Source organism: Sceloporus occidentalis, unplaced genomic scaffold (assembly GCF_023333645.1).
Source record: "Sceloporus occidentalis isolate IW3139 unplaced genomic scaffold, rSceOcc1.0.p SCAF_2, whole genome shotgun sequence".
Lineage (NCBI taxonomy): Eukaryota > Metazoa > Chordata > Lepidosauria > Squamata > Phrynosomatidae > Sceloporus > Sceloporus occidentalis.
In genome coordinates this window covers 173213287-173501644 of record NW_028316982.1, presented here as the reverse complement: position 1 = coordinate 173501644, position 288358 = coordinate 173213287, and the positions used below count along the sequence as shown (strand labels likewise).

Below are 288358 nucleotides of genomic sequence, written 5' to 3'. Positions count from 1 at the left end.
AGATTCTAGACAGACAATGAAGAATGCAGAATGCTCCAAATAATTCAAAGGTTTATTGAATGTTCCAGTAAGGGCAAGATACTTTAAAATCAAATGTTTTGTAGCAGAAACAGAATGTAAAAAAAAAAAATGAATTAAAGTTTAACAAAACACAGTAAAGACGTATGAAGGCTGCCTTATCAAAAAGCATTTTCAACTCCTCACATTTCCACACTTTCTCTCTAGTGTGGATTTTATGGCCTGTTACAGACAGGCCAAAATAAAGCTGCTTCGAGTCACTTTGGAGGTATGGTATTTCAATGATACATGCGTCCTAAGAGTCTGGAAGCTGCACCAAAGCTGCACTCCAGTCCTTAGGACTGGAGTGTGGCTTTGGTGCGGCTTTTGGACTCTTAGGACGCATGCATCATTGAAATACCATACCTCCAAAGTGACTCGAAGCAGCTTTATTTTGGCCTGTCTGTAACAGGCCACAGATGCCTCAAAAGGTGTGAAGTCTGAGAAGATATTTCCTTCAGTACTTGCATTTCTATGGCTGCTGTCCTGTATGAATCCTATGGTGGTTTGTAAGGCTGGCAACTGAAGTAAAAGACTTGCCATACTCCTGGCAATTGTATAGTTTCTCTGCTGTGTGGCTTTCCTCATGGACCACAAGGTTTGACTTTTTAGCAAAGCCTTTCCCACACTGCTGGCATCTGTAAGGTTTCTCCCCTGTGTGGCCTCTCTGATGAACCACAAGGACTGACTTGCAAGCAAAGCCTTTCCCACACTGCTGGCATTTGAATGGTTTCTCTCCTGTGTGGCCTCTCTGATGGTGAACAAGGTGTGGCTTTCGAGCAAAGCCTTTCCCACACTGCTGGCATCTGTAAGGTTTCTCCCCTGTGTGGCCTCTCTGATGAACCACAAGGACTGACTTGCAAGCAAAGCCTTTCCCACACTGCTGGCATTTGAATGGTTTCTCTCCTGTGTGGCCTCTCTGATGGTGAACAAGGTGTGGCTTTCGAGCAAAGCCTTTCCCACACTGCTGGCATTTGAATGGTTTCTCTCCTGTGTGGCTTCTCTGATGAACCACAAGGACTGACTTGCAAGCAAAGTTTTTCCCACACTGCTGGCATCTGTAAGGTTTCTCTCCAGTGTCGATTCTCATGTGTGTCTCAAGTTCTTCTAAAAAGAAAGACTGATTTTAGTATTAAGAGAAGAGGGGCCCCTGAAATCTACAATGGAGCTAAGCAATCTCAACTAGGACAAGAAACATCAGAGATGAAAGGGTTTATGTGTCCCCTTTCCCTCCCTTTCTTGAAATCAGTCATAATTACAAAATGAAACCCCTCAAAATGTCTGAAAATAAAGACTTGCGCTTGTTCGCAACAGTTTGCTTGAACCAGCTGTTAAACTTTTTCAGGTTCGCGGCTGCCTCACAATACTCAAGGCAGTTCGTCTGGCTCTCCTAAGGACTTTCCCAGAGTTCCCTTCCTCTCCTAACAGAGATAGACTATCTTCACTTTGCTCCTGCTCTGTGCTCCTCGCAGAATTTCTCCTTCAGCATTTCTTCCCTGCCATTCTATTTTTCACATTCTCTCTTTGACAGACACAGACATAGAGAGAGTGAGAGAGTATGAGGCAAGAAAGAGACACTTTCAGTCGCATTTGGTAATTTAGAAAGGACAATAAATATAGAAATGAATCCATAGCAAAGACTGAAAAAGAGATATTTATAATCCTCAACTAGAGAGTTTTAGTGCCTCACTAGACTATAAATCACAAGATTCCTCAAGATCTTGTTACAACAATTAAATTAGAATCCTAGTGCTATGACAGTGCCTTATGAAAGGAAGGATGCTAAGACTGCATAGGAAGGGCTATGGATTCAAGTTCCTTACCCAAGGAGGACACATTCTCATAGTTCTCCATCATCACCACCTCATACAATGCTCTCTGCTTCAGGTCCAGCAGTTGCCATTCCTCTTTGGTGAAGTACACCGCCACATCATTAAAAGCAACCTGCAACACCAGAGAGGTATAACCAAAAGGGGAGGAAAACACATGGTGCATCCCAAATATTATTTGATCCCCTCAGAATACAGATGGAGTGTGGTATGTCTCAATATTTAACAATTATTGAATATCTCTTTTCCTGAACTCAGCGAATTTTAAATAATAGTGCATGAGGAAAAACTCCCCCCACAGAGAAAATAGATGTAAAATCTGGATTCCTGATGAACTAGATTTCTCATGTGAAGGGAGATTTTGTTTAGCATGTGGAAATTGTACCATGTGAGTATTCACAATCTACATTACCAACCAGTAGAAATCTAGGGCTCACCCAAATCGGCAGTGGTTTTGGAGTCCCAACATCTATGGTCAAATATTTTTAGCACATAAGTCAGAGAACCCCACAAATTTCTATTCCCATTCTTTACAATAAAAATATGAGACCCACAAATGAAATCATTAGGAATTGCTTCCTTTCACGATTCCTGAAAACCAGCTGCCTGAGTCAGGTGCCTTCCACCCCCCAAAATGGTGGACCAACCCTGCCTCTTATCCCTTGGTTTAGTGCTAACATAGGCGTAGACAAGTTCTTTCCGACAGACTCTGAGGGAGACACTGAGGGACCATCATTGGCAGGAAGCACCAGCCCTGGCCCTGATTCCCTGGGAGCGGAAGCAAGGACAAGATGGCCGGAAGCAGGGGTCAACTGAGCCAATGAAGGACGGAGGATGACCTCTGAAGGAAGAGAAATCTTTCTGCCCTTGGTTGGGGATCCTATGCTGAGACCCCTCCCAATGGCTGGATTGCAAAGAGGGAGTCAACATTCACCTTCTTCAAGGTAACCCCTCCCATGGTTTCCTCCAGAGCTTCGCCTTTATTCCTTCTTTTGGGGGCCATCTTTGAGAGATGCACTCCTGCAAAAAGAACAAATGGAGGGGTTTTACATCTCCACATATTTATACAGTCCTTCATGGACCACCCAAAAACAAATTTAAAAGTGCTGAGAGAAAATCAAGCCTGAATTTTCCATACAAACAAAATAACCAAAATGAAGCTGTTCTGCTTTGGACACATTGGAAGATGACAGAACTCCTTGGAAAAGATTATGACAGTCAGTAAAGTGGAAGGCAGCAGGAAAAGACAAAGAATGCACTGCAAGTGCATTTACTCATGAAAGCCAGGCTTCTTTTGCCCCGAAAGAGGGTTCCATGTTCAGACAGAGACCCCTTCCCAAGAGTCTTGAAAAGACTATCTCTTTTCAAGACTCCCGAAGGGCAGATGATGCCTTGCAGCCATGGAAGCCCCATGCCTCTTGGGAGGAGAGAAGGGAGATTCCTTGCTTTCACCCCCAAGGCTCCCTCCCTATGGAAGATCCCTCAGACCCCCGTCGTTGACTCCAAAAGGGGGCTCTTCCCCATCCTTCTTCTCACCAGCTGCCTCTGGGCACCCACCTTCCCTTCACCACCAAGAAAACCAGAAGGAACCATTATTCACAACTGGCCAACAGTCAAACCCACCAGCCTTCTAGAATTCCCTTCAAACACTCAGCCCCTCCCTCCCAGCCTTCCATGCTTTCACCCCTCCCAACAGATGACTGATGTATGACATTTACCATGTTCATTTCCTTACCTTACCTTCTCTAATAAACATCTACATTTTAAACAAAGGTCCATAATGTCCCATGGGCCCCTTTCCCAGCTGCTTTGCACCTCCCCAGACCTTCTCTGGAGACTCTTCTTGGTCCCTTGGGGGCAAAGAAAGGAGTTGACTTCCTTGGCTCCTTGGAGAGTCTTTCTCAAAATAGGGGTGGGATCTGAAGGTCAGTGGGAAAACAGCCCCTTCGGAGCCCCCCTGGAAGACAAAATCAGGGGGCTTGGGGATTATTCCTCATCTCCTGTGGGATTCAGAGTGGCATTGCCTTGTGACCAGGGCTGGAGGAAGACTGAAAGGGAAGATGGGGATGACGAATTTTCTCCCATTTGGCCTCAGGCAAAAAGGGGGTTCTCTTTTCCCACCCCCCACCCCCCAAAAATCCTGCAAAATATTTGCAACCTGTTTGGCCATCCTTCCCCTATCCCTGCCCACTCCTATTCCCCCCCTCTCTCTCAGCGACGGGGGAGGAGGAGGAGGAGGAGGAGGAAGAAGGGGCGTGAATGCAACCACACCTCAAGGGGGGGTCCAGACCCCTCGGACCCCCCCCCCTTGGCTACGTCCCTGACGGGGAGGGAACTAAGGAGGGAGAGAGGGAAAGAAGAAGGAGGGAAGGCAGGACTGGGGGAAAGAGGGTCACTTAAAGGCTGGAAGGGGGCAGGTTTTCCTAGTAAGAGGGCTCCAACCCAGGGAGAAATACAACAACAACAACAATAACAATAATTGTGGTGGTTTTTACATCCCACTTTTCCCCTCAGATTGGGACCCAAAGCAGCTTTGGGTTAATTATTATTATTATTAATGATATGTGGTGATGGTGGTTTTTGCCTCCCACTTTCCCCCTCAGATTGGGACCCAAAGCAGCTTTGGGTTAATTAATAAATAATAATAATAATATATTAACAGCATAATATTGAACAAGTTTTAACCTTGTAAGACTAGTAAAGTGCCTGTATGTCATGTTAGTATATTTTAATTCTTCTTAATAAAGAAATTTGTTATAGTTTTTGATTAGTTTTATTTTACCATGTTGTCATAATGGCTTTATTCACCCAAAATTGTAGGCTATGTCTTAACCACTCACCAAGGTTATTAATATTTTAATTTATTGTTATATTAACATTACGGGGACTTTCAATATTCCAGCTCTTAGCCTCTCAAAATGGTGGCGCTTAGTCTGGACCCCCCCCCTCCCGCTTTCCCAAAATCCTGGCTACAGGTCCGTGTCCCCGTTTCCTTCCCTCAACTGTTGCCAATTTGGTGACTTTCACACGGAAATCGGGATTTTTAAGAGCTTTCCGTGCGATTTCCGTGTCTGGCTCTATTCTGTCACAGAGATTTAGGGACTTTTGCACATTTCAGCTCCAGCCCTGAAAAGCCCAACTTCCAGGACAAACCCCTGACATTGGCAACAGTGGCCCTGACTCTGAGAGCCAGGCTACAAAGCAAGCAACCAATCCTGTTGGGAGTCACACTAATGGTTTTCAGCCAATCAGAGAGAGGAGAGTGGTTGCCCCCCTCCTGCCCTCAGGAAAAGCTCAGACAGGGGGGCAGAGTCAGATTGTCTTGGCTATTCTTCAGACTTCAAGGTGTATGTGTGTGTGTATACACACACACACACACACACACACACACACAATACACACACAATACACACACACATGTCACAACAAATTCCCAGGATTCCCTGGTTTGACAAGGGAATTGCCTCCATGCTTCCAGATCACAGCCCCAGAGAAAGAGTCTACAGTATATCAGTGTTGCCAACTTAAGTTCACTTCTTCAGCTGCATTTGGATTTAATGATGATAATAATAATAATAATAATGGTGATAATGATGATAGAGAGATCTATCTTGTAGCACCTTTGAGACTCACTGAAAGAAAAGTTGGCAGCATGAGCTTCCCTAGACTTAAGCGTGCTTCCTCAGATGCATGGGAATTGTAGTTCATTGTGTCACCAGAGCTCTTTCCCACAAAACTACACTTCCCAGGGCTCCCTAGCACTGAGCCAGGGCAGCTAAAGTGGTCTTGAACTGGATTATTTCTGCAGTGTGTCTTGGACCCAACTCAGGCTGCATCTTCACTCCGAGCGAAATTCTTTCTTACGGCCAAAGACCAGCATCAAGATAAAATATAACATAATAAATAAAATAATGCACATAAAAAGATTGCTTGGGATAGAAACCTAAAAGAGTTGCAGCGAGGCCTGAGGGAGGAGGGGGCCTTGAGGCAAAGATCATGGGAGGGAACTCAGTGGAGGAGGAGGAGGAGGAGGAGGAGGAGGAGGCGCTGGGGCCTCATTGCCAGGCCCTGTGGGAGGAGGGAGGAATGGAGGAGGAAGGTTTATTGGGACGGAGGAGGAGGAGGAGGAGGAGGAGCTGGAGCAGAGGAAGGAAGGAAGGAAGGAAGGAAGGGTGGTTCCTGGCTCGGTTCCCCCCTTGTTTTGAGTGACTCAGCCAGGAAACTCCCAGCCGAGCCCAGGCCTTCCTGGAGGAGAGCAGCCTCGTCGTGGTCGGGGAGGCCAGGCCTGAGGGAGCAGAGCCAGCAAGCTGGGTGAGAGAGAGGCCCTTCCCCACCAAAGGAGAACTGGGGTGCAGCCACATTGGAGAGATAACCCGGTTTGGCAGCGCTTTAACTTGTTGTCTGTCTCTTTGCTATGGAATTCTGGGAGTTGGAGTTGGTTGGGGGGCCCAGAGCGGAGCAGAGCTCCGCTCTGGGCCCCCCAACCAACTCCAACTCCCAGAATTCCATAGCAAAGAGACAGACAACAAGCTATTTATTAGGTGGCAAGGGTGAACGGGGAAACATGTCCTCAGGCCACAAAATGGTGCATCTGCACTGTGGGAGTGATGCGCATTGGCACCGCTTTTTAAAGCGCTGTGGAATCCAGGGATTCATAATGATGATGATAATATTTATTTCTAGCCTGCTTCTCCCCGTGGATCGAGGTGGGTTACAATACAGAATATAATTACATAACACAATAAGTCATAAATTATCACAGTCCCCAACCTCCACCCACAGAGAGGTAAAACACATGAATGGCAATTTCAAAGACACACACACACACAAGATTTTTAGCCTTCTCTGCCCAAGAGTTCTGGTGCCTCGCAAATCCCAGGAGTCGAGGGTGGAGTCAAAGTGGTGTCAAACTGCATTATTTCTACAGTGTAGAAGCACCCTCAGTGGCTGGGAAACTGTTTATTTGTGCAGGGATTTCTTCTTCCTCTTCCTCCTCTTCTTTTTCTTCTTCTTATTGATATTTGCATTTTTAGGAGGCTGCCAACAGTTGAACCAGTGTATTGTAGTGGTTTGAGCATTGCACAGTGGAGTTTATCACCTGACTATCCCAGAAACATTGCGTAATTACATGTAACAATTTCACATGACGCTGCACAAAACCTGCCATTAAAGTGGTCACAAAGAAGCATTAACGCGCATCTTTTTACTTTCGGGATTTCAGCGACGATGCGTTTCTGATATTGCTTTATTTGCACAATTGTGTGTGATAATGATTGATGCAATTACTCACCATGTCTGGTTCATGGCAGGATGCTTTAAATATGCTTTAATCTCTCTTTAATGCTGAAATCTGCCCCACTGTGATAAACGCCTATGATTCTGGAGAACAGGGTTTGAATTCCCGTTTGGTCATGAAAGCCACTGTGTGACACTGGTCAAGTCACACTCTCTCAGCCCCAGAGGAAGGCAATGGCAAGCCCCCTCAGAAGAAACTTGCCAAGGAAACCCCATGATAGATCCATCTGAGGGTTGCCATAAATCAGAAACAACTTGAAGGCACACAGTAACAACAAAAACAACTGAACATCCTTCACCTTACTGTGTTGTTTGCCTTCTGCAACTTGATATAATAAAAGTCTATTTATTGCATGGTGTGCTCCATAGTGTGCATTCATATTTTTGGTTTCTCAATTTATGAAATTTACTTCTAAAAAATTCATAGCTGAGGGATCATTTTGTAGGTAAATCCAAAGAAGTTGTTTCCTTATGCACCCACTTAGATTTTGTTAATCATTTGTGGCATTTTGATGGTTTGAAAGACAAGGATCAGGGCTTCAAGTTCCTGACATTGTCTCAAAGGACGGATGACATTGACATTTAATAACATGGCTTAACACTTTTCAGAGAAGTAGCTTTGTTAGCCTTCAAAAAAAGAGGAAATTTGGCAGCCCCTTTAAGACTAAGTGGCTTTTAATTTAGCATGAGCTTTTGTAGATATAAATCCAGCTTCAGATGCAATACAGAATGATATAAAAGCCTCAGGTATTAAGCATATTTACACAGTTGTGGGAGTGGGATGGAATGTAATAGGATCCAGAAAGATGTAGATCCTGATGCTCTAAATTTTCAAAGGGCTCCATAAGCTGATACAGCTCTTTTTGATTTTCATAATGGTCGGTTAGTACAGATGTGTGACAGCAATACATCTGCTAACCAAAAGTTGGTTTCCTTGGGTTCAAAACCTTCTCTGAGAAGATTCCTTGGACTCTTGTATTAATGTATAGTGCTCCACGAATCCATTGTCTTTGTTCATACCTCTGATAATGGATTGGAAATTGTGAATATAATTCAGCTGTTTTTGGTCTTTCCTTTGTAATTTCCTTGTTCAGAGATTGCAGCCTTTACATCCTGTACTTTATGTCCAGGGAGGTTGAAATGTTTTGCCAGTAATTTGGGGGTTTTCTACATGTAATGTCTAATTTGTGTCCATTCATCCTCTTGTGTAGAGACTGCCCTTCTTGTGCATTGTAGAGTGTAGAGGGACATTGTTGGCATAGGATGGCGCATATCAAGTTGGAGAAAGAACAAGTCAATTATCTTTGATGTTGTAGGTGTTATTATTGGCTTCTGAAACACTTGAGTAAAAGCTCTGCAAGAAAGTTTGAAGTACTCTTTTGTAATAATGGCAGTATAGTTACTTTTCCTATTTTTTTAGCCACACATAATCAAGTGTTTGCTTATCTAGAGGTAAACCCCAATGAACTAATTTCCACAAATCTGCATAAGATTGTTGCTGAAGGAATTAAAAGGCTGTTGATTAATTTTCAGTGAGCTGGTCTGAGGAGAGGGAGCAAGACCTTTTAAAGCTGTATTTCAAGAAATGAATTCCTCATGTAATTTTGTGAATCAGCAGTAAGCAGTTTTTAAAAATATTGTGTGTGTGGTTCGTGTGGTTTGGGGTTTACACAATGTGTTTCTTTCTTTATGAGACACACAGAAGATTCCCATCTTAATGGTAACCCTGGCATAGAATATTGATATATTTGAATCTTAAACTGATTTAGGCACCCTGAATCTCAGGGATAAGTTAAAGTGCTCAAGCATAAATAAATTGCAAGGAAGCCAGATTCTATGTCATTGAGTGGTTTTCGCATTAATATTCTTCCGACCATATACAAAATAATGCTCTTGAAGAGATTTTAGTTGGTCTTAATTGTTCTGACATTGCCTACATTTATGGCACTATGACTGACAAATGTTGTGTTGTCATTAGAAGATGGAAGTTGAAAACATTAAATTGAGGGGTATTGTACATTACTTTTTAAATGTGCCTTCATTGCAACCTTAGTATCTGAAAAAGAGTCAGTGAACAGGCAGGTATGTTGCTTGTAATTTCTGATTTTCAAGTACAGTGTTGTCAATGTCAACACAAAAATTTCAGTTGAAATGCCCCCTGCTAATGTTTTACCATTTTAATGTAACTTAACAGTTTGGATGGCAAAGAACATCCTTGCTTTTAAATGTGAATTTAGTGTTCAGTTAGTCACACACCTTAGGATGTGTAGAATATATATTGTTACTTAGGACATTTATTATTCAGCCTTCTGCTACAAAAGATTTACAGAGTACAGTAGTATATAATACTGGAGAAGCTAACTTATTGACTAGTCTGGAGCAGAGATGGTCCAGGGTCTACTTTTCAGGTTGGACATGTGCTTGAAGGATGCACTTCTTTCTGTTTTAATATTATTTTGGTTTCAAAAAAGTTTTTAAAGTTAAAAATACATTGAAATAGCTACATTGAAAAATATAAATATTAATTGAAAGTAATTAAATTCTTTATCATTAAATTAATTAAAAAATTCTTAACTCATGCAAATAAACACAATACTTGTACTTAAGCACACAGACTCTCTCTAAACCAGGGGTAGGCAACCTTTTGGAGCCGGGGGCCGGGTTGCTGTCCCTCAGACAAGTTGGGGGGCCGAAGCCGAGGGGTGGAGCTTCCACCCTCCGGGGGTGGGGCTGCATGCTGGGGGTGGAGCTTCCACCATCCAGGGGTGGAGCCACCCTCCAGGGGCGGAGCCACCCTCCAGGGGCGGAGCCTCCACTGAAGCCCCGCAAGGAGGAGGAGGCGTGTGCCCGCCCTCTCCTCCTCGGTCCCTTTCTGGACAAACACCCCCAACCTGCATTCCAAAACACACACAACAGCACATTTGTGCATTTCACACTTTGGAAGGTGACACTCTCTCGGCTTCAGAAACAGTAGTTGCCTGCCTCTCAAGCTCACTCATCGTCATCACCATCATCACACTATCATTGTCAAAGCAAGGGAGACTTGTTAGCATTAAAAGCACACAAAACACGCTTTGGAAGGTGACACTTTCTCAGCTTCAGAAACAGTAGTTGCATGAATCTCAAGCTCACTCATCATCATCACCATCATCACACTATCATTGTCAAAGCAAGGGAGACTTGTTAGCATTAAAAGCACACAAAACACACTTTGGAAGGTGACACTTTCTCAGCTTCAGAAACAATAGTTGCATGGCTCTCAAGCTCACTCATCATCATCACCATCATCACACTATCATTGTCAAAGCAAGGGAGACTTGTTAGCATTAAAAGCACACAAAACACGCTTTGGAAGGTGACACTTTCTCAGCTTCAGAAACAGTAGTTGCATGGCTCTCAAGCTCACTCATTATCATCACCATCACCACAACCACCACTATCATTGTTACAGCAGACCTTTTAGCATTAAATGCACTGAAACTACACAGAAATGCACTGCTCCTCCTTCCTTCCTCCCCTTTCTTCCTCCCTCCTCTTCTTCTTTCTCCCTCCTCCTCTTCTTCCTCCCTGCTTCTCTTCCTCCTACTTCTTTCCTTCCTCCTCCTCCCTCCTCTTCCTCTTTCCTTCCTCCCTCCTCCTCCTCCTCCTCCCCCCCCCCCCCGCGCCTTCCTTCCCTGCCTGGAGAGAGCCGGCCAGGGCCAAGGGAGACCTTGCTGCAGAGGGGCTCCTTGGCTCTGGCAGCCCTCCCGCCGGCGGGGAGAGCCGGCCAGGGCCAAGGAGGCCTCGCTACAGCGAAGCCTCCTTGGCTCTGGAAGCCCTTCCGCCGGCGGGGAGAGCCGGCCAGAGCCAAGGAGGCCTCGCTACAGCGAAGCCTCCTTGGCTCTGGAAGCCCTCCCGCCGGCGGGGAGAGCCGGCCAGAGCCAAGGAGGCCTCGCTACAATGAAGCCTCCTTGGCTCTGGCAGCCCGCCCGCCGGCGCCAGTGACGGCCCCAGCCTCACAGAGGCCCGCTGCCGCCGTCTGAGCCCAATTTGAGAGCTCCGGCGGCTGCAGCGGGCCTCCTGGAGGCCGAAGTCTCGCGCGACCTCTTCTGTGGTCGCGCGAGACTTCGCCCCTGGGCGCCGCCATTTTTTCATCCAAAATGGCGGCGAAGTGTCGCGCGACCTCAGAGAAGGTCACGCGAGACTTCGCCGCCATTTTGGACGAAAAAATGGCGGCGTCCAGAGCAGCAAAAAGCTGCGACCGCCGCCGCCGGTGGTGGCGGCAGCAGCCGCAGTCAGGGGCCGCTCCAACAGCCTCCACGGGCCGCATCCGGCCCACGGGCCGGAGGTTGCCGACCCCTGCTCTAAACCTTAAATGTAATTGAATTTAATTAACATGGCTATGACATTGACTATTGCTACTGAATTAAAAGGAGTTAAATAGTCTGACATATTGATTGTCTCATTGACAATAGTGCATTTGGCAGTTTGTCACCAGTGTTCAACGGCAAGCCACAATGCCATTTTTGGGGCGGAGGGGATAAATAAACATACTATGGAGCACTGGGAAAAGTGCAGGCAGCTCATGGAGCGCACTTTGCCTACCTGTAGTCAAGAGCATTGTAGCTGAGTATTGACAGGATTAGTATTTCTGAGGTGCTGCCTGAAGGTGATATGTTTACATATGCAAAACTGTGTAACTAATGTCTGTAGATGTATTAGATGACATGTTGCCAGACCAGTCCTTGCATTCACTTCTCACCACACCTTCAAGGCTGTTTAACAGTGTTTGAACTGAACAAAGCTTTGTTGTGACTGTGGAACCAGAGGAGGCTGGTGCAAGAGGTCATATACATAGATCCTGCAGGATTTGGATATCTGGTGTTGCTCATTTTCACAGCCTGTAGAGTGTTGGTCCATCTGGTGTTTTGTACTATTGACTGTGCTGGGGGAGACATCTTGGAGCTGAAGTCCAAAAACATTTGGAAATGTTAAAAGTTTTCTAACGCCTTCTGTTTGGATAGTTGTCCTACTAGTCAACTTCTAAGAATTCCAGGGAGAATATAAAAGAGGTTGAAGAAAACCTTCCATAAGGATGTGAGGGTTTATTCAAAGAGCAGCTCCTTTTCTGGTTTGAGAGGTTCAAAAAGTGAGTTCACGATGGTTAAGTGTGAATACAAGAGAATTCTTATGAACAAAAATCATCTCTTGGTCTGATACATGATTCCTATGAAAACCTTCTTTTTCCTTTTGCCATTCATATGTAGCACAGAGGCTACCACTAAATGTTCAACTATGGCAGGGATGGAGAACCTATTGTATATACTTGTGTACAAGTTGGCCTCATGTATAAGTCGACGGAAGGTTTCAGGGTCAAAATTCTGGATTTTGATATGACCTGTGGATGTAAAGGGTAAAACATAGGGGGCTAAAAGGAAGGATGGAAAGGGGAAAATACAGTACCTCTTCCTTTTCTGGACCTACTCTGGATTGAGAAAGGAAGCAAGTGGATTTAAATGGAGACTTGTTTCCATAGAAAGACAGGTCTTGCAAAACAGACCAGAGAGAGAAGAAAGTGGATTTAAATGGAGACTTGTTTCCCTTGGAAGCCAAGTCTTGCAAAACGGACCAGAGAGAGAAGCAAGTGTTTTTAAATAGGGAGTTTTTTTCGATAGGATGCAAGGTCTTGCAAAACGGACTGGAAGGGGGAAAAATTGGTGTTAAATGGAGATTGGGGCATCAGACTTGCTTGATTTAAGACCTTTCTAAGCACTCTGGTGTATTGATCCATATATGTCTACCCAGAATTTTAGAGTCAATGTTGGGGCATAAATTTCTCAACTTACAGTCAAGTATATATGATAGGTTTCTTCACATGTTGAGAAATTACTTTTCCTATCATCACTCTCTATTGGCCAGGCTGCCTTGGTTAATGGGCATTGGAGTTGAACATCCGGAGGACAACAAGTTCCCATCGCTGTCCTGAGGTTTAGTTCACACAAAGATCATAATTTTAGTCTCGAGTATGCCACTTCAGTAGGTAAAAGCTAATATAATAGAATGCCCCTTCTTGAACCATTTAATTACGGTATGAAACTTGGTAGCATGTATTTGATTGTTAAAAGTTGCAGTCGGTGTGATGGTACTTTGAATGCAGTATTAAACTTGTATAGACATTCTATGTCACCATGGCCATGTATTTCTTTTAATTTGTCAACAGATAGGTGGTAAATGTGGTGCAAGTTATGGTTATGGTACTTTCTGTCTTCAGACTAATATAGAAACAAGAAGTTTGCTGGTGTAGATTTAACCACAGTGTTTATATGTATACTGCACTCTCTTGGATTTACTTACAGGTGGCTTTGTGGTTTTTCTGTGACAAATGTCTTCAGCTCAAATAAGAAATTTTCCACCCAGAAGGACTTCCCTCCCCCTTTTATAGCATTATTATTGTTGTGTGCTTCAATCATTTTTGTGTTATGGTATCCTAAGGCAAACGTATCATGGGGTTTTCTTGACAAGATTTGTTCAGATGGGGTTTGTCTTTGCCTTCCTCTGAGGGAGTGTGATTTATCCAAGGTCACGCCATGGGCTTCCATGGCAGAGTAAAGATTTGAACCCTGGTCTCCAGAGTCAGTCTGATGCCCAAACCACTATACCACACCAGCTCTCTTTTACAGCGTACACTGTAGTTTTCACTATTCTTGGGTGGTTTTTTCCCCCTTTCTTTTCTCTCCTTTTCACTTAGATTTTGTTTTCTGGGAGTACATAAATTTGTATTTTCTCTGTCCTTGGATCAGAATTTTCTGAGCAGAAGCAAAAAAAGGGAAAGTCATGCAGGTTTCTCACATTCAGCAGACTGTAAAACAAATTACAATGCGCCCTTCCCTTATGCGATGGATCCTTTCCTTACGCGGGGGACCTGCCACATAAGGGAAATTCCATGAATGTTCAAGCTTCATTGAAAACAATAGGGGTTGTGCACACGGCACAGCGTGCACACCATTGCATTTTATGGTGCACAGCTTTCAACATAAGCTGAAAGCCATGTATAGCGCACTGCATATGATGTGGGCACACTGTACCATCAGCATAAAACAACACCAGTAACAAACATCAACAGCACATTGATAATAAAACCCCAAAACCTTCTGCTGAAGTTTTCCCCTGCTTGCTGTAAGGTGAGTAGTGATGGAGCCAGGTGACTACCCTGAGACCAATTCACAGTTTTCAATGTAGCCAATACAACAGAATCCACTAAAGAGCAATATTCATTTTGGCCAAACATACAGAACATACATCATGCAAGCTTTCAAAGCTTCACTGGATTCTTCATCAGGCAAAGATGTTAAAAATCATACAAAAAGAAAATGAGAGTGTTAAAGTCACAGGCTTACATTTTGTCTTAGATGTTATTTTGGTTGTCAGTTAAGATGGTTTGGTGGGATCTCAGTGCAGGCAGAAGCCACTTCCCTTTTTGGACATGTGTAAACCAGAGACAAAGGACAAATAAAAGACAGGTAATAAAATTGCAACTCTGTTAGAAACAGAAAAGTAACTACCCTTGAGATCCAGGCAGCCCCTTGCTCTACTTCTTTCTTAGGCGGAGAACATTTAATTTCTCAAGAAGTCCTTGTACTGCTAGATTTGCAAAAGCTTTTCTGTGAATTATAGGTAGAACTTGCTAGTTGTAGTCCAAATAAAAGTGTTTTACCTTTGTTGGAGGTAAAAACAGCAAGGAATTAAGTCCAAGTCCATTATGGTCCTTGACAGGGGAATTACAAAGGAAGTCTAGAAAAAGAAACAGCTGAATTGAATTATATTAATAAATGCCAATCCATTAGCAAAGGTATGAATGAAGAGTCCTCTCTACTGCACATATAACAAAAGGAATCTTCTTAGAGAAGATTTTGAACTCAGGGAAACTGGCTTTTGTTAAGTGGATTTATTGCTTTCACACATTAACACTAAATGACTACTGTAAAGGTTAGAAAGACCTTTATCACCTTGCCCAGTCATTTGAAAATTTAGAGCAAGGGACATGATTTGCATCATTCTGGATCCCATTACATTTTGTCCCACTTCCACAGCTGGCTAAATATGCTTTGTTGTTGTCCACACTTGAGTTGATCTCGACTACTGAGGCCTTAATACCACTTGTTACTGCATCTGAAGAAATGGGGTTATATCCATGAAAGAGCATGATAACATTACAAAAAAAGTCTTAAATATTGCCCATGTACTGATTGAGATGACAGCTCAAATGCCCAGATGATTTTTAAAATGGTTTCATGTACAGATATTAAAAAGGGTAAACTCCAGGGAATCCAATATCCCACTCTCTCAGCACCACCTTCTCAAACCTCTCCTCCAAGACTGAACAGAGAACCCCCATCCCACCCTGTTTCATTTTAGCAAGTGTCCAGAATTATAACATGGTAAATAGTTTAGGATGCTACTGAGAGTGCTATGAAAATCCCAGCCATATTCTCCATGCAGGCTGTACACTGAACTCAAAAACCTTGACTATGCTAACTGGTAGAAGATGACAAAACTCTGGTTAACTGAGGAGCAGAAAGTGGCAAATGGCATGCCAGGCATTTTTCTCGTGGTATACCTGTTCCGTTGCTATCATTTAGGAGTCCTGGTGGTGCAGTGGTTAAATGCCTGTGCAGCAGCCACTCACTCGCAAACCATAAGGTTGTGAGTTCAATACCAGCCAGGGACTCAGGCTCGACTGAGGCTTGCATCCTTGCACCCAGCTTGTTGGGGCAATTTCTTACAGTTGTAAACCACTTAGAAACTGCTTAGGCAGTATAAAGCGGTATATAAATGAAGCTGCTGTTGGTATTGCTGTGAACTTGCTATTTCAGACACCTAGTTCCAATGGTGCATGCAGAAATCAGAATTTGCCCCATCGTCCCATGCTAGACAAACATACAGTGCTATACAGGAGCTGTCAAAAATGAAAATGCTTTCTTTGTTTCTTTGCAATTTATATTTAAAAACTCAATAAAATTATCTTCTGTAGTCTGATTTAAGTTCTAATTATTCCTAATTAAAAAAATTTCCCTCTGTAACAAAAGCTGGTGGCAAATGTTGGAATTTGGAGCATGGAATGTTATGTCCTACTGGTTTGTGTATCTGTAAGAAACGGATATTAATTTTAGGTGTACCTTTCCAATTACCTAATGTCAGTGTAATTACAAACTGGTTCAAAATACTGAATAAGCATGGAACATAGACAGGGCCCAGCTATGTAGCAATCTGCTGATTTCCTCATTTTTGAAACACGATATTTGAGCTGATGGTACTCTTTTTCTCTTGCTTTTCTGTCAGATGCTGATTTGTCATGTTTGCTTGGAGCTAAAATAAGGAAGTGTAGTCAACACACAGGCCGCTGAAATAGAAACTGCACAAAAGGTTCCTTTTTTTCACAACAAATCTGGGACAAAACTAAAGGGAAATCCATAGGTTTTTGCAGTGAAGGCATGCCAGTGAATGCACAACAACAAATTGAATTCTGAGCCAGTTTGTGGGCTAGATGGCAACTTTAAGGCACATATACACACACATGAAGGTAAGCATAGTCAGTCCTGTGGACGTCAGTATGTGACAGCGATAGCTCACAATACAGGTTGAGTTTCCTTTGTCTGGAATTCCAAAATGCGAAATATTCCACAATCCAACATTGTCCACATAGATGACTCAGTGACTTCTGATGGTTCATTGTACACAAACTTTGTTTCACACACAAAATTATGAAAATACCTCCAGGCTATGTGTATAAGGTATATAGGAAACATAAATGAATTTCATGTTGATACTTGAGTCCCAACCCCAAGTTAATTCATTATGTGTAATGCAAATATTCCAAAATCTGAAAAACTACGAAATCTAAAACACTTCTGGTCCCAAACATTTCAGATAAGGGAGACTTGATGTGTTATGAATTGTCGATGGGGAAACCCATTTTCTCCTTAGGATTGCAGCTCAGGTCAGAGAGAACAAGAATATCTCAGGGAGGAGGTGACAGTAGTGGCAAATCAAAAAGTCTTGGCATTTCTAATCAAAGTCCCTGCTAATCGAAATGTCTTGGCACTTCAGTCTTGTGAGCCCAGGGTCCACTTACCACAACATTTTTACCTTTAAAAAAGGATACAGGTGTGAGGGTGGTGTTTGAGCTGAAATGTGAGAAATATATGCATAGTTGTAACTATGCATATGAAGGTTTGTTGTGCTGTCTTAGAGTACATACTGTAGTAGCTTTTTTCCTGACAGTCCTTTAAAAATCATTGGGGTAGTTCTGCTGGTGTTTGAACTTGAACTTCTATTCTGAATAACTGTTGAATAATGCTAGCAGATCTCATCACATCTACCTTTACGGGGCAGAGGCTGTGAACTTGGAGGCAGGTTTCAGCCCTAGGAAATAAAACACTTAGGGATGTAGTAACTCAGATAATACATTTTGTGATAAAGAACTTGTTGTTTTTTAAATGTGATAGTCACTTTCATGGCTTTTGCCTGTCATCTTTGTTTGGTGAAGATTAGTTGAGAGCATTTCCTCTGTGTGGGGACTTATGAGCTAAAAGCTCCTCGGGATGTGGTAAGCCTCATATCTTGGCATTTCTTTATCAGTATGATGAAGTCACACTGTGCTGAATTTTCTCTGTCAAATATCAGCATAAGGGTTTGGTCAGAATATTCCCTTTCTTATGTGCTCCAAGTAATAGATTGTACTTGTATTTCCACATTATGCTACATTAATAGTTTCTTTTAGTTTATTATGTATATAAGTCTGTTGTTGTTAACTGCCACTGAGTTGACCCAATCTCTTTGTATGAGATACCATCAAGACCCCTTTTCCTCCACTGCTCTGCTTAGGTTTGGTAAATTCAGGCCTCTGACCTCCTTAATTGAATCCATCCATCTGGCATGAAGTCTTCCTCTTTTTACTACCCTCTATCTTTCCTATCATTGGTGTCTTTTCTAGTGAGTCATGCCTCTTCATAATGTGGTCAAAGTATAACAGCCTCAATTTGATCATCCAGGCTTCCAGTGAGAGTTTGGGCTTGATCTGTTCAAGGTCCCTATTTGTTTGTCATTTTGGCTCCCCATGGTATCTTCAGCCTCTTCACCACCACCACATCTCAAATATCTGCCTGTCCTTTTCTCACATCCATACATGGTGATGGGGAATACAGTGACTTGAACAATTCTAATTTTACTGTTCAGTTGTATGCCTTTACACTTTAGGATCTTGTCTAGATCTTTCTTGGCTATCCTACCCATATTGTCTTATTTCTTGACTGCATTCTTATCAATGTTTGATACAAGGTATAGGAAATCTTTAGTTATTTTAATTTCCTCATTGTGTAGGTTGAATTTATGTAGCTCCTCTCTGGTTATCATTTTTGTTTTCTTTATAATCGGCAATAATCCTGCCTTTGCAGGGTTATACATGTAAAACCAAGTTAATGAAGTAGATGTGTTCCTGGGCATTATTTATTTAACAGAAAATTTGGTACCAGAGGAAGAAGTATCATAGAAAGATTAGGGATTGACCTGTGTACCATAAAGAAAGAAAGTTTGACATGTTTCTGCAATTTTTAAAATCTAAAATTAACACTAGCATGTGAGAAATGAAACAACCAGGTCAGGTGAGTCTTGCATAAGTAAACAATAACATTTATGTTAGCTGGCATGTGTCAGCTGGTGAGGCAAACTTATCTGTTCTCTCTTTTTTCTCTGTGTTTTGTTGTTCACATGTGCTCAGCAAGGGATTCTGGAGGCAGCTGCTGGTTACCTTGCCTCTTGCAAGAAGCCACACAGAGGATTGGCTAGATCCAATCCCATTCTTTCCCAGCTCAAGCTTTATTGTATTGTTTAGAGCAGATTCATTGCTGCAACCTGACACTGAAAGTCTGTGTTTCTCCAGCTCTTCACTATCGTCCCAATGCTAATGCTGCTAAAAAGATAAACAGAGGACAAGGAGGAAAAGAAGGGCTTGTTGGGCATTAAATGGTTTTGTAAAAAGGAGCTGCTTTGCCAGATACCTTGTTAATTGAGCTACTCCTGTAACTATTTTATAAATTATATAGAGAGAACATTAAATTTTATTAGTTTTCTTTAAAGTTCCTGTTCTCGTTTTTTATAGGTTCAGAATGACGGCTCAAGTTACCCTAGAGGATGCTTTGTCCAATGTGGATCTTTTGGAAGAATTACCACTGCCAGATCAGCAACCTTGTATTGAACCACCTCCATCATCCTTGCTTTATCAGGTATGTTATTTGTAAATGGAAGAGTGTGTCCATGTGCGTATACATGTTAAGACATGTATGTTAAATATTACCTTTTAAAATATTTTTTAAGATCTTTGAATTACCTTGGCTTGATTCCTTCCCCCCCCCCCCCTCTTTCAAGACTGTTAATCCCTTCTCTTTGTGGTGTGTTTTCTATCATACAGCCAAATTTCAACACCAATTTTGAAGACAGGAATGCATTTGTCACAGGCATTGCAAGATACATTGAACAAGCAACTGTCCATTCCAGTATGGTAAATACTGTTTTTTTCTTCTCTTTTATTATATTTTTCTTTTTTAAACAACCATATAAAACTGTGGGAAAGCAGGATTTGGGTAGCATGATAAATATTTAATGATGTTTCTTTCAGCTTTTGATTACAGTACAGCCACATTTGGCAGTGTGAGATGGCTGGCTTAAGAGACTGATTTTGGGTTATTGTGAAATGGCAATAGATTGTTGGTTGTTGTTTTATTTTTTACTGCCAGGGATGGGGATAGGTGGTCATGGGGTTTTCTTGGGCCAGCTCTGATTACAATAGAAAGAAATAAAAAATACATTTGTGTTTTTTCAACTGATTTTAATGTATACTGGGCAATTCAGCATCCTAAAACTCTTGGTTTCCTATTTGTTATTTGGTAGGATCTGAGGTCTAATAATTGTTGTGAAGCATTAATAATTATTCTTAAAAATGAAGAATTTGGTTGTGTTCCTAATCCTAGGAATGCTATCACACTTAGAAAGAAGAAGTAAAATTAACTTAATGTCTTCAACGAGTAGAGTAATATACAGAGTAATTTCACTTTCAGTGTTCTGATGTAAAGCATAGGCTTGCATTTCTTTTAAAATGATATGTTAGACGGTGTGGACATTTGTTTGCTTCCTTTTCAATTTTCCCTACATGCAAAGTTTTCTACAGGTGGGGTGTATATTGTATTAAACATACAAATGACAACAATGATACAATAAAGCAATGACTAAAGACAGCAGAATGTAAAATTAAAGTAAAATCAAGGCACAATAATATGTTAAAATATATCATAATTAAATGTCCTCCTTTTATATTATCTGTTTATGTCTCTGTCATTTTGCTCTGGCCATTTTCCCCTGTATCATTTTGTATAACTGCTAGTTGTTATTTTTATTATAGAATGAAATGTTGGAAGAAGGCCAAGAATATGCTATTATGCTGTACACATGGAGAAGCTGCTCAAGAGCCATCCCTCAGGTAAAGAAGCAAATTGATTCCGAGAACTATCACTTTGGTTTCTTACAGTTGCACAGGTGGCCATATACATGTGAGTAATTTTCAAATTATGGATGATTCAGGCAAGTTACTTCACAATATTTTAAGTTCATTTCCCCTCACAGGCTGCTGTGTGTTGTAATACAATGGGCTCTTGCCATCTGCAGGCTTGCCATCCACGGATCTGAACATTTGTGTATGGCAAGCCCCATTGTTATCAATGGTGGTATATGCATGCAGCCGCACTAGCAGCTGCACACATGTTGCACTGCCATTGGTGACAGTGGGACTTAAGGTCTTGCTTTTTGTATTATGTGCTGCAGGGGGGTGATCTGGAACAAATCTCTCGCAGATACAAAGGGCCGACTGTAATACATTTCTTAGTTAACAGCTGTATTTAATACTGCATAGATTTAATATTTAATACTGCATAGATGTGTATGCAGTGCCCTGTGAGCAATTTGTGTCAGAAAATAATTATCACGCACTGTGTGGAGTGTAGCCTGTGCATGCATTGGCTAGCAAGAAGGTAAAGGAATACAAATGGTAGTTGTGCAACAGTGAGGCTATGTGACAGGAGAAGGATGGGACAGAGAGAATGGTCTTCTTTCTTTTTTTGCACCCCACCCAAACATTTTCCACTTCCATGGAGTTGGTTCTAGAGATAGCTGCTCAATGATGCATGTCAGAAAGAGAGAGAGAGAGAGAGAGAGAGAGAGAGAGAGAGAGACTCAGCATATCTGTTAGGAATATGGCAGATGCATGCCAGCGAGAGAGAGAGAGAAAAAATGCACACCTCTGTAATTTTGCCTTTTAAGTAGGGGACCAGCTACAATGAGAGAGGGCTAGAGAGTGCAAGAAAGAGATTTTCTCCATATCTACCCATATCTACTCCACCCTAAATGCCTGGTACAGGTGATCTTAATTTCCCTGATTTTGTAGCACTCAAACCCACATAAACTATAAAAGCAGAACTTACTCTTAGGGAACCTTTGAGGGCCCCTAAGCCTGTTTGGGGGAGAACATGTTTGGAATAATTCACATCTTCTTGTGGTGCCTCTCCTCCCCTGTTTCACTCTGTCATACAAATTCTTTCTTCTCTTTATGTCTTTCTCACATACATTCACCAATCCTGTAAGTTTGAAGAATTCTATCAGGATACCTTATTGGATCCTCTTCCTGCATCTCAAACGTCTCTCTATTTACCTACATAGGGTTTCCTTTCCACTAACATCTCTCCAAGGAAAGGACTGGACTTCTTGGAAGACACATAAGTTGGCCTCAGGAAGTGATGCTAGGAACAGAAAATTTATATTCATTCAGCTTCCTGCCAAACCCAGCAGAATGTACTGCATGTGTTTTCTGTGGCTAGCAAGTGCTGCCCTTTATCTCTAAGTGGAGATGGGCAGTCGCTGTTAATTTTTCTCATTATTTTTAAAGCACAATTTTCTGACATGCTTTGGCAGAAGGGCTTGTGTCCCAAGCACTGTCACCACTTTTTGCCCTCTTCTTGGGCATCTTCTTCATTTGAAGCCTACAGAAATTGATGAAGAAATTGCCAAAAGGTAGAAAGAAGGCAGGTGTAACATCTGAGATGACCCTGCTATTTAGTGATATTGGAAGATGGAGCCAAACTGAAGCTGCACTTGCCTCAATCCAACCTATAGAACAGTGATGGTGAACTTTTTTGGGGCCGCATGCCTGAACTAATTTTTTTCCAGCACTGGGTAGTACCTGGTGCCAGGGGTGGGGCTTCCAGGGCATGACTTCTCCCCCCTACTCTTTCACCAACCTTCACCTATCTCTGAGAGAAACTAGAAGCCGGGGAAGGTCTGGGACCGGGGGGGGGGGGGAGGGTGCATTCTGGTTGCTCCTCTTCCTCTGAGAGACAGCTGAAGGCCAGGAATCAGCAGGGAGGAGGAGCAACGGGCTCCCTGACCAATGCTTGCCACTCATGGAAGTGTGACATAGGTTCACCATCATGGCTATAGGAGAAACCTTTTGTTCCAGCATAGCTCCTGCTTGGCGGACCAGGTCCAGGGCACCCTTTTTGATTTGGTGTTACCTGCCAGATAATTTTCATAATAGGATCAGTCACCTCTGAGGTTTTCCCCCTACCCTCTTATTTTTAATTTTTGTTTTTTTTCTTTTCTCATTTGCTTGGGTAGACAGGTTGCATAACATGTTAAAAATTGCTTTTATCATATGACAGCAAGAAAAACTAGCTTGGTACCTGTTTAACACCTAAATAATGTGAGAATATTTTAAAAATAAAGCCCTTTAAAATGCTTTTCAGTAGTTGATAAAGATTAATTTGTACATTGTTGATGTGATCTGTACTTCATGACTGGCAGCTCTGTAATTTGTATAGAAATATAATTCTTAACATTTAAAGAGGGAAAAGTGAAATCTTACTATTTTGGAAATTAAAAGGCCATGTTGTATGGCACAGAACAATTTCAGACTGGTATCACTGTGGAAGTTTTATAGTTAGGAAAACGAGGTCTTTGTGAACTGCCTGTGTGATCTAGTAAATTTTCCCCTCCCCATCTTTCCAGGTGAAATGTAACGAGCAGCCAAACAGAGTGGAAATTTATGAAAAAACAGTGGAAGTTCTGGAGCCGGAGGTCACAAAGCTGATGAATTTTATGTATTTTCAGGTAAAGGGATACTAGTTCCTAGAATAATTATTTTTCTTTTCATAGTTGCTCCCTCGCTAGCCTTCTTTCATATATATTTGTTTTATTGAAGGTTTGTGGGGTTTTCTTCCTTCTTTGTATTTTAGTGGAAATTTAGCATTAAGAATCATTTTGTGCTTAACCATTCATGAAAAAAAATCTTATTAGGACATCTTGTTAGTTCAGCCCAGATGTGTGAATGCTGTATCACACACTGAAATTAAATGGAATGTAGCTTATACTGTACTATGTTTTCTGTAACACAAAGTTATTTTGCTCAACAGAGAAATGCAATTGAAAGATTTTGTGGAGAGGTGAAGCGCTTGTGCCATGCAGAAAGGAGGAAGGACTTTGTGTCTGAAGCATATCTCATCACTCTTGGAAAGTTTATCAACATGTTTGCTGTCTTAGATGAGCTGAAGAATATGAAGTGCAGTGTGAAGAATGACCATTCAGCTTACAAGCGGTGAGTTTAATTAAACGGGGGAAAAACAGAGCTTAGAATGTTACAAAAGTAAATTGTTCTTATTAGTATGTTAAGAAAATTATTTGTTGTTAAGAAAAAAGAGGAAACTGAGGAAGAGGAAACTCCTTACTTTTTTTTTGGGAAACATTTAGGATTGGCTGAAAACCTGAAAAAATGCTGTCTAAAATATACCCTCAAAATGAGAAAGCACTTAAAAAATTATGCTCTTTTTGCATTGCCTTTTCTGCTTATTACTTTGATATGTGCCCTTGTCTCCCTCCCTGTAGGTGCCTATGGCCCTGAACACATGGGCCAAATAAGGTGGCTTCTGGCCTCTTTGGGGTTCAAATGACACACGCCCCCAAAGTGGTTGGAAGCCGCTCTGATGCCTCACTTCGGAGCAAAAAGGAGTGGAAAAAAATCCAACTCCTGGCTATATGGGACTTGTGGCGGCAGATCACTTTGAGAGTGGGCCATATAGTCAGCATGGTCCAGGCCAAGATTGTGGCACAGCCCAATCTGTTCAATTTGTGTACTGAATATATCAAATGTAAGGCAGGATTAGACTCAGAAGAAGAAAGCACAAAAATTTGACGAAGCAACATCAAGACTTTAAGATAGCAGGTGACACCATAGTACTAGCAGAAAATAGCAGAGACTTGGAACGATTACAGAAGAAAGTCAAGGAAGAAATTGCAAAGGCAGGTTTACAAGTGAGGATTAAGAAAACAAAAATAATGATGCATTCTGGATGGGCCCTATGGGGCGCCGTCGTTATGCGCGAGGGGCGGCGCTTCCTGACGCGCCTTGCCCATCGCGCATAACGACTACGTCAAAATGGCACCGCCGCATATGGATGGGCGCTGCCATTTTGACGTCACGGACCGGAAGTGGCACTGCGAGTGTGCGCTTCGCGCCTTGCGGCGCCTCTTCCGGGGCCCAGGAAGAAGCCCCATTTTGGCGCTTCTTTGTTGCTGCGCCCGGGAACCGCGCAGTTTGGCTGCTGCAGTTCCCAGACACAGCAACCGGCAACGGCACGAGACCACCTGTTTTGGGCGGTCTGTAACGCGCCAATGACTGTAGATGAAGAAACCCCCTTTGAAGAAATTTGCCAAAACACCCCCCCCCCCCCATAATACACTTGCCTTAGGATTGCCATAAATTAAATATGACTTGGAAGCACACAACAACAAACAATAATTAATGTGGTGTAGTGGTTTGTGTATTGGAATAGTCCTCAGGAAAAGTAGGGATTAAATCTGCCCTCAGCCATGGAAACCCACTGAGTGACCTTGTGTTAATCACACTCTCTCATCCTTTGAGGAAGGCAGTGACAAATCCCTCTTTAAATAAATCTTGCCAAAAGAATCCTTTGAGTGTGTTTCCAAAAGTTTGCGTCAACATGAAGTTATTTAACAACAAACTATAAGACAATGTGGCCACAAGATGGCACTAGTTGTTTGATGCAGATTCTACATTTGCAGTATATAGGTAAAACATGCACCTTTGCCACCACTTTCTAACGCTACTGGAGGGCCCTGAAGGCGCTGCCGTGCAGACAGCTGTGCAGTGTGAAGCCGGCTACCAGACATCTTGGGGACGTGCATTGTGCGTATACCATACCCCCAAGCTAGTGGAAGCCGGCTTTTCATGCCGATCTGTACCGGCCCTAACTTGAAATAAGAAAAAGGGCTTTTGACATATTGCTTGCCCGGGATTTGGGAAGTTTATCCGTGTAACTTCTGCCTAAGGTCTCTGTGGAGGCCGGATCTCTTGGGTCTTTCACACTAAATGTTTCATATCCCACCACACTGTCTTTCGGATCCCACCGATAGGCATCAAATTATGTGACTACTGGGTTACACAGGATTCTTCTGTCTTAAGACAAACAGTTGGACGCTTCTTTTACTGCAGAATTAACCCTCTAACCCTTGGTCTTCCCTCCCACTGTCGTTAGTCTCTTCATTCTTAAGTCTTTCTTCTATTCTTGGTAGTGTGTTTTGATGTTAAACATAAATCACTTCAGGCCACTCCTATGTGAACAAAAGAAAATAACTTTTATTTACAGAAAGAGCTCATGATGGTATCTCTTTTGGTAGCTGGTCGGTTTTCAAAGCTTATGGTTACACAGTGTATATTACTTCATTTGTTACAAATAGACTTTGTTTCAGTTTTCTTAAGGACTTCAGTTACTCTTCAACTGTGTTTTAGTTCTTTGCACACACCTTCTGCTAAAGCTTATTCGGTAGGAGTATAAATTCTATGAATCTCTAGTTCTATTCATAAATTACAATTCTACAGAATAATGTGGATCAGAGCCATCCCTTTACTCACTATCCACTGTTCAAAGAACTTGTCTCTTTAAACTGATTTCATAGGACTCCTTTTGTCCTTCTAAAATCTTTCCCTCTTAATATGGGAATCTGAACCCCCTTAAGGCATCTATACCTATAACTGCACCTCTTTCAGTTCCACTGCTCAGCAGTCTTGACACATTCGGTAGTGTTACTGGACTTCTTTTGTCCCTTTAAAATCCTTTCTCCTGATATGGGAGTCTGAATCCCATTCTGGCTGAACCCTTATTCCCAACTGCACTCCTCTCAGTTCTAAGACACACACACACACACGCCTCAGCAGGCTTGACACACTCAGACATTTCTCCTCCATATGGGTGATCAGATTTGATAATAGATTTTTACCTTTTAAAAATTATTTTTATTGTTTTAAACTGTTCTCTCTCTCTTTTTATTATTTGTAAGCCAACCTGAGATTTTTCATACAGGGCAGGGTGTTTGTTCTTGTTAGCTGTTTTTGAGTCAATCTCAATTCATGGTGACCCTGTGAATAAGACATTTCCAACCCCCAACACCCCCCCCCCCCATTTTTTGCCTCCCTGCTCAAGTCTGAAGGCTCAAGCCCTTTGTCTCCCTGCTTGAGTCTATCCATCTGGCATGAGGTCTTCCCCCTTTTCTACTGCCCTCTATCCAGCATCGTTGGCTTTTCTAATGAGTCATGACATCTCAGTGTGTGGCCGAAGTATGACAGCTTCAATTTAGTCATCTTGGGGCCTGAACAGACAGACCAAAATAGAGTTGCTTCAGGTCACTTTGGAGGCATGCTGTTTAAATGACACACACATCTTAAGATTGTTAGAAGCTGTGCCAAAGATGCGCTCCAGGCCTTAGGACTGGAGCATGGCTTTGGCGTGGCTTTTGGCCTCTTAGGACAAATGCAGCATTTAAACAGCATACCTCCAAAGTGACAAAATAAAGTAAAGCAGCTTTATTTTGGCCTGTCTGTTCAGGCCCTTGGCTTCCAGGGAGATTTATTTTTTGATCTGTCCTAGGGCCCATTTGTTTGTCTTTTTAGCTTTCTATGGTATCATCTCCAGCACCACATCTCAAATGAATTAATTTTCTTCCTATTTACATTCTTCATTGCCCAGCTCTCACAGCCATACATGGTAATAGGGAATACAATGGCTTGAATGGTCCTAACTTTAGTGTTCAGCTGTATATCTTTACACTTTAGGATTTTGTCTAGTTCTTTCATAGCTATCCTTCCCATTCCTAATCTTCTTCTGATGTCTTGACAACAGTCTCCATTCTGATCACTGCTTAATCCAAGGCATGGGAAATCCTTAACAATTTTGATTTCTTCATTATCTAGGTTGAATTTATGTAAATCATCTGTGGTCATTATTTTTGTTCTCTTCAAATTTAACATTAGGCCTGCATTTGCACTTTCTTCTTTGACTTTCTTTAGCGATTGTTCCAAGTCTGTGATGTATTCTGCTAGTAGTATGGTGTCATCTGCATATTTTAGGTTATTGGTATTCCTTCCTCCTATCTTCACCCTTTCTTCTGTGTCTAAGTCTGCTCTTCATATAATATTTCCTGCATACAAATTGGATGGATAGGGTTAAAGGATGCAATCTTGCCTGACCCCTTTGCCAATTGGGAACCATTCTGTTTCTCCATATTCTGTTCTTACAGTAAATATGTTTTTAAAATAATAATTAACGATAAATAAATATAACATTTTTTTCTTAAAGTGTGAAACTGTTGTATGACAAAGGAAAGTACAGTTTTTAGATTTTGGTCTTCATTGGTCACAGTTTGTAAATCTGGTATGATAGAGGAAAACTGTCACATAAGATTATCTGTTTTGTTGGGAATTTTGAACCCCAGCACTCCACAGTAACAACAGTAAAAAGCATTCTTTATACCTAAATCCACTGGAAAACCCCAGGCTGCTGCCTTTGCCAAAAAAGAGGCCAGTTTTGGTCTGTATGTATTTTTCATGTTTTGTGCTTTATGCATAGTTTTACTCATGTAATGTGTTAGGAATTACGTCTGAGTGAAAATGCATTATGACTGGATTGTTAGAAATAATAGGCAACAAGAGGCTAACCTCTAAGATAACACCTGCAAAATCCTGCTTGGCAGAAAAGTGCCAGATGGCTGAATGTGATGTTAATTATGATGAATAGCCTCATTAATCTCTCATTGTTTCCTTTAAGAAAAAAAATCCTTTTCCATGCAGGGTTTTCTTTTGGACTGTCTGAATATAAAATCACTTGTATTCAAGGTGGGTGACTGGTTTTAGACTTCAATCTTTAGGGTAGTGTAGGAGGTGGAGGGCCAAGGAGGGAAGAGTTTTCTTTAGCTGGTAGTTGAAAAAGACACCCCCTGCTACCACATAATGACTTTTGACTTAATAACTTTTAACCACTTAAGTTCTAGGGATTTGACTTGGTGCCCTTCAAGGGTGTGCAGTAAGATCTGAGCAGTGTTTCTTGTGCCATTGCTCATATAGATTTAGTTTCATATGTTCATAATGGAGGTCTAGTACTTGACACCATTTCTCAAATATTTTAAAACATTGCAAATATTGTAAATATTTTACAATTGTTTTTGTTTGTACCTGCCATAAAATATTATTTACAGAAGCACCCCTCTTCTGAAAGCAGATTCTCTTTTCGGGGTATTTTATATTGTATTTTATATCTTATATTATATATTTTGGCCAGAAAAGGTGTAGTTCAGGAAATCTGGAGATATCAAGGGCCACAAAAATGGCTTTGAAGGTTTTTAAGGGTCTGTATATGGTTTTAGTTTTATTGTTTTAATGCATTTTAGTATTCTTAATTGTTATAATATGTACTGCTTTTAAGTGCTTTTATCTTTTTTATTGCATTTTATTTTTTTTAATAAGTTATATGTTTTAATACTGTACTGGTTTAATTGTGATTCTCAGACATTTTGTATGTTTTTATTTGTATTGTTCTTTTAATTTGTAAGCAACTTTGTTACCCAATTTTGAGGGGAAATGCAGGATATAAATAAATATAACAACAACAACAACAACAAATACGATGACAGTTTACCCACCAACATGTATCTGAATAAAGACTTTGAGCCATTCTACAGCTTGGCTACTCACAGAGATCAACAGCATTCCAAATATAATGGGAAACATTTATTCCAGCTGTATCCCATGGGTAGACAGCTCATACTGCCTTTCCTACTGTGCAAATGATCACTGCTGGAAAAATAATTAAAATGTTCCAGAATGGGATGTGTTTTAACTAGCTGTGTCTCCTCTCACCCCCAATCTTGGTGTTTATAAATTTCCATGTGGCTCAGGACATTGTGACACTATATCTCTCTCACTTTATCTGTACGTGCACTCTTGTTGTTCTTCTGTTGTAATGCTTCTACAGTCGGCCCTCAATATCTATGAGGTATCTGTTCCAGACCCCCCTGCAGATACGAAAATCCAATGGATGCTCAAGTTCCAATGTCTCCCATGGTGGCGCATGCACCACACCACCGTTAGGGACAATGGAACTTCAATGGCACTGCATGCACATGACTGCACTGCCATTAGGGACAGCCCCTGTCATCCCCAGTAGCAGCGCAGCTGCACTGAGGACAATGAAACTTAATGGTGGCGCAGCCAAGTGCACGTGCCACTATGGGACAATGGGGACTGTCCCTAATGGTGGCGTGGCCATGTGCATGTGCTGCCATTGGGGACAATATAGGCTTGCCATCAACGGATGCTTGAATCCGTGGATACCAAGGACCGACTGTATTTCACTTCTTGATTATAGTCTGGTTGTATCATGCTGTATTGACTACTGTGATGTTCAGTTTATAATGCAGTCTGCCCTGTGTTTGTGTATTATATTACAATTTCTGTTATAAAACACATCTCTTACTATAGTTTGCACTGGTTACCGTAGTTCTTTGTAGGTGTGGCTAAGCAGTATCCATCTAATGTTTGGCCAAATATGTTGGACTGCAACTACCATTGATATGCTAGTTGAGGATGATGGGAGTTGTACTGGTACAGATCAGGAAGTCATCAAACTGGGGAAGGCTTCTAAAGAAACAAGCTGTCAGTTGTCTGTATAGAATGTAACATGTCCTGCTTCCTCTTTCTTAAAAAGGGCTGCCCAGTTTTTGCGAAAAATGGCTGATCCTCAGTCCATCCAAGAATCTCAGAACCTGTCTATGTTTCTTGCCAACCACAACAAGATTACGCAAGTATGTTTTTAAGTTAACAATAACGCAGAATGTAAATTGAACATTAATTTTTTTCATACTGAAGTTAGTATTTTATGTGCTTATTAATAATATAATATAAAGACAGCTATATCTCTGTGTATATGCTTTGTATTATATGAGTGTTTTTAACAATTTACATTGATTTTTTTCTTTATTGCCATCTATAACTGTACTGATTTTCCCCCCTAGTCTTTACAGCAACAACTCGAGGTGATTCCTGGCTATGAAGAACTACTTGCTGATATTGTGAATTTATGCGTAGATTACTATGAGAACAAAATGTACCTAACACCTAATGAGAAGCATATGCTCCTAAAAGTAAGAAGTAATTTCTTGCTGAAAGCACTTCAGTATTCTGGTGGGGGGAGGAGGGGCTGTTGAAAAATGGTGCAAAATACTCTTGAAATCTTAAACTTTCTATACCAAATAGCTAATAATAATGAGTAATTGCAGACTCCTGTTTGTATGTGTGGCTCTCCTCTTTACTCCACCTCCAAAAACACAGGAGGGAGAAGTAATTTTTATGGGAGGATTGCAAAAGGGCTGAAAAAGAATCTATACAATTCTGTGTTGTTGAGTAAAAGACATGCAAAACCAAATTGCTCAGTATCCAGTGATTACATTGGCTTTTAGCTGAATGAATATCTTAATTTTTAAAGTGCTGAATAGACCAGTGAATTTGTACCTTGAACATTTTCAGCAGTATACTTCCTTAAAAATAATTTTAAAAACCCTAGAGAGATTGTGGAGGAGAGCTAATTAAATGCAAAGTGGCATGGATTTGTGTATTTGAGCCGTTTATTTCTCAAATGCTGATGGTGCTACATTGTAGGAGGTAAAATTGGCAAGGACATTGTTAAGGATCCCAGAATGCATCGTGCTTATTCTTCTTGTGAGCTTAATTTTGCTATTTAGGGGTATACTCAATATTTAGAAAATTCAAGTGTGTCCTTTTACAGCTTCTGGTAAGCTCAGTCTTATCCAGAGCTGAAACTAAATGATGCAAATATTTTTGGAAGACTAAGGGCTGGAACAGACAACCTATTTTGGCCAACTTGGGGCTGGCTTGAGGGTGCGGCATTTAGATGTGCCACTCCCACAAGCCAGGTAGATTTATACGCTGGCTGGCTTCTCTCCCGCTTATACGCCACTTGCCCCAGAGCCAGCTCTCCTGGGGGAAAAGTTACCTCTTTGGGAGAAGGGGTGGCTTTTTCCGCCCCAAAAAGGAGCGTATCTTATCTTTTGGGGCAGAATCTGGCTGGATTGGGCCCCCCCAAATTTACTACAATTATTGAATATTTTAATTGGCTGTTTCTTTTGTTTTTCAGAATAACTTTCTGTGTGTGTGTGCGTGCATGTACACATGTGTGCATATGTGTGTCTGTTTAAGACAATAAATTTACAAAGATTCTGGTGCCGGTTTCCTATTCTGGTTCTTTAGTTTTGATTATCAGAAAACAGGAGCTCACTCATTGTTGGGTGGTTTTAATTTGGGCATAGGTCTAAATTCAGCCTTCTGTTTGGATGCACCAGTTTTGATAGTGTGCAGGAGTGTGTTGGCTCCGTTAAGGCTAGTCTGCCAAGAGTACATACTTGTAGAGATGTCTGATCTGGCCAGAGTGATATGTGTAGGATCCATTTTTGAATATAGTGTACTCTATGCGTGGGTATCTTTGAAAAGTGCTCAGAAACCTCCAGAGATTCTGAATGCTGTGGCCAAACTATCCAGTGGTGCTAGTATAGCACAGCTAGGACAACTTCCCTGGTTACCATTCTTTGCACAATTCACAGTGGTTTTTGTGACCTGTAAACACCCTGTATGACTTCAGACCAGAGAATTTTAAAGATCATACTCTTTGTTACAGTCCCTGCCCAAGTTTTAAGATCTCCTCCCAGAGTTCTTCTCCCATTTAGGAAGCTTGTTTGGGGATGCGAGATTGGACTTTCTTCATGGTTATTCCCAAGCTCTGAAACTCCCTGGCAAGGAAGGCTAGTTTGATCTCTTGCCTGTTTTTTTTTTTCCCCACCAGCAAGCAAAGACCTTTTTTTTTCAGGCAGACCTTTGACATAAAAGTTGTGTTATGGTTGAGAGTATGCTTTGTTTCCCTTAACCTATTGTTAAGCTTTAATTTGTCTTACTTGTATTTTACTGTTGGCAGAAAGGTGGGATATAGACTATATAAATAAAGGCACAACCACAACAGCACCTTTCTGTGATGATGGGGTTATATGCTCCTGTGAGGCAAGAGGCTATGCTGATGGAAGCAGTGCTGTTGATAAGGTCTCCCACATCAGCCTGGCTTTTTGCTGAACAGCCAGACTACTTGTGCCAGATACTGCAGTAATACAATAATGGGAACATGTGTGACAGTGGCAGAGTGTCTCTCAGAGGCAACATCAGTGGCACCATAACTAACACTTGTTAGTACTGCACAAAAGGAGGTACCAGTAAACCATTTCTGGATCCTTTTACTGTGAAAACCCTATGATGTGACAATTCAAAATAAAGCAATAAATACAAGTATATCACAATTAACACAGTAGATGTGTTCCTGGGCATTACTTCTTTAACAGAAACTTTAGTACCAAAATGGTATGGAGAGAGTAGACTCCTATACGACAGAAAAAGAACAGATCAGCATGTTTCAGCAGATTTTTTAAATTCAAAACTAACAATATGCACATGTGAAATGAAACAACTAAATTAGGTCAGTCTTGTATAAGTGAACAAAACCATTCACACATTTTAGAGATCATTTGAAAGTTTCTTCCAAAACACCTCCATGGATTTTTCCCCCTTTCATTAATCTCTGCTTTCCTTATGATTTTAATTTTGGTGCTCAGACTTATAGATCTATGCTTTTCTAATACGCTGGAGTAGATTTTCTTTCTATTCGCTGTTCACACATGGTCAATAGGAGATTTCGGAGGCAGTTTGTCATGCCTCATGGGTTCTGCTGAGTAGGATGGTACCTTGTGAGGGCATCTAGATGAGCTGCCACCACCCATTGATTTTAGCCCATGTGACCTAGTAACTCAGTGGGAAGTTACTGTGAGTTCAACTTGCACTTTCTACCTCTAACTCGGCAAAGATTTTCTCCCCGTACCATTGCGGGAGATGAGGCTGAGCAGGCACATGAAAGTGCATGAGAAAGTGGAAGTCTGTAAAAGAAGCTTTATTCTAAATAGTAGCTAATAATATCTCTTACTTCCCAACCTGTGGGTTGGGCCCCCTTTGGGGGTCGAACAGCCTTTTCACAGGGGTCACCTAAGACCATTGGAAAACACATATTTGCATATAGCAATGAAAATAATTTTATGGCTGGGGGTTACCACAATATGAGAAACTATATTAAAGGGTCACAACATTAGGAAGGTTGAGAACCACTGTCTTACATGAAAGGCACCTCATTTCAGATGCACTTAGAAGAAGTTACAAAGTTTATATCATATCCAGCCAAGATCACAAAAATAACATAAACCCTGATGCATCTATCTAAAAACATTTCCTTGTTCTAGTCATGCTACAAATGTCCTTGGATCTTGGATGTCCCTGGGACATTCAGCCTCAACCAAGCTTTCATATGTGTGACAAGCACCCAGCCCCCTTGTCCTTCTTTGTTCTTCTCTTTTGCCTCATGGTTGCCTGAGACTTTTATATCTTCTGCTGGGCATGATCTCAGACATTTGCGCTTCTTCCTAATTGGCCATTCCCATTGGACAATTCTCACCTCGTCTCCGTGATGCTGATCCCACTAAATGCCTGTCAACACCATCACCTTATTAGCCCTTCCGTTACTTGGAAAGGAGACTGTCCCTCAGCTGTGTGGCCTAGATAATGATATGGCCCATTATCATACAGCTGCTGCTTCCAGCCCTCCTTCATCTTCCTCCCATTGCTGATGCTGCTAAAAAACCCTATAGCTGGACACAAGACAAGGAGGAAAAAGGATGGTGACTGGCCATAAAAAGACTTTGTAAAAAAGGAGTTTCTTTGTCAGAGGCATTTTATCTGAGGTATGCTTATAGTGCCATAAGATGAGACTCTGAGGTTGGAAGGCATACTGTTGTCAAGAAATCGGAAGACGAGTAGGACTTGGAAGGGAACTAGACAAGACACCAAAGTATAAAGTTTTATCACCGAATGTCACAGTGTGGATTGTCCATGCCATCATAATTAAGCTGAGACTTTCTTTGGACATAACATGAAAAGATATGACTCATTAGAAAAGACAGTGATGCTTGGCAAGGTGGAAGGCCGTAGGAAAATAGGAAGACTACATTACATGTAGATAGACCAAATGAAGGAAGCAATGGTCCTGTGTTTGAAACACCTGAGCAGTGCTGTTGATAACCAGGTGACTTGGAGGTTTCTCATTCATAGCATTGCTATAAGTCAAAGTTGACTTGAATGCAGTTAACAACAACGGTATGAACAAACAAACAAAACACATAAATGGTTGGCATTACATACTGATTTTTCCAGTCTTTTGAAACATATTTATGTAGAATTTGCATACTTCTTAAACATTTAGGAGACCTCTGCAATGAAAACTAGTATCAGAGTTTGTTAGTATTCTACTGCCCTTTCAATACTGTTTCTTTTTGTGTCATGTCTTGCACAGAACACATAGGGATTGCCTCATTACTGGTCTTCCTGTGCTTTTTTTTTAACTGAAGAGAAGGATGAAATACTATAAAACCCCAAACAAACATACTGGCTACTAATATATTTGTTTCGTTTTATTTTCTCTTTTTAGGTAATGGGTTTTGGCTTGTACCTGATGGATGGTAGTGTCAGTAACATCTATAAATTGGATGCTAAAAAAAGGATAAATCTTACCAAGATTGACAAGTTTTTTAAGGTTGGTTAAAATGTTTGGCTACCTTTTGAAGCAGTTATTCTGAAGTATTAGTCAGTTAGACCCTTTGGAGTTCTGTTCCTAGAAGCCCCAGCCAGCATTGCCAATATTCATGGATTCTGGGAGATAAAGTCCAAAACATCTGGAGAACCAGAAGTTAAGAACCCGTGATTTAAAACATGTGTTTATGTATATTTGTTGTTTTGTGTCTTCAAGTCATTTCTGATTTATGGAGACCCTAAGGCAAACCTATCATGTTTTCTTGGCAAGATTTGTTCAGAGAGGGTTTGGCATTGCTTTTCCCTGAGACAGAGAGTGTGACTTGCTGAAAGTCACCCAGTAGTTTTCATGGCCAAACAGGGAATTGAACCCAGGTCTCCAGGGTCACAGTCCAACACTCAAACTATTATGTCACACTGGCTTTAAAGTGTATTTACATACATCTTAAATAATTAGGAAACCACACTGAATATTTAGGGACCAAGAATCGGCTTTTCAAGCATGAGCTATGTGTGGAGATGGAGAAAATGTCAAAATTTGTGGGGTAATTAACATTGCATGTTTTAGGATACCTGGTGAACAAGCATCCACCATTTCCCCGGCCATAGTTATACTCTTATGGTGAGGATGTGCTTGTGTGTCCCTCCAGATATTGTACTGTGTTTCCCATAATCCATTAGCATTGGCTAAACGAGAGAGGGCTGATAAAGATTGCAGTCCAGCAACATCTGGAGAATCTCATGCTTATCTCTCTTGCTCTTAAAAGTATTCCTATTCTGCGTGCTTCAAATACATAATGATTGAGATCTTATATGTAACAGAAGGCTGGATAATATTTCAGTGGTGGTAGGAGAGGGTGGGCAGAATAATAAAGCTGAGAAAATTGGCCCTTTCCCTTTGTTGGTCTCTGAGAAGTAACCTCTCAGTTACATTAAATTTTCTTTGAAAAGAAGATGCTGTTCATTTTTGTATCAGTTTTTGCAAACAAAGAAAAGAATGTATAATTATAGAATTAGTATTAACAAAGAAGTTCTAATATTGGGTGTCATACTACTATATTTAAATTAAGCCTTGGGAAACTTGTATATAAAGGCAGAAATATGATGGTTTTGTTTGTTTTTCTGAATCTGGCTAAACTCTAAATGTAGTTTGTCTAGAGGGATGGATGTGGATTGCATATAACATTTTGCTTAATTTGTTTTCTCTCTTGAGGATAGCAGCTTCAAGTAGTTCCACTGTTTGGAGACATGCAGATTGAACTGGCAAGATACATTAAGACTAGCGCTCACTATGAGGAAAATAAATCTAGGTAAGGCTGAATAGGCAAACAAACTTGCCTTGCTGAAAGAGTAGCAAACCTGCTTATAATTCATTCTCTGGTATAAACAGAGATAATTTATTTGAGAAATATGGTGGCATCTTTGTAAGTTTTTTTTTTAACCATGGAACTTGATGGCATGTTTTTCATGCATTTTCTAGAATAGTGAGGGGCATCATGTTGCTTTTAGAGTTTTGTAGCACTCCAGCTTCTATCAGCCCTGCCAGCATCGCCAATGGCCTGGTGATGAGAATTGTAGTCCAGTAACCTCTGGAAGGCCATAGGTTCCCTCACCCTAGCCTAACAGAAACAGAAGAATTGGAGTAATCACATTGATACTAGCAACTATATTTAGAAAAACTGACTTCTGACGCTTATTATAGCATGCTATATATGTCTACTTGGAAGTAAGATCCACTGACTAATGGAACCTATGATTTAGGATGTATACTTAAGCTTAAAGCCTTAAATATTGTCTCCCTCCCAATCCCAAATATAGAATATAATTTATTCTTTGAATCAATGAAATTGTTAGTTAGATATTCCTGATTGCTGCAATGGAAGGTGGGCATATGCTGCATTTTAAGCAGCCGGGCCATATTTGTTTTCTTTCAGTAATTTATGGAAGGTTGCAGCACAGTACAATGCATGGAAAATCCTTCCTGTTACAGAACTAAATTTGTTGATCTTTCTTTGCACAGTGGGCTTTGCTTTCTAAGTAATACCTTCTTAACTTCTGAAGACTATATAAGCAGCATGTAACAACAGAAGGGCTTTAAACAGGGGGTGAAATCCATTAGACTTAAATGGTAGAACTTTTTAGCCCTCTCTTTGTCACCCATCCCCAGACACCTAGAAGTCCCAAAATCTATACCTGAAGTTTTTTAAAATTCTGTGCAACGAATTAATAAAGGTGTCTAGGAGGCTGCAGAGCCAGTGTTGTCCAAGGACTGCTCTGGTTTGTCATGTGGCCAGCATGACTGCACCAAACGCTGTTATCTTACCACCAAAATGATACCTATCTATCTACTTGTAATTGCATGCTTTCGGTTGGCAGAAGCTGGGACTAGTGACACTCAGGCCTCAAACTGTCCACCTGATCTTCCGGTCGTCAGTACTGATGTCTTAACCACTAAGCCACCTCATCCCTATCTCATTTGTAATTAATGTTTAATAAATTGAACTCAAGATAAAGAGGCACGTGATGGCTTAGTGGTTAAGACGCTGACTGACATTTGAAGATTGGCAGGTCAGCAGTTTGAGGCGATGTAAAAGTGAGCACCCACCACTAGTCCCAGCTTCTGCTAACTTAGCAGTTCGAAAGCATGTAAAAGAGCAAGTAGAGAAATAGGTACCACTTTGGTGGGAAGGTAAGCTTTTTGTGCAGTCATGCTGCCGCATGATCACAGAGTCATCTTTGACATCACTGGCTCTTCAGCTTAGTAATGAAGATGAGCACCGCTCCCTACAGTTGGACATGACTAGGCAACCTTGTCAAGGGAAAACATTCACCCTTTTGAACTACTGATATGACATTTTCATCCTTCTTTTTCTTCACACTCTTATCATTTATTGCCACTTGTGGGGAATGGTGACATCCAGGACTTTAGTCATGTCTTAGACTCCTTGCTCTCTGTTAAACTTACGTTTTGCTCTTTCTTAGGTCTTCTATCCTTGCTACATTTAAGATCAGCAGCCAGTAAGCTGCCTTTGAAACCCCAAAGCCAGTGTAGCATACTAATTCTGGTCTTGTGTGGCCTTTGACAAGTTGCAACCTCTCAAGCTCACCTGTTTCAGGAGTTGTGTTAGGATAAATTCATAGAGAAAGAGGCCCAGACAACCCAGTTTGAGTTCATTGGAGAAATGGCAGGATATAAGAAATGTGGTGAATGAATGAATGCAGCTTCTGTTGCTCCTAGACCATTTATTGGACCCAAACCAAACTTCTTATTTCCTAGATTTATGGGGATAAGATGGAAGAGGAGACATAGAGATGCTGTTTTTTGGCAGCAGCAAAATAACTGCAGTTATTTTATTTCATTGTTACAATGGGATAAAAACACTTTTGCCACCAGTGTACATACAACTGGAATATGATATGTTACTATTGCCTATCTTGTCAGGCTGATGGTGTAAAAGGGGTTGGGACAGGTGACTTCTTCCAATTTTCTTCCCTTTTATAATATATTGTTTTGTTTTATCTTATCTTAGATGGACATGTACTTCCTCCAGCAGTAGTCCCCAGTACAACATCTGTGAACAGATGATCCAGATAAGAGATGACCACATGCGTTTTATTTCAGAATTGGCTCGTTACAGCAATAGTGAGGTGTGTGAGTTAATTCAGGATATCTCTGCTTTGGATGAGAGCAGGTCTTATATGCAGACAATTCTCTTACAATTGCAGTCTGATGTGCTACTCTTTCTTACAAAAAGTAGTGAAAATTATTTCTGCACTGGTAAAATATCAGTTAAACTTTTGCACAATGAATAGCTAAAATAAAATGCTGCTTGGAATTCTGGGTTTGTGTATTTCAATTTTCTTACAAATCCCATTCAGGATTTTAAGAACAGAATGTGTGGGTTTTTTTTAAAGAAACTAGACACATTTTTGTGAATTTATGGGTTGAAAGAACAAGCAATCAAATGATGTATCTTAATTAGAGTTGATCATAGGGAACTGCAGTGAAAAATACACGTTCAGTGTCCAGCCTCAGTCCTCAGTGTTGTGCAGTAAGGGGGGAAAACATTTGAATTTATGCAGTGTCTTTTTCCACACTACTGCATTTATCCCCCCCCCCCCCCCGACTTGTGAAGGTGTAGGGCATCAATACCAGAACTGGGTGATAAATGGTACCACTTTAGACATGAGGGGGGATATTGATATAAACTGCTTGTTCTTAAGTGAAGGTACAGTTAGAACCTTACCACTGTAATAGGAATTCTGTAAATGTTTTGACAATTTTGTGCCTGGAATGCAGAGTTAAGAGTGAACAGATCATCTGTGAAAGATACATGTCTGTGTATAAGGACACTGAAAAAACTAAGACATCCAGGCAAAGAATCAAACCAGATCAGCTATGCTTATAAATCCAACTCAAAATGAAAGCATAATAGTCCTTCACTGATAGGACCAAGAGATAATAAGCCAAAGCCCGTGGGGCTCAGAAAAACCCAGCATAAAAGGTACCAGTTTGCTTGAGAGTGAGCTGTATCCAACATTTTTGGTGCTGCACAAGACAATAGCTGCACATGTTTGAACATACAAATATTAATTCTTGATACCTTGCTTCACTGATGCTGTGATAGCTGTTGCTACATAAAGGGAACTCCAGCTAGATTCAGATTGGCAGACAAATGGCAAAGAATCTTCAGTCCCTTGACAAAGTGACTTGGATGAGTAAACTACACTTGTTTCACCACACTGTTTTAAGATTTGGTTTAGATGGATGCAGGGATCCTTTAGTCAGAGGCAAATGAACCCTATGCAAATATTGTTAAGTGAGAAGCTTATACTAATATAAAAAAGAAAGAAATCCCAACATTACTTGGTCAGCATGAGACATCAGTATGGAGAAGTGATTGCCACACAAATGTGGTGATGCGGAAGGTGGAGTTCTGAATGTTTTTACAAAGGTTTAAAACTGGGAAAATAATTTTTCTCCATATATTATAGATATGTAGTTGTATTGTGCAGATCTAAAACAACTAGTTTTAACAATCATGTTTTTGTTACAGGTGGTGACAGGATCAGGCCGACAAGAAGCTCAGAAAACAGATGCTGAATATCGAAAACTTTTTGACCTTTCTCTCCAAGGTCTCCAGCTTCTGTCTCAGTGGAGCGCGCATGTTATGGAAGTGGTATGTCAAAGGATAGACAGTAGAAAATTCTGAAGAGGAAATGGGAGGGAATCTTTGTTTTATGAATAATCTCTAGATTGTATATCATTAACAAGCATCTCATACGTTATTCCTAGCATAAGTGAATTAGGGATTGTATGTGGAAGATCTAAGTTTTGGTAGATGTTCCACTTATTATCCACACATTCTATTTATATGGGCAAAGCATGTGGTGAAGCATTCTTTGCACATAACATCCATCATATATATGTATTATGTGGCAATGGTAGTGTAAGAACTATCTTAACAGACCCATTCATAGAAGACACTTTTTATGATTATTCCATGAATTCTATACTTTCAGATGTTGGAGTAGAGTTGAATGAACAGATGCTTTCATAGGATTTTATGTATTGTCTCTGTTTTGAAATTTAGTGGTCAAAATGTAAACACTGCATATCATAGCCCACAATAATAGTTATTGCAGGGTTATTTTTTAAGTTTTGTAACATTTGCTAAAGGATTGTTTAGTTTTGATTTTTAAACTACAGTAAATAATGCTAACAAGTAACAGTTTCCTCTGGCCTAAAGCATTAGATATTTAGCACTTCTAATTCAACTGGGACCCATGTCTAACAAAGAAAGCTTAGAAAGGAACCAAGAATTGAGTGGTACTCAAAGATCAAACACATCATAGCAATGTAGTATTTAAAGTGCTATACTACACATCAAAAATTTTAGCTAGAGGAATTGGGGTAGCACTTGAGTTAATTGTCAACCTGATTTAATGTAGTATAAATGCCACTTTCATTACTATGCTACGGCTTGCAAAATAACCCTATGATAACTATTTGTGGACTAGTCATATGGTACAACTAATGACCCTAGTGAATCCCCATACTCATTAAAAAGATGTATCCTGGCAGTTTTGTAGAATCAGTAAACATAGCATTGCGGATGTACGTTGGCATTTGTATTAGCTGTGCTTGCAGAAGGTAGCTTCCGTACAAAGTTAAATCCATACAAATGAGGATGATAAAGTTGTTATTTGCTATTTTATGTTGTTAATCTTCCTATTTTAGGGTTAACACCTATTATTCTAATAAAACCACTCTAACTTGCTACCCTAGAGGTAGTATAAGCATTCAATCAGACTTAGTACAATATGACCATCCTTATTGCAACTTCTCAGGTTGACTTTTGTTGACTATGTGGCATCCTTATTCTCCATGTCATTTGCAGTATTCATGGAAGCTTGTACATCCAACTGACAAATATTCAAACAAAGATTGCCCAGACAATGCAGAGGAATATGAAAGAGCCACACGATACAATTATACCAGTGAAGAGAAGTTTGCTCTTGTTGAGGTAAGAGAGAAAAGATGCCTTGTGTAGGATATCCACTCTTCCTGCTTCAGTTCTCTGTATGGTTTAGGTTTGTTTTATTATGAAAAAATTACTCTTCCCAACCCCCATGCAGGTGATTGCAATGATTAAAGGACTGCAGGTACTGATGGGCAGGATGGAAAGTGTCTTCAATCATGCTATTCGTCATACCATCTATGCTGCTCTCCAAGACTTTGCCCAGATTACACTAAGAGAGCCACTAAGACAAGCTATCAAAAAGAAAAAGAATGTCATCCAAAGGTAGTGTCTTAATACTTTCTTATACCATTCATTTTTTCCCTCCAGAAATGCATTGTATGGGTTAAAGACAACACAGTATTGCTTTTGTGATGAGTATGTTATGACACTTTCTAACTTTGCCTAAAAGAAACTAGAGGATTTTGGAATATAACTACAAAACCTGCAGTCATCTTCTCTCCTGAGAACCAGAAGAATTCTAGTAAAATTTAGATAGGCTACCTGGGATCCCAAAGATCACACGGCTGGGAGATAGTTCAGCATTGCCAAAGCTATTGCGACTAGTCAAAGCAATAGTGATAACTTGCAGGCAGAAAGTCAAAATTTTGAAAATTGACATGTTCATGCATTTTATTTTATTTATATCTGGGGAAGGAGCAATTGCAACTGCTCTGGCCAGTCAGCAGACACGGGATGGCTGTCTGTTGTCTAAAACAGTGATCTCCAGACTGTGCCTTTAAGAGATTTTGGACTTCAGTTCCCAGACGTCTCAGGCATGTTGGCCAATAGTCTGGGATTATGGGAGCTGAAGTCCAAAATCTCTTAAAGAGCTCAGTTTGGGTACCACTAGTCTAAAATATGTCTGATATTTACTAGAGTTCAAGGAAGAGGGAAGGTAGGAAGCCATGAAAGAGGAGAGTACAAGGTTTTAAAAAATATTTTTGCCTTCCTCTGAAATTGGGAGTGTGTGACTTGCCCAAGGTCATCCAGTTTAATAGCTGGGCTGGAAATCAAATCCTGCGCTCCGGAGTTGTAGTCCACTCAAACCCCTATACCATGCTGGCTACCCCAAATATATCCCCCCCCCAGATTTTAGTCTTATTGGTTGATAAGTACTTAATATTTTGATGGTATGTGTACTTCATTTAGTTAACATCTGCAAGAATGCTTGTGGTTCTTAATGAAGAGTTCATGCTCACAAACCCTCTTTGATCATGCTTAGTGTTCTCCAGGCCATCAGAAAGACTGTGTGTGACTGGGAAGGTGGACATGAGCCATTTAATGATCCTGCTCTGAGAGGAGAGAAAGATCCCAAAAGTGGCTTTGATGTCAAAGTTCCAAGACGAGCTGTGGGCCCCTCTAGTACCCAGGTAACTCCTTCTATACTAATTCTGGCTTGTATGTCACTGACTGATATAGGAATTACTGCAGAATGAACCCATTTAAAAAGATTAGTTATATAAATCCTGTGTAAATCTGGATTAGTCAAAGAATCCCATGGAAGGGTACTGTCACTTTAATTTTCTGTCCTGATTATACTCTGCCCCATCTTCTCCTCCATGTCTTCCAACTTCCATGATAATGCTTATGCGTTTAAATTGTTTTACAAATATATGTGTTTACATCCCTATACATAGATATCTCTTCCTGTTTTCAGTAGAAATTGTATCTTTTCAGTTCAGTGATGATTTTCTGTCAACAATTAATTGTTGTTGTTATGATTTTTTTATATAGCTAGCTTTTTTAGTTTTTACTTGTAAGAGCCTGATACAAAGCTTGTCCTGTATAGTTAGAATAATGCCTGTCTTTTGAACTCTATGGGATTGAGCTCTATCTTTGCCATTTTAAGGGTGGGTCTCAATGGTTTCTTGGGAATCCCCAGAAATCTGAGTGTGGGAATGGAATGCACTGTGTATATTATTTATTATTATTATTATTATTATTATTATTATTATTATTATTATTCACCCCAGGAAGTAATTTCAACATTAGAACAACTTTTAGTGGTTGTTACATCAGTTAGGAAAAAAAAAAAGCTTGATAGAAATTTGGAAAAAAAATGTTAAATGTAAACTTAGTGACTTGGATTGGGAAGCTACAATCCAGAGAGCAAAACCATGTGTCATATAAACCACAGCTGTCAATGCCTTATTGTGGAATGCCTTTTGAATTGCAGAATCATTCAAAGTTAGTTTGTGATGTGGGATAGGGTAAAGTCCTGGTGTTCGGGGAAGAAGGGGAGGTAATTGCTTGCATGTGCTTGAAGTAGAATTCCTGATGGTGGCTTCAAATGTCACCAGTTTTCTTCTCCTGAGCTATATTTCACTATCAAATTATCTAATCCTTTCCTCAATTCTCCCTGTGTTCTGGATCTTTACTACCTATTCATTTTTCAGAGATAAGAATCTACTGAACATGGCAGGCTTGAAGCAGTATTGCAGTGTAGTTTGTGTTAACATTACATCACCTTCAGTTGTAATTTACTGCTGTGTTGGAAGTAGACATGTTTGTAATTGGGGGAAGCAAACACCCAGTGAATTTTGAAGTGGGTTTATGAAAAAATTGAGGAACATTGCCTTGCCAGCATTTTTGGGAGTCTTAACAAATAAGTAGGCTTCATCTGTCCACTTTATTTGTAGATGATATTCCTTCAGCATTCTTAACTGTCTTGCTGTACCCCTCTTAACAAACTAATATATATTTTCTCATGGTTCTGTGTTTTCACTTCTTTATTTACCCTTGTGTTTTTTAACTAACCTACTCTCTCTTCTTCCCCCTGCCTCTTCCTTCTCTGTTGGTTTTTAGCTCTACATGGTTCGCACTATGGCAGAGTCCTTAAACTCTGCTGAGCTGTTGAAGCAGCTCAGATCTCTGGGAATGGAAAAGTTATTGCATGTGATAAACAAGTTTCTGAGGCAGTCCTACATCTATCCCACCCTTTTAACCTTTGGTGGTAAGGCATTACTTATTATTTTTAAATACTGTGGTGACATCATCTGTTCCACTGAAAATTGTGGTACCTTTCAATCCTTTCTTTTCCCCTTAGGTTAATGCCTTTTGACCTTCCTTATCAGGTTTCAGTTTGAAGTGGAGCACTCTTTTGTCAGTGTGTTTTCAGTGATGCTGAACTAATATGCCATGTGTGTTTTTCCTTCCATTACAACTGTTCTGTTTAATAACACAGCTTTACATGGTGAGAACTATGTTAGAGTCCCTCATTGCGGACAAAAGTGGTTCCAAGAAAACCTTGAGAAGTAGCCTTGAGGGTCCCACCATATTGGACATAGAAAAATTCCACCGAGAGTCTTTCTTCTACACTCACTTGATAAATTTCAGTGGTAAGATATGCTGATGATCAGTGTCCAGCTTTAGCATGTCCTAATACCTCTAACATGACCTGGGAAAATGTTTCCGATTTTGTGTGGCTTACTTGACTTGAAACTGTAGCCTCTCACAATGTAATGGTTTGGCTCTCTTCACTGCTGTTGGATAACAGGAGCCTGAACCACCAGGATCTTTTGTCTGACCCAGTATTATATTTTTTAATACTTTGGAAAGTGAGAAATAAACTGGAATCAATTAGTTATGTACTTTGTATACTTTTTCCAGTTTTTCACATAACCTTTCTTCTTTTTAATTTTGGTCTAAAAAGACATCCTGATATCAATTCTTTTAAAGACTGTTAGCAAAAATGTCTGCTGACTCTGTTTTTAATTCTTCTAAAGGCAGAAACCAAATACTTTGCCTTAGGTGAAACTCTGTTTGGCTGCCATTATTTCTCTTTGCTGTTGATTACAATCGGAAGCATGTTGTTCTTGTGGATGTATCTACTGACATGTGTCTAGTCTAGTCATACCACATTGTGTTGTGTATCCAATTCATGCCATTACTGGAACTTTTTACTTTTTGTGCAAGGAGAGTTCATGTGTTAGCGCTCCTCACACACAGTGCTGTATTAGCCTTAGTGTCCACGTTTTGGTTACCTAGTACAGTGATTCCCAAACAATGTACTGCAAGTCTCCCACTCCCACTACCATCAGTAGTATTGGGCTAATAATGTCATAAGCAGAGTATCTGTGCTCATCTCTGCCAACTGCACTAAAGTATGTCACCAAAGCAAGGGGCCCTGTAGATGCATAACAGATGAACTACTTTAAACCACTCTGTTCTTAACCACGTAAAGGTTTCATGGTAGCCTTCTCCTTATCTAGTCATGTTGTTTGAATTCTCTGGATTACAAGATCCAAAATCTGAAAAGTTGGATCTTTAGGAGCCAGCAGTATAGTCTTGATGATTCAAAGGTTTGGGAACTACTGCTCTAGCCTACTGAAAACACTTTGCTGTGACATGTTGGAACAGACCCTTGGAAACAGTGGTGGCATTTTCTGGGCAATGTATTTGCTATAACTATTCTCCTACCCCTGCTTCTCCATAAAATGTTTATATTCTTATTGAGTGCCCTTATGATCTGTGCCTACCATATGGAGAGAGCTCATCACACCACCTAATCAGATGAACAGAGTAATATGGGTGGTCAGAAAATATTCCTATCTCCTCCCCCATCGCCCCAAGATCTGAAAGTGTGATCTTCACAATAATTGGCAAAAACTAGGAGATCACTTTGGCCTATGTGTGTGTGCCTTCATTCTCCTGGTTGCTGATACTGCTACTTCTGGCAGTGTTTTCAGTAATGACCCCATTTGTGCCTCTGTGTGTATTTTTATTAATAGCACTTTGTATTAATCCCCTAGGCTCTCAATTGAAGCATTGTTTTCTGTTTTCCTGTTCGTGTGCTACTCTTGTAACCCTCTCTCACCTTTGTTTATTTATATAACATTGCACCATTAGAGTAGCAGGTCTGTGTGTATTTGTTGTTGTTTTTTAATTTTTGTTCTTATTTACAAGAAAATTAACTCAGTGCAATTTCTTCTGCAATAAGAAACGCTACAGCAGTGCTGCGACCTGTCCCAACTATGGTTCAGGGAATTTTTCTTGGAATTGACAATGGGCAGAAGAATCCAGTTCCCCATTGAGATGTCTATGCCTTGGATTTTGACTGACCATATCCTAGAGACCAAGGAAGCATCAATGATGGAGTAAGATTTATATGGCTTTTTAGCTTCTTGCTTAGTGCAAGATACAGAAATTTCTAATGAACGAGAGACTAGAAATTTAATTGGGTAGTGTAGGGATGTAGCATGTTGTTTCCTTTGAAAATGAAAGGCAGATAGGCCCAGAGGTTTGCCACTCTTCCTCACAGCCCTCCTTTTCTAGTCTGAGTAGCCTAACCATTGGAGTAAGGAGGCTGCTTCTGCATCCAACCTAATTCTACCAGGGTGCTTTCTGTCAGAAACAGTTTTTATGCTTTAATCTAAACTGACGATGTTTCAGTGTATCCCTCTGCTGTTTAACTGCTGGATAGCTTCATTTCTATCACTCTGTTTCCCTGTTTTTTGTCATTTCCCCATTCCATTTCTCACCATCACACTAGGACCTCCAAAAGAACAGCAAGAATTTCAGTTGCGGATTTTTTTTTTTTTTTTTTAAACATAAACAGAAGAAAACACAAGTGGGTGTCCATAGTAGGACCCTTTCACATATTCTTAAATACAGCCACTCAAAGCTTTGTGCTACTGACTTTTTATGGCTTGTAATGTGTATAATTAGAGCACCTGCTTCAGCTGCTGTACTTTTAATTGGAAGTGGTGCCTCATTTATTATTGGATTTATACACTGCTGTTTATAAGATAAACAATTTACAGATAAAAATAAAAATGCAAAGCACATGCAGTATTAAAGTAATGCTATTAGAACCCTTAAAAACAATGAAGGGAATTCATATTCCTCTACAATACAGCACATTAACAGCTTTGCATGTTTAAAGAAGTAATAATCAGAAAGTTGTACTCTGATAATAGGATTTTTACATTCTGTGTATCAGCCTATGACAAATTAAAACATTAATGTATTGTTAAAATATGTTGAGCTGAAGCAGGAAGATAAGCAAGAATGTTATTCTGAGAACATATGTTCATTTTCTCTTGTTTAGATATGTCCTGTATTCTTTGGATCTCTATAATGACAGTGCTCATTATGCTCTTACAAAATTCAAGAAGCAGTTTCTCTATGATGAAATCGAGGCAGAGGTAAGTTAATTCTATTGTGAAGGTTGTTTTGTAGGTAATGGTTACAGCTTAAGGGAAATGGAGCGGCATGAGAGTACTACTAAAAAAGCATAAGGCTAGAGTCAACAATAATTTGTGTTTAGCAAACAAGCAATTGCAAATCTGATAGCACAGACACTCTTAATGTTCAAACATGAACAAAAATTTATGTGGTCTTGTGCAAACCTAAGGAAGAGATTGTTGAGGTTAGGCTGCCAGGCATGTTTTTGTGGTCCATTTTGGAAGTAGGTTTCTAAAGGGAAATGTGTTCTCTTAAAAAAAATGGTTCAACTTTACAATTAATACTTTGTTGTCTTCAGGTCAACTTGTGCTTTGACCAGTTTGTCTATAAGTTGGCAGATCAGATATTTGGATATTACAAGGTTATGGCAGGAAGGTAAGTAAGCCTATTAACCCATTTTAAAATATTCAGGTTTTGGATTTAAAATATATCATGTATCACTTGTGCTACCTGATGCTCACTCTTTTTTAACAGCCTGCTTCTGGATAAGCGATTAAGATCAGAGTGCAAAAATCAGGGAGCAACAATTCCTTTGTTAACATCCAACCGGTATGAGACCCTGTTAAAACAGAGGCATGTCCAGGTTAGTAAGTGATATCTTATGTCAGGGCTGGGTAACATTTGCTGGGATTCTGGTGTAACAGAGTGTTACATGAAGTGTCATATTGTCTGAACTCATTCAGTGAAAAGAAGGAATTGTAGGCAGCAGTAGTGGTGAGGAGGCAGCTGCTGGCTTCAAGGCACCTCTACTACAAATACCTGCCTTCCAGAGGGTGCTTAGAACATGAGAAGAGTTGGTATGCACAAGTCCCCTGTGCAATGGAACAGGTGATTATCCAAGCCACTCTTCTTATCCTGCCTTGGTGCCAAAGACGTTCCCTCCCTCCTACTCCAGAAGAAACAAGACATCCTCATGCCTCTTTTTCTGTTGCTGTTACCACTGGCTGTTTCTTTCTTTAGAACCAGTGGCAGCTTCTGCTCTCTCTCTCTCTCTCTCACACACACACACACACACACACACACACACACGTTTGTAGAACATTCAGATGAAAAAAATTCTACTGTGCAGGATTGAATCCATTTTTTGAAAGGATGTGGGTCTGGGGAAATGCTTATGTTACACAGAATTTATATATGATACAGCTTTTTAGAATTTCTTTTGTTACAGCTTCTAGGTCGATCAATAGATCTGAACCGCCTGATAACTCAGCGAATTTCAGCAGCCATGTACAAATCACTGGAGCTGGCAATTGGCCGCTTTGAGAGTGAAGATTTGACCTCCATCGTTGTAAGTATTCAGAAGCAGTGTGCAAATTCATGTTGAGCCAACAATTGGTTGAATATCTGGCATCATACATTACCCCAGCAGTTTCTGAATTCACAGAAACTATTTGGTGTGTATGTGAAACATAGTATTCCATTTACTTCTCATGCTCCCACTCCTGCACACTTTCAACTTTTACTTGATCAGAAACATTTGGGATAGTCAGATATGAAAGTTTGTGTGTGTGTGTGTGTGTGTGTGTGTCTAAATCTGATAAAATTAGTAACAAGCAAAATAGGTATGGAAAAAGATTGAGAATAGCAATGGCTTATTTCCTTGATCCCCAAATAGTGCTTTCTTTTTGTGACCTGCCTTCTTTTCTTCCTCCCTCATCCATATTAAATCTGATAATAATGAAATAAATCTTTTCTAAGCTAATTAAATATAATTGAAAGTATTTCATTTGGTAAAAGTGCATTGAAATTAACTTGAGCAATGAATTTTCAAAGGTGAAATAAGAAATATGAATGGAAAATAGTCTACATATTTAATATATTCTTTTAATTTACAAAATATCCAGTGAGCTTCCCCTTAAACCATGCACTCTGACCTCATACTTGATGGATACTGAATTTATATTTATATATGAATGAATTTTAAATGTATGTATATTGACTTTAATATTAGATTGATTATGATAAGCCTAGCCTGTTGAAAATGGCATACATCATAGTCAATAGGACTATGTTAGCATTTATTTCGTTTTGACTGTAACACATTTAGCAGTGTCCTCTTCAACTTCTCAGTACTGCAAACCATATCAGTTTTCAAATCAACTACAACAACAACAAAGTGGGTTGGCCTAAAGGAGGGGAGCAGCACTGTCACATGGATAAAATCTTCACATACTGCAGAAAAAAGCTACCTATTGATCATATGAGGAAGAGGTCTCAAAAGTTGTTGTAAATTAATTACAGGCATATTTCAGTTAACAAAGTAGATGCATTCTTGGGCATTGCCTCTTTAACAGAACATTTGGTACCAGAAGCAGAAATAACATGGAGAGAATAATGATAGGTTCCTACAACACAAAAAGGAGTGCATGTTTCCATTTTTTTATTCAGAACTAAGGGCCCAAACAAACAGGCCAAAATAAAGCTGCTTCAGGTCACTTTGGAGGTATGCTGTTTAAATGACTGGAGCATGGCTTTGGTGCAGCTTTTGGCCTCTTAGGACGCATGCATCATTTAAACAGCATACCTCCAAAGCGACCTGAAGCAGCTTTATTTTGGCCTGTCTGTTCGGGCCCTTAGAATATACACATGTGAAATGAAACACCCATGTCAGGTTAGTCAAACAGAACCATTTTCATTCTTCTAGAGACCACTTGAAAGCTTCTTCCAGAATACATCCAGGGATAATTTTTAAAAGTTTAAGTAACTTATGATTTCCATTTTAGTGGCCAAACTTAGATCTGTATTTCTCTAGCGCTTCTTCATCTCCCCATCATTGATGCTGCTAAAAAGCTTCCAGCTAGACAGAGAACAAGAAGGGAAAGTGGCTGGCTGGCTGTAAAAAGATTTTTTAACAAGGAACTTCTTTGTCAAAGGATTTGATAACTGAGATCTGGCTGTAATTTGTGAAACTTCCTTTACCCTTGTATTAAATAGGTTTATAATAATTTGCTGTTCAGAGTAGTTTGGACTTAGAAATGTATCTCTGCTGATTATATTTTGTGTGTGGAATTCCATTTCCTTTCACAAGATCTTGCCTTCTTCACATTATCTTTTTCTTATCTCTTTTCTATCTCCAGGAGTTAGATGGGTTGGTAGAAATAAACAAAATGACACACAAGCTCCTGAGCAGATACATGACCCTGGACAGCTTTGATGCCATGTTCAGAGAAGCCAACCATAACGTATCAGCTCCCTATGGAAGAATCACACTTCATGTATTTTGGGAGCTCAATTATGATTTCCTTCCGAATTACTGCTACAATGGGTCCACAAACAGGTTAGTGTGAGAGCTTTTAATATCTTTGTTTGAAACTGTGTTTACTTTTCCTGAATCTTCTGTCTACAGTACATACATCCACTTTGAGTACCAAATGTTCCTAGTTGGGTAACTTTTCAAAAAGCTTAGAAGTTTGCTAAAAAGCAACAATTAATTTAACTATGGAAAAATTTGATTTTCCTTCTTTAAACAAAGCGTATGTATGTATGTTTGGCTTCTGCCCTCAGTTGCTAAAGGTGAAACTGAACTGCATGTTTTACACACACACACACACACACACACACACACACACACACTATAAATACAACAAAACACACAGAAAACCCCGTGATAGGTTTGCCTAAGGATTTCCATAAATTGCAACACAATAGACCTAACTCTCACCTGAGGAAGGTATAAGATAGGTGTTATGTTGTCAGGACATCCCAACTTCCCTCAAAATCCAGGGTGCCATTTACATACTGTCTTTCCCCACTTTGTCCAGAAATGTACAGTAGAATCCTTTGTATCACTACAGTCGGCCCTTCTTATACACGGATTTTTTATACACGGATTTAAGCATACACGGTTTGAAAATGTTCCAAAAAAGTATAAATTTACCTTGATGTTCCATTTTTTATTAGGGACACCATTTTGCTATGTCATTATATTTAATGGGACTTGAGCATACACGGATTTTGTTATACACGGGGGATCTTGGAACCAAACCCCAGCGTATAACAAGGATCCACTGTATTACACAAACATTTTCAGATTTTTGGAAGTCACTTATTACAAATAATAGCTGTGTGATATTGATGCTTTGTTTCTAATGACTAAGACATAACAATGTTACATTATAATTGTAAAATAACAAAATTTGTTTAGTTCCTTTTGTGATGTAACTGCACCTTGTTTTTAGTGATGTTTAAAGGTACAAGGGATGTGACTTCACTACTTAGATATGTTTTCTACCGCAGATGGTTAATATGAAGGTGGTTTGTAGCATTCTGAAAGTTCTTTATGTAACTAAAAATAAAAAGATTACTTTAAAAATTATTTATATAGCAGCAATGAACTACCTTTGTGAAGGCTTTGGAGCAGTAACTGCTTTTTAAAGAAACTTTGCAACTTCTGTCTATTCTACATTCTGTAAAAATGCATGTTTATTTATATTATAATTTGTTTTAATTTGTTTTATTTATATACCGCTGTTCCAAAGATCATAGCGGTGAACAGCAAGTAAGCTATTATTATTATTACATTCTGTAAAAATTCATGTTTATTTATTTTATGCCTTTTAAACCATGTTTTCATCTTATAGTCAGGTTTGGACTTGTTGAAAGTGAAGTGAATACTTTAGTATCTTTGTGGTGTGTTTATAAATTACTTTCCCCCCCTTACAAAAAGCAGTGGTAACAGGGTTTTGATTTGTGTAATCTACTTTGTTTTGACTGCTTAGTGCTGCGCTGATGAAAATGGATAAATTGCTAGGAAAGTCATCATCCCGAGATTAAAAAGTAACACGACCTGATTATGTTGAAGCTTGCCAAAGCCTACAATTTAGCAGCACAGTGTACCAAAGTAGATTTAGCAAAATAATTATGTTTATCATCAGAGACCAAGGGAAGGGAATATATTAAATTTAAGGTAGACCTGCATAATTAACTTATATATTTTAACTCTAGCTTTTCTCTTGAATTAAATAAATTATTGAAATTAAATTAAAACAGAGTGGCAGCAGGTTCTATGCAGGATTGTCTGGTCTAAAATGTCTCATTAAGAGTATCATTTGTTATGAAACCATTGAAGAGCAAATTACATGATGATGTGGCACTATGGGTTATTTCAGTATGAACAGAAATGTGTGTTCTGACATAAAGTAAAGTTATAGGGGGGAAAAGGTACAGAAAAAATCTGGATAGAAATAACTCTGCTTAATAATAAGCTGAATATGACATTTGCCTGTACATGCAGTGCCTCTGTAGTGGAAGCATATGTACCTCGAAACTTCTTAGACTTTAAACCATAATTACCATCTTCAAAAAAAGTTAGGATATTAAACTTTGATTTCAAATGACCTAGTTCAGAAGAAATTGAAAACATTGGTTCGTTATAAGCTTCTTGGTTTGTTTAATGTTCTTGAAAAAGACGGAGAGAAAGGCTACAGGAATGTGATAATGCCCATGTATAACTTCATAAGATGAGATATAAAAAGACAATAATTTCACACAAAGATCTTCAGATCCCATGCTTTTTACTAGACATGCTGACAGTACAAGAGTGGTAAATTTTAGCCACTCTTTGTATTTAATTTGAAACATTCAAATTAACATTCAAACATTTGTTTGCAAAATAAAAATGCATGTGTATATTACAGAGGTCCTCGTGACTTCATTCGCTGCACGTGTCTACTTGGGTTAGTATTTAACAATCAGCCATTGAACATTTAATTCATTTTCCCTTAGTCAGCCCATGTTGCTCAGATCTATCAAAGGAGATACATTTCATGCTGGGAACTACAGTCATCAGCAGTCCTGCAGCTACAGTTGTATCTCCTGTCAGCTGCCCTATTCAAGGTGGTATCCCAGCAATCCAGTCTCTGTAGTATGGCTTCACTTTGGTCTGTTAGTAGTTTCAAGTTTAGATACAGAAAATAACAAGTTGGGGTTCTAGGGGAATCAATCTACATTCTGTCAGTCTCAGAGATACCAATCTACCCACCCCTTTTTACCTCTGTGCTGTTTAGGTGCTAAAGTTAGTGATTTGATCAAAGGAAAATATTATTGTCTTTTACTACTGATTGCTTGCAATTGGGGTGGGTCTCTGGTTTCTACTTTCATATGGGGGTTGGGGGTTGTTGTTTTTATCCTTGGGATTTTTGCTACAGAGTAGGTCAGGTTAGTGTGAGGCCCATGGGCCATCCTTTGACCATTCTGTTCTAGAATATCCTCCCTTAATTCCCAGTTTTGAAAAAAAAAAAGAAACAAACAACCAGTCCTCCTGCTTCTAAAACAGCTGGGGGTGGGGGACAACTAGTGAAATTGTACTCCAAGTAGAGGGTGCAAAGGACCTTCTTCTGTTATGTAGCCCATTGGCCATCCTGAAGTAAACAATGAAGTAAACAATCACCTCTTCATATTTATCAGAATTTGAACTGCACATTCTACAATACATTGAAAGCTTAGTGTATAAAATGTCATTTAGAGTCACTCGATGATAAATTATACAATAGTAGTACAAATATAAATTGTTGTGTTGTCTTGTTTGATTTGTATAGGTTTGTTCGGACTGTATTACCCTTTTCCCAGGAATTCCAGAGGGATAAACAGCCCAATGCACAACCTCAGTATCTGCATGGATCAAAGGTTAATATTTTCCATTTTTCAAAACTGAAAAAGAGATATTCCCAAAATTGTACTTCATAGTCATGAGTTCTTAAAACTCTCAACTGTTTTCTTAATATTCACACCATAAGCATATTAGTACTATATGAGCAGAACTGTGAGTGAGTGAGTGAGAGAGAGTGTGTGTGTATAGCTGTATAGAGAGGGGAGGGGGAAGCCAAAAAATTACAAGAATTGACTTAGGTTCAAAACACACTGCAGAAATAATCCAATTTGAGACCTCTAACTGCCCTGGCTCAGTGCTAGGGAATTCTGGGAATTGTAGTTTTGTGAGACATTTAACTTTTTCTGTCAGAGAGCTCTGGTACCGCAGTAAACAACAAATCCCAGGATTACCTAGTACTGAGCCAGGACAGTTAAAGTGGTCTCAAACTGTTTCTATTTCTGCAGTGTGTTTTGGACCATACAGATATTTTGTCCAGCTTTTAGCAAACCGTGGTTGATTCATTTGAATGGACTTTGGGCTTGTATGTTTCCTTTGTTCTTACCCTCTCTTCCTGTGATCGCTGGAATAGCGGTATAGAAATAAAATTTTATTATTATTATTATTATTATTATTATTATTATTAGTTCACACCAATTACACTTAGCCCTATTTGGGTCTACTACTACTCTAATGTGGAATCATATGATGGGCAGCTGGGATTAAGATGCTAGTTCTGCTTTGTCTGTTACTCTCTCTATCACCATTCCTATTGTAGAGAGATCTTGTAGCACCTTTGAGACTAACTGAAAGAAAGAAGTTGGCAGCATGTGTTTTCATAGACTTTAGTCTACGTCCTCAGAAAGCATCTGAAAGCTTCTGAGGAAGTAGACTTAAGTCTACGAAAGCTCATGCTACCAACTTCTTCTTTTCATTTAGTCTCAAAGGTGCTAAGATCTCTCTCCACATTGATTCTTCAGACTAACACGGCTATATCTTTGAATTCTACCATTCCTATTGCCACCTACAAGCTAAAGAGCAATTGCAGGGGCTGTCCCACTGATGTAGGGTGCATATGTGATTTCGAGTCTGAGCTTGGGAAATTTCATCTTCCAACATGTGGAGGTGGATGGAGGCAGAACTAATGAATTCATCCTCCAGCTCCCCTCCCACAATTCTAATGTGTGTGTGGGGGGGGGGGGGGGGAGGATAGAATGCTTAAATAGGAATGATGAAATAGGGCCAATTATTTGTAGAAACCATGCCTTGCATTCAGAACTGGACATCATGGTTTAAAACAGTGGTTTGTAAACCTTTACATTTAAATGCAAACGTCTAGGCCCCTTTCCCCCACTTGACATAGTATATGAATAAAAATACTTTGTTTAATGTGGGTATTTTAATCTGTACATTCATGTATATTCATGTTTTAAAATTTTATAAGGAAATAATATTGTTCAAATTAGAACAGTTTTATTTAAGTAAATTCAACACATGTGCAAATTTTATGTGTAAAATTTACACAAAAAAAGTTGGGGGGAGAAGGAGGCAGGATCAAGGGCTCCAAGTTTTGTGCCTCCCTTGAGCAACTCTTGCGCCCCCCTGGAGGTCCTGCCCCACCATTTGAGAACCACTACTTTAAAATGTAAAAATAAATAACATTGGACAGAAGGATATCATGGTAATAAACAATTACTCAGAACTAGAAGCTTAAATTAATATTCAGCATGTTTCATTTTTAAAAATCTTCATTCATATTTTATGTAAAGTAATATGTGTAAGACATAATAATAATAATAATAATAATAATAATAATAATAATACTCAGAACTGACTTAAGAAAATAGGTACAGGTTTAAGTATCCCTTACACAAAATACTCCAAAATCCAAAATTGTCCACATGGGTGGCTAGGATAGAGACATCTTTGTTTTTTTATGGTTCAGTGTACTCAAGCAGTCTGTGTTTCATATATAAAATTGTTAAAAAAATATTGTATATAAAATTACTTTCAGGATATGTGTATAAGGTGTATATGAAACATAAATGAATATCATGTTTAGAATTGAGTTCCATTGCCAAGATATCTCACTATGTATATGCAGGGCGGCCAGAGCTGTTTTCCAGGACATGTCCTGCATTTTAACCTTCTCTCCAGAAAGAATTTCAAAATGTCCTCCATTTTAAGCCTGACTAAGAAGCATGAATTTATATTAGTGTTTTTAGCTTTTATTTGATAATTTGCTACATTTTTCTTGAATGTCCTACATTTTGTTGTGCCTTGTCCTCCTTTGTGGTTAGGACATCTGCCACCCTGTGTATATGCAAATATTTCAAAATATGAAAAAAAATCCAAAACACTTCTGGTTCCACACAATTTGCATAAGGAACACTCAACACCAAACAATAAACACACAGTAATATTCCTCATAACTGGGAAATACAGTATTATCTGCTCTAGTTTTGGTGTGGGGATGAGTAACATGAATTTCTGCCGGCCTAAAAGAATTCTCTCGTTGCAGCCATTGAAGTTAAACCCATTTAAAATGTTTAATGAATGAGTGATTAGCATTTGTTTGGCACAGAGCTACCTTGTTTGGCACCTGAATTAAGTTTTGTTTATGTGTTGTCTTATATGTACAACCTGTTCCATAATCCATTATGTAAATCCAAGTTATACTTCATAAAAACTGGAATGCATCACAGATAGCATGCATAACACTGCATAAATTAAAAAGGGTACATTTACTTGCTTTGAGATTCAGGCAGTATATTATCATGGCAGTCTAGAAGACAATGAGATAACTGAGTTTCAAATGAAACAGCTAAAAACTGTAACAGTGATCATGTTTTGCAGCTGTACAATTTTCCTTATGGTTGCATAAAGGTCTGTTAACTTGAAATATACAAACTATTTCACAGTTATCAATAAAAGACATATAAAACAGCAAAAAAGTATATAACGTCAAAAATGTAGCTAACATCTTTTCAGACAAAATGTGTAACTTTTACAAATAGTACCACACTATAGCATCAAGAGGAAGAAATTCTGATCGACAGACTTCATGTCAGGAGATGTGGAAAGCAGGATAATATCCTCTTACTGTCCCCTGCTATTCAGATCCCATTTAGCCTTCTTATCAATTGATATGTGTACAAATTAGAGCTAACTGAACATCAGCCATTTCAAATCCATTTCCAGTTTTTTTCCCTTTCAGTATGCTTGTATCCTTACAAATTACAAATGCTGGCTAAGATCTAAAGAAACATAAAAATGGTTTCACAGTCTTAAGGGAGCTTTGAAACCATAGTTTGCTACGCAGTGGCTACCTCTTCCTTTTATTTATGGCAAACCACTTTTCAGACCAGGATGAGAACAATTTTTGATGGGGTAGTCAAAGAAAAAAGAAACACCCAAAGTTCTGTTAAGTCTTCTAAGATTTTAGAGTAGCTCCTTGAAACCCAGCTGTTGGTTCTTCTCTTCCTGTCCCTTGCTTTGAAAAAAATCACCTTTCTTTCCCTTACGCATTGTTTTACCTCTGATGGAATGCAGATATGATGGTTTAGTTTTCTGTGCTAGAAGAAGTTGTGATTTAGCAATACATTAGGATATAATAATGTTGTTTTGCTCAACAAGCCATGAACTTGTCCCAATTAGAAACATCTATCTTATGTCAGATTGGCATAGAGAGATAGGCACAAAATCTTGACTTTTGGAGCTCAGCATGATGGGTTTCTTAGATGTTAAAGGATTTGCAATAATGGTAGCCATTTGGACACTCTCGGTGCTTTGAATCTCAACATCTTGAGCAGATTGGGCTTGTTTGTTGAAATCTTCTGAACTGTACAATTCATTTTTTGACCATGTCTGTCCTTTATCTTCTCCACTAATACTTTGTCTCTCCGAACTTTCTCTTCTTTTGCGCCACCATATATGCAAGCAACTGTATATAAGGATGCCAATAATGATCAAAAGCAAAACTGTGCTGGTTAGCCATATGCCCACTGCCAGATCTTTCTTTTTGTTGCTTTTGGATGCTGGATCTTGCTCTGGGGTGTTAAAAATCCTGCATTGGTCACTGGAGGGGTTTGCTGACTGGCATGTTACACACAGAATGTAAGTTGTTAATGGGATCAAATTTTCAATGACAAATGAAGAACGACTAGCTGGCACTCGCTCTTCTTTTTGAAAATGTTTTCTGGTGTACCCTGATAGCATTTTGTCCCAGTTTGGGTTGTACATGATGCTGTAGAAGCTATCAGCACAGCCAGCCATTTTCGGCCAGATAACTAGAGCTGTGCTTCCAGTTATATTTTGTACAGTTATTCCCATTGCAGTATTGATTTTTGTCTGAGAATTTCACTTCAGAGCAAACAGTAGTAGGTGGTTCTTAAGTCTCAGCAGCTGATTTCCCCCCTAGAAGCAGGTCTTGAGTGGATAATAAATGCTGGTACTCTGGAATTTGAAAGGGTTGGGAGTGAGGGAAGGAAATTATTTGGAAGGCATTATTTGTATTTCTAACAGCAGCAATATAGAATCACTTTAATTTATATTTAAAAGAATTCCAATGTCACAAATATTCATTGTTCAGCATCTACATATTAAGCTTATTTACTACTCTTCCTTTAAAAACCAGTCAAAAGCTCAGAAGAATTTACACAAATCTCCCAAAGTCCTTCTCTCCTGACACTGACAGAGAATTAATAGTCTTAAAGCTACCACACTGGATGTTTCTAGCTTATTTATATTGTTCATTTGGCTCATAAGGAATGCATAACTGACGCTTTATCTGAACTGCCTTTTCTCGTTGATAAGAAAACATGTTCCTTTAAACGTGCTGTTATTTCAAATGAAATTTAAATATGTAAATATTACTTATATTTTGTTGGGTATCTAACCAAAGTGCTCCTTGCTCTTGCTTATTTTCTCTTTCTGTCCTCTGCCCTTACAATCCAAGGCAGTGAGAAAGTAATGGCACAAAAGGTAACTCGAGAGAGAAGGATAGAACACCTGTAGGATGCAGTTTGCTTAATGGAAGAGATTGTGTTTAACTGCATCAGTTTTGAGCAACTCTTGCAAAATAAACAAGCTTGCCTTGCCACATTTACTAATAGCAAAAATTGAATCCCACAATGGTCTCTATACTTTTAACATAAGGTGATGGTGCTGAACTTTCTAAAATATTACTGTGTGAGTCATACTCTTTTAATGTCATGACTAATTTAAATCCTATTGATTCAGTGAATCTATTCTAGTTCTGATTAAGTTTGGATCAGACCCACTAACTACTTCTCTTTGATTTTAAGGGAATTAAATTACAGGTATAAAAAAATTAACATTCAGGTATTTTATTTCTAAATAAATAGATTTGTTGTGACAGGAAACAGAAACCTCTTGGTGATGTTTCTTTTCTCCATTCATGCGCACAGCTGAATATGCCCATGTATCTTTGAGAAAGAATTATACTACTTTGATTCTATATGAGAGATTTTACATCTTAGGCATTCTGAATTTGGTGCCAGTTCCCTGCTGCCAAGTAAATCAGTCAAGCCATTAATGCATGACTAATAATTTGCAAATAACAGTATTTCAGTAGTATACTTCAAAGTAGTTATGTGTGGCATCATGTTAAATTAATTGTAGTCTTAAGATACTGTTGTTTTTCTTGAAACAGATTGAGAAAAGAAACAGTTATAGTACCATTTATTCACAGAGTCTGACCCACTTGCTTGACCCAATTGCTTGAATACAGGTCCTAGATTGCCATATTAATAAATTTGCTAAGAAGTTTTGAAAGCACTATTGAATTATTGTTACTGTTACATAAATAGTACATTTATTGTTATTGAGGGATATATGGGGATATCTTGAACCATAAGAAAATCTAATTTCAGAAACACATAGAATGACACAGTAAATACTACTACTACTACTAATAATAAAACATTTAAGGATTGTTTTTTCAAAACTCCTTTGCATTTTGTGAATGTATTTAGATCTTCAGAATAATACATTTTTTGTACAAAGCTGAAATACAAAGAAAGCTGAAAAAATTAAGGCAATTTTCTTCTATTTTTGTGAACCCAGAGTAATAAATAGCAAACACACTGAGAATTCACCACTGGGTTAAACACATTTGATGAGCAGTTATATTACAGAGGAGAGGTATACTATGTACATTAATGATTTTATATGGAGCTCATACATTTTTACTTTAATTGTTCCTTTGTTATTTCTTAATACTGTTTTCTAGATAAGCATAAACATATGTGCTGGTTTTGATGTTTTGCAGGTTTTTGCTTGTTTGCATCCCCTTTAAACCAAACACTCTTTCACTCTCCCATTTTTACTTGTGTGTGTGTGTGTGTGTGTGTGGCGGCTTATTAGACTGAAATGGTGAGGATAAAGTTTTAAAATTATAGGTTTTAAAATCAAGTTTTAAAAGTTCTTACTCACCATAGGTTTCTCAGTGTGAAAATCTTGTAGTTTCCATTAGTTAGTTGGATGGAAGAAATGGCTTGCTCCTTTTTTTGAGCATTGTCGTTGTTTGCCAGTTTTTCTCCAGTAGGTTATTTGGACCAAATGTTCATTATTTGACCTGTAGTTCTCTTACAGTTGCTAATGATGGTGGCTCTTTTGTTGTCTTCTGTCAAAACCCATACACAGCAGCATACTGCCTTAAGTAATCTGTTGTTTAGGTTTTCTGGGAACAAGGGAATGCCAGCTTTCACTTTCTGCTGCTTGCTTTCTGATAGAAAATGCACTGCTGGGGTGCTCTAGTTAGATTCTGCTTTTCTGTGCCTGGGTTTGCTTAGCTGCTGAGTGAATAATGCTCTCTTCAGTAGTGACATCATTACTGAACTCCCTGGGTTGGGGAGGAGGGAATGTTAGAAAGAACATTCGGGCTTTATTACATTCAGTTATCCTCTATCAAGCAACTGCTAGAGGTTGTTGCTGTTAATTCCTCTGTACTGATGTTTACCTTTTTTATTTTTATTTTTTGCTGGAAACTTCTGTTTCTGTAATGTTAGGCTAATATGTACACTTCAGTAGTTTTAATCTGATAGAGGACCAATCTTTACTGCCATATTCTAAATTGTTTTGTAATACTCTGCACTGAGCATCATATCACTATGATTTTCACCAAAATGGTTAAAGGTCTGGAAACCATGCCCTATGAGGAGAGATTTAGGGGGCTGGGTATGTTTAGCTTGGAGAAGAGAAGCCTAAAATGTGATATGATAGCCCTGTTTAAAAATTTGAAGGGATAGCACATTGAGGATGGAGCAAGCTTGTTTTCTTCTGCTCCAGAGAATAGGATATGGAACAATGGATGCAAGCTACAAGAAAAGAGAGTCCACCTAAACTTTAGGAGGAAGGGCTGTTCAACAGTGGAACACACTCCCTTGGAGAGTGGTGGAGTCTCCTTCTTTGGAGGTCTTTAAACAGAGGCTGGATGGCCATCAGTCGGGGGCACTTTGATTGAGAGTTGTTGCATAGCAGGGGAGTTGGACTGAATGGACCTCTTCGGCCAACATTGTGCAGTGGTTAGAGCACTGGACTAGATGCAGAAGGACTAAATTGAGATCTCTATACATCCATGATGCTAACCATCTGATCTGTAATTTAATTTAATGCATTTACTATAATTACAATCGCCCCCCCCCCCCCCATATCCATGGATTCTGGATCCATGGATTCAATAATCCATGACTTGAAAAAACATGTTTAATTTATATATAAATTCAAAGAAACATAGTTTGATTTTACCATTTTATACAAGGAAAACCATTTTACTATGCCACTGTGTATAATAGAATTTGAGCATCCATGGAATTTGGTATCCCTGGGTAGTCTTGGAACCAAACCAAGGGCCCATGTAATGAAATCACTATAATGAACAAAATAATTGGAGACTTTTTACAACATGTGAAAGTATCTCATCTTATTAGCTGTGTACTCACTCCATATTACTTTTCTGAATATTTTCCAAGCTGTCTGGAAGACTTCAGTCTTTCATGCAAATTACTACAAACACCACTTAAAAGAAAGATATTGCTGAATGATTTTTTTCATCCTTCCACAGGTTGATTAATAGAAATAAAGCAAGGGAAATTGATATAACCTATTCAAGTACATATCCAAATGCTACTAGTCCCTAGCTTCTAAACTAAATGAAGGAGCAGATACCATTGCCTTTTTGTGGATGGATATCCCTCTTTGTTTGTGTGCCATGTGCTGATTTGAGTGAGCATTTATTTACAACTTGATATTTCAATCAACCATTATCTAGTAATAAAATTTTTAAAATTTTATCCAAAACGCTTTTGTACATAGAATCTGATAATCCACCAGACATCTGTTGTGATTCTTTTTTCTTTCTGGAAGCTATCTGAATTGTCCCTTTAAAAAAAAACAGTACTGTGTAGCACAAAAAAAATATGGGTTATAGGTTCAATTTCAAAGGACGTTAGCTATTTTAATTTGTTTTATAAATATTTCTGGCTGGCTAGCAGTTTTCTGCAAAATCTCTACAACATCAGGCTTCCCAGACAGCAAGGCCACTGGCATAGTGTAACTTGCTTATGAGTATAGTGTGTTTAATTTTCATTTATCTAGGTTTAAGATTTAGAAGAAGGTGGAGTTGACCACCCTTGTTTCTGACAGTAAATTGAATATGTTTGTTTTTTAATTACAAAAAATAGCTGATGATAATATACCAATAAGGTTGTCAATGGTCAGCTAAAGGTCCTTGATGAAAACTTCTTTATGAACAGCATAACTTACAGAACAGTAGATAGCACATAAAGACTAGAATTATGTTGGTGCACTATGGTTGTGTAACCCCATCAGTCTAGGCAGTGACAGCAAGAAGAAAAAGGGTATGGGTACAGCAGCCATGAAAAGCAAGGCAGTTGGGAAGTGAGGCTTCTCAAATTCTGTCTGCATTGCCTCAGCACAGCTGCACAAAGATAGAAAAGTGCAAATTCCTGATTAGAGCACTAGCAGCCTTTTTGTCAGTCTTCCTGCAGTCTTCTCCCAAACTGCAGATATATACCTCACTTTCATATCTAATATCTTTCAGTCTGAAATAAAGTTCTGCAGTAGTTATGGACTGGATCCCACATTTCTAAAACCTTACCTTAACATCAGCACAAGATAGTAAATAGGCTTGTGCCCTTATTTGGTGGATTTTGAAAACCAAAGGACACAGTTTAAGTCAATCACTGCCTTTTTGTTTTCTTGGCCTTTGATTTCCAAAATTTTCTTTTTAATTTTGTATTTCATGTTTAAATATGACTTTAAAATAATTTGGGGGCAAAAGAATCCATGTCCATCCAAGAGAGGTGAGGATGGTTGGGAGGCCCTCTTCCACTGGCAGGAGAAGGGAGGGACATTTGTCCTCTTGGAGACACAAATTACATTTGCAAAATGGTCTGCAGGTACAAATTTACTGTTGGCAGTGTTTTCCTCTTCCAGCAGGCAGCCTTCTGGCAGAGTGATGAATAGGCTGTTGTGCGGTTAGTTTCACTGTATCCAAAGCCCCAAGAATGCCTGGTTTGCTTCCTTCAACTCCATCAGTTTGGAGAGGGCATAACTATTTATCTAGTGTTGTCGGTTAAAAGAAAATTGACAACAGGCTCTGAAAACCTAGCAGAGCTATCCCAGCATATCTCTTTAACCTAGTGTGAGCTGTCAAGACCTGCTGCTCTTCTCCTTTAGCCAAGGCCCTACTCTGTTCAGTCCACAAATTTTCAGAAGAAATGTCATTAGACTTCTCTGCTCTTCAGAATTCCCCTCATAACTCCAGCTGGAATTGTCTTAATTCATAGGAACAGCCTTTGATAAACTGTCCTTGTGCTGTTGGTCTACATTAATCCAATGTTTTTAAAGAAAAAAAATACTCTGTTAACATTAATTTAATAGAAAGGCCTCCTTTTGAGGTCTGCTTGTTGCAGTAGGGCATGAGACCAGAGTAAAAAGAAATAATTACAGGTATATGTGAAGTCGAAGGCTTTCATGGCTGGCATCCATAGTTTTTTGTGGGTTTTTCAGGCTATGTGGCCAAGTTCTAGAAGAGTTTATTTCTGATGTTTCACCATCATCTGTGGCTGGCATCTTCAGAGAATGCAGGCATGGGAGAGAGTTGGATACACACACACACACACACACACACACACACACACACACACTGTGTGTGACCCTGAGTAGGGAGGAGCGATTTCCATGTTAATCTGTGTATTCTTCTGTTGTTGATGGAAGGGCCTCAGGGTGGGAGGGAATGCAAAGCCTCTGACCCTGGGTAGTTTCTCAGGTATGCAGGTATGATTTGCATCCCTGCACTTTCTGTTTATCAGTTGGTGCAACATCATTTCATCTGCTTTAGCTGGGGGCAGAGCGTAAAGTCAGAAATATTAGCCACCAAGAGTGAGATGTGGCAATGGAGCAATTGGGCATCCACAGATTTGGACTGAAAGGCTGAATTTCTGTGTTTAGTGCCCTGGGTCAAAGATTCTTTATCTCTGCTATGGGCATGCAACTATTAGCTTTCCAAGTGAAGAACCATAATGACCTTGGCTTCCATAGAAAATCTGGGCAAAGGTTTTACCTGGAGAAAAGCAGGATATAAATCAAAGAAAGAAAAAAAGCTAAAAATATTTAGATTACTTGACTTCAAACCATTCCCTTACACTGGCGCAATGATAAACATTCTTCGCTTAGAATACTTTCTGTATTGCTGGTTAAATGTTTGATGTCTTCCTTCCTTCCTTCTTTTTCTAAGGTAAGCATAGAACAAGTTTATCATATCTTGTCTAGATTTTTATATGCTGCTGAGAAAGGAGATTTATTGCCTATGCACCTCAAAATGAAGGAGGAAATGTCTAATTTACTTGTGCATTCAATGCTTGTGTCTTCCTTTAGGCGTTGAATCTGGCATACTCCAGCATTTATAGCAATTACAGAAACTTTGTTGGTCCCCCTCATTTTAAAGTCATATGCAGGCTTCTGGGATACCAAGGCATTGCTGTGGTCATGGAAGAATTACTGAAAGTTGTCAAGAGTCTGGTATGTTGATCCTCACACTTTACTTCATTTGTAATTTTAATGCAGGGAAAATACTTTTCCTGTTGTTCAATTATTATTATTATTATTATTATTATTATTATTATGCTTTATTTATATAGTGCTGTAGATTTACACATAGCCATCTAAGCCACATTGTGTAAAGAGGTATGAATCTTAAGGCATAATGTGAGCCTTGTGTAATGGGAAAGTAGCCTCACAAGCCACCTCCATTACTGATGTCCCAGTGAAAGAGTAGAACCCTGATGGGAACCCTAATGGAGCAATATTCAAAACAGTATGGAGGTTACTATTTGTGTTCAAGCACGACATACCAGGGATATGAAATACAGTATATCTCAATTTGCAACACCAGTATGTGCCAATTACGCATTTTCATTATTTGCCAGAGCAACAACTAAGAGAATTCTTCCTCTCTCTCTTCCACTCAGACTGTCTTGGATATTTTTCCTGACAGCTAACTGAATAGTGAATAGAGCAGAAGATGGAACTTATCCAGCGGCATGTAATAGAGTGACTTAAACTATTTTGCTCAGCAGAACCAGGAGGAACGGGCCTCAAAAGCATCACAGGGCCAGGACACAAAACCAGGAGTGTCATGTGTGATCTTTTGCTAAAGCACAGTTGTAGAATATCCCATTTGTTGGAAATTACATTTTATGGAAAGGTGAAGGATTGGTGCCTGCAGTGGGTTGGATCAGTGGACTTAGATTGAACCTCAGCACCACTGATTGATCCCTGACACCACTGGAGATCATGTTCCAGAGGAACATGGTGGCCAGTTCCAAGGTCCAAGAATTGGATTCATATCCTTTCTGGATGCGGTTTTGCTGCTTCTGAAAGTGCTGTTCCACTGTCTGGGGGTAGGCCTTGGTCCCATTTGGTCACGAGTGAAGCAGTTGTAAGGTGTAAAGATTAAAAACAACAGTTCCTGGTCATATGCCTTATGAATCAGAGCCTGGATCCTTTTTCTTCAGCAACCCTAATAATCTCTGTTCTTGTAGTTACAAGGTACAATTCTGCAGTATGTGAAGACTTTAATGGAAGTGATGCCAAAAATCTGTAGGTTGCCAAGACATGAATATGGTTCACCAGGTATGTTATTCCAGATAAGGCAATGTTGTTTTTTGTTTTTAGTACAGTAATTAATAAATCAAGAAATAATGTATGTTTAATAAATTATTTAGGTAGACAGTGAGTGCAGTTGTTTTTATATTGGGGGAGTGTACTTTCTAAATATATTCTGTAAGGCTGAAATGTGCCATAAATAGACATATGTTTGAAAAATAGATATTTGGTCAGTGTTGCAAGATATTAGACAATTGCAGAAAATAGTTAGGCTATCAGTCAAGTCACTCCTACTTACCAACTCCTTTCCAAATTATCTTCAGTGGGCTTCTTTCACCCATGGCTGTGTAGTTTTCAGCTACCAATGTTGCTGCCTACCCATCCAGCATTGCCATGCATCCGAACTACATTCCTGCAAAATTATGTAGCCCTTTCTTTCCCATCATCCTTTTCCCAGGATCATCTTTCCTGCCTTAGCAAGAAAGTAGCAAGTACGTTTCTATACTGCTTATTAGTGCACTTAAGCACTCCCTAAGCCAGTGATTCTCAGCCTTCCTAATGCCACGACCCTTTAATACAGTTCCTAACATTGTGGTGACCCCCAACCATAAAATTATTTTCATTGCTACTTCATAACTATAATTTTGCTACTGTTTTCTGATGTTCTTAGGTGACCCCTGTGAAAAGGTCATTTGACCCCCAAAGGGGTTGCGACCCCAGGGACGTAGCCAGGATTTTAGGAAGGGGGGGTCCAGACTAAGTGCCACCATTATAATGGGGCTTGGGTGCGGTGGCGCAGCAGCATGCACCATTCATTTTTCTAATGGAAGGGAGGGTCTGGACCCCAAGAACCCCCCCCCCTTGGCTACGTCCCTGGCGACCCACAGGTTGGGAACCACTGCCCTAAGTGGTTTATAATGTGTAAGCTGATTGCCCCCAACAAGCTAGGTACTCATTTTAGCGACCTCAGAAGGATGCCAGGCTGAATCAATCCTGAGCCCCCTGTCTGGTATTGAACTCACAGCCTTGTGGTTTGTGAGTGAGTGGCTGCAGTACAGGCATTTAACCATTGCCCACCAAGGCTCCTACCTTATTCCCCCACCTTTTCCCTCTTTGTCTTTGTCATATTCTTGCCACAGTCTTTCTCTTAAATATTTTCTTCCATCCACTATTGCCTGTGGGCTTATTTCACCCAATGTTCACAAGATTGAAGAGCATTTATTTAAAAAATCTGCAAAAGTTGGAAATAAAATATTACAGATTTTGGCACTGTGTTGGATTTTCCTGTTATGTGTCTAGGGCAAATCTATAGCAAGACTTGTTCAGAGGGGGTTTGCCATTGCCTTCCTCTAAGGCTGAGACAATGTGACGTACCCAAGGACACCCAGTGGGTTTCCACGACTTTAGTGGGGATTTGAATCATGGTGTCCCATGATCTGTGAACATAATAGCTCTAGCAGCAGAAGTTTTGGGACACCATTTCAGAAGATTTTAATGTGATTTTATTCTCTTCCCAGAATATAACCTCCAGTTTTTTTGTTGAGACAAGTGAATCATAACATTTGTTCTGCCTTCAAGTATCTTTTCTTTTCCTTTCTCTCACCGCTCTTCAGTATTACTCAGCTTTATGAGAGATCATTTTAACTGAAATTACATTGATTTTTTTACTTCATATGAGGTACTTGCCTTTTTTTAGCAAGGCTTATAATGGGCCAAAGATGGTTTGAGTATTAGTACTGGTCTCTTGTTGCACTAATTGCCTTATTAGCCATTGTTTAAAAGCATGAGGGGTTGACTTGTTAGCTACTCTTCAATCAGCAATAGAAATTTTAGACAAAAGTTACACTTGGCTTTTATAAATATAGGAGAAAAAATTAAATAGAAAGAAAAATCTGTAAAGAGAACTTCTACTTGCAAGGAAACATTCCATCATATCTGTCAGGTGTTTGACAACTCTCTTTTTGCAGTCCTAGTCGAGCAACCCAGATTCAGTTGTTGAATCACTGTTTGGCTTCCATATATGTCTGCCTGTTTGGCTTGACCCCCCAAAGAGGAAAGGAAGGTTCTTACATCCCATTCAGGGAGATGCAACTTAAGGAGTCAGTTACCCCCTGCTGCAACCTGCTGCTGCCACACACTAGCAAGAAGTCAACTTTGAAAGCTGAACACTTCCACCTCACATATTTCATTGTAAACAAGGCACAAAAGTAGATAAAACACACCTGTGCCCTAATTCCTGTTGTTGTGATGAACTATATTCCCTAGGGTGTATAGTGGGATATCCATATTGTTTCACTTCTTGGTTTTTGTTGGCTTTTATGCACTTGGAGAAATGCATAAATGGAGTGGTCATCTACATCCCATAAAACTAATAAATCAGATTGGACATATCATATCTGAAAATGCTAATCTTTAATACTATACAGTCATATCTTTAGTTAAGCTAATTTATGCAAATATGTTGACTAGATCTGGTTTATTTGTTTCCTTGGTACAGCAGTTGAATTGTTTGTCTACATATGCACATTATACAGCTGCTTCTAATCCAGAGATTTTGTATTTGTTCTGTCAAACATCCAGAACTTTGCTATATGAATTGTCCAGTATTCTATAAAGACGGGACAGCCTTTGCTAGTGAAGATGCATTGTAAAATCTTTGCATTTGCCAAAAGTAACTCCAAACTGCAGTATAACAGCTGCTTCTGTGAGATGATAATAAAGATGGTTATTCACAAAATGCTACTCTGGGAATTACAGTACTGTTTTGCTTCTTCATACACATAAATTTTTTGATTTATTTAACTTTATAAATAACTCCCATCACCTTGTCCCTCAGGTATTCTGGAATTCTTTCATCATCAGCTGAAGGATATTGTTGAGTATGCAGAACTGAAAACTGTGTGTTTCCAGAATCTGCGAGAAGTGGGAAATGCTATCCTCTTCTGTCTCCTCATTGAGCAGAGCTTGGTAGGTAGTAATTTGGAAACCTTAAAGTATAGTTTACCATTCCACTTCTGTCATAAATTCAACTGTGTCAGGTAAATTCTCCAGCCTTTTTTTTTTTTTTTTGTATTTTTTTTTTTTTGTGAGAAAGAAAGGGAGAGAGTTGCAGAATTCGTTGTTAAAAAGTAATATTTGTCATTTTTTTTTCTTCCTCTTGATGAAAAATTCTGTTCTGTTCCTGCCCCCTGGTGTCCAGTTTACTAAGGGAAGCTACAGTTTTAAAAAGTAAATAAGATTCTTGGAGAAGAAACGTTGAAAGACTACAGAAAAAGTCAATATAAAGATGTTGGACTATTAGAAATCAAGACTTCCCCTCTGTAGTGTTTGCCCTACTATCTTTTTACTTTAAAAACTGAAAATTGCAGCTAACAGGGTTTCTAGAGGGGAGACACACTTTATATCTGTGTGCCTTCTTATATTCCAATGTATTATATAACTATTATAAGAAGAGTACACAATTCCAGCTGAATTCTAGAGATAAGCATTTGAAGTAGTTCCCTGCTTTACTGTGGGTAGCGAAACAACTTGTGTGATTATTAGGACCTGTATAAAGAAGAAGTGTAGTTTTAAATTTTTCAAACAAACAAATATACTCTGAATGTTTTGCCAAACCATATGAGACTGACTATGGGAACCTGCTGCTGCTGTAAACGCAAGAAAGAACTGTCTTTATAGTGTGTATGTTCTTCTGAACCTAGGGATTAAAAACAAGTTCTGGAAATAAGTAGTAGTATGTCTTCTTGCTACCTTGGGAAGAGACCTTTTGTTATTTTGCCTGAGTATGTTGTATATTTGGATGATAAAAGCTTCTTCCAAAGCTTCACCAGCAGGTGTCAATTTTGTTAAACTAATCACCTACAGAAATTATCTCATTTTGAAGATGGCTTTAATATGACCAGGGTCCACTATTACTTTTCTAGATCTTTGGATTCTTTCTGTTACAGGACCTATCCTTGAGGAGATAATGGACTATAGAATAATGTAGATAAAAATAAAAGCATGACTCTCAGTTTGACTCGCATCTCTCTATCTGCCACTTGAACACAGATAATAAGTCATTATCTGTTAGGCTTTTTGATAAAGCATGTTCTGTGTTTTGACCATTATGTCTATAGAATGGGCTACCTGTTGTGAAAATCTATTAGGTGTATTGCAAATCTGAGAACCGTACCAGTGTCATACAGGAAATCCATGATTACATTTCACAAATTAAGAACAGCTCAAGATTTTTATCACTGCTGGGAATGTTTGGAGGTTAGCCACTTTCCTCTCCACTCTTATCAGTTGCCTTCCATCTGAAACTGTTAACTGCCGTAGATTTTCTTTCATATATATATATATATGTATGTATGTATATATATATCAAAAATTGAAACAATACTGGTTGCCCTTTTGTTTCCTGGCACAATTCAGAGTGCCAATCATGACCTAAAACTTGGGGACACTATAATACTAGCAGAAAACCTTCCAGACCTGCAACAACAAATAAGGAAGATCAAGGAAGAAAGTGCAAAGGCAGGCTTACTGTTTCTTTATAGAAAACAAAAATAACGACCAAAGAGAATCTACACAAATTCAACCAAGACAATGAAGTAATAGAAATACAGTGGAACCTCGCCTTAAGCGGGGGATCCGTTCCGGAACTCGCCGCTCCCCATAAGGCAAATTCTACCTATGCTTGAGCCCCATTATATCGAATGAGGCTTGTTTATGTGGTGGTGTGCGTGCAGCAGCCATACACACCATTCAAACTGTTACAGCGCACCCACGTAAGGAGCAGGCTTTCTGTAGTGAAAGAGTTCTTATACCTGGGATCAAACATTGATGGGAATAGGGATTGCACCCAGGAAATCCAAAGAAGATTAAGAATGGGGACAGCGGCTATGAAAGAACTAGGAACTAGAAAAGATCCTAAAATGCAAAGATATGTAACTGAGCACAAAGTTAGAATCATACAAGCCATTGTATTCCCTATTACCATGTATGGATGCGAGAACTGGACAGTTAAGAAAGAAGATAGGAAGAAAAACAAGTCATTTGAGATGTGGTGCTGGAGAAGAGTGTCGAGAATTGTGTGGACAGCCAAAAAGACAAACAAATGGGTCTTAAATCAGATCACGCCCTGGAAGCCAACATGCAAAACTGATGCTGTCGTACTTTGGACACATGAGAAGGGACAACTCATTGGATAAATCAATAATGCAAGGAAAGGTGAAGAGAAGTAGAATGAGAGGAAGGCCCCATGCAAGATGGATGAACTCTATTAAGGAGGTCATGGGTATGATTTTGCAGGAACTAGACAGAACAATGGAGGACAGGGAGTCTTGGAGGGTCATCCACAGGGTTGCCTTGGGTTGAGATGGACTTGAAGACGTTTAACAACAACAACAAAAAAAATGGCTTGGGTCCAGGCTGTTTGACAAAATGTATCATCCTGGACCCTGATATGCTCAGGATAGATCCTTCTTGTAGCCTTGTGACCTTTGCAGGTACAGTTGGTGGGTGTAAATGTTAGAGACCTCTCAGTGGCTCCCATAGACTCTGGAATTCCCTCCCTAGGAAGGCTATAAGGACTCCTTTCTTCTTGTACTTCCATCAGCAGGCAAATACTTTTTTTTTTATTCCAACAGTCTTTTAGAATAGAAGTTCTTTGAGGAGATGCAGTATTATATTCAGTTGTACTTTTAAAAACTGCTTTTTGACTATATGTTTTCAAATTGTTTTAGTGTTGAATCCTGTTTCTATGTTTGATTTTTTGTATAATTTTTACTGTTATAATCATTTTAATTTGCAAGCTGTCCTGAGTTCCAATGTGAGAGAATGGCAGAGTGGTGATGAGATACAGGTGTCCACATTCCCCTTCTCTGCTATGGGGCTAATATGCTGAGGGGAGGGTAGCTTAGGAAAATAACAATGAGGCAGCAAAGTTCCCCTTTCCCAGCGATACCGCACCAATCCAGTGTTAAAAATAGCATTGGGAAATTTGGTTGCAGTGCATCCATGGTATGTATAGTTTGGTAAGAACCTGCTGCAACCAAATTGCTTTTGAAAGTGGTGTTGTGTGTGCGTGGCACTACATGCTGCTTCTGAGGAGCACTTAATAATCTGCGTATCCCTGTGCCTTTCCAATGAGCCTTATCTTCTTCATTGCAGTCGCTGGAGGAAGTATGTGATCTGTTACATGCAGCACCATTCCAGAATATTTTGCCACGGGTCCATGTCAAAGGTATGTCTCTTTCCCCAAAAAAACCACTAAGCCAGGGACTGAGAAAACCACCTGATTGTGCTGTCTGTGTAGGACAGTAGCTAATGAAGGATAGTACGTATTTCATTTGGAAGAGCCAACAGGCTATGATATCTGGCTCAGGCCATGTGAAGCTAGGAATAGCAAGTTGTGCTGTTCTCCCCATCACCAGTTTTCTTCTTGCTCCCTGTGCCCCAATGTACACTGACTACTGCTGTTCCTGCCACCTTGTCCCCTCTTACTGTCCTGCCATTGCTATTTGCTTGGCTTCCTGATTATTCTTTGGAGCCATGTCTTTCTGTTAAAGACATGGTGGCTGGGCCAGCATTTCTATGCAGGAACGGTCCTCAAGGTACGTAGGAAAGCAAGAATGCCAGGAAGATAAAACAAAATGTGGGGTGGAGGCAGAAGGGAGGTAGCAGACAGTAAGATGGATGTGATAATGGTAGCTGCATGGCGGTTCTCTTTCCCCCTGAAGTGGTGGAAGCGTTTGAGCCACTACTGTATTTTGGTGAATTACAAATAGTGTGACCTGCAAGAAAGCTTGTAAAGTCAACATGTTACACTTGCCCTACTAAAATTAATTGGATTTCCAGGGCCATGTGGTAATCATGGCCCTGGAGCACTTCTTGTGTAGCTTTTATAGTTTGCCACACAGCTTGATTTGTTCCTCCATCACTTCTTACTGCCAACAGCAGATCTTACATGTTGTCTTTTCAGCTAATGTTAGTACTTGTTTGTAGAAATGAACATTTTAAGTGCCTACACTTTTGCTTAAAAAGCAGCCTATTGAAAAAAAATAAATTGGCTGAGATATTTGCCACTTGAGCTCTTCTCAAATGATATGTAAGGCAAATATCTTTTTAAAACTTTCAAAACAAGTTTTGGTATACATAAAATTCAATTTCCTCGGAGCTTGGTATTTTGTATATTATGAGGTTTATTTTAACTGCTCTTAATGTATGTATGGGAGCAAAATAATCTTTGAACACAATAGCTTTATTTTAGGAGTGAAATAACTCCCATTACATGTGGTTTGGAATAAAACAAAATGCATTTCTGAAGCAAAAGAAAACCATGAACCTTCTCACACCTATACAATTATACCATTATGACTCCACTAACTAACACGTGTCCATCTTTGGGAGTCCTGGGCATTGAATGTTAGGGAGTGGTACTTAGAATTCTCAGCCGGAGAGCTTTACTTGCCTCACCAAACTACAAGTTCCAGGATTCCAAAGGATACAGTCATGGCAATTAAAGTAGAATCGTAGTGCTGTAACTGGGCAGTGTGAAAGGGTGTCACTTGCTAGCATTATTTCCTGTTCATTAACTTTAGCACTAGGTGTTGCTACTGGTCTGAATTCTATTAGTAGGCCCAACTTGAGTAAGATCAGTGTGATCTGCATAAATGCTGATTCACCAGTCAACAGTTGATTCCAGTAGTTCTACTGTTCAGGCCTCGGTTTACATGTGTGTGTTTTTTTGTTTTTTGAAGATGTTGCCCCCTCATTGTATGTTGCTGTTCTGTTTGTTAGGGTTTGTTGTTGTTTTGTTCACATAATGTAGAAAGCCATTTAAAAAAAAAACTACTGCAATTAATATGTAATCTCTTATTATATGAAAATGTAAATGAGATCTCTGTTTTAAGTATTTTCATTGCCCTTTGAAAAATGTTTTTCCAGAGGGAGAAAGACTTGATGCTAAAATGAAGAGACTGGAATCAAAGTATGCACCACTCCATCTTGTTCCACTGATTGAAAGACTAGGAACACCTCAGGTACAACCTTCACTCTTTAAAAAATAAAGCACTAATTCATATTACAAAAAAGCAGGAAAACTTGACATCACCTGTTGCTTATGGGTGTATGCACCTCCTTTTAGAGGTGCATAGCCATTGTCAAGGACACAGTGCCAATGTGACATTTCAATGGAGTAGAGTAATAAAACTGTCAGAGCATAGGATTTTTATTCAGGGGATTTGCAGTTCAGATTTCAGGGAGACAGCTGACATGCCCTATAACTTTTAACAAAAGCTGTTTGTTCACTTATGATTCACTGAACAAAGTAGAAAAAAACCCCAGAAATGATTCAAGCTACTTTTGATACGAAATGTGATAGATTATTAGCTCACCAAAGAAAATAGCCCTCCTATCTAGGTGCTATTCTTTCTCTGGGTGAGAAATGGTAGACCACGTTAAGAGTGTTGCCGAATGGTTGTCAGTGCCATTTTGTTTGAAAGGTCCCCACCTTGTGTAGGAATTCAGTTTCAGGAGCAGATGACAAAGAAGCTTTTGTCAATGTACATGGAAGCTAGAGTTAAAGTGCCAATTTTACAAAGCTATTTACTTGTATATATCTTGGCCTGTTGGTGTTTTCTTTGGTTGCAACAGCAAATAGCCATAGCAAGAGAAGGAGATTTGTTGACCAAGGAGCGCCTTTGCTGCGGCCTGTCTATGTTTGAAGTCATCTTAACCAGGATCCGGACCTTCCTTGATGACCCCATCTGGCGTGGCCCTCTCCCCAGCAATGGTGTGATGCATGTGGATGAGTGTGTGGAATTTCACCGACTGTGGAGTGCAATGCAGTTTGTGTACTGTATTCCTGTGGGAACACACGAATTTACGGTGGAGTACGTGTCCATGATTGCTTGTATCTAACAGCCCTTAATTTGTATATTGTCAACTGGAAATGAACACAAGTAAGAAAATACTGCCGTATTTTGGCCACATCATGAAAAGGCAGGAATCATTAGAAAAAACAATAATGCTAGGTAAGAGAAAAGGACTTCTAATAGTAATTTTAAAAGGCAATCCTCAAAACAACATTTAGGCTTCATAATTCTAGAAATCATAAGAATATCAGAAGCTGCTTTTTATTGAATCAGGCCATTGATCTGTGTAGCCCACAATTGTTAATAGTCTTGAACAGGAGCCCTCCAGATTGTCAGGCAGAAGTTTTCCCAGGAGATATCAGGGATTGAACCCGAATCCTGCATACAAAATATGTGTTCTACCAGAACTGTGGCCCTTTTCCTGTAGCAATATGCTTTCAAAGTCCAATATACTAATGGGACAATGCATTATAATTACTTGACCTTTGAAAGAAATATTTCCTTTACAGGCAGTGTTTTGGAGATGGACTGCACTGGGCTGGCTGTATGATTATTGTGCTGCTTGGACAGCAGCGTCGATTTGATGTGCTGGATTTCTGTTACCACTTACTCAAAGTGCAGAAACATGATGGCAAAGATGAGGTTATAAAGAATGTGGTAAGTTGAAGAAGCAAACCCTGTTTCTCATTTTGTCTTTTTGATTTTGACATCATATAATGAGTGAGCAACTGCTGGGATGGTAGGGGCAGAGATCACACCAGCATGTGTGGATGCACTGGCACTATCATTACAGTCAACATTTTGGCCATTTTCAGCCACTTTTTTCTTGCAACCTAAATTACTGCAGTTGCAAGTACTGTAGTTTGGGCAGTTTTGGGAGAGTTTTAGTGCAACAAAATTGGGGGAGTCTGCATGTGGTCTCGGGACTGCATTTCCCCTATTTCTCCCTCTTTCTTTGTTTGATATTTTCTGAGATATAGAATCATAGTTTGACAAGACCGCAAGGGCCATCAAGTCCAACCCCCTGCCATGCAGGAAATCTCAATCAAAACATCCTTGACAGACAAATCTCAGAAAATATCAAACTAATTATCAAACCAAAATATCAAGTCAATGAATACCAGGCTATATTTCAGAGGAAGGGTCTGGCAAAACCATCTCTTGAGTGTTCCTTGCTTACGAACCCTATGAAATTGATAGGGTTCCATAAATTGACAGGTGAGTTGGAAGACACACACACAAACATGCAAATTTGATGACTGTATAATCTTGTTTTTGCAGCCTTTAAAGAAAATGGTTGAAAGAATCCGCAAGTTCCAGATCCTGAATGATGAGATTATTGCTATACTGGACAAATATTTGAAATCTGGTGATGGAGAAGGCACACCAGTGGAACATGTCCGCTGCTTCCAGCCTCCAATTCACCAGTCCTTGGCCAGCAACTAAAAAAGATCCAATGTCTTTCCCTCCTTGGAAGACAGCACACAGTGCACTGTGCTGTAGATTTGATGGTGAATGATATTGTACTGGCATTGACTGTTTCCCAGTATCACACGAACCTTTGAAGGGGCAGGTCTTTAGCTTCATTTCCAAGTACTATAACTGTACACAATTCTCCAATTTTTAGACTACTTTTTATATACCTTTTATAAAAGGCTTTGGAATGTAACCTATTTTTAGTCTTAAAATCCTTTGCATTTCCCCAGCTTTGTAATCATTTTAGAGTGGTTTGGGCATGGATTTTTCTTCCTTTTGTCCAACTATTAGCAAAATGAAAATTTAATATGGGAGGGAGGTATGTTTATAATTATCTTGTATAAGAAAAACATTAAGCCGCTCAGCTAGCCTTTAGGAAAACTCTTTTAGCAACTCCATCTTCTTAGCAACTTCCACCTATGAATATCTGTGCCCCCCTCCCCTTATGTAATCAGTTTTGGAATAAAGGTTTTAAGGGGAATTTTTAAAACAAGACAATAAGACTGATGCAATTAATGATTTGTTGTATTGTATCAAAATGTGTATAGCCACACTATACACTTAGAATTAGTGACTGTTGATTTGTTTCAACATACAAGATAATGGGGAAATGTATCCCATTTTCCATTTTACACATTGGAAGCAACAGCATGAGTCACGTTTTAGAGCTATGTAAGCACCCTTGGTTTAAAAGTTTATACTTATACCCATTTTGAGGTTTGTTTGTTCATTCTTATGAAAGGACATTGTTACCTTCACAACATCTTGTTTTAAGATCAAGCTTTGGGAATATATAGTTTAACTTTTGGGTTTAGTAGTTGAAGTACTTAGGAAATGGAGTTCTGAATTAAAAGTAAAACTTTTATCATTTGCATGGGTATAAGAGTTATTCTATCACTTACCAGATAATTAATTTGCAATTGTTCTTTGATTCTAACAAGAGACTGCCACATATACTCATCATTCCTACAGCCAATTTTCCAGAGTAGGAGTACAGTTTTTTATGGTCTCTCATTGTAAATTATTTTCTACAGCTGTCTGCCACATTACAGGCTGTCAAGAGACCCTCCCCCCCAAATACCCAGGCTATTGAACCGAACTCTTACATTAGAAGGGAAAATAAATCTGTAAGCTGTCTTCTTTTCCCCTTAGCCAGTTGGTTAGAGGAAGAAGTCATATAATAGACACACTTCATTAAAAAGTTTCTATTTTAATGGCATTCAAAATAATTTTGATCACATCTAAGATGTTAGGTTTAATCTCAAAACAATTATAAACATGCCCTGTTTTTGTAGTACTCAAATGCTTCTAGTTCTGTGTTCCTTTTGGCAACCTATTGATTTTTTCCCTTTTTCTGCATATTTGATTCATGTGTATGTAAATAGATACCCATCTGGGCTACTACAAATGCTATTCTAAACTATAGGTTGTGTACTTCTATACTACTGCAGTATAGTTTACCTTTTTCTTAGAGCATGTCTATTTTCCTTTTATCCAGTATTCCACTGCTTTCTTTTAAAATGCAGAAGGAGCCATGTGATGCAAATATCTTTGTAATTTTTATAAAGATACAGTAATTCATATCTTTGAAAAGGACATCATCATTCAACTTTGAACCTGCTGCCAAAAGGCAAAATGTTTGTAGTATTCTGAGATATTTAATCTCATCTATGGTTGAACTGAAACTGATTTCCCCATACCTGCTTTTATTTCAGATACACCATAGCTGGTATTAACCACAGTTCCTGAGGTACAGCTCTAAAGGCAACCAGTAAACTAGAAAGTGAAACAAATAAACTGTGTGTAATTGCGATGGGGAGGGGAAAGGAATACACAATGAGCCATTCATTCTGCAGCTCATTTATCATATGCTAAGATTTATTGTGTTGCCTGAACAAAGCCATTATTTTATGGCAAGCAGCTAGAGGTTAATTTTAATAAGGGCTGGACAACAGTTTTGCCTCTCAGAGACCCTGCCACAAGTAACACCTGCACAAGAGATGCAAATCTTTTTAAAAATAACTTCAGAGCAGGAAATGGTGAAAGGTTAGAGGGTGCCATTAGAGCCCTAGGAAAGCTATTCCTGTTCTCACAAGGAAAGAAATGACCCTTGAACACCTTCAGAGGGTATGGGCCCATTTTTACCATGTTTTGGGTTTCAAAAAAAGGCCTAAATTGGTGTAATGGGGCTCAAAATGTGATACAAATGCCTTCCACATGCCCGAGAGTGCACTGGAAGCATACTAGAGCAATTTTTGTTATCCCCAGGGGCTACATGCAGCCAAAATTTGCCCACTCCTGTACCAAAGCAAGGCATAGGGCTCTAAAGGATGGGGCCACAGCTTTTTAAAAAAGGTCTTGGGACAGTGGGTGATCCCCATCCCTGGTTTAGATTTTTAAAGCAAAGTTGTAGTGTTTACAAAGTCTGTAATCATTGGGTACCTAAAAGTGTTGTGTCAATCCACCAATAGCCTTCTGTGTGTAGACCACAATCTGAACTCCTAGAATGTAGGTTTTAAAAAAAACTGCTGCACTGCAAAACTGTTACCAGATCTGTTCACCAACATCTTACATTCACCAACATTTTACTACAAAAATGCAAAATTGCACAATAGTGTGGGCTTAACTCATCAAAGCACAACAAAGACGTTTATACCCATCAGTCAACTGATCACTCACTCATGCAGAAATAAAGCATTTTATTCATTAAAATTGTCATTAGTGCAATAAGTCTTTAACCAAATTGTAATATTTACATGTTCACACATAACTTAAATCAAAAACATGTTTTGAGGTCCTTTTAGTATTTTTTTTTAAATGAAAAGTAAGGCAAATAAAAATCCATCAATGATCTTGGTCCAAGCTAAAAACAAACGATTGTCTATACGTATGCATCTGGTTCTGAGAAGCGCTTAAAACTGACATTTCACAACAAAACACAGTTATAGAATTTTGTTAGATGTATTTTTAAGATGCTGCCAAGTTTCCATTTCTCCTAGAAGACATTCCCTCTGTGACTGGTAGATCGCCTACACGGGATGCACTTTCTTCATCATTATTAAAGCGTTCATATGGATTTGGCAGAGTGCCATTTATTCCTTTGTCCTCTTTATGTAAAGACACCGGCAAATTTGCTAGGCTGAAGCTGACATCCTTAAAGGCATGCAATAAGAATATCCCCACTATGATTGTGAGAAAGCCACTAAATGTGCCAATAACGTCATCAGCTGCCATGTTTTGCCACTCCTTGAAGAGGATTGCAGAACAAGTTAAAACAGACGTTGTGAAGAATACATAATATATTGGTGTCACGATAGAGGTGTTGAATATATCCAGGGACTTATTTAAATAGTTGATCTGTGTGCTAACACAAACAATAAGGCTTAACAGCAGAATCCAGGCCAATGGGTGTTTCAGAACTGGTTTTCCAGCAAAAAGTTCCTTTATAGCAATGCCCAAGCCTTTTACACAGGAAACTGACAAAGCTCCAATGACTGAACAAATTGTTATGTACACAAGAATGTTTGTTTGCCCGTGCCGTGGTCCCACCACAAAGATCATTATTAAGGACACAATGACAATGAGTGTTGCAAAGACGACAAAACCTACAACAATAAGCAAGAGAAATCAAAGATCAGCTGCAGCACGTGGATTAGCAAACACATTCTAAGGGTGTAAAAAAACCCCAGGCGATGTTGTTAGTGACAATGTCTTTTTCAATAGAAATAGACACTTTTTTTGGCCCCAAGGGCTAAATGCTATACAGGAGATGGGTTGGGCTCCCTGCATATGCAGATATGCACAAATATCTCCTCACATCTCAGCACAGAGAAATTAAAACTTGTGAGATGAGGAATGGGGAACCTTTGGGGGGGGGGGAGGTTAAAATGTCACTCCACTCCTGGCAACTCAGATTGCTGTTACCCTGCTGTTCATGGGAAGGGAAATAAGACAAGTGTAGATTGCATGCAGCCCAAGGATTTAACTGATGGAATATAAAATGAAGATGTGAATGCACTTTAAAAATCCTCCTTTACAAAAGTTGCTATTCTAGTGAAATCAGGAATGTTGCATGTTACTGATACTACAGTTTTAAGATGGGGTAACAGTAAACATGGTACATGAAATAGCTTAAATCTAATTACATTTAAACTAAATACTCCCAATTACAGGGATTTCCACAATATAGACCTACTTCAATAGACTTGATTTTTTTAAAGTGTAAACCCAGCCTTTGAACAAACAGTAAGAAGGCTGCAGCATAAGGATGTTTATGGGCCTGTCAGAGCTAACTACTGACTTGGTAAAGTCTGCAGCAAAGCATTCTAGAACTGGGGCTTGGTGATCTTCCACATCAGTGTCTTATCATCCATAGGATGATAAAGTTTTGTACAAGGGGAAGGAAACACCCACTGCTTCAGAGCAAGGGTAGAAATTATGGCTCTACAGATGCTGAATTGCATGTCCCAGCATTCCTAACCACTGGTGAAGCTGACTAGGGCTGCTGTGGAGGTTGCATTTCAAAACCATCCGGAGAGGCACACATTTAACATCTCTGTTTTAGATTCCAGGTGCACAGGGTCTAAACAACCACTCATCATTTGGCCATACACCTAGTTCTCACTCTTTTTCTCTCATATACACCCATATAAATTCATCTCACTGTTGCTATATTTGTGGTTACAACAGAAACCTTGTTGAGTATTTCCTAGTGTTAAAAGGTCTACTAATTGTTAATTGCTCTGCTAATTACTGAGCAGATAGCCACATTTTCTCACCTGGATCCCCTAGTTTGTGGGATATTTCATTCAAGGTTTCTACTTCCTCTTCTTTGGGTGCATGGATGACCATCACAGTGGAGCCCAGTATACTTAGTAAACACCCAATTTTTCCATGTAGGTTAAGCTTTTCATTTAAAAAGTATGATGATAGAATGGCACTGAAAAATATAAATATGAATTATAACGCAAATACTGCTGCTAACCTCCCACTTCACAGTCAAGACGCTATTTTTGAGCATTAAAAAAATTAGAGAATTTTGGAGATTCTGACAAGGCTGAATGTACAGGATATACTTGCCTTCATAAAATATTTAGACAAACCCATTGAAAATGTGTGTCCTTTTAAATTTTTTAAACTAAAAATGTTATTGAGGTCACTCCACCCAGGAATACACTGTATCGCACAACAATTCACAAATACACTAAAGAGGGAGATTCACATATCCAATAAGGCTCCACAATCAAAAACAACAGAACTCTGTTGGAAGATTTTTGCATTCTTTTTCTCCCTCTTTATACAGATAGGGATTTCCTGCATGTAAACTTTCTCTCTCTCTGTCTCTGTCTTTCTCTCTAACCATATGATTTAGGTCATTCCCCCTTTGGGACTAACAGACATTCTAAAAGATTTTCAACTGAACTGCATGCTTTCCATCTTCATCCTCTGAACCTTTTTGGAAAAATGTTGAGATAAAATTTTCTTTTTACCTGAACTATTTATTAGCTAGATTAGGATATGGCTTTTATGTAAATATAGATTAAAACCAATAGTAAACTTTTGTTTGAACTAAAACTACTTGTGTTTGTTGTTTCTGAGTCAATCTCAGTTCTTAGGGAAGCATAGTTAAACAAGAGAACGCTTCTGTCATTCTGCTAATGTAAAGCTAGGCCCCCAACAGGCTTTGCTTTGGTATTTTTGATATTTAAATATTTCTGTTTCCTTTACAAATGCTGAAGCCTTAGGAAACTTCAACTACCCTACAAATTCAATATAATTTATCAGTTTATCTAAAAGTTATCCACTCTGTGCAGTTTACCCATAAACAATTAAAAGTAGACAGACAGGAAAGGAAGAGTAAGATCACCAAATTAGCAAAGGAAATTCAAACACAAAACCTAAAGCTTTTTGATGAGCTCAACACTCTTGAGAAACTTCCTGCATTCTCTTTCTGAACAAAATGGCAAATTATATTTTTAAATTGATAAAAGCTAGAATAGACAGTCCTAAGCAAAGAATCCTAAAACATACAGGGAAGTCCTACTATACAAAGACTAGTTCACCACCAGTTTCCTTTACTGTGTGAGGAGATGTTAAGTCACAACAGTACGCCCTCAGAATCTACTAATCAAAGACAAAATTGTATACACATCTCCCTAAAAGGCTGATCACTGAAAGCAGAGAAATTAACTTGAGTAAACACTCATACGTTTGTGCTGTTCACAGAACAAGTCAATTTCAATCAGGAATAAAAATTAAAATTACAGAATAGACAACACTGAAAATAAAACTAAGATCTGGAGAGCAAGCACAATAGTTATTTAAACATCATTGTCATTAAAATGATTACAAATATGGCAGGGGAGTAGCAGGAGAAGAAATCAAAAGGTTTAAAGACATGATGGCTATGGACTAAGTTCAATGTGAAGGTGAACTTGCTGTTTTCTTCATGGTACAACTCATATAAAACAAAGCATCCATGAACTACTGGGTGAATCATTAATGTTTGACGTTCAAAGTAGAAAGTTTCAACATTTATATCTGATATTTCTTAGCAGCTCTGCTTCTCTGATGGTACTTACCTTACAAGAACACTGAGAGCTCCTAATGGAGTCACCAATGTAGCTGGTGCAAATGCATAGGCAGCAAAATTAGCAACTTCACCAGCTCCCACTGCAAATTGAAAAAGACAGCAAGTGTTACACAAATAGAAAACTTGACCTTACCATATGCTCCTGATGAAAACATTACTGCTATCTGTCACTAAAATATGGCAATGCTAAGGGAACTTACAGCACCTTTGAGATTAACTGTGTGAAAGAATTTGTAGCATGAGTCTTCATAGACTTGGTCTACACCCTCAGATGCCAGGTCTATGAAAGCTTAAGCTATAACCTTTTTCACACGGTTAAATCTCAAAGATAATACCTAAATATTTAAAACAAGAGTACACTTTGTGTTTTGATTGCATTTTTAAAACTTTCATTAATGCCCTCTTCATATAAAAATATTTTTATAAGTGGAAAATATTTCATTTAGATTAAGTCAATGTAAAAATAAACAGATATAAAAGTGAATCAAAATTAGAACTGGTGATTTTTCTCATTCAGAATGAAACCAAAATGTTTAGTAGCACAGTACGTATGTCATAAAATGCTGTTGCTGCCTTGAGTGGAGATGAAGAAAGGCAGACAATCGGTGCGCCTCTGAAAAGTCTATTTCTTCAATACTCGCAACTGCTTTCTTCACCTCTGCCTATGCCAGCATAGTGCAATAGGCCCACAGCTAACATCTTGCAAAATACTGACCATTTTGTTTCAGTAATGGGATTGTTCTTCCCTCTCCACCACCTTATCCAATCTTTCTTTCACTGTATCCCTGAATCCTAACATTCTCTTTATGGCTTTTCCCATGTAGGCCATTTTCTGTCTCATGATGTTATAGTGCTGGAGGATTTTGTTCTTCCAGATATTTTGGATGAATTTACAGAAGACCCAACAAGCTAGCTGGTCAGTGATATAGGATTATGGGAGTTGTAGTAAAAAAACCAAAACTATAGAACTAGAACATTCTGTAGCTCTGTGGATTCAGTTAACAAATAAATTTTAGTCTTCCCAGTTACTTACTTGACAAGAGTCCAGCCCACCACAGCCACTCTTTAAGGTATGCATGGCCACCTTGTCCTGAATTTTATTTAAAAAAGAAAATATAGTTACTATAGTAGCTTAAAAATCCATATTTCAGGTTCCCAGTGTTGAGGCCAGGATGTAAAAAGCTACTTTAAATATGCCCAAGGAACCCCGTGTCCTCAGTGGGTTTTTTACTTTTAAAAATATCCTGACCACTTTATATCAGACCCAATGCTGAATTCCCCTCAGTTTCACAAGGTAATGAGGCAAGTATGGAGAAACTGTTTGAGGAACACAAGTCCAGCATATTCTTCTGCATTGCAGTGATTAATTTTAGTGTACTTAAAAAGCATCTATTCTAGGCTACTGCATTTACTGCCACATGAGTTAAGTGGGGAGGATCCTGAGCCATGAAAAGTTTAATCGCATGCATATTTAAAAATAAAATCTTAACACAGCTGAAGTTTATGGCTTCAATCTAGATTAAGAGCACACCCACAAGACACAGTAGTTTGACAGCACTTTAATTATCCTGGCTTCATCCTAAAGAATTTAAGGAATCTTCCAATCTGTTGATTTTGAATTCTTGGCCAGAGACCTCTAGACCCATTTGGAAGAATAGTGAGATATAAATCAAATAAATAAATAAATAAATCAGTCCTTGAACTACAGAATTATACTCTCTAGCAGAGAAATCTAAGTATCTCAAACCACAAACCCAGAACCCACAGAATGAAGCCATGGCATTTCAAAGTAGCATCAAACTGTTATAACTATACAATGTGATACATACTAAGCTAGGAACCAATCCTGTTCTTCTTGGGAAGACACCAGAAGAACTGCAGTCCCCTCTTTTCACAGAGGGAAGTCCTATAGGATTGGCAATTCATTTCTTCACCTTCCCATCCCCACTGATCCAGTAATGGTGAGACTGTCCTGTATTCTCAGAAAGGCCATGGGTCCAGAGGGCCCTCCACCTCCTCAGTGAGGAAGGGTATTACATCAAGTCACATAATTCATTTCTGTCAAACTGACATCAGTAGAAGGGAATCTAAGAAAAAGCCTCCATGTGCAGAAGGAGGAGAGGGGGAGAAGCAGAATGGTGGTCTCCCTTCTACCTAACTCAGCACAAGCTAGAACGGCTGAAAAAACAATGGTTCACTCACTTCTTCCTCAATTTTCCCCATTCCCACAGTTACCAGCCAGAGGAATTCTGGGAATTGTAGTCAAAAAGTAACATTTCCAAGTTCTGGAAAAGGGTAACATTAACTGATATGAAAACTACTAAGTTTAGGTCTAGCCTACATATATGCCATAATCAGAAGTCATTATGTTTTTTTCACTGCAGTTTACCAAGATATACTCCAAGGAAACTCAGAATTTTTATCATAAAACATACATTTTTTAACCTTCTGAGTATGACATGGCTTAGAGTTTTTGTAACAATGTTTAGCAGCTCTGAATTTAGAACTTTGGTAACTATTTACTAAGAGAAGCGAGCACAGGCATGGCTGGAAATCAGAAGGGAAGGTGATGTTAGGATTCTTCAACATCAAAAACAATGCTGGCTTTTAATTCCCTAGGCTGTCTATTAACATGCTTATATTATCAACACCATACCAATTTGAGAAAAATATAATTTCTTATAACAGAATATGCTGAGCCAGTCAGTTCCTGGCACTTGACATGCTTTCAGATATACATATTATGTTACTCTTTAATGAGGCATCTCTGACAAAAAAAGGAACCCCTTTCCTGCATTATGGAAAGCCAGCCACAGTATCCTCAATGCTTTCAATTATCTCTTCAACCACTAAGGCTGGAAAATATTGCTTTTTTAATGAAATGAAGAATCATGGGATTCTAACCCATTTGACAGATGCTGCATGAAATCACAGAAAACTTGCTTGATATGAGCCAACATAGACTACAAAGAACTAAAAAATAACCACAGATTATAAAAAACTATAACCACAGATTTCACTCAAAACTCAATGATGATGATGCTTGAACTAACCTGCTCTCATGGAGCCTTTCCTGGCCAACCGAAGGAGACCTTTCTTCTTCAGGATAAAACTCCCACCAATGAAAAGGCTGGAGCTCATTGCCAATACCAGACCAATGTAGAAATTATATTTCCCACTACTCTCGATCATTTCGTCAGTTGCTGAAGCATTCCAAACAGTCAAGTTGATCAAGGAACAGAGCTGTTGCCGGTACAGGAGGCAAGGTGATGCCAAATTGAAACCTAAAACAAAAATACAAAACAAAAAAGTGTCATAACAGAACTAATCACAGACACAGAATGTATGGTTTGGTACAAATGGTACATGCCATTCACACCAAGTATCCCCATTCATTTCAATAGAAGAGGCAGGCATGGAGAATAGGAAAATTAGTTCAAGGATGAGCCAGCAACACCAGAGGGACTTCATTAGACCGTCCCCAATTTTGGGCTGCAAAGGAGCACATACACCCTTAAAGAGCACAACCGGCCATTTCAACATATGCCCTTCTGCCTGCCTGTTCTGGCAGTTTGGGGAGGGTCTTGAAATGGCCTCAAAACAGTATGACTGGCCATTTTGGATATTTTTTTCTCTGAAAGTCAGGAAGGTTGAAGAGAAGGGTATAGCCTTCTGAGGTTCAGGAGCAAGCATTAGGCAAAACTAAGGAAACAATCCTACATACTCAGAAATAACTGGGTTTTTTTTAGCACAATTTTAAACTGGTACTAACTGGCAGCTAACATGGAAAGTCTTCAGATCAATATTCCTGCTGTGTTCTCCACTCTTTCAATAAATGGACCCAATATAAACCCATCCCAGTTCCGTAAGATCCCTTTACACATTAGGTAAGTACCCTCAGGCTCAGAGGATATCTAAGGTGAGTAGAATAGATAGCATCTTTAAAAAATATCCTTCATTGACTGGGGTGGGAGACTGTCCAGTGAGGAGTAAACTTGCTTGGTGGCCACAAAATGCCAACAGACTGCTGGGGTGGAAAATTTGGAAAACAGGGTTATCCTGCAAAAGTGTATGGCTGGCTGGCTCCCGAACAGGAGCAATGCATATTGCAACATTTGGTTTCTTTGGAATAGAAACTAGGACACCACAGTGAGAATTACGGTAAGCACTCATAAGTAATTGCTCCCCTTGCAACCCACATTCTGCCTGGCAAAATCAGTTTTGATACCACTCAAGTGGGGCATCCATCCTGATTATGTCCGTGCGTAAAAGCAATACATCTGATGTGTCAACACCTTTACAAATACAGACCATGGATACCAGTGCACACTTCATTAACAAAAGATACAAAGAAAAGAAAAAAGAATCCTATTGTCTTGCCACTTCTATATGGTTGAGACCAACTTTATGTAAAATAAAAAATCCAGTTGCCCCTTTTGCATGTGTTTTGATATACTGACTAGAGCAGGGGTAGGCAACCTTTTTGAGCCAGGGGCCGGGTTGCTGTCCCTCAGACAACTGGGGGGGGGGGGGGGGAGCCAAAAAATAAATAATTAAATAATTTTAATAAATAAATAAATAAATAAATAAGGACAAATGTAGGACATTTTTCAAATGGTGGACACTTTTTTTTAAAAAAAAGTGGAGGACACGTGAAAAAAATTGCCGATTTTTAAAAAAATGTTAAGATAAATGCATGTTTCTGAGGCGTCTATAGACAACTGCCCCCCTTGCCCCTGTGCGCAAGAGGCCAAAGGCCCCGCCGGCAATCAGCGGCAGGACTGGGCTGGGGCCGGTCCCAAGGTCTCACCGGGCCGCATCCGGCCCGTGGGCCGCAGGTTGCCTACCCCTGAACTAGAGTAATTCCAAAGAAGAATAAATGACTTTAAGAAACCCAGTAAAACTAACCCTCCAAAAACTTCATGTAAGAACCTTCAAATCCACCTTGGTATTCAAAGGCTTTATCAGGTGGATGAAATGAGGTCAGTTACTTCCAGTTAGATTTTTTTTAAAAAAAATATACTGGTACACTGAGCAATAGGCACCCAAGTCTAATATAAGAAAACAAGTTGTTTCTCTTTTGAGAACAGAAAATCAAATGAAGGGGCAGCTTGTTTACCGAGTGCCTTCACTGTGAGGCAAGATTATAGGTGTAACCTTGAAAGGACCTTAAAGGAGGCAGGGAAAGGGACACTTTCCAACCTGGTAAGGGTGTGTGCGTTTCACATTCCATCTGCAGGTTGGGGCCAAAGGCAGAACGAACAAAGCCAAAACACTGAAAACTGAGCAGCCATTCAGAGGAGATTTGAAAAGACTCCCTGGCCTGTCAAAACACATTTGGCTGTTCGCAAAACATTTTAATTGCCAGAAGGAGAAGACAACTGGCTTGGTCTTTGAAATTCAGTGTCATTAATATAACTATTGAAAGCAGACTGTTAGTATAAAACAGCCTTCTTTTAGTTAGAAAAATAAAGAAAAATAATATCTCATCAGCAACTTTACATTACAGGTGGAGTCAGTGTGGTATAATGGTTTGAGAGCTGGACTACAACTCTGGCAATCTGGGTTCGATTCCTCACTTGAGCATAAAAACACACTGGGTGACCTTGGGGAAGTCACACTCTCTCAGCCTCAGAGGATGGCAATGGCAAACCCACTCTGAAGAAACTTGCTAAGAAAACCCCATGATAGATTTTCTCTAGAGTTGCCATAAGTCAATAATGACTAGTAGGCACACACCAAGAATAGATATTGCCTTACTGTTTATGGGCTAGCCTCATGAAATAGTTGATGGAAAGTACCATCCCAGGTCTATTACCCTTTGGGTTCTGATACTCTTCCAAGTTTTACATTATTGCCATATTAGAACCACGCTCATTTTTTGGGTAGGGTTCTCATTGTCTCATATGCCACTACTATCTGTATAGGACAATCTTCATCCATATGTTCCTGCACATAAATTAAGATAATCAACAGAGACCTGTTTGTATGTCTGTCAATAAAACAGGTTTGACTGACAAGCATATCAGACAGAGTCTTTATGGTAGGGATCCTAGACTTTATGGTAGCAGTCTTCCAATTAACATTTGCTTGGCTCTTTCACTACTAGCATTCAATAATATATGTATTTTACTACACATTTCCACAGTGATCTAAAGCAGATGTTCCCATGTGTCATTTAGCTGCATCCTTCTTATACGCCTATATCTTATGTTTCACGATTTCACATTTTGTACACATTGCATTGGGATGGTTTGGCTCTGAAAAGTGTCAAATAAAAGAAATTAATGTTTCTCAATGTTCAACTTAAAAACCGACAGTGATTCTCTAAGCACAAATCAAACACATCATCTTTGGTGTTAAATTTAGAACATGCTAGAAAATGTACATTCTCAGCTCTTTGAACATTTCTAAATGTATTCTCAAAACTGTTCATGGAGGCTTTAAAAAAAAAGAAAAGAAAAACAGGATTAAGCAGTCTTCTGAGCTCCTACTGAAACAGGCAAAACTCATTCTAGAAATTCATTTTAAAATGCCAGAGTATGACTTGAAAGAAATCAAGAGAAAATGACGTATGACTAAAGATTAATACTGGAAGTCAGTATGAAGGTTGCAGGTTTCATCAGCGCTACCACACCCAAAACAGTAACAAAGTTCCTGCCTTTGCATGAAGACACTGAGGCAACTTTCTGGAGCGTACACTGTATTTCCTGACCATCTGCACTGTTCAGAACAGTTTATCTGTCATTATTTCTTTTAAGTAACCACTCTCAATTAAAAACAGTAAATGAATTTTTGTTTTGTTTTAATACAGCATGATTTTCAGTTCTCCTCTACTGTTATAAATCTCACTTCAGCAAGTGTGCTGCTCACCTCCATTGGGACCAAATGACTGTTACAAATACATCCAGGCAGCAAAATTTCTATTTCAGCTAAACATGAATGCTTAAGAGTCCAGTTAGAGGCATTTTCACACAGAGGAAGACAAGGGAACACTGTCTTAAAACAAAGCAGAAGAGAACTCTTTGTCTTGGGCAGAGATTTATTGGGACACACGAACAGATCTGCCCCAACAGGACATTGGTGACCTTAGAACAGTTGTACTACATGGTTTGTTAACACAATAAATGTAAGCATCACAATAAATGTATGTTAATGAGAATCTGATCCGCTGCCTATCATGGGCAGAGCAGGGAAATGTTCAGCTAACTGGCCTATCTATCCTTATATTCCTACCAGTCTTGTGTAGACTGTACTTTACACAACAACAAATGGTTGAGATGTTCTCTGAAAACTTTCTAAGGTATACACTTTCCAAATCCCATTCTTCAGAGACTGCCTAATTTGACTTTATGGGTTTTTCTAGACACCATGCTTCTTTTAACGGTTCTTGGGCAAGAAACATGAGCTAGAAATGCTATAATTTACCTTGGAAAGAGTTCTCCAAATGCTTGCTATTCTATAACTTTCAGAATGACAAATTACTTAAGACTGGTCTGACTGAGATATCCTTTAGAGGTAAATATTCCAAATTAAAGCAAATCTTGTGACTCTTGAACCCATTTCTTTCTTTTTAGCATAAAAACTTTGGGAAGGCTGTATCTGTCACTTTTATATACTTACAATGAGCATTTCTCAATGTTAGTCATGAAACATTGCTATTTCAAGAAAAAAATAAAATAAATTTTCTCAAGGTAAAAACCACTTATTTTGCGAGCAACTTATTTTACAAGTCTTGGGTCCCACTCCCGGAGAAAGGGGGCATATAAATAAAATAAAATAAAATAAATAAACAAATAAATATTTCTACATCTGTTTTTGAAACATGCCTGACTCTTAACTTCAGTGTTGTTCAAAGATCAGCACATCCTTCAAAACAACTGCAGGATTCCACATTACTGAAATTTTGTTGTTAGACATCAAGAGCTATATTCTACCTATCCAGTTTTGTTGGGTCATCTTTAAACAAAACAAAAACCTCCCTTACCTTGCTGACATTTTACAGACATTTCTTCAAGCCATTTGTCTTCCATTTCACTAATCAAACTGGCTACACTGAAAAAGAAATGATTCCAACCTGAACTCTACTAGACAGTAACTTTGTGGCTTACCCCCTTTCTTTAATCTAATATTTTGCTAATATTATATGTCGACAGGCTGAGATCAATCGATCAATAGATAGATAGACAGACAGGACAGAGAGACAGATAAGGTGGGCAACTGTAAAAGTCCAGGGGGCTTAGAGGGCCCACCAAGAAATCTTGGAGGGCTACACTCCCCACTTCACCTACTCCCTGAACATCCTTAGGGAACATGGGGGCATTCCTACCATGCCTTTGGACATTCCTGAGCCCCTAGAGGGAACTTTGGATAAATTGAAGGCAAAAATGTTTGAAAAAAATGTCTTGACCAGGGGTAGGAGGCTTCTAAATGTCATTTTGGGACATTTGTTTTTAAACTGGACCTCGAGAGAAGGACCAGGGGGGCTATATGCAATCCACATGCTGCATGTTGTCCACCTCTTATGTAAAAATCCCGTTCTCCACAGGGATGTATAAGAGATTGCAGCTAATGGCTTTGTTAGCATTCCCGGCTACTTGATCCTTAACTTTGCATGACTTTAATTGCAGTATAATAAAAGTCTAATAATCTTTTAACAATAAATCACGGCTTAGCTTTACCCGTATGAACTACAGTGAGCCAAAGGCTCATACACTTAAGTTCCAATTATGTCTAAATTTAATGCCAATAGCCTCTAAAAGAGAAGATTTTTGATGTTTCAAGAATTTTGCTGAGCTTTCACCAGGGAGCTGAGATTTCTAAAACAAGGCATGCTTTCTTCCAAGCCTTGTTTTAATCCCCCCTCCCCAAAAAGTCTGCTTTACCAACATGTAGCTAAATTCAGCAACAGAGGCTCTTCAAGCTGCCAAAACATCTAGGAGACCACAGGTTGTCCACCTCTATTTTCAAGGGAAAACACTGGTATTTTCTCCATTACAGCAAACTCAGCAAAGGGCAAGGATTCTCAAGGAGACGTCAAAAGTTGAGGGAGTGCCTATGGGATGAAGCCTATTCTATAGACTCTCCATACCTTTGCTAAGATCAAGAATTTTTGTGCCACAAATACCTGCTGTGCCAGAAGTTCATGCTACGAGAAGACTGTACTTGTTCAAACATATAGAACACGACTTGTAGAACAAGTTCAAGGTAAACTGTGATTTCATCCGATACATATTATGAACCAGCAGGCAGCAGTTAATTTATCTACCGTATACTGATGAGCTTGACCTGAATAACTTCAAGCATCCAGTGGCAGACATACACCACTTCAAGCAAGCTGATGGCCAGAGGCCCTTCTTTTTGCTAGCTGTGTCTTTGATAACATATCACATGTCAAGCCTCGGAAGGCTTAGATTACAAAGAAAACTTTGGGACAGTTATTTACTTCTTAGGTGAACCGGTATGTCTCAAGCGATTCCCTCCACCATTTTGCCAGGGACAGTATCCTATTTCTGCCATATTATGACCGTATTTACAGTTTCCTGGAAACTCACCCTGGACCAGCAGCCAAAGACTTGAGCACCAACACTGGCCTATGGATTGCTACTTTGAGTAGCACTAAGTTAAACCATAATGCATTCATATTTTCCAATGTATGTGCAGTCAGATTACATTTGCTTTGAGAATTACCTTTTTTCTTATCTTTGTAAACAGCACAGTCCTGAAGCTGTACATTACACACAAACCACAGATTTGTTAGCACCTAAATATTCATGAGATTTCCTCATGAACATACCACACTCTGCAGCAGTTACCTGTCCAGTTAATGAAGTTCAAAATTGAGATTATCACATAGCATGGCCTGTTCTATATAAAAGCAAGTGTATTTAATACAGCATAGAATAAAAGCATTCTGCTAGCTGTAAATCAACCAAGAAAACTTTAGTAGGACGATACTACTATACTGCTCAAGACAATATAAAGAAAATGAAATATGGGAAAAATATGAAAACGTCTTTCCTTTGAATATATGTTGTCTCAAACATTTTAATTCATAAAGTGACAACCATGAAGGAAAATCACATCTGTAGGTCATGCACAACCTGTAGAAGGGCCCAGATTTAACCTCTGACATTCCTAGATAGGGTGGAGAAAGATTCAGGAGGGTAAGGAAAGACCACTGATATTCTGCTTCCTCCCACTGGCATGGATGGAAAGGGGGAAGTGCACCGGTGCAAACAGGGAGGAACAGCATGAGATAGTAGTCACCTTTTGGCATCTATGTTGGTACCTGAGCTTTGGCTGCATTCTGTCTGGTGTGAGCTGCAGATGGCTACAAGACAGACAGCATGCCCTTCTGCATATGTTTAAATGCTCTCTCTCAGCTCATTTTTCTGAGGCTCATGAGAAGGAGAAAGAAAGAGAAAGCAGCTATTCTGTTCTTTGTGGTGAGATCTCTTATTCCCTCCCTGGCTAAAAAAACGCAGTCATGCTCTCTAATTGTATGCTTTGCCTGGTTCTGAGAGTTTTCCTCTTTTTTCCTGCACAGACTCCCTGAATATACTGTGCAGACAGCCTTAAGTAGGAATCATGGCTTCATATGGGTATCTGTGCTTTCCAAATATTTCATAACTATAATTTTAAAAAGTGAAGCAATACAAATACTAAAATACTACCTTTGTTAGCTGAGAATGCAATTTTTACTTTATATGCAATCTGAGTACAGTCAGACCTCCCGATTCGCAGACTTGGGAGTCCGTGGCCTTGCCCATTTGCAGATGGCAAGCGGGGAGGGACAAAATGGGGCATGCGCCCGAGGTGTGTATGCAGCTGCGCACATAGGAGCACACTGCCTTTGAAATCAATGGCAACTCCAATATTGGCGTTTTTCCAGATTCACGGGGGTGGGGGTCCCAGAACTGATCCCCTGCGAATCAGGAGAGATGACTGTATTATATTTGTAAAACATTTTCAAACACACAGAAATCAAACAACAATCTAATATAGTGTAAAACATATACAGATATTTCTATCCAGCAACATTATTTTTTTACTAACTTAAGATATCTCAATTCAAACAGATTATATTGAAGACATGTAATTAACATAATACACTTCAGTTGCTAGTTTTTTTAAAAAAGAAAGATGTTTAGATACACTTCAGTTTTGAAGCAAAACAAAAAAAAAATTTCAAATCAGGTTTCCAAAATTATCTTTTTCTGTTGAATTTCCTATAATTATCTGGTAATTACTGCATTATTCACGATGAGCTGTACTTCTATATTCCCAATATAAGAACATGTAACCTTTACAAATTCACTATAAAAGGAGTGTTCAGAATATTAGAGTCCTAAATATTCTCACTGGACATACATCATAAAAGGCAGAATGTTAACATTTTAAAAGGAGTAATAGCTTTTTAGCTCACCTACTTAAATAAAGCTTAACAGTGATACATAGGGCCTGTACAGACAGGCCAAAATAAAGCTGCTTTGGGTCACTCTGGAGGTATGCTGTTTAAATGACACACACCATCTTAAGATGCCAGAAGCTGTGCCAATCTGCACTTAGGACTTTGGCACGTGCTTTGGCACAACTTCTGGCCTCTTAGGACACATGCATCATTTAAACAGTATACCTCCAAAGTGACCAGTAACAGCTTTATTTTGGCCTGTTTGTATGGGCTCATACAATGCCTTGAAGAGGTATTCATACACACTCTATGATTCTTCCACATTTTTTGCTTTGCAACCTAGAATTGAAATGGATTTTCATTGGCACTGCTATAATACACAAAATGTGGACGAATCAAGTAGTGTGTGTGTGTGTGAATACTTGCAAAATCATTGTACTAACAGCCATCAACAAAATTCCAGAAATACTCATTTCACCTGTTCAAGCATCTCTACAGGCTTTACAAGTGCCAACTCTCCAAAACTGTACCACTTCCTTCTAGTCTTACTTTAGCAGAACACTTCCAGACTCGGCTCCTTTCAATTTCTCTGCTTATCCTAATGGGACACATTAAGTTACAACAGCACATCTCTTTTTGGATGCTGTTGAAGGAACAACGTTTTCAGTTACTGGACAATAAAGGAGTATTCACTACAGTGGCACACAGTTTTATACCTTCTAAAGGTTATGTGAGCAAGTTTGTTGTTAACCACCCTTGAGTCAATCTTGACCCATGGAGACCCTGTGGATGAAACGCCTTCAAGACTCCCTGTCCTCCACTGCTCTGCATAGTTCCTGCAAATTCATATATGTGACCTCCTTAATAGAGTCCATCCATGCAGCCTTCTTCTTCCTACTTCCCTCCACCTTTCCTAGCTTTATTGTTTTTTCCAGCCCCCTCCCTTCTCATATGTACAACTGCCTCAGTTTTGTCATCTTGGCTTCCAGGGAGATTTCTGGCTTGATCTGCTCTAGGACCCACTTGTCTTTTCAGCTGTTCATGAGATCCTCAGGAGTCTTTTCCAGCACCATGTCTCGAATAAATTAATTTTCTTCCTATTTTCTTTCTTAACTGTCCAACTCTCACATCTGTACATAGTAACAGGGAATACAACGGCTTATATGAGTCTACATTTTGTGCCCAGCTGTATATCTTTGCATTTCAGCATCTTTTCTAGTTTTCATAGCCACTCTCCCTATTCTTAATCTTCTTCTGATTTCCTGGCTGCAGTCCCTGTTCCTATTAATATTTGATCCCAGGTATGAGAACTCTTTTACTATTTCTGTTTCCTCATTGTCTAGGTTGAATTTGTATTGGCATGTACAGCCTGCTAAATGTTGTTGGACTGTAGTTCCTATGATCCCCCTCAATTAGCTATGCTGTGCTAATGGGGACTGTCCAACAACATACAAAGGGCCAAAGCTCTTAAGGTTTACCTTAACTATTAAAAACTATTGTCTTCTAAAGAATGAACCAAAAACCATATTTTGTCTTCTACAGTCAACTTAGATTCATGAAGGAGTTTTGTAAGCTGATAAATTCAAGGATTCATGTAGTCTACCTATTTATGTTATTCACGGAAAAGAACAAATCAATTGGTAAATAATTCATATTATAGTAGGTATGTCCTTATCTCTGCTACTTTGAACTTCCTGATCAGAAGCACTTCCCTTACAGCTTTTTACAACCCTATAATAGTCACACTAATCCATTCCACACAAATCATGGAAAGAGCTATTCTGAAAACTAAAGGTGCCTCACATTAACTAAGCTCTTTTAAACCAGTTTTATTTTCATTTGACCATTACACTCTATGTCTATACACTAATTCCGAGCTTTTGTTTAAGATCCAGCTTCCAGATTTAGCTACTATAACAACTTAAGAAAAACACAAGCAACTGAAGAAGTGGAGTGGTGTCCACAAAAGCTTATGCTGAAATATATTTGTGGGTCTTCTTCCTTCTTTTCACTAAACGAGACTACCACAGCTCTCTGACAGCTGTCACAAGAGAAACTATCAAGCCTTTAGATTTTTATTATTTCTATGAACAATGTTAGGTTAGCATTTTCATAAACCACTGTGCTTCAGCTGAATGTAAATTTCTACATTATTTTCACAAAGCAGCTTCTGTCCGGATATATTACAAAAGAACAGGAAGTGCTTCATGGTTATGTCACATGATACTGTTTGTATAAGGCCCATTACAAAGTGATCTTAGAGCCACTGCAGTCATAATAATCTACCCAATGAACTGCTACTTGCCCGTAATATCTCATTTTTACTGTCCTGCCACATGACACAAGAGGAAAAACACTACAGTGGTTGCACTGACAGAAGTGACCAGTGATCTACATTCTGCACAACATCTACACATGTTTTTAAGAAAATGAGTAAAATGTCTTATAGAAAGTTAGGTACCTCTGCCATTCAACTATGAAAACCTGAAGTGGCAAACCATATGTGCCCAGGCAGCACCGAATTTCTACTGAATTGCCCAATTATCATTCAAGAATGTAGTTTCTGCCCTGCCTACTCTTCTAACATTAAAAAAACAGATAAAACGAGCTCACAGAAAGGAGGTTGAACTTCTCAAATTAAGCCTTTCAGGGGGAGCCTTTCATCCCATTATTAGTTCTTATAATGAAAAGCTGTAATATTATTTGTAACAGTGATTTATTCTACCAAAACAAAACTAAATGAACTCCCACGTGAGCACAAGGATGACTCTGATCTACCGTACCTCTATGAATTCTAATTAAAGCACACTGTAAACAGGCGATGTGGGTGGAAATTGGTCTTCAAACACAAAAAAGGCCCAGTGCTGTGTTCTGGAGTGAAATCACTGTATCAGAAACATTCATTGTTTCATGGATCACACTACAATAAAGTGAAATTGGAAAAATAAAAAACATATCCCAACAAACTAAATATCATATCACAACAAGTTTCCAATCTGTTTAGGGAGCTGAAATGGAATAAAAAGATTCCAATTCAAAACTTTCCAGAAACGCACTTTCCTAGTGGAGCCGGACTGATGGCCTTATACTTCTAATAAGCCTTTTCTTTTAGAGCAAGAGTAGGCAACTTCTGTGTGCTAGGGGTTACTTCTCAAGTTGGACAAATCTTCAGCAGACTTTTAAAGATAAAAAAAGATTTGAAAATCTACCACTTCTATGTTCATATTATTATTACATTTATATATAAATGAACGTTCAATGTGCTTAAGTGGTCTTTAATATAATATTGATTGCAACTGACTACTGAATGTGATAGACTATCCCACTGAGAACTAAATGCACTGTAATCAATGGGACACTCAGTATGTTATGCATTCAGTATCTTTCCCCATTAACTTTGGTGCACTAAGGAGTCAGTTGCAGAGTTTCAGTGGTAAACTGCAATGTTAACTTTAAAAAATGTGGGTAGTGCTGGAGCGCAAAAAGGGTTCAAAGGCTGGCAGAAGCTGGGACTAGTGACAGGAACACACCCCATCATGCAGCACTTGGGACTCAAACTACCAACCTTCTGATCATCAAAATTGGCATCTTAACCATTCAGCCACTGCACCCCTATAACTGTGGAGACCAGGGTTCAAATCTGTGCTTGCTTGCTTTTTATTTATTTACTTGCTGTATTTATACCCCACTCTTCAACCACAAAGGTCCTCAGAGCAGTTTACAGATAGGAATTTCACAAAGGGATCTTGTAGGACCTTTGAGACTAAGGAGAAAAAATAATTTGGGTGCATGAGCTTTCACAGTCTTGAACCTACTTCCTCAGATGAATGTTTGGAGTGGAGGGTCTAGGAACAGGCCTTCTGTCTGAAATACTAGCGAGCTTCTGCCAGTCACTGTAAACCAAGGATAGAGAACCTTCTGCAGTCAAACCCAGTTACACAGCCAATGACTTGCCATTATAAAACTGAGGCTTCTTTACAGGGAAAATAAGGTGCTCAAGATAACAGAAATGGAATTAATGTTCCCACAGCTCCACTTTGTGTGATTTCAAATGCACTCAAAATTTCAGACACTCACAATAAACCTGCAAATGCCCTCAAGTTATTAAATGAAATCTGAAGGTTCACACCAATCCTGAATTTCTGTTTCAGGTGTATCAAATTAGCTTTAGTTTGTCAGTTTTCTACAGTGATGAGTCTGAGATGTCTGACAGTGAGGAACACATCTGAGTAAGGAAGCAGCCTTTAGTCTACGAAAGCTCATGCTGCCAACTTCTTTCTTTCAGTCAGTCTCAAAGGTGCTACAAGATCCCTTTGCAGGCTGATTTTTCCAGACTAACACAGCCATTTCTTTGGATTTCACAGGGCTTTCTTAGGCAAGGAATATACTGAGAGTGAATTCTGTGACCCCCTGAAAGGGTGAAAAAGAGGCCTTCAGCCACTTGCATGGCTTAATGGCTGGGTCAGCCTGGTTTGAATGTTGGAGTATGAATCCTGGGAGTAAAGGGTTCAAATCCTCACTCAGCTATCCAAATCTGCTGGGTGACTCTGGGCAAGTCAAACCTTCTCACCCGCACAGGAAAGCAATGGCCAAAACCTTGCCAAGAGGTGGCTACCCTTCGCCTCCAGTTTCAGCACTGAGTGTGGCTTTTGTGCATGAATTAGCAGCTTGAGTGTTGAGACTATAACGCTGTGGGGACCAGTGTTCGAAGCCATCACAGACGTATGAGAACCTAGGCACATGTAGGACCAGCTTGAGAATGAAACCCCACCTGGTGACCTTGAGCGATCAACACTCTCTCAGCCTCAGAGGATGACAACGGCTAAACCTCTTCTGAACAAAATTTGCTAATCTAAAAAAAAGCCATGATAGGGCCTCCATAAGTTGGAAACTCAACTTTACAATTGAAGTATAGTGTCTAGATCCAGGGAAGCAACAGTGCCACTCTATTCTGCTCTGGTCAGGCCCCACCTGGAATATTGTGTCCAGTTCTGGGTGCCACAATTCAAAAAGGACATTGAGAAACTGGAGCGTGTGCAAAGGAGGGCGACTAAAATGGTGAAGGGTCTGGAAACCTCACCCTATGAGGAATTACTCAGGGAGCTGGGGATGTTTAGCCTGGAGAAAAGAAGGTTAAGAGGTGATATGATAGCGCTGTTTAAATATTTGAAGGGATGTCATATTGAGGAGGGAGCAAGCTTGTTTTCTGCTGCTCCAGAGACTAGGACCCAGAGCAATGGATGCAAGCTGAAGGAAAATAGATTCCATGTCAACATTAGGAAGAACTTCCTGAGAGTAAGGGCTGTTCAACAGTGGACCAAACTTCCTTGGAGTGTAGTGGAGTCTCCCTCCTTGGAGGTCTTTAAACAGAGGCTGGATGGCCATCTGTCAATGGGGATGCTTTGATTTGGATTTCCTGCATGGCAGAATGGGGTTGGACTGCGGTCTCTTCCAACTCTAATTATTCTATGACTTGAAGGCACACAACAACAACAACAACAACAACCGACAGCAACTATTTCCATGTATAAAATAAATAATGAAGATGATACTAATCCAAGAGCCTCTTTGCAATGGGGCCAGTGTGGCGTAGAGGCTTGAGTGCTGGGCTCTGGGGGAGCAGGGTCCGAATCCCGGCTGGACCATGGCCTTGGGCGAGCCACACTCTCTCAGCCTGAGAGACCAAACGACGTCCTCTGGACAAACCCCGCCATAGGGCCGCCTGAGGGTCGGGAGAGGCAACCTAAACCCCCCGAGAGGGAGGGAGGGAGGGAGGGAAGGAAGGTCCCCCCCGAAGTTACCCTCAGAAGGCGGCTGTTTCCTCACATGCTGGTGGCCCAGAGCGGGTCAGAGGCGGCGGCGGCGGCGACGAAGGCAGCAGCAGGAGGCGGAGGCGGGGAAGGGGTCTGCCGAGGGGCAGGGGAGCAGAGGGGGGCCCTGCAAGCACGCGCCGTCGCCATGGAGAACACTCCCTCCTTCCCTCCCTTCCTCCTTCCAGCTTCAGGCTACTACTGGCGCACCGTCGTCGCCCCTTTCGCGTAAACCGGGCAACGCACGCACGCGCGTGCGAAGTGGAAGCAAGCACGCATGCGCGCGCCGCTCGCTTGCCGGCTCCGCCTTGGCACGCACTTGGGCGGAGCCACGGGACCACGAGGAGGAGGCCGGGCGGAAGAAGCTGCCCCTCTTTGTGTGGTTATAGGGTCACGTGACTACACCCGCCGCTGCTGCTGCTGCTGCTGCTGCTGCTGCTGCTGCTTGTCGTTTCCCCCCTTCCCTAAGATGGCGGCGTTGTGGGCGCGAGGCAGAGAGCCGTTATAAGCCGCTGCTGATGGGCGGGGCCTTTCCTTCGCCCCTCCTCCCAGTTCCAAAACACACTGAGAGCAATGCAGACGCTCTACTCTGCCACCCCCATGATTTGAGAAGCTGAGTTACAACAAGGTTATAGTAACAGCAGGGGACTTTCCACACTGCAGAAATAACCCAGTTTGAGACCGCGCTAACTGCCCTGGCCCAATGCTAGGAAATTCTGGAAACTAGTTTTGTGAGACACTGAACCTTCTCTGTCAGAGAGCTCTGATGCCACAATAAACTACAACCCCAGGCAGGATTCCCTTAGCACTGAGCCAGGGCAGTTAAAGCACTATCAAACTGTATTATTTCTGCAGTGTGGATTTGTCCTGTGACGCTATAACCCTGTAGTCACTCAGCTTCCCAAATCACCTTGGGCCAGAGTGTCTGCAGCATGTTTTGGGGCCATAATCCATGAAGCCTCACGCAGGTTTAGTCTGTTGTCATTTCCGACTTATGGAGAGCCTAAGGTGAACCTGTCACAGGGTTTTCTTGGCAAGATTTGTTAGGGGGCTTTGCCATTGCCATCTTTTGAGGCTGAGAGAGTGTGACCTGCCCAGTAGGTTTCCATGGCTGAGCCGGGATTCAAACCCTGACCTCCAGAGTCATTGTCCAACATTCAGACCACTTTGCCACACTGTCTCTTGTTATCTGAAATGTTTGGGACCAAAAGTGTTTGGGATTTCGGATTATCTTGGAATAGCTATATGTGAATATACATGTACGTAAAGAGATTTCCTGGAGGTGGGAGGACCCAAGTTCAAACACAAAATTCATTTTTATTTCATACACACCTTACACACATTGCCTGAAGATAATTTTATACCGTATTTCAAAAATAAATTTGTGTGTGAAGCAAAGTTTGTGTACACCGAACCACCAGAAAGCAAAGGTGTCACTATCTGACCATTCATGAAAAAAGTTTGGTTTTTGCAGTGTTTTGGCTTTTGGAGCCTAGACTGTAATAAGTGTGTTCAGGTGCCACAGCACTCTTGGTTGTGACTGTTGCAGGAGACTAGTTAATATACTCAGGAAGTAGAGAGAATGTATGAAAGGTTATGCTATAACTTCTTTAGCACAGTTAGTCTCAAGGTGCAACAACATCCCTTTGCATACTGATATTCCAGACTAACACAACTATGGGCTGGTACATACCAGTGGTAAACGGCGTGGTGGCGGCGATTTTAGGGTTTTGGACCACGCGGCAACCACACAGTCCAGAACCCTAGAACATGCCACTGCCGTCATCATGGTGGCCTCCCAGTCACATGGGCACCGCCATGACAGAAGTGACACGTGTACAAATGTCGCTGGGCATCGCTTATGTCACCGGTGCACCAAGCACCGTAAAAAGAAGCTGCTTTTTGCAGGTTCTTTTTACTCTGGAGGGACAGCGCGCGGTTTGGCTGCTATGGCATCCCTCCAGAGGGAAAACAGCCAGTTCCAGGCTGCCCTTTCAGAGTGGTCTGTCAAGCCCCTACGTCTCTGAATTCTGACTCCTTTGGAACCTGTGACATTATTCGCTGTTGCTGTTGTGTGCCTTCAAGTTGTTTCTGACTTAGGGTAACCCTAAATTGAACTCATCATGAGGTTTTTCTTGCAAGATTTGCTCAGAGGAGATTTGCCATCAAGTTCCCCTGCGGCTGAGAGTGTGTGACTTGGCCATGGTGGGTTTCATGGCCAAGCCGGGATTCAAACCCTGATTTCCAAAGTCATAGTCCAACACTCAAACCACTGCACCATGCTGGCTCCCCAGACACTTTTCACTAGACATTCTTAATTAGAGTAATTTAAGCCTCATAAGTAAACACCTAAGCAGGTCAGTCACAATTAGATACTCAGAAACAAGTCCCTCTGTATGAACAGGGACTTCTGCCTTTGTAATAGGATTACAATCTTACAATGAGCTCAGAAATATTTCCCACTACATTCTATCAATGTGGTTGCTTGCACAGTAGTCCTTTGCACACAAACACTGAATGCAGCATCCTGCATTTCTAAGTCAGGCTGGAATTCTTGGTGAAGTTCAACACTATAAGTGCTGCTAATGGTCTTCATGTCATTTTCTTCTTATTTCAGGTGCTGAACCGGCTTGGCTGATAATGCATGTGTATCTCCACAGAGATGTGGTGATAAGAAAAGCAAAGAGCATTTCAATGGTAAGTAGGTTATGATGGCTCAAAGGACACACAAAAGCCCAGCTTGCTATTTTCTGACTTCAGGGTATGATGTCATCTGTCAGGGATGCTTTGATTGAGAGTTCCTGCATGGCAGAATGGGGTTGGACTGGATGGCTCTTGCAGTCTCTTCCAACTACAATTCTATGATTCTGTGTGTGGCTTCATTGTGAGTTGACTGTGCATTCCGTACCCTGGGGCACCTGTCACTGATTTTTGTCTGGACATAATTTAATCGCTTAAGAGCAGAGTTCATTTCAGAAGTATGAGTCTGCGCTTTAGGCAACTGATACAAGTGTAAGATAGTGACAAAGTTAGCCTGGAGGGTTTCAAACCTAATTAAACAGGTTTACTCTGGACATAAAGTGCAGATTATATCACAGAGAAAATTAAACAGCACTAGGGGAAATATGTGTTTGGGAAGTATGTGTATGTGCCTTTTCAACCGCATTTCATTTTCCTCACTGGAAGCCCCCTGGTCTGGAAAGAAATGTAAGATCTGGGTCCTAAACTGTGTCAAGATGGTGGATAGTGCAAGAGCCCCAAACTATTCACTGTTTCATGAAAGGGTGTGGGTGAAAGTAAGGCAGCTTCAATTGTAGTTGTTTCTTCCTTATTAACTAAAGAAAGGGGGGAAAGAGGAGGGGAGCACAATGAACAATTCAGTACAAATCCAATGTAAGATAAGTCTCTGATTAAAGAAACTGAAAGGAGTTGAGTGCATTAAATAACTTTTGAGCAATAATTAGAGTATGCCAGACCAAGTGGCATCAGAAGCAGAGTACGGCTGGGGGGGGGGGGGGTTGCACCGCACCAGGTGACACCCAAAGGGGGGGGTGACACCACTACTCCTCAAATACCTACCTTTTGGCAGAAAGAGGCTGTTGCATTAATCTGCTTCTCTTCAAAATGCTTTAAGAGATGGCGGAAATGGGGTGAAACTCAATGGGAGGGGAAAAGAGAGGCCCTAGGATTTTTTAAAATTAAACTGCAAATTGCAAAATTTTAAATTTAAAAAGTTTTTTTAAAAAATTGAAATATTAATTTTTTATTCTTTAAAAATTTTCTTTAAAAACATCACATTTTAACCAAATTTTCAAATTGTGCATATGATATTGTACAGTGCGCCCGCGTCGTACACGAGGGAGCCCATGGGAACATGCAGGGTGCAAGGGGTGGCACTAAGACTAATGGGACACACGCGGCCGCGCTGTGCACAAGCCCCATTATTTTCAATGGGGCTTAAGCATATGCGGGTTTATTTATGACGGGGGGTGGTGGTCTGGAACAGATCCCCTGCATAAAAAAAGGGTGCCCTGTAATTTGAAGGTATAATTTTAATTTTGCTTGTTGTGTATGTCACAACTATTAGCATTACATTCAACAGTATATGGGAATTATGATTTACAACAAGTAATATTAGTGCAAAAATGTGTTACTAAGGATTCTGTATGGTGGGAAATGGGAGGAGGTCAGTGGGGAGGGTGACACCATGACTTACCAGACCGGGTGACACCAACCCTAGGGTCAGATGTGCTTGTTGCTACAGAGTCATGGCTAGTACACAGGTCTCAGAGTGCATGAGGGCAGAATGAAAGATGCCACTCTCACTTTCATTCTTTCATCTAAGTTCATTTTAGAAACTTGCTTTGTAGAGTTCTCAGTATCTTTCTCCTTTATCTCCCAGAGTATCTGCTAGTATCTCTGTTACTTGTTGCATTTCCTCAAGGCTACAGTCATTGTGCTTTTAGTAAGCATGCCATAAGGGAAACCATTTCACCCATATCCTCTTTCTTCCCACTTAATGGCCCTGACATAGGGGGGTGGGGGTGGGATAGTGGTAGGAGAGGAAAGTAGAGATTTAGGGGTAGAAGTGATTTTTGTTGGCACACACCAGACCTATATCCTTCTTCAGGATATTTATTGCTTTTTTACTAGATCTAGAACCAGTGGTGCTCCAGATGTTACTATGATCCCATACTACTGGTTGAAGTTGATGAGAACGACACCTAGAGCACTACGTTAAACAGCACCTAGAGCACTACAGTGCTTTAAGTTCTGACTTAATTTAAGTATTTGTAAAGTGCTGGTTTGGGTGTTAGACCAGGACTCTGGAGGAGTTGTTGTTGTGTGCCTTCAAGTCATTTCTGACTTATGGCAACTGTAGACATTTGCCATTGTCTTCCCCTGAGGCATAGAGCTTGTGACTTGGCCAAGGTCACCCAGTGGGTTACATGGCCGAGTGGGGATTCAAACCCTTGCTTCCTGAACTGCAGTTCAACACTCAAACCACTACGCCATGCTTGCTCTCATATACAAATTATATCTACAGTTTAAAGAATCCCCCCCCCCAACATCAATCTCTTGCAGAACCATAGTGCTCAGCGGAACCCTGTTTGAAAACCCTAGTCTAGTGTAATAGGTGTGTCAGTGTGTTTTGTTCCCTTTATTTTTTTTCCATTGCTGTGTCTGATAACTGAGAATTTCTTAACCTCCATGTTTAGCCTAGCTAACTTTAATCCATGAATAATTCATAATGGTCTTCTTAGAGACAGTGCCTACACATGTAACCTGAACTACTCTACCTCACTGCATAATTCAGAGATGGTTTTGTTACTTTATTTTTCCACTGGCTTAAAAAAATCTGATGGTTGTGAGGCATAGCGAGTTTTGTTTTATAAAAACTGATACAGTACTTGCACTATTTCATAAATTTACGTTTTTCAGCCAAAAATTTAGCAACTGACAGCTACAGTCAGAGAGCTGTGCAAGTAAGATGAATGCTTATAAATCCTACAGATTTCAGGCCAAACTATAGTTTAGCTTTTTGTAGCTATTTTGTTTTTAAGAAAAGCTCATACTGGGTTGGGTGTAGGGTTGCCATATTTTCCAGTTGGCTAGGTCTTTGGATTCTAGGCATGCCAAATGGTGTCCCTCAATATTGGTAGATGGTCTGAATTATCATCTTTCATTTTTTGAAAAAAGTGTCAGGCCTTTTACAAGTCAAAATATGGGGTAAAGCATTTAGGGTTTTTTTTTTTTGCAAGAATGGAGTCTGTTACTGCCTTTTGGTGTGTTTAGCCAATGAATAGTTTAAGAGAAATTTAAATTGTAGACTTACCCTTTCCCAATTGTCTGGGGATATGTTGCAGTATTGGGAGAAATACTAGTCTATGTGCAAACAAGTGAAGTCTGGTTTCCAGAGATACTTGAAAACAACACATAGAAAGCAATGGAGCAGCAAGGATAAATGAAGGGCAAATATGCAGAACAAGGTGCCTGGGCAAAGCACAAACATTAACATTACAGTAACATCAGTAGTATTTAAAGGTGCTATGGACTTTGTTGTGTTTGCTGTAACAACTTGACATGACAATATTATTAATCTTCCAGGAAAATGCAAATTCCATTTTATCTTCCGTAGGCCCCTTGAACTGCACCAAGAGGAAAGGAAAAGTTCAGGGAAAACAATGAACAGTGGCAACAAACATAATTATTGGAATAGCTAGCTACTATCTATGAATCTTAAGGGCTGTACAGGCTGCCCCTTTTAGTGCCAGATTTGGACTGTGGCAATCACATGCCATGGCCCTGATCTCACCTTTCTGTGGTGCAAAAAGGAGCCACAAAAACAGCTCTTCTGCACCGCGGAAAGGGCACCGTAGCTGCTGGCACTGTGGCTTTTCGGCACTCCTTTGGCACTACGTCATCTAGATGCAGCGCCAGAGGAGCACTGTGACACCGCATGCCATGTGGTGCGGTGCACAGCATCACACCAGCTTAGGGGCAGAGTTGGGGCGTGTGTCGTATGGACAACACGTCCCAACTCCACCCCCAGGCTGGCCTTAATGGCTGGTCTGTACAGACTGTTAGTGACTGGAAAGTGGTTCTGAACTAGAATTTTTAAAAAATCTATGAAAATCCCACTTTTACTTGCCTTGTGTATATGGTATAATGGAAGGACAGATACTGTATTAAGGTGAGAAAGGGTGGTGTGGGAATGTGGTGAATTGAAGCAGCAACAGCAGTCCCTTTCTGTAGGGTGGGTAGGGGAGTGAAGAGCAGAGTTTTCCCATGAGGCAACCTGCTGCCTAAGACAGCCCCATCATTCCCTCTAATGTATATGGCTGCTTTACCTGGTTCCCCTCTCCCCATATGTTTCCACAAACATCCTGTAGGGTAGATTTGGCTGAGAGCTACTGACTGGCCCAAAACTCTCCATTAAGCTTTGTGACCTGAGAAGTGATGTCAATCTGTCCCAACTACAAATTGAGGCCCTAAGACCAACACTCTGTGTCGGATTGTGGACAGAGTTAGGGATCAGCGTCTACACGTTGGATGCCCTAACTCTCCCCTAGGGCACTATTTTGGTGCTCGCTGGTCTACACAGCACAGAGCAGAAAAAAGAACTGCTCTTTGTGGCTCCTTTTTGAGCTTTCCAAAGGCTGGATCAGGACCATGGCGTGAGGCCAGTAAAGGGGCGGCTGCATGCCATCCATCTGTACAGCCCCTGAATCTCCCTTATCTGAAATGCAGAGGTGTTTGGATTTTGGAAAACCTGTATTTGCAAATACATACATAATGAGATTTCTTTATCCCAAAATATGAAATTTTCCAAAATCTGAAATTGTCCATATTAGTGACTGACATAGTGACACCTTTGCTTTTTGATAGCTCATTGTACAAAAACTTAGTTTCAAGCACAAAAATATTTTAAAATATGTATAAAATTACCTTCAGGCTATGTGTATAAGGTGTATACAAAACATAAATGAATTTCATATTTTGACTTGGATCCCATCTGCAAGATATCTCAATATGTATATGCAAATAATCCAAAATCTGAAAAAAATCTGAAATCCAAAGTGCTTCTGGTCACAAGCTTTTCTGATAAGGGAGACACAGCCTGTAATACTGTACTTATTGGGGGGTGTCGGCAACTGGCAATTCTGGGGAACATTTTTTTGGCTCCAGACTTTATGGAGGCTTTACATACTACCAAAAATATCAACACAAAGAACAAAACAAACAAAAAACTGGGAAATATCCTGAAGTCTACTACTGGTTTTGAAAAACAGATTTATTTTTATGTGAAACAATGTAAGGGCAGCTGCAACTTATTTAAAAGGAGAATTACCACTCCTGGAATCTTCCAGAAGAAGCAGTTCAGGGAGTCAAGAGCCACAAAAACAGCCTTTGGGAGGCTGCATGCACAGCCATATTTTTCCCCCACTACTGGATTATAGGAATTTTCAAGGTTGGCTTCCTAATTCTCAAGAGTTCCTATTTGGGACAGTATAACCATCAGTGAAAAGGATTTAAGTTTTCAAATTGTGGTTCAAAAGGATGAGTAAATTATCAAATAAAATAATAAACCAATAAGGGTGTATCCACACTGCAGAATTAAAGCAGTTTGATACCATGTTAACTGCAATTACTCTATTCTACAGAATTTTGGGATTTGGAGTTTGGTAAGGTATTCAGCCTAGTCTGTAATAGAGCTCTCATACCAAACAAACCATCTGTAGGATAGAGTCATGATAGTTTAAGTGATGTCAAACTGCTTTAATTCTTCAGTGTGGATAGGTTCTAAGTGTCTTTTTTAGTAATGTTCCAAGTATGAGTCAAGTTTTAAGGGCTTGATAGAGATTAGAAATTTGAACTTTATAGAGGACAAAAATCATTTAAGGATTAAGAGAAAGCCTTTTGGTGGCTCTGTGTGTAATTGTTCTTTCCCCAAAAAATAGAAAGGCAAAAGAAAACTTTCAGAACAAACAGTGAGCTAAAAATTTCTTTTTATTTTAAAACATTAGATATTAATAAATATGTTTGTCATCAGAAACCTTAATAAATAGCCTTTGCTAATTTACAAGGCAAATACAACATGCCTATAACTATTGTTTTAAGCAAAGCTAAAGTTATTGAGCATTTAGCAAATCTATGTGTACATAGATTTGTGAGCTAATAAAGTAGACCTCTTTTTAATTTGTCTGAAATAACTATATTGCAACACAATAGCATTTAAGCAATCAAGTCTTTAACATTTGAATTTTGCTCCCATCCACCTTTTCCATTGTTTGTGTCCACATTTTAATTCAAAGTATATTATCCATCACGATTTTTCCTATTGAAAATAAAACAGAACAAAAGCTGTTCAACACCCCCCCCCCCCAGCTACTGTATCTATTCAAGTCCCCATGCTTTGATAGATTTTTTTTATTAGAAATTAACACATTGCTAACACCTTTTGTTGCCTTTATAAATAGTGTTTTTAAATGTTCATGTAAAGTGCTTTTCATTTACAGTGTAGAATATAAATGTGTAACAAATGTTTGGTTGCAAACCCATGTACCATACACGTATAAATCAGATTAGCTGTGGCTTTCTGCTACAAACAGACATTGTTGAATAAGTGTTTGCTACTGATGATATTATAAGGAGGACAAGTATATGGGACATACTTTCAAGTAAATATTCCTGGAATTGGGGAATTTTTCTCCAGAGGGAGAGAAAGGCAAGCCAGCTCCATCAAGCCTTGCCTGAAAAGCAGAAGGCCCTGCCTCCCTCCACCATCATCCAGAGGGAGAGAAGGACAGGCCAGCTCCATCAGGCCTAATCAGAGTAAGAAGAAGGGCCCTCCCTCCCAGTCCATCTCCATGGTCCAGGCCTCAGAGGGAGAGAAAATCTGCTCTGAGTGTTGTGTCTCTTTAGATTGTAAGCCTGAGGGCAGGGAAGTGTCTAATTAACAATTTGTAAGCCCCTCTGATAGCCTTTTGGCTGAAGGGTGAGGTATGTATAAATAAATTTATTATTATTATTGATGGTCTAATATCCCTAATTATAATATTCCTGCTTTTGAATTCTCCCAGTAGGAAATTGCTATTCAAAATTATTTGATCCAAGCATGCCTTTTCTAAGTGGGAGTGTGTGTGTGTGTGTGTGTGTGTGTGTGTGTGTGTGTGTAGGTGTAGAATTCAGCATCAGAACTAGTAATCTCCATATGATTTAACTTTTGTTTCCAACAGATTAAAATATTCCTGAAAGCAAGGAGTTAAAGATACCTAGCTGTAAAAGGTGGTGGTGGTGGTGGTGGGGAACCAGTGTATGTAATATGACAATCCAAAAAAACTCTTTAAAGTTCTCTTCAAATCAGAATCCATCATAACAAATGCAATCTGACTTTACGTGATTTTTTAAAACCCTGATAAAGTAAAATGTGAGGAGAAAGCTCAAAGCTTCCATTTTAGCATTTCGGAATTAGTGTCTTCAGTTCTGAAGCTAGTTTCTACAAAAGAACTACATTCAGGATAAATCAAGATTATTTCTAAAGAGTAAACATGTCATATGAAACCACAATCTTATTAATAAATAGGAGACTCTCTCTCTCTCTCTCTCTCTCTCTCTCACACACACACACACACACACACACACACACACACACACACACACAGATACTACAAACATTCTGGAACAGTTTTTGGAAGATTTTGTGTAGGCAGCAACCTAAAAGCAATTTTCAGAGCAATTTCATATATAGTTATTATGAAGTAAGACTTAACTATTTTCAGTGAGGCTTACTCCCCAGTAAGTATGTTTAGGATGCACCTGTGTCTTTAGTATACCAGGAATAGCTTTATAGGACAGCACACAATCCACTGAGACCATTCTCAAAACCAGTTCCGCTGAAATGGAGAAAGTTATGCAGGAAATAGTGTGTGCAACATGTCTTAGTCTGATTGGAGAGTTGGCTTTCTTCCTCCAAAGTATTTCTCAGTTGGTTGTGCATACAGTCCACAAAAATATTCCAGTGTAAACATCTTAGGAGATGCAGCTTTTAAAAATCACACAAAATATTTTGTTATATTTAGGATATAACAAAAGAAATTTTTGGCCTTAATAAAAAATTACTCTATCAAATGCAAAAAAGATTCAATAAGCAGGAATTACATATATAAATCCTACAACATGCTATTTGACAGAACTAAATGTAATTTGTATTCCATTATGCTTCACACATATACTATGAAATGCTTTAAAGATGTGTTTCATGAATATAGACTGTCCACTTAAAACATGTTAATAAGTATAGGCTCTATGTGACCAGGTTCTTGACTTTCATTGTGCATGAACCTAATTAACCTAATACAGATACATTAGGGTTTGAGGAAGACTAAAGTTCAAGAGATAACGGCACATTTATGTGTGGCACAATACAGCCACAAAGAGAAGGTCCAGTTTAAACACTGCAAATTTAAGACACAAAACAGAAATAGTGACACAAAAGGAAACTGTAAAAGATCAGAGAACAGAAGAAGAATCTTGTGCTAGAATTAGCATGACTTTTGGTGGCTCTTTAGCTAAAGAAACAGAAGGGATATTATTTGTTCAACAGAGTAGCAAAAATAAATATATTTATATATCTAGGTACCATCTAAAATGCTAAATGCTGCAAATATAAATAATGTGGAAGGCCACGAAAATATGTTACAACATTCTGAGTTTTGGCCATGAAGCCATCTAACCCTTCCAGGCAATATGTTCCAAAGCCAAGACCTTAAATCATAAATCAGAAAATATAATCCACCTCAGAAAGTGCCATGAGCAGAGAGCTGGTGTACTGGAGAAAAGTAACAGCACCACAAGCAGTCTCAGATGACTCAACCCCCACCTCCCACCCGCAATGAAGATGGCTAGCCGGCAGCTCCAATGGTAATTTTATCTGACAGCCCTAAACTATATTGAGAGCTGGTCAAATTTTGATTATAATTTCTCTTTTAAGGATTTCTTTTATTTCATTTGCTAAGAGCAAGGGAGATTCTTCCCTTTCTGATTACAACTCTGTTTTTATCTTTATGTAACATATATGGACTACATAAGCAAATCTACTTGTATGTAATTATTTCAGAGCATAAACATGCTCCATCTTCATCATAAAGCTGATTCACTAATGAGGGGGCTGTCCGCACAGGCCAAAAAGCCTGTGTTCCCCACAGCCTTGCATTGTCCTGTTTGGAAGATGCAGGACAAAAACTACCCACTGGGCCAGATCCTGGCAGATCGGACATAGATCTGGTGAACCTGGCCTGAACCCAAGGTAAACAGTCCTTAACAGTCCGGTTTGCTGCAGAGTTTCCTGGAAACTCTATAGCGAATCCCAGGCCTAGCGCTCCTTACCTTTCTGCGCTGTCACTCCTACTGGGAAGCTCCCCATCACTGCATCTGATGTGGAAATGGGATGCCTGGCCACATGAACGAGGCCAATAGGAGGCTTCCCAGTAGGAGCAGTGGTGCTGAAAGGTACAGAATGCATGCCAGTAGCGTGTCGGCAGGCTGGGTGGGCATGTAAACACTGCTTGTCCCTGTGCTGGCCCGAGGACCAGCCTGAATAAGCACCCAGGCCTGAATAGCATGGGCTCAGCCCATTCTTTCCTAGCCCAATTGCTCAGGGCCAAGGAGGTGAATTTGACTGGCAGACTATACTGCTAACCCTGGGTATCACAGTGGATCCTTGGTATCCACTGGGGCTTGGTTTCAGGACCCTGTGGATACCAAATTCCATGGAGGCTCAAGTCCCATTAAATACAAAGGCATAGTAACATGGTATCTCTTATACAGAATGGCAAAGTCAAAGTTTGCCTTTTGGAATATATATTTTCAAGCCTTGGATAGTTGAATCTGTAGATAAAAAATCGGTGGATACCGAGGGCCAAATGTAGTTGGAAAATACAGTGGCTTTCTCCCTGCCCCTCAATATACAGCCTAGATAGCATATTCCTAATCCAGTAAAGTGTAGCTGGGTATAGGATTTTAGATGTGCATAAGTACCAGCATGTTAGGTTAGGCACTTTTTTTGTAGAGAATAATAATACATATAATCTGCTGAAACTTGTATAATGAGAAAACTCTCATAGCCAAATTGTGCCTACCGACATCAAGGCAAGTTAAACTGAGGTTATAGAAGTCAAAGGCTAAAAAATCAATCAATGGCCTGTTACAGACTACCAAAATAAAGCTGCTTGGGGTCTCTTTGGAGGTATGCTGTTTAAATGATGCATGCATCCTAAGAATCTAGAAGCTGCACCAAAGCTGCACTCCAGTGCTTAGGAATGGAATGTGGCTTTGGCGCAACCTCCGGACTCTTAGGACCCATGCATCATTTAAATAGCATGCCTCCAAAGAGACCCGAAGCAGCTTTATTTTGGCAGTCTGTAACAGACCAATGAAACTTTTATTAAACAACAGGAGTAGAATGACTTTAAGCCTGATCAGTTCATATTGATCAGTTTTCCTCTAAAAAATACTTTCAAGCTCATCTTTTTAACAATTTAATGCCTCAGAATAGTTCCTCAAGAAACTGATCAACAGAAGCATTAATTTTCCACATTTCCCCTCTGAAGCTTACACCATACTGATTAAAGTCAGGTGCCCACACACCTAGTTGCTTGGACAAGTGCCACTTGTCTTAGGGAGAGCAGGATAGTCAGGGAGCAGATCTCAGTCCCATCTGTTCTACTTCATTTTTAAAGCAGAAAACATGCAGCTTCCCCTACACACTTTTTCAGTGTGCGTTTGCCAGAAGATGCAGATACAGGGAACTGGCCATGACAACAAATACTGTCTGGCTAGTAGAATGTGTGGATTCTGGTTAAGGGCCACTTCACATGCAATGTTTTTAAGGGTGGCCACCAGCATGTTTGAAAAATGTCTGTATTAATTTATTCTACCATATGTACAAGTGGTGAAATACATGGCCAGTTCAAACAAGACAGCATGTATCTCATCTATATGCCCTTAATTGCAGATGGTCAGATTGGCATCTGTTTGTAAGATCTATGTGTGATTTGCAGTACAGATTTCTGATTTACAGTTATCTAACAATAGCAATAACAAATGACTCTAATTTCCCCCATCCCTACTTTGCAATTATATTGCTACAGTGAAAAATGCTGGAAGGCGAGTGGCAAGAGGGACTTCTGTGAACTCTTTTCATTTCTGATACTCAAACAATTTTTGGCTCAGAGTACTTTCATTCTAAATGTATGGCCTTTGCCCCTGAGTCCAGCTGCTGGATCTCAAGGTTCTAGAAGAAAAACTAATTTGAAGTTTGCCTGCTCCTGCTTCTTAATCTTAATTCATAATGTGAAGCGTCCTTATTTTATGCAAATCCAGTTTAGAAACTGAATTCCTATTTACAGTTTTTATAAGATATAAGAGAAATCATAGAACCTCTGTATCCATTTGTATATATTTAGAGCACTGGTAATTCTGTATGTTACAGTGGTTACCATGTTTTTGTTGGGGTGGCTTTTAATGAGTTTGATGGAAACCAGACTTGATTCATACTTTATTTGCTTGGTGAATAGAGAAATTGAATTTAATGTTCATTGAACTTGAAAATGGATGGGAGACTTACAAATTAGGCACAGATGCATACATTTTGATCAGTATAAACTGACTTGGTATAAACATGCTTCTGTACCTATTTTTTATATTTCTTTGCAATTAATACACATCTTTCTGCAAAATGATTTCAAATGCACTAAAAATTCCAAAGACTCACAATATACCTGCAAATGACTTCAAGTTATTAAATCAACTCTGAAGGTTCATACTGGAACACAAATCCTGAATTTTTGATGCAGGTATGTCAAATTAGCTTCAGTTTGTCAATTTTCTACAGTGATAGTTGTGTACTTTAATACAAAGGAAGCCGAGCCAAATGGCTTTTTTCTGTTCTCTGAAGAGAGTGACAAAATCGTCAGGCTTTGCTCTCTTGTGGGTGTCTAAAGAGCTACGTAAGCTGCTTTGTTCAGTTTTCTTTGACTAGAATTAACATATTTCTCCCCTCTTATAGATTCACTTCATCACGAGCCTCCTACTGCTCTGAAATGTACCAGTTCAAATCCTGACTTAAAATATGCTGTGAATAATTGACTGAACTTTGTGAAGGGAACCGGTAACACTATGAATCGACAATATTAGAACATATTTCAGAACAAATAAAGAATGGGAGGTGCATAGAACGTATCCCAGATTCTAACATCTCTACATCTGGCTGTTCACAAGGACAGCCAAATGTTAAGAGAACACAAACTGCTCCATGGAAGTTATCTTTTTAGAATACAAAAGGCACTGAAGTAGTTTCCAAGTGTTTACAAATGGTCTACCCAAAAAAGGTAGAAAAGTGGTTACAATCCAACACAAGCCTCACATTCTTTTCTGTTGATCATTACAAGCTCCTAGAATAACGTAATGTGTTAATGCACTTCAAATGCTTATTGTGAGGGGGAAAGGCATACCTGTAAACTGAATGCTGTATTTGCTAAGGACCATGAATAACTTTAAGCTGGTAAGAGAAAAATGTTAATAGATAAATATCTCAGTGTTTTGACTATAATTATGAATTCCTCCTTATCAGTCGAAATGGCAGAGGGAGCCAATGAAGGAAGAAAAAGTACAGGTTGAGTCTCCCTTATCCAGAATTCCAAAATATTTCAAAATCCAAAATTGTCCACATGGGTTTTTGATATAATGATACCTTTGCTTTGATGGTTCAAGGTACACAAATTTTATTTTATGACCAAAATGATTAAAAATAGTGTATAAAATTACCTTCAGGCTATGTGTGTAAGGTGTATATATATAAAAAATGAATTTCATGTTTATATTTGAGTTACATCTCTAAGATATCTCATTATGCATATGCAAATATACCAAAATACCAAACACTTCTGATTCCAAGCATTTCAGATAAAGGAGACTCAACCTGCATCACTGGACAGTTTCTGAAAGTGATTTTAGAATCCTCAAATAAATCTGTCAAAACAACGCTGTTACATAACTGAGATATAGAGAAGGAAAATCCAGTACAATTTTTGAAGTATATCTACATCTAAAAAAAAGAAAAGGAAAATGTATCACTCATGACACCTATGCAACTGAGCAAAGGAGGAGCCAATTTAGTTTATTCACACATCTGTAAAGTTTCAGGTAGTTCCTGCATCTTTATATGCCAGAATGCCTCAACCTTTTACTATAGGGGAAGCAAGACATTAGTCTTTGTACTAATGCTGTTCTTACCCACCTGCTGTGAAGGTTATAAGATTATTCATTTAATACCATTAGATAGTTAAGCATGACAACAGTAGTCTTAGAAAAAGTGGAAAGAGAACACATAATTCATTTCAGATTCCTGCAAGGAATGAAAGATTTTGTTGTTCTCTGAGCTTATGAAGTAAAAGCTCTATGATTCCTGTGATCTAGAAATTGAAGGCTCTATCAACTTTTGGATCAGCCAGTCCCTTCCAATATCATGATCTTAATCAGTCTTCATATTAGGCTTATTCAAATCCCCAATATTGAAACTGAACTCTTTGAAGACTTGTATAAGAACAATTCCAATAGAAACAGTGGTGAATCCACAAGCCATCCCTAAGAAATCAACCAATCCAACATTGCTCCACTCTCTGAACAGAATGGCTGAGGCTAGCAAGACTAGAGTGGTGAACACTACATAGTAGATGGCACCAAACACGGAGGAGTCGAAACATTCCAGAGCTTTGTTGATGTACCTGAACTGAATTATGATGCTACATCCTAATACTGCTAGTAGAACCAAACAAAGGTATAGTGCCCTTTGACTTGAAGGATTATTGTGAAAGATATCTTGAGCGGCCAATCCAATGCCTTTTGTGCTGGGCACTGTGAAACTTCCCAGCAATGAGCAAATACTGATGTAAACCATAATGTTAGTGGGTCCGTGAGCTGGGGCAATCCAAAAGATAAGCAGCAGAAGCATGAGGAGAACAATGCAGAGGTAACCCACGAACACTGGAAAACAAAAGATGAAATAACAACATGGTAAATATCTACATAAGTCATTTTATTGAAGAAACCTAATCAGAGGTAGCTGTGCTGACCAAACAGTGTTACCTTTAATCGGGCGCACAAAATGCACAAAATGCATGATACAGGCTTTTGAAGCTCCATTGGCTTCTACATCAGGCAAAGATGTTAAGAATCACACAGGAGAAAAAAATTATAAAATGACGATGTAAGTCACATGCTTGCATTTTCTCAAGGTGTTGTTGGCATGCTGTACTTTGGAGGGATATCTATGCAAGCAGGTTCTTCCTCCTCCTGACCACTGGGAACAAAATAAAATTTGAATTCTGATAGCAATGCAAAAAAGCACTTCTGAGATTCTAGAGCTTATCTCTGGGGCAAATAAGCCATCTTACCTCTTCCGGCTTCAATTCTGGATCTGGGATGCCCTGGATGTTATCATACCTAAATTGCCACCAATCTAGCTGCAATGCCTCCACCCAGATACATCCTGGGTTGAAGCCTCACTCAGGCCACACTTTTTCAAAGTCGGGGACCTTCTGACTTCAAAAAATGGACGGCTGAGGGCTTTCTACTCGACAAAACGCATCTGAGGAAGTAGGCTCAAGTCAATGAAAGCTCATGTTACCAACATCTACCAAGATCCTTTTGCATACTGATTTTCCAAACTAACACAGCTATGTCTTTGAATTCTTCCAATAAATTGCTTTTAAAAGATTTTCTTACATATTCCTAGGGACTGTAATTCTCTGCAATAAGCTTGCTTAATACTGTTCTTTCAGAGATTTTCTAAAGTTGCAACCCTAAATGTCATTAGAGAGAAACAAGTCTAACTCAAGTCAGTCAAATTTCCTTCTCAGTAAACAGATTTAGGATTGGGAAGCAAATGAGTCACCACATTTAAAGGTACAAAAGTAGGAGGGAATTTATCTGTCTTCTTCCACAGTATATAATTGCTTGGCGGTAACCTCAAAGTCAGATCAGACCAACATTTCCTTCCTTCCTGCTATTGGAGCAACATGGTCTGTGTTGCTTTCCTCACTGGAACTATCCAGCAAATCAAGACTGATTAATGTTATTATTAAGAATATTTTAAAAATTACCTGGGTTTGTGAGTTTCTCTTCAAGTTCAGCCTGAGTAGTGACACTTTCAGACTTAGGAGAATGGATGATGAGGACCACAGAACCTGCACAGCTCAGCAGACAGCCCAATTTGCCAAGAATGTTGAGTTTTTCTTTCAATAAGTAGGAAGCTAAAATCGACCTTCCAAAAAGAGGGCCAAAGAAAAAGTTTTAGTCTGAGCTTTCAGTGCTTCAAATTTAAGAATTTACTCCTTGCCATCCTTTGCTTCTTCTTAATCAGGGCAGTAGTTTTGTTTATTTCAACTGGTACACTTGCCTCCTAATTTGGATTTAAAAGATGCATTTAACACCTCATTTCAGTTTTACTGGTATCAATGCAAAATGAGAATGGGGCAGGGGCACTTTCCTTCAAGGAAAATTTAAAAAACAACAACACTCATCTAAGAACCAGCAGTTTCACTGTGTGAACCAAAAGGCTAGTTAAGATCTAAGAAGTCTGGAACATGTATTTTCTTTAAATAAGACTAGTAATGAATATGCAGTATACCAAAGAGTGATATGACACCTTCTTTACAAACATTGTTAGACTCTGAGGTGTATATCGGTGTTGCTTTGGAAAGTGAGAGGGGTGATAATTGCATGCAGCTCTAAAAGAATGGTGTTAATGAAAAGACTAATGATAATATACAGATTATTTTATCACAAAAAGAGTGGGTCTGTGGCAGAGGGCTGGAAGTACCATAACTTCAGGATGTATTATACCAGGGATTTTCAGCCATGGATACAATTCCTATAGCTGTGGTGATGAACCTATGGCACGCATGCCCTCTTTGGCACGCAAAGCCATTTATGAGGGCACGCAGAGAGACAGCTATAGGCTGGGCAGGCGCATGCCTGTTCCTCCCTCCCAGCTATCTCCAGGAAAGTCCCATACCCAGACGTCCCACCCCTGAAAGGCGGAAGTCCTTCCCAGAAGGCAGAAGCCCCTGGAAGTCTCATCTCTCGCCCCCGGAAGTCACATATACACCCTGGCACCGGGTAATACCCAGTGCGGGAATGCCTTTGAGTTTGTGCACTCAGTCTCTAAAAGGTTCACCATCACTGTCTTATAGAGTGAGCTTGTTTTATTGCCCTCCTCCTTTTCTTCTTTAAGATAGCAAAGAAGACATTCTCAGCTAAATTCTTTTTAAAGCCTCTGATAGCATGATGGGACTTCCCCACACCCGCTTCATCTCCTCCCCCTTCACAGGACTGTATGCCATCCAAAACCTACTCCAGAGTGTTTTCACCATCCTCAGGAGAAAGATTTTTATGGCACGCAAGGGTTAATGGTTGCAGTGATGGAAATGGTTCTGTAAGCAGAACAAACTACCCTCACATGTGTAAATCAGTCAGTATCAGTAAAGGACACTTTACTTGATTATAGTGGAATGTGGGGAAGGGCAGACGGGTACACAGACACACACCAGCAAAACTGAAGTAGATAATAAATTTAAATAAATTCAGTGGATGAGATTAAGGATATGCTTAACTCAACATCAGCCTGAGACGTCCCTCAATTGGCAGGCAGATGCTTTGGACTTCAGTGACAGAAGCCCCAACCAGCATAGAAAATTGTAAAGGATTATGGGAGTTGTCATCCAAAACATAAGGAGCATCAATTAATTCTCATCTCTGCATTACCCCTGCATCAAGTATCTTAAACACCTATTCCTAAAAAAACGTTGTTAGGTTCTTACAAGCTACTTCCACAACCTAAAGCCACTTATATCACTCAAGTAATGTTGTCATAGAGGCACAAAATTCCTAAGCAGCTCTCTCTGTTCTTGAAAGGAAAATGCAAATTAAATTACTAAGAATTTCCTTTCCTTTCCTGACCCTTAACATCTTCTTGAGGAGACTCCTTACTCTGCCTAACCATAGTGCTTGGTCCAGCCCTCTTTTACTAAAACCAATGAGGCATTAAAGAAACTTAGACAGGATTGGACTGTGGTCCAGTACTCTACTTTCTGAGAATTTTAGAAGGTAGAAAAGAGACTTAAAAGGTCAACAAGTGTTGATCTTTAAATAAGAATCTTTGGCATCCCAGCTTTCCTTTCTGCTAAGTGTGGTGTAGTGGTTTGAAGGTTGGATTACAATTCTGGAGACCGGGTTTGATTCTTAGCTCAGCCATAAAACCCATTGGGTGACCTTGGGAAAGTCACACTGTTTCAGCCTCAGCGGAAGGCAATGGCAAACCTCCTCTGAACAAATCTTAGGTTTGTCTTAGGCCCGCCAAAACTTGGAAACGACTGGAAGGCCCACATCAACAACATTTAGGCTGCGATTTTATGCACACTCACTTGGGAGTGGATTCCATAGAATTCAGCAGAATTTACTTCCAAGTACTCCAGGTCGCACCATTAATAGTTACAGGAATCAAGTTCCATTTCGGAATCCTTTCACAAGCACAGTGCATTGTCTAATCGCAATAGGATGTAGTAAATGTCAACAATTCCATGAACTGAACTCCCCAGTATAAATATATTAGACACGGAGCATCTATTTTGGAAAACTCAAGGCTTGTTGAGAATCTGTCTTCAACAGTGAAATCTTAGGCATGTTCATTCAAAAGTCTCACTTTGTTCAGTGGGCCTTACTGCCAGGTAAAAGTGTATAAGATTACAGCTTCTTTTGTTGTTATTGTGTGCCTTCACTGTGCAATACTTAATTTCAAAGACATCTGAGGAAGTAGACTGAAATCTATAAAAGCTCATGCTACCAGCTTCTTCCTTTCAATTAGCCTCAAAGGTGCTACAAGATTGTTTTTCAAAGACATAGCCATGTTCATTTGGACCAGTATGCAAAGGAATCTTTTGTGATCATCTCAAAGGTGCTACAGGATCCCTCTGTACAATAATTACCTTGTTTGTTTTTGTGACAACCCCTAAAAATGGAGTAATTTTTTTTAAAAAATGTTTTACAAGTAAGTAATCAAAGCTTTATCTAGACAATTATTTTAAAAACATTCTGTTTTCATTTTATCTTTTGAGGATGGCCTATAGGCAGGGAAAATCTCACAGTGGTGCTTTGTCAACTCAACTGAATTGGTAAATAAAAGTGTTTACTTTACATTGATTGCGTAGATGGGTTTGCTTTAGAAATGCCAGGATGAAAAAGAACATGTCCAATGATTTTTGCCATGTCTGTCTGTCAGCCTATCTTTCTATCTGATGCAGCACTGAATATATTATCACACACTTAAGTGGTAAGACTGGAAGCACTCTCACAGGACATTTTTAAAGGGATACAAAAAATCCAGATGTGGAAACTCAGAGGTGGGTATGGCAAAGTTGTTGTTACATCTCTTTATGTCAACTCTGATTTACGGCAATCTACCATAGGGTCTTCTTGGCAATATTTATTCAGAAGTTTGCCACTGTCTTCCTCTGAGGCTGAGAGAATATGAATTGCCCAAGGACACCCAATGAGTTTTTATAGCCTAGTCTTGGAACCTGACCTCAAAGTCCTTGTCCAACAGTCAAATCTTTACTTGACACTGGCTGTCTCCACTACACTGGAGGAGTTGTATCTGTCATGAATGCTTACAAGTACAGACTATTAGAGAGCATCCTCTTTCCTAAGAGGAAAGCTCCTATTTAGGATTCCAGCCAGCCATTCCTTCCAAGCAGGGTAATCCACTTTTCTTCCCTCCTGGCATGATTTCCCCCTTTTCTTTTCAAACTGATACAGTACTATACTTTTCATGGTTACAGAACACACACATAGTCCTCAGTGGGGCTTTTCTCTAAAGAAAGAGGAGGAGTGTTGGCCTTTTTATGTTTTGAAATTGTTAAAGGAGAGATTCCTGAACAAGTTCATATTTATTATCATGTACTTACAAGACACAGTTACTGGAAATAATAATAATGTAAGGTTTCACAAGGCCTTTCAAACTCATCACATTCTTGCACTGCACATGGCAGCGTATTCCACAAGGTTGCTACTAATCGAAGGGCTTGCTTTCTAGCTGATAACATCCTTGGGGAGGTTTTTGTGCTATTTCTGGCAGTACTCACCATCAGATTTCACTGATGAGTGATAAGGTTTTTGTTATTGATCATAATGTTAAACAAACAAACATTGGGCCATATGCACTGTGCTCTGCACTACAACATTTAGTACATACACACCCTGTGTGAACTTTCTGGATAGTAGAGCTCTGCAACTGGGATGGTAATGTATGATTTTCTGATTCCTTCTAGCTTTTTCAGATGAACTAGGTCAGTGGTTCCCAAGCTTTTTCCCCTTCAGATGTTTTGGACTTCAGCTCCCAGAATTTATGGCCATTGGCTAAGTTAGCTAGGGCTTCTAGGAGCTGGAATCCAAAACATCTGGAGGACTGATGTTTAGAAAACACTGAACTAACCACTGACTTTATAGGCAAGGGTCACGTTTGACCAGGAATCTGGATAAACGCTTCATGAAAAATGGATGTGGTGGGGCATTAAGAGATATGGGAGACAGGAGGGGAAAATATAACTTCCTCTAATCACATTACATTCACTACCGTCAATTTAAGTAAAGGAAAACAGAGTACAGTATAAAGCTGGAGACTAAAAGGAAATGAACAAACACCATGTGGAAGAAATGTTTCAAAAAAGAATCAGTAGAAGAGGTTCACATGTAGGAAAATAAAAACAAATGTGCAGAGCATATGTGAACAAAAGAGATTTTGTATGTGCTAAGAATGATTAGAACAGACAGGACTCCCTTAACACCTGATTTCTAACACTGACTCCTATTGGCATGGTTTAACATTTCTTGCTGGTGTCAAGATATCTACTTCATATGCATTTGTATCTGTATAAACGTAAGAAACTAATAAAATCCTTACCCAAAGGGAACTCCAAGAGCTCCAAGGGGGGTCACTAGAACAGTAGGAACTGCAGTGTAGGCTAAGAAATTCCCAATCTGACCAAGCGCCACTGTGGGGAGGAAAGACACACATAAACATATGTTAACAGAAAACAAGAATTCATTAAAGAAAATATCAAAATTTTATAAAATACTTCTTAAGAGGACTTTAGAGGAAGAAATAATTAAAAACAACATGGTGCGTTGGGCACAAGACATAGGACATCCAATCGAATACGAAGCTTGGCAAAGATCTTGGGATAAAACAAATAGGTTTACCGCTTCGCAAGCTTTAAAAGAAAATCACTTTAAAATCATAAATAGATGGTATCTTACACCTATAAAGATGAAAAAAATCTACAAATTACGAGATTTAAAGTGTTGGAGATGTAAAAAAAATGAAGGGACGTTGTTCCACATGTGGTGGTCATGTAAAAAGATCAGCAAATTCTGGCAAAAAATTCATCAAGAAATGCAAAAAATTTTTGGTTGTAACATTAACTTTATACCAGAACTATATCTATTGAATATGCTAAAAGGTATTGACAAAAATATAGAAAAAAAGTATTGGAGACTGTTTTTGTACCTGATAACGGCAGCAAGATTAATTATTGCTCAGAATTGGAAGATTAATAAATCTCCAAGCATGGAAGATTGGAGATTTAAACTACAAGAAATGAAAGAGATGGATAGACTTACAAGACTGATAAATAACAGATCGGAGGAAGAATGGAAGAAAGAGTGGAATCCAGTGATAAAATATTTGGAAAAATCTTTTGATATAAAGGAGAATTTATTCATACTTTAATAATTAAAAAGTAAGAAAGAAGGTATTCTGTAAGAAATATACTGAGAATATATTGTAAATCGAGAACAATAATTGGAATTAAGGATACTATTTTTAGTAAAACTATTTTGTATTAGAATAGACGCACACTTACGTAGTGTGTAATATCCTATTTTCTATCTTATATGATGTCTTCTACTTTTTTCATGTAAAAAACCTACTTTTGTATGTCTAGTATCCAACTTAAATAAATAAAAAGAACAAAAAAAAAAAAAAAAGAATTCATTGTTTTTCCTGAAGTATGAACAAGCATGATCGTTGTCCAGAATTTTGAGGAACACTGATTTAGGTGGCAGTCCTTTATCTACTTACCTAGTAGTAAACTTTAATTACACTTACTTCTGAGGAGACATGCAGGATTGGGCTGTTCAGAACAAAAAAACAAAGTACCTAACAGCCAAAAACTGTTTTTTAAAAAAACCCACACACCAAAACAAAAGGGGGGGGGGGGTGGCACAGGAAATCACCTTAAACAAAAAATAACTGCATTACATTGAGAGTCAATTTGACACAGTTGTAAGAATGGCAGACTAGGGCTGGTGAGACCAAGGTTCATGGTTCAATTCCATGTTCTTCCTTGAAACTCAGAGTAGGTTGTTACTAGGGATGCAGCGATACAATTTTTATTGGTGAGGCAAACAAAAATGGGAGGGAAGGACGCAGAAGGGTTTGGTGTTATTTGAACAAAGACTAGATGTGTTTAGACTGGCCTGTGTGAAATATAGATATGAGAGTCGTAGAAACCTCTGGATGAAAAACAGGAAGACATTAGAAAGAGCATCTTTGTGACTGATTGTGCTGGATGCCTGTAATAAGATTATAGTGTTACTTTGTAAATCTATTTAACAAGTCAGTTTCCTTGGGTTCAAAACCTCCTCTGAGAAGATTCTTTTTGCGAGTTCAAAACCTTCTCTGTAACAAAAGGAATCTTCTCTGAGAAGATTTTGAATCCAAGGAAACTGATTTTTGGTAAGCAGATGTGTTGCTTCCACCCACCCACTGTAAAGATCTGAAAGCCCTATATCACCCTCACACAGCCCTTTGAAAATTTAGGGCATGATTTGCATCTCTCTGGATCCTAGTAAATTCCATCCCATTTCCACAACTGTATAAATATACGTTATATCCTGAGGTCTGGATACCATTCTATACTGCATCTGAAAAAGTGAATTTATATCTATGAAAGCTCATGCTAAAATAAAATCCAGTTAGTCTTAAAGGTGCTTCTATAGTCCACCACCATCACCCCATTTTTTTTTAAAATAAAGGAACAGACTAGCACATTTTGAGACTATCTGGGAAGAAGAAAGATGCATGTGATGAAACAGACTGTCTCCACAAGAGCTTTATGCTAGAAATTTATTGTTCCCTGTTAATCCCAAAGGTGCTACTGGATTCCTTTATGCCTCTTTAACACTAAAACAGATGAACACCAAAGCAAAACTCTGAAATAGTTTCCAGTCATAACAAGTTTATTTAAGGAGAACAAGAGAAAGCAAAAGTGTTAGGGGGAAAATGTAAGAAAATAACTAGAAGACAAATCACTGTCATAACCTCAGTATTAAAACTATAGTATTAAACCTATTTAACTCCCAACCCTCAATAATAGCTAAAAATGTCCCACCATCATGCTGGAGGGGTTGCTAACAGAGAGGCTCCTGGATCCACATACTGTATGACCTAAAGTTAATACTTTTTGGAGACCGGTCATAAACCAGATCTCACTTATCAACCAACAAACCATCCAATTTTGTCTTGCACTTTTGTTACTCTACTTGTATAACAAAGGAAACAGTGCTCTGAAACAGAGGGCCTAAACAGACAGGCCAAAATAAAGCTGCTTCAGGTCACTTTGGAGATATGCTGTTTAAATGACACATGCATCTTAAGACGCACAGCTTCTGGCCTCTTAGGACGCATGCATCATTTAAACAGCATACCTCCAAAGAGACCCGAAGCAGCTTTACTTTGGCCTGTCTGTTGAGGCCCAGAGAAACTTTATCGCCTTTCCTTTGGCTGCTGCAAGAACTGAAACAGCTGTGTGTTGGAAGATAGGAGATTTAATTGTGGGAAAATGGTGGACTACAATTTTGAATACATGGTTTCTTGAAAAATGTTCCTACACCATCTATTCTTGTAAAGGACAAAAGTAATAATATTTCTTTATGAGACTGGTAAACTCTTATTGATTAAGTTACCACTATCTCACATTTGCCCAAACTACTGTCAGGAACTGCTGACTTATGGAGACACTTTCTGTTTTAACCTGACCCCATCATGAGGCTCCCTCAGTGAACTTTATGTTCATCCTAATCATAAAACACTATTTGGAAAATTACCCTAATGGAATTGTCTCTTAAACAACTCTTTTATGTCATTTTCAATTAACTTATATCCTAAGCCTGTTTGACGATGTTGCTATTGATGATTCAGTATTCTTTGTGGAACTAATATAAATATAAGTTTTTTTAAAGGGGGAAACCACCATTATTTATTGAGAATCTCCTTGCCATATTCATGGTCACCCTTTTCCTGCTTCTTTTCCTTCCTCCTCCTCCTCCTAATCCTAGAACAAACTTCTCAAAACTGAAACTGGGGTTACCATCATACAACAACATCTCACACCTCAATAACATTTTCAGAGGTGTATTGAACCCTGACTGATCAATAACTCAGTTAAACACTAACAAGACAGGAACTGAATGCAGGCATAATCTTGCAACAAGGCATGAGAAGGTGGCAGCCTCAGGCAGTGGATTTTAGGCACCATTAGAGATTATGGTGTTTGTTTGTATCATACCCCACCCTTCTGCAAGTTCAAAGTGCTGAAAATGGACTCTGGCCGCTGCCACACTGCATAATAAATGCACTTTGACACCACTTTGACTGTCATGGCTCCATCTTATGGATTCCTAGGGTTTGTACTAGTGCCAGAGCCCTCTGGCAAGGGAGGCTAAATATCTTACAATACTACAAATCCCAGAATTCCATAGCTTTGAGCCATGGCAGTTAAAGCAGTGTCAAACTGCATGAATTCTGCAATGTAGATGCAGCTTCTGTCAGATGGGACAAGGATGACCAGTATGTAGGGTTGCCATAAGGCAGGACCTCCAAACTAGGACAAATGTAGGGCTACATTTTCAAATGTAGGACACGGTTTTTAAAAAATGGAGGACACATGAAAAAATTGATACTTTTTTTTAAAAATGTTAATATAAATGCATGTTTCTTAGCATGCTCAAAATGGAGGACATTTTGGCATTATTCCTAGACAGAAGGCTGAAATGTACTTCTCCTTCTGGCCAAACACCCCCCCCCCAATTCTACAAGAACATTTCCCACTCCCAAGCAGCCATAGCATTTGCAAGATCACAGGCAGTCCCTTGTGCCACTGCAAACTACATTTCCCACTTCCAAGCAGGCATAGCATTTGCAAGATCACAGGCAGTCCCTTGTGCCACTGCAAACTACATTTCTCACTCCCAAGCCTTCTTAGGAATTCCCCCCTTCCTCCTTTTCCTTGCCCCCTCCAACCCCCCCAAACCCTTCGCCCCCTCTTTTTCCCAGGTATGTCTCAACTTAGGAGGGATTTATGGGACAGATCCAAAGCCTTTTTTCTTTTCTAATGGGGGCAAAGCCTTGAGAAGCCCTGGACCCCTGAGAAGAAGAGGAGGGGGGCTTAGAGAGAGGAAGAAAGAGAAAAAGAAGATGAGGAGGGGGAAGAAAGGAAGAAAAAGGAGAGGAGGAAGAGGAGGGGAAGAAAAAAACATGGAGTAACAAGAAGAAGAGAAGGAGGGGAAAGAGAAAGAGAAAGAGAAAGAGGGGAAGAACAAAAAGCAACTTGCCTGCAAAGCCCTCTCCGCTTGGAATTTGGAGCATGCCCAAATAAGGAAGCAGAGGGCTGGCCAACAGAGGCAGGGCAGTGCAGCAGACCCCGCCCCTGCTGGTTTCAGTCCTCCTGCTGCTGCTCCAGACAAGCTGCACAGGCAGCACTCTATAGAAGGCAGGCAGCAGCCCTGGGAGCTCAGAGTTGGGCAGCCACCCGGGAATGGGCGTGGGGGCGGGGCGGGACCGGGCACGCCCCCCAGGGGGCGGGAAAGTCCCGCCCACCGCCGTGAAATGGCAACCCTACCAGCATGTCAGTTTTTTCAAATGCCTCTTTTTTAAAGCAAAGCAAAACAAAACAATTGTGTTTAGGCAGAACCCCTGCAGGCCAAGAGGCATTGTGGCGGAAGGAACCTATATATTTTGACTGCAACATCAATATACACAGTTACTCTGGATCCCACAGGGATGCAACTGATTGTGCAACAGGTGCTATGGCCTTAAGTTCACCCATTTTGTGAAACAGTAAATTAGATGCCTACCTACTAAGATAAAAACCAAGAGGGAGTGCTGGGTGTGCTTCCAGCAGTGTTGCCAATTTCGCAACTTTCACGCGAAAATGGGGACTTTTCAGAGCTTTTCGTGTGATTTTCGTGCCTAGCTCTATTTCAGTGCCTTTCCGCGACTTTGGCCCTTTCAGCTCCAGACTGCTGCCTGCAGAGCAACCAACCCTCTGGAGTGTAACAGTTTTCAGCCAAGAGGGCTGGAGAAAAACTCTCTCTCTCTCTCTCTAATGACTCCCTCTGAGAGCCAGGACGGAGCAAGCCCAACCAACCCCAACTGTTTGGAGGAATAGTTCAGCCAATCAGAGAGAGGACAGGCATTCTCAGGCTCCAGGGGCAAAGCACAGTGGCTGCAGTGCTGGAGAGAGGCAGGGAGTGAGGGATCTTGGCTGGCTTAATCCCAATTGCCTTGGATTTCCAAGTAAGAAATAAGTTTTCAGGCACACAAAGGCAATAGTTGACAATGGTATCATGGCTTGATGTTGTGGACTTCTGTGTCTGCCTGAGAGTGACATTTGAATTTCTGAATTCCTGAGCTTGGGCAGAGTGCCCCAAGCCTACCTCTCAGGGTCGTTGTTGTACTGTGAGGTGGACCATTTGGGTTGTGTGATGTGAATGTGATGTCCCTGAGTATATGTGTGTGTGTGTGTGTTAGTGATTAAATATGCCTCTGAGCATGGGCAGAGCACCTGGTAAGTTGGCATCCCTGCCCTGCCTTCCCAGAATTTTGTTTTGTGGATCTCTTTTTCGTTCCCTTTTCCATTGCCATCCATACTGCAGAAATAATCCAGTTTGGCACTGCTTCTAACTGCAAGGCTCCCTGTGATGATGGGATTCTGGGCACAACAAACCACCAAGCCCAGAATTTCATGCATGGAGCCCTGGCTGCCGGTAAAAGCAGTGTCTCAACATGTCACAAGAAACTACAATTCCCAGGATTCCCTGGTTGAACAAGGGAATTGCCTCCATGCTTCCAGATCACAGCCCCAGAGAATGAGTCTACAGGATATCACTGTTGCCAGTTTAAGTCCACTTCTTCAGCTGCATTTGGATTTAATAATGATAATAATAATGGTGATGATGATAGAGAGATAGATCTTGTAGCACCTTTGAGTCTCACTGAAAGAAAAGTTGGCAGCATGAGCTTTCCTAGACTTAAGCGTATTTCCTCAGATGCATGGGAATTGTAGTTCATTGTGGCACCAGAGCTCTTTCTCACAAAACTACACTTCCCAGGGTTCCCTAGCACTGAGCCAGGGCAGTTAAAGCAGTCTCAAACTGGATTATTTCTGCAGCGTGTCTTGGACCCAACTCAGGCTGTATCTTCACTCCAGACTCCAGAGACAATCCAGTTTCATACCGTTTTTACTGCCATGGCCCAGTGCTATGAAATCCTGGGAATTGTAGTTTGTTGTCACACCAGTTTGCTGAGAGAGAAGGTTAAATGTCTCTGAAAACTAGAATTCCCAGGATTCCCTAGCACTGAGCCATGGCATTTAAAAGGGTGTCAAACTGGATTTATTTCTGCAGTGCGGTTGCAGCCTAACACATTTCTATTTGGCACAAAGCTTCCTGAACCCCCTTCATGTCAAAATAAATATCTTTAAAAGACTGAAAGATTCTTTGTTTGGTTCAATGGTGATTTTGAGAGTTGAAATAAGTTACAATTATTTTTATTCAATTATGTTTACGTTTATTTGCAAAACATCCGCCATTTTAACATTATGGGAGTTTTCCGGGAATTGTGACTGAATATTCTGTGTGATCTGGGGGGATTCAGCGGGTTTTGGACAAACATTTCCGGGAATTTTCTTCGAGGCTTGTTGGCAACACTGGCTTCCAGCATGGTTGGCTGCTCCACAGACCACAAAACACAGTCACTTGGATAACAGGATTTTGGCCGAAGCTGGCAAGTAGGTGCAGCCATGGCTGGCTGCTTTTTCTGAGCATAGCTTACTTTAGCTTTAAATGAAATTCTGAACAACAAAACCAAGTTGTCAGTGACTGACTTCAGAACTAGTGGGTCTTTCAAGGCACATATGCCCAAACATTTGCCCCACAATGCTAGGTATTGATGTCAGGTATTATTTTTCCTCTCTCCTGGATTGTCCATTCTTCCTCCCCATTTTCATACAGTAGATGTTCAACAAGAATGTTCAATCAGTTCTCAATTAACAATTTTGAGTTCACCCTCTTACATTTATTTTTTTTAGTATAGGGCGGGGTTTTGGGGTTGTTGTTGTTTTTTGCCAACTTTGGGGTTTTCCCAAGCTTTCTAATACCTCATTATTGTGTGTGGATACTGTCCTTTGATCTGCATGAAAACCCACACTTATGTAGCATGATTTCCTGACCTGACTGACTTCAATCTGAACTAGTCTGTCCCATCAGAAGACACTATTCATTTTTGATTTTTGGTCAAGCATATTAACTCTATTCCCCGCTATAATAAAGAATATTTTAGCTGAGGCGCATGTTAGCTTAAAAAAAGAAAAAGAAAAGAATGCTCTTCTGGCCTTGATTATTGCTCTTGAGTCAAGGTATATTTGGAATTTTTAGAAAGAAAACTGCAATGCCAAATCCCCCCCCCCCCCTCTACACACACACACACACACACACACACACAAAAGCAGTTACAAATCCAAACCCTCTAAACAAAAATTTGGTGTGGACTCTCAGAAATATTTCAGTATGGGGAAAGCACTGAAATGGAATAATTTAAAGTTCATCAAATCCTGCCATTAGCAGTCAACCACTAATGATTGCCATCTCTTACAAATATATATATTTATAATGCTTATGTGAAGTATTTAGATTTTAAATAGTTATTTGGTACCTTAGGGCAGACTCATTCGAACTGTAAAGCCTTTTCTTCTTCACCCAGCTGCAAAGACTGAAAAAGTGGCCGAAAGTGGTTGTGTGAACCATCCCTCAGAGCCTATGCTCTAGAATTCTGGGATTTGTAGTTTTGTGAGATAATTAGCCTCCTTCTGCTCTGGTGCTCTGGTGTCATAACAAACTACAAATCCCAGAATTGCATAGTATTGAGCCATGAGAGTTAATGTGTTGTCAAACTGCATTATTTCTGTAATGCAGATACTGCCTGAAGCTCCTTTTTACAATAGTGTTTTATGCCTGTCAATCCTCTCCTCTTTCTAGATGGGCATTTTTAGTAGTATTTTGGTAGATGGTGAAGGAGGGCTGGAAAAACAGAGACTTTGGATATTTAGTTGCACTATTGAATCTGCAGTAACTAAAGCAATAAACAAAGCTTTAGCTGGGAAAGAGCAGGATTCAACTCTAGCTGATCCTACAGCAGCCATGTGTGCTCACTTATAACAGGCAAAGTAAACAGCAGATGCCTTTAGAACCCCCTTCTGGGCATGTATGAAGAGCAAAACACAGAGAAAAGATAAGAGCAAATAAGCCTATTCACCAGCAATCTTCATCACGTTAAAAAACTTGATTCATAAGTCCATGGTAAGCATAAGGAAAGTGGAAGCTGGTGAAAGAAATAATCCCTGCATGCATTTTGAATGAAACCTTAAAGTGTTCTGTAGCAGGTTTAAAAAAAAATGTGTTTGTTTATTTACACAAGGCATACTTGATTTTGTTTCATTTCAAATGTGCGTATTACTAGTTTTTAATGTTTGCTGAAACATGTTGAACTGCTCTTTTTTCTGTGTGTGGTACAGGAACTTAACTCTGGCGGGTTACAGACCGCCATTAAAGTACGCGCAGAGCGCGTACTAGGGTTAGGAAGGGGCGGTGCTTCTGCACCCCCCTAACCCTAGTACGCGCTCTGCGCGCACAAAATGGTGGCGGCCATTCCACACGGCTGCCGCCATGATGGCATCACGAACGCGCCGCCTCCAAACGAGGCGGCGTGGACGTGACGCCATTGCTCCGCGCGAGGGCGCTTAATGCGCCCTTTCAGCGGAGCAGGAAGGAGCTCCAACATGGAGCTCCTTCCTAGTTTGCGTCGCTGGTTCAGCCGTGTGAAGGCTGCACCAGCGACGCAAATCAGAAAGAGGCCGAGTGGCCCCTTTCTCGGAGTCCCTGCTGCCGTTGGGGTGTCCTTGGGGCTTGAAGCCCCAAGGACACCCCTTTCCAGGCTGCAGGGAAGCGGCCTTTTGCCGCTTCCACACAGCCTGCAAAGCAGCGGATCGGGGCCTTGGAGGCTGCCGGTCTGGCAGCTGAGGCCCCGATACACCGGGGAAAAGAGCGGGTGCAGGCCGCCACTTTTCGGCAGTCTGTAACCCACCTCTGTTTTTTTCATGTCAATTCTGCTTCTGGTGCCAAATTTTATGTTAAAGAAGTACTATAATGGCCAGGAACACATCTACTTTGTTGAGGTATACCTAAAGTCAGTGTTGAGCTGTATGGACCAATGACCTTTCTTGATCTTCCTTGGTATGAAGCAACTTCTTGTGCTCCTGTTGTTCTCAGTACTGAATTGCCCTGATCAGCACTGTATTTGATTATGAATGGACTGCCATCAGCAAAACGAAGAACTTCAATCAGCTGAGTATGTTTCATCTAAGCCATTGGGTGCTCTTAGCAGACACTCAGTTTTAGTTGTTTGTGGAGCTGTCTTTTTTTCAAGTCCCTGCAAATGTAGCTGCCAAATACAAAATGTTAAACTAGAATATAAGAACCTCAAATACGTTTTTCAGGTCTGACCTTGATCACTTTCAGCATCCCCCAGGTTATGTTTTTGAGGCCTATCATACTTCTTAGAGACAAGACTGCACTACAATAGCTGGGTCTTGTGATCTCTGAAAAGGCCCATTTTGTTCACCAAAATATAGAAGGAAGCTTTGTTAGATTTGAACAAAAGCTTAACAGCTTTGTCAAGATTTGACCAAAAGCTCACAAAAGCAAAAAACAGGACACTTACTTTTGTGATGTTAGAAAGTGTCCTTAGTTTAAAAATCTAATGAACCCCAAGGCTGTACAATACCTGCAGTTTACACAGCAAACACCAGAAACTTTTAGCAGTGACAAAGTTTGCATTTTTAAAAGAGCTGAAACATTTGTAATTGATGGTGCTTCATTTAAAAATAAAATAAAAGTGGCAATTCATCACAGTTGCTATTTAAAACCTTCAAACATGGGACATCAAACAATTTGTAAAAGTTATTAACAGAATTGGAGCACAAAGGATACCCATCTAACTAAACAAAAGACACAACTTGGTAAGTTTACTGCTTTGCAAAACCAATCCAGCATTTTAGTGACAGTAGACAGTGCCTGGAAATACAGGGCTGGCTCCATACTGGTGGTGGTATTCTAGACATTTTGGTCCATTTTTATCCCAAGCACTCCAAACAAAAGCTGGCTGAAGCCCTGAAACATTAGTAAGCCACAAGATATGCCATCAGAATAAAATGTAGAACCCCTGAATATATTGGACTGAGAAGGTACAGGAGCCTTCCCCCAAGCTGGTGCCAGATTTATTGGACAATCCCCCATTATCTTCAGCCAGCTCATGATAGCTGGGGATGATGAGGGTTGTAGCCCAATACATATAGAGGTGGCTATGTTGAGGACCGGTAATACAAGGATGTAAAAACACGTTCCCCTCCATTCCCAATATTATTAGGATTTCCTGCTTAGTTAGTTTAAGGTATACTTACTTGCAATAGTGCCTGACCACCAGACTATGTCAGTTAAGTATGAAGTTCCTAGAAAAATCAAGAATCAGAAAACAGCACATCAACAATATGGAAAAACAATGTCTATCTAGATGCATGCACCTTTGACTAAATGTAAACTATTGCTGTTCCTCACATAAGATTCATGGCTGTGCAAAATCTAACACTGGCCATCTTCAAAAGCCCGACTGACTTGGAGCAGCTACCATCTAAAATGTGAAGTATTATTCCAAGTCATTTGGCTCTACATCCTTAACAACACCGAGGTTGACACTAGACATATGGTGTTTTATCTCCTCTAGAAGCGAGTCTGGAGAAAAAAAAATCAATCCCATGTCTGATATCATGCTCAATATGACTATTAAGCATGTGAATATTTGCCCTAAAATGCCTGCACATCCTTTAACACAAGTTATTTCAAAACACATTTTACTAAACATACCGATAGCTTCATGATAATACCCTTTGGCATCAATACCGAATATTGTTAAAAGTCATTAGGAAAAAAGGGTATTTTGCCCTGCAAACACCACATGCACATTTTGCCTCAGATGAAAAATATGAACCATTACCCTAGTTTTTAAAGATTTTAAAATAGATTTTGTAATCGCCCATATTCTATAAACATGAAAAAAGGGAAGACATTACTTTTTCAATAGCAGTTGAGCTGTTGAGTATGCCAGAATCTGAAGAGTAAAAATAGCAAGTTATATCTATTTAAAAAAGGGGAAACCATCAAGTCTAATGCAGTGGGGCTTATCATGCCACTGTAAAATGTTTCCACTATAAAACTGGCACTATTGTATAGGTGTCCAAATTATTTTTCCAGACTATTTCCACATAAAAAGCTGAAAACATAATCTTATAGACTTATTTTAGCAGTACTTCTGCCAAAAAGACAGGAGCTACCAGCTGGCTAGAAAACTGAATCTGTCATTTGCTTCTCACTTTTAGATTTAACTTACAAAACAGCCAAGCCAAGCCTGAACTCATCACAAACAGATGCTTGTGGAAAATGCAAAGTAGACACCCTAGACAGCTAGTTGATACTGTCAGCTGGTAGTGATGCAGCCACAAATATTTTGTTGTGTTTCAGGACAGCCTCTGTTCTCATAGCACAGGTGGTCAGAATCATGTGGCCTTCCCGCTGCTTGGACTTATTGACAGGGACTGATGTGATGTGCAATTTTCCCATCCCTGCCATAACACATGAAACACCTGTTTGTCTTAGGATAGTAATCAGACAAGCTCTGAAGGCATTCACATTTTTGTTTCACAAATGTCTTGGTACTTGAATAGAAAACAGACAGCCCAGTGTCTTCCCTGATATAAAGAAAAGTCTGATGGAAGTAATTCCAGGTGATCAGAGTGCAGATAAACTCCAGAGTCTAATATTATGTAGACTTAGACAGAAATTTGACAGTGGGACTGTGTACAATTCTGCATAAGACTGCAATGCATGGCAGTAGTTATATGCAAGGCAGTAGCACGTATCAAATAAGAACACAATAGGGCTACACAACTTAAAGCCCACGCAAAAATTGAGTTTTGCTATTGTCTGGAAGATGTAGTGATAAATTGCAAGCTATTCAAGCCCTTTTAAGTGGCTATACATCGATTCAGGTGTCAACAGGGAGCAGGACAACACAGACTTGCTACTCCTGGGGTCTATGGACATCTGCAGTGAGGGGCCTCCCGCACTCTCTATAGCACAATACCAGTGCTTGGTTAGGGCTATGGATGACTTGATTATTCAGCATGAGATCACTCTGCATTAAATAATTTTAATCAAAAACATGGGCCTATGGCAACAGCAAAATCTTGTATGAGGTGTTTGATCTGTTTTGACTTTGACCCACTGGAAATCAGATGCAACAGTTATCAAAAGAATCCAGTGATACAAGGTTTCTGGAAAACTTTGGGTTGGAATATTTTCTAAAAATATTTTTAGATATGTTTGCAGTTGATAAGGGTCTGATTTGGCATGTCTGATTTCCTTAAAAATGTTAACGTGAAAATAATTTCAAATGAATCACTGGAGTGGGGTAAGGTGGAAATAACTTCATATGGTTTCAATGTTATATTCAGATAAATTCCAAACTTTACTTGAAAATCTGCCTGTATTCTCAGAAAAACAAACATGTACATGACAAAGTGACAGTATACACTTCCATTACAGTATTTCAAATTTAAGAAAAATGAGGCTTGGGAAACAAAGGGACAAATTCATGTTTGTTTTTGAAACTAGATATATTACACAAGATACTTTAAATGTGTGAATTGTTGCATGCTTCTGAAGGACAGTTAACTGCACCACTGAATTGCCAAATTTAACTAGCATTATAACCATGTGTTACAATGTTCCATTTGTTAACAAATGCTATTAGCAAATTTTGAGAAATAATGCAGTTTTTAAAACTGAAACGTTTTCTTTGCAGAAAGCAAAACAATAGAATTTTTTCCCCAAGGTAAAAATGTTCTGTGCTACATCGTGAAACAAATCCTACACATGCAAAATTCAGCACTAGAGTTCACTAACTAGAGTTGTGAAATTAAGATAACATATTTCAACAATGTTCAGAAATCTCCAGCTGACTGTAGAAGTCCTGTTTCCTTGGAACATCTGATGGTTCCATAATGATAGGGTGAGCCTCTCTATATGATCAGAGGTATTCTCTTTCCATGCCAGCCCCCCAAAGAAGAGCAGAAGAGTTCCTAAAAATAAAAGATTTGGATCTAAGACTGCATTCGCACTGCAAAAATAATCCAGTTTGACACCACCTTAACTATCATGGCACACTGCTATGGAATTCTGGGATTTGTAGGTTTGTGAAACATTTAACCATCTTTGTCCTGATGGCTCAGTAGTAAAATTCTGGTACTGCAGCCACTCACAGCCACAAGGTTGTGAGTTTGATCCCAGGCAGGGCTCCAGGGTCCATTCATTCCTCTCTCCTTTCGTAGGTTGGTAAAATGAGTACCCAGCTTTTGGGGGGCAATTGGCTTACACATTGTAAACTATTTAGCGAGTGTTTGTTCACTGATAAGTAGTATGGGAATGTACTTGCTACTGCTATTGCTGTCAGAGGGCACCAATGTCACAACAAACCACAATTCCCAGATTCCATAGCATTAAAGTATGACAGTTAAAGTGGTGTCAAACTGGATTATTTCTGCAAGGTGGATGCAGCCTAAAACCTGGGTTTTCAAAGACTGAGTTGATCCATAAAAATCTCCAAACTCCATTCAGGTTACATAGTATTACGTTTTTAAAAAATCACTACCCTCTGCAACAACAATAAAATTAAGTAACAGTGTGTGTGGAGAAAGGACAACAGAAGACACACATTTACATATACGTTGCCTAGTATTCCTGCATATAGCATGTGTAAAAAAGCACACACATTTACTGATTCATTTCGAGTTATGTCTGCCCATAAGATCTCTACACCAGGAACTCCTCTCTCACTTTCAGTATGGTGCACTCTTGAAAATAGATTCCCATCTACATTTGAATGTACATCCAAATGCACACACCAATTTACGTCTGCTCTTACTCAAACACATATCAATGGCTGTTATTCCACATGGATCACTTTCTTCAGGTTGAGGCAGCCAAAGATATTCATTGCTACACTGCTTCTGGTTATTGAGGATGTATTTGCCTTCAAGTTGCCTGTCAACATATAGTGAAACCATGAATTTCATAGGGTGTTCTTAGGCAAGGAATCCCCAGAAGTGAATTTGCCATCCTTCCTCTCCTATATAGTCTACAACACTTGATATTCACTGGCAATCTCCCATTCAAGTACTAACCAGAGCTGGTCCAGCTTAGCTTCCATGATCAGATGTGATCTGATGCCTTTATTGGGTTATCAAATAAGTAAGATAATATCCGTTTCTTGACGAAAACTCTATCTCAGTTGCCTAAATCAGTGAAGAACTGAGCAGTCTTAGTGCTTTTGGAATGCTCTCGGAACAATCTAGTTTGAATAATGAATTTGGCATCTGAAGTCTAATCACAGTTATGCACACAAAGAACTCAGTGAAGGAGATTCTTGGCATCTTTCAACCAACGATAAGGATTCTTAGCTGCACAGACGTAAGAACATGGCAATGCTGTTTTGAAAACTGGACATACTACACAAGAGACTTTAAGGATGTGAATGACTGTGCCTAATTTAAACTGAGAGCTGTCAAGATGAATTATTGCTGGTAATTGTTCTTTTCCCCTGCTCTGCACTTCAGCTATTTTTCTCAAATAACTCAATTTTACAGATTGATATCACAGTACTAAATATGACTAGCCTCAGTCAGCTAGGCCATCAGGGAAATTTCCTATGTTGTCTTAGAGAAGATCTTGTTTAGGCAGTGGAACAGAGTGGTTTTATAACAGAAAAAGAATAGATTGAGGTCAACAATTCCCCTCTGGGCCTAGTTTCTGGCATGGGGCAGCTTAGATCAGAAATGCAGGTGTTATCTTTCAGCCTGTGATTGATTTGAGAGTATTGTTGCTATTCAATTGAAGGGCCCTTACAAGAATCATAGAATCATAGGGTTGGAAAAAACCTCAAAGACCACCAAGTCTAATCCCTGCCATGCAGGAATAATGCCAAGCAGAGAATAAAGCAGTTCATATACAAATTAGTTTAATACACAAAAATACATGTCAGTTGCAGAAAGCTGCACTTTTGAAACTGAATTGAGGGCTTGTGTGCTCATTTTATCTGTGGCAAAAACCCAAATAATGGTACAACTGGTTTCGGACTCCTGTAGCAACACTTGTGTAAGGGTGCTCCATGGAAAGCAAAGAATTTTGAAACCAACATTTTGAAAATGTTAGGCATCTGCTGTTCCAAGAAAATAGTTGCGGTGACTTTTTATTGTTGTTGCCTTCAAGTAATTTCCAATTTATGGCGACCCTAAGTTCCATCTTGGGGTTTTCATGGCAAGATTTGTTCGGAGAGAGTTTGACATTGCCTCCAGTTGGGGTGACTCAGAAAACCCAACTGGAGAATGCTTTAAACAGATCTATGAATTGCAGCCCCCAACAACCTGTGGATTTGCTTTAGTGTTGATGCTGCATTAAAATTCCTGGCAAGTCATCTGAAAATAAGCCGCTGTCTTTTGTGAAATATGAACACCGGTTGTCTGCATGTAGGTGTGGCACTTATTTAATGCTGCTGTCAAATGCAAAAAAGAAACCTTGACATCTAGACAAGTTGAACGAGTCTGGAGTTATGCCTTCTGCCTCCTTGGCTAGAGGAGATGATGCCGGAAACTTTGGCCTGTTACAGACTGCCAAAATAAAGCTGCTTCGGGTCTCTTTGGAGGTATGCTATTTAAATGATGCATGGGTCCTAAGAGTCCGGAGGTCGCGCCAAAGCCACACTCCATTCCTAAACACTGGAGTGCAGCTTTGGTGCAACTTCCAGATTTTTGGGACCCATGCATCATTTAAACAGCATGCCTCCAAAGAGACCCGAAGCAGCTTTATTTTGGCAGTCTGTAACAGGCCTTTGTTCTGAAAACTTTTGTTATTTTCGGAGGATTCTACATTCAGTTCCAGGACGACTGAGTAAAACCCCCAGCAGCCTTGAAAAATGCTTAAAAGGTGACTCTGACCAAGGTGGGGGGCAAATTTTTGAAAGAGTAACAAGAATCAGAGGGTCACAAGAGACAAAGCTGAGGACCATCCCCCCACCAAAAAAAGTAGTTTTGAGGGAATTAGCTGGAGGGACTGGGCAACTCCTGAGTTAACTCAGACTCTCTCATTCTCCCATGCAGGAAGAGAGCATGTTTGCTGCACCTTGATGGGGCTTTCTCTTATACACATACGTGTCCAAACACACACCTGTCACCACAACTTGGAAGTCTGGGGTAAAACCCAGAAAAGAGGAATGATGGGTTTGGAGGAAGAGCGGACATGGGGACCAGACTATGGAGTTTATCACATGAAGGAAATCGGGAGCTTATCCTGTGAATATCCTGGGAAAATCACGTAATTACGCGAAACGATTTCACACAACTTCGCACAAAACCTACCATTTTGGTCACAAAGAGGTATTAATACGCATTTTTTTACTTTCGGGATTTCAGCGACAATGCATTTCCAACATCACTTTATTTGTGCGATTGCATGTGATAATCCTTCACGCAATTACTTCTCATTTTTGCTTTATTTGCATGATTTTTTAAACATGCTTTAATCTCTCTTTAATGCTGAAATCAGCCTCAGTGTGATAAACTCCTATGGGATGCAGGAGCCCTGGATAAAAAGGGGTGTGTGTGACAAAACTATTGAGAGGGGGTTGGACCTGTGTATTTAGGCCTCAGAGGCTCTGGGCTGTCTGTGCCAATTATTTGCCCAAAGTGGGTGACCTTTAAGTGGGAAGGTGGCAAGGGGTGTTAATGGCAAGTGACACTCTCTCAGCCTCAGAGGAAGGCAAGGGCAAACTCTTCTGAAGAAACTTGCCAAGAAAACCCCATGACAGGTTTGCCTTAGGGTTGCCATGAGTCAGAAATGACTTGAAGGCACACAGCTACAACAGCAAGAAGCAGCAAAGCAGGAGGAGAGGACCAGAAAGAGGAAGGAAGCAAAGTGTTGCAAAGATGCTCAAGTCTAAGGTGTCATAAAATCCCTTTGCATCCTGATTTTCCAGACTGACACATGGCCCTGTCTTTGGATTCAGCAGTCACCCCAGTGAGCCATGAACAGGGCAAGCAGATAGCACCGCACAATGTAGGACATACCAAGAAAATGTAGGACGTGACTGAATAAAAGCTAAAAATGCTCCTGTCCATATAAGCCACTGCTTGTCAGTTAGAATTCCTCCTGGACAAAAGGCTCAAGTGGAGGACATCTCCTGGGAAAGGAGGATGCCTGGTCACCCTGGGCATTACCTCTCCTAGGACCCATTGGTTGGCCTTCTTCTTGGCAGTCCTGGCTCAGATGTCCTCCTAACAGCACAAGAGGAGGAGGAGGCACCACGAAATGTAGGACTTTCCAGAAAAAATGGAGGACATGACTAAATCAAAGCTCAAAACACTCCGCTACAAATGTACATCCATGCTTCTGAGCCATGTTCCAAATGGAGGACATTTGAGAATCTCTCCTGGAGAGAAGAAGGCTGGGATGGAGGGCAGAACCTGGAAAAGGAGGACTCATGGTCTCCCTAAATGTAGGGCTTTCAAGAAAAGTGCAAGGCACGACCAAATCAATGCTGAAACACATTGCTAGAAACGTAAACCATGTTTCTCAGCGATGCTCCAAATGGAGGACATTTGGGGATCCCTCCTGGAAAGAAGAAGGCTGAAAATGGAGGGCAGGTCTTGGAAATGGAGGACGCCTGCGGACACCCTGAATGTAGGACATTCAAGTTAAAAAATTAAAATCAAATCTGAAATCTATTATTTTATTTTTTTAAGCCGCCTTTCTCCCCAACCAGGGACCCAAAAGGCGGCTCACAAGACCCTGCCAGGGATTGTAAGCCCCTGCTTGCATTCTTCGGGATGCTCCAAAGGGAGCTGTGCAGAGCAGGGGAAGGCCTACCTCTGCCTCTGGCCCGGACGATGCCCTTCTTCTGGAGGACGAAGGTGGAGCCGTTGACCAGGCTGGAGACCACGGCCACGCTCAGGCCCAGCGAGACGGCTGCGGGGCCCGGGGAGCCCGCCTCGCCCCCCGCCATCCTCTTCCTCTGCCGCCTGCTCCTTTGCTCCTGCTCTGGCTGCGGAGCCAGGACGAGCCGGGGCTCTGCACCGTGACGTCACGCCCCGGCAGCATGACGTCATGCCCAGGCTGGCTCCGCCCAGGGGAGGGGCTAAAGGAGGCACTTTCCTCCTCCTCCTCGCAGCCTTCTCAGCTCCAGCAGTGCCTTTGCAGCTTTGGTTTAGGAATGTCCTCCATCAGGTCCTACATTGGGTGGTCGTGGGGCCTTCTCCATCTGGTCCCCCCTGAGCCAGGATAGTCAAGAAGACCAAGCCCAGGGTGACCACTTGTCCTCCTTTTCCAAGACCTGCCCTCCATTTCAACCCTCTGCCCAGGATGAATGTCAATGATCTGAGTGTTTTTAGCTTTGGTTTAGTGATGTCTTCTATCAAGTCCTACATTTGGTGGGGCCTTGTCCATCTGGTCACCCTGAGCCAGGGCAGCCCAGAGGACCAAGGAGTCCTCCTTTTCCAAGACATGTCCTGGACATGTCAACCCTCTGCCCAGGAGGTCCTATTTTGTGGTGTCTTGCCTTCCTTTGCAGTGAGGAGGACATCAGGTCACCCTGAGCCAGGACAGCTAAGGAGAAGACCAATGGGGTCCTAAGACAGATCAAGCCCAGAGTGACATCAGGTCCTTCTTTTCCAGGACATGTCCTCCATTTCAGCATTGAAACCCACTGGGTGACCTTGAACAAGTCACACACTCTCTGCCTCAGGGAAAGGCAAGGGCAACCTTCCTCTGAACAAATCTTGCCAAAAACAAACAAACCATGATATATTTGCCACAGGGTCGCCATAAGTCAGAAATGACTCGAAGGTACACAACACACACACACATTACACAGTAATTATAAACAAATTCATTCTGCTTGGTTGTGCTCACAATGGAGGATATTTTGGAATTCTTCCTGGACAGAAGGCTGAAATGTAGGACATGTCATGGAAAAGGAGGACATCTGGTCCCCTTAGCCAGATGGTTAGATTCCATCATGGAGGACACAGGACTGGGTCTGCAATATGCGTTTAAATCTTGTTCAGAAATGGAGCAGAAGCAAAGTGTAACTCAACTGCCTGATGTATTTCGGTTTTTGGAGACACAGATCTGCCTTGGGGTGGAACCACTGTCTGACATGGTGACTACTAATGGCTGTACCCTGGAAAAAGTGTGGCCCTAGGACCATTTTTGCAGGCTCCAGGAGTGCCTGAACATGTTTCCTGGGTGGGGTGAGGCCGGGCAATTTTGCTGGATCAAATTAGGCTGCTTTTCAAAGCATTTTAAAATTAGTATTTTCAAATTAGGTTTATTATATCACACTTTTTCCCAACCATGGGCCCCAAAGTGACCGAATGCAGCCACTGTCACTTCAGTAAAGTGGGAAAAGGCTACGCTGAAATAAAGTGCAATGTTTATCGTTTTAAAAAAACACCCAATGTTTACCTGCTTTTGATGTTTGGAGGTTGATACAGGGAAGAGCTTTAATGTAATCTGTTGTTCATTAGTCACATGTTGTTTTTGTGTTTCTATGTAAAGAAAAACTAGTGAAGGAATGGCAGACTAGTTTTGAATGTTGAGCTGCCAATCTGAGCCTCTGTGAGTCAGATCAGGTGCACAGCCACGCCTCTGACACTGGAGGCATGACCATGACGTCCCAGACATTGCTTCTGATCCATGACCCTTGATGTTCCAGAATGTGCACTTGCAGCATCCCCTAGTGGTTGCAGCCAGTTCTGCAGCTGGAGACCCAGCTTCTTTCCCTTGACTCTGTAGGGTGAGCTTTTCTCAAAATTTAGTAGCCACAGTTTTTCAGTCCAGACAAAATGGTCAGTAATGCTTACATTAACTTTTTGGCTTTTCTCACAGCACACCAAAAAGAGAGGAGGTGGAAAAGGGTAAGGTTCACATCAGTAAGCTGATTTTATGCATATACATATATGAGTGTATGTGTGTGTATGATTTATATCACACTTTTCTCTCAACATGGGACATAAAATGCTTGAATGCAGCAATTGCCAATACAATAAAGTGGAAAAAGGCTACACTGAAATAAAGTGCAATATATTTAATTTAAAAAAACCCAATGTGCTTTTGATGTTTGGAGTTTGATAAAGGACAGCTTTAATGTAACCTGCTGTTCATTAGTCTGGCTTTGTGGTTTTTATTATGATTTTAAGTGTGATTATGATGTAGCCCTAGAGATGTAGCCCTACCAAAAAGTGGGACTAAAACTCTTTCCAAACACTTATTTGTTTCATCCAGGCCCTTCCTCAATCCTGTTTCAGGATTTTACTTGGACTTGTGGCTTTAGACCTGTTTCTCTAACACTCAGTTATTAACACGGCTACAATTCTACTAAAAAAATTTAAGACAAGAACAAATAACTTGAGCAGCTTAGCAGCAGCATTAACATAATATTAATAATACTTACTAGTTGCACTGAATGCGATTTGATAGTATAGTAGAGTTAGAATGGGGGCTGGAAAAACTTGAAGGTGAGCATAGGTTGGTCTCTCTTTCAGAGTAATGTATGCCACTAGATTTTTGTGAGGATGAAATTTGGGAGGGAAAGAGAACTATGCATCTCACCCTGAGCTCCCTGGTGGAAGGGCAGGATGAAAATGTTGTAATAGATTGTGCAAGGGAATAACAATGAAATGTGCATATAGAGTTACTAGTGGAGAGGTTTTCACCCCAACAGTTGGCATTTTGACTCATCCATTCCCATGCCCACTGTATGCTTAAACACACAGGCAAGCATTACAGAAAGCTTAGCAGTTGCACTAAGTCAGTGGTCCCCAAATTTTTTTTTGCAACTGCCCTCTTTCCTCTTGGGTGACAACCCTAGTGCTCCTGTATGCATATTTCTTGATATTAGGTCTACTGTTCTACACTATATTCAAAACAACCAATCTTGGTTGCTACTCCCTTTGTCACCCAGTCAGCCTAGGAACAGCAACTGTACAGCTGGCTGAGCAGCAACCAAGAAGCCTTTTGCCTATGCCAGCCTTGTGGTAAAGGCCACTGCAGCAGCAAACAAAGAGGAGACAAGCTCCACATGCTAAAAGATGGTCAACTGTTTATTACTGTTTTAAAAGCCCAATGCGTTTTGGCCAAACTAGGCCTTCCTCGGGGGGCCTTCGAAAGAATTCACTGGAGTTGTGAACACTCTCCAAAATACAGGACCATAGAGATCAAAGGGCCAGTGCAGGGAAGAGGCCTCTTGGTTGCTGCTCCCAAGGTGCAAAAGGAGAAGCTTCTCCCTGTTGAGGAAGGACTTTCTAGCCTTCTTTATTGGGAGAGAGGGGGAGGCACATTGTATATATAGGGAGTTATAGAGACCATATGCTTTGGTCTGAAGACTGGTGTGGACAAGGGAATTTTGTGATTTTAACTACAAGAGCCACACTCCAAGGTAAAGGGCCCTTTCTAAGAACTGACCCTAGATACTTCTCCCCCTGCTTCCTCAGAGATTCCCTCACATAGCGTCAAGTGTTTGCTCCCCCCAAAACTTTGTTTCTTCTGCTACCTCTTCTCTTGGCCTGTCCAGCAAGAAAGCAGGAACAGCACCACAGCTCCAATCAGCCAGCGAAGTCCTGGCAAATCTCATAAATCTTAAGCAAGGCCACAAATCTGAAAGCTCCTTTTTGCTGCCACTTCTCCTCAGCCATCATGTGGTCTAACTCCTTGCTCCAGTCAGTCAGCCTGTCTCAAAATGGTGCCACTCTGAACCACAGAGTGCTTTGCAAGAGTTTCCCAGCTGCCACTACTAGTGAAAGATGCAGCTAAGAGAGGTGAAGAGCGGGAAACACCACCATACAAAGTGAGGCTGTGTGGTGGTTTCAAGGGCCACTGAAAAAATGTTTCATGCGACCCTCATTCCCACCATGGTTTTAAACGCCACTGGTTCCCCTTTTCTTTCTTGTGCACCAATACTTTGACTGAATGCCCCCCTGCTGACTCCTTTCCCCCTCACCCCCTCAATCTTTCCACCTCCCCCAGGAGGGCATACCACCCACTTTGGGAATCACTGCACTAAGTGAACAGCAATTGTTTCCTCCAAAATCGGCTTGCACAGGGCTGCTGTTGCCAAAAGGTAACTCTTGCAAGGATCTTTTCTTTCAACAAATAAATTAACTTCCCTAAAATATTTCTGAGGTCACATAAGTACTGATCCCTTTGGCAGTTGTAATGCCTGTGCTGGACCAGGAAGTTTGGCTGATTTCCATCAGTTCCAGCTCTGCTACTTTTTATCTTGAAACCATTTTGAAAGCCAGCATTAGAGAAGAGTGCCAACCAAAGTGAGAAAGCTTTTCACATTTGGGCCATTTCAAAATGCTCCCACGAAGGACATTCCATAGAGTTACCCATTCGTCTTCCAGATTTCTATTGAGATTAGTCTGCACAGTACAGCTTGCCTTCACCAGGTGTTAAAATATATGGTGGTGACAGAGAAGCACATTACACTTGTCCATCCACATTCACTGGGTTTAGGGTCACAAGACCCCCATGAATGTGGAAAAACTGCAAATAAACAAAACAATATGTTTTTGCCTGAGAGAACACTTCTTCTAGTTTAGCATTTTGTTCCCATCTGGGCCAACCAACCAGATGCCTATGGGAAGCCCACCAAGATGTGAGTGTAATAACACCCTCTTACCCGTTGTCTCCAGTAACTGGTACTGAGAGGCATACTGGTTTTGATCCAGGAGGTCATATATAGCCATTAATTGCCTTTCTCCTTCATGAACATCTATGCAGCCCAATTTTATGCATGTATACTTAGAATCAGTGGTTCGCTACTCCTAAAAACAACAACTGTTCATAGTGTTGCAGTGATAATTGAGATCACTAGAATTTCAGAATATACTTGTATTAAATCAATCAGTATTTATACAAATGAGCCACATATTATTCTCTGTGAACTCTATTTCATTTCCACATATACTGTAAGATGGATTTGGTCAAGTAGGTAAAGTGTATTGGACTTTGGAAGGAGAAAAAAAACAGAAACCTGTCTTAAGGAGACTTGCCTGAGGGGATCATCACAGCAGTTATATGGTTCCATTTTAACTGCCTTGGATGCATTTATGGAATCCGAGGATTTGATGTTGGTGAGGTGTTAGGGTTCTCCGGTTGCAAATTCTAAATGCTCTTCCTAAACTGCAAATCCCACAATTCCATAGGGTTCAGTCATGAAAATTAAAGTGGAACCAACGTGCCATAGTTGTGTGCTGTGAAAGGGCCCCAGTCAGCAGTTTCCCATTATGAGATTTCAAGGACAAAATCCAACATTAGGGTATCATGTCTCAGTGGCTGGATAAATGGCAACATGCACTCAACAGCTGCAACATTTGGTGCCATTCTTTCTAGGGTGGACAGCCTGTGTAACCATCTTAACAACAGGACACATGACATGTGCAAGGTTTTTCTAGGTGTTATGCTAGTAGTGCTGGAACTGCTGGAAGACTGGCTGCCAACACAAGAAGAGTTTGTTTCCAGGCCCTGTGTTGGTATTCCACCCAGTGGCAAGATGAGCCCAAGTACATGTACCTAACATCTCTCTCCTCCAAGAGAGAGGCCCTGCCCTGCACAGAAGCCTTTGTAACATTAATATTGTGCATGTGAAACAAACAGCCAATGAATTGTCATATCAGTTGGGAATGGTAAAAATGGGTGCCAGAGTGTCACTCATAAAACTGAAAATTTCTCCTCTTCTATTCCACTTCATCTGAGATTTTTTATTGTTGTTGTTCTGTGCCCTCAAGTTGTTTCTGAGTTATGGTGATCCTATGGCGACCCTATCACGGGGTTTTCTTGGCAAGTTTCTTCAGAGGGGGTTTGGCATTACCATCATCTGAGGCTGAGAGAGTGTGACTTGCCCAAATCAGTCAGGATTTACATGATCAAGCTGGGATTTGAATTCTGGTCTCCAGTCTCAAACCACTACACTACACTGTCTCACCTGAGATTTACCACTCCCCAAATTGGAGACTCAGGGAAGAATAGCAATTCCCAGTGCCCTCAAACTTGGCAACCCTAGTTTTAACCACCCATTCTAGAAGATCAGAATAACATTGCCCATCCAGAAGAGAAGGCAACTTAATACATTGACCAGATATTTGCCATTTACCTTCAGAATGTAATGCTAAAAATATTGTGATATATGGTGCACACATTATGGCAGCACTGCTAGCCTCTTGAACACATGGGATCGTTTGTTTTTGTGTTGACTAAATAAACCTTACAGCCAATTTCCCTTACTCTCTCTTTTTCTTTGGTGCGTTCCCTCAGGATATATCCATGTTTGAACTGGGAGGAAATGACAGTGGGATTTCATTTCAGGTTAGGCCAGATGTGATGATGTCAAATGAAACTAAATGGGATGGTTTTCCTGTTGAATCAACTCTGTTTCAAGCACTCTAGATTTATCTTAATGTCAGTAATGTTATGCTCTAAAATCAGTGGTGTTGGTTGCACTAACTGGAATTGACCTTAGAAAGTAAAGACAGAGTACAAATGGTAGTCACTGACATGTTAATTCCTAGTGTAAAATGTAAGCTTTGAAGAGAGCAGAACATATGTGGCAACAAGCCAGCAATTGTAATTCTTCATCAGATGAAAAGTGATTTAAGGCCCCATTCAAACTGACCTTTTTGCACTGGAAGGAACTGTGAAGATTCGGTCCCCTCCACCCCCCCAAATCCCTCAGGAAGCAAGTGCTCATTACCTCAATCAGGGTATTTTAACCCTGAATGCCCCTAATGCTCCTGCGGAGAAATCGGTTTAAAATGAAGGCACCTTTGCTGTCAATCAAATTCAGTTCCACGTTCGTCATAGGTGACGTTTCCTGCACCCGTTGGGAAATCGGAAGTGTGCTTCCCCCCTCCTTTAAAACAAACAAACCAGGCACCAAATTAAAAAACCTCCTGTGTGTGTGTGTGTGCTGTGGGTATTTGGGTCACTGCAGGTTATGGATCTTCCCTTGGCCCCATTTTCAACTCTAAAATGCAATTTAATGCCATCTCTGCATCCTGCATCCTCCCCCCTTGCCACCCCAGAATGCCTCATACACTTGTAATCATAATAATAATAATAATAATAATAATAATAAATTCCTCACCTCGGAATGCCAGAAAAGGATGCCATGCATCCTTTGCTTTCCCTCAGCTACCCCTGAATTCCTTACAGACAGTAGCAAAAGCATTCTGTATCAATTTGCCAAATTGGAAAGAGAAACATTTGTAACATTCGCATTGTAGCTTTCGCATAGGAAAAAAGCTTCCTGCAAAGTGCCCTGCTGCTGGAAGCAAGGAAATGAAAGGGAAAGCGAACAGGCAGGCAGCCACATTCTATCTATATATCTATCTACCTGTAGCAAAAAACATGAGCATAATCTGTCAAAAATAATTAAAAATAAAAATAAAAAGAGAGAGAGAAAGCTGCCTGGTGTGAAAGGGAAGCTTGTTCCGTTCTGTGCCCTCCCTCTGAACTAATTCCCTCCCCTGAACTTGACCCTTCATCCTGCTCCTTCCTTCTCCTACTCCTTCTCTGTTACGCAGATTGCCCTCCATGGTCCCCTTCTTTCCTCTGGCTCCTTCATCCTCCTCCTCCACCTCCTCTGTCACCGATTCTCTTGGCACCCTTTGGCTCCTTCCTTCTCCTGCTCCTGCTCTGCTACCCCGGTTGCCCTCCATGGCCCCCTTCTTCCCCCTGGCTCCTTCATCCTCCTCCTCCTCCTCCATCACTTTCTCCAGTTCCCCCCTCTGCCCTCGCTCAGACTGCCCTTTGCAGCCCCCGTCAGTCACCCCGATTCTCCCTTTTTTGCAGCCTGCCACCCTGATTTCCTTTTTTTGCATCCTTCCTCCTCCTCCTTCGCCCCGATGAAGGAGAGGGAATGTTCTGCCCACTGCCCTCCCCCTGACCTAAATCCCTCCCCTGAACTTGCCCTGATCATGATTGGGGGCAAGTTCATATTTGCCGAACCCGTTTTTTTTCAAAAGATACAGCTTTTACCCTGATTCCAAATGACCTGTGCTAAGGGGCATTTGCCCCAAAACGGTTGTGGAAGCCTCGGATTTGCTTGTGGGAGATTTGGGGCGAATATGAACTTCACGTGCATAATTCGGTTCCTGATCCGGGGTAAAAGGTAGTCTGAATGGCCCCGTACATGTTCAAGATACACAGCTCAATGCAGCTTTAAGTGGGAAGGCCCATTAAATAGAATGGAAATAGTACTGCAGTCAGCTTGGTACAATGTTCCCTTGGACTCTTTTTATCGTCCGTCAAAGATCCAGATACACTGATTGAGTCATACTTCAGTCTGGAATTTTCTTAAGAATTAACAAGCCAACAATCATAATTCTTCATCCGATGGAAAGTGATTGTACATACGCAAAAGACACAGCTCACTGCAGTTTGAATTGGCAAGACCCATTAAATAGAATGGAAATAGTTCTGCAGTCAGCTTGGTGAATTGTTCCCATGGACTCTTTTTATCTTCATTCAAAGATCTAAATACGTTGATTGAGTCATAATTCACTCTGGAATTCTGTTAAAAATTAGTCAGCTCACGTTCATGACTCAGAGAACTGGTGCTTGGTATTTGTTACGCTAATTTTGGAAAGTCATCAAGATGGTTATGTTTATGCAGCATGTAGAAGCTGTGTTTCCTTCACAATTGTATCAAGAAAGTACAATAAATTGAAGAAGGTCTGTCCCGATCAATTTGAAAAGATACTCTTAATGTGATTCAGAATGAAAATGATGTGGAAAAACAGCTCCAGGACTGGATGAGAAAACTGGAAGGTGTTTTCCTGAGTTTTCTCATTTGGCTCAGGGACCTTTGTGTGCTCTCATTTCTCATGGAGCTTTGTGTTTGTTCGTTTATATGCTCCATTCTGCATTGCCTGCCTCATATTGATTGTTCTAATGCAGTTTTCAGAATCGTGCTTCTCTATTTTATGTTTTCGATTTGTTTAAAGTACATTCTGAGGAACAGAGACTGTTCCTTATTAGGCAATAAAACATGCAGTATATATACATATATATATATATATATATACATATATATACACATTGATTTTCAGATTTTATTTTCCTACAAAAGAAATTAATGTGGATTGTATTCTCAAAAACCATAATATAGTACGTAACAAAGGAAACTTAAACTACTATCAAATTATTAGTTCTTTAAATCAAACACATCAACAAGAAACAGCTTCAAATGCAATTAAGTTTAGAAAGGGATAAGTTCTGGCCTAGTTCCCTATACAGAGAATTATTCCACTGGGGGAAAGTCATGAAAACATCTCATTCTATAAAGTGTAGTAAGAATCTGAAGACAGGCAGTCCCATTTAATATCAGTGTGTTTGTGTGTGGGGGGAAATAGAGATTTAACAGTGATCAATTAAATGCTTGTACTTCTGCTTTCCTTGCTAATCTAGTTGTTATTGTGCCTGCATTACTGAGGAAGATTAAAATCAGTGTATTCAACTGATATACATATGGAGCATATGACCATGCAGCTCTTGTTGGGCTGCAACATCCATGGCCCATCACCATTAAATATGTCAACTAGGGCTCATGGGAATTGCAGTCCTGAAGGCCACCAATCCCCCACTTTTGAATTTTTAACTTTCTTCAATGGATTAACGGCCTCCATATCAGTATAAATCTGATGGTTTTATGTTCTGTCTATTGACCTATGATTATATTGTAACTTCTCAAGTTTTTATTTTTTGTATTGTTTTAATAAACAAATATTAAAAAAAATTCCCACTCCTATTTGCTCCTTCACTTATTTTTATGCAGTATTATCTGATGTTTGGCCTGTTACAGACTGCCAAAATAAAGCTGCTTTGGGTCTCTTTGGAGGTATGCTGTTTAAATGATGCATGCATCCTAAGAATCCGGAAGCTGCACCAAAGCTGCACTCCAGTGCTTAGGAATGGAGTGTGGCTTTGGCACAACCTCTGGACTCTTAGGACCCATGCATCATTTAAATAGCATACCTCTAAAGACACCCGAATCAGCTTTATTTTGGCAGTCTGTAACAGACAGCATGCTTCCAAGATCCAAAATTTAAGAAAGGTACAGAGGTGTGTTCACATTTTACCAAACACTTTCATAAGATATATTATCCTAGAATAGATGGTTTATGACTGGATGGACAACTGTGGCTTTGCTAAATTCCAACTCTACCTCCTCACTATTGCTTAGAGCTGTTGGAAGTTGCAATCCAGTAACATCTAGAGGTCCACAATTGCGTGTCTGTTTTAGGGTTTCACTTTTGTTCTTGGGGCTAACAACTGTAGCAAAACTGATGTGTTTATCTGAGAAAAACCTGTGCAAAATTCTAGAGTCACAAAATTGAGTATAAAAATGCATTAGAAGCCAAGACAAATAGATTCTGGATGTGTTTTGTTGTTGCTGAAGGAAAAGCAACTTTGTAAAATGAATATTGCCTTGGTTCATTTGGATTAGTATAAAAACTCCACAACTGGTTCAGATGAAAGTTAGTTTGGTTACTTGCCTGAATTTTAGTGACCAATATGTAGTAAGTTTCTGGGTTTTTTTAAAACTCAGATTCCACTTTCTTTCAAATTCACCAGGAGAATAAAATTAGAATTAGAAAACAAGGATTGCTTTGTCCTGTAATGAATAGTTCTGCCTTGCTTTTATACTAGTTGCTTTGTGTTGCCTTTATACCATATAATTTTCAGCATTTGATGGTTAAAAAAAGAAGAAGAAAATATCTTTATATTATGGTCCTATTTCATAATTATGGTGCGGTACAGACCGCCCCAATGCGCTGTGCTAGTGCCAATTTTAGGGTTAAGGACCATGTGGCAACCGCACAGTCCCTAAGTCTAGCTTGGTGCAGCGGCATAACAATGGTGGCATTCCGTGTACATGGGTGCCACCATTGTGGCATAAGAGCCACGTGTTGCTTATGTTGCAAGTGCGCCATTGGCACACTCGTGATGTCTGACCTGTGGCACAAAAAGAACTCAGTTTTTCTGGGTTCTTTTTCCTCCAGAGGGAAGTCACATGGTTTGGCGGTTGTGGCTTCCCTCCGGAGGGAATTAGGCTGCCAGCAGGCCACCCTTTTGGGGTGGTCTGTCCTGTGCCAATAATGCTTTTTCTAGTATATCCATCAATGTGGTTTCTAAGCACCATATGACGATCAATAAAAATTGCTTGCAAGTCTATAGAAATGATCTATTCTCTGAATATTTGTTTCCATTGCAGTCACCAATAAACATTTGTCTGATTTCAGCTCAGTTAAATATTAAGAGCTTTTTAAAAGGTGAAAAGAAACTGCATCAAGCCCCAAGTTTGCAATGTATGTTGCCCTATCTTTCTAGGCATGTTTACTCAGAATCAAGTCCCAACGAGAGCTGCCTAATGCATTATCTTGACCGGCACATTTGTGGAGTGGGATACACACAGTCTGAGTTGGAGAAGATAAGAGTAAAAATTTATCTTCCATTATCACCCCCCATCAGGAAAAAAAATTGTGTTTGATTCCTCTTTACTGTGCACTAGTTTTTAAAAAGGGCCTAGTAGAGAAATTTAGGAGACAGGCGCAGTATATTCTACTAAAGCCATAGAAAGAAAGAGGTATCTATAATATTGAGAAAGCCAAAGCTCTGCCCAAGGTCTGAATGTTCTCCAGCGTAGATCATCTACTTGAAGCCTGTATATTCCCCACCAGCTGTAATTCTCTCCTAGAAGCATTATGGGGAAATATAAGAGCTGGGGCCTGAGTGTTGTCCATGTCTTTTTCTGCCTAATTCAACTTAACTTTCAAGATTGCATAGAACTGCATCCTCAGCTGAACAATAGTTTAAATTATTCCATTGAGGCTGCAAGTTGTTACCTGGCTGAGAATGGGACCTTTTGAGTAAGCAAGTGTATAAAAAAGTGATGGAGCACAGAAAGTGACTTGTAATAATACACCTGCGGCAACAGCTTATGGGGCCAATGGCTAAGTCAGTTATACTAACAGCCCTGCAATGCTACTAAAATGGCTTTCTGCCTCGTATCATAAGTGTAGGGCTGCTCTGATGCAGGTCATCATGAGGATGATTTCTCTCTACTCCCATCCTATAGACTTTCTTTCAATACATTCTGTATTACATAGTAACTCTCTGCACCATTTCTTTGTTGCAACTAGTAGTAACTGGGTATTCTTGATGGAGCATTCTGGCTTACCAGTCGCAATGTAAGTTCTGCCCCTGTGCAGCAAACAGTCCTTCTCCCACCCTTCGCTTACTGCTCCTCTCCCACTGTTTTGGATTTCAGCTCCCATGCTTCCTCATACCCATTTTAACCAGGGCTGATGGCAACTGCTGTTCAAAACATCTGGCAAAATCCAAGACTTGTTTTCTCTAGAGCTGACCCTTCAGTCAGTAATAGCTAACCTCTTTCACTGGGTTTGCTGTAGGTAGAACTAACCATGGATTTAGCTGGCATTTGAACATAGTGTAGCGCAGGGTGTTAGATACCTGCTCAATGAGCTAAGTAGTCCGTTAGTAAGTCTTTGATATGCTTATCCTGGTATCTTAACTAACCGTTATGAACAAGTAACTGAATTCTTGTATCTCCTTTAGTCTAATGGAGCTCCTTGTTCTCTGAATCTAGAGGTCTTCTTAGGGGAGACCATGGTAAACTCACGACCCAACGGACAAACCTCTGCCAGTTTCCTCAACATGTGACTGAAGTGGGGCAATAAAAGACCCAATGCAGGTCTAACTTTCATGAAACCATTTCATAACGAAACACCAAAGGCCCACTCATTTTCATACTATCCACGTATGTGAAGGCTTGAATAGTAGTTGCACGAAGCTCTTTTATTCACTGTGTGTCTCTAAGAACTCATCACTTTGGTTCAGTTCGGTTTAACGCTTCAGAGGGACAACCAGTTTGCACTGCTTTGAGTATGGTTCCATCTGCACTGCAGAAATAACGCAGTTTCATACCATTTTAACTGCCAAGGCACAATACTGCTATGGCACAGGACTATGAGATCCTGGGAATTGCAGTTTGTTGTGGCAACAGAGCTCTCTGACAGACAAGGCTAAATGTCTCCCAAAACTACAGTCCCCAGAATCCCTAGCATTGAGCCAGGGCAGTTAAAGCAGTCTCTGACTGGATCATAGCTGCACCTTGCCCAAGGCAAAACAGTCCTCCAAGCCAACGTCGCAGCTCTATGGAAGCCAGCACCCTCACCCTTCCTGCCGCTCCAACTCTATGGTCAGCCCTCCTTGCCGTGGATTGGCTGAAACCGGATGAGAGCTGCATTTTGATTGGTCACCGGGAGCCCCGTAGTCCCACCTCCTCCATAGCAGATCTGCCCTCCTTGCCACGGATTGGCGGAACGGCATGACAGGACAGGGGGAAATTCATAGGCTCCACATAGCAATGGTAATAGATCCCGAGCCGAGTGGTAAATTGGAGGATGAGAGCTGCGCTCTGATTGGTCAGATTGATCCTCCTCCTTGCTGTATATAGCGATGGTAATACACTCCGCCGTCCCTGCCATGGATTGGCAGAACGGGATAAGGAGAGCTGCGCTTTCATTGGTCGGAACAACGCGCGTACGTCGCCCCTTCTCCTCCTCCTCCTCCTCCTCCTTTGAGTCTAGATCCCGCCTCCTTAACCTGGATTGGCAGAACCGAAGAAGGAGAGCTGCGCTATGATTGGCCGAACTGGATGAGGAGCGCTTTGATTGGTCAGAGGGGGACTCCTAGTCCCACCTTCTCTTCTCTATAGCGATGGTAACAGAGCCCGCCCTCCTTAAACTGGATTGGCGGGGCGGGAGGAGGGGAGATTGGTCCCAGCCTTCTCTTCTCCGCAGCGGCCGTGACGGGGCCCGCCCTCCTTGCTACGGATTGGCGGAAGGGGGCTGAGGAAAGCTGGGCTGTGATTGGTCAGGAAGAGACGCGTAGGCCCCTCCTCCTCCTGCGAGGGAGGGAGGGAAAGAAGGCGAAGGCAGCGGAGGAGGAGGAGGAGGAGGGAGCGGGATGAACTGGAGGCCCCCGGAGCCGCCTCCGCAGCATTTTCAGCCGGGCTGAGAGGAGGCCTGGCCTCGGTGAGTCCAGGCCTGGGAGCGAGGCCGAGCTGCCGCCGAAGAGAGGCCCGAGGGGGGCGAGGGGAGGGGGCTCCTTCTCGTCATCGTCGCCCTTGGCTGAGCCTCTGCGGAGGCGGAGGGAGAAGCCGCCCACCAGAGGCCCCTGCAGTCGGGGAGGCCTCTGCCTTAGGCTCCCTGGGAGCTCGGGAGGGAGGCGGGCGGACCCCTCTTTCCGTGGAGGGAGGCCTCGATGCTAGGACCCCTCCCCTCCCCTCTCCTCCTTCCCAGGAACAGCCCACTTCGAGGCCGCCGCTTTAGCTGCCCTGGAGCTCAGCGCTCAGGGGTCCCGGGAGCTGTCGTTGTTTGGGCCTTTTAGCCTTCTCTGTCCCGAGACGAGAGAGAGAGGGCTCTGGCGCCACAACAGACGCCCCGGGGTCGAAGAGGCCCAAAGGGGCCACACTAAATAGGATGGTACTAATAATAATGGCAGTGGTTTGCGACCCCGGGGCTCTTTCAGGGTCTCAGAAGACTACACTTCCCAGGATCCCCCAGCCCTGGGCCAGGGCAGCTGCAGCCCTCGAGAGGGATGGCTCCCGCAGTCTCTCAGGTGTCTGGTGCGGATTAGCTGCCCTTGGACTGGACTGTAGGCGCCCCGGGAGAAGAAAAGATCCATGAGTAAAGTAAATGCTTTACATAGTTAAATGTGTGTTTGCTCTTTCCTTGCTGTGGTTGTCTGCCTTCAAGTCGTTTCTGGCTCATGGGGACTCTAAGGGAGACCTATCATGGGGCTCTTTGGGGCTGAGAGAGTGTGACTCTCCCAAGGTCACTCATTATGGCCATGCAGGATTGGAAACGCACGAAGGCTCACTGCTAGGGAGTCCTGGGAAGTGTAGTTTATTGTGGTGCCAGAGCTTTCTGACAGAGATGGTTAAGTGTCTCACAAAACTACAGTTCCCAGGATTCCCTAGCACTGAGCCAGGGCAGTTAAAGCAGTCTCAAACTGGGTTGTTTCTGCAGTGTGTTTTGGACCTTTGTCTCCAGAGTCGTAGTCCAGCACTCAAACCACTGTGCCAGGCTTTGTTGTTGTTGTGTGCCTTCAAGTCGTTTCTGACTTACGCAACACTCAGGCGAACCTATCATGGGGCTTTCTTGGCAAGTTTGTTCAGAAGGGGTTTGCCATTGCCATCCTCTGAGGCTGAGAGAATGTGACTTGCCCAAGGTCACCCAAAGGGTTTCCATGGCTGAGTGGAGGCCTAGGCCAACACTCAAACCACTGCGCCATGATACCTGCCCTTTTTTGTGTGCTTCTATTCCTTTGCTTTCAAACATGGCCTCCAAGAGTAAGCGATAAACAGTGAACTGCTGTACCTGGGTGGACTTATGCCCAAGGCTGCAAATGTCCTCCTCCTCCTCCTCCTCTCTGAAGGCACTCAAGGCAGATAGTACAAAAGTGTGTCTGCAGCCCCAACAGGTCTTGCTTGCTATGGAAGCAGCCAGAGTAGATGGCCAGACTGAAATGCTGGGGGAAGAGACACGTGGAGTGCTCCCTTTCTGTAGTGGGAACATCTAGCTCCCCCACTTGCTTCTGAAGGGTGAGGAGGGGTGAATGGTTTGGATTTGTTGGCTTGCATAACCATCAATCAATTATTTATTTCATGCACCAGTTAGAAGTCTGAAGGATAGCAGCAGCAGCAGCCCAGGTTTCTGGTAGTGTAGCTCTGGTGCAATGGAGGAGGATGTTTTCCATTTTAGCTCTGGGCGGGGACTTGTGTGGTACAAACAGCTCTCTGGCAAACGGAGGAGTGCTAATGCGCTCTTTTCCCTGCCCACAGCTGTTGTATAGTGGAGCTTCTCCTTGTGGTTGTTAGGAGAAGACAGCAGCGTGTGTACATGCGAAGATAATTATGCGCAGGTTATTTATGACCCCTTCGTTTTATCTTGTGGCAGGTTGTCCAGGCAGCTAAAAAGGCTGGCTGGAAAAAAGAAGATGTCTTCTGAATCTTTTTGTTTGGCTGCTCAGACCAGGTTTGATTCCAAATGGCTGAAGACAGACTTACAGGTAACAACTCTTGTTACTGTTCATGATGATAATATGGCGAGTGACTGAGTGATATGAAAAATTGTTGTTTTAGAATGCAGTACAATCTGTTCTACTAATTGGAAAGCACAGCCAGGGAATCGAAATGAATAAGCAACTTGTGAACATACTGACCTGGCAGTTGCTCAAGAGAAAGAAACGAAGGCATATTTTTGTGATTATAGTGTACTTTAAATATTGTTTAAAGGTATATTGAATGTATATGTAATCTGCCTGCTGAGTGTCATAGCTACGTAGTTATTTCCTATTTGCACAGTCTCATGTGATATCTAGTAGATCCACTATAAATACGTTTGATCTGTGCTGATCTGATTTCTTTCAAATTATGGCTAAGAAGGTCTTGGTGGGGAGTGTGTTTAAACGCCCGTGGGCCTTAGCAGATGAGCACAAAAAAGCAGCCCGAGTCTGCTCCGGGTGCAAGCAGGTTGTAGCCTCACTGCCTGCAGGGACCACTCCCAACGTGGGCTTGAATGCAGGGGCCGGCTGGGAGTTGGTTTATTCTGGCTTCTTTTTGCTCCAGTGTTAAGGACCAGAGCGCGGTTTTGGGGTGGCTTCCAGCTGCTTTGGAGGTGTGCATCGTCTAAGCGCCACACCCCCAAAGGGGTCAGAAGCTGCTTCATTTGACTGTTTAACCCCTGTGCTAGCATTGTTTAATTTGATGTTTAACCTTTGCAGAGCTGGCTATTTTTTTAAATTTTATTTGCAAGGTACTATAAAAATAAATGATTATGATGATTTTGTTCTCCAGATATTTTGGAATTCAGTTTTCATCTGTGTCTTCCAGGATAGCTAATGGCTAGGGATGCTGGGGAGCTATAATCCAAAATATCTTGGGGTTGTCAGGTTTAGGAAGGTTTATTTGAGGAACAGGTGGATGGGCTTATGCACTTGTGTATATAGAGATACCTGAATGAAATCCCTTTTTAGTTGATAACAAGTTTGGAAGCCTGGGATTCCAAATTCTGTCACTTGTTGCAGATGCATAGGAGCTTATTGCATGGCTTAATAAATTTACCTCCACCCGTCTTAATTCTTAATCCTGATATCATCACAAGGTTTTTGCCACCTAATTTGCTGCCCGAATATACCCCTGCTTCCAGGAGCCCTCCTCGCGGCTCTTTTTTGATCTGGGAGTTTTCTGCATTAAGAAAATGGCCCCCAGAGTGCTCTGGAAGTGGGGATGGACACAGGATGTATTTGGGTGGCAAAAACCTTGTAATAATATCAAGATGCTACCCAAATTAAGATTTAAGATGGGTAAGTCGATTTATTAAGCCATGCGATAAGCTCCTTAGATTCATAGATTAAAACAGACTTGTGTAAAAACTGATTTTCCCCCTAACTGGTTAAATGTTTATCAGTTTAACAGTCATCTTGTTTTAACCTTTATTTTTTAATGCAGGGACGAGAAACATGTTAGGCATGGCTGAAAATCTCATGTCTGCCATGATAATCATAGGTCTGTCCCAAGTGGTATCTGGCCCCAGTTATGCAGCAGGGCATATTCTGGAGCTATTTTTTGTGTGCAGAATAGGATGATGATGATCTTGGAGTGGAGGGCTTTCTGTAATTCCATTTTCACAGACAGACCATTATCCAAGCAGATTTAGATTTACCAGAACTGTGGGACTCTGCAAAGATTGAGGGCTGACAAGATTTGGATTTTTTAAATGCTTCTTGGAGATTTTCCTGTGACCCCAGCAGGTGGTTCTGACATGTCTGATTGACCTATGGAACAGGTGTTAGATACAGTAGCTCCTAGAATGGTCCCAAACCAGGCACAGGGAACTGGTGGCAATGGAATAAGTGAGGTGGCAACTTGAGCAACATTGGCAGAAAACGTGGAACAGCATACCTGATCAACCATGGGCTAGAGCCTATAAATACTTAAAATGAAATATTTGTTTTGTTATTATGTTTATTGTTGAAGAAGTCCCCCCTGAATCCCATGTATTGTTTGCGCTTTCCAATATTCCATTTTTGGGCATGATACTTGAGAGAGTTGTAGCATCTCAGTTCCAAGGATTTCTGAGGATGGATTATTCAGATCTGTTTCAATTTGGCTTCAGGCCTAGTTGTAGGATGAAGATAGCCATAGCAAGTACATTTCTATACAGCTGATCAATGAATTAGTACGCCCTAAGCCAGTGGTTCCCAACCTGTGGGTTGGGACCCCTTTGGGGGTCGAATGATGCTTTTATGGGGGTCTCCTAAGACCATTGGAAAACACCTATTTAATTACAGTTATGAAGTGGCAATGAAAATAATTTCATGGATTTGGGTCACCACAACATGGGGAACTGTATTAAAGGGTTGCGGCATTAGGAAGATTGGGAACCACTGCCCTAAGCAGTTTACAGTGTGTAAGCCAATTGCCTCCAACAAGCTGCATATTTATTTTACTGACCTACGAAAGGATGGAAGGCTGAGTGGACCTTGGATCCCTCAATTCCTCCTCTAGGATCCCTTCTATTCCTTCTCTAGGATCGAATTTACAATGTTGTGGCTGCAGTACCGGCATTTCACCACTGTGCCACCAGGGCTCCTAAAATGGCTTTGATTGCCTTGGTGGTAGACAACTTGTACTCAGAACTGGCAGGAGTGACTCTTAGTTCTTTCTGCTGGACCTCTGGATGGCTTTCTATACCATCAATAATGTATCTTTGTGGGATGGGACTTGAAGACATTATTTTGTGGTTGCTTTATTTATTCTTGTAGAAGGAAAGCTCCCAATTATGTTAGGAATTCTTGTTTAGCACATTGGCAATTGGCCTGTAGAAGCCCTCAGGATTCCATTCTGTCCCCAGTGCCATCTAACACAAACATGAAAGCACATGGAGAGGTGGTTCAGAGTTTGGAAATACAGTTTGCTCTTCATATCTGCAGGGGTTCTATTCCAGACTTCCCCGTGGGTGCCAAAAGCCACGGGACCACAGTGCATCATGTGTAGGCTGTGTGCTTGTGCTGCCATTGGGATTAATGGGGTGGTTCCATCCAAAGATGTTCAAATCCATGGATGGCAAGTCTGTGGTTGGGGTGGCCTGACTGTAACATTACACTGATGACAACCAACTCTATTTTTCTTTTCCATCTCATTTCAGTGAAGCTATTTCATTTAAAATCTGATTTGTGCATTGGCTGAGGGAGAACAAATTGAAGCTTAATCCAGGAAGACATATGTGCTCTTTAGCAGTTAGCAATAAGATCTGGAAATTCGAATTCAGCCTGTTTTGGATGGGATTGTACTCCTGAAAATACAGGTTCATTGTGCATATGTAGTCCTAGATTCAGCCCTGAGTTAGGATGCCCAGGCGTCTGCAATGGCCAGGAGTTAGCACACTTAAAGCTGGTGTGGCAGCTATGCTTGATGCTAGAGATGTCAGGTGCTGATGGAAGCTGCAGTCTTAAGAATCTATAGAGCACAATATATTCTCAATCTTTAGTGGTTAATGAACAAAAACCAACATGGTGAAAATATGATTTTTAACAGCCATCTCTTGGTCTAGCATTAGGGTTATTTTTTTTTTGCAGATCAAGGATGAGAGCAACATCCAAAATTGCTTTAGTGCAGACAGAAAAAATTTATAATCCTAGCTCCCAGTGCATAATATTATTAAATAAAGACTAAGGGCTAAGCAGGTGCCTTTTAGTTCTCTTTCGTGCACTGGGGATTGAGAAAGACCTGTGGTCCCTAGTTCTTTGCTTTATAAATTACTGGGTAAAGGCTATAGCAGCAGACAGGTATCAGTGCCCATAATAATAAATTGTTGAATGCCCCTTTCTGCTTTATGGATCCGTGTGTCTTGGAGATTTTCTTCTAGTTATGCTTATGAGCAATATAGCAAGAGGATGATGATGATGATGATGATTATGATTATTATTATTATGATATAGTATTAGTGTTTCTTAACTGCCTTTCCCCATGAATTGAGGTGGAGAACAACAACAGATCAACAAATATGCAAATAGTTAAAAGCGCAACATTAGTTAAAATGTTAAAACATTTAAAATGCACATCAGTTTAAAAGAACAAACAAAACACACATGTACTAAAACAATCTATGTTTAAAATTAATTGTTTAAAATTTATAATTTTAATCCCCCGCCCATCCTGATGGGCAGAAGAATGTGGTATGCATGCTTAGTGTAGAACCTGGCTCTTAAATCAAGTTTGCTGTGAGCTGTTTAGAGAGTGAAACAGGACTGTGTGATGCTTTCCATATTTTAGTCTTCGTAAATGTGATGACTTAGAATAGTAAAAAAGAGGATGCTTTTTATGGGGTATGGCTAATGCTTTTTCACTGAGATAACAGGAACAATTTTGTAGTGGCTAGCTCATTTGCTGTTTGCATAGGGTAGAATTGGAAATTAACAAGATGTACAAAGTATAATGAGCCAGCATGACGTAGTGGTTTTGAGTGTTCGCCAATGACTCTGGAGGCTAGGGTTCGATTCCTAGCTCACCCATGAAATCCATTGGGTGACCTTGTGCAAGTCACATGCTTTCAGCCTCAGGTTAAGGTAATGGCAAATCTCCTCTGAACAAATCTTGCCAAGAAAACCCCATGATATGGCCTTAGGTTCGCCATAAGTCAGAAGCAACTTAAAGGCACACAACACATGCATGCAAATTATAATGCTTGGGTAGCCCGAGAGCAGAGGATGCCTGGGGTGGCTAACCTCTGCTCTTTAAATGGCCATACAGGGATGGGGGGAGGCTTGGGATGTGGGGGATGCCTGGGCCGGGGATAACATCCTCACGGGCGGAGCTCCAATTGAGGTAGTGTGGGGCAGGGGGAGGTATGGCGGTGGGAGAAGGGACTTGCGTTCCAGGGGAAGGAGGGATCGATGCATCATATCTATCTCTCCTTCCTATCCCCCTCCCAACCTTAGGGACCTGAGGGTCGCTCCAACCGTGCCACAAACCCTGTCGCTGCTCCTGTGCAATGCCAGATCAATAAACAACAAGACCCACATCCTCCACGATATGTTGGAGGACCAAAAGTGTGATCTGGCTTGCATTACCGAGACCTGGCTTGGGCCTGAAGGGGATGCTGTGTGGGCTCAGGCCCTGCCTGCCGGGTTCTCGGTGAAGGACCAGCGCAGGTTAGGTGGGCGGGGAGGGGGTGTGGCCTTGATACACAGTAACACCGTATCCCTCACCAGGAACCACATCCGACAGACCTCCTATATTGAGTGTATTTACCTGACCCTGAAGGCTAGGGACAGTCTAGGGATTCTGTTAGTGTATCGGCCACCCCGTGCGCTAGCGGACTCCCTTAACGAGCTGACAGAGCTGGTCGCGGAGCTGATGCTGGAGACGCCCAGGCTACTTGTCCTGGGTGATTTCAACATCTCCCTCACGGCCAGCTATCTTCCATCCGGTGCGGCTCGGGAATTCATGGATACCATGGCGGCCATGGGCCTGTCCCAGCTCATACAGGGTCCTACGCATTGTGCGGGTAATACTCTCGATTTGGTCTTCTGTTCGGAGGCGGAGAATCCGTGGGTGGAAATAGCTAATGTTTCCCCCCTGTCATGGACGGATCATTTCCTGGTAGAGGCGAAAATCAAGGTCTCTACCCAGATCCCCCCCGGGGGTGGCGGACCAGTTAGGATGGTCCACCCTCGAAGGCTGATGGAACCCAAAAGGTTCCAGGAAGCCTTAGAGGGGTCCATGGTTGGAAGCGATGGCGACTCTGTTGATGCCCTCACCACTATCTGGAATACCGGTCTTTCAAGGGCTATATACAGTATCGCTCCTAAGCGCCCTCTCAGGCCCGCTTCCAAATGCAAGCCCTGGTATACGGAAGATCTCCGGGCAAGGAAGCGGTCACTGCGACGGCTAGAGTACCGTTGGCGGAAACACCTTTGCTTAGACGACAAGGCTCTCCTAGACCAACTGTTAGAGGACTACGGAGAGGCAATACGAGCAGCAAAGAATTTGTTCTATGGTGCTCGTATTGCGTCCGCAGAGTCGCGTCCGGCAGAGTTGTTCAGGGTGGTCAGGGAGCTAACTCAGCTCCCTCCCGCTCAGAACCAGATCCTTGAACCTACTAAGGCCTGCTGTGACTTATTTAACGACTTTTTTGCGGATAAAACCTCTCGGATAAGCGAAGGTCTGAACGCCGACATTTTAGCAGAACCTAAGGTAGAGGTGTCCGGAGCCTCCGTGGACTTTATTAAACTAGATCGGTTTGAGTCGGTAAGTACCGAGGATGTGGACAAGATCCTCGGAAGTGTTCGGAAGACAACCTGCTCTCTCGATCCCTGTCCCTCGTGGTTAGCGGCCCAGGGGGGATCGGCGGTAACAACTTTGTTACGCCAGATAGTTAATACATCTTTGAGGGATGGGCAATTTCCATCACAACTGAAATTGGCCATAGTAAAACCTATTCTAAAAAAGCCCTCCCTCGACCCCCTGGTTCATAATAATTATCGGCCTGTTTCGCTGCTACCATTTTTGGGAAAGGTGATCGAGAGAGCGGTTGCAATCCAGCTTCAGGCGGTCTTGGATGAAACGGATTATCTAGACCCATTTCAAACTGGCTTCCGGGCGGGCTACGGGGTTGAGACAGCCATGGTCGCCTTGGTCGATGATCTCCGTCTGGGCATTGACAGGGGAAGCGTGTCCCTGTTGGTGCTCTTGGACATCTCAGCGGCTTTCGATACCATAGACCATGGTATCCTTCCGGGACGCCTGGCAGAGGTGGGAATCGGGGGCACTGCGCTGCAGTGGTTCCGGTCCTACCTCTCTGGGAGGTCCCAGATGGTGCAGCTGGGAGACGTGTGCTCCGACGAGAGGCCCCTTAAAACCGGGGTCCCTCAAGGGGCCATTCTGTCTCCCATGCTATTTAACATTTACATGAAACCGCTGGGAGAGATCATCCGGAGACATGGGGCGCGGGGTTATCAGTACGCTGATGACACCCAAATCATTTTCTCTATGTCTCCGACTGATGCAGTGACTGGGGATGGGGTCTCTCCTCTCGTGGCGTGCCTGGAGTCAGTAATGGGCTGGATGAGGGAAAACCGACTCAAATTGAATCCAGAGAAAACGGAGGTACTAGTTATAGGTTCCCCTGGTCCAGGAATGGCGGTGGTTCCACCTGTCCTGAACGGGGTCACGCTCCCTGTGAAGGACTCCGTGCGCAGTCTGGGGGTGCTTCTTGACTCGTCGCTTCACCTGACTGCTCAGGTGAATGCGACGGTCAAGAGCACCTGTTATCAGCTTCGGCTGATTCGCCAGCTGCGCCCATACCTGGCCCAGAGGGACCTAGAAACTGTTGTACATGCTCTGGTAACCTCGAGATTGGATTTCTGCAATGTACTCTACATGGGGCAACCCTTATATCAAACTCGGAAGCTGCAAATGGTTCAGAACATGGCAGCCCGGCTGGTCACTGGTGCTCCCAGGACCAGCCATATAACACCGGTATTGAAAGATCTCCATTGGTTGCCTATCCACTTCCGGGCCCAATATAAGGCGTTGGTTATTACCTATAAAGCCCTAAATGGCTTGGGTCCAGGTTACCTAAAGGACCGCCTCTCCCCGTACATTCCGCCTCGCACCCTCAGGACATCTGGGCAGCAGCTACTGAAGGTGCCTGGGGCTAGATTGTCCTCCACCACAAGGAGGACATTTTCCACTGCTGCCCCAGCCCTTTGGAATACGCTGCCCACTGAGCTCCGCTCGACTACCACCCTGGCCCAATTCAGGAAGGATTTGAAGACCTTCCTGTTCCAACAGGCATTCCCCGATTAAAAATCCTGCGGGCCTCCCTCCTCTTTCGTGGCCAAGAGGAAGGGCTTTGGGGCTTTTTTGCCTGTATTTTTTATTATTGTTTATATGTGATGTATTTTGGATTTTATTGTATGTATTGTTGTTTGAAATTTTATACTGTAAGCCGCCCTGATCGAAGGAAGGTGCGGGATATAAATAAAAACTTTATTATTTATTTATTATAATAAGGTTTGTTTATATATGGCTTATTAAAGATTGGCTGGGTGAATTCTGTCGTACATGTAAATGTTTGCCCACAGTAGATATTTATTGGACTGCATTTCCAATAAAAAGCACAAGTTACTGTTTGGGGAACATTCTATTCTTTAATTTCTCGTTTCTTATCTCTTCTCGGATAAGAACTCTCTTACTGTTTTTATACCTTTTCATTTTTATTTTAAAACTCTTTGGTAAAGCTTCATTAAATAAAGTAATGGATTGAACATGACATTAAATATAAATGTGTATTTATGCATATTTGTGTTTAATTCACAGTTGATTTCGGCTTTATGATTAGTGGACATAGGAGGGATTGTAGTTCGGTGGCAAAGTAAGTGTTTTGTGTGGAGAAGCTTCCAGTTTCCATCCCTTGGATATTGAATTTTTTAAAAAGCAGGTAGTCTGAGTGCCTTAAGATATTCAGCCTTGCCTATCAGGGAGCGCTGGTGCCTCACCAAACTACAAATCCCAGGATTTTGTAGAATTTGAATCATGGCAGTTAAAATGGTGTCAAACTGCTTTAATTCTGCAATGTGGATACGGTCATGGTTGAGCCATATTCTTTCCATTTGGTAATGATTGATTTAACAGTGATTTGGAGAATGTCCCTTGTTCAGGATTTTTAAAAATAACCCAAACCTGGTTTGCGTTTATGCATAAATTTGTCCTGTACCTCTTTCCTTAGCTCCTTTAGTCTTTACGAAACTGTTTTAATTTGGTTTCCAGCAAATTCTGGGGCCTTCCCAAAGTGGATGTCCTTAATATGAGATTGATCTCAGATGGCCTTGAAATTGTGCACAGGTAGAGTCCATTCAACTACTTGTATGGCTTCTGAAAGGAGAGGGTTACATTAGAGCTTATTTAAGCATGTCACAGCAAAGGAGTGTGTCAATGCTTATGCAATGAACAGCTGCTACTTTATTTTTGTTTACTTAACTTTTCTGGCACAACAAAAATATTTTTGAACCTCCAGAGTATTGTTAATTTGGTAGATATATTACCAGAGCCATGTAAATCCCTTAAAATTCCAAATTACATCTTTACAAAATGTGGAAAAGTCAAAAGTAGGTGTGTGTGTGTGAATATTTCTGCAAGGTCTGTATTTTAGACAGGAGAGTATACTCTGTTTATGGCTATTTCCTGATAGGGATGAATTTTAGACAGTTGGTAGAAGCTCACAAATGATGCATAAAACTCGTTGTTGTTGTGTGCATTCAAGTTTTGGGGTTGGGGTTTGGTAATTCCCTCCCTCCCCCAGCTTTATCTCATCAGTGATCTCTGGAATCCTATCCTTTGTTTCTATACCTTTCAGACCCTGAGATTGTGAACATTTTTAAAAATCTGCAGGAGACAATAGAGCTGTGTTGTAGTAGTTGTATTTCAGGTATTTGAATAATTTTTACAGAAACCATTGCTGTAGAAGTGGAAATATATACTTAATTTTTAAAATACTAGTGACATTGGGCCATACCGGTGTCCTGTTTCTTGACCTTCTCTACTCTGTCATGTTAGCTTAGGTGTTGGTATAGTATAATTTAGCATTAGACCATAATTTTCAGAGTTGCTTCCTGTGCTGAGATGGGCAATTTCTGGTTCACATGCTAGGTTCTAGTTTTCAAAGCCAGTTATTTAGCCCTTGCGACTCTCTGAAAATTTCATCCAGTTACCCTGAATTCCACTAAAAAGAAAGCAGTGACTGTTGTTCTTTTTTTTTTAAAGAAATAGTGTGAGATTGAGATTCCATACTTCCATGTTAAATGACTTAGAGATTTGTGTTTATTGAACTAGTTATTCCAGGACTTATGAATTGTTAAAGCACTTGATGACAACAACAACAACAACAACAATAATAATAATATTTATTTATTTGTATCCTTCCTCTCCCTGTATTATATCGAGGCGGGTAACAGCAAACAAGAACAATAAAATCAAACATGAGTATCAGTAGATAAAAGCATAACAGGACACATTAGATCCTAGTTCCCTTATCTCCCTCCTGCCCTAAAATACCATTAAAAACTGTTCTCAATAAAATGGTTAATAAAATAAATCGAGATCAAAGTCCAGTGGGTACAGCTAAAGAAATGGAGAATGAAAAATTCTGATGAGATCAGTTTGGGAAGGCCTGTCAGAAGAGAGCCGTTTTTATTGCCTTCTTAAAGGCCTCCAATGATGTTAGATGGCGGATCTCATCCGGCAGGTCATTCCAGAATTTTGGAGCGGCAAAAGAGAACGTCCTGTGACTTTTTATAGAAATGTCTCTGTGTGCAAAGGGATCTTGTAACACCTTTGAGACTAACTGTGCAGAAGAGGTTATCGCACAAGCTTTCGTAGACTGTTTCTATATATTCCTGACTAACACAATTGTGTCTCTAAACTGTATCTCACTATGTGATGGCATTCGCATTGCTTTGTATGGGGCCCCTAAAACTTGCACCATACCGCCGATGTTTGGGGGTATGAGGGTTGGGTTATATATCCAAATATTTTCTCCCACTATGATAGAATTGCCCATCCTTGCAGGGAGAGGGAAGGTTTTTTTACACACAAAGGCATTTTTCTGAGCATGACAGGTTTGGTAAAAATGCCTTTCTCTGATATTCTAGCTTTCTTTGTACAGATATTTTATTTATTTGTTTATTTATTTATTTATTTTGGATGGAGGACTTTGCAGACTAAAATGGTATACTTAAGATTCAGGTTTACCACTTCATTTGCTGCTTGTGCAAAGTAGGCTTAGCTGCTGCTTCATCTTCCATAACACGTTTATTTTTAAATTCTTCATATTGCTGAGGTTAGTGGGAATGCATATAGCTCCTGTGGTATGTAGAGTGACGGCTCTCTTGTTTCTAACTTTAACTCACTCAATTATAAGCTTATTTTTGAAACTAAACGATTGGAGATTGTAAAGTTTCTATTAAAGAGAGAACACACAATGAAGTAAATTCCAACTAGGAGACTTAAATAGGTTACAATTTGTTCTTATTATTAGAGGATCGGACAAGTGAGAGAATGGTGATACCTTGTATAGCTTTCTACAGTGAGCATAAGCTTGTGTTTCTTAATATTGAGAGCCTGTGTAAATACCATCTTGGATGGTAACCTCCATTGAACAAAAAAGTGACCTAGCAATTAAACTTTTGTAGGCAGAAAGAGTTTTGTTTCTCCATTTAGATCATGCTTATAAAGTGGTCTGGCAGTAATGTTTGTTGACTTATTTGATAGAGTGGCAAAACAGGCCGCCTCTTTGTGCTGCCGTCCATTTTGACGCTCTAAAGCCAGCTTCCAGTTGCCCGGCTGCCCGTATGTGGACTAGATCCAGGCGTTCCGGTGGTGCAGGATTTATACACTGCCAGAGTACCATAAAGCCATCTTCCTTCCATGGTGGAGTGGGAAAATACAGTTTTTTGCTAGTGCAAAAATGGGGGTGGGGGGGTGGGCAGCTCTATGCTGCTCCTTTTTTGGCTGGCAAAAAGGTGGATGGGCTGCCGCATGAGGTTACCAAGGCCCCAATCTGTCTTCGGAAGGGATGGCCTGTTTCACCCCAGACTTAAAACGACACTTGTCCCTCCACGTTTGCTGTGCTTAGGGGTGCAGGACCCCCGTGAATGTGGAATACCGCAAATAACCCAAACACTATGTTTTTACCTGAGAGAACACCTCTCTAGGAATCTCTGGGTCCTCCAGTGCAACTCTGTGGTTAGCATCTGTCAGACATTGACCATAGAATTGGATTGGAGGAGCTACAAATGCTTAGTAGAATGTTCTCTCTAGGAATCTCTAAGTCCTCAAGTGCGATGTTTGGTTAAAGTTAACCATAGAGTTTTTGTCGTATGTTATGTGGTCCTCATTTTTTGGTTCGTTATGCTTTCCTGATGCCATTCTTAATGTTATCTGGAGTCAGGGAATTCTGCTTAAATTCTTGAGATCCTATAAGAGAAAGAGGAATACAACTTCACAGATCAGTCTTGGGTTTTTCACTTTCTGTAGGTACTTGTGCTTTCGTTCCTTTGAACAACAGCCGTTGTGGTGTATATATACTACATTGATAGAATATAGGGCCTATTGCAGTCAGAAGGACAAGTTACTTGTGATACCATCACATTGAATTCATGGCTCAGCTGGCCTAGTTTAGATGCAACACACTCATTTTAACAAGTTATTCATTGTAGAAACACACATTGTGGAAGATCTTGATTTTGGATTAGTTGATTTTGATAATCTAATTTTCCAAGAACTGGTTAAAATATCTGAAGTTTTAATTCAGTAATAGATGGTTAACACTAAATTTGAATGGTAAGAATGAACATAAGTGATAGATAGTGCTAATGCCTGAGAGATTGCTCAGGTATATTACAGTACTGTTATAACTGTAACAATACTGTAATCTAAAGTTGGGATCCAGAAAGCTAATTTGGGAATGGCCAGGATCATGGGTTTACCCAGTAGGTTTTTTTTATTTTTCTTTCCTCATGGATGGCCATCATATGCCATATTTTAAATTGTTTCTGAAAGTCCCTTAGATCAGTGATACTCAAAATGATGGCCCTGGACTGGTGCTTATCGCTAAACCATTGAATGCTAATCCTTAGGGAGTGTCCAGAGAAGAAAAAACAGTTGTAGCCAGTGGGCTCAAATATGATATTATTCCCTGGTACAACCAGGGTGGGTGGGTGGGTTTGCCAGGCCTAAAGTGGCTAGTCCTACAGCTTTGGACTGAGCATATTGTTCATAAAATATAAAGCCAGCTCATATTTGGCTAAACGGGATGAAATGTGCCGTTTTGGATCCCAACTGAAAAGTCCAGATCGCTCATTTCTATAACAGCAGCACTTTGGGAGCAATTTTTAATACTGATGTATGATAAAAACATACTATTTATAGTGCAGTAGAAGCAGGAGATAATAACGTTTCCCACCACCTCTTTGTTTCTAAAAGCTTGCTTTTACACGGGATGGACTCTGTGGTCTGTGGAATGAAATGGTCAAAGATGGAGAAATCGTATACACTGGAACAGAACTTTCCCAAAGTAGTGAAGCATCTGCACGAAAAGGTGGGTTTCATTGTATGTAAATGAAGCAGTCCTTCAGTACAGTGAAAACAAATGAAACTGGTTTCCCTTTAGGTTTTTTGTGCTATGAATAGAAAGGTTTCATTTAGGTTTAGTGATTTTTATTTCCTACTGTCTCTGTTGGGCTCTTCATATAGTTGTTTTCCGATCTGATTAATTCTCTTACAACGTGGGGCAATTTCAGGTATGTGGGAATTTTAGGTAGTTTAAATAAATTACAGCAGTACTTCTTTTTATGCTTTATGTTTTGGTAAATCATTAGTTCTGGTTATACAAAGATAGCTATACAGATTATTGCTTATTATTTTGATAATTGTTGCTTTAGAAATGTTGGACATTGGATAGATAATTTCATAGAACATAAGGATGAGAGCACCAGATCCTGTCTGATCTTGAAAGTTAAGGAGGGTCAACTCTGGCTGCTACTTAGATGGAGGATGGCCAATGAATATGAGTGTTGTATTTTGTATTTCAGAGGAAGGAACTGACAAAACTACCTCTGAGTATTCTTTGCTTAAGAAAACTCTATGAAGTTCCTAGGATTGTCATAAATTGACGAGCGATTTGAAGCCTCATACACACACAAGGATGTTGAAATATATTTTTGACTTAACACGAGGACTCCAATCCTACATGCATTTGGGCCAGTTGATTAACTGACTGGGACAGAGTACTACATAGACATGTACAGAGTTGCACTGCAGAACAGCAGTCCTTATACCCACTTACCTGGACTTAAGTCTCACTGCATTCTATGGAAATTAATTCCAATTAAAGTGTATTGCCTTCATATGTCAAAGGCTTATAAAGTAATATTGGCAGAAATTCAGAGTGGATAATATACTGCAAAAAATAGAAATGATACTAATTTTACTCTAACAGAGAATTTGTAAAATGACATACTACTTAATATGGCTTCCTTTCTTAGTTTCACCAACAATATCTTAACAATTGTATTGAGGTATGTAGAATTTGTCAGGATGTGTATAATCCACACTTAAACTTTGCCACTTTAATGACAAATACATATAAATGTGACCTCTGCTATGTCTCCATGGGTATTTTATATGCGGATGGAGTGTATATGATGTTTTTTTTTATTAGAGGTAATTTCTGGGAGGAATATAATTAAAATTTTGAGTGTACAGTATACTACAGCTTTGTATTTAGAAGTAAAATATCCTTACATTTTGATTTTTCTAATTATTATACAGATAAATGCCTTTCTTTTTATAATAACTCTCAAGGGAATTGAAGTTAAAAAAAGTGCTGATGCAATATAAGTTTTCATTTATAGTTCGCATAACATGCATGTTAATTAATTGCAATCTGAATTTATTCAGTTCTGCAGTTACTATGTCAACCTCATGTATAGGTCAAGGGCAGTTAGTGCTTCTCTTCCTTCCTCCTTATATTAGAGGGAGTCTGAGGACACTGAATAACCTTTTCAGTAGTGAGACAGAACATTTGATGCAAATGGATTTTTAAAAAAAAAATTACACTGTTGCATTTGTATATATATTTTTTAATTCTGTAGATGACAGTGCTGAAGGCCAAACTGGATCAAAAAAAGAAGATCAGAATGACAAGGAGAGGAAAGATGAAGAAGATACACCATTACCTACTTATAAAGCCAAATCAATTGTTGAAAGCTGGGTTTGGGGCAAACAGCCAGGTAATGCTTTCCCAATTTTGTTAATGGTGGTTGAGGTGATAATAATAAGAATATAATAAGTCAGTGTTGTTAAGCATAGTACTTGTTATCACTCCAATCTTATTGTCTTGTTGAAGCTTAGGGAAGGAAAAAGGGACTTTCTCTTGTTCTGCTATATGGTGCTAGGGGGCTGAACTACTGGTTTTGAAGCTGAGCATATGTTAGCTATTCTGAGAGAGAGAGTTGGAGCAGGGGGGAATTTGTTTCCTGTCAGGGCTGGTGAACTCAGATTCCAGTAACCTAGAAAACATCTTAGCATGGTAGAAAACAAAAGAGTTTTATTTCAGGTACTGAGACACAAGTTAGCCATCTAAGGTTTTTGTCAGAACTAAAGGTCCATCCCAAAAGTCAGTGTAAAAGTTCACATCATCCACACACACATACACACGGCCGCTGTCCCCAGACTTTTATCCTGATCGAAGCGACCTTTCAAGTCCCCTTCCCCCCTCTCCCAAGTTTATCATTCAGTTGCCCTTACAGAAGGGAGAAAAATACCCCTCCTTTAGAACCAGATGCTCTGTCAGGAAAGGCAGAGTCATAAACCCATAAATTTTCACCCTGTTCCCATTTGCCCCATGTGTTTGTTTGCAGACCCAAGTAGCCCACTGGATTAATATATAAATAAATGATTTATTTTTACTGTGTTTTTAATTCTGTTTTAATGTTTGATTTTAATATTGTACATGTTCATTGTTTGTTTTTCTGATGTTGTAACCTGCCTTGATCTCAAGGAAAGGCGGGCTATAAATAAATGATTTATTATTATTTTTTTAATATACAATCCCCTTCGATATTCCCCACGTTCATCCTCCCAATAATTCACCAGGTTATAACAGCATTATAATGTTATGTCAGCATTTCATGAAATCATCATATTATCATGACAGAACCATGCATGGTTCTGACATTACCACTCTGTTCAAGAAATTTACTATAATAAATGGATTTTGATATCCATGGGTGGCCATGGAACCAAACCCAGCAGATACCAAGGGCTCACTGTATTTAAAAGTCCAAATTTCTTTGTTCCACTAGACCCGGTGCATTGATGGTTGCTGGTCTTAATACCAGGCTACCGGGCATGTACTACTTGTACTTTATCTGGTTAGCAGGGTCAGCCCCATTGCCAGTTACCAAGCGGGCTATATATCATTAGATTAGATTACCAGTTACCAAATGGGCTATATATCATTAGATTAGATTAGGGAAAGACATGCTCTGGAGCCCAAAGGGCTGCACCTGTCAGTTTTCAGGACCCCCGGAAGGCACAGCCATGTCATCATTTTCATGACATGTGACAGTGCATCACTGTTGTTGTTTTTTTCCCCTCAGCATGGGGGAGTTTCTTACTGTTTTGCAGTCGGTGACCTCCTGAAACAGAATGTTTAATATATTATATGATTTTAAAAGTAGTATTTTTTCAGCTTTTTTCTAGCCAAAACTGGATTGGGGGGGGGAGGGGGAGAAATATTATGCATTAGAGGTGCCAATGAGGGGGTCCCAAGGGCTGAAGCATCTGTGGCTGAAGCACCCCTTTCTGTTGATGCTTTTTTGAGTTAGAAAATGAAAACCTGCAAGTTTCAGAGATTATCATTATGGTGTTAAAAATGGCAGAAGATTGTGTCTACAGATTTCTGCATTATAGGCCGAATCTGGATGTTGTCAAGAGTAGTTTAATTCCTTGTGTTTTTACTGGGTCTGCTGTAATTCTACCTAATTTTGGATCTAGCCTTGTCTAATTTGCATCCTATTATAACTGATGGTCAAGAGAACAAAATAGCGTATAAGTTATATATGCAAATATATTTTCCAAAATAATCAACAAAAACTACAAATGTACTAATTTCTAGTTTTGGCTCTTTGGTTTATTTGCTGATTTTTTATATTAAGCGAAAATACTTGCTGTTAGTCAAATGTTGAAATTGTAGAGTTCAGTATGCCTTGTTGCATGTAGGAATTTGTATTCAGTAATCAAAGTTAAGGTTGCTGAGGTGTAATTGGGTTATTTTCTTTATTGTTAAAAAAGTATTCAGACTGCATGGTGTCTATGTAGCGCTGTTTGAAAAATAATGGCTTTAAGCAAAAGGCTTCCTCATAAATTTATTCAGTGAACATTAGTACGTACTCTGATTTTTTTGCTAAAAGTGAATCTCTTTCATACAATCATGTAATTTAATATCAAGATTGTGTATCAAACCATGCCAGTCTATACTTTGGTATGTTTTGAGATGTCATCTTCCTTCTTAGCAAGTTTATTACTGCTTTCATTGACCTGTTATCGTACAGATGTAATGGACTACAATTTGTATTAGTGCCAACCGGCTTTTTCTTTAATTTTTAGTTGTGACTGTTTCACTAGTTCTTCAGCAACATAGACATGCTACTGATATTGGACAGGAGTTACTGTTGCAAAATGCTGACATGCACGTGTCTATGAGCTGCAGTATGTTCCCTTGGGATTTTGTTTACAAAATAAACTTTGAGAGGTGTTATGGTAACAGCAGCTTATGCCCTGACTCTGTTCTGTCATGTAATTGTCACAAGGCAGCAAAGCTGAGTAGTAGTAATGTTGCATACATGTTGAGGGCATTCTGCAATGTGAGAGAAATTCCTTAGTCATTTGCTGAATATGGCTGGATAGTCCTCATCATCCAGACATCTTTCAGATTATATATTTTTCTATGGAAACAGGTCATACCATCTGAAGAGTTATTACTGAGCATTACAAAATGAAAGGTCTTAACGGTGGTGAGTCTTGTTTAGAATTACTCATACAGCTCAAAATTGTGATGTTGCTTAAAATCTGGGTCAGTTACCCAGGATTAACTGAAATAGTGCTTGATATTTATCAGATATCAAGTGCTTGCAGGTCAAAACAGATGACGACACTCCATAAATCTGAGACATAATTGTTTTGTATCTTCTTCACTTGTCTGAAAAGAACCCACACAGAGAAAAAGACCATGAATTGGACCCATGTAGAGGAAGGGGGAATGTACCTCCGTGCCAGTTCTTCTCACTGCTGTTTGCCCTATTGTGTGATGCAAATACCTCATGTTTCATGTTTTCTCTACTAAGCAATCTAATTGGGGAAATAGATAGGAAATGCAAACTAAAGGTTAAGCCCTTTGTGTGGTCGAGACCTGGCTTTTAACTTCATTGCTTCTTTGATAGGGTTACTGGTCTTTTAACCTGTCATCTAGTTCATTAATCAGTGTATCCCAAGACTGAGCCATAGTGGTAAAGATAAAGATAAAAACATTAAAAATTTAAAAAGAACTGTTAATGTTCCGTTTTTGTAAATTCATATTAATAGTATATTATTTCCAGTAACTACTTGACTGCTCCATCTGTGACCAAGGAAGAGCTGTACCTGAAGATATGTGTTGCACTGTGTTGCTGTAGCTGTTGTCAGCTACCTTCCACACTCTTTTTTCATCCATAGGCATTCTTTGCATCTAGAAATGTCTGGTTTTCTTCACCAGAATTTGTAATGATCTACACCATGACCTGTATTTTGGTATAGGTTCTGTCCCAAGTGCCAGTGTACCTCAAGATAGTAGCAATGTATCTTCAGCCAGTCTCTCACTTTCTACAATGTACTGTTTGGTCAGTACTAAATAACATGTGGTGCTGGGCAGATCAGGGAGAAACATCACTTTGGTACCAGCCTTTTGGCTTTTTGTAGAGAGAAAAAATTAGAATAAACCTTACATAGTTTAAGATAGCATACCATCATAGCATTCCGTTCCATAAATGAAGTAAATATAGCAATAAACAAAGTATATCCATTGGAAAACTTGATTTAACATTTCCTTGCATTGTACTCTGAAAATAAATTAGAAAAACAAACAAACCTGTACTTCTAAATAATAAAGAGTGCATTTTATTTCTTTTCTTATTATCCTGAACCATCAGATTTCTTCAAATTAAATTCAGCTTTATATATAATATGCTCAATACTGTATATTGCATAAGTAATATAATTCTTTTTTGTTCTAGATGTGAATGAGTTGAAAGAGTGCCTTTATGTCCTGGTGAAGGAGCAGCAAACTCTAGCCAAGAAAACTGCTACCACAACACTCTCTGCCCTGAGACTAAAACAGAGACTTGCGATCTTAGAACGCTATTTTATTGCATTAAATAGGACTGTTCTTCAAGACAATGTCAAGGTTAAGTGGAAAAGCAGCAATATTCCTTTGCCCGCTGTGGACAAGAAAAGGTAAAAACCTGTTCAAAGAAATCTCTTTTCTCCTCCCCCACTCCTTTGTTCTGTTACTTGAGGCCTAAATTCAGTTGCTAGACCCACTCAGTCATTAGAATTTACATAAGTATTGGATAACCTTTCAGCAGTTGATTAAAAATGTCCACTCTAGCTAAGACTAGCATTTTGAGCTGATTTTTCCTTTACTCAGAGCTGAGACAGTTGGTATGTTGTTCCCCAGTGTAAGGAAAAGTTGTAGTTGTTTGTTACTACTGTAAATTTGACTTAGGGCAACACTATAAATAAGAGACTTTCAAGAGCCCTGGTCATTAGCTGCCTGCTCAAGTCTTACAAAGTCAGGGTCATGATGTTCTTGATCGAATTAATCCTCTTGTAGTGCAGTCTTCCTCGTTCCCTACTGTTTTCCACTTTACCAGGGGAAGGTAAAGGAAGGTATATATTGACAGTTTGTATTGTTATTTTATGAGCAAGGATACAGATGTCTTGCACGGCTGTTCATATGTTCTTGGCTAGAAATGTGGTAGAGCTGTTTCTTGGTGCTATACCATACATGGAACATTTGGTCTGGCTTCTTAAGTTTTAACATTTTTTTAAAAATAATTTTTCTAGTCAAATACTTCATGAAACATTGTGTATATTTGTAATTACCCCCACTTCTCCCTGTCTTTGTTTGCAGCATAGTGACCATTTACCATGTACATAGTATAATCAATTAGAAATTGTCATCTCTTACTCCACAGCTTTAAATTAGATTATGGTTAACTTTGTGTACAAAAGTGATTGGTAGCATATAGTTGGTAAATTGGAACCAGGGTTCCATAGAAGTGTCCTTTGATACTTAATAATATTTTTCTTCATTTCAACTGAGCATAGGAGGTTAATTTTTCTGCTTAGGAAATCAACTAGAATCTACTTGAATACCTCCAGTATTTTGAAGAATGTTTGCACAGATGTTTAATTTAAGTAAATGTATTGTGTTCTTCTCTTTCAGTCCCAGACCTATTGGCAAAGGTGTAGAAGGTCTTGCTCGTGTAGGATCCAGAGCTGCTCTTTCATTTGCTTTTGCATTCCTGCGGAGAGCTTGGAGATCAGGTATAATTGGACAGCGCTATTATTAATAGGATTGTTATCTAAATGTTTTGTTTTAATTTAGGTCTTTTACCTTACAATCCTGTAAGCATCTGTAAAAGAAGTTCCACTGAATTCTCATTGAATTCAGTGGATCTTAGTCCCAGATAAATTCATACGGTATTGCAACCTAATAATTATGAATTTAGCATATTCTTAAGGATCATGGCAGTGTGACTCTTAACTTGATTGCGTAGACCATTTTCATTTTGAGTATACAGCTCTGAGGCTGAGAGACAATAAGTTGCATTTATACCTTATTTTCAAATGGAGGATGTAAAATGCTACTTTAAGAATTTTTGTACTCTCAGTTGCTTGTGCAAAGTATCCTAATTTTTGAAAGCTCTGGTACATTGGTGAGTTTGCTATTTAGCAGGAAGGTGTGAAGCACTCTAAAGCTTCCTTGGGTGTATAGAATTAGTTACATGAGGGATGGAGAACTCTTGGTTTTCCAGATGTTTGGCCCGCAGCTCGCACAATGACTTACCCTTCTTGAGGAGTTCTGGCAGTTTGTAGGCCAAAACATCCAGTGGGTCAAAGGCCTTGTGTTTCTGAATTACAGTGCTTTTCAGATTTATTTACTATACAACCTTTCCAGATTTTGCTGTCTTAAAGCTTGGAAATGAAATGGATTTAATTGACACTTTGGCCTGAGGTACACAAGATAATCAATACTGTGAAGATATTAGATATTTTTTATTATGGATGAATAATTAAGTAAACAAAAATAAACTGCTGCTAGGTGATTGCACAGGTATTCATCCCCCTGAGTGAATACTTGGTAGAAATATCTGTTGTAGCTATTATGTGAGGGTCATTGGATAAGTCACTATCAACTTTGTGCATCTGGTTCCTCCTATTTTTGCACATTCTTATTGGCAAAATTACTCCAGCTTTCAGGTTGAGCAGGGCCATTGGCAAATAGCTACTTCTAAGTCTTGACACAAAATTTCCATCAGGTTGAGGTCTGAGCATTTACTGGGCCATTCTAAGGCATTCAGCTTCCTGTTTTTAAACTACTTTGGCTATATGTTTCGGGTAATTGTCCTACTGGACGGTGAAGCTTTGCCCCAATCCCAGGTCCCTTGCAATCCGAACTATGATTTCCTCCAGAAAAACCCTATATTTCACTCCATCCATCTTGCTTCACTTCTAATCAGTTTCCCACGCTCCTGCTGAGGAAGAGTGTTCTGGACAATGCAAGGCTGCCCCCACCATGGTAATGGTGTTCTCAGGGCAATGAGCACGGTTGGCTTTGCACAATAAAGTTTGTAGTAATACCTAGAAGTTTAATTTGGGTGACATCATACCAGAGAAACTTTCCCCAACATGTTTGCTCTACCTTTGCAAAACAAACAAACAAACAAACAAACAAACAAAAACCCACAGGCTTTAATATGGGCTTGATTCAGCAATTGATTTTTTCTTCACTATTGTTCCATGCACCCCAGCTTTGTGGGACACCTGGGTGATAGATGACCCTTGGACAGGTTCTCCTATCTGCAGAGCTCCACAGCTTCTTCAGCGTTACCATTGCCCTCTTCGTTGCTGTGCTTTACACAAACAGCAAGCGACAGTTTGTACCTTGACAACATGGAGTATCTTGTGTACATTAAGTGTTAACAATGGTGCGTTACAGACTCGCTGAAGGGGCGTGCTAGGATTAGGAAGGGGCGTATTAGGGTTGAGAAGGGGTGTCCCTTCCGGGCGCCCCTCAACCCTAGTACCGACTGAGTCGGTACAAAATGGTGGCGCCTGTCCACACGGCAGCCGCCATTTTGACGTCGTGGACGCGTAGCGTCCGGACATCGCACAGTGGAAGTGATGCCGCGAGTGTGAGACTAGTGCCTCACGGCGCCACTTCTGGGGCGCAGAAAGAAGCGCCATTTCAGCGCTTCTTTCTTGCTGCGTCCGGGAACCGTGCGGTTTGGCCGCTTTTAGGCAGTCTGTAACGGGCCAATGCCAGCTAAAATCTGTTTCAATGCTACGTTGTAATGCATTGAATGTGGAAAAGTCAAAGCAATTGTGTGTGAATACTTCTGCGAGTATGTGCTACTTGTGTTTTTGGCTTAAATTTGTAGAACAGTGTGTGCTTTATTCTCATTTTATTTTCTTTATCCTCTTGTCATAGCCACAGAATTGTAGTACAGATGTGGCTCTTCAGTTTATTGGCTGAATTCTAAGAGTATATTTGCAGATCTGTTTTGATGACATAATATCAATTTAAGTTGGGCTGTATTTTCCTAACGTAGCAAACATGTTGTATGCAATTGTTAGGTGAGGATGCAGATCTTTGCAGTGAATTGTTACAAGAGTCTCTTGATGCCCTGAGAGCACTACCTGAAGCATCACTCTTTGATGAAGGAACAGTATCATCTGTATGGCTGGAAGTTGTGGAGAGAGCAACTAAATTTCTAAGGTCTGTTGTGACTGGGTAAGTTTCTTCTTTAAATGTTCTTTTAATTGGTGTGTGGATACCATTGTAAGGTTTCAAGATGAAAAATTATTTTGAATGTTTTTAGCTGGATATATTTTCTGCCCCTGTGTTCTGTGCTTGAACAATGAGGCAACTGATGTTCGATATTTTTGAGTTTTTCCTTTTAAAAGTCTTGTGATTGCTATAAGTTAATGTGAACTCTAGCCTATACATCTTTTTTCCCATTTCTTTAAAAATGCATATCCTGGATTTATTCATATTCTGTAAATGCAGGTAAGTGTGGAGGAGAAGTAATGTTGCATTAATAGACTACTGGAAAAGAAACTGGAACATTAAAAACAGTGTGGCTTAGCTGTATTTTAAAATGTTTTTGTGTAAAAATACTATGTAATGCAGAGGTTTTTATTTACTTATTTTGGGATATTAATTTTTAACAAAATTGATTTCTGCTTTATATTAGAGATATCCATGGAACTCCAGGTTCAAAAGGATCAGGAAACATTCCTTTGCAAGACCAACACTTGGCACTTGCTATATTGCTAGAATTAGCTGTCCAGAGAGGCACACTAAGGTAAGCATGGGAAAACAGAATCTTTTTACAGTGTTATGACCGCATTCAGTCTTTATAACAGCATGGTTAAAATTATGTGTGTGTATTCCTTATAAAATAAAATAAAATTGAAAGGGCAATTAAGTAATATCTTTCCACATATTCAGCTGTGTTGATTCTTCTCCCCACCAGCCAAATGTTGTCTGCTGTTATGCTGTTGCTTCAACTCTGGGACAGTGGCACCCGGGAAACAGATAATGAACGATCAGCACAGGGAACTAGTGCCCCCCTCCTTCCTCTCCTGCAAAGATTCCAGAATATAATTTGTAATAAAGAGATGAACAATACTGAAGAAGAACTTCAGGTAGGTACATCTCTCATTAATAGTAAATTGTGGACTGCAGTTGCCCTTTATTATTACTTGTGTGACTCATGGGGCCTCAACTTGCCCCACCTTTGCCTTATTGCTTTCTTCCACTGCTTAGCTGAAGAACCATTGGGTGGCTAGGGGAACATATTGCTGTTTTGTTTCAGCCTCCTCAAACAGATTACTAATAGTATGGAGACCAGCAGTCTGCAACTCTCACCAGTCTCTTGATTTCAGCAGGCAGGGTGGGGAGGCCTAACCCTCTCCGTCCTTGTCTGATGAAATATGTCTGTGCAGCCCACTGCCTGCCTTTCTATGCATGTGGTCCTCAGGACCATAATTGATTCAGGCAGCACTTCAGCATTTCATTGATTCTGAGAATGTGCATCTTAACTTTACTTTAAATCAAAGTTATTGAATCCATTATAGGTAGCACTTTACATATATCTATAAATTCCCTGAAATTATTTGTGAACTTTGTGTACAAAGAAAATAAAGTAGGGTGAAGTGCAAACTGAGAGCATTTGGAAACATTGTTTCTCTTGACCAGGGAAAGGCATTAAATATGTATTCATGATCTATACTAGAGTGGGCAAAGTGCAGTTTCATGGGGCACTCCAAGAATGTTTGGTGGCCCCAGTAGTATTCCCCTCCCCCAGTGCCCTTTGGATGCATAATGGTATTTTCTCCATGTGTTTGTGCCTTCTTGGGTCACTGTACTGCCAGGCAAAGATTTTTAAAGAGAGGAGCCAAATAGGAAGTGACGTTTGGTTACTTCTAGTTGTTAAAAAAGAATTAATTTTATTGGAGGGGTGCAATGGAGGTTGGAGCTTTCCAAGGTCTCATGGGTGTTAGTGTGACTCCCAAGCTTCCAATATTTGCCTGCATACATCAATTTTGTCCCAAGCAGGGTCCCCCCCCCCAAAAAAAAACGTTTCATAAATGTTGGGGTTTCTTTAACAGTGGGAATTAATATACAATTTAAAACTCATTAAGTTATATAACGGCTCTTGAAAGCTTTAATAGTAAGCTTAGAAAGCTTTAATAGAAAACTTTAATTAGGTGATCACCCATTATTTCAACAAAAATCACATTGAGGCAACTCTTTAAATGTTGCATAGTTTAAGAGAAATACTTTAAAAGCTCTTAATTTTTATTTTAGATGCTGTCTTACCCATTAAGTCCAAATGAAAACTTCCTACGGTATCTGATACTGCCACAGGACAATGAACTAGCAATTGATTTAAGGCAAACAGCAGTTGTGATTATGGCTCACCTAGATCGACTAGCCACTCCCTGTATGCCTCCCCAATGCAGCTCTCCAACATCACATAAGGTAATGTGCATATGCTATCCAGTAAAAAGGTTTTATTGATAGATTAATCAACAGTTAATGGAAAAATTTTAAGCAATTTAAAATTGAGAGAGGGGTGGAGCTGGAGAGTTGTTTCAGCCCATGCAAATGTATACAGTCTAGCCCAGTATAATGTTTGACATTGGACAACGGTTCCTATGCTGCACAACAAATTGCTTTAGACTCCTCAATTTCAGCAGGCAGACTGTCATGCACTTTGGAAGGCCTAGTGAATTTATTTTTCTAGTGGTGAGCATGCTGCAATTGAAACAACTGACTTTCTGGAGATGCATGGGGAAAGTGATGAGATGAAAAACTGCAACTGGAAGAGAAGACTTGGTGTCCCTTGAGTGTGAACTGGAGATGTGCCTGTTTATCGTCTGGATCCTTCTCACTATAATTGGGCAAAATGAACAAATATGAATGAAGGTCTTGATACAGATGCAAATTCTAGAATAAATTCATTGAATCAGTGGGGTTTACATAAATGTTGACTCATCATTCAACAGCTGATTCAATTATTCTGTTCTGGTTGGGACTAGCAATTGGCTGAAAATGGCCTAAAACTGCTAAAGGTACCAGATCCTGTCTGATCTTGGAAGCTAAGTAGGGTCAGCCCTGGTTGGTTAGTACTTGAATGAGAGAGTGCCAACGAAAACCAGGTGCTATTGGCTATATTTCAGAAGAAGAAACTGCTTTAAAAAGCCCCATGAAATTAATGGTGGTTGCCATAAGTCAACAGGTTATTTGAAGGCACGTGTGCATGCCTACACACACATGCACAGAGTTGCAACCAAACTTTTGAACGTGTTTAAATGTAGTATTGAGGGAGTAAACTACTATTGAAAGACATGTTTAAAACAAATACTGATATAGGAAAGTAAGTCTGACCTTTCTGACTGTTGTACCTCCACGTAGTGATGAGAAGTTGTTGTCTCATTTCTCTTGCTCTGTTTTGGATGCATATATCTGATGCTAAACGAAAATTGGTTGAGCTAATGTAATTGTTAATAAGTAATCCTAATACATTCTAAATTAAGGTATTAAATGTTATTTTTTGAAACAATGAATTGCCTTTCAGGGTTCTTTGCAAGAGGTCATAGCATGGGGTTTAATTGGATGGAAATATTATGCCAATGTGAGTGGTCCAGTTCAGTGTGAAGGACTTGCCAATTTTGGAGTTACACAGATTGCTTGTGCAGAGAAGCGTTTTTTAATTTTATCTAGAAATGGACGTGTTTACACACAAGCATACAATAGTGACACACTGGTAGGTGGCTTCTCCTAACTTCCTAATGTATTCTTAGTAATGTATAACTAATGTCTGATATCTTCTGCTAAATTAGTGTTTCTGTAAAAGAGGTGTGGTTTCAATAGGAAAACCAGCATCTCTGTTTTTTTAATGAGATGTTCAATTGTTACCTTTGTAACTGGTTTTAAGAAAAAAATGTTATAAAGTTGTTCTTGTCAAATAGAGCTGTTTGGAGTCTTCTGTTAGTAAGGACAAGCTATATGTGACTTGAAAGAGCTGATTACACATCTGTTTTTTTTCTAGTCTTAAAATCAGATGTTTGGAATTAATATTGAATTGGGGACTGAGGAGTGGATTAATATTTCCCATCCATTCTGGTTTCCTGATTAGTTCTTCACCTGCCAGGAACTTACTCTTTAGCTTTGAAAGGGAGAAGGAGAGACAAAATATTGTAATTATTTATTTTGTCATCAGCAGCTTATTTAAGATTTGTATAGGAGAGAAAACATTTACTGTATATACTCGACTATAAGTTGACCTCATGTACAATTCGAGGAAAGCTTTTGGGGCCAAAATTATGGATTTTGATATGACCCATGGATAAGTCGAGGGTAAAACTTAGGGGCATGTACCAAAGGATGTAAAGGATGATGCAGAGGAAAATGATGCCAAAGAACTTAGAAAATTCTGACAGGCATAACTGTTTGTGCTCATCCTAAAGACTGGAAGGATGAGAGTAGAGGGGATCCATGCTTCTTTTTGGTGCTCCCAGGATGGACTAACTCTTGCCATCAGAGAAAGGGGATGGCTACACACACACACACAAACACACACACACACACGAGTTAAAGTACAGTACTTACATTGACCCATGGATAAGTCGACCCAGGTTTTTTTGGGTCAATTTTTTGACTAAAATATCTAGACTTATACATGAGTAAATACAGTAACTCTGCCTTGCTAAATTAACCAATCCATTGTGACATTTGGACAGATTTTAAATTTTTATAAAATCAGTTGAGCTGATCATGGCTTTCCCTCATTGTCTGCTGTTTGGACTTTGGAGTTTTAAATAAACATTTTGAGTGAAAAGGTTTTAGCTATTGAGACTTTTTGTGACACCAGTTTTATTGAAGCTCTTTTGCTTTGTCCAGACATAACAATAATTTCTCTGTACAAGATCTATTTCTCCATTTTGCAGCAAAGCTTATTGTAAAACTGTTTGTGTGTTCAACATAGGGACCACAACTGGTGCAGAGTCTTGCTTCACGAAACATTATCAAGATTGCAGCACATTCTGATGGCCACCACTACCTTGCTCTGGCAGCAACTGGAGAAGTTTTCTCTTGGGGATGTGGAGATGGTGGGCGACTGGGCCATGGAGATACTGTGTAAGTGTCCTAGAACACCAGTTACAATCAGCCTGACAGTTAAATGCTTCCTCCTCCCACTAGATATCAAGACTAGAATTATGTAATGGGTGTTCTGTAAGGGCCAACTGCAGTGGAAGCCTATTTTGGAAGTCTCAAAATACTATTTTGTTTTTACAGTGTTTATTTGCACAGTGAAATCAAATAAAATAGGGCGCCTTATTCTGACTTTGCTATGAAGATTTTAAACTTGCATGATTTACTTTGCTATTTTTGTGTACCTTCCAGTTTTATTTTATATTCAACATGCTAAATGGAAAGTTGTGTTTCTGCCTTGTAATTCTGATGCACGTTGATCTATTATGGGGTCAACAGGATGCCTACGTGCAGTCCACCTAAGTAATCTACTTTCTGTCAAAAGAGGCAGTAGCCTAGAAGTCAGTTAGCCAATGCTGAAGTTACCCTAATAATTGGTGCCTGATGGAATACAAGCACTTAAATGAGAGAGAGAGAGAGAGAGAGAGAGAGAGAGAAATGAATTCTTTTTGACACTCATCCATCCTGTTGCAAAGTTCTGCACCAATAGTGTGATGGTTGTATCATGAAGAAACAAAATATTTGTTTTAAAGAAGAAAATATTCGGTAAATAGAATTATTTGCTCTGGTTTGGAGGGGCATAAGACAAGAAGTATCAACAAGTCTCTTGGTAGGCTTCTTCCTTGTCTTGAAATCTTGGCTTTTAAAAAAGTGTTTATTTACTTAAGTAGCTGGCATTACATACATGTTGTGTACTTAATATAGCCCTACAATACTATTTATGTGGCCAATTAATTCTTCTCACTTTACGTGGTCTTGGTCCACACTCCACTCCCTACCTCTGTAGACCTTTAGAAGAACCGAAGATGATTTCTGCTTTGTCCGGGAAACAGGCTGGAAAACATGTTGTGCATATTGCATGTGGAAGTACCTATAGTGCTGCAATCACTGCTGAAGGAGAGTTGTACACATGGGGTCGAGGGAACTATGGCAGACTGGGTCATGGTATGTTTATGTTAGTTCCTTTAGCTTTTAAGCTATGAAATTGCAATGTTGAAATCTGTCAGTTTGACTATAGGCATCTTATTTTTGTTTTGTTTTGAAGGTTCCAGTGAAGATCAGACAATCCCTGTGTTGGTCACTGGCCTGAAAGGATTGAAGGTTATTGATGTATCTTGTGGAAGTGGTGATGCTCAGACGCTTGCAGTGACTGAGAATGGTTAGTGAAACAACCAGCAAAATTACAGTCTGCTAGTTTCAGTTCCATTAGAATAATTGTGGGCTTGTGTTTTTATGTTTACTGCTTCCCTTTGTATTATTATACTAAGTTGAACAATTTTTAATTCCATCTTTCAAAAGAATTCATAGAATTCCTTTTTGGCCACAAGAACCACCTATCAGCCCCTTAGAAGCAACAAATGCTCAGTAAACAACAACTTCTTCTTCTTCTTCGTCTTCTTCTTCTTCGTCTTCTTAAGCCTTATTTATATAGTATTGTAAATTTACCCAGTGCTGTACATACAGTCACATAAAATAGACAAAATAAATCTGCCTATGGCATACATTCTACAAAAATAATTAAATATACATGTTAACATTCAATAAAACAAGGCAGACAACAAATTAAATTAACATTAGATAACAATCATGTAATGCCTGGGGAGGCTTCCCTGAATGGTATAGTCTTTAACTCAGTTTTGAAGCTGGTTAAAGAGGTGATGACCTGTGCTTGTGGGGGAAGGAGGTTCCAGGAGTGAGGGGCAGCAAGTGAAAAGGGGTGGATCTGGGCCGGGGCAGTGAAAATCCTTGGCTGGGACAGCAGACCTTGACTACCAGAACAGAGGGCACGAGTGGGAAAGTAAAGAGAAAGAAGCTCTGATTACTAAGGAGGGACTAATCTAATCTAATTTCTCTGATGTATGATTTCTCAAATTGTGGTGCTGCTGTGGTCCTCTCCCTTGCAGTGGTAGCATGAAAGAGGGCCTTTGAGAACACAGGAAGGGCAGATTCATATACAAGAAGACAGGGAGCATAAATGTGTTTCCTAGTGTAAAAGTGATGTGTGAACTTAATTCAGTGTTCAAGCAGTTTGGTGAATAAAAAGAAGGAAAGGAGGGAGAAAGAGAGGGAAAACGGAATGTAGCTTTTTAAACAATTTTTGCATGATCTTTTGTGGATGTAAGGCCACTTCTTTGATGATGTGGGTTTATAGCCATGAAAGCTCATAGAAAAATACAAACCTGTTAGTATTAAAGATGCTACAACATTCCTTATTCCCCTCCCTACCTCCTTTTTATGTTGCAAGAGACTAACACAGCTACTTCTTTGAAATTTAATATTGTGTGTTTGTGTGTAGGATATGCTGGTTGTGGCTCAGATTTTGTTTAAGTACATTTAAAAAAATTCAGTCAGAAGAAAATTTGACTGAAATTATATTAATTCCTTGGTATTATATAATCAAATTCATTCTTTATCATGAAAAACTTTGACGCTTCCTTTCAAATTTCAAATCACAAAAAATTGCATTATAAATATTAAAATTTTCCTTGTGATAGGCTACTTGTAAATGATTTCTTTTTTGCTTTTAATTTTTTTCTGTAATTTTGTTTTGTAGTAGTCTGTTGTCTAAACATAAAAATGCTACGTTGCTCCCATTATTATTACTAATGAGACCTACTTTTCCAGGTCAAGTATGGTCTTGGGGTGATGGAGATTATGGGAAGTTAGGAAGAGGTGGCAGTGATGGTTGCAAAACTCCCAAGCTGATAGAAAAGCTCCAGGACTTGGATGTTGTTAAAGTACGCTGTGGGAGCCAGTTTTCAGTTGCTCTAACAAAAGACGGGCAAGTCTACTCTTGGGGAAAGGGTGACAATCAGAGGCTTGGGCATGGAACAGAAGAACATGTTCGATATCCCAAACTGCTAGAAGGTTTGCAAGGTATGTAAAGACTTTTATACTTTAGAAAAAAATATCTGTCATGGGTAAATGAATGAAAATGATTATTAGCTTATAGAAGATGAAATCATGCTGATGAAGAATGAGTATGACATCAGATAAATCCTTTGTACAGTCTTTTAAAGTTCTTTGAGAGTGTCAAGAAGTAAGTGAATTCAGTGGATACTGTTAATTTGTGAATTTCAAAAAGTTTTTTACAGAGGCCCTTATCGTAGGCTCCAGAACATGTTTAGCAGTCCTGTGATGATAAAGAGAGGTCCTCTTATAGATTAAAGAACAAAGCAAAAAGTAGAAATGAATAGACAACTCTAGAATTCAATGGCTATAAACATTGTAATCCTTATGGGTGTTTCTTTAGAAAAAAGTGAGTGTAGAACTGGATAAAATAGCATGGAACAAAGGTGTGCTACTACCAAAGGTTGGGGATTTCTCCTGAATTTTCTTGTATAATTTTTGGATTTTTTTTCATTCAAATTTTCCTTTGTGACCTTCAAAGTTGATTTCCTCTTTAAAATAGGAATCTTGTGATCCTAAAATAGCCCTGTAGGAAGGGACATGGCAAAGAGAAAAATTTTTTTTCCAGAAGAAGTTTGGCCCTGGGGGCCTCAGAAATGGTTTTAAGGGCCTGCATTTCCCCCAAATTTGGTGTGGAAAATGCATAGAGGGAGATTCTTCTTTTTTCTCTTTTTCTCTTAGAACCTAGAGTCATCCAGTGAAGCTATGAAAGAAGGAATTGAGATTGACAAACAGTGATTCATCACACAGTACATAGTTAAACTAGGTACAGTGGGCCTTTCCTTTATGCGGGGATCTGTTCCGGACCACCCCCCTGCATAAGGGAAATTCCACGTATGCTGGAGCTCCATTAGAAGGAATGGGGCTCATGCCCGTGGTGCGGTGCGGGATGCATGCTGCGGGCATGCCCCATTACTTCTTCTGGGGCATGCCAAAACTTTTTCCAGCACAGCTTCCAGTGTATGCTGGAAGCAGCATAAGGTGCACCCGTGTATGACGTGGGCACACTGTATTTATTACTGGAAGATACGGTGAGGATTAAAATCTTAGATGGCTTTTAAAAGAGTTAGATCAATTCATGGAGAATAAATGTATCAATGGCTGCCAGTCATGGTTGCTGTATGCTATCGCCAGGATCAGAGGTAACCAGCCTTTTAGTACCAGTTACTGGGAAACAGAAGTGGTAGAGTGTTCATGTCCTCCTTGTGGGCTTCCCATAGGCAACTGATTGGCCACTGTAGGAAACAGTGGTTGGTTAGTTAAGCCTTTGCCCATTCTCCTAGTGCTCTTTTTATGATAAATATTTAAGATTTCTAAAAAGCAAAACCTGGAGCCCCTGGTTCAAATGGGAACAGTCTTAATGGTCTTTTGTTACACTTTTCAAGATATATTTCATATACTTATGAAAATTTCACTTACTATGAAACTGTTTTTTAAGAACAGTTAAAATTAATTGTTCTCCTTTAATCTGGTTTTTGTAAAGAGTTGTAACCTTGACCATTCCCTTCATCATTTTGTGTTTTTTTCCCCCCAAGGGAAAAAAGTGATAGATGTAGCAGCTGGATCTACTCACTGTTTAGCCCTCACAGAAGATAGTGAAGTGTACAGCTGGGGAAGCAATGATCAATGCCAGCATTTTGACACACTGAGGATCACCAAACCTGAGCCTACTGCTCTTCCTGGATTAGATTCTAAGCATATTGTTGGCATTGCTTGTGGGCCAGCCCAGGTAGGTTTCTATGTTTTTCACACTATTTTCTGCATGGTTTCAGAATGCAAGAAATAATACATAATGCCATCATTATGTGACATGACCATGTTTCTTATATCTCTTTAATATTATATATTCTAACTTATCAATTTTGTCTTTGAATCTTGTTTGTATATCTATTCTATGTGTCATATCTCTAATGTCTCATATTTTTCTTATGTGTCATATTTCTCCTCCTCTCTTTGATTTTTTATTAGTTCTGATTTATATTCAGAATACTTGTTAGCTTTTATTGTAAATTTGGACTGAAAGCCCAGATCATTTACTTAACATCATGGATGGCCAACAAAGATTAAAGTACATGGAGTACTGAGCTGTGTGGCCTATTCCCTCTGTGCATTACACAAAGCAGTTGTGTGAACCTGCAAGTCAGAGCAGCAGTTCTCTGCAGTCAAATTTTTATCTCTTCCTCTAAGCTGCTTTTTTCTTTATGGAGAAAATCTATGGGTATTGGTATATTTCCTTCTTTGAACAATGATGAGAGGCAGGAAATGATTGCTCTGAATTTCTGTCCATTGTTATCCTTTTCTTTTTTGCCTCAAGAACAAGCTGCACCAATAGGCTGAGTGTCATGTAGATGAACATGAGGCCTATATTTATTATATTTATTTGGAGTATTTATACCCAGCTCTTCAGCCACAAAGGCTCTCAGAGTGGCTTACAAATTGTTAATTAGGCAGTTCTTTGCCCTCAGGCTTTACAGTCTAAAACAGGGGTTCCCAACCTGGGAGTTGCGACCCCTTTGGTTGGGCTGCCTCCTCCTTCCCCAAACAATGCCAGTGCCGTGCGGGGAAGGGGGCAGGGCTGCCTCCTCCTCCTCCTCCCTTTCCCCAAGCGATGCCAGCGCCGTGTGGGGAAGGGGCTGGAGCTGCCTCCTCCCTTTCCCTGAGCGATGCCAGCAGCGGCAATGCGCAGGGAAGGGGCCAGGGCCGCCTCCTCCCTTTCCCCGAGCGATGCCGGTGCATTGCACGGGGCAGGGGCCGGGGCCGCCTCTTCCTCCTCCCCTTCCCTGAGCGATACCGGCACTGGCGCCGACATTGCGCAGGGATGGGGACGGGATTGAGGGGTGAGGAAGAGGAGGTGGAGGCTGCTGGGGTCCATAGGCGGCTGGAAGTCCCACCCCTTCCTGTCCTCCCAACCAATCAGGGAGGCCGCCGGGCAAGACTTTCAGCTGCAATGGGGGTTGCGGATCAACAAAGGTTGGGAGCCGCTGGTCTAAAAAGACATGACACAGAAGGAGAAGGGAATGGCAGTGGGGAAGGTGATCAGACCTATAGACCTACCTAATACTTTTTTCCTTTTGAATTTCCCCCAAGCTATGTATATGGGTTACCTACCTTTGTGTTTGTATTTTTAGGATACAGTGCACCCATGTCATACGCGGGCGCCATTTATGCGGCTTTCAGCTTATGCTGAAAGTCCCACACCATTTCCTGAATGGTGCATGTGCTGCACCATGCTGTGAGCATGAGCCCCATTATTCTCAATAGGTCTCAAGCATAGGCAGAATTTGCCTTACGCGGCGGGGTCCGGAACGGATCCCTGCATAAGGCAAGGGACTACTGTATTTGGAAAACATATGTTATCAGGCTTGCAAAATTATCTAGTTCCTGGAAAGGCTGGCTAGGAAATGTCAAATTGTGACCTCAGACATGATTGGATTCTCCAGATTCAACCTGTACTAGAACTCACAAGCCCACAGTGAATCCCATTCTGGGAGAAAGGTGGGATATAAATCCTTGAAATAAATAAATAAATAAAATCTCTCCAGACATTTGCAAATGGGTGAATCCTAAACTATATCTTCCTCAGTAACTTTTTAGCTTTTCCTAAATACTTGCTTAAAGTTGTTAGTTGCTAGACAGAAATTATAGGAAGTTATACTTCTCAATAATATTTATGTCTAATTCTAAAATTATTTTCCTTTTTTCATGGTTAACAGATGTGTAACTTCTTGTACTTTCTTTTAGAGCTTTGCCTGGTCATCATGCTCAGAATGGTCCATTGGTTTACGTGTGCCTTTTGTGGTAGATGTTTGCCCAATGACATTTGAACAACTGGATCTTTTACTTAGACAAGTGACAGAAGGAATGGATGGCACATCTGACTGGCCACCTCCACAGGAGAAAGAATGTATGGCTGTGGCGACTCTGAACCTTCTAAGGCTACAGGTATCTAAAAAATCAGTAAGACAACACTCCAGGATGGAGGATGGTATTGGTTTATCTGTCTGTCTATCTAACTATCTAACTATCTATCTATCTATCTATCTATCTATCTATCTATCTATCTATCAGTGATTTCTGTTAACTGACATTAATTTCTTATGCATAGTATGTAATTGGTTAAATGCTTTGCAGTCCTAGGTCTAAAGCTAATGCAGAATTAACCAAGAAAAACAGCATAATCAGAGGATTCTGTTGGTTTGTCCGTAGCACAATAGCATAGGTGTAGTTGTGGTCCCACATGTGTTAGAAGACTGATGCCACTGCAAGGCTGGCTTTTATAGCTTTTATCTTTGCAACAGACTTCTGAAAGTGCAGTTGTTACTACCATTTTACTATGTGCAGATTGCACCTTGATGTGCAAGAAATCTTCATTTAGTTGAAATGTGAATTATTTTGCTTGATCCTAGATTTGCACAATTCAAGGCCAGAGCTGTTACCTTTCAAGGCTTTGTCCAAGTGCTTTGAGATACAGTGGATCCTCCCTATACGCGGGTTTGCCATATGCGTATTTGAGCATACGCGCATGGCAAACCCGGAAGTTGTTCCTAATGGCGGCGCGCGTGCACGTGCGCCGCCATTAGGAACAAAGTCCCTCTCCTCCCCTCCTCTTTCCCCTCCCTCCCTCTCTCCCTCCCTCCCTACCTAAACTAACCTACCTACCCTCCCTCCCTCCCTCCTTACCTGTGTTGCCGCGCCGCTGCTGTCGCCGCCGCCGCTGAAAGTGGCCCGGATGCAGCCTGGAGGTCTCTTGGCCTCCAGAAGCAGCACCCAGCCGTTTTGTGGCGGCGGAGGCCGAGGCCGCGAGGGAGAAGAGGCTTGGCCTCGTCCTCCTCGCAGCCTCGGTCTCCGCCACCGCAAAATGGCCGGCTGCTGCTTCTGGAGGCCAAGGGGCCTACAAGCTGCAGCCGGCTCTTTAAGAGAGGCGGCGACCAGGGAGGAGGAGGCCAGGCCCCGTTCTCCCTGGTCGCCGCCGCTCAGGAAGAGCCGGCTGCAGCCTGGAGGACAAGGGGCCCTTGTCCTCCAAGCTACAGCCGGCTCTTCCTCAGCGGTGGCGACCAGGAGGACAAGGCCAGGCCCCTTTCTCCTGGTCTCTGCCGCCGAAGGAGAGCCGGCTGGGCCTGGAGGCCCCTTGTCCTCGAGGCTGCAGCCGGCTCTTCCTCAGCGGCGGCGACCAGGGAGAACGGGGCCTGACCTCCTCCTCCCTGGTCGCCGCCTCTCTTAAAGAGCCGGCTGCAGCTTGGAGGACAAGGGCCACTTGTCCTCGAGGCTGCAGCCGGCTCTTTCTCAGCGGCGGCGACCAGGGAGAACGGGGCCTGACCTCCTCCTCCCTGGTCGCCGCCTCTCTTAAAGAGCCGGCTGCAGCTTGGAGGACAAGGGCCCCTTGTCCTCCAGGCTGCAGCCAGCTCTTCCTGAGCGGCAGCGACCAGGGAGAACGGGGCCTGGCCTCCTCCTCCCTGGTCGCCGCCTCTCTTAAAGAGCCGGCTGCAGCTTGTAGGCCCCTTGGCCTCCAGAAGCAGCAGCCGGCCATTTTGCGGTGGCGGAGACCGAGGCCGCGAGGAGGACGAGGCCAAGCCTCTTCTCCCTCGCGGCCTTGGCCTCCGCCGCCACAAAACGGCTGGGTGCTGCTTCTGGAGGCCAAGAGACCTCCAGGCTGCATCCGGGCCATTTTCAGCGGCGGCGGCGACAGCAGCGGCGCGGCGACACAGGTAAGGAGGGAGGGAGGGAGGGAGGGAGGGAAGGTAGGTTAGTTTAGGTAGGTAGGTAGGTGGGAGGGAGGGAGGGAGGGAGGGAGGTTAGGAAGGAGGGGAAAGAGGAAGGGGACTTTTCTGTCCAATGGCGGCGCACGTGCACGCGCGCCGCCATTGGACAGAATACTGCTTTGAGCATACGCGGATTTTGGTATATGCGGGGGGGTCCGGAATGGATCCCCCGCGTATACCGAAGATCCACTGTATAATGACAAGTTAGTACAGTGGACCCTTGTTATACGCTGGGGTTTGGTTACAAGATCCCCCATGTACAACAATATCTGTGGATGCTCAAGTGCCATTAAATATAATGACATAGCAAAATGATGTCCCTTTTAAAAATTGGAAAATCAAGGTTTGATATTTGATATTTATACTTTTTTTGAACGTTTTCAAACACAGGATGCTTGAATCCATGTATAAAAAATCCGTGTATAAGAAAGGCCGGCTGTAATTTACTTTTGTCCCGTGAAGTGAAAATGCTATACGGTTAGCCCTCCACATTTGTGGCTTTCACTTTTGCGGATTTGATTATTCACGGATTTGATTCATATGTTCTTTCTAGGAATCTCTTGGTCATCTATCACCAACTTTTGCCAGAAATTGTGCTGGACAATCTAAATTCTAGAGATTCTTAAAATACTTCTCTAGGCATTTGTAGGTCCTCCAGCACAATGCTATAGTCAACATCTGGTGGATGTGGACCATAGAGTTGTGTTGGATGACCTAGAAATTCCTAGAGAGGTATTCTTTCTGGGACAAAAAATAGTGTTTTTTAATTTTTGGTTTTTCCATCGTCATGGGGATCCTGCATCCGTAACCCCATCCAATGTGGAGGACCCACTGTACTTTAGAACTGTATGAAACTCGGACATTCTAGGCTTATATTCAATTTACTTATAAATTAATCTCTATGTGTTTGTCTTTCAGCTTCATGCTGCAATTAGTCATCAAGTAGACCCAGAATGTCTTGGTTTGGGATTAGGCAGTGTTTTACTCAACAGCTTGAAGCAGACGGTAGTGACTTTAGCAAGTAATGCTGGCGTGCTTAACACTGTGCAGTCAGCTGCCCAAGCAGTGCTGCAAAGTGGATGGTCTGTGTTGTTGCCAACAGCAGAGGAACGGGCCAGGGCTCTTTCAGCACTTTTACCCAGTGCAGGTATGGTTTTGTGTGAGAGGTAGATGGATGGGGGTGGATAGAAAAATATGTTGTGCATTTGGGTGTGTGACTGTGTGTTTATTGTGTTTCTAGTCGAGTAAGATGTTTTGTCAATTTTTAGTTTCAGGGAATGAAACAAATGTAAGTCCAGGTCGTAGATTTATGATTGATCTGCTGGTTGGAAGCTTGATGGCTGATGGAGGTCTGGAGTCTGCTCTGAATGCCGCTATCACTGCAGAAATCCAGGTATGCCTACTTTGTTCATATTATACATCAGTATATATTTTAAAACAAGATTACAATTGGCAGTGTGTTGTAATCCAGTTGGTTTTGAATAAACCATTTCTTGATTAATTTATTTTACAATTTCAGTATTAATCCTGAACAGCAGACTGAGTATTTATATTCTTTTAAAAGAAAAATAGAAAGTACATGTGTAATTATTTTCAGCAGTGGTGGACGGTTTGTACTTTTCCAGATGTTGCTGGGCTTCACTTGCTGTGATCATTCACTGTTGCCTTATGCTAAAAAGGATTGATGTGTATGTCCAGCCATGGCTGGAGGATCACAGGTTGCCCATCAACAAGGCATGCAGTATTTTGAATACCTGTGGTATGTGCTCATAGTTGAAACATATTTTTATAATCATTTTTATTTTATATATTCAAGAAGTAACTTTTCTGCTTCTAACCTTATCCCTTTTGTTTAAGAGGTTCTATTTCTTTCTTCTATGGAGGACGGTACTACATGGATCTTAAGATTTGAACATTAGACTGCCAGTGGTTTGACATGGAGGTGACTACTTAAAAGCTCACTATGTGAAATCCACAGTTGTTCCTCAGTAATTCCATTGTGGTAGTACTGTGAATGAGGAAATCTGATAAACTGGCTGGAGGTTTAGATGGTGTCGTAATTTGGAAGCGTGTGTACAGTATAGTGCTAACATAAGATTTGTGAGTGAGGTTGATAGTCAGGAGTGGTTTTTAGCAGTTTAGATTGATTCAGTGGCTGCATCCTTATTGAAAGAAAACTGACCTAGCCACAATGTCATATGCCTTAGTTATGTCCAGGCTAAGTTACTGTAGTGCCCTCTACAAGGGCCTGCCATTGAAGATTATTTACAACCCACAGCTGGTATAGAATGTGGCACCTATGTTGTTTGCAGGAACTAGATAATTGGATTGCATTATACAGGTGCCGTGTTGGTTGTTTTGGCTGCCTATACATTTGTGGGTCAAAGCTGGGGTTCTGTTCTTCGCTTGGAAAGCCCTAAATTAGGAGTGAGCAAATTGTGACCCTTCAGATGTAGGACTGCAATTCCCATCACCCATAGTCATATTAGTAATAGGGTTATCTCATTAACAATTCCCCAGTTTTCACACTACTCCTTCAAGGAGATTTGTATGCTCTTGTCATTTTTTTGTTTTGATAGTGTAGAACTTTTTCTGTTTGCAATTGATTAAATTACACTGTTCTAAAACAACCCCCTTGCTGCTGGTGTTTTGATATATAGCAGTTTTGTGATTTAACTATTCATTTTGTAATTGCATTTTCTTGTTTGCGATTGTGTTTCCCTGTCTGTGAGCTACCTTGGAAGGGCAAAATGTTCAAAGAGGTGGCTTAAACATTTTTTAAGCAAACACCTACTGAAACACCAGGAGTCCTGGTGACACAGTGGTTAAATGCTGGTAGTGCAGCAACTCACTCACAAACCACAAGGTTGTGAGTACAATCCCAGCCAGAGGCTCACGGTCGACTCAACCTAGCATCCTTCTGAGGTCACTAAAATGAGTACCCAGTTGTTGGGGGAAATTAGTTTACAGTTGTAAACTGCTTAGAGATTGCTTAGTGCAGTATGAAGCGACATATAAATGAAGCTGCTATTGCCATAAAGCCTAGAAAATTAGGATGTGTGATTGTTATTGGTTACTGCATTGTTGTGGTTGCAAGTTTGGCTTGCAAACAGAGGAAGTAGTTGGAAGTAGTGTGTGGTTACATTTTAGCTCCACTTCTCTTACTCTCCTGTACAGTTCTTCATGACTTTTAATAGTAATAAACCTGGATAGCACAGAGAAAATTCTGACTGTCCTAATCTGTTGTGTTCTTGAAAACTGATATCTGATACCTGTTTTCCTATTTATTAAAGCGAAGGCAGTGTGAAGCTGGAAGCTTTAAAACCACAGCTATATCTCTTTAGTCTAGGAAATGAAGATATCTAATGTGGTCTTTTCGACAAAACTTCCTTTTATTACACCCCACCTCCAAAGTCAATAGGAGTTGAGAAGCACAAGGTGGTACCAGTGCTAGTATAAGTATACATGGAGTTTCACATGTGAGATGAAAATTCATTGGTTCATGAATGGAAAGTCATGCCTGCTTCTTCGTGTGCTGGGATGTGGACTGTGTGGGCCACTAGGTGCTGATGGATGGCAGCTCTCATTATCTCACAGCATAAGCTAGGCTTGCTAGGGCTACTGGCAGTTGCAGTCCAGCAATACTTGGAAGACCACACATTCCTTATCTTTGGTATGAAGTGTAAGCTATTTTCTCTGTACAACATCCTGCCATATTCACCTTTGTTCCAATTAAATTGGTTCCAACTCTTCTTTGAACATACTGTATTCAGTTATTTATTCAATATCTTGGCACTGCTCGATCAGCAGATTAGCCTATTTAAAGGCCTACTGATTTAGTGCAGTCTTTATTGATTTCTGATTTATTAATCTGTGATTCTTCTATAATCTCCTGTGTGACCCTAATACTAGGGAATATCCATTGAAGACAGTAAAGGGAGCAGGAATACCAATAACACAGTTTTTCTTCATCAGACATTTGACATTTCATTGCTTTATCATTTTTAATGGCTTCACATTAAACTTTTCATTTTGTAGGATATAGAGGCAAAAAAAGAAGCCCAAAAAGAAAAAGAAATTGATGAACAGGAAGCAAATGCATCAACACTTCATAGGAATAGAACACCACTGGACAAAGACCTCATTAATACTGGGATCTATGAATCTGCAGGAAAACAAAGTTTACCTTTGGTTCAGCTGATCCAGCAGTTATTAAGGTAGGCTTTTTTATGCAAGGCTGCCCCAAAATGTTTGCCCCCTTTCCCCATTTTATTGTTGTTTTCATTTACTTCTGTTCTCTGTCATCCCTGATTCTTGTTCTTTGCCTACGTCTTGAGTTGTCACTCTACTGTAATAATTAAGACCCAACAGACACAGCTGGTAGAAACAGTAAGACAGAGGCTTACCTGTTAATATTGCTGCTTAAAAGTACATGTGGTAGCCTGCCATTTGAAATGGAAAACTTTAATGGACAGTTTCCTTCACCACTTCTCAGCTGCCTCTTGATACCGTAAGAATTTTCAGCAGCAGATTGTAATGTTCATGGAGGTTAATTCTTCTCAAAGAAAAATCTGCTGGTAGCAGACAAGTCCACCTAAAGTAGCTAATTGGCTCTGGTTCAGTGTGCTTTCATCTTCTAGTTAGTTATGTCTCCTACTGAAGGAGAAATTATATGAATACTGTATAAATAACATCTTTACCCCATACAGTGAGCTTTTGAATCCACTGGCGTTCAGTTCCTGGACTGGCTTATGGATGCCAAAACTGGTGGATGCTCAGTTCCCATTAAATACAAAGGCATAATAAAATGGTGTCCATTATATAAAATAGCAAAATCAAGGTTTGCTTTTTGGAATACATGCGCACGCGCACATACACGCACACACTATATATATGTGTGTGTGTATATATTCCAAACTCTGGATGTTTAAGTTTATAAATACAGAGCGCTGACTGTATTTCATTTTTTGCAGTGGCTTAGTTTTGTTCAACCTTTTTATTTCTTAACACATTGTTAAGAGAGAGGAGGATGTGAATATTCTAGACCAGGGGTAGGCAACCTTTTTGAGCCGGGGGCCGGGTTTCTGTCCCTCAGACAACTGGGGGGGCCGAAGCCGGGGCTGGAGCTTCCACCCTCCGGGGGCAGTGCCACACACTGGGGGTGGAGCTTCCACCCTCCAGGGGCGGGGCCAGCACTGGAGGCCTCGCCCTCTTTCCGGGCCCCTGACGGGCCCCAGGCCCCGTCAGGGGCCCGCAAAAAAGCCAACGGCGGGCGCCAGCGCTAGAGGCCTGGCCCTCTTTGCCAGACCTGCCACCCCCCATCTCACATTCATTCTCTTTTCTTCCTCCCTTTTCCTTCTTCCATCTCCGTTTCTTATTCTCCCACTTCCTTCCTTCCCTCACTCCCACTCTTTTTCTTTCTATCCGTCTCTCTCTTCCTCCCTTTTCCTTATTCTTCCCTTTCTATTTCCCTTTCACCTTCTTACTACCCTTCCATGCCTTTCTTCCTCCATTTCCTTTATTCTCCCTCTCTCACTCTCCCTTTTACTCTTTCTTTCTTTCTTTCCTTCCATTCATCTCTTTCTTCCTCCCTTTCCTTTATTTCCCCATTCTTCCTTCCCTCCATCTCCCTTTCTCTGCCCCTTTCCTTCTTCCTTCCTTCCCTCCCTCCTGTCTTCCTAGCTCCCTTCCCTTCTCCCTATCTCTCCCTCCACACCTCTTTCTTTCCTTCCTTCTTTCCCTTCCTGCTGGAGGCAGAGGTCCATCCCTTCTTCCTTCCCATCTTCCCTTCTCTTTCTCCTTCCTTCCTTCCCTATGTCTCCCTTCACATCCCCCTTTCCCTCATGTCTGTCTTCCTCCCTCCCTCCCCCATCTCTCCCTCCACACATCTTTCAATCCCTCTCGCCTTCATTTCCCCCTTCCTTTCTTCTTTCTCCTGGCTCTCTTCTCTTCATCTCTACCTCCACACAGCTCTTTCTTTCTTTCTTTCTTTCTTTCTTTCTTTCTTTCTTTCCATCCCTCCCTTCCACTCTCTCTCCTTTTTTTCATCTCTTTCCTTCTTTCCACCCATCTCTCTCTTCCTTTTCCTTCCCCCTCCCTTTCTCATTCTCCCCTTTCCCTTTCTCTCCCTCCCTCCACCTCTCTTCCTTCCTTTCTTTCCTTCCATCTGTCTCTCTCTTCCTTTTCCTTCCATCCTTCCTTTCTCATTCTCCCTATCTCTCCCTCCACACCTCTTTCTTTCCTTCCCTCCTTTCCACTCTCCTTCCTTCCTTCTATCTCTTCTTCTTTCCCTATCTTTCTCCCTTTCTTTCTCTCCCTTCCACTCTCTCTCCTTCCTTCCTTCCTATCCTCCCTTCCCTCACCTGCTGGAAGCAGAGGTCCAGGAAGGAGGAGGCCGGCTGCCCCCCAAAGGCCCCGCCTGCTCGCGCGTGAGACCTTTGGCCTCTCGCGCGAGCAGCGGCTCGTGCGACAGGGATGAGGGGTTGCTGACCCCTGTTCTAGACAGCCTTCATTTCTAGAAGAAGCGATAACATATTACTATTCTGAGGTTATGTCATGGTACTGAGATTATGTCAACATTATCTAAAAGCATGGTCTTCTTGATTACTTCTTCACTCAAAGTGTCTTGTTAAACCATTTTGTCATTCCCATCAGGAACATTGCTTCACAGACAATAGCAAAACTGAAAGATGTGGCTCGTCGTATTTCTTCCTGCTTAGACCATGAACATTACAGTAAAGAGAGGTCTGCTTCTCTGGACTTGCTATTGCGGTTTCAGCGTTTACTTGTTAGTAAGCTGTATCCCGGTGATAGTGCTGTTCAAATCCCTAACACATACGGTAAGTAGTGAATTTGTTGTTGCTGTTTTCAAAAAATTGGTGGTTGCTTGAATGTTGTTGACTTGCTGCTAGATTCAAATAGTCTTTTCAAATTGCTATGGCTCTGAATATAGTGTGCCCTTTCCTGTTTGCACAGGCCCTGAGCTTCTAGGAGTTGGTTCTCTGCTAAAGAAATATACAGCACTTTTGTGTACGCATATCGGAGACATATTGCCAGTTGCAACAAGCATTGCTTCCACCAGTCATAGGCATTTTGCTGAAGTAACTCGGGTTGTAGATGGAGACCTAACAGGTACTGTCCTTGATGTTTATAGACTGCATTGTCACTTGATTATTAAAGAAAGTGTAATGGGTTACATAAGTGCTTATTGCAGTTCTGGCCATGTTGGAATATTCACTGGTTTCTCCTTTCCCTGTGTGTTTTGAAAAGCTGATCTAGAGAATTGGAGGACCTTCTAGAGCAGCCTTGCATTGAGGGGATTTCAGGGGAAGGAGAGATTGGTGAAAATAATCTCCATGGTTCCCTTCCTTCAACAGGAATCCTCTATTGGAGCTTGGTGTACTCCATGGCTGAAAGAAATCCTTCCATTTGTAGAACAGCCAGTCTGTATCCAATCCACTGTCAATCTATATGAGGATATGTTAATGTTGCTCATTACTAGAGATCTATGGCGCGGTACAGACCTCCCAAAAAGGGAGGCCTGGCCTTTTCCCCCCCTGCAGGGAAGCTGCAGCCACTAAACTGCGTGGCGTTCCACCAGCGGAAAAAGAACCTGCAAAAAGTGGGTTCTTTTTGCGCCACCATTGTGTCACCCGACTGCGCCAATGGCACACTAGTGACGTAACAAGTGTGGTGCAATATGAGGACACTATGCATAGTCACGTAACAATGGTGGCGCCCCGTACAATGGTTAGGGACCGTGCGGTTGCTGTGTGGTCCTTTAACCCTCGTACGCTGCCAGCACAGCACATTTGGCACGTCTGTACCACGCCTATGTGACCAAGTTTACTCATTGCTTTTAAAATGAAGCCTCAGCAAAGTAGACATGGAAAAAATGTGAAAATATGAAAGTTCAGAGTTCCAGATTTAATAGCAAAACAGCCACAACCACCTGACACCAAAGACAATCCCTGTAGTTGTTTTTCATTTTCCTGCCAACAGAGGGTCCCTGCCACAACAAGAGGAACAGCAAAAATGGGTTTGTTTTTATGGGGTGGAGCCTGAGTTGTTGGGTTTGTAATCCTGGGATGGAGAATAGCAGGGGGCAAAATAAAGTTGGGATGGAGAATAGTGTGGAGGTAGGAGGAGGCTGGCAAGCAGAGCTTGGATAGATAAGAGGCTTGTGAACTAGCAAATAACAGATGCTTGTAAGCTGTAGGGAAAGGCTGAATGGACTGGGTAGTACTGGTGAGGTAAAGAGAGAGTTGGGAAGATCAGAAAAGTTGACCTGCAGGAATCATTGCATGCAGGTATTTTTTAGGTGGTTACGTGTGTATCTGATTATCTGGGGAAGTATGTATGTTTCTGTATGTGTGTGCACATTTGTAGCCATGCATTTGGTGAATGGAAGAAGACCTGGTGGGTGGATGTGGCTCTCTCTCTCTGTGTTTGTGTGTGTGTATGTGAGTGTGGTGGAAAGCACTGCTTGTGGTATGCTTGCAGTTTAAAACTGCATAGAGATGCATATTTCTGCACCTACAAGTTTATCATGTTTCCAGGGAAGTAAGCTTCAAGAAAGATATCTGGGACTTATTACCAAGTAAGTCTGTATATGGTTGCAGCCCAAGGGGGCTTAGTCTTACAGTAAAACAGCTTGAGATGCTTGGCTAGATTAGCTTTAAACTTCAGCCCTTCATTGCAACCCCAGAGGTCTACCGCAATGATTTTGTTCATTGCACTAGTTTGTTAAGAATATGTAAACTGTTTTTTATTGATAACTTTGTTTTTCCTTAGGTGTACTTCTTCCAGAGTTAGTGGTGTCAATAGTCCTCCTTCTCAGTAAAAATGCTGGGCTTATACAGGAAGCTGGTGCGATCCCTTTACTGGCTGGCCTGCTAGAGCATCTAGACAGATTTAATCATTTAGCTCCTGGGAAAGAGAGAGATGACAGTGAAGACTTAGCTTGGCCAGGAATAATGGGTATGTATTTTTTCAGAAATATTTAAAACCTGTAAGTAGCTTATATTTTCAGGTAGGTTTTCAGAAGAATTCTGTCTTGTTCTAGACTATGATATAATTATAATTATATAGACTATGTTCTCTTTCCGTTGGAACTTCTGGTTATGAACCATACAGATAATGTTTTTTTAATGTTCTTATTAATTGCCCTTATAACCTGCCTTTCTTCCAAAATGGGTTCCAAGGCATGGGATAACATGTATATGTTTATATGTGTATGTATTTCTTTTTGTTAGGTTCATTCTTTACAGGACAGAACTGCAGAAATAACGAGGAAGTAACACTTATACGGAAAGCTGATTTGGAGAACCACAATAAAGATGGTGGCTTTTGGACAGTGATTGATGGCAAAGTGTATGATATAAAGGATTTCCAAGCACAGTCATTAACAGGGAGCAGTATACTTGGTAAGGTTTCACTTTCCTAATAAGGTAGATACCAAAAATACTTCTTGTTCAGTTGATTTGTGAATGAATTGCTCTCCATTTTGTTGTTGTTTTCAGCTCAGTTTGTAGGGGAGGATCCTGTTGTAGCTTTAGAAGCAGCTCTGCAATTTGAGGATACGCGGGAATCCATGCATGCCTTCTGTGTTGGCCAATATATGGAGGTAAAAACTTGGGAAAATAATATATAATTTGTGTAACTTGTTGTGTTTTGAAAAGAATAATTCTCTGGTTGTATTCTTCCATTCCACCAAAGTAAGAGGTTCTTGAACTCTGATATCCAATATGTATCTTTTTTCTTTTGTGCTTCAGCCTGACCAGGAAGTGATTACTACACCAGATACTGGCAGTCTATCATCACCCCTCATTGACCCTGAAAGAAACTTAGGGCTGCTTCTTGGCCTACATGCTTCCTACCTAGCAATGAGTACACCACTTTCTCCTGTGGAGGTTGAATGTGCCAGTAAGAATATCTTTAATTAAAAATAAATGGGACTAATACTAGAGTAGGAATGCAGTGTGCTTTACGCCATTCTTTTAGGCTGATGTTTAAATATAATTCTGGCCTATAGCTAGAGTAAATGATGTAACTGTGTTTATGCATGTACTCAGAAGTAAATCTTCATTACTTCAGTGGTACTTAATCCCATGTAAGTGTACAGGATTGTATCTTTAGATATAATAGTATTGTTGTGCAGCTTACCAAGCATTTTGTGAAACAAATGAAAATTCAGAATATAATTACAAAAAAATCTATGTTTCAGTTATTTGGGGGAAAATGTATGTTCTGTAATTTAACAGTTTAACTGATCAGATAATAGTGTATCAAGAACAAAATAATCCCAAAGAAGATACTTCTCAATTAAACCTTTTGGTATAATAACCTTTTATGAAATCAAGGCCTAATATAGGATTAAAAAAATTACTAACTCAAAGAAACATTTTAACAGATGGTTTACAAGATAGAAACCAAGCTTGAATGGACTATGCATCACTGGTTAAGAGCAAGGCTGAAATACTAGGAAGAGTTTTAAAGCTCTGCAAAAATATTAACTAAAATAAACAAGACTAGGAAGGGTAAAGACAAAAACAGGTTACCAAAGAACTCTGAAATATTTGTGCTTCACTGTCTTTCATGTTAGTGTATATCAGCTATATATTTTTGCTTTTTGTTCACTCCTTTTTTGGAAAATGCAGATTCAAAAGCAAATTATTCTGCTGCTTAATGTGATTTTCTTACTTTTGTAGAATGGCTGAAATCTTCTATTTTCTCTGGAGGCTTGCAAACTAGCCAAATACATTACAGTTACAATGAGGAGAAGGATGAAGACCATTGTAGTTCTCCTGGTAACACTACTCCTAACAAATCAAAATTGTATTCGCATCGCCTGACTTTAAGTGATCACTCCCAGCCATTTTTGCAAGCTATTGCAGACAACAACATTCAAGATCACACTGTAAAGGTAACATCACACTGCCTCAAGGACATGGGCTAACAAAAGTCAGTTGTTGCTCTCTGCCCTTCCCAGTGTCTATAACACTTTTTTTTATAGTAAAGAAAATAATGGTGCAGATTAGGTGATTTATCTAGATCTTGGTCTCACCATTGGAACTGCCAGTGAAAATCTTGGTCCTTGAAAATGTCTGTACTTGTCTGTAACATAAATTGTAGAAATTACACAGCACTGGAATGAGTCACCTTTCATGGCCTAAAGTGAGAGCCCTGTTGGGTCACTTGGTTGACTTTGACAACTGCCAATAGATATTTTGTTCTCACCTTCATACAAAATGAGTGGTAATCATATGGCTCTCCAAGTGTGAATGGGCTGCAACTCCCAGCATTGATGGGAATTGTAGTCCAGTTTGTAGCCAAATTGTAGGCTGGTCACATAACCCTCATCCCTGCTATAGAAATATTGACTGTCTATCTCATCTATCACCATTATTGTGGTGTGAGCAATTCTTAGGCTCTTGTTGAATGAATTGGTGGTAGATAACCAGATATATGTTTGCTGTGAACTAGAAAGCTTAAATAACTCAAAGAGGGGTGTAGCAAATATGATGATGATGATGATGATAGTTTTTATTTATTTCCTGCTTCTCCTCAAGTATTGAGATGGAGTACAGCATGCTAAAGTACAAAACATGATTGAAAACACATTAGTAATAATAATAATAATAATAAAAATAATAATTTTTATTTATATTTCCCACCTCTCCCTGCAGATCGAGGCAGGATTACAACAATAAAAACAACATTACAGCAATAAAAACTACAATACCTTATAAAATGCGTTTAGTAAAATAGTGACATCACTATTAAAACCCACAGTTAAAATACACTGATATAAAATCATTAAACTACACTCATAAGTATACATATACAATTTAAAACGATGATTTAAAATTGACTGGGTAGGCCTACCAGAAGAGATATGCCTTTAATGCTGTTTTAAATGCAGTCAGCATTTTCAGGTGTAGTATCTCCTTTGGCAGGTCATTCTACATTCTAGGGGTAGCAGACCGAAACGTCATTGGAAACCATTGCCAGACTAGTCCTGGCTGGTTGGAGCACACATTTCCCAGAGGACCCAAGTATACAGGAGGTTATCTTGTAAATAAGATGGACCCAAACCATGTAGGGGTTTAAAAGTAATGACCAGGTAATGGCCCAGAAACTGTTTGGCTGGCAATGGTGTAACATGATCATTCCTGGATGTACCCAAATACAGTCTGACTGCCATATTCTGAACCAGTTGGAGTTTACAAAGGTAGCCCAATGTAGAGTGCATTGCAGAAGTCCAGCTTTGAGGTTACCAGCACATGCACTACCATCTTTAGATCTTCCTGAAATTGATAATAGGCACTCCTGAGTGCTACATCTATCTGGGATGACATTTGGAGAGATGGATCCAGGAGGGCTCTCAAACTGTAAACACAGTCTTTAAGGGGAAGTGTGACCCCATCTAGAACTGGTTGACACATCTCCAGTCTCAGATTGGGGCTCTTGATAGTAAGTACCTCTGTCTTGTCTGGATTCAGTTTTCTTCATCAAGCCCATTACAGCCATCCCTTTTTATCTGTGTGGGATCTGCTCTAATTCCCACCAAAGATACTGTAATAAAAAACATGAGCCCTCAAGCCCCGTTCTTTCCTATGGCATGCCCGTCCATTTAAAACAACAATTGTCTGTAGAAGCTCAGATCCGCAGATGGTAAACCCACGGATAAGTAGAGCCAACTGTACAGCTTAAAGGCCCAAATATTCAGTCTCTTGTGTTTGTTCTGTTTCTCCTTATGGCTTTTCCAATTTCTCTGTTTCTGGCTGCTCATTTTAGTTTTGGAAGTAATTCTGGCCTTGTTTCCTGCTATTCCGTGATGTTGATAGAGCTATAGCAGCAGACTTTGAATCATCTTCCCACACACACAAATTCTCACTATGCCAAGCGATGGGCTACCAGCATCTGCTGCTTTTTCTAAAATTGTGCAACTCTCCTTGGAAAATATAAATAAAGCTGTGTGAAATATGAAGCATACTGTTCATCTGGCTGCCACTTCTAGAATGCTGGGGTTTTTTTTACACTGTTCAGTATGTTTACATATAGCAGGGAAGTATGCAGAGTGTCATTAGTCTAATTCATGAAGAGATTATTACATTGTGGCTAGTTATTTGTGAAACAAGGTGGATTGTAGGTTAGGGCATTTCTCTACTGGGCATTCCTTAGCAATTATATCTGCAGACTGCTTCTAGAATGGGGCCCTCAGTTTTTCTGGAATTTTAAAAATGTGCTCTTAGAACTTTCTCAGACTGGCTACTGGCGTGTGTGTGATGGCTAACCATAAGGCACACCCCTTTTCATGTGCTTGTTGGTTTATGCAAGAGTGCCATGTGTATCCGTTCTTCCTCTCGCTTTTTGTAAAATTCAATACTTTTCTTCAATGAAATTTATCAATTCTTATGAAATGCTTTATTTCTGTGGAGTAGCATTGGAGAAAATAGCCAGCTGAAACATAGCCAACTGAGTACTCATCTGTCAGTGGTCTTGTTTGGATTTTCTCAGTCGTCATTCCAATTAACTTATCTGTAATAGCGACAAACAAAAGAAACTGATCATTGTTTTGAGAGATTTTGACTTGTTCTAAGCTCATGGAGAGTTACTTGAGCACATTGTCTTTTTCAGCACCATGTCTTTTAAAGGTGAACATATTGTTATTTCAGATTATTACTTTTTATTGTCCTTTTTTGTGCAAGAGAATCTTGTGGAAGGGAGTCAGTTAATTTATGTTTAAAACTTCTCAGTTAAGGTTGAGAGGAGGGATTCAAGATTGGGCCCAATTAACCCCACTGTACAAGAAAGGCAGGGATCTTATCACTACGTGGCTTCCAGCATATGCTGGAGGGAGCAGTGCCATACACTGGAAAAGCCAATGGTGTGCATGCTGCCACAGGCACGAGCCTCATTCACTTGAATAGGGCTTGAGCATCCGCATTTTTTCCCTTATGCAGAGCGGTTTGGAATAGATCCCCCACCTAAGGGAAGGGATGACAATATGCAACTGCAAATGGTTGCATGAAGCTCAGTATATTCTGGGTCCATTCTAACATGCTTTTGAACCAGGGCAGAGCTCCTTTTGCTCTCCTTGGCATTGCCTTATTATCTTTCTAATGTTCTGCTTCGTTGGTTGCGGCATCCATTGTTACCGGACACCGTGCAGTAACCTAAGAGTGCTGTCCTGATCAGGCAGTTCCCAAGATCTGATTATGACACTGCAATATTGCTCCAATTACCTCAACCTCTCTGGCAGTGTGCCTTTGGAAAAACCTGACCAGAGGTAGCCAAAATGGATGTGCTCGTTTTGAAAGAACTCTTTAGTCATTTTCATTTACAGTTTACCTTTGGCCTGAGAGGAGGGTTTGAGAGATATACAACCCTTCTTGTGGAGTATTTCCTGAGAGAAACTGAGGAGGTGAGTAAATTCAACAGATACTCAGCTGGCCATTCCAAAGATAAGAAGTTTGCAGGCCATGATCAGTTCCTGTTATATTTGAAATATTTTAACTTCCAATTTGAAAAAATAATGTGAACTGCAATATGTGAATTCTCAGAGCATAATGATGTTTCATTAATTGTGTACATATTTTTGTGCAGGACTTCTTATGTCAAGTGGAGAGGTACTGCAAACAATGTCACTTGACAACGCCTATTACATTCCCTCCAGAGCACCCAGTAGAAGAAGTAGGACGTTTGCTGTTATGTTGTCTTCTAAAGCATGAAGATTTAGGTATCTGCATTTGACACACATTTATCAGAATATTCTCACTGTATTCATTTAATGTTTTATCTGATATCACTGTAATATCTTCTCTCTCTTTCGTCTTCGAAAGGTCATATAGCACTCTCACTTGTTCATCCTGCTATGCTAGGAGTTGACCAAGTTAAACACCGAACACTTCCAAAATCTGTAGCAGATGTTTGTCGTGTTGTCTACCAAGCAAAATGTTCACTCATCAGAGTAAGCATCAGACTAAGAAATCATTAATATATGTTTTTAGCAACAATAACTGTTATTGTTGCCTTAATAACAGATTGACTTGTTTGCACTATTATTTTAAGACTCATCAAGAACAAGGAAGGTCTTACAAAGAGGTTTGTGCTCCTGTCATCGAACGTTTGAGATTTCTCTTCAATGAACTGCGTCCAGCTGTATGCAACGACCTCTCAATAATGTCTAAGCTGAAAAGTCTAAGTTCTTTGCCCCGATGGAGACGGGTTGTTCAGAAAATAATCAGAGAGAGAAGAAAAAAAGGAGGTAAGTGTTTTAAAATACAGTTTTTAGTGAAAGTAATGGAGAATGTTTTTTTTAACGTAAGCAGTAAAGTACCGTGGATGGTTGCTTCATTTCCAAGCAAGGATTCTGAATGTCATTTAAAAAATGGTGTCATCAAAGACGTATAGCCTGCAGGGATGTGGCCCTAGATTCCAGTTTCACCCCCACCCCAAATGTCCCCTAGGGGCATGAGAGGCAATTTTGCCACATCCCCCCTCCCACATTTCAGGTATAGGAGAAGCCTTTTCTTTCCAATAGGAAGCATTAGGGGAAAAAGAGGCCTGTCTGGCTAAAACGGCTCAGAAAGGATTAAAAAAAGTGAAATTGCACCCCATGTCTGTGGGGGAGCATTGGGGGCAAAAACAGTATTTCATTTTCCCCCAAGTATGGGTGTGACCCTTAAATTCCTCTTAAGATTTCATGTTCAGGCCCTTAGCCCCAGCAGTTGTCCATCTGCTGTTCCAAACGGGCTCCCCATATACTTGTGTATAACTATTAACTCTTTTAGAAAATGTTAATTACTTTTACATAAAAACAAAAATGTCTTCTTACCTGTGGAATCTTGCAATTTTGGTGTTCAGGAAGTATTTCATTATAGAAGTTTGCTTTCTTTTGTATTCTAGTACCTAAAAAGTCTGAATCTTCTGATGTGGAAGAATCCAAAATTGGCAATGAAGAAAGTGATTTGGAAGAGTCATGTGTCATACCTCACAGCCCTGTGACAGCTGATAAAAGACCGTTGTTGGTCAAATCACCTAAGGTAAAGTATCAAGTGTCCAGTAGACACAAACTGAGTAGTAGTTTAAAACATTCAGAACAAATAAATGTGACATTTCAATGTTAGACACTGTGCATGCATCATGTATGTGTTGTATAATCATTGTAGTGTCACCGTATAAATAGGCTGGATATTCTGTATCTGCAGGTCATTGTTTTTTCTGAGTGTACATACATGGACTTACTCAGTGTAGCATGGCTTCTACATGAAGAGGAAAGTTGTATGTGAGGGTCTATTCATGGGGCACCCTTATTAAATGTATCTTCATGCAGCACACTGGATAGGTTGAAGCATACATACTTCCTTCATCATGCAGAGACAATCCTGAACCATCTATGTTTGCAGTCTGACCCTGTGTCTTGGATGAACTTCTTTGATTTCATAAATTCAGATCTTTATCTGTGTTGACTTTGGTTTGTAATTGTTTTTAGCCATAGGCAATGGCAGGTTACAGACTGCCTCTTTGGGGCAGGCTGTACCCACCCCTTTCCCCGGTGTATCGGGGCCTCAGCTGCGAGAATGGCAGCCGTTGAGGCCCCGATCCGCCGCTTTTCAGGCTGCGGGGAAGCGGCAAAAGGCCTCTTTCCCGTAGCCTGAAAAAGGGTTCAAGCCCCAAGGACACCCCGCGGCGGCGGGGAGGAGGAGAAAGGGGCCACTTGGCCCCTTTCTTCTTTGGTCCACTGGGCGCAGCCATCTGAAGGCTGCGCCCAGCGGACCAAACCAGGAAGGAGCTCCGAAACGGAGCTCCTTCCTGCTCCACGGAAAGGGCGCATTATGCGTCCTGGCGCGGAGCGAGGACGTCACGTTGCCATTGCACCGCCCCTTTCTAACCCTAGTACTTTCGTGCCCGTCTGTAACGGGCCAATGTGTTTGGCTGACTGAATTATTATTTAGTGACAGTTGTAATGTGTATAGAAGTATGATGCTCAGAATGGGGCAATTCTGTTCTTGTGAATATTGCATGTTAATTATTTAAGTTCCATTGCAAAGTAAATCCTATTTTTAGTCTGACATCCTGGATTATTGAATATAACTGTATATTTCATTTCCTAGGATAAATGGCAGCCACTGATAAATACAGTCACAGGGGTACAAAAATACAAGTGGCTGAAGCAAAATGTCCAAGGCTTGTATCCCCAATCTGCTCTTCTCAGCACCATTGTTGAGTTTGCTCTAAAAGAAGAGCCCGTTGATGTTGAAAAAATGAGGAAGTGCTTGCTGAAGCAGGTAAAGCGTGGCATGTTTCATGTGCCTTGGGCCTTACTGTTTAAGAAGTTTATACAGAGGTGATAGTACTTGCAGAAGTGATAACTTCCTTTGTCTCTGTTTTGCAGTTAGAAAGAGCTGAAGTTCGTTTAGAGGGGATTGATACAATTCTAAAGTTGGCAACCAAAAGCTTCTTGCTGCCTTCTGTGCAATATGCTATGTTTTGTGGATGGCAAAGACTTATTCCTGAAGGAACAAATATAGGGTAATTCTACCTTGTTTCTTTAAGTCACGTGCACTTTTTACTGTATTGTGCAGGTGCTGCATACTGTAGGATCCATTACATGATTTTCAAATTGAGACAAGGGAATTGAAACCCTGGGGCTTTGGCAGTGACAGAGAATGGCCAGAATGGTATAACAGCACCATGCAAAAAAAAAGATGTGCAGAGGCTATTGCAACATTTATGCACCAAGATTGCCACTTGTTTATTTAGAATTCTCCTGATATGTGGTCTTAAAAACACCACAAATATATATCAGGATTTGTAGCCAGCTATATGTGTTGGAAGTTGGAGTTCAGTATCTGGAGGGCCACACAATTCCTATCTCAGTATTGATGGTTGCACATTTTCAGAATTGTCACAAGGGTGGTTTCCAATACAGTTGTTATTGCAGAAGCAGTTATGCAAAGTGACTATACAACTGGTCATACAATCAGTTCCGCAACCTCTTTTGCAGCCAGATGTGCAACTGGTTGCACAACCTATTGCACACTTCATACAACTGCTGGTGCAAAGGTATGATCCTGTTCAATTTTGCTAGCAGGGATTTTTATTCTGCTAGCATTCAGTTGGATTTAGGCTCAGGAAACTGTAATGAAGGCAAAAAACAGAAGACTTTGAGGGATTTAATGTAGCAACTGCAAAGACTTGCCCTGTTTTACACTAGTTTAAATATTTTTCTAGTACTTTACAGTAGTATCTGCTCATTCTGCAACACCTGGTACCTGTATTAACTTCAGGTATAATTTTGAAGATTCTGAAACCATGGTCTTTAAAAAATTTACACAGGGAACCTCTCACAGATTGCTTAAAAGATGTTGATCTGATTCCACCCTTCAATCGTATGCTCCTGGAAGTTACTTTTGGAAAGTTGTATTCTTGGGCTATTCATAATGTTCGGAATATTTTGCTCGATGCTAATAGTCGGTTCAAAGAACTAGGTAAGAACTTAACATTCTTTGCTGTAAAATTTACTTTGTAAAATATTCATGGTACTTGCATGCTTATGAGTTGGATGCAAAGTTGTTAAATTTTCATGATGTTGCTAAGGAATTTCTGTTTTTGCATATTCTGATAGTAGTCACAAAATTCTGCCTATGGAATATCTACTCTTCCATCTGTATTATTTTTAAAAAATTAATAATGTCATAACCAGATTGGACTAAATGAGGGAAGAAATGAATGATGCTAGAATTGTATTTGTTTGTTTATAGCTTTTATACCATGTTAATTTGGAAATTTCCTGCCCTGAGGCTTGCAATCTACCTGCACAATCATCTGCTGTTGTTCCTCTGAGGATAGAGAGAAGAAAGCACTTTCTTATCAAATGCATGTCCTAAATAGGACCCTGTTCCTTTAGCTGCTTCTGTGTTTGTAGGTGAAAATGGAAAAATATAAATGTTTTCTCTCTGTCTCTGTCTAGCTCTCTCTGTATTTGCAAGTTTTACTCAAATGAAATATTCTTTCTCTGTATTTGCAAGTTTTACTCAGATGAAATACTTAGGTGAATCTATTTCTTCCTTGGAAATTTCTCTGTGAATGTTTTCTACGAGAAGCAACATATTAACAATCTGAGGTTTGTTGCTAGCTAAATCTTATAAAGGTTATTTACAGCCATTTCCTATTTCATTCTTCCACTAGGGATCCAACCTGTACCCCTACAAACCATTACCAATGAGAATCCTGCAGGACCAAGCCTTGGGACCATTCCACAAGCACGTTTCTTATTGGTCATGCTTAACATGTTAACCCTACAACATGGTGCAAACACTTTAAATCTCCTTCTTAATTCTGGCATGTTGGCATTGACACAAACCACATTGCGGCTGATAGGTATGTTTGCTACTTTTGTAGACCTATCTTTCCTGTCATTTCGCTAAGGCCCGAAACAGGCCAAAAACATTGTTTTGAACTGGGCTGGCAAAAGGAGCAGTATTTTACTGCTCCTTTTTGGCCTGGTTCTTTTGGAGAGACACAGCGCTGCTGTGGTTTCCAGCACACTCAGGGCGTGCATCATCTAAATGCTGCGCCCTGAATGTGGCGGAAAACTGCGTCATTTGGCCTGTCTGTTTCGGGCCTAAGATGTCTAGGGTTCTAGAATACTTCAGTTGCCCTCCAGTTGTGGGGCTGTCATTCCCAGCAGCTCTAGCTAGTATTACCAGTAGTGGGGAATTCTGGGAGCTGCAGTTCAGCAGTTCCACAACTGCTTTCAGAAAAGTTGCCCTAAAATGTTCAGAAAGCTGAAATAATTACCCTGTGGTAATTCATTCCACGTATTTTCCCCATTTCTTGTTGTGTATATTTTGTAAGTGTGATAGCTTGCTTACTAATGGCTACTAGATCTCAAAATATATTTTGTTGAATTAGGGCCCAGTTCAGATAATGTTGAAGAAGAAATGCTTGCTTCATCTCATGGTGCCTCTGCTACAGTACTAGAAGAATCTAGAAAGGAGACAACTCCAGTTCAGCTTCCTGTTTCAGGGCCAGAGCTGGCAGCCATGATGAAGATTGGTACCCGAGTGATGAGGGGAGTAGACTGGAAATGGGGTGATCAGGTACCACATCCGAATATTGTCCACTCATTTTTCTAGAAATTTGTCCAGTCTTTGGTGTTCTTAAATGTTTTCCACCTATATTAAAATCTCTCTGCTGTTGCTGCTCTTTCTTGAGGATGGACCACCCCCAGGCTTGGGTCGTGTGATTGGAGAACTAGGTGAAGATGGCTGGATTAGAGTTCAGTGGGACACTGGCAGCACCAATTCTTACAGGATGGGAAAAGAAGGCAAATATGATCTCAAATTGGCTGAGCCACCAGTTGCATCTCAGCCTGCCACAGAAGACTCAGATACAGAGGATGATTCTGGTACAAAAGTTTTGCTCTTAATAGAAGAGAAATGAAGCTGACATTGAATCAATTGGACCCTGCTTTGCTCTGTTGTAATTTTTCATGATATAGGCCTAAATTGTTCAGAAAAACCATTTCTTGGTAGTTAACTTTCACACTCATAGGTATTTTCTAGAATGTAATTTCCTCTCTATGAAAGATGGGGCAGAATGGCCTTTCAGAGGTTGTTGTGCTGCAAATCCCATTAATATGTACCATTAATGCTTAACTGTTAATAAGGGATGGTAAGAGTTGTAAGTCAGCAACATCAGGAAGACCACAAGCTACCTGTTCTGGCTTAAGTCCTAAGAATGTAGAAATGTTGATAGCATAGGCATTCTTGAACATGACAGGTATTTGAACAGCAAGGTGATGGGCTCGGTATGTGGTTTTCAAGAAAGGGTAGGCAGGTTGACCATGTTGGTGCTTTTCATCAAACTTCAGGAAGAATAAAGGAATTCAATTGATAAATTTTATTTTATTCATTTCTACTGTGCAAATACATTGCGCCCGCGTCATACGCAGGCACGCTTTACACAGTTTTCAGCATACGCTGAAAGCCATGTGGGGAGAAGGATCGGCGCCTCCCATAGGGAACAATGGGGTTTGCCCATGGGGTGTGTGTGCCACCGCGCCGCCACATGCATGAGCCCCATTCATTTAAATGGGGCTCGAGCATAGGCAGTATTTGCTTTAGGCGGGGGAGTCCAGAATGGATTCCCCGCATAAAGCAAGGACACGCTGTAATTTTGATACGTGATTTGGCTGGACACTTTCCTTGTTACTTTCCTTACTATTGAAGTTAATGGAGAGATATGTTGTCCTCCAAGTGTTGTTGGACTGCAGTTGCATTGGCCCTAATTAGTATAGTCAGTATTGAGAGGTGATATAGTTAATTAATGTCTGAAAATTCTGTTCTCACCTTTAATTTAGATATTCCCCTTCCTCTATGCAAGAGATTTTACAGTTTGCTGTTCTTTGATAAGTGTAGTACCACTTCTGGCATTTGACTTGCCTCTTGGTATAATATTTAACCCATTATCTTTTCTCTCTACTGTACTAATTTGATGCTGTGCCAATTTGGCGAAACAATTTTAAATTGAATATTTTCCCTTTCACATTGATCAGTGTTATGGGTGTCGTAGTTTTTCTGCTGCTAATGTGAAATTAGTTTTAAAACTAAAATATTATATTTTTATCTAAGTACTTCAATTAGTTTGACTGTGAAAATAAGCATATGACTGTGCATTATCTTTATTGCCTTCAAACACTTACTTTGAGTCTTGCTTCAGAAGGAGAACAAGTTGAAAGAAATCTCCATCCTACTTCCATGATGCTGACAAGTACAGTAAATCTACTGCAAACTCTATGCCTCTCTGCTGGAGTCCATGCTGAAGTAATGCAGAACGAAGCCACTAGAACATTGTGTGGACTACTCCGCATGCTGGTAGAAAGTGGAACTGTAGATAAATCAAGTAAATATTTGCACCAAATAATCTGAATCTTGTTCTCTCTATGTGTAGTTCTTATTGTAATATCAGTGAAACATAATATCATTTTTCAGGTTAAAATAATTTGCATTGTTTCTTTTCTACAGTGTGAATTTAAAAAGTATTGAGGTTAATTTTCAATACTTTTTTATTGGGAAAATAGTCCTTTGTGTAATATGGACTTCTGGTACTTTACTTCCATAAATATTTTGTTACATTTGCAAGCTAACCTATTGTTGCTAAACTAGGTAAAACATATAACACACAATTGGACAATAATTCAGATCATATGGGTGCCGCCATTCAACTAGAAATTCTCTGCTAATGGAAGGCTTCTGTCACACTTGTTAAGAATGAGAACAGGGCAATTTCCCCCTCTTTCTTACAACTCTGTGCTTCCCAGATGCACTCCAGATGGTTAGAGGGTTCATGGGCAGAGGGAAAGACACGGTGCTGATAAGGAGAGGAAGGGTGTGATGGAAGCCTGTTTACACCGTGTTGGCTTTCCCAAGATACCTTTATATACTGCAGTATAAAAGCCATTTTGGTTGAAGAAGTTGGTTTTCTTTTATGAAAAAGTTTTGTAGCAGAGACCTCATGCTAAAGTGTACAAATTTAATGCTGGGAAAAGAAGAACACTTACGAGTGATTTAATTTTCCGCCAGCTTCTTCACCAAATACCTTGGTTAATAAAGAACAGCACAGAAACTGGTGCATGTTGGGATTCATCCGAAGTATAGCACTCATGCCTCAAATGTGCAGCACTCTTAGTACATCACAGTGGATAACTCTGCTAATGAAAATTGTAGAGGGACATGAATCATTCACTGCTGCATCTCTACAGCGACAGGTAATGTATTGCTTGATATGCCTACTGACAATTTAATAGCCTGTGAATCACAGCACAGATTTTAAAGCCATACTTTATGTCTTCAATTTGATACAAGGTCAGATGTCATTAAAAAGATCATTTTGCGAGTGAAAAAACAGAAAAAAAAGGCAATATCAGCTTTGTTGCTGCAATTAGTCTAGTTATAAACATTAGCTGGAAATGCATGTCTTATGAACCTAAATTTGCCAGCTGTGAGTTTGTAGGGATTGGCCTTAATCTAAAGAAAAATGTGTTTAAGCTCATGTGCTCATGAGAAGCTAGGTATTTGTTTTAAAAAAACATCATCATGCAGTACAGCAATGTTCTTTTAAAGCTAAACTAGCTAAGCAGTCTGTGGTAGGTAATGCCAAGTCTGTAATAAAAAATATATATATTTTTTAAATTCCTGTGGGCATGTACCATACATTGGCTGTTAACTAAAATAGCACTTTGAATCCTGATTGTTGTGTTCCTTATTAAAAACAGCCCTCCACAGAAGTAGTAATCTTCAAAACCCTATGGTCTTGCCAGAGGTAATATCTACAAAATTAGACTTGGAATATTTACACACACACAAAAATCTTTTTTTATAAAGAAATGATATCTTGACTTATTATGAGAAATAGATTTTTAGGTAGAGATCTTTTGGTATGTGCATTCTTGTTTCTTAACCATGCTTCATCTCTTATAAGAAAATATGCCTAGTATTACATAGCTGAAATTCTGTGTTATCTCAATAGTTTGAGAGAGTTTTTCCTTTAAAATTCTCTTTTCCTTTCATCTTTAGATCCTTGCAGTACACTTACTCAAAGCAGTGCTTCCTTCCTGGGATAAAACTGAAAGATCAAGGGATATGAAATTCCTTGTGGAAAAACTGTTTGGTTTCCTGGGTAGCCTCCTTACTACTTGTTCTTCTGATATCCCACTGCTCAGAGGTAAGAGAGCCTTCAGTCCTCAGTGTTATATTTCTTCAGAATTGTTGTTGTTGTCATCTTCAGAGTGATCTGTTTTCTCTCCCTGTTCTTTTTTTGTAGAATCTACTCTGAGGAGGAGAAAAGCCAGGCCTCAGGCTTCTTTGACTGCAACTCACAGCAGTACTTTAGCTGAAGAGATAGTGGCACTGCTGAGGACATTGCATTCACTGAGCCAATGGAATGGACTCATAAACAAGTACATCAACTCTCAGCTAACCTCCATCACCCACATCTTTGCAGGAAAACAGTCAGAAGGGGTAGTTCCCACATCTTAAAAATCCAACTCATTTTTAAGTGGAATAATTGTTAATGTATTGAATCAAATTTGATTATTTAAAATACTGTGATAATAATAGATCCTTTTATGTGAAATATTGATTTCTTTAAAGTTCAGTTGGCTTTAATATACAATTTGTGTGCTGCTTTAAAATGTATTAACATGTATGTATCCCTGGCATGAAGACATTTTCCCCTACAGTGTAACCATATTGTACTCCTGTCTTACTAGGCTGTTCTGGAAGACTTCTTCCCTGACTCGGAGAGTCCAGAGGTGGGAAGCCTAATGGCTGTTTTAGCAGTCATCGGTGGAATAGATAGTCGCTTGCGGTTAGGTGGCCAAGTCATTCATGATGAGTTTGGCGAAGGCACAGTAACAAGGATCACCCCAAAGGGAAAAATCACAGTCCAGTTTTATGATATGAGGACCTGTAGAGTCTGCCCTCTTAGCCAGCTAAAACCAGTGAGTACACTGAAGTGATGTGTTGATGATGTGGAAGGCACATGTGATATGTAATACTTGGAAATATTCTCCAGGCTTGTCAATAGGAATTTCTGCACCCATTTTTCTTCAAACCACCCTCCTCTTGAAATCTAAATAAGATATAACTATTCACTGTGTGATAATGAAACAAGTAATACAGCTGATTGTGGCTTCATTTCAATTTTGCTTCATACTTTGAGTATGTCTTTGAGCCCTGAGACCTGCAGTTTCCATCTCTCTTTCTGTGTGTGCATATTTCCATGTACACAAGTGCACACCTGTGTGCATGATGGACTCCCTGAAATTCTAGTTTAGTTCCATGTAGTAAAAGGAGTTTTGAGGTGGGAGGGTGGGGGAATTCTGCTGTATAGGCCTAAGAATGGTTCTGTCTCTTCATAAACATCTTAAGATGAAGGGTTGAAAGCAAACAAATGCCAAAAAAAAAAAAAAAAAAAAAAAAAAAACAAAAAAAAAAAAAAAACCAACCAACCAACCAACCAAACAAACAAAACAACAACAACAACAAAACCCAATCCCCCCCAAAAGCAAAAAAACCCAACAAAACAAATAAAAACCAAGCTTCTTATGCTTGGTTCTAGACTATCTGAAAGTTTGTATCCCCCTTTAATATCCTCAGGGGAGAGCTTTGTCTCTGTTCTACCACTATCACAGGTACAATTGGTGTAGACATGGGAAAAACACTGTTCCTGCACTCTAGAGCTCCCTCTCACAGGAGGCGACGTTTTCCCACTCTGTGATCTCTTTTCACTGCTAGACAAAGGTCTTTTTATTTAAACAGGCCTTCAGTATTTAACTAGGTGTGGCAGAAGGGTCTTTTAATGGGGCACCTTTATCTTATGTTTTGCATTTATTTTAAACTATTTTTAATATTGTAACACAATTGCTTATTTATTGCTTGTGTTACAATATAAGATTGGGAAATGAGGAGTTGGAAATTGGGAACAGAATTATATAGAATGAATGAATAACTAGATATTTAGCTAGCTGAACACTGTTTGCAATATTTACTTTAAATTTTCCTCCTCTCCCCCCCCCCCCCCAGCTGCCCGTGATTCCTTTTAATGTTAACAACTTGCCATTCACTGAACCGATGCTATCTGTCTGGGCACAGCTAGTGAACATGGCTGGAAGTAAAGTCGAAAAACACAGAATGAAGACTCCTAATCAGGGTGTTTCAGGTTGGGCTTTTTCATTTTCTAAATTTGTTCTCTCTGAAATGTTCCCCTCATAAAGTAGGTAATGATATGTTGATTTGAAAAAGTGTTGCTTCATCAGCATTAAATATTGTATATACTCGACTATAAGTTGACCTCATGTATACATGGAGGCAGGTTTTGGAGCCAGAATTATGGATTTTGATATGACCTGTGGATATTGGGGGTAAAACCTAGGGGCATGTAACAAGGGATCTGAAGGATAAAGGGAAAGAAAACAATCTCAGAGAACTTAGAATATTCCAGCAGACATAATTGAATTCACACTAAAGGCTAGATGGATGAGAAATTGAGAAGGGGGGAACATCAGTGCTTCCAGGAAAGATTATGCTCTTGTCTTTCATCAAGGGATGGTACATTTTTAAATAAGAGTTAAAGTACGGTACTTGCATTGAACTGTGAATAGGTTTACTCAAGTTTTTTTAGGACTAAAATTTCTAGACTTGTGCATGAATATATACAGTAGATGTACATAAGCTTTCTTATAAGCTGTTTGACATTATGTTAAAATGTATTCAGCATTTCTTAACAAGCACATAAGTGCATCTTACTAAATGTGGTAATAAATGCCTTTAATATGTTTTGAACAGGACAAATAGACTTGGACTTGCTGAGATGCCAGCAATTAAAACTATACATACTAAAAGCAGGTCGAGCTCTGCTTTCTCACCAGGATAAATTAAGGCAAATCTTATCTCAACCAGCAGTGCAAGATGCTGGCTCAGTCCCCACAGGTATTAGACTTTTGCTCAATTAGAATCTTCATTCTCTTTTCCTATATGTCTTCCTCTTGGGGTAGGCAAAACAGCAGAGAAAGAGAGTGTGCTTATGTATGACTGTCTATTCCCCTTTTCCTGAATGGCTTTCTTATTTACAAAAAGCACCTTATGGTGAGATACAGATAAACTGTGTGGTTTCCTGCCGGTGGAAAAAGAACCCGCAAAAAGCAGTATTTTTGGGTCTTTTTTCTTTTTTCACAAGTGTGCCACGACGTGCGGATGCTCAGCGTCTGTCGTGTCAAAATGGTGCCTGTGTGTACAGGGCGCCGCCATTTTGATGTACGGAGTACGTACTAGGGTTAGGGAGCGTCTGAATGGTGTGTGCTCCCTAACCCTAGTACCACCGCTGCCACGCCACATTTTGCCCGTCTGTAATGGGCTTATGTCAGAGTATGCTCATTCATATAATGAATGAATGAATGAATGAATGATAAATACATTTTTTGATGGTCTGACCACAGTAGAAAAAATATTTCTTGTCTATATTGAACATGTTATTCCCAGTTATAACTTCATGTATTATGTATGATTCAATAGTTATATTTCAGAATCAACATGCTTAAGGGACATCAAAACAAGACAAGCAAAATAGGCCTCATTTCATTTTCATGCATTGAATAGAACTGGTATGTTCCTTTATTGTCAGGATGGAGTCTCTATTTCAGATGAAAAATGGAAGGAGGGAGGGACAGAAGGAAGGGAAAGATTGATTGATAGGACACAGCCCCTTTGTTCTCTCTAGTAAGGATAGCTGCCCAGATATACAGGTGGTCCCCTGTATCCATAAGGGATATGTTCCCAGATGGTGAAAAATGCAGATAGTAGCAAACCTTATTGAAATGAAGTAATTCTGCCCTAAGCATATCATAGAATCAGGCTAGAGGACTAGAGAGAACACTTCTCTAGGTATTCAAAGGTCCTCCAACATGATTCTGTGGTATGCTTGGGGCAGACGTTGACCATAGAATCATGTTGCAGTACCAGGGGCAGTGCAAGGCACCAAGATTGATCTATAGTTCTTTGCGGGTAAGTGAAATGTGGTGGTAGCTAATCTTGCAGCTAGGGAGAACCACATTTATTTGTTCAAAATGGATGCTTCTGGCTGACAGTGCACCAGTAGATACTATAAGAATTATTTATTACCACAGTATTTATGCCATCCTTTATTTAGAGAGTTCATGATTCAGCACACATAATTCCCTCCCCGCCACTCCTGGTCACACACCAGATAAGGTAGGCCTTTGAGGCAATGACAGGTTCCTCTGCTCCGTGGCTCAAGAGGGAGTGGAAACCTGGAGTTCCCAGTTCTGGTCCAGCCATTACACCAGAATGGTTCTTACCCTTGCTGGTGGTATATTTGATTTTTTCCCCTACGCATAAAAGAAAGCACTTCTTTGCCACAGTTTGTGAACTATATTTGGGAACAGTTCCAAATACAAAACATATTCATGATACATAAATGATTATTACTGTAAACCATTTCAAATATGTTTTTATATTTTAAATTAAAGTATACAGGTGTCTATACTCACTAGTGCTTTTTCGAATCCTTAATTTTTGGCTTTGGTTAGCAATTTCAGCCACTTCAAAATTTACATTGGTGTATTAAAGTTCTTGTATTTCTGTTTCAACATTGCCTACTGGGACATCATAAAGAGAGGCACTGATATCTCTGGGAGCAGGCCTTTTTTAGAAATATGTGTCTATATTTGAAATGAGAGATTATTGGGATCTGCTACTGGAAGAATATTTTAGTTTCTGGCATTTTCCTCTGAGGCTGTCTCCATAACACAAATCCATTTTTGTTGATTTAAGATGATGGTGCAGTGGCATCACCTGATGTCGGAGACATGTCTCCTGAAGGACCCCAGCCTCCTATGATCCTCTTGCAACAGCTGTTGACAGCAGCAACTCAACCATCACCGGTGAAGGCAATATTTGATAAGCAGGAGCTTGAGGTAGATTTTCTTTTAAATGTGCCACAACATTTGTAATTAAGCATTCAACAACCAAACAATGGTTCTGAATGTTTGTCATTTACCTAAAGGTTTGTATATGATTTCTTCCAGGCGGCTGCATTGGCTGTGTGTCAGTATCTAGCTGTAGAGTCTGCACATCCATCAACTCCCATCTTTGAAGATTGTAGTTCGAGTGAGGCCACAACACCCGTTACAGTTCAGCATATCAGACCTGCAAAAGTTAAAAAACGCAAAGTATCTCCTATCCCACCTCTTCCAATTGTAGTGCAGGTTATGGAAATGGGATTCCCTAGGAAGAATATAGAGTTTGCACTGAAGTCACTGTCAGGAACCACTGGAAATGCTTCTGGGTTACCAGGTATCACAACTGATTGCTCTTTGTGCTTGACAGTTATAATTACAATCATGCAGTGGTTAGATTAAAAGCCATGGTTTTGTTAGGACATGTTTTATGGAAGGTGACTTTATGGAGCTCAGGTGTCTTAATGGTGAGTGAATGAGAAAACTTGAGACATTAAGAGTGTATTATGGTGGAATGTTGAAAGAGGATGAGAACAGGTGAACAAATGAGGCTAAGTCTGGGGCCACCAAGAAAATGATCTGGTTAGACAGAAAAAGAAATAAATGAGTTGGCAATTATCCCATTGCTACATGTTTGAGACAGAACTGTCAATTAACCCTAAAGTTTGGGCAGACCTATTCATAGATAGAATGAGGCAACTGCCTTACGAAGTACGTGATGAGGATTTTCTTCTTCAGACTTGGAAGATAAAGCTGTGTACCATACTGTCTAAGGTGCATTGTATGATGCTGTTTACAGGATCACAGGATCATCCTTAGGGTTGGTGTCACTTCATGTGGTAACTCATGGTGTCCCCCCCCCCCCCCGTGTCTCCAGCCTCTATGTCCCCTGGTGCCTAGTGGGGAGGGGCGGCCAAAGGGGCGGGCAAGTGCGGGAAGCTTACTTAAGAGGACGTCTCATGGAGGCAAAGCCAGGTAGACCAGGTTGGCCCCCCCCTCGCCTCCATGCAGCTTCCACATGAAGAGGGAACTGTACTTAGGCAAAACCAAGAAGGCCAGACTCACCCTCCCACCTCTGCACAGCTATCTCCTTATGAGGAAGCCACACAGAAGTGAAGCTAGGAGGATCAGGCTGGCCCCACCTCTTCACAGCTCCCTCCTCATGAGGAAGCCGCACAAAGGCAAAATCAGGAAGGCCAGTCTTGCCTCCCTTGGCCTCTGCGCAGCTTTCTGATAAGAAGGGAGCTGCATGGAGGTGAAGCCAGGAGGACTGGGCTCCCCTACTTTTGCCTCCTTGTGGATTCCTTATGAGGAAGGAGCTGCATGTAGGTAAAGGCAGGAGGGGCACACTCACCCTCTTCTTCCTCTGCTGCCTTGGCTTCCTCCTTAGCAGAGAAGAAGGGGCAGGCCCTGGCAGCAGCACAATGCTGCTTGCAGTGCGAAGAGAGCTGCGAAGAGAGCTGCATTGGGTGTCACCTCTCTACAGGGTGTCACCCAGTGTGGTCTATATACCCCACATACTCCACAGCCCCTAGTGACACTACCGGCTGTTCAATTGCTTATTTATTCACTGTACTTCAGTACATGTAAGCAGAAGGCACTGTCATGTCCTCTATCTTTTCCAGGAACACATCTTGGAACCATTTAGAGATGGGATAAGACAGAATATGTAGAAGTGTGATTTAAAAAGAAGAATAGATTGCTTTGATTTTGAAATCCTGGAGAGTAGTATGGGAGAAATGAGAGTGAATTAAATGGAAAAACACAGAATACAAGAAGTTAATTAAAATTTTCTGTTGATATGAATGATAGCTCTTGACATAAATGCTGTCATATTCTAGGGGTGGAAGCCTTGGTGGGCTGGCTTTTGGATCATCCTGATGTTCAAATTACGGATCTCTCAGATGGCGACACAGTATCTGATGAATATTCAGATGAAGAAATTACAGAGGAGGTTGAGGAAGCAGAAGCTGCATATCCTGTGGTAAGTGCTGTCAATGAAGTCTACTCACTTGCTTGAAATCAACAGGTTAGTTTTTCTGAGGATATTTGTCATAACTTTGGGATGATGAAATTAGTGGTTAGATTTATGGATTATTTTCTTTTGCAGTCCAGCGGTGCTGTTGTAACAGAAAGCCAGACTTACAAGAAACGAGCTGATTTCCTAAGTAATGATGATTATGCTGTCTATGTGCGAGAGAACATTCAGGTATGCTTCAGTGTAAAACCAGCATTTGAATAGTATTGTTCCCTGTTTGGAATAGACAACACTGATATGGTTGAAATACTGACAGTGGATGCGCATGGACAGTCCATAAATACAGAAGAGGCAAATCACTTTGATAACTGCAAAACTTGAATTATATAACATCTCAAGTGTTTCAAAGTGTTCTTCATGGAGAAGATAGATATTTCTTGTGTCATTATAACATCGAAAGGCTGCTTCCTTCTTCCACTGTCTTATTTTCAGAGCAGTAGATCAAGAGTATAGTATATTTTGGAAAAGTTTCAGTTTGTGATATATCCTGATGGCACTGAGAGAGAATCCTGTCAGAAATACTAGAAAGTCACTATCTATTGATATTGATAATACTGAGCTGAATGGACCAATGGTCTCAACCCAATATAACATAAGTTGAGTATGCCTAGACATGTGCAGTAATGTTTTTTTCCCATTGTCTTTGAAGGCTATCAGTATAGGCCAGGGGTCGGCAACCTCCGGCCCACAGGCCGGATGCGGCCCGCGGAGGCCTGCCGACCAGCCCCTGACTGCTGCTGCCACCGCCACCGCAGCGGTCACCCGTCACGGCTTTTTGTTGCTCTGGGTGCCGCCATTTTGGGCGGCAAAATGGTGGCGCCCATAGCGGCCTCTGGGGCTATGGGCGCCGCCATTTTTTCGCCCAAAATGGCGGCGCGCAGAGCGGCGAAAAGCCACGACGGGTGGCCGCGGCGGTGGGCCTCTAGGAGGCCCGCTGCCGTCTCTGGGGCCCTCCAGGAGGGTTCCGAGGGCGGCAGGGGGCCTCTGGGGGGCCTGCTGCCGTCTCTGGGGCCCTCCAGGAGGGCTCCGAGGGCGGCAGGGGGCCTCTGGGGGGGCCCGCTGCCGTCTCTGGGGCCCTCCAGGAGGGCTCCGAGGGTGGCAGGGGGCCTCTGGGGGGGCCCGGTGCCGCCGCTGGGGCCCTCCAGGGGGCCCTCCAGCACTGGCGGCCCCCCCTAGCTTTTTTACCGGTCTCTGACGGGGCCTGGGGCCCTGTCAGGGGCCAGCAAAGATGGGGAGGCCTGGCCCCAGAAGGGTGGAAGCTCCGCCCCCGGCACGCGGCCCCGCCCTGGAGGGTTGAAGCTCCACCCCCGGCTTCGGCCCCCAGTTGCCTGAGGGACAGCAACCTGGCCCCCGGCTCAAAAAGGTTGCCTACCCCTGGTATAGGCTTACTACAGTAATTTATGTTCAAATTTCTTTAGGCGTAAAGCACGCATTGAGGCTCCATTTTTAAAACTGATATCAGTTAACCCTAAAGTCATGTTTGGAGCTCTGCAACAAATGGTGTATTTTATATATTGCTGTCATCTTGCATGTATCAACATACTGCTTCAACTGTGTACAGTATTTATAAGGACATAAGACGACTGTGCTGGATCAGTCCAAAATTCTGTTCACAGTGGTCCATCAGAGGGATATTGTCTCAGGTGCTAGAGGTAACTGTTTATGAAGAGGAGGCCTTCCTGGTACACTTACATTTAACAAGTGGTAGAAATATAGTTAGCATGGAGATTACACAATTCTTTCCCAGTTTGGTGGCCATGACTGCATCTTCTGGTAGCAAATTACCTAGTTTTTATGATGTACTGTGTGAAGAAATATTTTCTTTTTTCTGTCCTACATCTTACTATTTAGCTTCATTGGATGAAGCTGTGTTCTAATACAGACGGCCCTTCTTATTCACAGATTTTTTTATACACGGATTCAAGCATCCATGGTTTGAAAATTTTCCAAAAAAGTATAAATTTCAAATATCAAACCTTGATTTTCCTTTTTTTTATAAGGGACACCATTTTGCTATGTCATTATATTTAATGGGACTTGAGCATACATGGATTTTGTTACACATGGGGAATCTTGGAACCAAACCCCAGCGGATAACAAGGGCCCACTGTATTATGAAACAAGGTGAAAAACTTCTCCTGTTCATGTTCTCCACATTGTAAATAATTGAGCACATCACTGTTAAAGTCTCTTTTTACTCACCTGTTGGCCATACTTGGGTTACTTGTTTCTGCATCTTTTTCAACTCTACAGAATTCCTTTTGTACTTTAGTTTCTTAGTGGATAGTGTAAGAACTAATAAATGGCAGACTGAATAGTTATTACTTGGCCAAAGGCTTTTGAGACCTTGTGCATCCAACCCAGTAAACCCATTTGTGTCTGAAGGTAAATCATAGTTTAGCGCAGTGTGAAAGAACAGGAATAGGTAATGATGAGCCATGTGGGCTTCCTTCCTTTTCATTCCAAGGTTTTGGAAGCTGTTGTTTGTTGTGTCACACAGACTGAGAGCTATGGTCTAACTAGGCTTAGATTAAACAAACCAATGCTAGTAACTGTAGACTTGTTTAAAACTAACCATCATTAAATTTAACCACAGATTGTGAAGAAGCTCAGCTTAAGCAAAAATGAAAATGCAAGTTCCTCTAAACTGGTTTAGTGCGGTGCTGCTCAAAGTAGTGTTTCATGAATGTGTGCTGTTCCCTGACACATTTTATTACAAAAAAGATTTCCTGTCCTCCTCATCAGATATGCAGAACTGTTCTAGTGTAATTTGCAAATAAGCTTTTTGTTTGATTCTCTAAATTGTTTTGGCTCATGCATTCACTTCTGGTAAAACAGTTCCTAGTTTTGCTTGTGGTTTTCTTTAATATAATCAATTTTTGTAACATGCAGTTCACCAATGTCTCAGTTCAGTGTGACATTGTATATTTATGTTGCTTTTATATTTCTTTTTTATATATCTTTTTTCCAATGTACTCAAGGTGATATACAGTGTGCTCTCAACAACCTGGTCAGGTAGGTTAGGCTAAAAGAGAGTGACTACCCCAAGATCATCAGTTAATTTCATAGCTCATTCAAGATTAGAACCTGCATTTCCTAAATCCCAGTCAAACATTGTAACCAATGCACTGTAGTGTGCTTGGTTTATAGTTGTATTACTGGATTTTTATCCTTTTCAAGAATGGATGGCTATGCACATATATACAGATGGGTTTTTGGCAAGTGTGTTGTACAATAATGGCAAGTTCTCCTGATTTCAGGAAAGTATATTAGGTTACAGGTGCATATTACTTTGTTACTGAATAGTTATCTGAGCTTTGGTTAGTGATATTGATCCCTTACTTTGCTCCTAGGTGGGGATGATGGTTCGATGTTGTAGAACATATGAAGAGGTTTGTGAGGGTGATGTGGGAAAAGTTATTAAATTGGACCGGGACGGGCTGCATGATCTCAATGTGCAATGTGATTGGCAACAGAAAGGTGGCACTTACTGGGTCAGATATATCCATGTTGAGCTTATAGGTAAGTTGAATATTTATTTCATTATTTTGACAGTATCTGTGGTACATTCAAATTTCAAGCACACTGATAAAATTGCTCTCAATATTTTCAGGATTTCCACCACAGAGCTCTCCCTCACACATAAAGATTGGCGACAAAGTGCGAGTCAAGACCTCTGTAACCACTCCCAAGTACAAATGGGGATCCGTAACCCATAGAAGTGTGGGTGTTGTAAAAGGTACTGAATATTTTTGAAAAGACAAAGTTGATTGCATGGTTTATGTTCAGTTATGGATTTTGTCACTGTAAAATAAGAGTGTCACCTACAAGATAACATTGAACTGTTTAGGAAGCTTGATCTTTTTTCTTTGTGTTTTTCTTACTAACTAGATATGCATTTATGAGGTGGTGGGGTTATGTGATCCAGTGAGGTAAGAGGCTCTGCTGCTGACAGCACTGGTGCTAGCAGGGTCTCCCAGGTCAGATAGGCTTTTGCTGAGGAGGCAGACTAAATGTGCCAAAAAACTACTAGGCAGCAGCAGTAGTGAGGGCAGGTGTTTGACACTTGTGGTGGATCTGTCAGAGACATTGACAGTGGCACCATAGTTAACATTTATATGTATTTATTTAGAGTATTTCTGTATTGCTGCCAAATCTTCAAGGGCTCATGAGGTGATGAACAAATTAAAACAATGCTGTGATAAAGACATATTTAAAACACATTAAAATACTCCTTTAAAACACTTAAAAACTAATACTGTGCAGAGTGAGGATGGAAAACCTCTTTTTGAGTATCTTTTACCACAACAACCCTGTGACGATACAATCCAAAATGAAACAAGAGATGAGAATCCCAATTTGGAAAGCACTCAACAAGCTACTATGGTAGAGCACTGGACAACTATGATTAGTGCTGTGGCTAATGATGCAACTGGACTCAAGCCGAAAGGATGTTCAACTATTGACGTGCTCAGGACTGAAAGGACAGTCTGAAGCAGCAGAGGCACATATTGTGTGAACCTGGAATATGAGAAGTGTGAATCATAGAAGCTAGACATAACAAAACAAGAAATGGACTGTATAAACATTGCAGTACTTGGAGTGAGTGAGCTAAAGTGGACAGAAATTGGACCTTTTGAGTCAGATAATTACATGGTATTTTACTCAGAAAATGAAAATCTGAGAAGAAATGGTGTGGCTTTAATAGTGGGGAGAGATGTAGCAAAAGCAGTCAAAGAATATACAGTCATCCCGTGCTATCCGTGGGGGGATCCGTTCTACCCCCACCCCCCCACATTTAGGACTTCAGAGACCTGGGTTTGAATTCCTACTTGACCATGGAAACCCACTGGGAAGGCAAAAGCAAAATTCCTCTGAACAAATGTTGCCAAGAAAACCCAGTGATAGGGTCACCTTTAAGTTGGAAACAACTTGAAAGGCCTGAAACAGCAGCAGCATACTGTTTATTCCTAAATTAGATATTCAGTTATAGATTAATGTTCATGCTTAAAATACTTGATGCAGATTAGAGAAAGGAAGACTAAAACATTTGTAGAACAAGCATATTGTTTGTTTTACAAGCAGAAAATTGTTTAAAGCCATGGTGAGCATTATACAGTGCTACCTCGGGTTACGAATTTAATTCGTTCCGCGGCACCGTTCGTAACCCGATACATTTCGCAACCCGAAAAGGCGCTGGAAAGCCGCTGGAAAGCCGCTAGCCGCGCTTCCGATTTGAATTTCGCGCCGAAACGCGCCGAAATTAATTTCGTAACCCGAAAAATCTTTCGTTACCCGGAACAGTTTTTTTAAATCTAACTTTTTCGTACCCCGGAAATTTCGTAACGCGGTCAATTCGTATCCCGGGGTACCACTGTATTAAAATTGCAGAAAAATCAGTGGCAATTTCATAAATACCAAATATCAATAGAAAATATCTCAGGTTACTGATCTCCCTCCCTCCCCCTCCCTCCTCCCTTTCTGTGCATCTGTCCTCTAAGAGGCACCTCTAACTTTCCTGTCTTCTCTTGTTACAGCTTTTAGTGCGAATGGTAAAGATGTCATTGTTGACTTTCCCCAGCAGTCTCACTGGACTGGGCTGTTATCAGAAATGGAACTGGTTCCCAGCATTCATCCAGGGGTTACGTAAGTCCTTTTAAAATCCTTTGATTATTTTTTCTTGTGCCCTTTTGAAATCTGTATCTTTTACTTCTGAAACATGCTCTTTTAGCTGAATTTTCCTATGAAAAGGCAGCAGATGATAAACCTGAGAGTAGAAATTCTGGTATTAAGCTGTGTAGAAAGAGAAACAGTTTGTATTAAAAGTTGCAAACTGAATGATGAGCTAATACAGTTGTTTGGGTTTTGTTACAATCAGATGTGATGGCTGTCAGATGTTTCCCATTAATGGACCTCGGTTTAAATGCAGAAACTGCGATGACTTTGATTTCTGTGAAACCTGTTTTAAAACCAGGAAGCACAATGCACGGCACACTTTTGGCAGAATAAACGAACCAGGTATATTTTCATGATAATTTAATACAGTTTTAACTTTGGGACATTTTGGGGTGTTTCTTTGTTGTAGATTACTGTTACAAACTCTGGTCCAAAAACACTGCAGAAATAATCAAGTTTGAGGCCACTTTAACTGGCTCGAGAATTCTGGGAACTGTAGTTTTGTGAGACCTTTAGCCTTCTTTAATAAATAATAAAATAATAATAACAATAATAAACTTTATATCCTGCCTCTCTGTTCATGACAATCGAGGCGGCTTACAGATTAAAAGATAAATACAACCTCTCATGTCCCAATAGTTCCCACCTTCCCCTAAAACATTAAATTAAATAATCAACTATTAAAACATACATTAAAATTAACAAAAGTGAGTGGATAGGGGCTACAGCATATTCAGAGGGACAATTCATTTGGTTGATTGGTGGTTGGTTTACTGTTCAGGAAAGGCCTGCTGGAAGAGATCCATTTTGACAGCCTCCTTAAAGCTGTCTAAGCTAGTCATATGATGGATCTCCTCCAGCAGGCTGTTCCATGATCTGGGAGTGGTTGAAGAAAAGTTCCTCTGGGTGGTTGCAGCCAGCCTAGTTTTTATAGACTACAGCAAATTCCTCACAGAGGTACTGTGTGCACGGGGTGGATTGTACGGAAGGAGACAGTCCCGAAAATAGGTTGGACTCAAGTGATGTAGGGCTTTAAAGGTCATGACTAATACCTTGTACTGGGCCCGGAAATCAATGGGCAGCCAGTGGAGCGATTTTTAAATAGGTATTACATGATTGCTTCTGGTTTTACCAGTAACCAAACTGGCTGCCATGTTCTGCACTAATTGAAGTTTCTGGACTAAGCAGCAGGGTAGCCCCATGTAGAGCGCATTGCAGAAATTGAGTTATGAAGTTACCAGCACATGTACCACAGTTTCCAGATCCCCCACTTCCAGGAAAAGACGCACCTGGAGTATCAGCCGTAGCTGATAGCAGGCACTCCTGACTGTCACATTTGCATGATTTGTCATCTGGAGCGAGTGGTCTAGTAGCACCCCCAGACTGTGAACACAGTCTTTTGAGGAGAGTGTGATCTCATCTAGGACCGGTAGTTGTATCATACTACCTGGATTAGGGACCCCCTACTGTGAGTACCTCTGTTTTGTTTGGATTCAGATTTAGTCTGTTTTTCCTCATCCATTACCGCTTTAAGATATTCATTGAGAGGAGAGATGCCATTTGTAGTCAAAGCTGTAGACCGACACATGGAGAAATATATCTGGGTGTCATCAGCGTACTGATAACACCCTACCTCATGAGTTCTGGTGCCACAATAAACTACAATTCCCATGATTCCCTAGCACTGAGCCAGGGCATTTAAAGCTGTTTCGAACTAGATTATGATAATTTTTATTGCCCTGTCTATAACAATCTTTCCAGATGTGCCGAATTCTTTTGCCTGGACAGAACTGTAGGATGTGTACAACTCAGAATTTGTAATCCTACAAATTCAGTCTGGTCTAATGCACTGATCTTTAAATATACTAAGTACTGAGTAAAAATATAGTTGTCCTCAGACCTGTAACCCTAACTTCTTACAATAGGTCAGTCTCCAGTATTTTGTGGCCGTTCTGGAAAGCAGTTGAAGAGACGTCACAGTAGTCAGCGAGGAATGTTACTGGATGACTGGTCAAGAATTGTTAAAAATCTGAATGTGTCATCTTCTGTAAATCAGGCTTCACGTTTGATTGATGGAGGTGAACAGTGCTGGCAATCTTCTGGTTCCCAAGGAAAGGCAAGTTTTTTTTAAAGATGACAACATTTCTTCACTTCTGTGTGCAATTCTCATTGTTTATCATTCCTGCTCGTTTAAAGTATAAATGTTATTGTAGATTTTTTAAAAAGTTGTATAATTTTTTAAATTACCTTTAATTATGTGTAGTTCTAGAATTCAAGAAATATCATGATTGCATATAATTGGGATACTAGTATGTCAAAGTTTCTAGGTAACTGAATGCAATCAATATTTTCTAGCATTGGATACGTTTGGAGATTTTCCCTGATGTCCTAGTACACAGACTGAAAATGATTGTGGATCCAGCAGACAGCAGCTACATGCCCTCCTTAGTTGTGGTTTCAGGTATGAGATTAACAGTGTTGGGTTCAGGAAGAACCAGGTCCATTATTGACCAAATACTTGTTTTGTGTGCTTACATAATGCAATAATACTGAAAAACTTCTCCCATATAAATTTGGATATAATTTTTTTTAACAGGTGGAAGTTCTTTAAACAATCTCATAGAACTGAAGACAATCAATATTAATCCTACAGACACTACAGTTCCTCTTCTTGGTGACTGCACAGAAGTAGGTACCTGCTGCTTCTAAAGAAGGCTTTTGAAACAAGTATTGTACTGGTGGAAAAATTATTAAGTAGATATTTTCAAGATGAGTCGCTTTTGAAAACAAAAAAAATATGCCATTTTGAGTACCTGTTACTGTAGTGTGTCTAGATACAGGAGAATGGCTGGACACTTGTTTGCTATGGCTCCTCCCTGTTCTTCACTGACCAGGGAATGGCCAAGTTCATGGGGGCTGCCATTGAGAAAAGGTGGGTCTGGTGATGGGGTTGGATGGAAGACTATCATAGCTATGTCTCCCACTCTAGATCACATCCTTGCTTTCTTTATGTTAGCAAAAGAACTGTGCCTTAGCAATTTAACAAAATAGTCAGATCCTTGACTCTTTGCTTGTTCCTTTTATTGTTGGGGTTGAATGCATTAAGGACCAGTCCATAGAATAGTATTTTTTTTTTTTTTTAGTATCACAGGTATATTGAGGTTGCCATAAAGCAATGCAGGAGTTCTGGCATAGATTGCAAAATACATGGTCTCAGCATATTGGGGCGCATCCGGGCAGAGGATGAAGACTTAGCTGCAGTCCCTTTTCTTGCTTCTGATAATGAAGAAGATGATGATGATAAAGTTAGCACTGGGAGGTATGGATATATTAAAATAAGAAACACTTTAAAAATATTGTCTGTGTCAGTAATTGTACCATGCTGTTGTGTATTATAAAAATCCAATTCTGTTGAACTGTGAATTCAAAATTGAACATGTTTCATATCAAGCAAAGGTTGAGTACATTTTGAAAAAAAAGTTATAGTCTAATTTCAGTAGGCTCTGCAGCTTGCTGAAGCAGTGAAGTTAAAAGTGAAAGGTAAATATGTGGGTAAAAAGTATGGGCTGGAAGATATGCATCAAGGATGCTTGGAATGTTGAAGAAAGGCTTTCCGGCCACAGGTTGATTCTCCCTTATCTGAAATGCTTGGGACCAGAGGATTTTTCTTGCATTTTTGAATACAGTGGGTTATTATTATCCATTGGGGTTTGGTTTCAAGACCCTCCATGGATGATAATGATGATGGTAGGATTTATTTATATGCTGCCCAATCACTGGGAATCCGGGTGGGGGGAGGGGATCAGGTCCAGCAGTTCTTCTCTCACTCTGAGGCCTGGACCAAGGCAGATAGACTTGAGGGAGGGCTCTTCTTCATACCAATATCCATGGATGTTCAAATCCCATTAGTTACAATGGATAGTAAAATGGTGTCCCTTATATAAAATGGCAAAGTCAAGGTTTGCATTTTAGAATTTGTATCTTTTTTGAATATTTTCAGGCCAGGGATTCTTGAATCTGTGAATAAAGAATCTGTGTATATGGAGGGCTGACTGTACCTTTATTTGCATAGACACATTTGTTTCCTATATATATTGTACACATAGTCTGAAGATAATTTTATACAGTATTTTGTAATAGTTTTGTGCATGACCCAAAATTTGTGCTCATTGAACCATCAGAAAGCATGGTTTTTGAAATATTTCAGATTTTGGAATTCCAAATAGGGGAGACTCAACCTGTAACATGTTTTAAGCACTATTCCAAAAGCATGAGGCCTAAATGTCTTTCCTTAAAAAAACAACAGATGTTTAAGGTGGCAAATCAGTGTCAGGAATGAGATCTTGCTTTTTAGAATGAGCACATCTATTGTAAAGTCGAAGGCTTTCATGGCTGGCATCCATAGTTTTTTGTGGGGTTTTGGGGCTATGTGGCCCTGTTCCAGCAGAGTTTCTTTCTGACGTTTCGCCAGCATCTGTGGCTGGCATCTTCAGAGAATGAAGATGCCAGCCACAGATGCTGGTGAAACGTCAGAAACTCTGTTAGAACATGGCCACATAGCCCGAAAAACCCACAAAAAGCACATCTATTACATGTAGCCTTGCGTTTTCTACATATTTTGTCTATTGCCTTCTATGGTTTATATGAAACAAAAGAACAACTAGACTGTCTGAATGCTTATCAATTAGGCAGTCCTCTTGATGATCTTTCGGACTCTCAACTGAAGGTTGTATTATGGTGAATTAAATTTTTTGCCTTCATACTGTTAATTTGGTTCCAGCATGCCTATTATTTGCAGAAGGAAAAGATGAGGTAGGTATATTGAAAACATGACTCAGTATAAAGATTTGCAAGCTAACATACACCTTTTCCTAATTAGTCTTGTTAGAAAGAAGACGTCAGGCCTGGAATCAGTGGCTACAATAAGGACCAAAGTTTTTGTTTGGGGCCTGAACGATAAAGACCAGCTGGGAGGATTAAAAGGTTCAAAGGTATTGGACTTTTTAATGTATAAAATTAATTTGAATGGTGTGCTCCTTGTCTTCATTGTACTAAGCAGAGAATAGAGATGTAGGATTGGTTGTGCAAATGCAAAGATAGTGAACACAGCAGTAGATCTTTCTTGTTCTTGTGGATCTGAACATCTGGTCTGAGCCTCTAGGCTGCAGAAACATTTGCATTTCAGCAGGGAAGATGCCATCCACATTTGACAACCTGGTTCTCTGCAGGGTTGAGGACCAAGCAAGAGGAAATTCTAAAAGCAACATGAAATACTAGAACACAAATGGATGTGTGCTTATGGGCTTCTGTCATTTATAGTTTGCAAGAATGTAACATACAGTAAAACATTGTTTTATTGACATCTTATTTGTGCAGTGCTTTAGGCTGTGGCGGCCCTAAAATGGTGACTTCTTTCTAGTCAGAACAACTTTCTGAATGATTTACATTGCCTGAACTAAAATAGTAAAAAAAAAGCGAGAGAGGATGTATCACCTTTCCTAGCAACTAGCTACAGTATATCCCCAAATCTTGCCTCATAGTAAGGAAATAAACTTCTTGGTGGTCTCTGTGCCTCACACATTATTAGGATTTTGTGCCTCTGCAGAGCCTCCATTCAGGAAAGTTCTAGAACGCAGTAGCTAGGCAAAAAGCAACCCCCCCCCCTTCATCCACTGCGCATGCCCAAGCCCATCAAGCTACCTTCCCCTCAGTTTTATTTCATCTGCCATTAGGGCAACTCTGCTTTGATTGTTCTCTGCTGAGTAGTGTCCATTTTCTTTCTTCAATTCTTTGGGTATTTTCCTGTATTTCTTGTCTTTCTGCCCTCTCGATTTGTTAAGAAGAACAAAAAAAGTTGGTTTACTTTGTGTGGCCATGCTTCTCCCCACCCTTTTCCCAGTGTCTCCTGTTGTCTTTCTGACATCTATGGCCTCTACTTCTCTTTTCAAACTTTACTGTACCTGTAGTAGTCACTGCAACCGTCTCCAAACATCCACCGGTGACTTAGGACATGCTGCTCCTCTTTGACGACTGTTTCCATAGCTGTCACTGCACCAATCCTGAGAGTCCTACCTCATCATCTGAACCTTTTCAGTCGTACTCAGTATTGATTTTGGTTCCATCCTCTACTGCTCCCATGACTGCAACTTTATTTGACGAAGAAGGGAGATGGCTAGACATCTTTGGATGTAGATTCTATTTCTTGTCCTCATTTGCAGTGAAGGTAGGGAGCGTACAGTCATGCATGTAGCCTATCAAAAATTCCTGTGGGACAAGATTAATTCCAAGCCTTCTGGATGACTAAAAGACTGCAGCTCTGGCATTTTACTAGGAGACCAAATCATTTGCCATGCAATAAGTCTACTTGGCCAGACACACATTAGACTACGCTTCTAAAGTGATGCCCGGAGCACTGGCTTTGCGACTATATGCATGGCTCCACTGTACTGACTTGTCTGAAGATACGCACTGTAGAGTGGAAGATATTCTGTTGAAGGTGACAGCGTCTTCAGTTCAAAGACTGACAAATCACTGGGCCACCTATGTAAAACATGGTTGACTGAAAAGAAAATAGGCATTTCTGGCCAGAAGCAGTCACAATGCCCATTTAGACCTTGGCGCTGTCAACCTTCCTCATCCTCATTCTCTAGATATAAGTCACCGTCCTCTACACCGTGACCCTCTTGCAGCACTCTAGTTCCTGTTCTGAGTGTCCCTTCAAACAACGGTACCAGCAATCTTCTTCAAAAAAGTCCTCTTCCTCTTCTAGGTCTTGTTTTTGACTGCTCATTTTGGATGACACTGAAGCTGATCTTCCCATTTCACACCTCTTGCCAATCACCATCCCAGACCTCAAGATTATTCCACAAATATGGCACCTGGTGGAGTATAACCACAGATTCCTGGGTCCTCCTCTTTGTGTGTATTGACCACACTATAGAGTTTTCAAGTACTTCACCCATTGATGTATTCTGTCACACCTCTCCTTCACAGACCTTGAAAGAGAAAATTGTATCACTACTTCAGACAGATGCCATTGAAAGGATTCAGAGTTGGTGAGCACAAGATTGTTATTTCTCTGGGTACTTCTTGGTTTCAAAATGGGACAGTGGTTTGCACCCTATTTTAGATCTGAGAAGGGCCAGTAGTTGCATCATGCCCTGCAAATTCAAGATGGTAACCCTCCAATCAGTGCTACCATTTCTACATCAAGGGGATTGGTTTACCTCAATAGACCTGGAGGATGCATATTTCTACACTGGAATACACTCTCAACATCACATGTTCTTCAGATAAATGCATGGCTGTGGTGCTTTTCTACCTATGGACCGGAGGAATACAGATCTATCCTTACCTGGACAATTGTCTTCTGGTATCGCCCTTCCACATGCTACTCTTCAAAGATATTCTCCTCACTTTATGCATTTTTGCTGAGCTTGGCCTCAGCATGAACACTACCAAGTCCATCTTGGGAACCAGCCAGACTACTGGACTATATCTGGGCAATACTGGACTTGAGTATGGGCTGCACTTTTGTACCATTGGGATGAGCCCACTCCTTTTGGTTGCAGATAGACAAGCTCCTTGGGCATTCCCATTCTCCCCCATGCCATTCAAAGGCTGTTGGGAATTATGGCTGCGATCATGATCATCACTTACTTAGCACAGCTAAACTTCTGGATCTTATAGAACTGGCTCATCACAGGTTGACACACTCCGTGACAGCCGCTCAAGTGATGCTTTCACTACCTGTTTGGCTATCCCTCTCAATGACCCGATAAGACATCGGGCTGTCCCAATACAGTTAATATATCTGGATGGGGAGGAGAAACCCAAGGGGTAGAATCAGAAAGGGGAGAAGAGAATATATGGACTCAAGAACTAGAGAAAGATCAGAAGGAGGGAAAGGAGGACCCAGGAGCAACCTATCTACAGGAGATGGGCCACGAGGAGGAGAACTTAAGAGAGAGAGTGAGGTGGTTGGAAGAGAGTGGATTGGAAAAAAGGAGCCCAGTAAGATGGCTGCGAATGGGGAAAGGAAGGAGGAACCATGCTCTTGGAAAGAGGGCTGGCCAGCATCTCTACAGCAGGGAAGGGGAAGACCTCGAAGGGGAAGTTTGGGTCCAGAACAACAGTGGGATCCCTGTTTGAGGGATCCCTGGGCAAGTTACTAAGGCTAACTAGTGACTCCTTGCAAGAATGAATTCCTCCTCGGAGTCAGAGAGAGAGGGTGACAGAGAGTGTCTGGTGGGACGTCTGGGGATGTTGCTAGGGTCCAGGAGGACAAGAGCGTGAGAAAAAGCTGATTGGGAAACGTCAGAGAAAACCTTGTGGGCATCTCTAGGGACATCCTTAAACACCAGAGCTGAGTTATTGGTGGAACTGGAGGATTAGACACTAGGATGAAGAAAGAGGGAAAAGTTTGAGTTCCCACAAAGGGAAAGAAGTTTGCATTGGTGGAGGACACTGGTTCGATTTAATAAAGCTATTGTTTAGTTTGAAGCAGCAAACAGTGTCTCAGCAGTTTCTTTGACTGGACATGTGGAGGCCAGGAGGAAAGGTATGCCCCAAACTTGGGGCGGGGGCATGGGCCCTGCTGCACCCTCCTTTGGTGGAAGAGGTCTCTCAACCTTCTGTCACAAATGCCATTCAGAACCCCAGACCTGTCTTGCATAGTAATGACAGATACCTCCTTGAAGGGCTGGGGAGCTGATTGCAATGGCATGATGACCCAGGGTTTCTGGTTGACTCAAGAAGCACCTATCCATACAAATGCACTGGAGTTACTTGCTGTCATCAAGGTGTTCTGAGCTGTCAAACACAGGTTGTACCATACAGTTGTTCAATTCACCACAGCGGTTTGTTACATCGACATGCGAGGGAGTACTTACTCATTGAGATTCCTTGAACTGTTTCTGACTCTCTGGAGGTGGTGTGTAAGGAGGAGGATTCACCCAATAGCTGTTCATCTGGCTAGAACGGCCAACGTGCTGACAAATTCCTTGAGCCAGGAATGGATTCTTCAACACGAATGGATGCTTTTGCAAGATACCACCTCTCTGATAACATATGCCTGGAGGATCCCTCACATAGATGTGTCACTGCCTGATTTGTGCAAAGCTGTTACTTGGTCTTAACCTTCGACCTTCATCCATCATTACAGACTAGATAGCAGATCAAGGGCAGATGTGAGTTTTGGCCAAGCAGTTTTGTTATGTATTCATCAGTGAGTTGTCTCAGCATTCAGAGGTAAGCTGCTTAGTCACCCTAATGTGTGAAGCACATACACTACAAAGGAGAACAGGTTGCATACCTGTAACTGTGGTTCTTCGAGTGGTCATCTGTGCCCTCACATATACCTGCTCTACTTCCTCTCTTTCAGATCCCTCTTCTATTACAGAGGACTTATAAACCTGAGGGGAAGGTTGTTTGGCAGGCTCAGGCATGGGTGGTGGGTGGGAAGGGGTGGGGTGCTTCCTGCCAAGCTACTCAGCTCTAGAACTTTCTGTATGGAGGCTCTGCACAGGTGCAAATCCCTAATGTATGAGATGACCACTGGAAAAACCACAGATACAGGTTGGCAAATTGCCCTTTCTTTTACTTGGAGATGAATATGAATGGAGGTGCTAGTGAGACACTCAGTTTATATTTTTAAATAAGAATATTCAGGCAAGCAGCCACATGATAATCAGAAGAAAATGTCTAAAAACAGAAGAAGTACTTTGAAGTACTTTAGGTATAGTAAAGGTATTGGGCATATCTGGTGGGATCCTTGGACTTAAATCTGATTCCTCGTCTCAACTCAGTGGGATTTATGTAAGTGTTGACTTGCTATGTCTTGCTTTTTTCATTGGAAGAGCTCTGGATAGGACTAGCAATTGGATTTAGGCCTTTACATTTTTCATCTAACAGCACATTGTTGTGTCATATGATTGAGTGGTTTTGAAATCTTATTAAGTTTCAAAATCAGTTTGCTCCATGCCCTTGGGGGTTGTTGAAAGAGAAGTATGAACCCTGTGTCCTGCTGGACATGCTGCCCCATTTGATCTATGGCACCACATGGATGCTTAACCCCTGACCAATATAGTGAACTATGGATTTTATCAGAAAACCAGATGGTGAGTTTGTGATTGGGGGGTTAGTTACTCTCTTTTGAGGCTATATTCATCATATTCTTTTTATCATTTTCATTTCTCAGCTGATAAATGATTTTTTTAAAAAGTACCATAATTTCAGTAAATATATCAGATGTATGAAAGAGGGCAATAAATCACACAGATGAAATTACTAAATGAATTCTTAGTTTTTGACTGAGAGTGGCATGTTTGCTGACACAAACCAAAGTATAGAAGTTTGTTGAGATTCTTTTAAAAGTCTGAAGTTTTTTAGTCAAAATATCTACTTCTCAAGAAAGACAGTAACCAAAAAGCTTAGAGCACATTTATTCTCAGCCAGTGGAGAAGGAGCAACCCAGTAATGTGTTAATTCTATTCACCACCTAGGTGAGGCGAGGGATCATGTGTAATTTTAGAAAAATATTTACTATTGGATTCCTAGCCCCTCCTCCGTTTTTTCTCCTTGCCACATCCAGGAAAGGTCATATATCTTTCTCTTGGCTATATTTCCCTGCTGTCCTCTTTGCCTCAAAAACAAAAACAAAAACAAAAAGTCCCATTATTTCTGCGTTTGTCCTTCACCCTCATTTCATCTTTCCTTCTTTTTGCGTCACTGTTTTTTTATGTGGAGATGGGAAATGGGTAAAGCGGAAAGACAAACACCAAGGGCACTTAGGTAACTAAGAGTCCTTCTTTAAAACATGTTAGGCTTGCCCAGGACATGCAGCTGCTCTTAACCAACTCCCATGGGAGCTGTAAAGATGTGCACTTGCTTACAACCCCTGCTGCAGTGACTGTCTTCTCTGGAGCTGCTACTACAATTTGGGAGGATGAATTAGCAGGAAACTATAAATCTTTTGGAAGCTGAAATCAGCTCTTCCTCCAACCTGTGGCTGCTGATGTTGCTTCAATGCCCCAATTTGTAGACCTTGATTACATTGCTACTGCTACTTGCATACTTGAGCAGCCAGAAGGGGCCACGAAAATAAAGAAGGGTGCCTTAATTTCTCTAGCCCCTTTAAACTACAGGAAAAGAGATTCCATCTAAAGTTTAAGAAGAACTTCCTGACAATAGAAGCTGTTCAGTGGAGGAACATGCTGCCTTAGAGTGTGGTGAAGTTCCCTTCTTCTTTAGGTTTTTAAAGGCTGGATGACCATCTATTGGTTGCATGTTCCTGCTTGGCAAGGGATTGAACTGGATGGCCCTTGTGGTTCCTTCCAACTCTTATGATTCTATTATTATCCTCAATAGGCTGAGCTTACTTCTTTTCCTGAAGGAATATTGCCCCAGGGGAGTGGAAAACGTAAGCATGCAGCCCAATTGGGTGCAAAACCTAAACAGCCACTTCAGACATCACACCCATGTCCTCACACACAATGCAGTGGCCATTTTCAATCCTGAGCAGTAGCCAGCTATTTTGAGCAAACAAGTCAAATATTTCCAATGTCTTTTTATGGTATGGGATTGGGTTGCAGGAGGAATCCAGGGATTCTTCCTCCTCTCAATTCCCAAAGCAGGAGATTGGTGTATCAGTGGGAGTCAGCAGCTTTTAGCTCCCAAAGCAGGAAGCAGAATTGACACAATAGCCTTCTGCTTTGGGAGTTAGGAGGAGGAAGAATCGCTGGATTTCTCCTGAACCTCACTCTTGAAGCTGGAGGCTGTTTCCCATTTTAACAACAGCCTTCTGCTTTGGGAGTTAAGAGGATGAAGAATCCCTAGATTGCTCCTGCACCTGGGTCCCGAAGCTGAAGGTTCTTGTGTCAATGGCAGACAGCAGCCTTCCTCACACTCACTTGCTACCTGCTTCTCTTGCCGGCTTCTCCCTCTCTCACGGATGGGGCCAGGCAATACCAGGAGGACAAAGGATCCCAAAAAGTCCTGCCCAGTCTCCTCCTCTTCTCCCAGAGGGTGTTTGAACCTCAGTGGGCAGAGGAAGGAGAAACCTTGTTTGCCCCAGTATCTGGCCACACCTTTTCTTCTGCTGAGCTCCTAATGTCTTACAAGATACATTAATGCTACAGCCTGTTCCTTCCAAAAGGCAGACATTTAGAGAGCAACAGTGGTATTGCTAGTGTGGTTGTGTTATCACCTAGTGCAGCTGCACTCCTCATACCACCTAGTGATGCCACTGCCACAAGGGTGGCACAGGCAAGAGGCTTCTCAGCCACTGCTCAGCCAGCTATTTGGTTGCTGCTCCCAGGATGACTTGGCAGTGACCAACATTGGTTGTTTTCAATGTCCAGTAGAATCGTAGACCTAATATCAAGATATACATGCTGGGGGGGTGGGGGTGCTAGGGTTGTCACTCAAGAGGAAAGAGGGCAGTAGGCCAAAAAAATTTGGGGGCCACTGGTCTAGGAGAAAATTGATCTCTCCTCACACAGCAGGTGTGAAGGAAGTCATAGACCCAAAACCTTATGACCTCAAAACTACAGTCAGCACACACTATCGGGTCAGTGGCCACTTTGGCTGCCTTCTCAAGTAATACTCCTCTGCAGGAAATTTGCAGAGCTGCAACTTGAATTACCACTTCCACTTTTACAAAACATTATAAGCTGGCCAAATTTGCCCCTGGTAGAGCATCTTTTGGTAGATGGGTACTCCAGCAAGTCGTAATTCCTATTACTTGATGGCTCCTTCCACGCTGGCTGAAAACTGGCACATTGGACAACTTACCATGAAGGTCCATTTTAGCCAAGGAGATGGAGCCATCCAGCCCCACCCTATGGTGGCATGACCATTTTCCCATCATTTTTCCATTATGGAGATCTTTTCTTTTCTCTCTTTCCATTTTTTTCTTGGCTTGGGAATGAACTGAGGAGGAGCTAGGGGTCCAATAGGAAATACCTTTCTAAAATAACACGCAACCCTTGCCTCACCTGGGTGGCAACTGGAGTCAACCTGTTAACTTGATGGCTCTTTCTCCTTGTCTAGAACAGACCTTCATGGTAAATTCCCCATTTTGTTTTATGTTATAATATACATCTGTACTATCAATTAAAGTAACGGCTTTCTGCAAACTATACTTTTTGATCTCAAAACTGTTTCTTACGTTGTTTACAATTTACAGATAAAAGTCCCTTCATTTTCTGAGACCCTGTCTGCCTTAAATGTAGTGCAGGTAGCTGGTGGGTCTAAAAGTCTTTTTGCAGGTAAGGAAACTCTTCATTGTGCAATGAAGTTTTATATTTGCAATGTGTAAAACCCTGTATATATTTTAAAAAGCAAAGTTTCTTTTGCTTTTTATTTCTCAGAAATTGAACCTTACATATCTTCTGTCTTTTAGTGACTGTAGAAGGTAAAGTCTATGCCTGTGGAGAGGCCACTAATGGAAGACTGGGATTAGGTTTATCAAGTGGAACTGTGCCTATTCCACGGCAGATTACGGCTCTCAGTAATTATGTAGTCAAGAAAGTTGCTGTTCATTCAGGTATTACTTCTGTTCTTGTCTCTCTTTGGAGTAAATAAGCATAACATATCAATAGACTATTTTTGTATGATTTCCTCATTTGTAATCCACTGTACATTAAGCTTTTTAACATCTAAGTCAGTTTTATGTGTGTGTCTGTTTTAGGTTTGTCATTTTCTTTCCTGCACAGAAAAATGTGCATGTGAAGGTGGAATGCCACATCTGTTCTGGAACAGAATAGCTTAGTGTTAAACATAGTTTTAATTTGGTTATTGACTTCTATGCTGATAGAGTGTCATACAAAATGAAAATAAGATGTTCTGGTGTGGTGAGACTGTACCATTTTTTCTAACATACATATAATTTTGCTGTTTTGGATTGGGTTCAACTGAATTTGAAACAGGTGGCGAGATTCTGTTCTCAGCTGAAGAAAAGTAAAGGTGCAGTGTGTTTTTCAATCAGGTTCAAGTTGACTTACAGCTAGTAATGCAGCTATTTGTTGAAGTTTCTTACTATTGTTCAGTATTGTTCTTTCCCTCTTTGTTTATTTTTATTTATTTTATTTTTTATCCCACCTTTCTTCCAAAGTGGGACCCAAGGCAGCTAACATATATAAAACACAACAATTAAAATTTTACAATTAAAATGATAAAAATATAAAAATTACAAATATAAAATTTAAAACATACAAAGTTAAATTTAATAATCCAAGACCAACCCTCTCACCCTCCAATAAAACCAAGCCTGCCAGATCTCAAAAGGCCTGTCTAAACAAAATTGCCTTTGGTGTTAACTTGCCTTCTTCCTCATTTTCTTATTTGTTCCAGGTGGCCGTCATGCTATGGCTTTAACTGTTGATGGGAAGGTATTCTCTTGGGGTGAAGGAGATGATGGAAAACTTGGACATTTCAGTAGAATGTAAGGATTTTATTTTTATTGCTTTGCTGGACTTGTTGAATCCCTCCCCTCCCCCATATATATATATATACTATCTAGTTAGCTAGCTATATTTATTGGGTGAAGGGATTGTCACATCAGAAAGCAAGAAGTAGACAGTTGAACCTAAATACTTGGCTTGATAGAGAATTAATAGTGGCTATCACTATTTATTTTGGGTACTTTAGAGACAGTTTTTTTATTGTAATGCATTGTAAATCTAGCTTCTGTTTTTTTTCCCTTTCAGGCATTTCACAACTTCTAAAACCATCCTCTGATTAAAAGAAAGCAAAATCTGTACAATTGATAGCTTACAAAATTCTTAATGTAAAGTACCTTACAATAAAGTGAGTAAACAGAAATACTTCATAAATGTTTTCTGTTGTGTTCTTTTTACAGGAACTGTGATAAACCAAGGCTGATAGAAGCACTGAAAACAAAACGTATCCGTGACATTGCCTGTGGTAGTTCTCACAGTGCTGCCATCACATCTAGTGGTGAATTATATACATGGGGACTTGGCGAATATGGTCGACTCGGGCATGGAGACAATACTACACAACTTAAACCAAAGATGGTATGATGTTTTCCTAGTGGAAGTCATATTAGGTTACGCACATGCTGAAATATGACAAAACAGCTGAAGTGCTTTCATTCAGTATATAGTGGGGTGTGTCTGTCTGTCTTTGTCTCTGTGTGTGACATCATCATTTCTTTCTCTCTCTTTTTACTTGATGTAGGAAAAACACTATACTGTAAAATTCAGTTTCTGGCCAAAACTGGTCAAGGATTAAGTGTGTCTCTAAAATGGGCAATTTATATATGATTTCAAATGGATGCACTTCAGGCAATTTGCATTCTGTGTTGTAGGTTAAGGTGCTTCTTGGGCATAGAGTGATTCAGGTTGCCTGTGGAAGTAGAGATGCTCAGACGTTGGCACTGACAGATGAAGGTAAAAAAAAAAGATCTCTTCATTAGTGCAACTTAATGCATTGCATTGCATTGTAGTTTAAATCTTTAATGGTGGCTTTTTTTAATATATTAGGACTAGTATTTTCCTGGGGAGATGGAGATTTTGGAAAACTGGGTCGAGGAGGAAGTGAAGGATGCAACATTCCTCAGAACATTGAAAGACTGAATGGCCAGGGAGTCTGCCAGATCGAGTGTGGAGCTCAGTTCTCTTTGGCTCTTACAAAATCTGGTGTGGTGTGGACATGGTATGTCATATTTAACAAATTGTGAGCTTTGTTAGAATTAGACAAATTGATAGGAAGACTAGAACAGAAGTAAGATAAATTGTATAGATTATAATTGCAACCAACAAAGGTGAGGAATGAGAACAGCTGATCGGTGGGTATTTTTAATGCAAAATTAGAGAATATGGTCAAGGCATTAAATGTCACTAGCTTTTTTGATTTGCAAGTCCCCTTTCCAAAAATTCTGAAGTAGAATATATTAATAATAACAGTATTATAACTGAACAATTTTTTGTCCCACTTTGAAATTACTTTGTCCCAAATCTCATAAATGAATGATCAAATCTGCTGTCAAAAGAAGATGTGCTGGCCATCAGTTTGGACAACTTTAAAAGGGGATTAGACTAATTGATAAAAGATAAGGCTATTGATGGCTGCTATCAGTGGCTGTTAATCATAATGGTAACATCAGGGGTCGGCAACCTGCGGCCCGCCGAGGCCTAGGGACCGGCCCCGGCCCAGTCATGCCGCCGATTGCTGCCAGCGAAAGGCGGCCTCCCCCCTCCTTCCAGCCTCTGTGAAGGCCCAAGCCTCCACAGAGGCCGGGAAAGGGCACAGGGGCCGCCCGCGATCGTGGCGCTCTCGGCAATCGTGGGCGCTCTCCTCCCTGTTTCCCGGCCTCTGTGAAGGCCCAAGCCTCCACAGAGGCCGGGAAAGGGCGCGGGGGCCGCCCGTGATTGCGGCGATCGCGGACGCTCTCCTCCCTCTTTCCCGGCCTCTGTGAAGGCCCAAGCCTCCACAGAGGCCGGGAAAGGGCGCGGGGGCCGCCCGCGATCGTCGCGGGAGCGGGCGCTCTCCTCCATCTTTCCTGGCCTCTGTGAAGGCCCAAGCCTCCACAGAGGCCAGGAAAGGGCGCTGGGGCAGCCTGCGATCATGGCGATCGCGGCGATCGCGGGCGCTCTCCTCCCTCTTTCCCGGCCTCTGTGAAGGCCCAAGCCTCCACAGAGGCTGGGAAAGGGCGCGGGGGCAGCCTGCGATCGCGGCAATCGCGGCGATCGCAGGCGCTCTCCTCCTTCTTTCCCGTTGTCTGAAGGACAGCCATCCGGCCCCCGGCTCAAAAAGGTTGCCTACCCCTGGGTAACATGTTATCTCTAGTGTTAAGGAGCAACAAGAAGCAATTCCCAGTTGTTGACAGATTTGGGCAGGAGGGTTCTGCTGCCAGTGTGTTCTGCTTGTAGGTGTCTCAGAAGGCATCTGGTTGGCCATTTTGCAATCAAAATGTTGGAGGAGGTAGACCTTTAATATGTTAGAACATGGTTCTTCTTACATTCTAAGCCTTTGCTTTGATATATTGGGGGGAATAAGGTTTATATTAGAAAAGTCCTCATAGTAATTGGAAAATGTTGATTTGTTGGACCTGCTTGAGAAAAAAAAGTAAATCTAGATGCACTTTTTATTATTAAAATGTCTGAGCTAAGAATAAGGGCTCCTGGACCAAACTGGGCTTCTTTCAGACATTCTGTTTCAAGTTTTGCCTCTGTGGATATTGAGGGGAAGGAAAACTGGTGTGGAGAATATAGAAAAAACAATCATTGACTTTTTTCCTCTTGTGCAGGGGAAAATATTTCTCTAGCTGTTGGTTTCAGATGCTTAGACCCATGTAGGAATTCTGACTTGCTGTTTTATCCTCAGGGGCAAAGGAGACTACTTCAGGCTAGGACATGGTACAGATGTTCACGTAAGAAAGCCGCAAGTAGTAGAAGGGCTGAGAGGGAAGAAGATAGTTCATGTGGCAGTAGGTGCACTCCATTGCCTAGCAGTTACCGACACAGGGCAGGTAAGGAAAAATTGTCAGTCCACTCTGAAGACCATTATGTGGTCGTAAGTCCTACTGAGTTAATATGATTTTCTTCACGCAGCTTGTTTAAAACTAAAGTTTGAGCTCCTGGCAATAAATGAATAAATGCTGAAACAGTGAGTACAATAATGAAATAATTTCATGAAACTTGTAAAAAATCACTGCCAATATTAACTATTCTTCCTTTTCTTTCTTATCAGGCAGTATGGCCTTTTTCTAATTGTGTTGTAGTTTTATTTTGTTCATAGATAAAGTACATTTAAAATAGTAGACTTATTGTTGTGTGCCTTCAGGTCTTTTCTAACTTATGACAACTCTTAAGGTGAACTTATAACAGGGTTTTCTTGGCAAGATTTGTTCAGAGGGGACTTGCCTTTGCCCTCTTGTGAGGCCGAGACACTGTGACTTGCCCAAGGTCACCTAGTGGTTTTGCATGGGTGAGTGGGGATTCGAGATTCCAGTGCTCAAACCACTACACTAGTCTGATTCTCTATAAGTTATTTTTAAAAGCAATGAAGGAGCTTCATATTGGAGGGGCATTCCAGAAACAGGCTTAACCCTCTCTCTTCCTGGGGTGTGTTGTGGTTGTATTATTCATACATTTTTCATGAGAATTTAGATTCTGTAGAGGCTAGTAGTCAATAAGACTTTTTAATGGCATTTTTAAAAAAGTGTTTTAGAATGGTAATAAATCAAAGCCTTTTTAGAAATATTATGCAAGTAGTTCACTTCAATTTCATACAGACCGAAAATTATGGAGAAACTAAATTATTTTGAGTGCGCTGTGTATGCTTCCATCTTAAAAGAGAGCCAGCATGGTTTTGTGGTTTGAGCATTGGAGTACAACTCTTTGAAGAACAAGGTTCAAATCCTTGCCCCACTCTCTTAGCCTCAGAGGAAGGCAAATCCTCTCTGGATGAATTTTGCTGAGAAAACTCCATTGTAGGTTCACCTTAGGGTTGCTTTAAGTTGGAAATGATTTGAAGGAACACAATAACAAATATATGAAAAGCTTACTGGAAAAAGTGATGCAGAGAATTATCTGCTTTATTGACAGGTGTATGCTTGGGGTGATAATGATCATGGACAGCAAGGCAATGGAACTACTACAGTCAACAGAAAACCCACTCTGGTTCAGGGTTTAGAAGGCCAGAAAATTACTCGTGTAGCATGTGGATCTTCCCACAGTGTGGCTTGGACAACAATGGATGTAGCTACACCTTCTGTGCATGAACCAGTTCTCTTTCAAACAGCGAGAGACCCTTTAGGTGCATCCTATTTAGGTAATATACGGCTAGCATTTTTTTTTAACAATATAGGTGGAAGAAATAGTGGGAGAGAGAAATGTATTGTGTTCGGAAAAAACCAAACTTGTGCTCTAAAAAGAGTCAACTAGTGGTTTAATGACTCATTACCTCAGCGTGTCCCCATCTGACCTGTAGCACAAGGAGAGGGGAACATCTTGGACTGTGATGTTCATTGTGTGGTAGTCACTGTGGCAATTTAAGTACAGTACACCCTTGGCTTACGCGGGAGATCCGTTCCGGACCCCCCCCTGCATAAGCCAAATAGCGCGTATGCTCGAGCCCCATTCACTTGAATGGGGCTTGTGCATGTGGCGTGGCAGCGTGGGCGCGCCATGGGCGTGTGCCCCATTCATTCCAATGGGACGCGCTGCCCCTCGTGCTCCTGCACGGCTCTCCTCAGGTTAGGGCGTATGACGCGGGCGCCCTGTAACTGGCTCTTGGGTCTTTGCTTTGTTTAAGTATGGCTTCTGTTAACAGATTCTAGCTCAATAGCTAGAAATATAAGAAAGGGAAGAGGAATAATATATTGTTAAACTTTAGACTTGGTTAAATGATGTTTTGGATGCTAAGATTTCTTGTTTAGATTTAATCTCAAGCAATTTATAATTCTTTGATCTGAAATTTGATAACTGAATAACAAAAATGAACACTAGATAGAATAATTAATCATGTAAGTGTTTGCTACCTTTTATGTCAGTTGCTATAAAATAATTTATTGTAGCAAAACTGAAGGGTATGAGTGACCAGTCATGCTGTAAGGCCATTGATGAGAAATACTATGAGTGAAGAAAGAACAAACAAATATTTTTATGCAAGTTCTTAGTTCTACAGCTGTGTATTCACGTGTACAAATTTTATGAGCCAAATTAACTTGTGAATTTGTTATCTTTGAGTTTACCTGCTCTTCATTGTCTGAGACATCGAATTATAAACTCCTGGATATTTCTTATCTCTTGCAGGTGTCCCATCAGATGCAGATTCTTCTGCTGCTAGTAACAAAATCAATGGTACAAACAGCTCCAAACCTAACCGACCTTCTCTTGCCAAGATCCTTTTGTCACTAGATGGCAACCTTGCCAAACAGCAGGCTTTATCTCATATATTGACAGCTTTGCAAATCATGTATGCTAGGTGAGCATGTGCCTAAAGACAGATAGTGGAAGAAATTTTCTTTTAGTGTCCAAGTTGGCCTTTGGTATTAGCTCCAGCATTTCTGAGACCCTGGAAAATATATGTTTGAACAACAACTTCCACAATCAGATAGGGTTCTGGGAACTGTATTCCTTCCCCCCAAAACCTTTCAGAGTTCTAGATTTTCTGATTCTTGATAGTTTCTGAAGAAAATTTGTGTACTAATAAGCAGTACAACTAATTAAACTGGAATTGACAAGGAAGTCTATTGGTTGACTTTGAGTTGATATACCGTATATACTCAACTATAAATTGATCTCATGTATAAGTCGAGGTCAGGTTTTGGGACCAGAATTATGGATTTTGCCATGACCTGTGGATAGGTCAAGGGTAAAACTTGGAGGCTCCTTCAGTGTGTGTATACAGCGTGCCCGCGCCATACGCGGCCTTGAGCATATGCGTTCAAGCCGCGGGGCATGCGTGGGGCGGAAGAGGCAGCGCGTCCTATTCAATTGAATGGGCGCACACGCCCGTTACGCCCCACGTGCGCCCGCGCCGCCGCGCACGAGCCCCATTGTTTCCAATGGGGCTCGAGCATAGGCAAAATTCGCCTTACGCGGAAGGATCCGGAACGGATCCCCCGTGTAAGGCGAGGACGGACTGTATGTGTGTTTGGCAAGAGAGACTCTCACTGAGGCTTTTTGCTTCATTGTTTCAGCTTTCATTTCAGCCAGACCCGCGGGTGGGAGAGGGGCTCTTAAACAAATAACAATATCAATAAATCACCCAGGACTCTTTCTGCTTGACTCCAGAGAGAAATAAACTCTTCTCTGCACCACATGGGGAAATCTGAAAGAGCTGCTATCACATTATCATAGTGACTCATAAATAAATTGACCTGGGATTTTGGGGTCAATATTTGGGCATAAATTTTTAGATTTATAGATGAGTATATATGGTACTCTGTGTGTATGTGTGGATACACATGTACATGAGAGACAGTTCCATCTGCAAACCTACTAAACCAGGGGTCGGCAACCTCCGGCCTGTGGGCCGGATGCGGCCCGCGGACGCCTTTCTGACGGCCCCCGGTCCCTCCTGCCGCCGAAATCGCTGCCAATTTTGGCCGCTCCGGCCGCCATTTTGTCCTTCAAAATGGTGGTGAAGTTGGTCGCGCGAGACTTCACCGCCATTTTGAAGGGCAAAATGGCGGCGCCCATTAGGAGGCCCGCTGCGGCCTCCGGAGCCATGAAACAGGGCTCCAGGAGCCGCACCGGGCCTTTGGGAGGCCCGCTGCGGCAGCCGGTGCCCTGAAACGGGGCTCCAGGAGCCGCACCGGGCCTTCCAATGGGCGCCGCCCACCTCCCTCCTGACTCCACCCTCCCTCCTCCCTCCTATAAATGGAGGGGTGGGGGGGAGGGGGAGGAGGCAGTGAGAGAGAGAGGGAGGGGAGGAGGAGAGAGAGAAAGAGAGGGTGGGAGGGAGAGGAGAGAGAGGGAGGGAGGGGAGAAGAGAGAGAGAGAGAGAGGGTGGGAGTGAGAGGGAGGGAGGAAGGGAGAGAAAGAAAGTGGTTTGAGACAGTGGCATGTGTTTTTTGCTGTTTTGTGGCCTTGCCTAGTCGCTTCCATTCTTGCAAATATTGCTATTATTATTGTTGTTATCCTTTGGTATTCTCTTTGCAAAATCCCCCCACATGGACTTGCTTGCTCTTTTCTGGGTTGAGACAGTGGCATGCATTTTTTGCTGTTTTGTGGCCTTGCCTAGTAGCTTCTTGCAAATATTGTTATTATTATGCGGTTCCGCCCCTGTAGGGTGGAAATTCTGCCCCTGACATGTGGCTCCACCCCCGGATAGTGGAAGCTCTGCCCTGGCATGTGGCTCCGCCCCAGAGGGTGGAAGCTCCACCCCCAGGCTTCGGCCCCCAGTTGTCTGAGGGACAGCAGCCCGGCCCCCGGCTCAAAAAGGTTGCCTACCCCTGTACTAAACCCTTAGAAACTGTGGGTGATTTCACTAATATACGTTTTCTATCTGATGTTATGTCAGCTTATTAATAGGTCAAGTTTTAGATATGCTCTTTTAAAGACATACTTAAGCATGGGCAGTTCCTCTTAGCTAAAGGAAACCACTTTGCTGCTTTAAAACCCATTTTGGGAGAAAGGCAAGATATAGGTAAATAAATAATTCAAGCAAAGATGTTAATAATGTATCTTACAGGGTAACATGCCTGTATGTTTGAAGCTGTTGTCTTTGCCTTTACAGACTTTGTGGTGCCTATTTCTTCCTATCATGTTTTTAAAGGGATGATAAGCTATATTCCGTTGTATTTTCATCTACTGAGAATGCTTAGATTAGATGGTCCTTATTTAGGGCTAGCACTGAATGAATAGTGATGATTCTGATTAATTTTTTATAAAAGAGGCAGCAGCTAATGTAGCAGAAAATATGATGAAAATTTTCATTTTGGTTTAGGGATGCTGTGGTTGGAGCATTGATGCCTGCAAGTATGATTGCACCAGTAGAATGTTTGTCTTCATCTCCTGCACCACCTCCAGACCTTTCTTCCACAAGCAGTACTTCCAGTGGAGAAGAAAATATGCTAGTGATAGATGTAGAAGAGCGATTAAGCCCAACCCCTTGGCAAGACAGGAGAACAGAGGTAAATATTTTTCTCAGATGAAAACATGAACATCATTCCTGTAGAAGGTGGGCAGAATAATTGATTTCTTCCCACATAATATTTAGTAGAACTATGTAATTTGTCTGCATTTCATAGATGTAGCATTTCAGTATAAAAATATTATGTGTAGATGTGTTCTTAGTCTAGTTTATGAGCTTTGGAAATAATTGTGTGAGGCAGTTACAACACCTATAATAAAATAAGATGCCAAACCTTTTTAAGCCTCAGAGCTATGCAACAAGACAGACATTTTAAAGTTTCTCATGTTTTAGAATATCATTTTAATATGGCTGACTGTATTCCCCTCTATGAGCCTGCTTGGGCCTTGAAATCGCCTCTCAGTCCTATAACTAACAAAAGCTTGGGTGGTGGGAACACAAGTTGGGCCTTCTTGGTGGCTGCCGCTAGATTTTTGAATTCTCTTTCCAGCGCAGAATGGTCTCCTCCTTGCATCAGTAAGCAAAACCCTTCTTACTCCAACAGCTGGAGAAACAGAAAGCTGTAAATGGCTTGAGGGTGTGGCTTTGTTTTGATCTGTATTGTCTTAAACTGAATTGATTTTAACTGCTTTTTATCTTTCTAAATGTAGATTTAAATGGTTTTAATACTGTAAACCTAATGAGCCCTCCACATTTGTTGGGGTTAATCTCGCAGAACCCCTGCAAAAGTGGAAAAACAGTGAATATCAGCAGAGTCACTCTTTCTTGGAGGGGTCTTCTTGGGGTGGCAAGGGAAGACAAGGCACCATTATTGTGTTCCCCAGGCATGGGGCCTCACTTACCCTACCTGGTCTTTGCCCACTTGTCTTCTTTTTCTCTTTCTTTCATGGCCAGATAACATGTGGAGGTGCTGGGAGCAATGGAGGGAAGGAGACTGGGAGGGCGTCAGGAAGCATAGCCCCTACTTTCCTTCCTCTGCCAGCTGATGCCAACTGCTGCCTCCACCACCACAGTCCTCTGGGGGCTTGCTTGCTTACCCTCCCTGCCTCTTCCTCTCATAGCAGGGGTGCACATGAAGGTGTGGGTACAGCAGGGGAAAGGAGTGTAGGAAGGTGGCCAGGGCAATTGGTGGAGGGTGGAGCTCCTTACCTCCCCCTTCTGCCAGGTGTTGCCAGTGCCACAGTCCCTGGGATTTACCCACCTCCTTGCCTCTTTCTCCCATGGCAGAGTGCATATGGAGCAGAAAATGTAGCAGAAAATATGCTGCCAAGGAAAAAAACTACTTTCTCTCTCACTTTCCCTTTTCTCTCCCCCCCCCCCCCCCAGAAAAATACACATAATTGAAACTGCAAACAAGGTCAGCTGTAGTTTAATTCCCTGTTAATGTTCACTTTTTGTATGTTTTTAGTTACAGTATATTGTTGTTTTTGAATGGGAAACTCTTTGGAGTGCCAATTCTAGGAGAAAGGCAGGATATAAATAAATATAAAAATGAGTGAATGAATAAATACTTGAGAATTTTCTTACAGTAGGAGGATTAAGATTTTTTAAAAAATCACTGAACAATTTGGCAAGACAGACATACATCTGTGGCTTGCCTCTTAGCTGTGCAAAATTCCACTGTATCTGATTTAACAGCCTCTATCTGTTACTGTCATATTGTTTTGTTTGATTAGGTGGCTTCTTCAGAAGATGCTGTAACTCCTTCTGCTGTGACTCCCTCTGCCACTGCAGCCTCATCTCGTCCTTTCATTCCTGTCACAGATGACCCTGGAGCAGCTAGTATAATAGCAGAGACGATGACCAAAACCAAAGAGGTGCTGTTTCTATTTTTTTCTTATGTATATTTACAATATGTGTTCAAAAGAAACTAAATGTTGATGGTGTTTGAGAGATTTGGGTTGTAGGGCAGTCAGCTATTGTCAATCTGTTATGGCTAAAAATAAAATATTTAAGTCTATGCTAAAGTATAGAGTTAACAGGCAGTAGAATCTGAAACTGTATATATTGGGCTATTGGGCTAAATCTGGTTGTTAGTTCTAACTAGTACAAGTGGATAAAATCAGTGTTAACTTTGCAAGTCTACACTTACATAATTTCCACAGTTTCAATTTGTTTATTGTAGTTAGGATTATCAACAGAATTTAGCCCCATTCTAATTTGTTAATTGTCCTTTTTTTTAAAAAAAACAACAACCCTCATCTCTACTAGTTATAGTAAAAGTTTTCACATATGTTCTTCATTTGTCTTATCTTCCATTTTATTTTGAAGGATGTGGAAAGCCAAAGTAAGGTCTCTGGTCCTGAACCACAATACTTGGATGAATTTACTGGTCTCCTGGTTCCAGATGACACCAGAGTCATGGTTGATCTGCTGAAGCTGGCTGTGTCCAGTCGTGCTGGAGAGAAGGGAAAAGATGTTCTTTCAGCTGTGCTGTCTGGCATGGGTACTGCTTACCCTCAGGTGGGTTAAACTAACCTCAGTTTTTACTCCATTGTTACTCTTTAACTTCCGTGATGGGAATTCCTAATAATGAAATTGTTGCTGAAAAGTTAAAAGCACTGCAAAAGATGTGTCCATGGAGTGACATTCTTAAAGATATTTTCAAAATGAAACTGTAATATGTAAACAAGTTTTATCAAGATGTTTCCAGCTGAAAGGCTGACCGGGAAAAGTTGAAATTTTGTAAGGAAAATGTGTGTATGTGCATGGGCATGTATATGTTATTGTACAAGTTTGTAAAAAACTGATTGGAAAATTGGGTTCATGTCTCTTGTGTTTCTTTGAGACAAGCTTCAAACAATTTAATTTTTCTTTTTCTTTGGTCTATTCTGGTAAGGCAAGTGTCCCAAATGTGAAAACACTCCCAATGCAGCCAAATACACTTTGATGCCCTTTTCAAAACCTTATGCTAAATGCAGTAATGTCTGCAGAGAAACCAACACTTCTGGGGATGGGATGGAACTTATCCCCCTGTCACTATATGCTTTCAGCTAACCTGTGACCTCAACAGGTTTTATGGAATACTATAGTTAGAGCATTGACTGAAGGATAAAGTGGCTTTGTTTTCAAAGAGTGAATCATCAGAGATTTGTATTTTCAGGTTGCTGATATGTTGTTGGAGCTCTGTGTTACAGAATTAGAAGATGTGGCAACTGATTCACAAAGCGGTCGTTTGTCTTCACAACCTGTGGTGGTGGAAAGTAGTCATCCCTATACAGATGATACTTCCACAAGTGGCACAGTTAAAATACCAGGTATGAAATCTCAGAAAGTTCTCATGGGGCCCGTACAGACAGGCCAAAATAAAGCTGCTTTGGTTCACTTTGGAGGTATGCTGTTTAAATGATACGCACATCTTAAGAGGCCAGAAGCTGCCTCTTCCAGCCTCTTAGGACGCATACATCATTTAAACAGTATAGCTCTAAAATGACCCAAAGCAGTTTTATTTTGGCTTGTCTGTTCGGGCCCATTGATAGGTTAAAACAATACCTGTTCATTCATTTCAAATGTTTGTAGAAGCTTCATTTTTCTTTTTTAAATGAAAAAAATGTACTGTTACATCCTGAAACTCTTCAGTATTTTGGATAAATATAAACAAAAATGGCATGTCAGCTGTCATTAAGCTCCCATAAGGATTGTGTGGACTTCCTTGGGCAGTGATTATTAGGTTAGAAAAAGTACAATATTTTCTCATTCACAGTGTTTCTGCAGCATGATGATTCCTGTGTTGACTATCATTACTTAATGGAATTAATTTTAGATTAATTCAGGGGAGCTATGTCTATGTTGTCTATTAAGATCATTTTGACTTTCTTGCTTTAAGACAAAGTTCCATATTTTTGATGGCTAAGAGCCTTTAAAGGCTAAAGTTGAAGTCTGGACTTAATAGTTGTTAAATGTATGCACAATCCTCTTTATTATGTTGACCTGTACTTTGGGTAATCATCATACAAAGTTTTAAATGAACCTTTCATTAAAGTTTGTTTATTTATTTATGTACTGCTTTTCTTCTAAAGCAGGATCCAGACATCTTACAATATAAAATCAGGGAATCTTGCTAAATATACAACACAAAAGATTTGAAAAACTATACAGAAAGATGGCTTGTATGTGGTCTATTGTTCTTGCTATAGATTTCTGATTGTATTTCTCTGGCTTTAATCTTCAGGTGCTGAAGGACTTAGAGTAGAGTTTGATCGCCAGTGTTCTACAGAGCGACGCCATGATCCGCTCACTGTCATGGATGGAGTCAACCGGATAGTTTCTGTGAGATCAGGTAATGATAAAGAATTTCAGATTGTTTCATTTTGGGTCCACTATTTTGCCATTGTTTTCATGGGTTATCAGCAAATGTTTATTGTGTTGCAAGTCAGTTTGCAGGTTTATTTATGGCAGGGAGAAATAATCTAAATAAATAAATAAATAAATATAATAAAAACAGATAATCTTTAACCCACAAAACATTGGGTAGACTGTGTGTGATAGAAGTAAACAGTTTTCACATACTGAATCCATAATCCTATGTAAAGCCTTCTGGCACACACTATTGTTGTTATGTATTCTTTTGAACTATAACCCACTTCAGCCCTTTGATCTTATGCTGGTTACAATTTTTAATTTGCCTCTTCCTGATCTAGTTTTGATTTGCAAAACATATTCTCTGGGTAGTACAGAAGAACAATCCATGTCACGTGGGTTGTTTCCCTTCATGGCAATGCAGAAGGCAGGAGTACGTGATCCAGTAAATTCTTGAATGTTGATTGTGATTTGTTCTCTGGAAGTAGATTTGTGATGCATCTAGTTTGCAATAGTCGAATAAAGTTGTGGGAATAGTATGTGGCTTTTCTTGGTGAAGTTAAAATTTATTGTTCTGTATGGCAACATGACAAAAAGAGCAGATCCCTACCCTCAGAGTTTATAATCTAAATAGCCTTTTTCACCCCTACTTTATAGGTCGAGAATGGTCTGACTGGTCTAGTGAACTGCGCATTCCAGGAGATGAATTAAAATGGAAATTTATCAGTGATGGTTCTGTAAATGGATGGGGCTGGCGCTTCACAGTTTATCCCATCATGCCAGCAGCAGGTGAATGTTATATATGGCTGTGGGGCAGAATAGTGAATCACTTTGGTGTACATGTTTCCCAGTTATCAGGAAATATTATACTAGTAGATTAATAAACAGCTTAAACAGGAGGGAGAGGAAAGATTGACTACATCTGCACTAGAGAACATGTGGTAAACATTTAACTCACATGATGGTAAGTTCAATCAATATGAACTTTTCTTCTACTGATGACAGCCAAGTGCCTGTGTTTAAAGAGGTTGTTGCTTTAAGAACCAATGTAGAGTAAAACCTTTTGATAACCTAGTTATCATGTGATAATTGTAGTCATTACAGGAATAGCAGTGGTCATGTGCACCTAGCTCATGTTTGAACTGTAGATTGTTAAGTTGCTGTTGCTATACTTGTAGTGTATATTTAAATTTTTCTTCCCAGTAGCCCAGGTCAGATTGCAGTTAAAATGGTACTTTAAAAAAAATGTGAATGCAAACTTTGATCGATACAAGTAATGTTATTATTTTTTCTGGCTGCAGGTCCAAAAGACCTTCTGTCTGATCGCTGCATACTTTCTTGCCCCTCAATGGATTTAGTAACATGTTTACTGGATTTCCGTTTGAATTTTGCATCTAATAGGAGCATTGTTCCTCGCTTAGCAGCCTCACTAGCAGCATGTGCTCAGCTGAGTGCTTTAGGTAGGTGCAATTTTGGGGAAGCTTCTGATTTACATATTTAAAATAGATTTTTAACTCTGTCTGCATTACTTTTTCCCCCATGCATCTTTTAGCTGCTGGCCACAGGATGTGGGCCTTACAAAGACTACGGAAGTTGCTAACCACTGAGTTTGGCCAGTCAATTAACATCAATAGAATACTGGGAGATAATGATGGTGAAGCACGCACTATGGTAATTCCTGTTGTAAAATCAAGAATATTTGAGGTGGTTGTGATGCTAATTTAAATAGTAACTCATAGCAATATTCCATGTTATGTAGAAGGTGGAGCAAGCTTATTTTCTCCTGCTCCAAAGTATAGGATCCAAACCACTGGATTCAAATTACAAGAAAAGAGATTTTGCCTGAAGAATTAGGAAGAACTTTCTGATAGTAAGAGCCACCTGACAATAGAATAGTCTACTTCAGAGGGTAGTGGACTCTTCTTTTTAGGCAGATGTTACTTGGTCATCTGTCAGGGATACTGTAATTGTGGATTCTTGCACTGTTGGAGGAGGGGTTAGATTTGATGACCTTTGGGTATATTCTGGCGCTATAATTCAGACAGTTTAATTATCCATGTAATACCATACAGCTTTTGGGTTTTAATGTAATTTTAGTGTTAGGTAATGCTTTTCCTCCCAGAAAAAACCATGGTCTTCTGGATACTTGATTGTGGAGTTAACAAAGGGTGACGTGATTAATTTTGTCAAAATTATGGCACAAATATGGCATGAATATTTCCTTTCCCTGGTAAAACTGTACATAGCAGTGTGATTTCATAGAACAGGAGGAGCCAAAGCTGCTTTATAGGTAGTCAGGCAGTACACATATAGTAGTAAAATTATATTTTGTAACTACACAGATGAGCAATTTCCCACCCCACCCATTGCCATGGTAGTTTAAAAGACCATTATGAAGAAAATCCATTACAAAGAGCCATTTGGAAACTATTACGTCTTGATACTTTTCCTTTCAGAGTTTCACCGGCAGTGCCTTAGCTGCTTTGGTTAAAGGCCTTCCTGAAGCTTTGCAGCGGCAATTTGATTATGAAGATCCCATTGTCAGAGGTGGCAAGCAATTACTCCACAGCCCCTTTTTTAAGGTAATATAGCTTGGGATACAGAAATAAGGGAAAATTTAGAAGATATAATTTGGGTAACCTTTAGCATTGCTTAAAAGCAAATTTTGAATGTGAAACTTCAGGCCAATCCTTATTATAAGTAGAAATGGTGACTGGAGAAGAACTTTAAAAGATTCACTTGATGAGTACTTCTAATATGAGGAACAGCCAGTAGTGATACAGTTGCCCAGATGAAATCTTGTGCTTTCCACCTAAATTGTTGTTGTTGTTTTTTGCTTGTAGGTGCTTGTAGCACTTGCTTGTGACTTAGAACTGGATACACTTCCCTGCTGTGCAGAGACACATAAATGGGCTTGGTTTCGAAGATACTGCATGGCTTCCAGGGTTGCTGTAGCCCTTGATAAGAGAACACCGTTGCCTCGCCTCTTCCTTGATGAGGTATTGGGGAACATCTTTAATGCTTGTACAGTGAAAGACACACATTTTAATTTATTATTCAGAAAGCTATTGTGGAAAGGATAATTAATGTGTAAATGTTGTGCACCTTCTGCAAAATGAGACCACCAAAGGATAATTAGAGGCCTGCCAATGTTTGGCTTGATTGACATCTCCTGCCTATTTTTAGCAGGATATTGTGGTGCCTGACTGTTTGCTCTTGGTGTCAAGGCAAAGTGAAATAGCAAAGAAATTTACAAAAAAAGTTAGGTGTTGTTTTGCTTTAACAAATCACTTTAAAAGTCTAATCTATATTGTAGGTGGCCAAGAAAGTTCGTGAATTAATGGCTGATAATGAAAATATGGATGTTTTACATGAGAGTCACGATGTTTTTAAGAGAGAGCAAGATGAACAGCTTGTGCAGTGGATGAATAGGTACTTGCAGGCTTCAATTTGTTGAACAATATTCCAGCTCTAAATGTGGGACTTTAGGATGTTTCTCATTACCATATGGCTTCTCTTCTTTTTAATAGGCGACCAGATGATTGGACACTTTCTGCAGGAGGGAGTGGAACTATTTATGGCTGGGGCCATAATCACAGAGGACAGCTTGGAGGCATTGAAGGTGCGAAGGTCAAAGTTCCTACTCCATGTGAAGCCCTTGCCACACTTAGACCTGTGCAGTTAATTGGCGGCGAACAAACACTTTTTGCAGTGACTGCTGATGGGAAGGTAAGTGTATACAGTACACTGGGCCCTTGGTATCTGCTGGGGTTTGGTTCGAAGACCCCTTGTGGATGTCAAAATCCATGGGTGCTCAAATCCTTTTAAATACAGTGGTATAGTACAATGGTTTCCCTTATATAAAATGGCAAAATCAAGTCTTGCTTCTTAGAATTTATATTTTTGGGAAATATTTTCAAACGGTGGATGCTTTAATCCATGGATAAAAAGTCAATGGATAAGGAGGGCTGACTGTATAACATGTTTAGTTAGGCCATATGGGAAAGACCCAAAGTGATCAGTGAGGTCTGAATGAAAAGGAAGATTGGTTCTGATGGAAGTAAACTGCACAATTGTAATATGTCAGATATACCAGAAACAGCAAGTACTGTTTCCATTGAAAGTCTCCAAGATCACTCAACTGAACTTGTATACACAAAGTGTTATTTGAAAGAGTTTGTTTATTTGTACAACAGTTGTTGGTTAACTTTGGAATTCAAAGCCCAACATCACGCAAATGACCACAAACATCCACTCCCAAGATTGCCCATACCTTCTATGACATCAGAAGAGAAAGCTACATGATAATCACATGAAATGTAGCATCTCATGCTCAGTCACACTGGAAGCTCTTGTTACCTGTATGGTAGAGTTGCAAGTTCTGTGTCATGAGTTCCTTCACTCCACTAGTTAGTGTTAAAAAGAAAAGGTCATGTGGAGAGGATAATCCAGCTGTTTCTTGTATTCCCCCCTCCCCAGTAACTTTTATGTGAGAGAATAGAGTAGGCCCTCTGTATCCACGGACTTGCCATCTGCGGATTCCAGCATCTGCGGATAGCAAGCCTGGGGAGGGGGCAGCAGAGGAGGAGAAGGAGACAGCAGAGCGGGGAGGAAGACAAGGGAAGGAGAAAGAGATGGCAGTGGCGGGAGGGAAGAGGAGGAGGGGGAGGAAGAGGTCTTCTGGATGAGAAAATTTGACAGGCTTATTAATAATTAGCTACTCTTTTTCTTTCTTTTCCATAAGACTATCAACACTGTTCTCCACAGAAGCATTGAATATTCACATTCACATGTGAAAAATTTTTGCAGTTAAAAATTCCTTTCTTTTTAGTTATATGCCACTGGATATGGTGCTGGTGGAAGGCTTGGAATTGGAGGGACAGAGTCTGTTTCTACTCCAACACTATTAGAATCTATTCAGCATGTGTTTATAAAGAAAGTTGCAGTAAATTCTGGAGGAAAGCATTGCCTAGCCCTGTCTTCAGAGGGAGAAGTCTATTCCTGGGGTGAGGCAGAAGATGGCAAACTGGGTCATGGCAACCGAAGGTAATACAATAATATTTCAGCAAATATGCTATGTGCCCATTAGGGTTGAGGCAGAGAAAAATCCTAAAAGAGGAAAAGCTCCCTATTTATAACTCAATATAGAATATTTGAATTGAGTCATTTCTTATATTGTGCCAGTGCTCTGTGGGAGAGCAGGCCTAGCCCCTCCTGTTTTTGGCAGACTCCACTAACATAACATAGCACAGGGATGGGTAACTTTGGCTCTCCACATATTGTTGGATTGCATCTTCCACCAGCACTAGGCAGCCAATGGTGAGCAATCATGAAAAGACTTAACATCATGAGGAGTGTTGTGGTTGACCATCTGTGGCATAGCACAATGGGCAGGGCAACTGTTTTAGTAAAAACTATAACCAGAGATACTGCGTTTGAGCATTGGCTGAAAGTTTGTTTGTGGGTATTTGCCCACTGTCCATTCTGATGTGTAATTTCATAAGTTTAGGATTAGAACAAAATATTTGACTTCTGTGTTACAGTCTCTAACACAGGAAACTGTTCGTTGAAGCTGTTCCACAAAGTTTGTGAGCTATGCTTTAATTGTTCCTCTCAGTTTCTGTTATAAAATGAACTTTTGTACTTTTCCCTCTGTACTTACTGAAGTATGCTACGTATCATAAATTGAGTGCTTGATTATTCATTTTGTTTCCAATTGCTTGGTCTAGCCCTTGTGATCGTCCTCGAGTAATCGAATCTTTGCGAGGCATAGAAGTGGTTGACATTGCAGCTGGTGGTGCACACAGCGCATGTATTACTGCTGCGGGAGATCTTTACACATGGGGCAAGGGAAGATATGGACGTCTTGGCCATGGAGATAGTGAGGATCAGCTAAAACCGAAACTGGTGAGATGAAGTCTCAATCATGTGGTTCAGTCACCTTTTCAGTGGCTAGTAAATATCCTAAAAGCACCAGATCCTGTCTGGTAATGTAAACCTAGCAGGGTTACCCTGGTTAATACTTAGATGGGAGACCACCAATGAATACCAGGTGCTGTAGGCTGTATTTCAGAAGAAAGAACCACCTCTGAGTATTCCTTCCCTAAGGAAAACCTTTGAAATTCATAGAATCACCATAAGTTGACAAGTGACTTGAGGGCAAATATACACACAATATTTTGTAAATTGGGCTAGTGTACCTACAAGTTTAGTCTAAAATCAGTTGCCAAAGTATGCTACATATTTTACCAACTTCTATCGATATGAGTAACAGTGGAAAAGAGGAACAACTGTTAACATCTACAGCTAGTCTAGTCTGATGTGAGTTTCACAGATATATAATTTTGTTACTCAGCTGTTAATTTCAACTTAATCAACAGTTATTTGTAGCTGGATCATTTAAGACAATGATGGTAGGCATATATATAATATGAATGCAGCCAGTGCAACTTAACTTCCAAATAGGTATGTTTTCAGATGTAGCAGTAGTGATGGTGTTTAATGTTGTAATGTATGTTTTCTTTTTGCTCCAAGGATCATAGATTGATCTTTCTCAGTTTGCTGTAAAGAAACAGCAGCAGTAGCTTCAAATCTCCTTCCAGAAAGTTAGACCATCTTTGTCCTATTTGTTGCCCATCACCAAGATCTTTGTCCTATTTATTGCTGTTTTCCTTGGATCAGAATAAATACCATGTCCAAAATATACAAGAATAAGATGACTGGTCCCTGGATCCACAGCAATTGCTCACCCTGAGTAGATGCCTTTTTAAAATGGTGTATGCTTTACAAAGTTCAACAAAATGCTCCTCCCTCCCTTTTGAAACTTTATATGTGTACAACATATAATCAATTTTCAGTTATTGATGCAAAATCCTGGACTCTCAAACAGGTTTACTGTGGAGTTAAATTGAACTGACAGTTTGTTTAACAAGCTACATTGGTTGTTGGATACCTCTACTAATTTAGTTTCTTTGAGGTTTCTTTCTCAACAAACTGACTGTCTTTCAGGTGGAAGCACTCCAGGGCTACCGTGTGATTGACATAGCCTGCGGCAGTGGAGATGCACAGACACTGTGCTTGACAGATGATGATACTGTCTGGTCATGGGGAGATGGAGACTATGGAAAACTTGGCAGAGGAGGTAGTGATGGCTGTAAGGTACCAATGAAGGTACTTTGATTTCAAGATCTGCTTTCAGTCTATAAAAGTTTGAGATATGTATGTCAGCATGGAGATATTAGGTTATTTTTAAAAAGAGCATTAACTAGCTGAAATAAAAGAATGGTGAATGCTGTGGCATTTTTATGTGCAATTGATTAGATGTGCAATGATTAAGTCAAAATGTCATCATTTGATAGATTGCTGTGCAACTTTTTAACTATGACTAATGAGTTAGCTGTCACAAATAAAAAGTCATGTATGTGTTTTAAGAGCATATATTGACAGTCAGGATTGATTATTCTGCTGGTATAATTATCAAGATGTTTAGTTCCATGTCTTAAAAAATACCCATGAGAGGATATCTAAGACATATTTAGTGTCATTTCCATCAAAGAAACATCTGTTCCAAAGTCCAAAAGACTTTGACAGGACTGAAATGTTTTGGAGAAAATACAGGGAATTATAAGAGACTGCAGCAGGCCTCTGCTTCCTCTTTCAAATGTTTAAATCAAAATTTTATTTTTTAAAAAACAATTTCTTGAGTTCAGGCTACTGTTGAACCATTTAAGGAAATAAAAGCAGCAGATCTTCCCCATTTGGGATGCTTTCTGGTTTGATACATTCCAACTCTGTCATTGGAGTTGAACACATCTTTCTCTTTATAAACCTCTAAGAGACTTCTTGTCAGTCTCCCTGTCTCTTTGTGAAGCTTTACCATATGGCTGTCAACACCTTGTTTGAGGATTGTCTTGGGAGAACAACACTGTACATTTTCTGTGTAAATGTTGCCTTTATTTCTCTCAATTTATTTTTTCTGTGTCTGAATGAATGAAAGCTAAACACTGCTTAAATAGAGATAGCAAAGAAAAAGGAGAAAGGTCAGATTATATTAAATATTATAAATAAAAGTAATGGGACTTTTTAGCTAGATGTAACTTCATTTCAGTGAGCCTAATCTGGGAGAATTAACATTAGATTTAGCCCAGTGAAAATTGGGTTTAATCAATATTAAAACCATTATTTGACAGGAATGTCTGTTTTAAAATGCCTTTGGACACCTGCATGCTCTCAAGTTAGCCTGTTTTTTTCAGTTACCCTTAAGTTTCTCTTTCCTAGATCGATTCCCTCACAGGAGTTGGAGTAGTTAAAGTAGAATGTGGCTCTCAGTTTTCTGTGGCTCTTACCAAGTCTGGAGCTGTGTATACATGGTAAGTGCATTCATTGGTAATTGGAGTTGAATTTTTAGGAGAAATTTAATAGTAGTTCTTTGTGGATTTCTGTCTTTATCTTACAAAATTATAGATTATGCTTTAATGTAATTTTTTGTTTGTTTCTTTAATTTGCCACCTTGAAATATTAGAATAATCTAAAGAAAGAAATACCTGTGTTGTAAATAACTGTAAGTTACCATATGACCAAAGCTGTGCTTCTTTTGTAGTTGCTAGGAGGCATTTGGTGGTTTATCTTTGTAACATTTGTTATGTAAATGTAGGGACAGAACCATATGCTAATCCACCAAGTCAGGGTTTTGGATTTGGAACTGATTGACAAGAAAACAAATGCATTGATTGAAATCTGTTTGCTCAATACAGGGGTAAAGGAGATTACCATCGATTAGGCCATGGATCAGATGACCATGTTCGAAGACCTCGTCAAGTCCAGGGATTGCAAGGAAAGAAAGTCATTGCCATTGCAACTGGTTCATTGCACTGTGTATGTTGTACTGAAGATGGTGAGTAGTACAACTGTTATGTGATATTTCACTACTTAAAACTGAACATGATCTTAATTCATCATTTATAAGGAGCTCGACTGTACTTGGACCAGTGTCCACCCCCGTGTAAAGCAAAGTGTGTGTATGCTTGAGCCCCATTATATCCAATGGGGCTTGTGCTTGCCCCACGGCTGCACACACCTTTCGCGAGCCCCATTGGATTTAATGGGGCTCATGTTCGTTGTGAAGCCATGCGCGACATTGTGCATTCTCCCCTTTTCCAGGCGGCTTCAGCGTAAGCTGAAAGCTGCCTATAACGAGCCTGCGTATGGCGCGGGCTCTCTGTATTAAGTGTAATCACACTCTGTATTCATACTTAACAGGAACAGTCAGACACAGTTGTAAAAAAATAAACAAGCAGAGGTTGATTAGGACACAATTGGATCACATGTTAACCCCTGAACTAATTCACAGCTCCCCCAAATCAGTTCTTTCCCTTGGCTGACTGTCCTATCATACCCTGTTACAGCTTTTCCTTATCTGCCCTCTGTCACAGACTAGCCTTAGTTTTGTATCATTTCTCCTGCACAGCATTGTCTGAGCTGTGATTGACTGGTGCCTTCCAGGCTTGTCCAACTCCTCCCTTCACCACTTAAGATTTTTTTAAAAAATGTATTTAATGTCCCACCTTTCTCCTGGCAGTGGGAACCAAGGTGTAATGTTTTGTCTGACTTAGCATCACTAAGCTATGATTGTAACTCATATCTTTAGATTTGATGTATTTGGTGAAATGATGGTTTTGATTGGCACAGGTGAAGTTTATACATGGGGAGATAATGATGAAGGGCAGCTTGGAGATGGGACAACAAATGCCATTCAGAGACCACGTCTGGTTGCTGCTCTTCAGGGTAAAAAGATTAACAGAGTGGCTTGTGGTTCAGCACACACCTTAGCCTGGTCTACCAGCAAGCCAGCAAATGCAGGGAAGCTCCCTACACAGGTAAAACTTGAGTCTCTTTGAAATCACATTTTAAACCTCTTGGCAACATGTATAAAAAGAATGGTCTTAGCTCTCAGTGGCTAATGGGCATAGGTCAAGTATTATTGATTCTATCTCCCCCACTCACCATTGACCACTTCATTTTATTTGTTGGCTCCATTTATGGTTGTGTTGAATATTCTCCTGTTCAGGCATTGTATTCAAATAGTGCTTTTGATGAGGAGAAGAGATGTTTCTTCCTATTCCTTTCCCCATAATTGGCTGAAGATTCAGGGCCATTGTTCAGTGACTGTTGTCCTGTTCTAGACACTGTTGCTTCCTGCATCAGTCACATGGCTGATGCTAGCTAACTAGAGAGTGGAGTGCCACCAAAACATTGTGTAGCCATCAGATTTGGCTGTGTGATACATGTGAAATCAAACATGGGCCTGAAACAGATAGACCAAAAGCACCCTCTGTGATCCTGGACTATGATCCCACTCCCAGGTTGGTTTTCCTGACCAACAGCACTTCAGTCTGGTCTGGATTAAGCCTCAGTCTATTCACCTGCATGAAATGGCAGCACCCTTGAATTTTCTGAACACGTATTTAGCTGGCCAAATAATGCAAAAATATTAATAAAATAAAGTTGAATATTTATTTCCTCTGAGCTGTCCCACATGTGAGTTCTGCACCTCTGTACACTGTAAAACTTTGGAAACATCTTGGAAGTTTACATAAATCAGAAAGAGCTGTCCATCCAAGCTGCTTTAACAGCTTAGGAAGGGTGCTCACATTTTTCTATGATAGTGAATGGCTTGACTGCAAGATGGGATGGCATGAGATGAGAATGCTTTTCAAGGATATTGGATTGGTGGAAATGCACATTAGCTCTTTCTGTATATTTGCTGTGTATTTATCTAGCAACCTTTATCAGAATATATAGCACTAACAATGTGGCTCTTCCAGGTTCCTATGGAATACAATCATCTACAAGAAATTCCTATCATTGCCTTGAGAAATAGGTTGCTGTTACTGCATCACATCTCTGAACTCTTTTGTCCTTGCATTCCCATGTTTGATCTTGAGGGCCGCCTTGATGAAACTGGCCAGGGCCCATCAGTGGGATTTGATACATTACGAGGAATTTTGATATCTCAAGGAAAGGTATTTGTCTCAAACTTCAATATTCCACTATTTTTTAAAAGAAAAAAAAAATCACCTTTTAAGTCAAATCTATTTCATTAATTGTATGTGAGGACAGAACTGTGTGTGCATAGCGTTGGCCGTGGCATTACAACTTTTGCCCCACCATTAACAGCAGAGAAAGAGAAATCCTATAGCTGTCGATACTGCAGATTGCTGGCAATCTTGCAGACTGCATTTGCAGAAGGTGTGAGCCTTTATTTCACCTCTTTGTGGCAATCCATCAGGCAAGCCTGCTTCTGCACCACCATCAGCTGCACAGAAGCAGTACAAATGACTGCTTCTGGGTCAGTGTAGAGGGGAGCCAGTTCCTCTTCCCAGCAATACCAACTGCCATCGTTAGTTTTGTATACCATTCTTAATAGTGTTAAAAGAGGCAGTTCTGATCAGTGGCAGAAAATTGATCACTAAGGGTTATGTAGTGGTAGGAGAACATAGAGATTCTACAAGTTGTGCCCAGGAGCTCCCTAGGGCTGTAAATTATTTATCCCTGGTGTAGTTACATAGAATCTGACCATTAGTACAACTCTGATTTTATATTTTGGCCAATATCTGCTTAGCAACATTTCACTGTTACATCTTTTAAAACCAGAAAGTGAGATATAGTTCTGTTCACATGAGTAGTTTCAAACAATTGGGGCAATGTATAGCTTTTCTGTAAAATACAGTTGCCATTGCTTTCTTTATTCATATCCTTTAAAAGTCAGACTGAAACCTGAGGGGCATTAACTGCCCCACTAACATGGAAGCCACCAGCCAGCACTGCTTTCTGTACCTTATAACCATCTTTACATCCATCTGGAATAGTGGTGAAGGCAAGCACTTCTTTGACTAATCGAGCTGGTTGTAAAATATACCACTTCTTTTTATAGTCATAATGTTACATTGTCAGTGGCTGTGGGATTCACAGTTTGAGTACACATATGCTCATGACTTAATTGCACTCCCTCATCACTTCCCAAACCAAACTCTGCCCAGTTTTCCTCTTTTGGACTGCCAGGAGCTTCCTAATGGTGTAAGGATGTTTTGGTTGAAAAAGCTAGGACATATAAGGAAGTGTAGTGGCAGTCTTGTCCCACCGAATAATAATAATAATAACAACAACAACATCATCAACAACAACAACAACAACAATAATAATAATAATTTTCATTTATATCTCCCGCTTCTCCGTTCGGATCGAAGTGGGATTACAACAGTATAAACATCATAAAATACATACAAAATACATCAATCAAAAATAAAAAGGGAAGAATTGTTACAGTATTGCTCACAGTCATAAGAATTGAGTCATCATATTCAGATGTTCAAAATCAGATTAGAGGAGACCCGTTGGATAGACCTGCCGGAAGAGATCTGTCTTCAATGCCCTCTTGAAGGCTTCCAAAGAAGGTATAAGATGGATCTCTTCTGGTAAGTTGTTCCAAAGTCTAGGGGCCATAGCAGAAAACATTTTACAAGAGGTGGTTTTCAACCTGGTTTTGGGGTGTTCTAATATTTTTGTGCCAGATGTCCTGAGAGTGCAGGGCGGATTATGTAGGGAGAGGCCTTCCCTTAAGTAACTTGGGCCCAGGCCATGTAGGGCTTTATAGGTACAGTGCTACCTCGGGTTACGAAATTAATTCGTTCCGCGGCGCCGTTCGTAACCCGATACATTTCGCAACCCGAAAAGGCGCTGGAAAGCCGCTAGCCGCGGCTTCCGATTTGAATTTTGCGCCGAAATTAATTTCGTAACCCGAAAAATCTTTCGTTACCCGGAACAGTTTTTTTAAATCTAACTTTTTTGTACCCCGGAAATTTCGTAACGCGGTCAATTCGTATCCCGGGGTACCACTGTAATAACCAATACTTTGTATTGCGCCCGGAAGCTAATCGGCAGCCAATGTAGAGATTTCAACACCGGTGTAATATGCTCTGATCTCGGTGTCCTGGTGATCAGTCTGGCTGCAGCATTCTGAATCAATTGGAGCTTCCGAACTTGGTACAAAGGTAGCCCCATGTAGAGTGCATTACAGAAATCTAAACAAGAGGTTACCAGTGCATGTACTACAGTTTCAAGGTCTCCCTGAGCCAGGTAGGGACGCAGTTGGCGTATCAGCCGAAGTTGACACCGTGCACTCCTGGCTATCGCCTGCACCTGAGATGTCAACTGTAGAGACGAGTCCAGGAGTACTCCCAAACTGCGAACTTCATTCTTCAGGGGTAGTGTGATCCCATGAAGGATGGGCTGGGAAATCTCCTTCTCCGGACCAGGGGCACCTATCACGAGTACCTCTGTTTTCTCTGGATTCAGCTTGAGTTTGTTTTCCCTCATCCAGCCCATTACTGACTCAAGGCAGGCATTCAGAGGAGAGATGCCATCCTTAGTCACTGCAACAGTTGGAGACATAGAGAAGTGGATTTGGGTGTCATCGGCATATTGATAACACTGGGCCCAATGTCTCTGGATGATCTCTCCCAGCGGTTTCATGTAAATGTTAAAAAACATGGGGGACAGAATGGCGCCTTGTGGGATGCCAGATGTCAGTTTTCTTTTATGAGAACAAGTGTCCCCCAGCATCACCATCTGGAATCTGCCCGAGAGGTAGGAACGGAATTACTGGAGCGCAGTGCCCCCAATACCTAACCCCCTCAGGCGTTCCAGAGTAAATATAACATAGTCACAGTTGTGTTCTAAAGGCTTTGTATTCTTCACCTTTTTAGGAGGCAGCATTTAGAAAGGTTGTTCAAGCAACTATGGTGAGAGATCGACAACATGGGCCAGTTGTGGAACTCAACAGAATACAAGTAAGAATACTATGCTGCAAATGCCTGGAATGTGAGACTACTGTCCACTGTTTCATGCTCAAGGACTGGAGAATGACTACTTGTGATACTAATAACATTCTTTGTCAGTTTCTAACTTGTTCTGATGACCACTGTTGTACATTGATAGATTCCAGGTTATCAGAAAAGCAATGACACACCTATATGGGTGTGCTGATTTATACATTATGCAAGATTTGACATCTGCTCACTTGATATCACATATATGAAAAGTTATACTAATACAACCTAATGAATAGGTTCAGTCTGCCCTAGTGATTCCTGTCAAAGTTGAGATAGGAAAATGCGATGTAAGTCAGACAGGCTTTTAACGAACTGAACTGTATGTGTGTAGGCTTCTTCAAAAATGTCCAATAGATTTGAGACATGATGTACAGATTGTGGCAGGTCTGTAGTCTTGATCCTCCACTGTGGGCAGAACATACGGACACCTGTGAAGAATCTGAGTTATTACCAGATTATACATATATGTGCAGTCAGTAGATTAGATTCTAAAATAAGTGAACAGGAGAACGGAAGGATTACTTTTCATTCTTTCCTCTCCATGTAGCTGTCTGCCTTCTGGAAAGTCCTCTAGAAGGCTGGGAGAGGGATCCTTTTGAACAGTATAGGGCATAGGTGTCTATTATGCACTGTTTGGCATGATCCTTCCCTTCTCAGTATTCTAGGTGCCCTATCCAACATTGTTTAGGCTTTTGGCTACAGGAAAACTGCAGGAAGCTTCCTTCCTATGAACATATTCTGCTTGTTTGTCTTACGATCAAAACCATATGTTCCAAATTTCATGATAATTCTGAAGGGGGTATTTTTATGTTTGATAGATTTGGAGGAAGGAGTTGAAACTTAAGATGGGTTTCCTCTCCCCTTTTCAAAACATCTAATATTCTATATCTAGTGTCATTTGTTTCTGTTATTTTTTTTAATATGGCTGATTTTGGAAGGAAATGAATTAACCAGGGGGGAAGTCAATGAGGGTCATTTCTTTGAGAGCCAGAAGTGCATTTGTGTATGTGTACAGGAAGCACTCTTGATAGAGTCTTAAATGAATTACGGAGAGAGTGCTGTATCACATTTGTGTACCTTTTATTCTCTCACATGATTTTTGTCTGTCTTTGCTTATATAACTTAAAGCATTTCAGAATGGCCTTAAGTACAATTAAGGTCCAGGACATAACTTTTGGGCATCACATGTGGTCACATTGGTGAAGGAAGTGGTTATTATAGGAACTTCCATTGACGTGGAAGAGTTTAATGTCAAGCCCCAGGCAAGATACGGCTTTTAAAGAGAATTCTTTTTCTCTAAAGGCTGAGTGTAAAATATTGCTTCATTACATAGAATAAAACTTGCAAAGGCAGCTTAAAAAATTATAATATAGTTGGTATTTCAAAACCTCTGAAGCAGAGGCTACTGTGACTGGTTGCTGTAGTAGTGTGGAATGGGGTAGGGGATTTGAATTTATGACACAAGTATGAGAGTAATGATTATATGTTCTGGAAACATTATGAAGCATATATTTAAATGTCAACACTGTGTCTATATACAGCCTATTATAATGTTTAAGTTTTGTGAGATTTACTGTGGAAATCAGAGCACTAAGCAGATGTGGAAAAGTATGAATATTTAAGGAACTTCATAATACACTGATGTTGATTTCTCAGTACTATCTACTGTAGTTGTGAGTATTTAATACTATTTGCTCTGTCTAGTGACACCCATGCATCTCAGGCAGGAGGGTTTCTCTGTTCCATATACCTCAGTCATCTTTCTAGGGGTAAATATTTGGGAGCTGGCCCTGGGTCCAAATGTAAAATGGGTCAAGGGATGAATGCTGCAGAACTGAAATAACAATTTCTATGCTTTCTTAAACATCAGTTTAGGATTGTCACCCTATCCTCTCACTATCTACATTAGATCATTACTTCCTCCATGTGGGTTCTTACAGTGTGTGCTTCCAAAATTCCTGCTGACATTAATTGCTAGGCTCACTCAATTGAGCACTTATTTCTTCATACTAAAAATATTCCAATATTACTCATTAAGTTATAAGTTTAACAGCCTGCTAGGCTTTGCATTGTGAGACTTTTTGCTTATTTTTCATTGTTAGGTAAAGCGTTCCAGAAGCAAAGGAGGATTGGCTGGTCCAGATGGCACAAAATCTGTTTTTGGACAAATGTGTGCTAAAATGTACTCATTTAGCCCAGACAGTCTCCTCTTGCCCCATCGTGTTTGGAAAGTCAAATTTGTTGGTAAGGTTTTTATTTTGACATGTCTAGTAATTTTATCTTTCTTTTTGACTGTATGCATTGTAATAAAATACAAAGAAGAAAAGTTAAGTGGCAAAACTTAACCAGTTAATTTACTTGGGGAATCATTCCAGAGTTGCCGTTTTTGAATACTTTAAAAAAGAGTATTATGAACCATGCTTACAACTCGAATATGGGTCATAATGAAGCCTCCTACTCCAGTTATACTAGATATAGTCAGTTGATTAGTACTTTAGCTTGTGCTAATGAAAAAGCTAAATCTAATTTCACATTAAATCTAGAATATTCTGAGATAACAGAAGGAGCCATCCATGAATGGGTTAATTTCTGTTGCTCCCAAGGTTAGGCAAGCTATCTTGTTATCTAAAAAGAAATTCTGTTGTTTTTCATCTCCACTTACTTCATTTCTTCTTCTTGCCTTGCCCAGGAAAGGTTGTGTAACCCTCTCCTCCTCTTTTGCAGGCTTTATTTCTTTTATTTAAATTTATCTTTTTTCATCTATTACCTTCCTCAATCCTATACTATTTTTAAGAAATAGCTTTTAGCCTTTCGTTTTCCCTATTAGTTTTCTCCCTCATTAGTTTCCCCCTCCTTTTGTATTGCTTTCTGTCCCCCTCATGTCTCTTTCTCAAATGCATCCTCGGGATGGGTAAAGTTAAAACCAAGTCCATCAAACCTAGATACGTTTCTTGGAGCTTTCCTACCCCAAGATAAGTCCATTTAGCCTGGGACATATGTGCAGTCTTACCTGCCTTCCCTGGGAACCCCAAAGACATATTCACAAAAGCACCCTCTATGGCAATGGCTGCCTCCTCTGGAGCTACCTATGCTAATGAAGCTGCTGCATCAGTTTATATTGAAGTGGATCCTCCTTGTGCCTCTGACTGTATGATGGTTGAGGTGCTGGAGTAAGTTTTGTTCAACAACAGTTAGAAAGAGAGGATGTAGCCTTCAAGGAGACTACTGATTATGAATTTTCAGAGGGATTATGGAAGAGGAAGAGGATGCTGACCTTAACAAGAATGCTTCCCCTTTAACTCCACCAAATCATCGTTATGGCAGCTGTACCCCAGTTTCTTCTGCACCACTTTTCAGTCCAGAAAGAGCATGTGCATATGTTGTAGGCTCTTGCTGCAGCCTTTTTGAAGTGCATGCTATAGATGCCAGCCATTTTGAGCAAGGCAGTACCAAGCTTGGTGCAGTGCATATGCCTTTTCTATCCACATGACTGTGTTTGACCAGAGTACATGGCTTCAGAAGATTTCCTTTGTGGTGGCAGAGGAGGTGAAAATAATGAACCAACCTCCTCCCACTAGTCACGATGCTTCTAAAAGACCAAGACCTAGCCCTCCTCTCCCCCCATGTAGAAGAATTGCTGGCAAACAGACTAAACAGGCTGCACTGTGAGCAGTCTTCTTACACGTGCTCATGAGAATTGATGAGGGCTCAGTCTCTTTACCTGGAGCTAGCACTCAATACGCTCAGGCTATTCAGGGCTTAGATGTCGCTTCTCTCTATACAACATTAGTGAGAAAACCATCTGATTTAGGAGAGGAGGAATGATCAGACACTGGGGAACAAGAACAACCAACATGGGAAAGATAATTCAGTTTAGGGTTTGTTTGTTTTTTGTTCCTTTCATATGTAAAGCAGTCAAAGCCCTTAGGTTGCATGAGCCTGATTCTATCTCCAACACTAGTCCTATGCCTACTAACATCTCATGGGACAGGAATGTTTCCTAAACCTAAAACCTCCACTCAAGCTGCTCCACTTCCTCTTGATTTTAAATATCTTATTAAATCAGAATGGGATTTACCTATGTAGGGTAGTAATGCTGTCAATACAGCTGAAAACTTATACACCCAGCATCTTGAGGCCGTGAAATTCCTTAAAATCCCACTTACAGATGGCTCTGTTTCAGCTCACCTCGTGGGTGCTCTTGCACCCAAACAAGGAGATTCTTCTCTTAAGGTTCCAAATGAAAAGATCTCTTAAATACTAACATGAGGCATCAAAGCTCTCTGTCCAGGCCTCATCTACAGCCTCCCTGAGAGCAGCCATGCTCTGGGTTCAGGATATTTTCACCAACAAGGAGATCATAATCCCTACACAGGTCATTTCTGGAGGTCTACGAATCCTTAGCTTCATAGCAGATGCCACTAGAGACATAATAATAATAATAATAATAATAATAATAATAATAATAATAATAATAATATTTATTTATTTGCCGCCCAATCACTGGGAATCTGGGCGGCTTACAACAGAGGGGATAACAGACGGTTCCTTGCCCTCAGGCTTACAATCTAAAAAGACACGACACAAAAGGAGAAGGGAATGGTGAGGGGGGGAGGGGATCAGGTCCAGCATTCTTCTCTACCTCCGAGGCCTGGACCAAGGCAGATGGACTGGAGGGAGGGCTCTTTTTCTTAATCGAAGCCAGGCCCGATGGCGTTGGGCCTGTCCTTTCATTCCCTCTAAGGCCAGAAGATGACAGTTGGAAGGAGGGAGGGGAGTTTCCCCCCCCCCCCCCCAGATTGCCCCATTTCTGCCTCCAGAGTAGCGAGAAGATCAGTCTGGCTCAAGCATTGGAATGCTGATATGCACTCCAGAGCCAATCTAGCTTAGTCACCATTGCTGGTAGTTTGGCTTTTGAGGAAGATGCCCTTAAAAATATCCCCATAGAAACCAAAATTAAGAAGAAAGCTAGACTTTCTCTGCAAAAGAAGGAAGTAAAGTAACCGTTTAAGCACCCTTCTCAATCTTTTTATCCTTTTCATCCTATCTCTCACTCTAGAGATATTAAAGTACAATAACATCAAAAATCCACAAAACAGTAAAACATTTATTTGGGCAACCAAAATGCACAATATACATGTTGCAAGCTTTCAAAGCTCCATTGGCTTCTTCACCAGGCAAAGGTGTTAAAAATCATATTGGGGGGGGGGGGGGGGATGTCAAGATGCAATTGTTGTCCTCAGTTCAGATGGTATGGAGGGGTATTCATCCTGGCAGGTTCCTCATCCTTCTGGCCATGTGGATACTGGGAGATCCAATATGTTTTGAATCCTTTGTGAGGCTACAAGCCCCTTTTGTTAGGCAGAGAACTGAATTTCTCAGGAAGCCTCCATGGTTTTGCATCAGGACAACTTTTAAGTGTTTTTAAGGTAAAACATGCCAATTCAGTCCCGGTTTTTTCCCCCACGTTTGTTGGAGATGGAAACCTCAGATAGTAAAGTCTCACTCCATTGGCTCTTTCTTTAGAAGTCCAGGAAATAAACTTTAAATCCTGTTACCACTGTTTTGTGGATTTTGATGTTATTGGATTTTCCTATATGGCCAACACAGCTACCCCTGGATATGTTTTGTGGATGTGAAGATACTGCATTTTTGCCACAACAGGGGAATCCTAAAAATTTCTATAAAGACCCTGTTTCTGGTTGCAGTCACTTCAGTCAGAAGGGTTTCCAAGCTTGCTGCAAATATTATGTTGACACAGTGTCTTTATCCAGCCCTGCCAGATGACAAGACCTAAATTCTTTAACTGTTTAAAATAAATGATAGCCCTGTTTAAATATTTGATGGGATGTCATATTGAGGAAGGAGCTAACTTGTTTTCTGCTGCTCCAGAGACTAGGACTCGGAGCAATGGATGCAAGCTACAGGAAAAGAGATTGCAGCTCAACATTAGGAGGAACTTCCTGACAGTAAGGGCTGTTCGACAGTGGAACACACTACCTTGGAAAGTAGTGGAGTCTCCTTCCTTGGAGGTCTTTAAACAGAGGCTGGATGACCATCTGTCAGGGATGCTTTGATTGAGATTTCCTGCTTGTCAGGGGGTTGGACTGGATGGCCCTTGCGGTCTCTTCCAACTCTATGATTCTATGATTAACTGGATGTGTGGAGTCTTTTCTATACTATTCTGTGCTGTGTCTGGCCTTGTGAAGAACTGAAGCAAGAAAAGATTAGAATCAATAGAGGTTCTTTTTATATAACACATTATCTTGCTCAGCCTGAATGGGGGCAGGAGTTAACCCATTTATGGATAGCTCCTTCTCCTTGGCAAGATTTCACTATAAGTCCTCCAATGTGCCAATCTCATTTAAAGCTATATTAGTACTCTGAACTATGAAACAAGTTATTGTAAAGCTTCACTTATATAACTTTCTTTAATACATCATTTTGCTAGATGTTTTCTCTTTTCCTGGTATTTAATTGACTCAGGCTGTACAAAGCCTTCCGCTTAATGGTTATGAAATTTGAAAGATAAACATCTCCGGGACCTTAATTGTGACTAAAGGAACACGTGTTGACTCTGAATGTCTGTTTCTATAGCCCGTGACTGTATATTGGGAGGTCTAATGCATTTTTAATGACAAATAAATATTTTGAAATAGGTGACCTGTTGTGCCCCTTGATAGTGGTGAAAATAAGCATATTTAACAACTGCTCATTTTCACTGCATTTATTAATACTTTTTATACACATGTCTCCAAGTAGCTTTTAAACGACTTCACTATTAGCATTGATGTCCCAACAAAATACTGTTTTCCTTCCCCTTAGGTGAATCTGTGGATGACTGTGGTGGAGGTTACAGTGAATCAATAGCAGAAATGTGCGAGGAACTTCAAAATGGTCTGACGCCACTTTTGATTGTCACTCCCAATGGAAGGGATGAATCAGGAGCAAACAGAGACTGCTTTCTTTTAAACCCTGCAGCAAAGTCTTTATTGCACATGAATATGTTTCGCTTCCTTGGTAATTTTCACATAACAGCATTGCTTTAATATTTGTGCAGAATTTTCATTATACAGTACATACAAACCCATAATCTTTCCCTCTTTTTAAAAATAATTTCCCAGGGGTTTTGCTGGGGATTGCTATTCGGACTGGAAGCCCTTTAAGCCTTAATTTGGCAGAACCTGTATGGAAACAGTTGGCAGGAATGAACTTAACAATTGCTGATCTCAGTGAGGTAAGCATAAACTTATGTTCTTTTAATTTAACAGCTTGCTTGGTTAGCACTGCTCTTAGGAGGCTATGCTTACTATGAGAAAAACAGTCTGAATCCAACTGGTTAAGCTGTTGCTTTCTACCTGTTGTAAGGAAAATGTGAAGCGGTGGGCTGTGTTTGTGTTTAAAGCACATTTTAAAAGATGTATCCACATTGTGCATAAAAGCACACTGCTAAGCATGTCTACTTGGAAATAAGCAGAGCTTACTTCATGCAGATACAAATAACAGGTGGATTATGTTGTAGTCCCCTGACTGATTTTGCAGGGTCTTACCCCTACCTCACCCCCACCCCCCACTCCTGCCTAGGAGTGGGAAGCATTGAAAAGCAGCTAATGGCTGCTTCTGGGGTATCATTTCTTCTTCAAAAAAGCACATCCAACCAATTTTTTTAAAAATAAAAATAAAAATAAAAATGGATGCTACAAAATTGATTTCAGCTGGTAGTGGGGAGAGCTGCAACAGGACCAGGCTATGTTGAATTAATTCTTGAACACTAGGAGCTTGTTTGCTTTCCCTTGATTTAAAGGAACATATTCTCCAACAAATGTCTTGCTGGTTGTAATTCACATTTGTCAACTTGTTTTACCCTTAATTAGTAACCTTAAATAAGTGTGGTGTGGTAGGGTTATAATTTTTATATTTTTGCCCAGATTAGGGCTTAGTCAACATTTGCAATCTGAGTTTGTTAATTCTAGGTGGTTCTACCATTGGTGGCTTTCTGTTTAAGGAAGGTGCTAGTTTGCTGAGTAGACTAGATGTTCCTTGTGAAATATTCATGTTGCCATCCCTTTTCCTGTATATATTTTCTCCTGCTGTTATGCTTTGATATGATTATGCTAAAGCAATTTTGGGCTACAAAAGGTGTACATATATATTTATATAGATTTTATGTACATGATGACAGTTCATTTTCTAATTCTATCCAGAATTTTCATTTGACACACACAGACCTTCAGTTTTTCAAAACAGATCTTTAGGTAGTTTTAAGAAGCAATATACTTCCTCCTACCATAGGCATACGTAGATATTTACTTGCAGAACTCTCATACTGTCAATGAATTGTTTACATACCTTCCATGTTGGATATAAAACTATTCTGTGAAAAAGGGCTTACATGGGTTTGTTTTATGTTTCAAAGGTCGATAAGGATTTTATTCCTGGACTTATGTACATCCGAGACAATGAGGCTACTTCTGAAGAATTTGAAGCCATGAGCCTGCCTTTTACAGTGCCAAATGCCAGTGGCCAAGATATTCAACTTAGTTCCAAATACACTCATATTACACTAGATAATCGAGCTGAATATGTGAGGCTGGCAATAAACTACAGGTTCGTGGAATGCTAGTATTTTAGTTACAGTACTGTCCTATTGACATTAAAAATATACGGCTTTGCCTTAATTTCAGGAGTTTCTACCAAAAAAAAGTTAGTATTGCTCTCCCGTTGACTCCATTTGTGTCAAAAAGGCATCTGAATATTATATAATAAAGAGAAAATGGAGTGGAACTCATCAGACAGTTGGTGCGTGGTTGCTGGGAACTAGCGTATGACTTAGTTTCCTGTCCTTGAACTGGATGGGCAACTGTGGCCTTGCAGAGGTTATTAGCATGCATCTTCCATCATCCCTGGCTAACATAGGCAATGGTCAAGGATTGTACAGTGGTCCCTTGCTAACTGTGGGGGATCCATTCCGGACCACCCCACCTCCCCCCCCCCCCGGCAGATAGTAAAAAATGTGGGACCTCAAGTCCTGTTCTTTTCAGTGTGTGTGTGTGTGTGTGTGTGTTTGTACATTCATGCATGCAAATGCGACCGAGTGTGCACACTCCCATTGAAAAAGATGGGCTTGTCATTCACAGAGCCTCAGATCCATGGATGGCAAGTTCACAGTTGGCGTGGGCACACTGTATTCTGTATCATAATTGTATTCTGTTTGCCTTGTTCATTTCAAACTGTTTGAAGGAGGAAAGCCCCTCCATTATCCTTTGCCTTATCTCCAGAGCCTTGAGCACGTATAAAATACTGTTGGGATTATAGTCTAGTATGATGGTTTTCACCAGAATTTTTAAAGGACATTTTGAAGGAAAGACAAAAGACCTCTGTATTTCTCCTACCGATCTGTATTATCGCCAGACATACCAGTGGTGTTCTTTTCACTAACAAATGGGTGTCTTTTGGCAGACTTCATGAATTTGATGAGCAAGTTGCTGCAGTTCGAGAAGGGATGGCCCGCGTTGTCCCTGTTCCTCTTCTTTCACTTTTCACAGGATTTGAACTGGAAACAATGGTGCGTAGAAAGGAGCTATTGTCTCTGTTGGTTACCTGAGGAGAAATCTAGCCATATATTTTATATGAGCATGCATTTGAAACTTTTCTAACTGCTTATTTGATAACCCCTACAGTAGGTTGTGCCTCATTATTAGTCAAAGGTTAAGATTGCTGTAAATTATATAATTGACTTATCAAAAAGTACTAAAAGGGATGCTTTATGCCTAAAAATAAAAAAATAAATTTGGGACCAAGCCATTCACAAAGTGCAACTATCATTTGCTGCTACAGAGCCTTACCTTCCCCCCGCCTCCACATTTCCTACATTTTGTTGTTGACATTGATTTAATTGGCAGAATCCCTGCTTGGCCACCTAAACCCACTGGGTGACCTTGAGCAAGTCGCAGTCTCTCAGCCTCGGGATGCCAATGGCAAACCTCCTCTGAAGAAATCTACCAAGAAAACTATGATACTTTCATTTTGGGGTCACTATAAATCAGAAATGATTTGAAGGCAAACAACACAGACACACATACATTGCCACTCGATGTACACAAGATACTCTACACCATGAAAGGGCAAAAATGGCACAGAAGTGAACAAAAATAATATCAAGTCAAAACATTTCAGAAGCTGAACTATTTGATACTTTCCATAAAAACATTTTTCAATAATTAAAAAAAATCACCATGAAATTTTGTAGCATCCTTCTGGGATCCTGGTTCTGTCTGAAAACAATGCTGTTAGTTTCTTTTTTCAAAGTCTGTAAAAAAAAAAAGTCTGAAAAATTTAAAATCTAAAAGACTCCTGATCCCAAGCATTTTGGATAAGGCAGACTCAACTTGTAGTAATATTTTTATTATTGGTAAATATCTTAAGTGCAGTAGAAGCAAAAAATCACTCGTGACATTCCTTCTTCTGTCTTCCCTTCCCTCCTCAGGTGTGCGGGAGTCCAGATATTCCTCTTCACCTTCTGAAATCTGTGGCCACATATAAAGGGATCGAGCCTACAGCTTCCCTTATACAATGGTTCTGGGAAGTAATGGAATCCTTCTCCAACACGGAACGTTCGCTTTTTCTGCGCTTTGTATGGGGCAGGACCAGACTTCCTAGAACAATTGCAGATTTCAGAGGCAGGGACTTTGTCATCCAGGTAAGATTTTTTAAATTTTTTTAAAATTTTATTAAAAGATTATACAAAAAACAGAACAGTAAAGGATGGCTAAAAGCCTACAAAATTTTACAATTATAAAATAAACTTTCAAAACTTTCAAAAGCATCTCACATATATAGTCCTATAAAATTTTAGTTGTTTGAAATAGATCGGACCATAGTGACCACAGGCAAGTTGGAGGGTGGACAATTATAAAATTTGTATTAACAAAATCAATAAAGCGAAGCCGTTTTTCATAGAAGAAGTCTTGGTTTTGTTGTTTTAAATTTCATTTCATTTTATCTGATAGCTTCTCTGTTAGCCATTGGTCCCAGACTCTTTTCCACCAATTACTGTATCTAGGGACACAAGTCCTGTCTTCCAAGATTTGGCCACTTCAAGTCAAGCTGCTGTCAAAAATAAAGTAATCAGCATTCTGTGTCTTAAAAATTTATTGCCCTTAGTGTAAATTGAAAGTAACAAAAGAGCTGGCAAAAGCTGATTTTTTTGTTTTGTAATTAAAGAAATCTGATTGAGCACTTTCATGCCAAACAAAATTAATTTGGGGGCAATTGATCTACATATGGTTGTATGTCCCTGGAACTGGGTATCCTCTCCAGCATAAAGGGGACATAGAATTTAGCATCCGTGATAGTCAGATAGGGGTCATGTACCATTTGTGGACGAGCTTTTAAAAATTCTGTCTGGTCAGGGCTGATCTTGATTTCAACAAAGGAGATTACCAGATAGCAGCCCATTCAGATATTAAAATATTCAATTCACTTTCCCAGCTTATTTTGGCACTACTAGTGCCTTGATATGTATCAATCAAGATATATTAGTATATACAAGAAACTGAACCCTTAGCATTTCCAGAAGGATCACTGAATAGCATTTCGAAGGGGGTCACAGTTCTTAACGTTTCCCCCTTCCGAAGTAAGCTAGAGGGGAATGTTTTAATTTGATTGATTTGATGGCATGAAATTAACAGTGGATCTAGAGTTGATATCAAATCTTCAGTCAACCTGGATTTACCTTTTGTGAAAAGATCTTTAATCCCTCTTTCTTCTCAACCTTTATATTGCAAGATTTTATCTGGGTGGAAAAAGTTTGAATGGTATAAGAACGGATATAGAGGTGACAAGTCTGGAGAAACAATATATTTCCATTTATGCCAAATCTCAATGGTGGTTTTGAGCCATGGATTGTTTAAGTATCTAATCTCCTTTCCTGAAAGTTTTTTTAAAGAATATACTATGCAATGTGTAAAAATATACATTAAGTTCCATATTGACCCAGGGATGTTAGTACTTTTTTTCATTAAAGGAACTACTTAGGATAATTGGAAAGCTGCAAAATCAAGCTGGCTAACCCACCCACCCCATTTTAGTTGGGAGGTGCTTGACAGACTGACGAAAATGGGGTTGTTTATTATCAAAAATATAAGAATTTATCAATATTTGCCATTTTTTTAAAATTGCAGTATAGAAGGGACCATAGAAATCACTTGGAATATAAAAAAGAGATGGAGGACAAGGAACATTTTCACCAAGGCAATTCTCTCTAGCATAAAAGGATGTAGATGTTTCCACCTTCTTAACTTTGCAGTAATCCATCTAGTAATATTTTTCTAGTTTCGTAATATAAGCTGATTAATATCTTTAGTCAAATATACACCTAGATATATAAAGCCTGATGGATATAGTTGTAGGTTTGTTAATTGTTGCAGTGGATTCTGCTCACTAATATAAGTATTAAAACACAGAAGTTTTGATTTCATATAATTGATTCACAGGCCTGCAAAACAATCAAAGGAGTTCAGGATGACTTTTAATTCTATAAAAGATCTATAAGGGTGTTCTAAAAAAAGTAAGATGTCATCTGCAAATAAGTTTAACTTGTGAATTTGTCCTGCAATGTTTGGGCCATGAATGTTGAGATTGCATCAGATAAGATTAGCCAAAGGTTCAATGGCTATGGCAAAAAGAAGTGGTGAAAGAGGGCAACCTTATTTTGTCCCTCTCTGTATAGAGATGGAATTTGAAGTCAACCTATTAGCCATAATAGTTGCTTGTGAGCCGTTATATAAAGATTTCAATACTTTGATAAAATGTGAGCCAAAATTCATTTCCTGAAGCACTCCAAACAGGTATTGCCAATTCAAGTGATCAAACACTTTCAGTATATCAAGAGACATCATTGCCAAAGGGGTCTCTGAATAGGAAGCATAATAGATGACATTCAGTGCTCTATGAATGGCATTAGATATTTTTCGAGTTGGCGTAAAACCTGTTTGATCTTTGTCAATTTATTCTGTAATGAAGGTATTTATTCTATGGGCTAGTATAGCTGTGAACAGTTTTGCATCCTGGTTAATAAGTGAAATCAGTCTAAACACTGAGACAAGTAGGCTGGGATCTTTGGTCTTGGGCATTGGGATGATTCTAGAGGTACGCCAAGTCTGAGGGCATAAACCTTGACTAAGGACTTCATTAAACAATTTTAGTAGATGAGGAGATAATTCTTTGTAAAATAACATAAAATTATCCTGAAAAACCATTTGGCTCTGGTGATTTCCCCACTTTTAAGGACTGAATTTCCTGTTAAGTTCTAGTTCCGAAATAGGTTTGTTTAATAAAGCTGCATGAAAGTCTGACATTTTTTAAAAATGAATTTGTTTAAGAAAGATGTCCATATTATGTCAGGAAATTATTTCCTTAGTTAGAAAGAAGAATAAAAAGTCTGAAATGACTTCAGGATATCATTAGGTGAAGTTTTTAGATCTCCGTCTGGTGTTTTAATAGCTGAGATCACTCTACAATCTAGCTTTCACTTTGCCATTCTGGCAAGTAATTTTTAGTTTTTATTATTATCCAGGTAAGAATTGAAGAGCTGCAAGATAATAGTATCTCATGACAGTTTTGAATTAATTTCCAATTAGCATATGATGTAATTATATTGTGCAGCCTACTGTTTCATTTTTGAGGAAAGGACTCTATATATAGTAGAAAATGTTCAACATACACAGCTGAAGGCTGTTACGTTTTCTTCTCTGTGTTTGCAGCTCTGGAGGTACTGTTGCCATAAATGCAGTTTTCCTTTTTCCTTACAGTTTGATGTAGCCAAGAATGTACTAGCTTGTTCCAAAATGATTGTACAATGCATGACTTGTGACTGCAGTATTAAAAGACTTTTCTTGATCTTATGATTTTTCTACTGAATAGGTGACTTGTGCTTTCATTGAGAAACAGTAGCCTACTTTGAATAGAAATAAAAAATAAATATTATCTTTAAGGATTATTTCTTCCAGTGTTAAAAGCTTGAGCAAGCTAACAAAAAGATTGTAAGGTAATTCAGGCAAGAAAACACTTAAAACAAGAAATGGGGTGTAGCATTTCCAATGATCTTTTAAAGGGATTGTTTAATATGTACTGTATATACTCATGTATAAGTCTAGAAATTTAGGTCACAAAATGGACCCCAAAAACCTGAGTCGACTTATCCACGGGTCAATGTAAGTAGTGTATCTTAACTCTTATTTAAAAGACGAAACCATCTCCTGGTGAAAAGCAGGAGTACAGTATGTGAAGCACTGACCCCCTCTACTCTCTCATCCATCCAGCCTTAAGAGTAAGCACAAACAGTTATGTTTGCTGGACTTTTGTAAGTTCTTTGACATTGTTTTGCTTTGCTTCGTCCTTTAGATCCTTTGCTATATGCCCCTAAAGTTTACCCTCGACCTATCCATGGGTCATAGCAAAATCCTTATTTTTGGCCCTGAAACTTGCCCTCGACTATTCCATGAGGTCAACTTATAGTCAAGTATATACGGTATTATATGTACAGCAACTGCAGATACTATTTTACTTGGAGGAGCGAAAAGGTGAAGGCTGTAGTTCTTTACCAACTCAGCTAGGAACAAGCTCCACTGAGCTCGGTGTGGCTTAAATTCTGTTTTGTTTGTGCAGTAAAGCATATGGTATGATACGTAATAATGATGTTTCCGTTTGGTGGTTCAGTGTGGTTAAAACATTCTTTCTTTTTTGACTTGACAGGTTCTAGATAAATACAATCCTCCAGATCACTTCCTTCCAGAGTCATATACATGCTTCTTTCTGCTGAAACTGCCCAGGTATTCATGCAAACAGGTGCTAGAAGAGAAATTGAAATATGCCATCCATTTCTGTAAGTCTATAGACACTGATGACTATGCTCGAATAGCACTAACGGGAGAGCCAACTGCTGATGACAGTAGTGATGACTCCGACAATGAAGATGCAGACTCTTTTGCTTCAGATTCTACACAGGATTATTTAACTGGGCACTGAAAGGGAATGTCCCCTTGGCAGCAGTTGATACTGCAAGCACTGAGGCAAGGAGCCACAAAGTAGCTTTTGAGCAGAGGACTGCGTAGTGAACAGGATACAAAGGCATGTAACCAGGGAACTACTAATTATTACTCAACGTGGAGAGCTTGCATTATTGTAGGAATAATGACTGATAACTAAAGTAACTTTCTCTAGGGTAATTGGGTGCCATAAATGGGCATTGAACATCTGTTTTAATAGCTGAAGGTCCCCTTTTTTCCCTTTATGCTGCACTGCAGGTAGAAATTTGTGTTTACCGATGTGTTGTAAATGTTTATAAAAATATTAGTAGAGTGGAATTTAAATGATTGAAATCTTTTAAATTGTGGGTGCAATAGATTTTTTTTCCAAACTAAGTGTTGTATTCTTTGCATCTTCTTGATTGTATATTGGAACTACTGTGCAATGAATGAATAGTATTATAAATATTTCGATTAACTTTACTAGCTGTTTTGTTTATTAAAATACTTTTTGGAACACTCAGTTATCAGTATTCCTTACATTCATCAATAGATTAGTAACCAACACTTCATTAAGCTCACTCCACCCGCCACCGTCTTTATTTTAGCTTCTTTATAAATATATAAATATATATATTATGTACCTTGAATTGATATCTTTCTGTGAATGACAGAATTCTTAACATGGGAAGTATACTGTACAGAACTGTGTCATGTATATGCGAAAATTATAATTTCCCGCTGAATAAAACATCTGACACAAACAGTTTAGAAGGGCTTTTTATGGTGAGCAGTCTTCCAAAGAGTTATGTGCCTTCCCCACCTTTAAGGAAGCACTAAGTATTAAGCAAATGCACTTGTGTAAGGCTTGGACTAATTCCAGATCATTCTTCTTTTAGCTTCCTGGTCAAAGCTCCAAAACCTGTTTGGGGGCTTTAAATATACACTGGAGAGCTTTATCACTCTGATTACTTATTGTTGTGCCTATTTTTTCTAATTTTTTTCTAAAATTGATTGGAGGCCATTGCAGTTTTGATAAACTGCTATTAATGTTCTTTATCTGTACTGTGACTTCTTTTATGAGCTCCTCCTCTTTATTCTTAGTGAGCTGGTCACCCAGGTTTATTTATGTAAAGGACTGATGTGGTGAGGCACCTTTTCTTTTCTGTTGTCTTCTAGTTGAGTGGTTTTCAGCCCTTGGCTTTCCTGCTTTTGAATTTTCAGTTTTTGATAACTATTGCCCATGCTGGCTTGGGAATCTGGGACCTGAAGTCCAAAATGTCTGGAGGATCAAAGTTGAGAACCACTGTCCTAGTTCACTCCATATTTCAACAAAGAACTTGGCAAGCTAGATTTTGTCATAACCTATGACGGGCTTAAAACATTCAGGTAACGCTTGTTGATGTATCTAAATTTACACTTTATTATTATTATTATTATTATTATTATTATTATTATTATTAACCTTTATTTATGAAGTGCTGTAAATATACCCAGCGCTGTACACCTTTTATAACAGTTCTTCTTAATTTTAAATCTGCAGTTATGGCACCAGAATATTTTCAGCAATGAAAATTCAAACTGCTGTATTCTTGAAGTGCCCTGTTGTTGTATTAGATGTATCCCATAAAGAGTCTTCACCTTTCCAACCCTTCCTTCCTTCCTTCCTTTCTTTCTTTCTTTCTTTCTTTCTTTCTTTCTTTCTTTCTTTTTTTTTGCATAGGATTGATCAGGATCGATGCTGTTCAGCAGGGGAACATGTCAGTTGTGTTTTACAGTCTCAGTGGAAGGATAGGTGGCATATATTGTATTGCTCTTTCTAGTCACAATGTTGTGGATCTACCAGTGCCATTGTATTCCTGCAAGGTCACTTCA

At 40.5% G+C, this 288358-nt stretch overlaps 6 protein-coding genes across 15 annotated transcripts; 2 read left to right on the top strand and 4 right to left on the bottom strand.

Moving 5' to 3' along the window:
• Positions 1-374: 374 nt before the first annotated feature.
• Positions 375-14681, bottom strand: LOC149319343 (uncharacterized). Of its 3 annotated transcripts, none has more exons than XM_089511516.1 (4): positions 14558-14681; positions 2821-2906; positions 1881-2001; positions 375-1164 (listed from the first exon to the last, which is right to left on the bottom strand). In XM_089511516.1, exons 2-4 carry the CDS (start codon positions 2887-2889, stop codon positions 530-532), a joined length of 825 nt encoding a protein of 274 aa, XP_089367642.1. In that variant the 5' UTR covers positions 2890-2906; positions 14558-14681; the 3' UTR covers positions 375-529. The 3 variants fall into 3 exon arrangements, with proteins under 3 accessions (XP_089367642.1, XP_089367643.1, XP_089367641.1); XM_089511517.1 differs by lacking the exon at positions 14558-14681 and adding an exon at positions 3423-3448; XM_089511515.1 differs by lacking the exon at positions 14558-14681 and having other exon boundaries at positions 2821-2992.
• LOC149319341 (cytoplasmic FMR1-interacting protein 1) lies at positions 6052-77943 on the top strand. 3 transcript variants are annotated; one of them, XM_089511508.1, is made up of 32 exons: positions 6052-6197; positions 16500-16740; positions 19318-19441; positions 19627-19716; positions 20614-20691; positions 23268-23369; positions 23672-23853; positions 30311-30407; positions 30618-30746; positions 35189-35293; positions 36508-36599; positions 38820-38937; positions 40347-40469; positions 41691-41816; positions 41929-42095; positions 43036-43183; positions 44998-45151; positions 46753-46909; positions 47863-47959; positions 48298-48374; positions 48474-48582; positions 49168-49287; positions 51077-51276; positions 54536-54623; positions 65509-65652; positions 66675-66765; positions 69575-69705; positions 72895-72967; positions 74671-74765; positions 75379-75617; positions 76109-76256; positions 76881-77943. In XM_089511508.1, exons 3-32 carry the CDS (start codon positions 19325-19327, stop codon positions 77043-77045), a joined length of 3762 nt encoding a protein of 1253 aa, XP_089367634.1. In that variant the 5' UTR covers positions 6052-6197; positions 16500-16740; positions 19318-19324; the 3' UTR covers positions 77046-77943. The 3 variants fall into 3 exon arrangements, with proteins under 3 accessions (XP_089367634.1, XP_089367633.1, XP_089367635.1); XM_089511509.1 differs by lacking the exon at positions 6052-6197 and adding an exon at positions 14661-14680; XM_089511507.1 differs by lacking the exon at positions 16500-16740.
• On the bottom strand, positions 55477-61541 carry LOC149319342 (fibronectin type III domain-containing protein 9-like). Its single transcript, XM_089511518.1, has 2 exons — positions 61042-61541; positions 55477-59040 (listed from the first exon to the last, which is right to left on the bottom strand). The coding sequence occupies exon 2, from the start codon at positions 58915-58917 to the stop codon at positions 58249-58251; it is 669 nt and encodes a 222-aa protein (XP_089367644.1). The 5' UTR covers positions 58918-59040; positions 61042-61541; the 3' UTR covers positions 55477-58248.
• A 60-nt stretch (positions 77944-78003) lies between the features above and the next one.
• On the bottom strand, positions 78004-101210 carry LOC149319340 (magnesium transporter NIPA2). 4 transcript variants are annotated; one of them, XM_089511510.1, is made up of 7 exons: positions 100882-100990; positions 91655-91722; positions 86721-86951; positions 84701-84757; positions 83657-83747; positions 81854-82014; positions 78004-80680 (listed from the first exon to the last, which is right to left on the bottom strand). In XM_089511510.1, exons 2-7 carry the CDS (start codon positions 91698-91700, stop codon positions 80043-80045), a joined length of 1224 nt encoding a protein of 407 aa, XP_089367636.1. In that variant the 5' UTR covers positions 91701-91722; positions 100882-100990; the 3' UTR covers positions 78004-80042. The 4 variants fall into 4 exon arrangements, with proteins under 4 accessions (XP_089367636.1, XP_089367640.1, XP_089367637.1 ...); XM_089511514.1 differs by lacking the exon at positions 91655-91722 and having other exon boundaries at positions 100907-101210; XM_089511511.1 differs by lacking the exon at positions 84701-84757.
• Positions 101211-113655: 12445 nt separating this feature from the next.
• LOC149319339 (magnesium transporter NIPA1-like) lies at positions 113656-142084 on the bottom strand. Its single transcript, XM_089511506.1, has 5 exons — positions 141874-142084; positions 134304-134351; positions 123410-123500; positions 118554-118714; positions 113656-117435 (listed from the first exon to the last, which is right to left on the bottom strand). Exons 1-5 carry the CDS (start codon positions 142007-142009, stop codon positions 116924-116926), a joined length of 948 nt encoding a protein of 315 aa, XP_089367632.1. The 5' UTR covers positions 142010-142084; the 3' UTR covers positions 113656-116923.
• Positions 142085-156024: 13940 nt separating this feature from the next.
• Positions 156025-287006, top strand: LOC149319338 (E3 ubiquitin-protein ligase HERC2). 3 transcript variants are annotated; one of them, XM_089511505.1, is made up of 93 exons: positions 156025-156125; positions 158052-158163; positions 171143-171257; positions 172813-172950; positions 176992-177211; positions 178206-178306; positions 180620-180761; positions 181240-181350; positions 181522-181693; positions 182859-183032; positions 184132-184320; positions 185542-185693; positions 186556-186713; positions 186814-186927; positions 188394-188645; positions 190214-190407; positions 192420-192620; positions 195356-195584; positions 195706-195830; positions 198476-198654; positions 201092-201276; positions 201413-201568; positions 203231-203416; positions 203692-203862; positions 203959-204062; positions 204211-204361; positions 205147-205361; positions 209048-209180; positions 209284-209411; positions 209513-209708; positions 210350-210486; positions 211558-211731; positions 211839-211975; positions 212783-212934; positions 213635-213826; positions 214361-214548; positions 214664-214856; positions 216170-216352; positions 217033-217217; positions 218026-218173; positions 218273-218469; positions 218721-218951; positions 220036-220171; positions 220798-220941; positions 222802-222944; positions 223056-223323; positions 224828-224970; positions 225097-225195; positions 228378-228546; positions 228638-228763; positions 230562-230670; positions 230903-231042; positions 232626-232816; positions 233056-233161; positions 233297-233388; positions 233844-234019; positions 235580-235691; positions 243887-243968; positions 244103-244246; positions 245053-245143; positions 245561-245738; positions 246032-246113; positions 246207-246378; positions 248050-248194; positions 249273-249498; positions 250482-250653; positions 253123-253309; positions 254946-255086; positions 255541-255732; positions 256373-256526; positions 257441-257548; positions 258226-258357; positions 258870-259028; positions 259121-259239; positions 260025-260150; positions 260412-260567; positions 260885-261000; positions 261099-261297; positions 262400-262614; positions 263298-263475; positions 264577-264738; positions 265846-265937; positions 266322-266461; positions 267256-267443; positions 268392-268589; positions 271332-271415; positions 273560-273701; positions 278283-278477; positions 278582-278694; positions 279874-280064; positions 280917-281022; positions 281944-282156; positions 286212-287006. In XM_089511505.1, the coding sequence occupies exons 2-93, from the start codon at positions 158092-158094 to the stop codon at positions 286482-286484; spliced, it is 14505 nt and encodes a 4834-aa protein (XP_089367631.1). In that variant the 5' UTR covers positions 156025-156125; positions 158052-158091; the 3' UTR covers positions 286485-287006. The 3 variants fall into 3 exon arrangements, with proteins under 3 accessions (XP_089367631.1, XP_089367630.1, XP_089367629.1); XM_089511504.1 differs by having other exon boundaries at positions 180620-180776; positions 216173-216352; XM_089511503.1 differs by having other exon boundaries at positions 180620-180776.
• Positions 287007-288358: the final 1352 nt, after the last annotated feature.

Bases quoted from the DNA above. Each gene is read 5' to 3' on its own strand.
- LOC149319338 (XM_089511503.1), top strand. From the start codon at position 158,092: ATGTCTTCTGAATCTTTTTGTTTGGCTGCTCAGACCAGGTTTGATTCC. The intron at 216,353-217,032 runs GTAAATATTTGC...ATTTTCCGCCAG, and splicing joins TGGAACTGTAGATAAATCAA to CTTCTTCACCAAATACCTTG. The intron at 218,174-218,272 runs GTAAGAGAGCCT...CTTTTTTTGTAG, and splicing joins TGATATCCCACTGCTCAGAG to AATCTACTCTGAGGAGGAGA.
- LOC149319339 (XM_089511506.1), bottom strand. From the start codon at position 142,009: ATGGCGGGGGGCGAGGCGGGCTCCCCGGGCCCCGCAGCCGTCTCGCTG. The intron at 123,501-134,303 runs GTAAGTATACCT...TCCTCCCCACAG, and splicing joins GTGGTCAGGCACTATTGCAA to TGGCGCTTGGTCAGATTGGG. The intron at 117,436-118,553 runs GTAATTTTTAAA...TTTGTTTTCCAG, and splicing joins AGAGAAACTCACAAACCCAG to TGTTCGTGGGTTACCTCTGC.
- LOC149319341 (XM_089511507.1), top strand. From the start codon at position 19,325: ATGACGGCTCAAGTTACCCTAGAGGATGCTTTGTCCAATGTGGATCTT. The intron at 35,294-36,507 runs GTTGGTTAAAAT...TCTTGAGGATAG, and splicing joins AGATTGACAAGTTTTTTAAG to CAGCTTCAAGTAGTTCCACT. The intron at 65,653-66,674 runs GTATGTTGATCC...CTGTTCTTGTAG, and splicing joins TGAAAGTTGTCAAGAGTCTG to TTACAAGGTACAATTCTGCA.
- LOC149319340 (XM_089511510.1), bottom strand. From the start codon at position 91,700: ATGGAAGACAAATGGCTTGAAGAAATGTCTGTAAAATGTCAGCAAG. The intron at 84,758-86,720 runs GTTAGTTCAAGC...AATAAAATTCAG, and splicing joins GAAAGGCTCCATGAGAGCAG to GACAAGGTGGCCATGCATAC. The intron at 83,748-84,700 runs GTAAGTAACTGG...TTCAATTTGCAG, and splicing joins GTGGGCTGGACTCTTGTCAA to TGGGAGCTGGTGAAGTTGCT.
- LOC149319342 (XM_089511518.1), bottom strand. From the start codon at position 58,917: ATGGGAATAACTGTACAAAATATAACTGGAAGCACAGCTCTAGTTATC.
- LOC149319343 (XM_089511515.1), bottom strand. From the start codon at position 2,964: ATGAAGGACTGTATAAATATGTGGAGATGTAAAACCCCTCCATTTGTT. The intron at 2,002-2,820 runs GTGAATGTTGAC...CTGGTGTTGCAG, and splicing joins GAGGGGTTACCTTGAAGAAG to GTTGCTTTTAATGATGTGGC. The intron at 1,165-1,880 runs GTAAGGAACTTG...CTTTCTTTTTAG, and splicing joins TGAGAATGTGTCCTCCTTGG to AAGAACTTGAGACACACATG.